General features: G+C 46.7%; 1 pseudogene; it reads right to left on the bottom strand.

Annotated features, from left to right (window-relative positions):
- Positions 1–60,597: 60,597 nt before the first annotated feature.
- Positions 60,598–189,428, bottom strand: LOC123096797 (uncharacterized ATP-dependent helicase C29A10.10c-like; annotated as a pseudogene).
- Between the last annotated feature and the right edge of the window lie 98,930 nt (positions 189,429–288,358).

The following is a 288,358-nucleotide window of genomic DNA, read 5'->3' as shown; positions in this document are numbered from 1 at the left end:
TGCTTACTTTCAAACATCCAGTGAAGATGACTCTGAGTGTGAATCCAAACCTAGCTATAAGACTCTTGCTAAAATTGCAACTGAACAACAAACTACTATGGAACATATTCAAAAGTTGCTAGACAAAAGCGATGACCTGTTGGACGAGGAAATGAATTGAACTCAGTCCTTAATCGAAGACATTAAAAATCTTTGTGTTAAGTACGAGGAACTTGAAAGGCATCATGAAACACTCTCAGCTACTCATGAGAAGCTTTCCTATGATTATCTTCAAAGGAAGCAAGATCTAGAGAAACGGAGAGCGTCTCATGAAGATCTTCAAAAGGAGAACAATTCAATTCTTGCTCAACAGATCAGTTCTGCTTAGGAAGACTTTTTGCCACCATGTTTAAAATGCCTTGAGCATGATAATGTTGTCTCTATTGCTGAATGTTCTACTGCCTCTGATGTTGCAATATCTTCAACTGCTGATATGGTAACTAACCCCTCTTCTAAGGATACCACTACTATTGCTGATGAGAATGCTAGGTTGAAGACATTGCTTGAAACAGGCATGTACAAAAGCCTCAAAGGGCATCTGACACTATGTGATGTCCTCAATAAATAGATTCTAAACCGAAACCCTAGGAAAGAGGGTGTTGGGTTCGAGAGGAAAATGAATGTTGATGGTTCTTACTGGAAGCCTGAGCAGTACCCCAAAACTACCTGGGTTGCTGCAAAGGGCCCTTCAGTGGATCCAGCCACCTTATCTGGCTTCACTTGTGCTAACCCCATTATCATTGATGAATCCTTTGACGCCAATTATAAGCTGTTTAAGAATCAGAATGGTGAAGTGTTTGCCAGGTTTATTGGTACTAACTGCAGGAACGAGCCACCCTTGAAGAAGATCTTGGTGCCCAAAAGTTGTCTTGAGAAGCTTCCCGTGAATGTCATCATGACACCACCTGGGAAGAAGACAAATTCCATACCAAAGGCTTCATATGGTCCAAAGGCTTCATAGAGACAGAGGACCTCACAAGGTCACCCTAACGCCAATGTTTTGCAGGGAAACCATACTCGGACCTATGAATATGAGCGTGTCTCTTCAAACCTCTATGTTCATAAAACAAAGAACTTTTCTACTTATTCTTATGAGTATTATTCACCTCCTGCAAGGCTATTTGCTAGGGCCCCAAAGCCAAAGTTCTCAGATGCTGCACTTAGACTCATTGCTTCTAAGCCACCCCTGAAGATGTGGGTGGTTAAGAAGAATTAACTTCCTCTTGCAGGCAAAGGTCTCCAGCCGGAAATCGAAGACTTCTGACGCTAATGCTGGGGACCTAAAACATCTTGTGGGACGCAAGATAAAATTCCAGAATGGTCTTACCATTTATTTCGTCAAAGGGTTTCTTGACAAGCATCCTATATTACCTAACAAGAATCTGAACTTTGATAGTATGCTTGTTCGTCAAATGTTTGCGCTTCAGACTTCTCTTCGTGAAGCCTATCCCCCTAACTGCTCTGTAGGGTACGACTACAAATCTACTGAGTGGATTATGGACAGTGGATGCACCAACCACATGACTGGTGATCGAAGTCTTCTTATGGCTTCAACCCTACGCCCATCTGATAAAAGCCACATCACGTTCGCTGACACTGGAAAAAGCAAGGTATTGGGCCTAGGTAGAGTTGCAATCCCAAAGGATCAACACATGGATAAAGTGATGCTTGTTGAATCCCTTGGATTCAATTTAATGTCTGTCTCAATGCTTTGTGATCTGAACATGATTGTGATATTTGGAAAATATCGTTGTCTTGTGCTTATGGAATCTGACAAATCTCTAGTCTTCGAAAGGTATCGAAGAGACGATCTGTATATGGTAGATTTCTCCGTAGGACCACAACTTGTCGTATGTCAAGCTTCAGAGTGTTGGCTCTGGCATCGGAGGCTAGGACATGCGAGCATGAGGAAATTGCACACTCTCGTGAAGAAGAAGCATATCATTGGCATTGAGGGTGTCAAGTTCAAGAAGGATCACCTATGTGGTGCTTGTGAAGCCGGGAAGATGACTAGGGCCATGCATCCCTCGAAGACAATCATGACTAAATCACGCCCCTTCGAGCTGCTACACATGGACTTATTTGGCCCTACTCACTAACCTACCCTTATTACCACTGCACATCTTTATGGCTTCGTCATTGTTGAAGATTATTCAAGATACACTTGGGTGCACATAATTCTCTACAAGACTGAAGTGCAAGATGTCTTCAAACGCTTCGCCAATTGTGCCATGACCAATTATGGCATCAAGATCAAGCATATCAGGAGTGACAACGGCACCGAATTCAAGAACACCGGCCTCGACACTTATCTTGATACATTGGGCATCACACATGAGTTCTCTACTCCATACACACCTCAGCAGAATGGCATCGTGGAGCGCAAGAATAGAACCCTCATTGAGATGGCATGTACGATGCTTGATGAGTACAACACTCCAAGAAAGTTCTGGCCTGAAGCCATTGATACCGCTTTCCACATCATCAACAGAGTTTATCTTCATAAGTTCTTCAAGAAGACATCGTATGAGCTCCTGACTGGTAAGAAGCCAAATGTCAGTTATTTCAAAGTCTTTGGTGCTAGGTGCTGGATCAAGGATCCACGTCACACTTCAAAATTTGCACCGTAAGCACATGAAGGTTTTATGCTTGGTTACGGAAAGGATTCGCACACCTACAGAGTCTTCAACCTCTTTCACTATAAAGTGGTTGAAACTGTGGATGTGCAGTTCGATGAAACTAATGGCTCACAAAGAGAGCACCTGCCAAATGTGCTAGATGAATCTACACCGAGTGAATCTATCAAGCTAATGGGTACTGGATAAATCATACCCACCGAGGAACAGGCTGAAGAGGAAATCATCATCTCTGCACCTAATCAGCATGAAGACAATGCTCTGCCTGAAGCCAATATTGAAGATGAATACAATGATCAGCAAGGACAAAGTTTTCGTCCGATTCATCCTCGGGTTGCAAATGAAGTCCAGATTGAGAAGATAATTGATAGTATCAATGCACCTGGTCCACTCACTCGCTCAAGAGCTACACAGCTAGCAAACTTCAGTGGGCACTTTGCATTTGTATCTATATCTGAACCCAAGAAAGTTGATGAATCCTTTATGGAACCTGAATGGATTCAAGCTATGCAAGAAGAGCTTCAATAGTTTGAGCTGAACAATGTCTGGGAACTAGTTAAGCGTCCTGATCCTTGCATGCACAACATCATCGACACCAAATGGATCTATCGCAATAAACAAGATGAGCATGGTCAATTTGTCAGAAACAAGGCTCGTCTCGTTGCCCAAGGTTGCACACAAGTGGAAGGAATTGACTTCGATGAAACCTATGCTCCTGTGGCTAGGCTTGAAGCCATTCGCATACTGTTAGCCTATGCCAACCACAACAACATTCTTCTGTACCAAATGGATGTAAAGAGTGGCTTCCTCAACGGCAAAATTGAAGAAGAAGAGTATGTTGCACAACCACCTGGTTTTGAAGATCCAAAGCATCCTAACATGGTGTATAAGCTCAACAAGTCACTGTATGGCCTCAAACAAGCACCTCGCGCTTGGTATGATACTCTCAAAGACTTCCTGAAGAGAAAAGGCTTCAAACCTGGTTCTCTAGATCCCACTCTCTTCATGAAGACATATGACGGTGAACTGTTTGTATGCCAAATCTATGTGGATGACATTATCTTCGGCTACACTGATAAGAGATATAGTGATGAGTTTGGGCATATGATCCAAGATCAATATCAAATGTCCATGATGGGGGAGCTGAAGTTCTTCCTTGGTCTTCAAATCCATCAACGAAGGAATGGCATCTTCATATCACAAGAGAAGTACCTCAAAGACTGCCTGAAGAAGTTTGGAATGCAAGACTGCAAAGGGTACACGACGCCAATGCCAACCAAAGGCCAATTGGGCCCCGACGACAATGGTAAAGAGTTCGATCAAAAGGTATACCGCTCCATGATTGGTTTTTTATTGTACTTATGTGCATCTAGGCCTGATACAATGCTTAGCATTTGCATGTGTGCCCGATTCCAAGTGGCACCAAAGGAATCGCATCACCTAGCAGTGAAGCGAATTCTTCGATATTTGGCTCACACCCCAACACTAGGATTATGGTATCCAAAGGGCTCAGCGTTTGATCTAGTTGGATTCTTAGATGCTGATTATGCTGGTGACAAGGTTGATTGCAAGTCCACATCAGGCACATATCACTTTCTTGGACGATCTCTTGTCTGTTGGTCTTCAAAGAAGCGGAACTGTGTATCACTCTCCAATGCTGAATCTGAAGACATTGCTGCTAGATCTTGCTGCGCTCAGCTTCTCTGGATGAAGCAAAATCTCAAGGATTATGGCATCAACATGAAGCATGTGCCAGTCTATTGCGACAATGAAAGTGCCATCAAGATTGCTCACAATCTAGTTCAACACTCGAAGACAAAGCACATTCAAATCCGTCATCATTTTCTCAGGGATCATGTGTTGAAGGAAGACATTGATATCATTCACGTCAACACTGAAGAGCAATTGGCAGATATCTTCAAATTGGGTAAAAGTGCAATCCGATCGCCGCAGAAGTAGGGATAATAGCACCAGAGATAATATTGTTTCCATAAAGTAAAGAACCAGAAACAGGCTCACGAATACCATCAATATCTACTGGAGGGGCAGCGATGAAGGCGATAATAAATACAGAAGTTGCGGTCAATAAGGTAGGGATCATCAAAACACCGAACCATCCGATGTAAAGACGATTTTCAGTGCTAGTTATCCAGTTGCAGAAGCGACCCCACAGGCTTGTACTTTCGCGTCTCTCTAAAATTGCAGTCATAAAGCCCTTGGATGAGAAAAGGTTTTGCAAGCTGAGGTGTGAGCTAAATATCTTAGAATCCTCAAATGTCCTGTGAATGAACACACATCCTAACGCTTATGCATGTTGATGACTTAGATGTGCAACACAGAAAGTAACGTATATCTTCAATTCATGAAGACTTACCCTCTAAGTGTGAATACATTAATGTGGAATTTGACTTCGGAGCGCCATGATAATTGTAACGCCCACGATGCGGCTATATCTCTCACGTGTCAAGGCACGACTTAGAGGCATAACCGCATTGTCGGTTTTGTCGCAAGAAGGGTCATCTTCACACAATCCCATGTAATGAACAAGAATGGGATAAAGAGGGTTGGCTTACAATCGCCACTTCACACAATACTTAAATAAATCATACATCATTCAAAATACACACATAGTCCGACTACGGCCAAATCCAAATGAAAAGAAGATAACCCCAAATGCTAGATCCCCGATCGTCCCAACTGGGCTCCACTACTAATCAACCGTAAAAGACATAAAACAATCGAACAAGTTCTTCATCGGGCTCCCACTTGAGCGCGGTTGCGCCACCTGCACTGGTATCATCGGCACCTGCAACTGTTTGGAAGTATCTGTGAGTCACGAGGACTCAGCAATCTCACACCCGCGAGATCAAGACTATTTAAGCATATGGGTAGGAAAGGGTAGTGAGGTGGAGCTGCAGCAAGCACTAGCATGTATGGTGGCTAACATACGCAAATAAGAGCGAGAAGAGAAGCAACACAACGGTCGTGAAGCTAGAAGTGATCCTGAAACTACTTACGTTCAAGCATAACACAAGACCGTGTTCACTTCCCGGACTCCGCCGAAAAGAGACCATCACGGCTACACACGCGGTTGATGTATTTTAATTAAGTCAAGTGTCAAGTTCTCTACAACCAGACATTAAGAAATTCCCATCTGCCACATAACCCCGGGTACGGCTCTCGAAAGTTTATACCCTGCAGGGGTGTCCCAACTTAGCCCATCACAAGCTCTCACGGTCAACGAAGGATATTCCTTCTCCCGGGAAGACCCAATCAGACTCGGAATCCCGATTACAAGACATTTCGACAATGGTAAAACAAGACCAGCAAGACCGCACGATGCGCCAACATCCCGATAGGAGCTGCACATATCTCGTTCCCAGGGCAACACCGGATGAGCACTCCGTACAACTAAAACCAGCCCTCAAGTTTCCCCGAGGTGGCGCTGCAAAGGACTCTAGTTCGGACCAGCACTTAGAGAAGCACTGGCCCGGGGGGCTTAAAATAAAGATAACCCTCGAGAGCGCGACTCCCAAGGGAAAAGTAGGTAGTGGTGAGGCAAATGGTAAAACCAAGGTTGGGCCTTGCTGGAGGAGTTTTATTCAAAGCAAACTGTCAAGGGGTTCCCATAACACCCAACCGCGTAAGGAACGCAAAATCAAGGAACATAACACCGGTATGATAGAAACTAGGGCGGCAAGAGTGGAACAAAACACCAGGCAAAAGGCTGAGCCTTCCACCCTTTACCAAGTATATAGGTGCATTAATTAAAATAAGAGATATTGTGATATCCCAACATATCCATGTTCCAACATGGAACAAACTTCAGCTTCACCTGCAACTAGCAACGCTATAAGAAGGGCTGAGCAAAAGCGGCAACTTAGCCAAACAACGGTTTGCTAGGAAAGGATGGTTAGAGGCTTGACATGGCAATATGGGAGGCATGATATAGCAAGTGGTAGGTAGCGCGGCATAGCAATAGAGCGAACAACTAGCAAGCAAAGATAGAAGTGATTTTGAGGGTATGGTCATCTTGCCTGAGATTCCGCTAGGAAGAAGATCAAGTCCATGAAGAAGACAAACGGACGTAGTCGAACGAACCCTCACAACTCCGGAACGAAACCGAAGCTAACGAGAGAAGCAAACCGGAAAGAAGCAAACAACATGGTAAACACACAATCATAAACATGGCATGATGCACAATCAAGTATGATGCATGTCCAGTTTAAATGAGGCATGGCATGGCAAAATGCAACAAACAATAGTACAAATTAAGTGGAGCTCAATATTCAACGAGTTGCATATTGATAAAACACCACATTCGGATTATTTAGTTCGCTCTCATTTATGTACCCAACAATATTAAATGTTATTAAACATGGCAAGGGGTGAAGCATATGAAAACTACCTATCTAGGCAAGTTTAAATGAGGCCGGAACAACAAACAACAATTCCGGAAAATCCCCATGTCCATTTTTTCGAATTAGCTACTATTCTGCCCTAAAACATATTTTAATGTTATTAAATAGTAAAACAAAGTGCATCAAGTTAATCTATGCATTTTTCCACCCCATTGTCCGGTTTGTGGATTATTAATGCATGAACATGGAGGGGTAAACTGTAAATATGCAGTTTTCTGGATAATTGGCAAATTCGCAGAACCTAAAAAAACAAACAGGCCGAAACTGGAGGAGGCTGGGGAAGCTCACCCATGGGATCGACCCAGGAGTTGGGGGAGGCCGCTGGGCCTGGCGCGACCCACGAGTAGCCAGATCGGTTAACGGGCGAGGGGCGGGCGAGATGCTCTGCTCGTTACTGAAGAACGAGCAACAGAAGCAGCGGCAGGTTCACGGCGATGCAGAAGACGGCGCCGGGGAGGTTCTGGCGACGGGGTCGGTGGGAACCAGCGAGTAGGCGCCGGAGATGGCCGGATCTGGTGGCAATTCGGGTCAAAACGAGGCATCACGGCACCGGCGCGCTGTGGAAGAGGACCGACAGCGGGGATGTACTCCTGTGAACATGTACAGGTTGCGAGAGAGTTTCAGAGACGAGAGATACAGAGAAGAAACAGGAAAAAGGAGGGAAGAACAGGCGCGGGCGGCTAGAGGTGCTCACCGGCGAGCTGCGGTGGCTTGAGGCAACACAGGGGATCGAGCGAGCAGCTTGACCTGAAGCAGGGGACGCAGGGAAGCAAGGGCGCGGGACTTGGCGCGATGTAGGAAGATGGAGGTCGTTGGCGGCACTTGGCGGCGGGGACGGCTGGAGGCGGCCGAATCAGGACGGATCCGGGACGAAGGGACCCGTTCCCGGCGATGGCGAGACTGCTCCTGCTTGAACAGAGAGAGAGGCCGAGAGGTGAGAGGCACTCAAAGGAAGTAGAGAAAGCGAGAGGAGGGAGATGGCGGGGAGCAGGACGACCTGGTGGTGGTGACCGACGGCGGAGCTCCGATGGTGCTGCTGCTTGCGGTGGCGCGTGGGAAGCACGAGAGGAGGGCGATGGGGGTCGGCGTGGAGTGGATCGAGGAGCTGCTCTGGTTGGCCAGGCGAGCGAATCGGGAAGGAGCAGTGGGGAGTGCTGGTTGGTGGGTGGAGGAAAACGAGGAGAAGGGATCCCGAGGTGGATCGAGACCGGGTGGCGGCGGCGACGGGGACAACCTTCCTAGAAATTAGGGTTGTCTTGATTATATAGTGAGTGGTTTAGGTTAGAGTCTAAATGGACCCTCCGATTTAGACCGGGCGGTCGAGAAAAATAGGCTAGGAAACCCAAATAAGAAGCCGGAGATAGTTTATAGATGTTGGGGGATGAACCGGACCCATCGGTCATGACTACCCGGATCGGGCTCGGAGAAGTTTCAGACGCGCACGCGAGGGGTTTGCGGGATGTGCAGAGAGGTTAGGAAGCCAGGCAAGAGGGAAACAAAATCTGGTTGGTCTCGGAATGGTCAACGAATGCAAAGGGAACGCGACAACTACGAGCAACTACAAGTTTTAGGAGAACATGCGGATGCAATGCGGAAGATGCAATGATGAATGCAACAAAAAAAAATCACACGGCAACAACGAAAAACATGGAAGCCGTCTGGAGCGTCGGTCTTGGGGCGTTACAATAATTGTGCGCCATGTTTGGGTCTAATAATTCCTATATGGTGGGCAACGCCACCACCACACTTTCTTGAAGAGTTTCATTTGGCATCATGTGTGCATTATCTTCAAAATTTATCTTCGCAATGTTGATTTGGTATTCACTTATATATATATATATGTATATGTGTGTGTGTGTGTGTGTTTTGTCCTCTATGGCATTCACTTATAGATGTCTTCAAATTTTCCATTTTCTGAAATAAGTGAATGTGATCGGACCCTAAACCCTTCTGTGCTTATTCCTCAAATTCTCTATGTCTCTTCATATGCATTCTGTTGACACGTGTCGAATATCTTCACTGTGTCCTTGTCAGCTGAAGACACAGAGGCACACATTTAAATCTGTTTTTAATACCTTATCTCTTTTGCCTAAATACCGGAGAAGCCGGAATGACCACCCAACAAACCAGGCGCGCGTGGGAACGTGGCTCAACTCTCAATAAGTTGCATGCTTGCCTCGTGTCCACCAGATGTGAACCTCCAGGGGCACCTGCGTAATTGCGATGTGCTGCCCCTCACCTTATAAATACTCCACCTCGCGCGGTCATTATTCCTTCTCCCACCTCGCCCTCTCGCTCAAACCCTAGCACAACCGCTAGCCTCAGGCGACGCCGGAGACGGAGCGCTTAGCTGCCGCGACCTCTTCGACGTCGTCTTCTCGCCGGTCGCAGACGCCATAGGTGTCTTCAGCAGCCAAGTTAGGGCACGGGAGATTGGACTGCTCAGCCTCCTTCCCGCCTCGTCTAGCAGTTCTTTGTGCGGTAAATAAACTCACTTTTTACCGCTTGTTTGATCCGATTGAATCTGTCCACTTCTTTCAAAAGTGGTTTCTGAACTTCCAAATCCGTTTCTTTCTATTTCTGCATCTCATATCTTGCAAGTATATTCTCTTATGCATCCCTAACTAGTTAGATTCCTCACTTGTACTTATTCATGTATTCGTACAAATCTGGAACCAACTCACTTCAGATAAGTGAATGTCTTTGCACTATGAGGTCAATGTCTTCCAACTGGTTTATCTTCAAAATCTCCTAAGAATGCATATGACCTCTTCCCCTTCCCTCACATCTGTAATGCTGTCACAGGTACATGTCCGTGGGAGAATCCCTTGGTTCTCATAGTCTGCATTCATTTGCAGAATTCTTACAGCATCATATTGAATCTCCTAAAGCTAGTTCTTGCCTGACCAGTCGTCTGAAGCCAATCACATCTGTGAAAGCCTTTCAGTCTGAATCCAATGGCATCTGATAAATCTGGCAAGAAAGGTGGCAGACAACGCCGTGGTAATACTGCTTTGGATCTGCCTCCAAATCTGTTTGAACTGTACAAGTCTGATCTAGAAGAAACTTATACATAGCACAAATCTAGAATCCAATGGATTCGAAGATATTGATGGATTCGAAGATATTGGGCAGAACAGTGGTTCAAGTATCACTTCGTAACCCCTGAATATGCTAAGAAAAATGCTATGAAGCGCCCATGGGGTGACATTCTCTACAAGAAGCGGCAGCCCATGACCAAGGCTGAAGCCATAGCTCAAGGCTTCTACCCACACATGGTCAGCAGGCAATCACCTGAAGATGCTGACCCATCAGCTCTTCGATGGTGTCGAGATGATGATCTGTTCAAGAGAACCTATGAGTTTGCAAAGGAGTCAACAGCCAAGGACAAGAAGGCTTTTGGACTCAACTTCAAGCCAGGTCATGCTGCTCCAAGGCCCGATGGCACTCATGAAGCCAATCCGAATGTCATTGGTCCCTTCAATGGCTTTGATGGGCTTCTATCCATATTTCCGCACAGAGGGCCACCGTTGATCAATTTGCTGAAGAAACGGACTCTGAAGATGCTCCTGAGCCCCCAAAGCAGAAGAAGACAAAAGCTTCAAGCCCTCTGTTGCTCCAAAAGCTTCTAGAGTGAAGCCATTGAAAACCGCACCTCCTAAATCCAGTGTGCAGTCTGAAGATCAATCTCGCGTCTCCAAGAAGACCAAGAAGCCCAAGAAGATTTTTGGGCATGACCTTACTCCAGCTAGCATTTTGCGAAATGAAGAGAACGTGATAGATCTGTCATGCGATGAAGATCTTGTCGATGATGCTCTGGAGATGCTCATCAAGAGCAAACAGGAGGCCGAAATCTTCAAAGATTAGCCTCTGTTTGATGCGGATATTGTCAATCACTTCATTGATGAATGGTTTGAAGATCCCACCATCAACATTGATGATCTGCAGCTGCCTGTTGACATAAGCGTCACATTTCAGGGCTGCATTGCCAAGGAACTTGCCATAGCTTAGAAGATTGTTGAGCTGAAAAACAAGATTCACTTACTGCAGGATGCTGCTAACGCGACACTACTATAAGAGACCCTTCGAGAAACTGTGTGCGATGCAATAATCGCAAAAGGTGCTGTATGAAAACCATCAGAAATGTATAAAACGTTTGCGATGGCGGAGCCATCAAACACGGTTCATATTTTAGTTGCGTGTGCAATGCAAGGCATACAGTTCAGTTTAATTAACCATTTGCGATGAGGAGGAACAAAAGAAATGGGCAGCCAGATAAAGGCGTGTGAGATATACAGCATGCGGTTCACTCGGATGAACTGTTTGTGATTAGGCAACACAAAATAAACGGTCAGCCAGATGAAGGTGTGTGCGATATACGGCATGCAGGTTCACTCGGATGAACTGTTTGCGTTGAGACATGAGAACAGAAACGGTTCAACTTAACAAGATGTGTGTGATATGCGGCAAACAGGTCTGTAATCAGAAATGTGTGTGAAGACCGATAATAACACAGACGGTTGGTGCTAATAAGACGTGTGTGTTGTGCGATGGGATTGCATACAGAACAACAACATATATATACACACACTTATGAGGACATGCATTCGTATTTTATTAGTTAAATCCAACTTATAAACCAGGACGGGGGTATAGGAGGTAACTAAATCGCAAATGTTTTTTTTGTATTAACCGTATGTGTACGTGTCCTTTCATCCTCCTCTCGCATGTCTTGTCACCCCGCTGCCGCAGACGGCTTACAGCACAAGCTTGCGCAGCGCGCGGGGGCGTTCTTTTGGCCAAACAGTGCCGCCAATTAATCGTCGGTGAGCCCGTTCCTGCGCAACCGCGCATGTTCCCGCGCAAGCTTTCCGCCCGACTCGGTGAAATCCCCCAAAATCCCAGTGCTTACCGGCCTGCTATAAAAACCCTCACGGCCGGCGAGTCTTGCGTCACATTTTCCCCTCCCTCCCTGTAGCTTATCTTGTCTGCTTCTCCCACAATCGCCAATGGCACCGGTCCGTCGTCGTCACTCAGCCACTCCACAGTCATCAGAGGACAGCTCCAGCTGGGAGGCTACACTGCGGCGGCGGCAGTCCCCGGCGTAGTGTAGTGCGCGTGGCTTCCCTGTTGGGTGTGCGCGGAACACCCACCACACGCTCCGCCGCCGCTGCCCGTCGGCCGCTGTTGCCGTCCGCCGTTGCCGCCACACCACCGTCGAAAGCCAGGGCCATCTCCCGCTCCGCCATCGCGGCCCGTAGGCGGGAGGTGGACGTCGTGGCCTCCACCCCACTGACGGCCACCGTGGCCATCACCCGCTCCACCACCGCGGCCCGAAGGCGGGAGGTGGTGGTCGTGGTCGCCACCCCATCGTCGGCCGCCAGGCCACCGTCGACCGACAGGATCATCACCCGCTCCGCCACCGCCGCCCGAAGGAGGGAGGCGGAGGTGGAGGCCCGCACATGCGTCAGCGACCTTGCGTGCTACATCGAGTTCCTGCGGGCCGAGGAGCGCCTGGTCGAGCACGCAAAGAGCCTTACTGCAGCCGTGGCCGCAGCACACGCCGATGCAGAGGCGAGGAATTAGGAGATCTACGAGCAGTCCGGCCGCTTCGAGAGGGATCGTCTGGAGCGGCAGTGGGCGTTCTAGCTGGCGAGAGTCGCTGAATGTGCAAAAGCGGCAGGCACCGTATTGCATTTTTTCCGGCTCGTCGGTAGGCTCCTCCTCCTCCTCCGCCTCTCACTGAGCGCGCTCGGCAGAGGAGAGGTTGCCGGAAGTAGCACAAAGCCCCTCCGTGGTAGTAGTAGTAGTAGTAGTATTTAGGGGCTATTTTGTTCAGTTCATCTGACTATAGATGTGTGGTCGAACTGTACAACGTACTTAAAATTAGCTAGTATATATAGTTGAACTAGCTATTTCAGTACGTGGTTGGCAACAATTGGGGAAAAGTTTGATCGGTTCAGCTGTCGAGTTGAACTGTTTGTATAAATTAAGAACGACTACTTAATCTATGAATGAAATCTATGCTTAATTACTAAATTTTAGTTTGCAAAAATTAGATAGTCCTAGTGATTTCTAGCTGCATATTTTGACAAATCGCAGTGTTACAAGGATTTACAAATGGCAACGTTACTAGATCAACAAATGTAAATCTTTCCAGTTTGATAAATGGCAACATACCCAATATGACAGATGCAAATCTTACCAAATTGTTTGTACGTGGTTGCACACGGGTCATCCAAAACAACTGTTTGCGTTGAAGGGATTGTCACGACCGGTTTTCCAATAAAAAAATTTATTGAGAGACCGATCCCTTTTATGGACCAATAAAGAAGAATCCCTTCTCACTGGTAGACAATATCTTGGTCACAGAAGAAAAATACCAGGAGTACTAAATATCATACAATGTTGAGCGGAGAGTGCTCAACAATTTATTACAAGCGCGCCAATAAAACATAACGGCGGATAGGGTGGCAAAACTACTAACTCACGATAAAAAGGCGGTGAACATATCACAGCGAAGTGGGTGATAAGACTCCTGAATCTAACAACTCTTCGAGCGTCGGAGTGAGGCTCGAGGAGACTTATTGCGGGTAGCGGAAGCGTATAACACAAGTGACCAATATCCAGGGTCGCACGGGACTGACTGGGACTCCCCTAGGCGTCGGACTCACTATCAAAATCTTCATCCATGAGATTGCCTTCGTCAACATCTGGCCAAATCAACAAGCCAGGTGAGTACTATGAAAGTACTCGCAAGACAGTTCGGACATAAGATATAACAAATGTAAACATGATGCATATGAACAGATTAACAAGTGCACTTAGACATAGAGATAATAATGCGTGGAAAACAGAAGAGAAGTCGGGCGGTAGTCCTCCCGAAATCCCAAAGTAAAATACTGAGGGCCAAATGAGTGTCTGAATGACTCCTCGAGAGGAAAATACAAGAATAACAATGCCGCAGTCGGGCGTCAAGGCGACACCACATAAAGGGCTTATAATGGGAAATAAAAGACAGTGCGTGCCACAGTCGGACGTCTGAGCGACATCACATAAAGGGCTTATATTGAAAGTAAACGATAAACATGCCACAGTCGGACGTCTGAGCGACGTCACATAAAGGGCTTATATTGAAAGTAAAAGACAAACATGCCACAGTCGGACGTCTGAGCGACATCACATAAAGGGCTTATATTGAAAGTAAACGATAAGCATGCCACAGTCGGACGTCTGAGCGACATCACATAAAGGGCTTGTATTCACAACTTAGTAGCTCATGAATTTAAATCATATCAAGAGAATAAGCAGGTATGAGATAAACAACAGGGTTAGTCCATCCATAGGAATAATGTTTAACCAAGTTTACCACTCAAGTTTGTTTACCGGGGATATTACCACGAGAATTTGACATAGATAAGGATTGCACTGGTCCCTGACCATGGATACGATGACTCGGAAAGATTTGACTCTGCAGAGTTTGTACTTCAACCACAGCCAACGGATTTCAGTAGTCACGGGGACTAGTTCCGTTTACGGTGTTTTGGAAGAAACACATCTAATCAGTACACACCCATTCAACATTCCGAAGCCAGGAATCACCCTCGGCAACGTTCAAGAAAAACCTTGAGACGGGGAGGCTACAACCTTGCGTAGCATGGGATCAAATTTATATACGCGCGCTCTAAGGGGTGCCCCCCTCTCGGTCCCAACCGGAAACACCCATGCCCCCTGACCGGATGACTGGCTTTAATCCAGGGCCATGGAACCCTCATCCCGGCCCCTCTATTTGGTGTGTACACGGAAAGAGGTTAACAACTTACTAAACCGCATTCTGGCAGAAAACATGTGGTAGCACGGAAAGGGGAAGAACGATAACGTGACTCCGTCCACGTTAACGTCGGAATTTATCGGATGACGTAAGGCTAGCATGCTACAACAGTACCACCTTACTGCCCTTCATGTCACCACATGACTAGGCCATCTCTCATCAGAGATCACCGTAACTTCGGAACACCCGGGTAGTTGCCTTACATGCAACGAGATACTCACCGATGCTCATATGCCAAGCACAACCATTCAAGCAAACATGCAAAACACCTATCATATCAAAGGTTCAAACATGCTTGCCTGGTTCGGAGAAGTCGGAGTCTAGCTCGGCGAAGTTCGCGACTCCGTCACCTTTTCCGGAACCTACGGTATAGCGAAAATGTATACTAGCGTGAAAACCAACGCGTGCATAAAAGTTGTTCCAAATTTTTTCCAAATAAATACTATAAAAAACAAGACAAAAATATAAGACTGTCAAAAAAAGAATCACTCAAAAATCACTTTTTATTAAAAAGTTATAAGGGTTTTTGTCCAGGGACTAATCTGTGATGAAACAGAAAAGATCCAGGGACTTAACTGAGAAAACAGAAAACGGTTCGAAGAGAAACGCGCCAGCCCACAGAGGAAACGTACTTGCCCGAAGGCGCCAACAGAAAACGCTTCGGGGAGAGAAAGAAGAGAGGCTGATGTGGGGGTCCCACATGTCAGGTTCAAATCCTCGCCGGCGCCCGAAGGCTGCGGTGGTCGCCGGCGTCGAACCACGGCGAGTCAGGGAGATCGGAGTGTACCGAGAGGTTCAGCGTGTTCTTCCGCGTCGGTGGGTGGTGGACTTGGTCGTCGGAGAGCACCACGTCGACGGCGACACTTTCTCCGGCGGACGGCGGCTCGGGCGATGGTGGAGAACTCCGGTGGGGTGCTGCAAACTCCGAATTGAAGCGCGGGTCAGGAGAGTGGATGCATAAGGAAACTTCTGGCAAGAGATGAGAGGCAGAGGTGCACGCACGGGAGCGAATCGAGCTGGATCCCGAGGCGGGTCGCGGCGGCCGGAATTGAGGAAGAAGGCTCCCTCGGGGCTCTTCCAGTGGCTAGGCGTGGTGTTGGGGGTGTGCAGAGGTGGTGTGGGTTCTAGCTGGAGCTCGGGGCCTCTATTTATAGGCGATTCGAGGGGGTGGCCGTGAATGGGATCGCTCCGGCGAGCAATTACGGCGAGGCAATGGCTTGGCAGGGAGCTTAAGTGGCCAGGCAGCATCAGGGAGGTGTACTGGTGCCGTTCCCCCGCTAATCCTGGTCGGGCTTGGCGTAATGGCGCCGGTCCACGGCGGGGTGGCCGTACGGGCACGGCGGCGGCAGAGAGCACGCTCCGCGCCCAGCGGTTCACGACGAGGGTGGCAGCGCGCACTGGGGAGTGGATGGCCACGCGGCGGCCTCCGGTGGCTTGGGCGGCGCTGGACGGCGCCGTCTGCACTGCGCCTCTCTCTGGCGGCCGCAAAGCTGCCGCTGGCGTCGGTCACGGGGCGGCGCACCTCCTCCTGCTCGACGCCGACGCCCGCAACCTTCCAGGCGCTCGTGCGGTGCAGAGGACACGGGGGAGGGGACAGGAAGCACGGCGACACCGGGGCACTGGCGAGATCGACAACGGACACTGAAGAAACGACAGTAGTTTCAGACACTGTTAACTGAACTTGACTGAACATTATAGAAACAGTGTCCAGCAGGTGTTCGATGAAATGATTTGGCAAGAAGAAAAATTTTCCTGGAGCTGGGACTTGGTGAGGTGACCTCTCAATGCACCCAGAGGCTGCCTGATTTTTCTCAGATTTTTAGGAGAAGGATTTGAATGAATTTCATCAAATTTGGCAAATGAGGTCCAAACTTGCAGCAAGTGTAGTTTGAAAATTTTGAACTGGAGACCAGTGGATCTTCATGGATCCTGGTTGAGGGCTCAAAGGACTAGGTAGGGAAATTGGTTTGGGGGCAAAAATCAAAACAGAAAGGGTAGTTCCTTTGAAAACCTCCAAGGATCAAGATAGAAGGCAGAAATTGTTTTTGATGAGAAATAAATGGAAAATAAATATATGGAGAGGTTCATCTTGCTGGATTTGAAGTACATCATGATCCAAAGGTGGGGAAAGGTTTATGGGAGGGGATTTACACTTAGGTCATGGCAAGAGAGATTTTTGAAAGTGGAAAAGGATCATTCCAAAAGCCATAGGGCTTTTTAAAGGAATTTTCAAAAGACATTTTTTTCCAAGTGAAAAGCATTTTGGTTTGAGTCCAAATAAAAAGGAAAAAACCTCCAAGACCAAAATCAAGTCTTGGGTGAATCCAAAACATAACACTTGTGATAAAAAAAATTTGAGAGGGAGAGTTCTTTAGAAGAAACAAATTTAAATCACCTCCCTTAAATCAAATAAAAGTTTGAAAAAATCCAATAAAATTTTTCGGTGTCACAGGGATGCACAAATCCTGCGCTGCTCTCACTTTGCATACGGGTGTTCTATCTAAAACGTTTGCGATCAAGAGCTGCACAAATCCTGCTCGACACATTTTCCCTTGGCTTCCTGGGGAAGCTGTCGGTTTGCATACGGGTGTTCTAACTAAAACGTTTGCGATGAGTGTTTTATATTTAAAAACCGATTTAAATTGCGGCTTGGGCGCCATTCATGGAGAGGATGTGAGCAAGGCGGGCAGCCATGGAAGTCGAAGGGCTCGTTCCCCGATGAGCCTGCGCGGTGTACAGCTCGCACCCTTCCCGTTGAGCCTCCGCATTGGAGTATAGCTTGCACGCCTTCCGTTTAGTCAAGCACTCAAGAACCTGTCTGCACGGCACCTCCTAGCCACTAAAAGAGTGAGGCATGGCGTCACGTGAATGGTTAACAGAACGCACACAATTTAAATTATACAAAACGTTTGAGATGTTACAGTGGCAGCTATTTGTTTCAAAATGCCTTTGTTGGCTGTTATTTGAGTGCGCCTTCTCTCAAAATGGACACGAAAAATACCGCAGCATGTCGGGTGCCAGTCCATTATAGCATGCCAAGTTTCATGAATTTTAGACGAGTTTTGGATTTACTAAAATTTAAAAACAAAGTATCTCAACGTTTTGCCGGCAATCAATAGTGCCCTGGTGTTTGAAATTCATTCCCATTTCTTGCATGGGACCTAAGAATGCCCCGAAGGACACATATTTGATTTTTTAACCAATTTATATGCACTAGAGCTTGTGCAAGCTCTCAAGGGCAAGTTTCACCTCCGACACCAATTGTTATGCTCCAGCAGATTGGAACAACACTGGGAGTCCCTCCGGCGAAGATGACTGTGGAGAAGCTTATGGCTTCTTCAGATGCTGCCCCCAAGCCTTCAGTTTCTCATGATGATTAAACCTCTTTATTGTTCTATAGGGAGGCATGTCCCTTGTCATGCCAGTTACCTGAAACTTGTTGTTCTGCTTGCTGCCTGCACTTTATCCTTGGATGCTACTTTAAATATTAGGCCTTTGTTTCACTGTTATGCAGTGAACTATTATATCTGCCTCTGCATTATTGTTTCTTAATGAATTCACAACAAACGAGAGATTGGAAAGTGCTTTGTTGGAATGTGAGAGGCCTTAATTCTGAGGACAGACAAAGAAGTGTTCGAGCTAAAATTGAGGAAAGTCGGTGTTCTCTTATTTGCTTGCAATTAGAAAGTTTTTGATCAGCGTGCAATTAGAAAGTTTTTCCCCCGAAGGTTTGATAACTTTGTCTACTCACCCTCTGTTGGGGCCTCTGGTGGCATCCTTGTGTTGTGGTGCTCCAATATGTTCTCTGGCACTCTTGTGGATACGAAGCCATATGGAATAATAGTTTCATTCACTTATGTGCATAATGCAAATCAATGGACTTTGGTTAATGTTTATGGGCCTTGTCAAGGGCCACCTCGAGATGACTTTGTTCAGTGGCTATATAATTTGGACATTCCAGTGGATGATAATTGGCTTCTTGTGGGAGATTTTAATTTCATACGTTCTCTTGATAACAGAAACTTGCTTGGGGAAGACATAAATGATATTTTCCTTTTTAATGAGATAATTGGCCATCTGGGCCTTCTTGAGCTACCTTTAAAAGGAATATCTTATACCTGGTCCAATATGCAAGAAAATCACGTGCTTGAACAACTCAATTGGTTTTTTACTTCATCCACTTGGATCAATGACTACCCCAACACAATGGTCCACCCTCTTGCAAGAACTGCCTCTGATCATGTACCATGTGTAGTTTCCATTGCTACATCTATACCTAAGGGCAAGATCTTTAGGTTTGAAAATTATTGGGTTGACTTGCCTGGTTTCTTTGATTGTGTGGAACAATCATGGAATGATCCAACAAAGAAGTCAAATTCTGCAGCAAAGTTAACTGAAAAGTTCAAAAGGTTGAGATATGCTCTTAAGTAATGGTATGTCAGTCTGTCCAAACTTAAGAAGGCCATTCAAGCTTGCAATGAGGTGGTTTTATTCTTTGATAATCTGGAAGAACTGAGGCCTTTAACAAGACCTGCGTTAATTTTCAGGAAAATTGTAAAGCTCCATATAGAAGAACTTCTTCATTTGCAGTTCATATATTGGAAACAAAGATGCACTATTAGATGGATCAAAGTTGGGGAGGAAAACTCAAAGTTTTTCCAAGCAATGGCCACTGAAAGATTCAGGAAAAACACTATTACTTCTGTGCAGGATGAGGATGGAAATATTGTTTCTAGCCATCAGCAAATGGCTGGTATGTTATGGGGCACTTTCAGAGATAGAATGGGTGTTTCTGCATGGATTGATATGAGGTTTGATCTAGCCTCCTTGGTTGAATCTGTGGATGGTTTGGCAAATTTGTCTGCTCCTTTCTCTGAGGATGAAATAAATGAAGTTCTCAAATTTTTACCCACTGATAGGGCACCTAGCCCTGATGGTTTCACTGACCTGTTTGCCAAAAGATGTTGGCATATTATCAAGCAAGATTTTCTGCAGCTGTTCCAGGATTTTTATGATGGTAAGGTTACAATTAGCAATATTAATGGGTCTTTGATTACCTTAATTCCAAAGAAACTGTCACCTGAGGGTCCCAATGGTTTCAGACCCATTTCTTTGAAAAATACCTGCCTGAAATTTTTGACAAAGCTCCCAGCAAAGAGATTGCAAAAGGTTATCTTAAGGTGCATCCATAAGAATCAATATGGGTTTCTGAAGTCCAGGTCTATCCAGGGCTGCATTGCTTGGACATTGGAGTACATTCATCAGTGCCATAAATCCAAAAAACCCATTTTGATTCTTAAGTTAGATTTTGCAAAGGCTTTTGATACTGTGGAGCATGACCTTATCCTCAAACTTCTGCATCATAAAGGTTTTGACAGCAAATGGATTGGCTGGATTAGAGAGCTTTTGTCCTCTGGCACTTCTTCTGTAATTCTGAATGGAGTGCCTGGAAAACAATTTATCTGTAAAAGGGGTGTGAGGCAGGGTGATCCTCTTTCACCCCTTTTGTTTGTTCTTGCAGCTGATCTGTTACAAACTCTGGTGAATAACATGCTCAGGAATGGAGAGATTTCTTTGCCTATTGAAACCCATGATAAGGATTTTCCCATTGTTCAGTATGCTGATGATACTTGTAACGCCCATGATGCGGCTATATCTCCCATCGAGGCACGACTTAGAGCCATAACCGCATTGTGGTTTTGTCGCAAGAAGGGTCATCTTCACACAATCCCATGTAATGAACAAGAATGGGATAAAGAGTTGGCTTACAATCGCCACTTCACATAATACATAAATAAATTCATACATCATTCAAAATACACACATAGACCGACTACGGTCAAATCCAGATAAAAAGAAGATAACCCCAAATGCTAGATCCCTGATCGTCCCCAACTGGGCACCACTACTGATCAACAGGAAAACGAAACACAGTAATGGCCAAGTTCTTCATCGAGCTCTCACTGGAGCTGGGTAGCATCGCCTGCACTGGTATCATCGGCACCTGCAACTGTTTTGGTAGAATCTGTGAGTCAGGAGGACTCAGCAATCTCACACCCGCGAGATCAAGACTATTAAGCTTATGGGTAGGAGAAGGTAGTGAGGTGGAGCTGCAGCAAACACTAAGCATATATGGTGGCTAACATACGCAAATAAGAGCGAGAAGAGAAGCAACGGAACAGTCGTCAACTAGTAATGATCAAGAAGTGATCCTGAACTCCTACTTACGTCAAACATAACCCAAAAACCGTGTTCACTTCCCGGACTCCGCCGAGAAGAGACCATCACGGCTACACACACGGTTGATGCGTTTTACTTAAGTCAAGTGTCAAGTTCTCTACAATCGGATATTAACAAATTCCCATCTGCCACATAACCGCGGGCACGGCTCTCGAAAGTTTATACCCTACAGGGGTGTCCCAACTTAGCCCATTATAAGCTCTCACGGTCAACGAAGGATATTCCTTCTCCCGGAAAGACCCGATCAGTCTCGGAATCCCGGTTTACAAGACATTTCGGCAATGGTAAAACAAGACCAGCAAAGCCGCCCGAATGTGCCGACAAATCCTGATAGGAGCTGCACATATCTCGTTCTCAGGGCACACCGAATTGTCCAAACTTCCGGTAGGCGAGCCCAGAGTTGCCCCTGGTGGCCACCGGCGGTTGACAGGTTGGACCAACACTCAGAGGAGCACTAGCCCGGGGGTTTAAAATAAAGATGACCCTTGAGTCTGCAGAACCCAAGGGAAAAAGGCTTAGGTGGCAAATGTTAAAACCAAGGTTGGGCCTTGCTGGAGGAGTTTTATTCAAAGCGAACTGTCAAGGGGGTCCCATAAATCACCCAACCGCGTAAGGAACGCAAAATCAAGGAACATAACACCGGTATGACGGAAACTAGGGCGGCAAGAGTGGAACAAAACACCAAGCATAAGGCCGAGCCTTCCCCCCTTTACCAGGTATGTAGATGCATTAATGAAATAAGAGATATTGTGATATCCCAACATATCCATGTTCCAACATGGAACAAACTTCATCTTCATCTGCAACTAGCAACGCTATAAGAGGGGCTGTGCAAAAGTGGTAACATAGCCAAACAACGGTTTGCTGGGAAAGGTGGGTTAGAGGCTTGACATGGCAATATGGGAGGCATGATATAGCAAGTGGTAGGTAGCGTGGCATAGCAATAGAGCGAACAACTAGCAAGCAAAGATAGAAGTGATTTTGAGGGTATGGTCATCTTGCCTGAGATCTCGCAAGGAAGAAGATCGAATCCATGAAGAAGACAAACAGACATAGTCGAACGGATCCTCACAACTCCGGAACGAAACCGAAGCTAACGAGAGAAGCAAACCGGAAAGAAGCAAACAACATGGTAAACAACCATCACAGAAACATGGCATGATGCACAATCAACTATGATGCATGTCCGGTTTAATGAGGCATGGCATGGCAAGGTGCACAAACAATACTTCAAATTAGGTGGAGCTCAATATGCAACGAGTTGTATATTGACGAAACACCACATCAATTGTTTAGTTCTCTCAGTTATGTACCCAACAATATTAAATGTTATTAAACATGGCAAGAGGTGAAGCATAGTAATACTATCTATCTAGGCAAGTTTAAATGAGGCCGGAACAACAAACAACAATTCCGGAAAATCCTCATGTGCATATTTAAGATTTGGTACTGTTCTGCCGTAAACACAATTTTAATGTTGTTAAACACCAAAATAAAGCGCACCATGTTAAACTAGGCATTTTTCTACCCCATTTACATATAAATTTTATTTAAAATGGAGCTACGGTTATTTAGTTATGAAATAAATCATTTTAACATGGCATTTGAGCAAATTAATGCAAACAGCAATTTAAATATTTCAAACATGGGTGAAGGCAGCATATTGTGAAACTAGATGCAATTCTAATCCTTTTACATATATGACATGTTTAATTTGGATGCATGGATAATTACTTATTAACACTTTAATATGATGGCATTTTTCTGTAAATATGCATGCACAGGATATTTAGCAAATTCGTCCAGGGAAAAAAACATACACGGGCTGAAACTGGTGCAAGCTGGGTTGAACAAAGAGGAGGGGCTGTGGGGAGCTCACCCATGGGCTCGGCCCAGTCGGTGGAAGAGGATGCAGGCCGGCTGGCTTGGGGTTGGGCCTTGACGAGGCAAGAGGAGGGTCAACGCGAGCGCTCGGGCAGAGCAGCTCGATGCAGAAGAGACGTCACCGTCTCCAGGCGCGCGGGACGAGCAGAGCTCCTTCTCGATGGAGGGGAAGCAGAGGCCGCGGTAGGGGATGGCAAGGCAGGGGACGGCGGCTGGCGATGCACTGGTGGGACCTGGCGCGATAGTGCTCCACGGGAGGGCGGAGAAGGAGCGGATCACGGGCCGGGGATGCCGGATCCGGTGAAGAACAACGGCGGGCGGCAACAACCGAGGACGACGGCGCGATGCTCCACACCTCCTGTGCTCATAAACAGAGAGAGAGAGAGAGAGAGAGAGAGAGAGAGAGAGAGAGAGATATGAGAAAGAGCAGGGGAAGACGAACATCAGGAGATGGAAGGGAAGCAGGGCGCGAGGAGCTGGCCTGATCCGGCAGCGCTGCTCCGGCGAGGCCATCGACGGGTGGTGGCGCTCGGGGCCGAGGTGAGTAGGAAGACGCGGCAAGGCAGGGGATCGAGGGGATCCACAGGAGGACGAGCTCGGGAGGCAGCGCGTCCATGGCGACGTCGTGGGGCTCCTGCTCGAACAGAGAGGCAGAGGGGGGTCGGGTGAGAGAGATCGATAGGAAGGAGGCGATGTAGGAGAGGTGCGGCGACCTGCTGGTGGTGAGGAGCTCCAGCGACGAAACTGCAGAAGACGGCCTTGGAGCGTCGGTGCTCGAGGCGAGGGGCATCTCCTCAAGGAGGACGAAGAAGCAGGGCGCGGCGGTGGTCCTGGAGGTCGCCGTCGAGCCGGCTGGCCGCGCGAGAAGACGAGGCCGAGCGCTCCTGATCGGGCCTCAGGAAGAGAGGGGGTGGCTGCTGCTGCACAAAGGCTCGGCGAGGGGTGGATCGGGAAGGAGGCTGGTTGGGTCGATGTGGAAATCAAGGAGGATTTTTGGAGAGGGTGGCGGCGGCGGGTGAGGGCTTGGATGGATGGGACAACTATCCTTAGTTTTAGGGTTGGTCAATATATATCTCATGGGGATTAGATTAGAGGCTATTTGGGCCCTCCGATTTAAATCGGACGATCGAGAAAAATAGGCTAGGAGAGTCCAACAAAGAAAACGGTGATGTTTTATAGATGTTAGGGGATGATCCGGACCCAACGGTAACGATAGTCCGGTTCGGGTTCGGGGAAGTTTCGGACACGGGCGAGGGGTCGATGCACTGTGCAAAGAGACTCCGGTTTAGGCAAGAGGGAAAACGAAGAACAAGGTTGGTCTCAGAACGGTCAACGAAAGCAAGGGGGACGTGGCAACTACGAGGGGATGCAAGTTTAAAAAAACAATGATGGCAACAGAGTGCCGATGCAATGCGAATGATGCGATGATAATGCAATAAGCAAATAAAACACACAGCAACAACGAAAAACATGGAAGGCGTCTGGAGTGTCGGTCTTGGGGCGTCACAACACTCCACCACTACAAGAGGATCTCGTCCCGAGATCTAAGGACGGCACCGGAGAAAAGCAGAAAAGGAAGAGGACAGGTAAACTAAGTTGCTTCTTTGACAAACGAGTGAAACCAAAGATCCTTGAGAGGTTGAACAAACAAAAAGAGAGAATACAAGGGAGGTGAACGAGATTGCAAACCTCCGTTAGCAAAGAGGAACAAGGAACATTACGAGAACCTTGTAGGTTGAAAGACAAACAAAATGGTTACGATGAACAAGAAGTACATGCAAGCACTCTGGTTGCAACACGATGTACAAGGAACGACACGGAACAATTACGACAACACTCCGGTTGAAAATGGAAGAGATAGAATATGAACTTGGCAAAATGAAAGAACTTGGATGAGACTCCGGTTAAAAGAGGGATGATAGACACAACACTCCGGTTAAAACAAGATAAAGAAGGAATAAGAATGATATAATTTGGACAGCACTCCGACTGTAAATGGAAGGAATTGAACATGAACTTTACAAGATGAGAGGATACTTAATGAAATCAACAACACACTACCTCCGGAGCTATCGAAAGAGTGGCACAATGGGTCAGAAAGATTTCAGACAGCACTCTGGTTGAGAAGGGAGGCAAAACTTGATAGAATGGGAAGAACTTGAAAAGAGGGCACGACACTCCGGTTGGAAATGGATAAGCACGAAAAGGACATGGTCCTCACAAACCGAGAAGATGAGTGAAGAGAGCAACATCACAATGTCTCCGGAAGAAATAAATAATAGAAGATAGATCCTTGGAATAAAGAATGGAGAAGAAAATGACAACTTCTGCCACAACTGAGCTTGGAAAGCACCCTTCCAAGAAGGTTAGAACAGAGTTGTTGGAAAACCAACAGCGAAAGGATAAGCTTGTAGTGGGCTTATGGAAAAGACCTCAAAATTTGAGTTGCAATTCTGCCACTAACGAAAACAAATAATATAATTGATAACACCAACGAGATGAAAAACTTCTTTCACCAAGAGGATAGGAGAAAACTTGGATCATTGATAAGCACCATAATAGCAACATTCCTTAGGGAAGGCTTTAGGTGAAATATGACACAAGATAACTCCAACAAAGAGATTATTATGGGTTGAAACAACTCATGGACGAAGAAAAATATGATGGGTTTAAATATCTCATTCTTGACAACTTGTGAATCATGAAACATGAAGAAAATTATCAAGAATGACATAACACCGCCTCAAAACATAAGGTAGGAAGAATTGCACTTCGGAATGCAATATGAAGAATGCTTGAACTCCTCAAAACAAAACATGTGTTGAGCACCATGTTTATTTTGAAGTATGGCTTGACAGATCTTGACTCCAAGAGAAATCTTGAAGAACAATTGAAGAATGAAAGGAATCCTTGATGAGCCACCATGTTGATCCTCCATGAAGAACTCCGATAATAAAAGAATGATCAAACAAAAGGGAAAGTTGAAAAGAACTCCGGGAGAAGCCTTGCAATGATTAGATGAAGCTTTGAAATGATATAATTGAAATAACTTGAAGCTCCGGAAAGAAAAATGAACAAATGAGATCAAGAATTTTGATGAATCTCCGGAATAAGGAATTGAATTTACTCGATGAAACAAGAATAAGAATTACATTATGCTCATCCTTCACTAATTAAATTGATGACAAGCAATGGATTTGGCATACAACTTATTCTCGTAGAAAGGATTAAGAGAGATATAGCGCAAACTTGAATAAGGTCTTGATGGAACCACCGGTGGGATTTGGAAACAACGAATGAATTAATATGATAACCAAGAAAGAGAACTCTTGAACGAACCACCGTAAGAATTGAAAACAAACGAAGTAAAGGGATGAATCACCGGTAAGAATTTGAAAACGAACGAAGATACTTGGGGAACTTTAGATACAAGAGAATGAAGAGATCACGAGCTGACTAGGGAATACTTGAGTGATGCACCGGTAAGATTTGGAGAACGAGAGCTGAAAGCTGGAATGAGTAATTCTGAGATGATGAGTTCCAGAGAATCAAACTGAAAAGACTCCTGAATTGCTCCGGATGGGTGAAAAGAATTCTCACAATCAAAATAATTATGAGAGGATGGCAACAAGTTAGAACTATGAATCTTCAAGAGAACAGACCAAGATTTAGGAGAAATTCTTCCTCGGTCTTCAAATGTTGAGAATGATGATGAGAAACACCACCATGAATTTTTAGGCAGTCCGGAATGAAAATTAGAAAGGTTGAACCAACGATGAAAAGAATTTGAAAGATCTTGGCGAAAGACATATGACTGATGATAACCCATTCTTACGTCAAACTTTGAAAAGAATTTTAGAAGCTCCAGGAAAATTAGAAGAGTCAGGTAAGATCCTGGGAAAAGACCTGTGGGATAGGGCCCACTCAAAAGATACACCGTTAAAAAGGTCGCTTGGAAGAGAGATTGCGCCAGTTGAATTACATGGCTTGAATGTGATAACAACCTCGAAATAGCTTGAACGGATTGATAATGGAAATGCGAATCTTCTGAGATATCTTCAGCACTCCAGATAACATGAATAGCAAGAGGTGGATGATTAAGAGATGCACCTACATGAGAAAGCATTTGAAACGAGGAAAAGAATACGATCAACACTGAAAGCTTGACTTGAGTCCACCGGAGAAGAAAAAGAACGAAGAATAACAAACTTGAAGCTCCGTTAGTATCTTCATGGGAAATCACCGGATAAGAACATTGAAAGAAAAGAATGAAGAGACTTCGCATCAATAAAAAGGATGCTTGATTAAGAAATCTGGGTCCTTGAAGAAAAGGGTGGGAGGGCGGGAAAACAAAGGCAACTTGGGGCAGATGGAATAAACACCGTTGAGAAAACTTAGAATTGATCTCGCGAATGTTGAAATGATCGGATCCACTTGAAGAGAAGCACGCCGGTTGGAAAAGAATTAACATGACGACCTCGATGATCAAGAAGGATTAGTATTCACATAGCAATATGAGAACACCGTTTAGGAAAGGTATGGATTCAACATTTGACTTTGAAGCAACTTGAATACCACAAATAAAACAAAACAAAGGATTTGGCTCGCAGAATAAGCCGGAAACAAACATATGATAGATCCCATATCGTATCATGTGTGTGTTGGAAAGATATCCTACGAGATACTTGAATTCCCACTTATAAACTCCCGAAACTTTCTGGTTATGCAATCTGGTGTTGGAGATACAGGGGACACAAAATATATCACCCAAACTAACAATACCTAGATCCAGCTGTATCCATCCTTCAACACATAACCAAGAAACCTTCGGAAATCATTTACCTCAACCTTCGAAAAGCATCCGTTATACGAGTTATGGCAATACTCCCGAACTCCCGCCCCAGTACTGGGTGGCGTCGAGGTGATCTCACCAACAACTGCATAAAAGAGATTTTCGATGTCGGCGAAACTCAGGTATTCCAGAACTGCAACGATAAAATTGTGACGACAACACCTCGGAGCTCAACTCCCCGGGACACTGCCACAACCCCTAAATGTCAGGAGGCACCAAGAACAATGTTCTCGTCACAAAACCATCGGAACCCGCGTGATCCTAAATTTTTTTAGTGAAATTTGAGGAGAGAAAAGTCAAAACTTCTACGTCAGGAGGCCTCACCAGAGCGACGAAGGGACTGAGGAGTAAAAAGAATCCTACTCTCCAATATATATAATCCTAAGACTCAAAACATTTTTTCTAGACTCAACAACGTCAGTGATTCGATCAAGCAGGGGGCTCCTAAGTCGGGGATGGCTCTGATTACCAACTTGTAACGCCCACGATGCGGCTATATCTCCCACGTGTCGAGGCACGACTTAGAGGCATAACCGCATTGTGGTTTTGTCGCAAGAAGGGTCATCTTCACACAATCCCATGTAATGAACAAGAATGGGATAAAGAGTTGGCTTACAATCGCCACTTCACACAATACATAAATAAATTCATACATCATTCAAAATACACACATAGACCGACTACGGTCAAATCCAGATAAAAAGAAGATAACCCCAAATGCTAGATCCCTGATCGTCCCCAACTGGGCACCACTACTGATCAACAGGAAAACGAAACACAGTAATGGCCAAGTTCTTCATCGAGCTCTCACTGGAGCTGAGTAGCATCGCCTGCACTGGTATCATCGGCACCTGCAACTGTTTTGGTAGAATATGTGAGTCACGAGGACTCGGCAATCTCACACCCATGAGATCAAGACTATTTAAGATTATGGGTAGGACAAGGTAGTGAGGTGGAGCTGCAGCAAGCACTAAGCATATATGGTGGCTAACATACGCAAATAAGAGCGAGAAGAGAAGCAACGGAACGGTCGTCAACTAGTAATCATCAAGAAGTGATCCTGATCTCCTACTTACGTCAAACATAACCCAAAAACCGTGTTCACTTCCCGGACTCCGCTGAGAAGAGACCATCACGGCTACACACGCGGTTGATGCATTTTAGTTAAGTCAAGTGTCAAGTTCTCTACAACCGGATATTAACAAATTCCCATCTGCCACATAACCGCGGGCACGGCTCTCGAAAGTTTATACCCTACAGGGGTGTCCCAACTTAGCCCATTATAAGCTCTCACGATCAACGAAGGATATTCCTTTTCCCGGAAAGACCCGATCAGTCTCGAAATCCCGGTTTACAAGACATTTCGACAATGGTAAAACAAGACCAGCAAAGCCGCCCGAATGTGCCGACAAATCCTGATAGGAGCTGCACATATCTCGTTCTCAGGGCACACCGGATTGTCCAAACTTCCGGTAGGCGAGCCCAGAGTTGCCCCTGGTGGCCACCGGCGGTTGACAGGTTGGACCAACACTTAGAGGAGCACTGGCCCGGGGGTTTAAAATAAAGATGACCCTTGAGTCTGCAGAACCCAAGGGAAAAAGGCTTAGGTGGCAAATGTTAAAACCAAGGTTGGGCCTTGCTGGAGGAGTTTTATTCAAAGCGAACTGTCAAGGGGGTCCCATAAATCACCCAACCGCGTAAGGAACGCAAAATCAAGGAACATAACACCGGTATGACGGAAACTAGGGCGGCAAGAGTGGAACAAAACACCAAGCATAAGGCCGAGCCTTCCCCCCTTTACCAAGTATATAGATGCATTAATTAAATAAGAGATATTGTGATATCCCAACATATCCATGTTCCAACATGGAACAAACTTCATCTTCACCTGCAACTAGCAACGCTATAAGAGGGGTTGTGCAAAAGTGGTAACATAGCCAAACAACGGTTTGCTGGGAAAGGTGGGTTAGAGGCTTGACATGGCAATATGGGAGGCATGATATAGCAAGTGGTAGGTAGCGCGGCATAGCAATAGAGCGAACAACTAGCAAGCAAAGATAGAAGTGATTTCGAGGGTATGGTCATCTTGCCTGAGATCCCGCAAGGAAGAAGATCGAATCCATGAAGAAGACAAACGGACGTAGTCGAACGAATCCTCACAACTCCGGAACGAAACCGAAGCTAACGAGAGAAGCAAACCGGAAAGAAGGAAACAACATGGTAAACAACCATCACAGAAACATGGCATGATGCACAATCAAGTATGATGCATGTCCGGTTTAATGAGGCATGGCATGGCAAGGTGCACAAACAATACTTCAAATTAGGTGGAGCTCAATATGCAACGAGTTGCATATTGACGAAACACCACATCAATTATTTAGTTCTCTCGGTTATGTACCCAACAATATTAAATGTTATTAACATGGCAAGAGGTGAAGCATAGTAAACTATCTATCTGGGCAAGTTTAAATGAGGCCGGAACAACAAACAACAATTCCGGAAAATCCTCATGTGCATATTTAAGATTTGGTACTGTTCTGCCCTTAACACAATTTTAATGTTGTTAAACAGCAAAATAAAGTGCACCATGTTAAACTAGGCATTTTTCTACCCCATTTACATATAAAGTTTATTTAAAATGGAGCTACGGTTATTTAGTTATGAAATAAATCATTTTAACATGGCATTTGAGCAAATTAATGCAAACAGCAATTTAAATATTTCAAACATGGGTGAAGGCAGCATATTGTGAAACTAGATGCAATTCTAATCCTTTTACATATATGACATGTTTAATTTGGATGCATGGATAATTACTTATTAACACTTTAATATGATGGCATTTTTCTGTAAATATGCATGCACAGGATATTTAGCAAATTCGTCCAGGGAAAAAAAATCCACGGGCTGAAACTGGTGCAAGCTGGGTTGAACAGAGAGGAGGGACTGTGGGGAGCTCACCCATGGGCTTGGCCCAGTCGGTGGAAGAGGATGCAGGTCGGCTGGCTTGGGGTTGGGCCTTGACGAGGCAAGAGGAGGGTTAATGTGAGTGCTCGGGCAGAGCAGCTCGATGCAGAAGAGTCGTCGCCGTCTCCAGGCGCGCGGGACGAGCAGAGCTCCTGCTCGATGGAGGGGAAGCAGAGGCCGCGGTAGGGGATGGCGAGGCAGGGGACGGCGGCTGGCGATGCACTGGTGGGACCTGGCGCGACAGGGCTCCACGGGAGGGCGGAGAAGGAGCGGATCAGGGGTCGGGGATGCCGGATCTGGTGTAGAACAACGGCGGGCGGCAACGACCGCGGACGACGGCGCGATGCTCCACACCTCCTGTGCTCATAAAAACACACACACACACACACACACACACACACAGAGAGAGAGAGAGAGAGAGAGAGAGAGAGATGAGAAAGAGCAGGGGAAGACGAACATCAGGAGATGGAAGGGAAGCAGGGCGCGAGGAGCTGGCCTGATCCGGCAGCGCTGCTCCGGCGAGGCCGTCGACGGGTGGTGGCGCTCGGGGCCGAGGTGAGGAGGCAGACGCGGCAAGGCAGGGGATCGAGGGGATCCACAGGAGGACAAGCTCGGGAGGCAGCGCGTCCATGGCGACGTCGTGGGGCTCCTGCTCGAACAGAGAGGCAGAGGGGGGTCGGGTGAGAGAGATCGATAGGAAGGAGGCGACGTAGGGGAGGTGCGGCAACCTGCTAGTGGTGAGGAGCTCCGGCGACGAAACTGCAGAAGACGGCCTTGGAGCGTTGGTGCTCGAGGCGAGGGGCATCTCCTCGAGAAGGAAGAAGAAGCAGGGCGCGGCGGTGGTCCTGGAGGTCGCCGTCGAGCCGGCTGGCCGTGCGAGAAGATGAGGCCGAGCGCTCCTGCTCGGGCCTCGGGAAGAGAGGGGCTGGCGGCTGCTGCATAAAGGCTCAGCGAGGGGTGGATCGGGAAGGAGGCTGGTTGGGTCGATGTGGAAATCGAGGAGGATTTTTGGAGAGGGTGGCGGCGGCGGGTGAGGGATTGGATGGATGGGACAGCTCTCCTCAATTTTTTGGTTGGTCAATATATATCTCATGGGGATTAGATTAGAGGCTATTTGGGCCCTCCGATTTAAATCGGACGATCGAGAAAAATAGGCTAGGAGAATCCAACAAACAAAACGGTGATGTTTTATAGATGTTCGGGGATGATCCGGACCCAACGGTAACGATAGTCCGGTTCGGGTTCGGGGAAGTTTCAGACACGGGCGAGGGGTCGATGCACTGTGCAATGAGACTCCGGTTTAGGCAAGAGGGAAAACGAAGAACAAGGTTGGTCTCGGAACGGTCAATGAAAGCAAGGGGGACGCGGCAACTACGAGGGGATGCAAGTTTAAAAAAACAATGACGGCAACAGAGTGCCGATGCAATGCGAATGATGTGATGATAATGCAACAAGCAAATAAAACACACAGCAACAACGAAAAACATGGAAGGCGTCTGGAGCATCGGTCTTGGGGCGTCACAATACTCTTCTCATTGTGCGTGCTGTGGATTCACAGCTCTTGGATCTTAAGGACATGTTGTAGGATTTTCATGCATCCACTGGACTCAGAGTTAACTTTCACAAGTCATGCATTTTGCCTATAAACGTGGATGAGATAGAAACTACAAGATTGGCTGCTATTTTTGGTTGTCAGGTTGGGACTCTCCCTTTTACTTATCTGGGGCTTCCTGTGGGTACCACTAAACCAAGGATACATGATTTATTCCCAGTGGTGGATAGTGTTGAAAGAAGATTGTTTGCTAGTTCCTGCCTTCTCAATCAAGGGGCTAGGTTACAATTGCTTCAGTCAGTTTTGTCTTCCTTTCCCATATATTTTCTTTGCAGGTTATGTCTACCAGCTGGTATCATCAAGCAAATTGAAAGAATTATGAGGCAATGTTTATGGAGAGGCAACTCAGACACTCCCAAACAATCCTTGGTAGCTTGGCCTCTAGTTTGTAGGCCTAAAGATAAAGGTGGCATGGGGATTATTAACCTGAGCATCCAGAACAGAGCCCTCCTTACCAAACACCTCTCTAAGTTTTACAACAAAGCTGATATTCCTTGGGTATCTCTCATTTGGAACACTTATTATGATGGAGTTCTACCCCATGGAACAGTGTTGTGTGGTTCCTTTTGGTGGAGGGATATATCAAACTTAATGAAGCTTTCAGGCTACACTATGAAGTTACCATAAACATGTGCGATTATGTTCTTTTCTGGTTTGATGCTTGGATCCTCTTGGGATCATCAGTCCCTCTCAGGGAGAGGTTTCCCAGGCTCTTCTCTTTTGCGATTGATGATAAGGTATCTGTAAGAGATGTTCTCAATACTCCTGATATGTCTGAGCTCTTCCATTTGACTTTGTCACCAGAAGCAATGGAGGATTTGATCACTGTATAGAATGTCCTGCTTGACATGAATACTGATGACAGTATCAATGATTCTTGGTCTTGGATCCCAGGCAGAGGAAGCTTTTCTGCCAAGAGCTACTATACAGTGATGCATGCCCATCTACCTAGTGATATGCCGACCAAATGGATTTGGGAAAGCAGATCAACAATGAAAATCAAGATTTTTGCATGGTTAATGCTTAATGATAGGCTAAACACCAGAGATTTTCCAGTTAGGAGGCACTGGAGATCGCCTCAGGAGGACAACACTTGCCCTTTATGTCATGCTCAAGCACATGAGGACAGAGACCATCTATTCTTTACCTGTCAATTCAGCTCAAGGGTCTGGAACAACTTGCACATTCAGTGGCTAGCTAGTTTGTCTCCTTCAGAGTGCCTTATTGCTGCCAGGAAAATCTTTGGCCAACCTTTCTTCAAAGAGGTTGTTTACCTAGTTGCCTGGAATGTTTGGTTATTGAGGAATGGACGAATCTTCAGAAATGAGAGGCATACCTTTGCAGCATGGAGGAGGAATTTCATCCATGATATTACCCTGCTATCCCACATATTAAAGCCTAGTTTAAAACCTATGTTGTTGCTTTGGATTAATTCTTTGCCCTAGTTGGCCTCTTGTAATTATGTAACATAGGTAAGTAGCCTAACATTACCTACCAGAACCTTTTGTTCTTTGTTGGTTGAGTTTTAATAAAATACTGTGGGGCTGTTAACTCACAGTTCCCACTCAAAAAAATTGAATTATGCACATGAAATGCCTAGAAAACCCAGTTAATGTATAAAAATGTCCAAACGAACCCCGAAAAATTCCAAAAGTAAACACAACACTCCTATTGTTCTATGTTGACACCAGAATTTTTTTGAAAGCAATAAGAGGCAATGGATATCGTTTCGTCCCCAAAGGTGGCTGGTTCCCTACCGAAACCATCATGCTTGTGTGTAGCATATATCATGTTCACCGTTTTGACCTGAGGTGGAAACTTCTTTTGTCCCCTTGTGTTTGGTTGCTGGGGCTCCTCGTCATCGTCCTCGCTTTGCGACCCCTTTTAATTGTTCTCGGCATTTAACTTGCCTGCCTGTTTAAAAACCCAACAATCTCTATTGGTATGATTGGCTGGTTTGTCTGGGGGTGCCATGGATCTGGCACGGACGATGAGTATGTGGTCCAAGCTGGATGGTCCCTGATTGTTTCTTTTATATGGCTTCTTCCGCTGACCGGACTTGGAGCCACTGAATCCGGCGTTGACTGTCGTGTCATCGTGTTGTCACCATTGCTTCGGCGTTTGTGTCTGCTGCATCGGAGCTTGCCGTTGCTATTTTTGACCTCGGAGGTGCCCATTTCACTTGCTGTGTTTTTGCTACGGGCCAGCCAACTATCCTCACCCGCACAAAAGCGGGTCATGAGTGCCGTGAGGGCTGCCATGGACTTCGACTTTCCTGGCCGAGGTGGCGGGTGAGCCATTCGTCATGGATGCTATGTTTAAAGGCCGCTAGGGTTTCGGCATCCGAACAGTCGACGATCTGGTTCTTTTTAGTTAGGAACCTAGTCCAGAATTTCCTGGCTGACTCTCCAGGCTGTTGAACTATGTGGCTTAAGTCATCGGCATCTGGTGGCCGGACATATGTACCTTGGAAGTTGTCAAGGAAGGCTTCTTCCAAGTCCTCCCAGCTGCCAATAGAATTTTCAGGTAGACTATTTAACTAGTGCCGAGCAGGCCCTTTCAGTTTTAGTGGGAGGTATTTGATGGCGTGAAGATCATCTCCGCGGGCCATATGGATGTGGAGAATAAAATCCTCGATCCATACCGCGGGATCGGTTGTTCCATCATACGATTTGATATTTACGGGTTTAAACCCTTCTGGGAATTCATGATCCATTACTTCGTCAGTGAAGCAAACAGGGTGTGCGGCGCCTCTATATCGGGCCACATCGCGACGTAGCTCCGATGGAGTCCGTCTGCGATTTTTGGCCCGGGCGTGACTAGGTTTGTCACGTCCGAATAGGTAGCCGTCATCGCGTGTCGAGGCACGTCCTCGCGATCCATAGATCGATCTTGTATGTCCTGCTCTACTATCCAGGTCGTGCCGAAGGTCATATGTGTAACCCCGAGCTGTTTTGTCCCTGCCTTTATGGTGAGGTGGGGCGGTCTGGAGTTCGGCTTCAGTTGTCGCTTTATCCCGACCGCGTGGTGGTCGGTCAGCCGCATTGCGCGATGTTGGTACGGGCTCCGGCGCCTCGTCATCAAACTGAGGCAGCAATTTGCGCTTCGGGTAACTTTTGGCTGGGCGCTTAAGGCCGTATTCTTCGGCTGCCAGGACATCAGTCCATCTATCGTTGAGCAGATCCTGATCAGCTTGAAGCTGCTGCTGCTTCTTTTTCAGGCTCCTTGCAGTGGCTATTAGCTGGCGCTTAAAGCGCTCTTGCTCGAGAGGTTCCTCGGGCACGATAAAATCCTCGTTGCCAAGGCTCGTCTCATCCTCGAAGGGTGGAAGCTAAGTGTTGCCCTTCGAGTCGTCGTTTATGGCCTGTTCATCAGGGCTAACTTGCCCATCTTTCCGATCGTCCTGTTCGGCCGTTTGTTCGTCGGGATCTTCTCTGTCTTCGGCACCGTCCAGAGTGTGATCGTCTCCTCTGCCGGTGTTGCTGTCCTTGCTGCGGCGGGATTTAGAGCAGCGCCGCTGACGCCGGCGCTTTGGTTGTGTCTTAGGAGGCTCATCCTCAACTGGATTTTCCTTGTCCTCGCCGTTATTCTCTTTGGGTGTATCCATCATGTATACGTCGTACGAAGAAGTGGTCGTCCAGCGTCCGGTAAACGGCGGGTTTTGGCCATGCTCCTCATCTGCATCATCGTCCATACCATCGACGTCTCCGGAGCCGTAATCGAGCATGTCGGTTAAGTCCTCGACAGTTGCTATGTAGTGGGTGGTGGGTGGGAAGCGAAATTCCCCGTCATCAGCCTCCAGTTCGAACCGGACATAGTTCGGCTGTGGGTCCCCCGCTAAGGATAGATTTTTTAACGAGTTCAGCACGTCGCCTAAAGGCGAGTGCCGGAACATGTCCGCGGTGCTGAATTCGGCGATCGATGACCGATCCGGCTCGACATAAGCGGACGCACATGGTTCGGAACTTATCACCGGAAACGAGTCCGAGGTTCTGGAGACACAGATATCACCCAAGGTTAGGTCTGTGTGCGGCTCCAACGCCGCGTAGTCTGCGGCTTCCGAGGCGGGGTTGAGCTTCCCGTCCTCGGATGGTGCGATCTGCTCCGGATCTAAGGCGAGAGCGGCTACATGTGCAATTTCCTGAGTATGGTTCGATGACAGATTTAAGTCATGTTCATCGTAGGGATAGGGAGCGGCTGCCGTGGTCTCGAATCCGTCGAAGATCAAATATCCGCGAATGTCCGCGACATAGTTGAAGCTCCCAAATCTGACCTGATGGCCAGGGGCGTAGCTGTCGATCTGCTCCAGATGGCCAAGCGAGTTAGCCCGCAGTGCGAAGCCGCCGAACACGAAGATTTGTCCGGGGAGGAAGGTTTCCCCTTGGACGGCATCGTTGTTGACGATTGAAGGAGCCATCAAACCTTTTGAGGACGGCACAGTGGAACTCTCAATGAAAGCACCAATGTCAGTGTCAAAACCGGCAGATCTCGGGTAGGGGGTCCCGAACTGTGCGTCTAAGGTTGATGGTAATAGGAGACAGGGGACACAATGTTTACCCAGGTTCGGGCCCTCTCTATGGAGGTAATACCCTACTTCCTGCTTGATTGATCTTGATGAATATGAGTATTACAAGAGTTGATCTACCACGAGATCGTAATGGCTAAAACCCTAGAAGTCTAGCCTATATGACTCTATCCGTTTCCGGACTAAGCCCTCCAGTTTATATAGACACCGGAGGGGACTAGGGTTGTACAAAGTCGATTACAGAGAAAGGAATCTTCATATGTGGTCACCAAGCTTGCCTTCCACGCCAAGGAGAGTCCCATCCGGACACGGGAGAGAGTCTTCGGTCTTGCATCTTCACAGCCCATTAGTTCGGCCCATGTCCAACAGGCCGGACGCCCGAGGACCCCTTAGTCCAGGACTCCCTCAAGGAGGCAATATGATCATGCTCAAGTATTGGGTGTAGTTAATATTCGAGTGTGTTTCATGAATGGATCAATGTTTGAGCATGATGGGCTAGGGATAACTTGTTTTAGCATTGATATTTTGAAAGACATGGTTGCTTGTTGATATGCTTGAGTATCTAAATTATTATGTCAAAACTAGACTATTGCTTTGTATCACATAAAAAGTACAAATGTCCATGCTATAAAGAAAAGAATATGATATGACTTGATGAACAACACTCCACATCAAAAATTATGTTTTTATCACTTACCTACTCGAGGACGAGTAGGAGTTAAGCTTGGGGATGATGATACGTCTCCAACGTATCTATAATTTTTGATTGTTCCATGTTGTTTTATTATCAATCTTGGATGTTTTATGATCATTTTATAGTCATGTTATACCATTTTTTGGTACTAACCTATTGACATAGTGCCAAGTGCAAGTTGTTCTTTTTTCCATGTTTTTTACATCGCAGGAATCGATATCAAACGGAGTCCAAATGCCACGAAACTCCATGATGATTTTTTATGGGCCAAAAGGAAGCAGATGGGCCCTGGTTGCACCTAGGGGGAGTCCCGAGGAGGGGACAACCCACCAGGGCGCGCTAGGAGGCCCTGGCGCCCCCTGGTGGGTTGTGCCCACCTCGGGTACCACCCCGGACCGCCTCTTGGCTCTATAAATACCCCAAAAATACCAGAACCCTAGGGGAGTCAACGAAATATTCATCCAGCCGCCACCGAGTCCAGAACCACCAGATCCAATCTAGACACCATCACGGAGGGGTTCACCACTTCCATTAGTGCCTCTCCGATGATGCGTGAGTAGTTCCTTGTAGACCTTCGGGTCCGTAGTTAGTAGCTAGATGGCTTTCTCTCTCTCTCTCGCTGAATTCTCAATACAATGGTCTCTTGGAGATCCATATGATGTAACTCTTTTGCGGTGTGTTTGTTGGGATCTGATGAACTTCGAGTTTATGATCAGTCATATCTTTTTATATCCATGAAAGTTATTTCAGTTTCTTTGATCCCTTATATGCATGATCTCTTATAGCCTCATATTTCTTCTCCAATATTTGGGTTTTGTTTGGCCAACTTGATCTATTTATCTTGCAATGGGAAGAGGTGCCCGTCAGTGGGTTCGATCTTACGGTGCTCGATCCTAGTGACAGAAAGGGAAACGACACGTATGTATCGTTGCTACTAAGGATAAAAAGACAAGTTCTATATCTACCGCCATATAGATAAACGGATCTTGTCTACATCATGTCATCGTTCTTATTGCATTACTCCGTTTTTCCATGAACTTAGCACACTAGATGCATGCTGGATAGCGGTCGATGTGTGGAGTGTTAGTAGTAGATGCAGGCAGGAGTCGGTCTACTAATCTTGGACGTGATGCCTATGTAATGATCATTGCCTGGATATCGTCATAATTATTTGAAGTTCTATCAATTGCCCAACAGTAATTTGTTTACCCACCGTTTGCTATTTTTCTCTAGAGAAGCCACTAGTGAAACCTACGGCCCCGGGTCTTCTTTCTCATATATTTGCCTTGCGATCTACTTTTCCTTTGCATTTTTATTCAGATCTATTAAACCAAAAAATACAAAAATACCTTGCTGTGTTTTATCTTTATTTATTTTATTTGGCGTTCGATCTATCAATCTACTAAAATTTACCTCACGTCCGCTTGCCTATCTTGAGGCGCCGTACCCCGGAAAGGATTGACAACCCCTTTAACTCGTCGGGTTGCGAGGTGTTGTTGTTTGTGTGCAGGTGTTGTTTACGTTGTGTTGCTTGGTTCTCCTACTGGTTCAATACCTTGGTTTCATAACTGAGGGAAATACCTACCATCGCTGTGCTACATCATCCCTCCCTCTCCGGGGAAGTACCGACGTAGTTCCAGCTACCATCAATCACCTCAGTGTATATTGATGACCTCATCATCAATGTCTATACAAGACCTAAACGTACAAAGAATCATCTTAAGACGGAAAATTTGGATTCAACCAAATTTAGCTTAATCTTACCACTTGAGCATTCTCTCAAGAATACATATCAGTCTACATCTATCCAAAGTATATATGAGAAGTTCAATACGGATATACGATAACAATAAAGGACATGTATGGTCATACTGCCTTGGTAGGGTACAAATCCATTCATATCTAGGGGTGATAATGAAGTGATATCAGGACCTAAGGTACTACATCTCACTAATACCAACGCACTCATATAATTGCAAACTACGTCTGGCCTGACACTATATTTGCTATCTTTGTTTAGAGTGCAACCCCCAACAAAGGTATATGGTTGATATAAGAAATATCCACTTATATCTCAAGCTCACAATAAATCTTGGGCAATTCCATCAGGAGAATCAAGATATGACCATGATATATGAAATGATATTGGCTCTTTATTTGATCCCAACAATGCCACATTAATGACTGAATTCATCGGAATAGTCTTCTCATAGAAGTCATCTAAATAGACTCTAATGACTACTTCCACTTATTGTTATGGCATAATTGCTTTATCTAAAAGCATTACAAAATATGCATGGCTCAGTGGAATGATAAACCACACTCAAAATCATGTGGTTGAGATTCATCAGAATCACATAACTTGATTTCTCAAGATGCTTCCACTTGTGTTACTTAATACCTGCAGGTTATATGAAGAGAAATATCATAAAAGCACATTGCTTGAAGTTACTCATCCTCACGAACTATAGAAAAGTGATGAAATAATTTGCAAACAAAATACTGTGAAAATCCTATAGATTATTCACAATGTCATGATCATGTCAATGGAATTGGTATGACACATCCTCCAGATTTGCAAAGTTTAGGGGGAGTAATCTCCCAAACTATAACCTATTAACAATCATCAGATTGCATATATTGTACTTTTTTCCCTTCATGAGTTTTTCCCTCATGGTTTCTCATAAAATGGTTTTTAACGAGACAATATAGATACAAGTGTTCACATATGCCATATCATTTTCTCCGTATATTTTCCCACTGGGTTTTAAAGTTTTCAATGGCATGTCAGATTGCACTCTTTTTCCCGTATGAGTTTTCTCTCAAAGATTCTCATAATGGTTTTTAATGAGGCAATATCTTTTTAAGATCATATGCAATACTTTCAAGTTTTTCCTCATTAGGGTTTTTAAAGGAAAGTATACAAAGCATATTTATTGTTCTCTAAACACACAAGCGAGTTTTCTCCTTCTTCAAAGGTTTTTCTCATCTGAGTTAAGAGACAATAATCATTATATGTTGCATCATTTTCTCCTTATTATTTTTCCCACTGGGTTTAAAGGAGTTTTAGCAACATATTTGCATTATTCTCCTCAGGTTTTTCCCACAGGGTTTTTGGAGGAGTCTTTCTCAAAATGAAGACGATGAACATTCTCAAGGCAAACACATACTGGGAGGAGTCTTTATCAATATGATGCGTATTAGACTAGCATAGATTAGGGGGGTGTTAAGGATTAATTTAATCCTAATAATCAATTCTTAAGTCGGTTGTTTAAGTCGGTTGTAATTACTGACATTGTAACTCTAACTACCTTGTAATCAGGGTATAAATACCCAGTCATTAATCAATGAGAAACACCGTTCATTGATCATTCGCTCTCTCTCTCCCTCTCTCTCTCTCTTTTCTACTTACACATCAACAAAGGCGAAGCCATTGCTGTTGAACGAATTAGATCAGGGCAACACCCGGGATGCGCCATTGGACTCTAGATCTGGCACACTAGCACGACTAAGATGTCAAAGGAGGAAACCATACAAGCCAACCACAAGCTCATCACACGATTCATCATCTTCCATATGTCGCCGATGCAGACCACTGTTGGGGAACGTAGCATGAAATTTCAAAAATTTCCTATGCTCACGCAAGATCTATCTAGGAGATGCATAGCAACGAGAGGGGGAGAGTGTGTCCACGTACCCTCGTAGACCGAAAGCGGAAGCGTTTGACAACGCGGTTGATGTAGTCAAACTTATTCTCATTCCGACCGATCAAGCACCGAACGTACGGCACCTCCGAGTTCTGCACACGTTCAGCTCGATGACGTCCCTCGAACTCTTGATCCAGCAAAGTGTCGAGGGAGAGTTCAGTCAGCACGACGGCGTGGTGACGGTGATGGTGAAGTGATCCGCGCAGGGCTTCGCCTAAGCACTATGTGAATATGACCGGAGGCGTAAACTGTGGACGCACTACTAGGAAAATGCTTATACACATTAGCAACGTAGTACCGATGTAAAATAGTAACCGCTGCTGCTATTTAGCAGTAGCGCTTTTCCTGGCAGACGCTACTAGTAACTCTATAGTAGTAGTGCTCGGTAGCGAAAACGCGCTACTACTATGTGGGACCAGACGAGGCCACCGACGATCGCCGTAGTTGTAGCGCTGTACAGAACCAAGCGCTACTACTAACAGTTTAGTAGTAGCGCTTGGTTTTACTGCGCCGCTACTGCTAATGGGCCCCACTTATTAGTAGCGCTTTTCCTGGTGAGCGCTACTACTAAGTCCCATAGCAGCAGCGCGTTTTGCTAAGCAGCGCTACTGCTAGTTGCGGCTGGTGCCACCTTTTCCACCCCCTCCCCCTCCTCTCCCCCACTTTGCCCTCTCTACCCCTCCTTTCCCCTCTCCCCTCTCCACTCTCCACCATTGTTGCTCTTCTTCTCTCTTCCTCCTACCTCTCTTCTCTCCTCATTAATGGCACCCTCCTCCATAAATGGCCTCTCTCTTTCTCCTACACCTCTCTTATCTCCCCCATTAATGCCCCCCTCCACCATAACCCCTCTCCATTAGTTAGCTAGCTAGATTCACCTCTCCTCCCCAACAACTAGATCTAGCTAGCAATTTAGCCAACCACACGTGCTCTCTCGATCATTCTCTCTCATCATCTAATTAACCGCGTGCTCTCGATCTCTCTCGGGAGATATATAGGTGAGTAAAAAGTTGTTCATTTCAAGAATGAGAATATATGTGTGAATGAGAATATGTGTGTTTGGGATATATATATATGGAGAGATTTGTGCGAGTGACATATGCCCTCGAGTTGCTTATGTTTTGCCGAAATGTCGATTTATTTCCGTTTCGGTGAATTTTGAGCAAACTCAATATGTCCTATTTTTAGGCAAGGTCATGCCAAAATTTTATATATATATATATATATATATATGACTTTGAAGCATGCATTATTTATATTATAACCCTTTTGCTTGTTATACCGTGCAGTTGGTCATGAAGGTGAGTGGATGGAAGGTGGAGCGGTACATGCAATCCGCGGTGATGGACATGTATCCAAATTATCAGACTAGGATTATGTGACGCCCGGATAATTAAGCTACAGTGAACCTCTGCTAATGATGCCACGTCACCTCGATTATAGTTGCTAATCTCGAGTTAGTTCGAAACTGGTTCGAATTCAAATTCAAAATCAAGCAAACAATAAAATATTTTCAAATATTAAAAATAAAATGTTGTTAATATGACAAATAAATCATGGATGATATTGGTGGAGAAACAACATCTTTTTAAAATAATTAAATACCCTAAAGTGATGACAACAGCAGCAAAAACAATTAGTTATACCCCTATTATATTTTATAAAATACTAAACTACTTTAGCTAGGTTCCAAAGTTATTGTGGCAGTGGTATAATTAATGTTACTATTTTAGGTATTAAATGAATATTTTACAAAACTAAAACAATTTGGGAAATAAAATTAAATCAGAAAAGAAAATAAGAAAAAGGATAAGGCTAAACAAAAATTAAAACAAAAAGAGAGCCTCCTGGGCCACTTGGCCCATCTAGCCAAAAGGGGCCAGCCCACCCCCTCGTCCCCTTCCTCTGCTACAGGGAGGCAGGGGGATCGTGGCGCTCATCCCCCCGGCCATGGCCACCCGAGCCCTGCGTGGAAGCCATCCACGAGCTCCCCCTCAGTACAAAAAGCCCCCTCTCCCTCCTGCTAACCCTAGCTCCTCACTCCGCCGCCCCTCTCGTTCTCCCCCTCGCCTTTGCTTCCTCCCCGCGCACTGCCGAGCCGCCGTCGCCATGGTTTTGCTCGCCGCCGCGGCTAACGTCGACCCCGCGCTCCGAGATCCAGTCCATGAGCTCCGTCTGCCTCCCATACGTCGTCCAGGCGCCCCCGTGCGAGCTCGGCGCCACGGCAGCGAGTGGAGCGGGACCTTCTTCATCCTCCGGCCGCCACCATTCGCCGCCTCGATTCGCCGTCGTCACTCCGCCCCGGATTAAGCCCAGCAGCACCTCGTCCTCACTGTGAGCGCACGCTCCTTCTCCCCCTTTTCCCGGGCTTGATTTCGAGCTTGCACGCGTAGTTGCGACATGCCCGTACCCCCACCGCCGCCGATGAGCTCCGCCGACGCGTCCATGGCCGTCGTGGGCCTCGCCCGACCCCAGCACCGTTCTCCTGGTGCTCCCAGGAGCACGACGCACACTCGCACGCCTCACCTCTGCCCCGTAGCGCTGACGTTGCACCCCTCCCCGAACGCCACCGCTGCTCTTCGTCGCCGTTCCGGCCAGCTCCGGCTAACTCCGGCGACGCCACCGGTCCCAGTCGACGCGCCACCTCGCCAGCTTCCTGACGCACATGACCGCGCGGCAAACCGAGGTCGGAGGCGACCGCACGGTCGTCGCCGGCGTACCCCGCCTCGCCGTCGTTAGCGCGCCGGTGCGCCGCTGACGTGGCACTTAGATTAGCTACTAATCACCCCCACTAACCCCACTGACACCTGGGCCCAAGGCCATTAACTTAAGCTAAAACATTAGATTAAATAAAACTCCCCCTGAGTCACTTACAAGTGGGGCTAGGCGGCCACTTTGACTGGTCAAGGTGTACCAGTCAACTGTTGTCTGTGCAGTTGACTGGTCCCACCAGTCAGCCCCTCTGGTGCACTCTGGGTGCAGTGCACCATGTGCACCTAGCAATTTCCTGTTTAATTTTCGAATTAAAATAAATCTGTAATTTCAGAAAATCAATAAAACTTTGGAAAATCATATAAAATAAACCGTAAGTCAGATAGAAATAATTTATATATGAAAGTTTCTCAGAACGACGAGACAAATCCGGATACGCAGTCCGTTCGTTCACCACACGTCCCTAGCATAGCGAACATGCAACATTTTTCCTCCGGTCCGCCCGTCCGAAAACGCGAAACACCGGGAATACTTTCCTGGATGTTTGCCCCCTTCTCTAGTAGTACCTGATACTGCGTTAGGTCACCTCTAGCACCGTGTATTGCCATGTTACGCTTTGTGATGCTTTGATTACTCTGTTATTTATTGTCTTCCCCCTCCGTTACTTCTTTCCGGTAGACCCTGAGACCGCTGCCGGTACCCCTGTGATCGACTACATCAACGACGAACCCTTCTTGCCAGAGCAACCAGGCAAGCCCCCCCCCCCTTGATCACCAGATATCGCCTATTCTTCTCTATACTGCTTGCATTAGAGTAGTGTAGCATGTTAGTGCTTTCCGTTAATCCTATACTGATGCATAGCCTGCCCTTGCTACTACTGTTGCTACCTTTACCTGCAATCCTACATGCTTAGTATAGGATGCTAGTTTTCCATCAGTGGCCCTACATTCTTGTCCGTCTGCTGTGCTATACTATCGGGCCGTGATCACCTGGGCGGTGATCACGGGTATATGCTTATATACTCTATACATGACACATGTGGTAAATAAAGTCGGGTCGGCTCGTAGGAGTACCCGCAAGTGGATCTTTGTGGCGGAGCGACAGGGCAGGTTGAGACCGCCTAGGTGAGAGGTGGGCCTGGTCCTGGACGGCGTCCGTGGTTACTTCGACATAACACGCTTAACAAGTTCTTGGTATTTGATCTGAGTCTGGCCATTTGGTCTATACGCACTAACCATCTACGCGGGAGTAGTTATGGGTATCCCGGCGTCGTGGTATCAGCCGAAGCCTTCGTGACGTCAGCGACTGAGTGGCGCGCGCCGGATTGGACTGGAACGCCACTAGGCTAGGTCTGCTTCCGGCCGCGTACGCAACGTGCAGGTGTGCATAGGGCGATGGGCCCAGACCCCTGCGCGCATAGGGTTAGACCGGCGTGCTGACCTCTCTGTTGTGCTTAGGTGGGGCTGCGACGTGTTGATCTTACGAGGCCGGGCATGACCCAGGAAAGTGTGTCCGGCCAAATGGGATCGAGCGTGTTGGGTTATGTGGTGCACCCCTGCAGGGAAGTTTATCTATTCGAATAGCCGTGTCCCTCGGTAAAAGGACGACCCGGAGTTGTACCTTGACCTTATGACAACTAGAACTGGATACTTAATAAAACACACCCTTCCAAGTGCCAGATATAACCCGGTGATCGCTCTCTAACAGGGCGACGAGGAGGGGATCGCCGGGTAGGTTTATGTTATACGATGCTACTTGGAGGACTTCAACCTACTCTCTTCTACAAGCTGCAAGATGGAGATGGCCAGAAGTGTAGTCTTCGACAGGATTAGCTATCCCCCTCTTATTCTGGCATTCTGCAGTTCAGCCCACTGATATGCCCCTTTACACATATACCCATGCATATGTAGTGTAGCTCCTTGCTTGCGAGTACTTTGGATGAGTACTCACGGTTGCTTCTCTCCCTCTTTTCCCCCTTTCCTTTCTATCTGGTTGTCGCAACCAGATGCTGGAGTCCAGGAGCCAGACGCCACCATCGACGACGACTCCTACGACACTGGAGGTGCCTACTACTACGTGCAGTCCGCTGACGACGACCAGGAGTAGTTAGGAGGATCCCAGGCAGGAGGCCTGCGCCTCGTTCGATCTCTATCCCAGTTTGTGCTAGCCTTCTTAAGGCAGACTTGTTTAACTTATGTCTGTACTCAGATATTGTTGCTTCCGCTGACTCATCTGTGATCGAGCACTTGTATTCGAGCCCTCGAGGCCCCTGGCTTGTATTATGATGCTTGTATGACTTATTTATGTTTTAGAGTTGTGTTGTGGTATCTTCCCGTGAGTCCCTGATCTTGATCGTACACATTTGCGTGCATGATTAGTGTACGGTCAAATCGGGGGCGTCACAAGTTGGTATCAGAGCCAACTGCCTGTAGGAATCCCCCTTTCCAACTCCTTGGCCGAAGTCGAGTCTAGTCATTGAAAAACTTTTACTAATATGGCTGTGTGGCTTACGGGCCCACGTCGCCATTGGGTGGTATTAGGATCTTTTATTCCTCGTCTATACTCTGGGACTCTGAGCTCTCTTCTATTCGGGTAAATTGATTTTGCTAAAAACAAAACTAACTTTAGGTTCTCGAAAATACTATCTCCCGGAGAGCCCCTTCAGTCCAGATGATCGCCGACTGCATCAGAAGATTTCGAAGATACTCTCCGATATTCTCTCAAGACCTTGTGCCCGTTGCCTTTGCAATTCCCTACCACCAAAATATCCCTATGGATAAATACTTACACCTGTCATTCTTACTTTTATTCCCAGTCGATCTTGTTAATACAAAATACCCCGATAATACTTTGTGCCTACTGCCTTGCAGTTCTTTGCCACCTGAATACCCCTACGAATAATTTCTCGCACTTATCGAGTATCCGCTCATCCCAAATGATTCATGTATTACACAAAGTCTTCGAAATACCATTTGATCTTTCGAAAATCCTCAGCAACCTATTGCTCTTGAAATTCTTGTTTGCTTGCATTATGGTTAATCCCATAAGTCTCGTAATCTTATTGGCATCTCTTGTCATTATCATTTTGAGTCCGTTGATTCAATTTGTTGCGAATGCTCGCAATCCTCAATCAGATCCTAGTATTCATCCTTCCGGCTCAGACGTCATTTTAAACGTGAGCTGGATCTCGACCAATCAAATTTGCCATCGATTGTACCCCTAAGTCTACTCAACTTATCCATCCCTAATCAGAGCGTTTGCTTCTGATCCCTTGAATTTGAAATTATAATTCCTTTGCATGGAGCTTTGAGTTAGTCAGTTGTTTCTATAATCTGATCTCCTGGCATTCTTTCTTCCTCTGGTTGAGTACTAATGCTCACATCAGATCCCTTGTGGACCACCAGACCCTTTTGTCGGATCTTATCCAACAATGTCCTTCATATTAAATAAGCTTGTGAGGTTTTCCTCGGATACATGATGCCTTTGGTAAATTGTATCCTCTGCTTTGTGAACCATGCTCTACTTTCGAGCTTGTGTTAATTACTCCAAAAAAATTGTGGTATATGTTCCTAAGATGCCTCGATGGGTTGAACCAATGCCTTACCTAATCTATGTGAGCCCGAAAGATTTCACGGGCCATACTCATCTGGTATTTCACCAGGTAAAACTTTCGACAACTAATGTCATTATCAAATACGAGAGGCGAATGGAATGTTATGCATTGAAGAAGTGGGAGTCGACCTTGAACCTTTGTGTTCATGCCCATGGACACGATGTAGATCCTATCATGGAAGCTTCTCTTATAATAATTACCCCCTTGTAATAAGTTCATCTGGTATCCATGGACGTGGTTCCGACCATGTTTCTCCTTGATTCCGTTTCTCGTGCAAGTTTGAGCACTTGTCTTCTGCAGGGCAATACCCTAGTCCAACCTTTACCTTGATCTGTCGTCGAGTATTACCCCTTGGTATCTCGAGATTATCATGGAACTGCATAACTTCTTATGAGTTTTTCATCAAGTGCTACATTCTCACTGATTCCAATTTTCCACGGGCTCTGAGTTATTAGTCACTCGAGAACACCGATAAGCGAATCGATTCCGCACTCCGATTCAATAACTCTAAGAAATTCTTGTTGCTTACGAGTCTAATAATCCTTCAAGTCATTCCTAGCCTTATCGGCTATATCATTATCGTGCAAACTTTTTAACTGTGCTACCCGGACCTTCCCAGCACACAAATTTCGACAGTGAGCTAATCTTGCGTCGATCTTCCTCGTCATATCACTTCTCCTTGAACTGCAAACTTGATTTCGAGTTTGTGTCCTAACCGTGGTTCCAATAACCTTTCGCTTTCATCATTCCTTTGACTTGATGTCATCGTCGATCAATTACATCTTCTTGAAAACCTCTCGACAAACTTGTCGTGATCATTGTCAACAATTTGACTTCTTCCAAGTTGTGTGTTGAAATTCAGGATGAGAAATACCATCCTTGCCCCTCGATGAATTGTGTTATCATCGACAACATTCTTGCCTCCCCCCAACACAAACTTGTTCATATTTTGTGTTGTATCTTGATTTCCCTGCTATCCAACTTATGTTATGTTCTACCATGGAGTATTACCATCTTTGATGTCAAGAATGTCGTGAGCATTACTCCACCTCTTAAGAATTCTTGGTACAATGATACTTCTCGCCATCACCATTCTTTCTGGGTCCCCATGTTGTTTCTAAACGAAATACCGACAAATGGTCTGTGATGTGTAAATTCTAAACTTCTAGCAACCCTATTGCTTTGAAGTTATTGGTCTATAGTTTCATTCTACGTCTATGGCTTAATGAATCATCATTCGAACATTGATCGTGCTACCTAGCCCATATTTCGGGTGCACATTTCAACCAATGTTTAACTGTGTATGTTTTCCTCGAGCATACGTCATTAAGTCATTCGATCTAGTTAGTGTTATCTCCTTGTTCATATAGTTGTGGAAATCCATCTTTTGGAAATCTCAATGGATTGTCGCTGAGTCAATCAGTCACCTCCTCATCCTCTCCTTGGTTTAATGATGAACTCTTGTTTCGGAACTTGCTTTCATAGTTCATTTCCCGAGAATCTTACAATGTCATCCCATCAATTTGTGTTGCACCTTTCTTCTCAGACATCCTGAGTCTGAGGTATCCTGACACCAATCAGATCTGAACCTCGGTCAGATATGATGGTTGGAACATATTTCCAAGAGTTATAATGTTGGTCTTTATATGACCCGGTAAGGTTATGTCATGCATAGCGCACCTGGCCGGAGGCCCTATTGTTACAGGTTCCTTTTCAGCAAGGTTATCCATTCTTCCATGAGGAAATTGTAAGACTTATTCTATAAGTTGTTTCTGATGGATCCTTTTTGTTTCCAAAGTCTGATCTTCACCTGTTGACCATGTCAATGCTATCTCGAAGCATGTCTATGGTACTCCGATTTTTAACAGGAACATTTGAAGCCCAATGCTAAATGTTTCCTGCTCAATTATCCAAACACCGCTGTTTGGGTAATGTCATGAACTTCCTCCCCCCTAACCTAGATGGTTTTCTACATTATATCCTATCATGGATATCATGCTCTGCTGGTCCTTGGGAAGGAAATACCCCTGAAATATGTGTTTTAACATATTTTCCTTTCCATTGTTCTGTTTAATCTGAGCCTTTCCCTGATTTGAATCCCGTCCTCCTTCAAATAGGATATCTCTAGACTTCCCTATAATAACTGCAATGATTTTATCCATAAGATTCTTCTTTCTTATTCTTAAGCAAGCCCTCGAGAGGGCTTAGTTGATCATGATCGAAATTCTCATTCCAGTCTGAGGGGATATCTGAAGCTACCGATCCGGGATCTCACTCAAATCCAAACCTAGCACTTTTGTATTTATTACGGACAGAGAACTGTCCTGATTTCTCGTACTTTCTAGTTGACAGGGACAGGCCTTCGTGGGAGAGTAGAAATAGGAGAAGAATGAAGGCCAGAATAAGGATATTTTCCTTTCCATTGTTTTGTTTAACCCTTCTTGAGTTCTATATGAGCTAAGCAGAAATATTCTCCTGCTTATGTAAACACCTCGGTGTACAATTCTGTCAGCAAGACCCTGTTACTATTGTTGATGACATCCCGGTAGCCACCGATGGACGAGAACTTTGCCTAATGGTCCGCCTCGTTTCAACGAACAGGAAAATGGTTCTCTTCGTCCCTCGCCCTTGGTACCAACGTGTTGCCGACATAACTGACAGGGTACTCTCTGACATGCCTTGCTATCATGACCGTGCAACATGTCACTGCTTCAAAAAAAAACCCCACATGGTGGGCCCATAACCCACAGTTCCACAGGATCGAAACCTGACTCTCTTGTACACCCCCTGTTCCCAAGGTTATTCCTCACGCTTGGCTTCATATGTAATTCACGTGCCACCTTTCGTGAGATCATCAATTTTGGTATCAGACACAATACTTAGTCCCGTTGCTCAGAACCCTTCAGGCATCGAACGATAGCCTGCCCGCTCGAAACTTCCCCACGATACCTCCTTACATTGCTCTCGATATTGTCTTAAATTTCCATTCGAGAGTTACTTTCCGCCACCTTCCTCGATGTTATCAACCAGATAGTCAACCGTTCAGAGGTCTGTTATTCCGAAGTTACCCCTTGTCCTTCGTAAGTACGATGGAGTTCCCGAAGAAAGGATGCCAGCTTCATCATGATGACCTGAAGCAGGAAAATGAAGACATCAACGTAATAGATCAACCGCTTCGAGAAGAGCAACCAAGATAGAGAACGCTCGTTAGAATTTCGTGACCAAATCCCTTTCCCGTCACTTCCCCTCTTAAATCTCGGGACGAGATTTCTTGTAGTGGAGGAGAATTGTGACGCCCGGATAATTAAGCTACAGTGAACCTCTGCTAATGATGCCACGTCACCTCGATTATAGTTGCTAATCTCGAGTTAGTTCGAAACCGGTTCGAATTCAAATTCAAAATCAAGCAAACAATAAAATATTTTCAAATATTAAAAATAAAATGTTGTTAATGTGACAAATAAATCATGGATGATATTGGTGGAGAAACAACATCTTTTTAAAATAATTAAATACCCTAAAGTGACGACAACAACAGCAAAAACAATTAGTTATACCCCTATTATATTTTATAAAATACTAAACTACTTTAGCTAGGTTCCAAAGTTATTGTGGCAGTGGTATAATTAATGTTACTATTTTAGGTACTAAATGAATATTTTACAAAACTAAAACAATTTGGGAAATAAAATTAAATCAGAAAAGAAAAATAAGAAAAAGGATAAGGCTAAACAAAAATTAAAACAAAAAGAGAGCCTCCTGGGCCACTTGGCCCATCTAGCCAAAAGGGGCCAGCCCACCCCCTCGTCCCCTTCCTCTGCTACAGGGAGGCAGGGGGGATTGTGGAGCTCATCCCCCCGGCCATGGCCACCCGAGCCCTGCGTGGAAGCCATCCACGACCTCCCCCAGAGTACAAAAAGCCCCCTCTCCCTCCTGCTAACCCTAGCTCCTCACTCCGCCGCCCCTCTCGTTCTCCCCCTCGCCTTTGCTTCCTCCCCGCGCACTGCCGAGCCGTCGTCGCCATGGTTTTGCTCGCCGCCGCGGCTAACGTCGACCCCGCGCTCCGAGATCCAGTCCATGAGCTCCGTCTGCCTCCGCTACGTCGTCCACGCGCCCCCGTGCAAGCTCGGCGCCACGGCAGCGAGTGGAGCGGGACCTTCTTCATCCTCCGGCCGCCACCGTTCGCCGCCTCGATTCGCTGTTGTCACTCCGCCCCGGCTTAAGCCCAGCAGCACCTCGTCCTCACTGTGAGCGCGCGCTCCTTCTCCCCCTTTTCCCGGGCTTGATTTCGATCTCGCACGCGTAGTTGCGACATGCCCGTACCCCCACCGCCGCCGATGAGCTCCGCCGACGCATCCATGGCCGTCGTGGGCCTCGCCCGACCCCAGCACCGTTCTCCTGGTGCTCCCAGGAGCACGACGCACACTCGCACGCCTCACCTCTGCCCCGTAGCGCTGACGTTGCACCCCTCCCCGAACGCCACCGCTGCTCTTCGTCGCTGTTCCGGCCAGCTCCGGCTAACTCCGGCGACGCCACCGGTCCCAGTCGACGCGCCACCTCGCCAGCTTCCTGACGCACACGACCGCGCGGCAAACCGAGGTCGGAGGCGACCGCACGGTCGTCGCCGGCGTACCCCGCCTCGCCGTCGTTAGCGCGCCGGTGCGCCGCTGACGTGGCACTTAGATTAGCTACTAATCACCCCCACTAACCCCACTGACACCTGGGCCCAAGGCCATTAACTTAAGCTAAAACATTAGATTAAATAAAACTCCCCCTGAGTCACTTACAAGTGGGGCTAGGCGGCCACTTTGACTGGTCAAGGTGTACCAGTCAACTGTTGTCTGTGCAGTTGACTGGTCCCACCAGTCAGCCCCTCTGGTGCACTCTGGGTGCAGTGCACCATGTGCACCTAGCAATTTCCCGTTTAATTTTCGAATTAAAATAAATCTGTAATTTCAGAAAATCAATAAAACTTTGGAAAATCATATAAAATAAACCATAAGTCAGATAGAAATAATTTATATATGAAAGTTTCTCAGAACGACGAGACAAATCCGGATACGTAGTCCGTTCGTTCACCACACGTCCCTAGCATAGCGAACATGCAACATTTTGCCTCCGGTCCGCCCGTCCGAAAACGCGAAACACCGGGAATACTTTCCTGGATGTTTGCCCCCTTCTCCAGTAGTACCTGATACTGCGTTAGGTCACCTCTAGCACCGTGTATTGCCATGTTACGCTTTGTGATGCTTTGATTACTCTGTTATTTATTGTCTTCCCCCTCCGTTACTTCTTTCCGGTAGACCCTGAGACCGCTGCCGGTACCCCTGTGATCGACTACATCAACGACGAACCCTTCTTGCCAGAGCAACCAGGCAAGCCCCCCCCCCCTTGATCACCAGATATCGCCTATTCTTCTCTATACTGCTTGCATTAGAGTAGTGTAGCATGTTACTGCTTTCCGTTAATCCTATACTGATGCATAGCCTGCCCTTGATACTACTGTTGCTACCTTTACCTGCAATCCTACATGCTTAGTATAGGATGCTAGTTTTCCATCAGTGGCCCTACATTCTTGTCCGTCTGCTGTGCTATACTATCGGGCCGTGATCACCTGGGCGGTGATCACGGGTATATGCTTATATACTCTATACATGACACATGTGGTAAATAAAGTCGGGTCGGCTCGTAGGAGTACCCGCAAGTGGATCTTTGTGGCGGAGCGACAGGGCAGGTTGAGACCGCCTAGGTGAGAGGTGGGCCTGGTCCTGGACGGCGTCCGTGGTTACTTCGACATAACACGCTTAACAAGTTCTTGGTATTTGATCTGAGTCTGGCCATTTGGTCTATACGCACTAACCATCTACGCGGGAGTAGTTATGGGTATCCCGGCGTCGTGGTATCAGCCGAAGCCTTCGTGACGTCAGCGACTGAGTGGCGCGCGCCGGATTGGACTGGAGCGCCACTAGGCTAGGTCTGCTTCCGGCCGCGTACGCAACGTGCAGGTGTGCATAGGGCGATGGGCCCAGACCCCTGCGCGCATAGGGTTAGACCGGCGTGCTGACCTCTCTGTTGTGCTTAGGTGGGGCTGCGACGTGTTGATCTTACGAGGCCGGGCATGACCCAGGAAAGTGTGTCCGGCCAAATGGGATCAAGCGTGTTGGGTTATGTGGTGCACCCCTGCAGGGAAGTTTATCTATTCGAATAGCCGTGTCCCTCGGTAAAAGGACGACCCGGAGTTGTACCTTGACCTTATGACAACTAGAACTGGATACTTAATAAAACACACCCTTCCAAGTGCCAGATATAACCCGGTGATCGCTCTCTAACAGGGCGACGAGGAGGGGATCGCCGGGTAGGTTTATGTTATACGATGCTACTTGGAGGACTTCAACCTACTCTCTTCTACAAGCTGCAAGATGGAGATGGCCAGAAGCGTAGTCTTCGACAGGATTAGCTATCCCCCTCTTATTCTGGCATTCTGCAGTTCAGCCCACTGATATGCCCCTTTACACATATACCCATGCATATGTAGTGTAGCTCCTTGCTTGCGAGTACTTTGGATGAGTACTCACGGTTGCTTCTCTCCCTCTTTTCCCCCTTTCCTTTCTATCTGGTTGTCGCAACCAGATGCTGGAGTCCAGGAGCCAGACGCCACCGTCGACGACGACTCCTACGACACTGGAGGTGCCTATTACTACGTGCAGTCCGCTGACGACGACCAGGAGTAGTTAGGAGGATCCCAGGCAGGAGGCCTGCGCCTCGTTCGATCTCTATCCCAATTTGTGCTAGCCTTCTTAACGCAGACTTGTTTAACTTATGTCTGTACTCAGATATTGTTGCTTCCGCTGACTCGTCTGTGATCGAGCACTTGTATTCGAGCCCTCGAGGCCCCTGGCTTGTATTATGATGCTTGTATGACTTATTTATGTTTTAGAGTTGTGTTGTGATATCTTCCCGTGAGTCCCTGATCTTGATCGTACACATTTGCGTGCATGATTAGTGTACGGTCAAATCGGGGGCGTCACAGATTAGATGTCCGTGTGCAAGATGCAAGGAAGGAGTCCTTTTGGACCCTTTTGATCGTGGCACTTTGAAGGCGCACCTACTGATGAATGGTTTCATGGATGGATATATGATACGTCTCCGTCGTATCTACTTTTCCAAACACTTTTGCCCTTGTTTTGGACTCTAACTTGCATGATTTGAATGGAACTAACCCAGACTGACGCTGTTTTCAGCAGAATTGCCATGGTGTTATTTATGTGCAGAAACAAAAGTTCTCGGAATGACCTAAAACTCCACGGAACTTATTTTTTGAAAATATTAAAAATACTAGAAGAAGAATCCACGTCAGGGGGGCCTCCACCTGTCCACGAGGGTGGGGGCGCGCCTGCCCCCCCTGGGAGCGCCCCCTGCCTCGTGGGCCCCCTGTTGCTCCACCGACCTCAACTCCAACTCCATATATTCGTGTTCGAGGAAAAAATCGGAGAGAAGGATTCATCGCGTTTTACGATACGGAGCCGCCACCAAGCCTTAAAACCTCTCGGGAGGGCTGATCTGGAGTCCGTTCGGGGCTCCGGAGAGGGGAGTCCGTCGCCATCGTCATCATCAACCATCCTCCATCACCAATTTCATGATGCTCACCGCCGTGCGTGAGTAATTCCATCGTAGGCTTGCTGGACGGTGATGGGTTGGATGAGATTTATCATGTAATCGAGTTAGTTTTGTTAGGGTTTGATCTCTAGTATCCACTATGTTCTGAGATTGATGTTGCTATGACTTTGCTATGCTTACTGCTTGTCACTAGGGACCGAGTGCCATGATTTCAGATCTGAACCTATTATGTTTTCATGAATATATGTGAGTTCTTGATCCTATCTTGCAAGTCTATAGTCACCTACTATGTGTTATGATCCGGCAACCCCGAAGTGACAATAATCGGGACCACTCCCGGTGATGACCGTAGTTTGAGGAGTTCATGTATTCACTATGTGTTAATGCTTTGGTCTGGTACTCTATTAAAAGGAGGCCGTAATATCCCTTAGTTTCCATTAGGACCCTGCTGCCACGGGAGGGTAGGACAAAAGATTTCATGCAAGTTCTTTTCCATAAGCACGCATGACTATATTCGGAATACATGCCTGCATTACATTGATGAATTGGAGCTAGTTCTGTGTCACCCTATGTTATGACTGTTACATGATGAACCGCATCCGGCATAATTATCCATCACCGATCCAATGCCTACGAGCTTTTCACATATTGTTCTTCGCTTATTTACTTTTCCGTTGCTACTGTTACAATCACTACAAAACCCAAAAATATTACTTTTGCTACCGTTACCGTTACTTCCATACTACTTTGCTACTAAATACTTTGCTGCAGATACTAAGTTATCCAGGTGTGGTTGAATTGACAACTCAACTGCTAATACTTGAGAATATTCTTTGGCTCCCCTTGTGTCGAATCAATAAATTTGGGTTGAATACTCTACCCTCGAAAACTGTTGCGATCCCCTATACTTGTGGGTTATCAAGACCATTTTCTGGCGCCGTTACCGGGGAGCATAGCTCTATTCTTTGAGTCACTTGGGATTTATATTTGCTGGTCATTATGAGGAACTTGAAAGACGAGAAAACAAAAATTTATCCCTCAACTACGAGGGGAGGTAAGGAACTGCCATCTAGCTCCGCACTTGATTCACCTTCTGTTTTGAGTAAGCTTGCGACACCTAAACCTGCTTCTGCTATTAATTCTAATATGTCGCATGTTATTGATGATGCCACTTCTGCTATGCATGTACTTATGATGAAACTACTTCTATGCTTGATACTACTGTGCCACTTGGTGAATTTCTTGATGAACAACTTGCTAGGGCTAGAGAGAATGAAAGTATTGAAACTGATAATATTGATGATAGTGATGATGAAGACTCTCCCCCTAATAAATATGAATTACCTGTTGTTCCTGAGGGTTATGTTATGGATGAAGAAGCTGCTAGAGCTATTTTAGCTTGCAATGATAGATATGATCTTAAGAAGTTATTAGCTAAATGGAAGCAGCAATCTCTTAATGCTAGAATGAAACCTGACCCTGCTTTTGCTACTTCACCTATCTGTGTTACTGATAAGGATTGTGAATTCTCTGTTGATCCTGATATAATTACTTTGGTTGAGTCTGATCCTTTCTATGGCTATGAATCTGAAACTGTCATGGCACATCTTACTAAATTAAATGATATAGCCACCCTGTTCACTAATGATGAGAGAACTCGCTACTTTTATATCCTTAAAATATTTCCGTTCTCATTAAAGGGTGATGCTAAGATATGGTTTAATTCTCTTGATCCTGGTTGTGTGCGTAGTCCCCAGGATATGATTTATTACTTCTCTGCTAAATATTTCCCTGCTCATAAGAAACAAGCTGCTTTAAGGGATATATATAATTTTGTGCAAATTGAAGAAGAGAGTCTCCCACAAGCTTGGGGGAGGCTTCTCCAATTACTTAATGCTTTGCCTGATCATCCTCTTAAGAAAAATGAAATACTTGATATCTTTTATAATGGACTAACCGATGCTTCCAGAGATTACCTGGATAGTTGTGCTGGTTCTGTTTTCAGGGAAAGAACACCGGATGAAGCTGAGATTCTATTGAATCATATGTTGACAAATGAAAATAATTGGACACTTCCTGAGCCAACTCCTGAGCCTATTCCTAAACCAACTCCGAAGAAGAGGGGTGTTCTATTTCTCAGTCCTGAAGATTTGCAAGAGGCAAAGAAATCTATGAAAGAAAAAGGTATTAAAGTTGAAGATGTTAAGAATTTACCTCCTATTGAAGAAATACATGGTCTAAATTTACCACCTGCTGAAGAAACATATGATCTTAATCCTTCACCTATTGAAGAAACTCATGGTCTTGATAACCCGACACAGGTAGTAAAGGTAAATTCTCTCTATAGATTTGATGAAGGTGATATTCCTCGTTATAAGTCTGCTAGACAATGCTTAGATGAGTTTGACAATTTTATTGTTAAACAAGAAAACTTCAATGCTTATATTGGTAGAAAATTTAAATATAATTCCGATACGCTTGAATACTTGGGTGATTATATGTCCAGAGTTAAAGGTGAACTTAAACTCATTAGTAAACATGCTTCTATGGTTACCACTCAAGTAGAACAAGTACTTAAAGCTCAGAATGATTTGCTCAATGAATTGAATAGTAAGAATAATGACTATGTTGTTAGAGTGGCTACTAGAACTGATAAAATGACTCAGGAACCTTTGTATCCTAAAGGCCATCCTAAGAGAATTGAGCAAGATTCTCAAAGAAGTAATTTAGATGCACCTAGACCTTCTAAAAAGAAGAAAAAGAAAAATGATAGGACTTTGCATGCTTCTAGTGAACCTATTGCTGAACCACCTGAGAATCCAAATGATATTTCTATTTCTGATGCTGAAACACAATCTGGTAATGAACATGAACCTAATGAAAATGTTCATGATGATGCTCAACCTAGTAATGAGGATGATGTAGAAATTGAACCTGCTGTTGATCTTGATAACCCACAATCAAAGACTCAACGTTATGATAAGAGAGACTTTGTTGCTAAGAAGCACGGTAAGGAAAGAGAACCTTGGGTTCAGAAACCCATGCCTTTTCCTCCCAAACCATCCAAGAAAAATGATGATGAGGATTTTGAGCGCTTTGCTGAAATGATTAGGCCTATCTTTTTGCGTATGCGATTAACTGATATGCTCAAAATGAATCCTTATGCTAAGTATGTGAAAGAAATTGTCACTAATAAAAAAAAGATACCGGAAGCTGAAATTTCCACCATGCTTGCTAATTACACTTTCAAGGGTGGAATATCTAAGAAACTAGGAGATCCAGGAGTACCAACTATACCATGCTCCATTAAAAGAAACTATGTTAGAACTGCTTTATGTGACCTTGAAGCCGGTGTTAGTGTTATGCCTCTCTCTTTATATCGTAGACTTGACTTGAATAAGTTGACACCTACTGAAATATCTTTGCAAATGGCTGATAAATCAACTGCTATACCTGTCGGTATTTGTGAGGATGTGCCTGTTGTAGTTGCAAATGTTACTATTTTAACGGACTTTGTTATTCTTGATATTCCCGAGGACGATAGTATGTCTATTATTCTTGGAAGACCCTTTTTGAATACTGCAGGGGCTGTTATTGATTGCAACAAAGGCAATGTCACTTTTCATGTTAATGGTAATGAGCATACGGTACACTTTCCGAGGAAACAACCTCAAGTCTGCAGTATCAATTCTATTGGAAAAATTTCATCGATTATTTTTGGAGGTTTTGAATTTCCTCTTCCTGCTGTCAAGAAGAAATATGATATTCTTATTATTGGGGATGTGCGTATCCCCGTTGAGGTAACATAGTGTTATTCGAAATTTCTCCGGTTCCATATTATTCGGAATGAGTTTGTTAACAAGACTTGATCAACCTTGTTAGTGGATTCCTTTTGATGAGCATGAGATGGATGAAACTAGAAGGCACAACCTTCTGTACCCTCCTTTTACCTTCTGTTATTTAGTTGAAATAAAGCAAAAATAGTATTTTTCTGTCTGTTTTCTGAATTATCCGTGCAATATAAAAATACTCCAAAAATAAAAGTTCTCCAAATGCCCTGCCAATTTAATATGATTTTTTCTGAAATATTTGAGAATATCTGGCACTGAGAACACAGCAGGGGGAGCAAGTACCTGGCCACGAGGGTCCAGGGCGCGCCCCCCTGCCTCGTGGGCCCATGGTGGCTCTCCTCCATTTATTCCTGCACCCACACACTTCTTCTTCCTCCTAAAAAAATCACCATCCAGCTCAAGCACGAGTTCTAGCTCATTTTGCTGCGATTTTCGATCTCCTTGTTCAAAGCACCTCTCACAAAACTGCTTTGGGAGATTGTTCCTTGATATGTGACTCCTCCATTGGTCCAATTAGTTTTTGTTCTAGTGCTTTATTCATTGCAAATTTGTGCTGCCTAGGTGACCATGTTCTTGAGCTTGCATGTCAAATTTATATGGTTCCAAGTAGTTCTAATGCATGATATAGTCTCTAGGCACTTGTGGGAGTAGTTTCTACCAATTTTGTTGAGTTTGGTTCACTTTTATTTGAAGTTACTAAAAAAATTCAGAAATTTTTCAGAGAAAGAAATATGCTTAGGAAAATGTATCAAGGTGGTTCTTCAAGGAAGCAAGGACCCAGGCTTGCAATGCGTGATGCTGACGATGAGCCACCAAGAAACGCTCCAGTGCGGCCTTGTGAATGGCCTTCAGAGGACTTTATGGATCGAGCGGGAATCAAGGAAGAATTTAACGCATATTTGCATAACGCTGATCTTGTGAGCTTCGAGGAAAAGTGCCGCCAGTACCACTATCTCACTAGTTCCTGTGTGAGGAGGTTTGAATTTTCATCTTCACGCAATTCTCAAACTGTCCTGTTTGATTTTTATGAAAAATCTTATACGATGGACTTAGAGGATTTTACCACTGCTTGCAAACTTACACAATGGGGTAGTGCTAGTGAACCTCGCAAATCTGAATTTAGAGATTTTCTTGCTAGTATAACTGTGGGGAATCTAGAGATATAGCACAAGCTACCATAAGGAGCATTCATTTTCTTGCTATACATGCTCTCTTTATAGGTAGGTGCATAAATGGTAAAGATGAAGCATGTCATATGTGTCCCTGACCTCAGTATTTTTAGGAGTGCTGTGTTAGAAGACAAATATTATAATTTGGGAGCATCCAAGACAGTGCAAGCACAGAAGCATCGACCGACGCAGCATCCAAGATTCGGCCATGCCAAACAGAATACCCGAAGCAGATTATGGACTTGTTCTATATGCGGATTTCTGTATGTACACACAGACAGAATTTATGCAGGCGGTCTACAACAGCAAACCAGTCATACATGGCATATCTGGTCGCAAACCTCTAGCCCTAACCCGTCATAGCGTTTCAAAATGACCTAGCCCAGATTTACCTGCTATAGATCAGGTTTTAAAATGAAAATGCCCGCTCACGTATACAATACATAAATCTATAGAAAGCAGACTAAAGCAATGCCAGGCAACATCTGTCCAGCTGACAGCCTTGTTCAAATATGGTCCATGTAACTCCGTCCTGCACGGTTCCGCAACGCCGAGGGCCTGAGGCAGCCATCTGTTCAGCAGCCAGACAAAATCAAGAGCCCATAGCCCATGTCCCAATACGACAGCAACCGATTAGTAGCAACAGGCAACATCCTGCTTCATCATCCTTCTTCCATGCTGCACCACTCCACGCAAAAAGCTGCAGACACCAATTTGTTCTCCTTAGGCTTGTCTCCTCAGATCATTGGACGGATTCGGCCCCCTGATCCTCCCAAACTGCAAATTATCTCTAGACCTATCACCAGGATGCCCCACATCATTGGACAAATTCCGGTAACTACCATTTCTCGCAACAGAGTTGGGATGGCCATCCTCATCGGCCGTCATACCCATCCTGGGTGCCGGAAGCATGTCGAAATGCCTCGGTCTCGGTCCACTAGTCCTCATGTACCTTGTGCTGCTTGAAGAATTCAGGCCCCGGGCGTTTGAAAATTTGTTCATAGCTAGGAAGTCACTCGGGATGCTACTCAAGTCCATGAAACATTTCCTCGCCTTTGCATCTGCTACCAGTGCCGCCCAATCCTCTGACTGCATGAGGGCATTGGCATTACCAATAACCTAGAAAACAACAAAGATATATTAGTACAATGGCACAAAACTAGCAGCAAAACAACACTAGTACATTGCTCTTGATGCATATTTTTGAAGGAGGATGGAGGGGGTACCCATAGAGCTCTCCTAGCTCGAGTAAGAGCGACATTCATACGGCGTATATCTGCAACAAAACCGACACCGTGGTTTGAGGCACGGACACATGACATAATAATCACATCACGCTCCTGGCCTTGAAAAGCATCAACTGTGTTTATGTAGATATCTTTCCCTTCCTCGGTATTCATAACCTCCGCAAATTCCCGCTGAAGACACTTCAACTGCAACTTATAAGGAGTGATTATACCAACAGATGCTTTCTTGCCACCATTAGCTCTCAGGAACTTCTGAAGATGCTCATACAAACACAATGCAAACTGTGCTTCATGGACATTCTGGTATGAAGATGACCCACCTCTATGGGACTCACGCCCATGCGAGATGTCATAGAAAATGTAAGGTGCCATTAATGCATCTCTATAGAATGCCTCATCGGGCAAGTTGGCGACACTTTCACTATCTGTAAGGAGGCCTTGGTAGAAGTATCTTGATGGAAATTCACGGATCTGGGGATGCATCCGATATTGCACTGACAGCAAAATGGTAGGGCAACCAGCTTGCTGAAACCTCTCAAAAAGACTCCTGCTGTAGAGTAAAGTTCCAGCTGCTTTGCTAATAACAGTGGCAGGGAGCTGCTGTGGATCACCAACCAAGACACATCTAGCTGCACCAAGTGAAAGTGGAGGGAGGACTCCTACTTCACTGGCCTGAGCAGCCTCATCAATAACAACCATATCAAAGCCATGATTAAGGGCAGAAAATAACTTGCGACCACTGCTTGATACTGTAGTAAAAACAATTTCCGCTTCACTGGCAAAACTAGCTTCCAAACTAGCCCTAGCATCTTCCAGATTGAAGTTTCTGCCAACACGGAACCTGCATTCTAATATCAACAGGCGTGACATCTCAACCAGTACTTTATCCCTGCTTTCCACAGAAGCAGCAAGTTTCTGAAGCAGTATATCACGGTTACGATCCCTTTGAGCAAGCATGTCTGGATCTACTCCAAACGAACCCTGAGATCTACCAGCCTCTGCAACCATATTAAGTTCCCTCTGCAGAAGTGCTATCTCTTGTGATAATTGTTGTTCACGAACTTTTAGTTGATGCAGCCACCCAATTACTTCCTCGCGTCCCTTCATTAAAAGCTGTTCCGTCCGTCGCTCAACTGAAACAGCTTGTGCAGCACGGGACTGTGAATCAACTCCAACACGGGCAACATCAGGGCGATAGACCCTCATCTCACCATCTATGAAACCACGATCTAGAACACGAGCAAGCAACTCATCTGTTGCAGCATTTGATGGGGCACAAACAAGCATCCGCGGTTTGGGGCAAAGCTTGGGAAGAGTGCGAAACAGGTTCTGATTCATGCTCTGCAAAACTTCATCCATTGAGCCTGCAGCAACAGCTTCTGAGGTGCTGCTAGCACTACCACCAAGTTGCTCATAACTTTCAGGAGCAAGTTTTTTTAGCAGAGCAGCATAGTAATGTTGATACTGAACAAGATGAATAACATTTAGTATTCCCCAAACAGTATGAGTTTTCCCTGTTCCTGGAGGACCTTGTACCAATGTGAAAGGCCATGGTTCTTGTTTCTTCACTACTCCATTGCCTGTGCCAGCAGCTGTATGCATTGCAGCCCAATGGATTGCTGATAGCTGAGGCCCATTGAATGTATGATGGAGATGACAAGAAAAATTTGGAGTGAAGCAGTCAGGCATAGCAGGTGGCTGCTCTTGGTACTTGGGGAAGTGCTCTGGACTCGGCTGAAGAATTGCATTTTGCATCTAATGGAAAGATTTCGATCAAAACCAACTGAAAAAATATTAACCAAGAAATCCAGATAGCATTTAACTAAGTATAACTGTATATCACCTGCACATTAAGACGACGGAATGCGTGCAACGCAATATACTCCCTTTGTGTTGTTGCGAGAGAACCGAGACCAGTTAGATACCAGGTGCTTTGAGGTTGGAGTTTCCCCAGAACATTAATCCCACTGTCACAAATACAACACAAAAAGAATAATAAGACGACTGAACATACAGGATTCAGTTAACAAATGTATAAACAACAGATAAACAGTCAAGTTATAGAGTTCCTAACATCAAGCAAAATTAGCAAAGAATATGAGTTGAACCTATCAACCTAGCAGCTAAAACCCCAAAACAAATATGCCCATGAACCTTACGATAAAGCATGTTCAGATGAGTGACGTTTAGCTGCGGTGTAGCTTAAATCCATCCATAGGGCAATAGGCTGCTATGGTTGTCAGCATCAGGTATGATATATGAAGCTACAATGAGTTGCAGAGCAGATGTTGCATGCATGTCCAAGAGTTCAATTTAACAGTGAGTGAAAAATCTGCATATTTTACAACAAGTAACCCTTGATACAAAAAAAACTATGCCTAAGAATAAAACAATAAATCTATCTTACAGAAAATCTCATTTATTGTGGATACTATATGCATGTATGACGAGAGCAGAGTGAAGTCTTAATGAGCAAACAACATCGGAGATAGTATTAACTTTCAGAGTGGTCGATTGTTAAAGAATGAGCATTCACAATGATAAATCCATTTGCAAAGAACTAACAGCAAGGCTCCCACAAAACCAAGTTCAACAAACACTAGTTCAAATGCATCCAACATGTGGTAAGCCAGCTAAGAAACAAATAAACAGTGCTATCGGAAACATCAGATTACCAGCTAGAATCAGACGGGTTCCCAGCATAAAAACGGATAATTGCTCCAATGGGATCACGTGTATCATTAGGCATATGGCGCCGGACTCTACCAACAAGCCGTCCACACTCTGACTCGGCATCTTCATTTGAACCAACAGTCTTCCTATTAGAATTACTTGACTGTGCAGCTAAAAACAATGAAATGGGTAAATAAGCGGAGTTATCAAAACACTTTCTCGAGAGTAAAATATCTGCTCACTTAATAAACTACTAAAAGAGAAATACAGTGGAGCCACCTGAATCAGGCCGAGGGAATGACAAAACTGCAACTTCTCCTTCTTTAAAAGTCCATTCATATTCATGTGCTGGTAGAACAAGAACATCATACCACCCTGGACACATTAATCATGATTTGGTCAGGTGATGATTGCATCAAGAAACGAGAGTGCATACTACAGAACATGCCATGAATGAAAGAGTGGAAGATATACCTCTTTCACGCCTATCCACGGTTCTAACGCGCACCATTACATGTGCATCCCTTGAGACAGCCTCAAGAGATTCCTCATAAGAACTGTGTAGCTGAGCTCTGCATTCCTCAAAAAGCAAAGGCTCAAAAACTCTAATGTACTCCTCAGCAGATTCAAAGCTTCCGGGAACAGATTGAAGTTCCGACTCCTCTGTTCAGATAAAATGTGCTTTGTTAAATTACAGGCACACGCGCAAAAGTAGTCTTTCCATCAATGATGAAATAGTGAAGACGCAAAAGAAAAAGTGTCAGAGTATCAAACATGAGAACACACAAAAAAACGTACATTGAGCAAACTATAACAACCTTGAATACATACAGAAAGCAGTGAGCTGTATAATTGTTCAGATTAAGCAAGCACATCATACATAATTCGTTCTCATCACACATCATATAATTTCCAGATTAAGCAACTGTATTCAACTGTGTTAATTAAACTAAAGAGATCCAAAAGAAACATGGGTAATTTAGGAGAACTAACCTGGATTATGCCAGAACTTATCACTTGTCACTTCCTGTAGAAGTCGTTCAACAGATGTGTCATGATATTGTGCATTATTTGCTGAAGCTTCTTTCTTGGAAACAAGAGACCTCTTGTTGGCTCGTTTCTGATCTGCCATGTTCTGCCCTGTTACATCTGAGACTGATCGGCCCTTGAACTGCTTGGAATCCATGGTTTGCCTCAAAGTGGCCTGCCTTGGTACAGATTGTTGGTACCCATCTGAGGGGGGTATTTCAGCATTCATTTTCTTTGACCAGTTCGGAGATGCCAATTCAACATCAACACTGGAATCTGCATTTCTATCACTTGGGGTGGCAGAATTACTTCGTTCTGGACCCATCATTTCAGTTTGCCTCTGGACCCTGATGGCCAGCTGGTTCTGTGTTCCTGCAGCTACTTCACCAGCCCCACGAGATTGTCTCCTGGGTGTTGATATTGTCATTATACCAGCTTGCTTTGCATCCTCGTCATTAATTATCACAGTTTGTCTGGCTCGCTTTTTACCAAGCATTGCTACTTTGTGTTCATCCAACTTAGATCTCTTTGGAGGATTGTTCGCAAGCTTCAAAGCATAATTGGCTTCTACTCCTCTAATACCCTTTGACCTGTTTTGCAGGTCTAAAGCATCCTCAGGTTGACTTCCTTCACATTTAAAAGTTTTCAGGTTTTCTAGCTCTGTGGGGTCATGAAGCGCTGGATCTCTAGGCTCATCAGCCATTTCAGTGTCCCTAGGGTCAGCAGCAATCTTGTATTTAACCACGACACCAGATTTAACAAGAACCAGGATCACTCACTTGTGATTCTATTTCCACGTGGGTAGCTGCAGTACCAACCGACTTTGCTCTGTTGCTGGATCACTACTTCCTGCAGTGTCAGAAGCACCACATGCATCACACACTCAGACCACTCTCCCTCTGCTTTTTGAATTGCTTGTGAAACCTGATTGGATGGATCAGCCTGTTCTCAGTTAAATTCAAGTTCTGAGTTCTAACAGTCCGGGTCCTGGATTCTAAGATACACAAACACAAAGGTTGAGTAATCTTCGTATAAATCAGTATGCAGCACCTTCATGGGTCCAATCCAACCCTAAATTCTAATTACTCTGCTCACTAAACTATAGAGACACCAAAGACAAATCTTCACTAACAGTTCGCCTCTTTCCTTACCATTGCCTACATACAACAATCATAAAATAATCAAACCTGTTTTGACCATTGTCACAAAAGATCACATCACAAGATTATGTACATATAAGAAAGAACATGAACTGTTGAGTTTAGCTAGTGTATCAAAAATATCAATAACTGAGAAGCTGCGCAAATTTTCCCTTATATAGCCTACTGCAAATCTTTGCAATAGAAATATAAAATCAAAGAATTAGATAGATTGATCACCATAATTTGGTGAAAGGGCAACAGTGGTCAAAGGTATCAGCTGCTTTGATTGGAGGAAGCTGAATGTGCTCCTCAATAGCTGACTCTTGATTTCCCATGCAGATGCACAATGGATAAGGAAGATAGGTTGTGTAACAGATGGTTAAGAGAATATAGTACATAACTAAAGCCTATGATATTCTACATATTATTTATACCGCTTTCTTAATCTTTCAAGGGCAAAGAGCTGGCATGTGCTAAGGGCCTTTAAGTATCTGGAAGAGGTAGTTAGTTTACTATCTTCGTTGTAGCAAAGCTATCAGCGACAACAAGATTATTCTTTTCAAAGTATAGTTAGCTATAGTAATAATAAGAGAAAAAAAAGTAAGAAGAGAAGAGCTATTAAGCTGGTTTTCTGCTTTGATGAACAGAAATACAAAGAACAGCTAGGGACTTCAGTAAGTCTTCAAATGAATTGGGGCTCTATTTCACGACAACACTCTCTTAACGGAACCATTTTTTCTACTGAAATTTTCCAAACAACACTATATTGCACTGTTGTTACTGCTAGTTTCAGTAAACAAAGAAGACACATGCAGAACTAACACGATCTGGGACACTGAGCCGAAGCAAAACATAGAGAACAAATTATTGTTAGCGAGAAATATGAAGTCAACTAGCACGATCTATAGCATAGCATGTCACCCGCAAGAAAAACAAAACAGCATAATTAAGGATGTGTTTCCATTTCTGCAGTACCACATAGTACTATTGTTGGCACTTGGCAGGATACAGTACTGAAAGTATCGTCTGCTATCGTCGAGAAATTCGTTATCAGGCAATATTAAGAGGTAACCCCTCGGAGGAGCCGATCTGAGTTCCGAGTGGTCACAAGCAATAAGAGGGAGGAAGACGCGGGGTGCCGGAGTATGGTGAGCAAGGGACCTTGCCGTCGGCGGGGTCGATGAGCTCACTTCCGCGCCTGCAGTCCCCCTCTCCACCTCCGTTTCGCCCTCGCCGCCGTCGGCCTTCCAGCTACCATCCAAGCCCTCACCGATGCGCCGGCACGACCGCCTTGAGGATTTCGACTGGAGCTGCGTGGGTTGGGTCAATTTTCTGAATCGAACCCGTCCTTAGACCAGCCCGTTTACACCTTTTTTTTTTAGCCTAGCCTGTTTACAGTTGTGCGGGTTGAACCCACAAGTCAAACTGGGTCGAGACCGCTTCCCATCTAAGTACTTGACTTCCCCTCAAAAAATAACTGGAATAACTCCCGAACGACCTTATTTTTACATCTTGTCCCGAACGCGTTCAAAGCCACTTGATCAAAACGCACACATCTTAAAGCTAACCCCCACCACGTTATCCACACTCGAGCGTTCGAAATCAGAAGCGGTCGTCATGAACGAACCCCACTCCACACCGACAGCACGCAGCCCCACTCCCCTATCCATTTTCCCCACTCCCCTCCCCACTCCCTTCCCCACATCCCGAATCCTCCTCGCCGGCGACCTGGACACCCGAGTGAGGCGGAGGCCGACTGCGGGCAATTCGCCGCGACGCGAAGCACCACCCGGTGTGCTCCGGATCCGCGCCGCGTGGCTCGAGCTGCCGTCGTGTGCGGAGGCCGAGGACCGCGACGGCCGCTGAGCAGCCTCCATCTTCCCTTCCCACCATCGCCGAGCTGGCCGTCCTCGCTGCCATCCGAGGCCACCGTCGCCGAGCTGACCATCCCCGCCGCCATCAGAGGCCGCCGCCCCGGGCTGCTCGATCCTCTCAATGCGGCTGGCATTGCGAGAAGAGCCCCTTTCGCCGTGCGAGAGGAGTCTCCTCGTCTCCGGTGGCGATCCAATAAGCGACAGCCATGGCGAGGTTGCAGTTGCGCGCGGCGCTGCTCGCGACGGCCGGCGACATCGCGACTTCGTCCTAGTGCTCCATCTCCGCCGTTTTGTTGTACACAAACGTGGCGTGGTGGTTCTAGCGTGGCTTCCTGCATCAACAGCTGACGGCTGTCCATGAGCCAGTGCTCGCCGCCGAAGGAGCTGCTGGTGCTCGCGTAGGTGGCGTGCTAGAGGAGGAGCTACTGCTTGGACATGATCTTGGGAGGTCGGCGGTTTCCTCTCCCATTTCCCCCACGGTCAAGCGAGCAGGGCTGTTGCTGCTCCTGTGGTATGCATACTATCTCCTTTTTTGTGATTGTTTTTGTTCTCCCTTTAGATCATATGTACTGTTTTTTTTGCTTTGGTGATTGGATTAAGTTGCTACGAGTACTGAGTGCACACTTTGTCATGGCAATTTTTAGAAATCTTTGTAATAGTTCACACATCATCATGGCAAATTTTAGAAATCTTTGTAATAGTCAAACGGCAAATTTTAGTTTAAATTGCCATGTCAATTTTTAGTTTAAGTTGCCATGGCAAATTTATTGTAAAGAGCATGGCATTTTTTTTAAATATGATGGCAAATTTACATTTCCAGAACATGGCAAATTTACATTTCCAGAACATGGCAAATTTAACTAAGTAGCATGGTAAATATACTTGTATATCCATGGCATTTTTAAATCTATTTCCATTGCAAAAGTACTCCATTTTTGCCATTTCAATTCTTGCCGTGGCAATTTTCACTCCATTTTGCCATGGCAAATTTAACTCCATTTTTTGCCATGACAAAAATACATTTATTTTTCACATTGCAAATTTTAGGTTAAGCTGCCATGGCAATTTTTAGTTTAAGTCGCCATGGCAAATTTATTGTAAAGAACACGGCAATTTTAATTCAAATATTATGGCAGATTTAAATTTATAGAACATGGCAAAGTTTACTATGTAACATCTTAAATATACTTGTGTAGCCATGGCATTTTTTATTTATTTCCATGGAAAAAGTACTACTTTTTTGCCATGGCAAAAATTAAACCATTTTTTCATGGCAAATTTTACTCCATTTTTGCCATGGCAATTTTAACTCCATTATGTGCCATTGAAAACTTCTTTAATTAACATGTTCAAAAACATGTAAACTTGCCGTGGCAAACTTATAGTTGTTCAAAAACATGGCAAATTTTGCCATGGCAACTTACGATGTTCAAAAACATGCTTACCTTTTGCAGATGTTCGAAAATATGACTAATTTCCCATGGCATTTTAAAATGTTCAGAAACATGGCAAACTTGCCAAGGCAAACTTTAATATGTGCAAAAACTTGGTAACTTCTTTTAATTAAGTTTGTTCAAAAACATGACAAACTTCTTTTAATTAACATGTTCACAAACATGCAAACTTGCCATGGCAACTAAAGATGTTCAAAAACGTGGCAATGTTTGTAGATGTTTAAAAACATGGCAAATTTGCCATGCAACTAAAATCAGTATTGTTTATAGATGTGTTTTTACTTGTCGTAACTTAATATGGGCTTTATTTTTCATTTTCCTTTTCACAGTAAAAAGGCCTGTAGGGCCCGGTGGGTGGGGCATTTGCGCTGGGGCGTTCTCTTCCCGGACAAGTTGTTGCCGAACGAGTTGTTCGATCGATAACCCTCCCATCCCGAACGAAACGTTCGATCTGGGCTGCTCCCAGACCGAACAGTCGCGCGTTATCGGGCTCCAAAAATAAATAATATAAGTACTTGACTTGAATCACCTAAAAAAAGAAAAAAATCTACTTGACTTGCATCTTAAAAAACAAGACCAAGAAAGACTAGCCTTTGGTGGAGGAAGACTCGTACCTTATCGGGCTAGCTGCGCACTCGCAGTCGTAGCCAACGGAGTAACGCTCTGTTTTCGACTTACTGCATCTTCATTGATTGACTTACTGCATTTACCTTTGATGTATGAAATGTTCGGTTCAACTCCGTTAACGTAAAGGGAAACACTTCCTAGCAGACGTCTGATAACAAACGTTCATTAGGCTGCTCGCGCCTTGTCGATGGTTCTTTCATTTCACGGCCAAGATTGCCTTCGAAATCCTTTAATTTGTTTCCAAAACAACTTGATTATCTAGCCACATATTGACCCATAATCACTCCAGCATTAACTTCACCTTCCCAAACCCACCAGTCCCCATCCCCATCGCCTGCTCCTGAGCTCACCTATCTCATCCCCGCCCTTCTCTCCACCATGAACCAACCTCCCCTGTTTCCGTGAGATTCACCATGAAGGTGTGCCATCCCAAAGTTGTGCCTAGCATTAGCCACGCCTCGTATGACCAGCAAGCTCGCAATCCATCGTCGTCCTGGTCATCTACACTTGCTTCGGGTCCCACCACGTCCAATCAACTGTGGCGAAGCATTGTCTCGGTTGTCGAACGAATCCATCACGCAAGGAAATTGCTGGAGTCGCCCCCACCTCCTCCGCAGGTACCATCCTCATCTGACATAGGTAATCCCAGAAAAATCTTGATATAGCCCTCTCTAATTTCTAACATATATGAATGTTCTGAGTGTTGTTTGATGAATTTTGTCCTCCTGCATTGCGTATTTGTATGGTTGATGTATTTGTCCACTCCATTGTGCATTGTATGACTGGGTCATGTTTCTCCACTATATTGTGTATTGTATGACTGAATCAGGGTAATATCTCTAAATTTGGTACATACATGATGTACATGTGCTTCCCAATTTTGGCTACATTGTAAGTCGGAGGATTTATGTCGCGGTTTTTCACCTCTTCGTTGTCTATGTTCGAAGTTGAAGGGAGCACACGTTGTTGGTCGCACGAATCGGCCTCAATACCATCCTCATCCAATTTCGGACCTCACTATCGTCATTATAAGTATGTTGAGATTGCATCGGTACCATGATTTATACATACATATAGTACTACATCATTGTTGCTTACACTTTGCTTCATATTTACCATGACAATGCTTTTACACTAAGTCCACTTTGCCTCGTACATATCAAACTTGTGCTTCTGATGCTTCAACACTGAGTCCAGTTTGCTTCGCACATATCAAACTTGTACTCATACATTGTGGTTAGTTTTTCTTCGTGTCAATCCTCATATGTGCTTGCAGGCGTCATGTTTTTACCTAGTCAATAGCTAAATCATGCTTCCTAAGTTTCTCACATATTACGGATAAGATGCATGTCACACCTTCGTTGTCTTAATTTGAATGACTATGCAAAGGTCTTTAGTATCCCCATAGTTCAAAAAAATGTGCTTTCACTATGTAGAAATTACGCTGAGATTGCATGAATATGATGCATCCAGTTTCCATGATTCATTTGTATCATAGTTGTGATTCTTCACGATGCACAGTTTGCTTCATATGCATCATGGTTATGCTTCTTCATTGTGTACGGTTTGCTTCACCTACTTCTCAATTGTGCTTCTACACTTTTGTTCAGTTTGATTCATTTCCATGCTTCGTGTTATTTTGTTGGTGTCATGTTTGTATGAAAATCAAACTACTCATGCTTCCTAAATTCCTACAGGACTAGCTTGAGTGAAAGATCATGCTTTACCGACTGTGAGCATGTCACGGTCATCGATGGTGCGCATGGGGTGCGACGTGAGATCAAGCATTTCAATGCCCATTATTTTGTCATTGTGTTGCAAGCAAACAAGAAAGAGACACACTCGGCTGTCGAAGGTCAAGGGCGTCGTCCCCTTGATGGCACCGGTCTTGCCGCTCCTCACCAGACTCTTTTGTCCTGGGATGTCGACATCCACAGAATTGTGGGACAAAAGGAGGTCATCAAGGCTCGATCAGACATGGTGGATGGAGTAGAGCAAGGAGGGCTTGGACGGGACCATAGCGACAGTGCGACATAGTAGGCAGGAATTCTACATGCTATGTACAAAGCAATTAAAAGTCTAGTAAACCAAAAAAGTTGCAATATTAACACAAGGAATCATACCTGGAAAATAAAGGAAATAATCCACATGACACTACTTTGAGAGAAAAAAATGACTGTGGATTATGAAGCATGGTTTGTAGTGTTGGGAGAATGATTCTTAGATGATGAAAGCAAAGCACATTCATATTTCTTGGAATCACACCCCTAATATGCTTGAAGCATGTGTTATGTGTGATGCCCTTTGAGATCCGGTTGGATAGCAAAAGGTTCCCATACCTTTTCTCCAAGGAGTGACCCTGAGCTATCGAACCCATGAGAGGATGTACACTACGACAAAGGCTCTGACAAGTTATTGCTAATGAATTAAATTCTAGTTTTTCAACTGGACCTTTAATAACCTTTTTGGGTGTAAACATTAGTATTAAAACATTCATGGGTATGAGGTCTTACTCTTGCAACCTTTTATTTATGTGTGGGACCTTATATAGATGATAAACATAGCTCTGGAAGACAGCCGCAATGATGTGCTTATGACAGATGATGTGGGGGATGTGTCCAAAGTACGTCTTATCCGTATGTGACATGCATGAAGAGTGAGTTGCCCAACTGATGGCCCTTACCACCACACAGGGGTTACCTCGATTATTAAGAATAAATATTCAGACAAAAGCATTGGGAGTTTAATGACTATACCTCATTCATCCCCAAGGAATAGCTATCCGCTACCATACTAACCCCTTCTCTCACTGTTGTTCCATCTCCTTGACTGATCTATGGGATCTAGGTGCCTGCAGGGCTTTAGAACGAGAAGAAGACAAGAGACAACTCTGTTGCAATCAGACATATACAAATAATGTCAAATATGCAAAGTCATTCCAATGATCCCTTGCACAAATACATCGGGTTTCAAGGCCTTGCCTCAACCTGCATACCGAATTACTTACACATGGCGACCAGGTCGCAATACGAACTCATTGAAGACGACATAAAGATGAATGAATGATTGATAATATGTCTTACAATATTTGTCGAAAGAAGTAAACTGATTATGAGTATGAATAACTTGGAGAGAATGGTTGTGGTGATGATGGTGGCAGCAACTATGGATATGAGATGGGAAACGGCATCGGCTATGGTTGGAAGATTGGTTCTCTGTTTCATGAATGATGCTCTCCATGTTGATATTTTGGCATCGACCTCTTTATGAATGTTGGTATGGTGGACCATTTGGAGCTGACAACAAGTGGTGTGAGCGACGGTATGAGTGGGCACGCCCGTACCATGCGCCGTCTTGCGTTCCCGTTGAGCCTGGTGCGCCACCTACAGACTTGCCTCTTCCACCAAACTTCATATTTCCTTGTATTTGATGATATCCTTCCATGTTTAGGCCCTTTTCATGTGGAAACACATTAAACAAAGGATTTTGCGATCTCTCACATTCATTAGTCATTAGTGGCAATATCAGAGTGATTTTCTCAGAAAATTCTGGATTATCCGGTTTAAACAATGGTGTGATGAGCGCAAAAATATCACTCATCAACCTCCCCAAGCTTAATCCTTGACCGTCATCGATCAAGAAACAAAATTCAACCATAAGGAACTTAGTTGTTTAAACCAAAATAACGAGAAGGTTTTGGTTCACTTACTATCGGTACACCTAGATAGCCCTCTGCTTTCTTCACCTGAAAACTCAGTATAGATGTAGTGGTGGCATGGTTATTGTGCAAGCGAAGTGAAGCAAAGATAATCAACACAAAATCCTTGCTAGTCTAGAGAATATAATAAATGTTGGAAATATGCCCTAGAGGCAATAATAAATTGGTTATTATTATATTTCCTTGTTCATGATAATCGTTTATTATCCATGCTAGAACTGTATTGATAGGAAACTCAGATACATGTGTGGATACATAGACAACACCATGTCCCTAGTAAGCCTCTAGTTGACTAGCTCGTTGATCAATAGATGGTTACGGTTTCCTGACCATGGACATTGGATGTCGTTGATAACGGGATCACATCATTAGGAGAATGATGTGATGGACAAGACCCAATCCTAAGCCTAGCACAAGATCGTGTAGTTCGTTTGCTAAGAGCTTTTCTAATGTCAAGTATCATTTCCTTAGACCATGAGATTGTGCAACTACCGGATACCGTAGGAATGCTTTGGGTGTACCAAACGTCACAACGTAACTGGGTGGCTATAAAGGTGCACCACAGGTATCTCCGAAAGTGTCTGTTGGGTTGGCACGAATCGAGACTGGGATTTGTCACTCAGTGTAAACGGAGAGGTATCTCTGGGCCCACTCGGTAGGACATCATCATAATGTGCACAATGTGACCAAGGAGTTGATCACGGGATGATGTGTTACGGAACGAGTAAAGAGACTTGCCGGTAACGAGATTGAACAAGGTATCGGGATACCGACGATCGAATCTCGGGCAAGTAACATACCGATTGACAAAGGGAATTGTATACGGGATTGATTGAATCCTCGACATCGTGGTTCATCCGATGAGATCATCGAGGAGCATGTGGGAGCCAACATGGGTATCCAGATCCCGCTGTTGGTTATTGACCGGAGAGTCGTCTCGGTCATGTCTGCATGGTTCCCGAACCCGTAGGGTCTACACACTTAAGGTTCGGTGACGCTAGGGTTGTAGAGACATTAGTATGCAGTAACCCGAAAGTTGTTCGGAGTCCCGGATGAGATCCCGGACGTCACGAGGAGTTCCGGAATGGTCCGGAGGTAAAGATTTATAAATGGGAAGTCTTATTTTGGTCGCCGGAAAAGTTTCGCGCATTATCGGTATTGTACCGGGAGTGCTGAAAGGGGTCCGGGGGTCCACCAAGGGGTCCACATCCCCCGGGGGGCCACATAGGCTGTGGGGTGTGCGCCTTGGCCTATATGGGCCAAGGGAACCAGCCCCAAGAGGCCCATGCGCCAAGAGATAAGATAAAGGGAGAGTCCTAAAGGGGGAAGGCACCTCCGAGGTGCCTTGGGGAGGATGGACTCCTCCCTGGCCGCACCCTTCCTTGGAGGAAGGGCCAAGGCTGCGCCCCCCCTCTCCCTTGGCCCTATATATAGTGGGGGGGGAGGGAGGGCAGCAATACCCTAGCCCCTGGCGCCTCCCTCTCCCTCCCGTGACACCTCTCCCTCCCGTTAGTGCTTGGCGAAGCCCTACCGGGATCCCCGCTACTTCCACCACCACGCCGTCGTGCTGCTAGATCTCCATCAACCTCTCCTCCTCCCTTGCTGGATCAAGAAGGAGGAGATGTCGCTGCTCCATACGTGTGTTGAACGCGGAGGTGCCGTCCGTTCGGCGCTAGGATCATCGGTGATTTGGATCACGACGAGTACGACTCCATCAACCCCGTTCTCTTGAACGCTTCCGCTCGCGACCTACAAGGGTATGTAGATGCACTCCCCTTCCCCTCGTTGCTAGATTACTCCATAGATTGATCTTGGTGATGCGTAGAAAATTTTGAATTTCTGCTACGTTCCCCAACAGTGGCATCATGAGCTAGGTCTATGCGTAGTTTCTATGCACGAGTAGAACACAAAGTAGTTGTGGGCGTCGATTTTGTCAATTTACTTGCCGTTACTAGTCTTATCTTGATTCGGTGGCATTGTGGGATGAAGCGGCCCGGACCGACCTTACACGTACACTTACGTGAGACAGGTTCCACCGACTGACATGCACTAGTTGCATAAGGTGGCTAGCGGGTGTCTGTCTCTCCCACTTTAGTCGGATCGGATTCGATGAAAAGGGTCCTTATGAAGGGTAAATAGAAATTGGCATATCACGTTGTGGTTTTTGCGTAGGTAAGAAACGTTCTTGCTAGAATCCCATAGCAGCCACGTAAAACATGCAACAACAATTAGAGGACGTCTAACTTGTTTTTGCAGGGTATGCTATGTGATGTGATATGGCCAAAAGGATGTGATGAATGATATATGTGATGTATGAGATTGATCATGTTCTTGTAATAGGAATCACGACTTGCATGTCGATGAGTATGACAACCGGCAGGAGCCATAGGAGTTGTCTTAATTTATTGTATGACCTGCGTGTCAATGAAAACGCCATGTAATTACTTTACTTTATTGCTAACCGTTAGCCATAGTAGTAGAAGTAATAGTTGGCGAGACAACTTCATGAAGACACGATGATGGAGATCATGGTGTCATGCCGGTGACGAAGGTGATCATGCCGCACCTCGAAGATGGAGATCAAAGGCGCAAGATGATATTGGCCATATCACGTCACTTTATGATTTGCATGTGATGTTTGTCATGTTTACATCTTATTTGCTTAGAACGACGGTAGCATAAATAAGATGATCCCTCACTAAAATTTCAAGAGACGTGTTCCCCCTAACTGTGCACCGTTGCAAAGGTTCGTTGTTTCGAAGCACCACGTGATGATCGGGTGTGATAGATTCTAACGTTCGAATACAACGGGTGTTGACGAGCCTAGCATGTACAGACATGGCCTCGGAACACATGCGAAACACTTAGGTTGACTTGACGAGCCTAGCATGTACAGACATGGCCTCGGAACACAAGAGATCGAAAGGTCGAACATGAGTCGTATAGTAGATGCGATCAACATGGAGATGTTCACCGATGATGACTAGTCCGTCTCACGTGATGATCGGACACGGCCTAGTTTGACTCGGATCATGTATCACTTAGATGACTAGAGGGATGTCTATCTGAGTGGGAGTTCATTAAATAATCAGATGAACTTCATTATCATGAACATAGTCAAAAGGTCTTTGCAAATTATGTCATAGCTTACGCTTTAGTTCTACTGTTTAAGATATGTTCCTAGAGAAAATTTAGTTGAAAGTTGATAGTAGCAATTATGCGGACTGGGTCCGTAAACTGAGGATTGTCCTCATTGCTGCACAGAAGGCTTATGTCCTTAATGCACCGCTCGGTGTGCTGAACCTCAGCGTCGTCTGTAGATGTTGCGAAACATCTGACATACACGTTTTGATGACTACGTGATAGTTCAGTGCGTAATGCTAACGGTTTAGAATTGTGGCACCAAAGACGTTTTGAAACGTCGCAGAACATATGAGATGTTCCGAAGACTGAAATTGGGATTTCAGACTAGTGCCCACGTCAAGAGGTATGAGACCTCTGACAAGTTTCTTAAGCCTGCAAACTAAGGGAGAAAAGCTCAATCGTTGAGCATGTGCTCAGATTGTCTGAGTACCACAATCGCTTGAATCGAGTGGGAGTTAATCTTCCAGATGAGATAGTGATGGTTCTCCATAGTCACTGCCACCAAGCTATTAGAGCTTCGTGATGAACTATAACATATCAGGGATAGATATGATGATCCTTGAGCTATTCGCGATGTTTGACACCGCGAAAGTAGAAATCAAATAGGAGCATCAATTGTTGATGGTTAGTAAAACCACTAGTTTCAAGAAGGGCAAGGGCAAAAGGGATACTTCATGAAACAGCAAATCATTTGCTGCTCTAGTGAAGAATCCCAAGGTTGAAACCCAAACCCGAGACTAAGTGCTTCTGTAATGAGGGGAACGGTCACTGAAGCAGTACTACCCTAGATACTTGGTAGATGAGAAGGCAGGCAAGGTCGACAGAAGTATATTGGATATACATTATATGAATGTGTACTTTACTAGTACTCCTAGCAGCACCAGGGTATTAGATACCGGTTCGGTTGCTAAGTGTTAGTAACTCGAAATAAAAGCTGCGGAATAAACGGAGACTAGCTAAAGGTGAGATGACGATGTGTGTTGGAAGTGTTTCCAAGGTTGATGTGATCAAGCATCGCATGCTCCCTCTACCATCGAGATTGGTGTTTGCGTTGAGCATAAACATGATTGGATTATGTTTATCGCAATACGGTTATTCATTTAAGGAGAATAATGGTTACTCTGTTTATTTGAATAATACCTTCAATGGTCTTGCACCTAAAATGAATCTCGATCGCAGTGATACACATGTTCGTGCCAAAAGATATAAAATAGTAATGATAGTACCACATACTTGTGGCACTGCCATTTGAGTCATATTGGTATAGAACGCATGAAGAAGCTCCATGTAGATGGATCTTTGGACTCACTCGTTTTTGAAAAGATTGAGACATGCGAACCATGTCTATTGGTATATATGCATGAAGAAACTCCATGTAGATGGATCATTTGGACTCACTTGATTCTGAATCACTTGAGACATGCAAATCATACCACATGGTCAAGATGACTGAAAGGCCTCGTTTTCAATAAGATGGAACAAGAGAGAAACTTGTTGGAAGTAATACATTTTGATGTATGCAGCCCAATGAGTGCTGAGGCATGCAGTGGATATCGTTATGTTCTTACTTCACAGATGATTTGAGTAGATGCTGAGTGTATTTACTTGATGAAACACAAGTCTGAATTATTGAAAGGTTCAAGTAATTTCAGAGTGAAGTTGAAGATCGTCGCGACAAGAGGATAAAATGTCTATGATATGATCATAGAGATATCTGAGTTACGAGTTTGGCACACAATTAAGACATTGTGGAAAGTGTTTCACAATTAATACCGCCTGGAACACCACAGTGTAATGGTGTGTCCGAACATCATAACTGCACCCTATTGGATATGGTGCATACCATGATGTCTCTTATCGAATTACCACTGTCGTTTATGGGTTAGGCATTAGAGATAACCGCATTCACTTTAAAAGGGGCACCACGCAATTCCGTTGAGACGACACCGTTTAGAGAAACCTAAGTTGTCGTTTCTTAAAAGTTTGGGGCTGCGATGCTTATGTGAAAAAGTTTCAGGCTGATAAGCTCGAACCCAAAGCGGATAAATGCATCTTCATAGAATACCCAAAATAGTTGGGTATACCTCCTATTTCAGATCTAGAAGCAAAAGTAATTGCTTCTAGAAACGAGTCCTTTCTCGAGGAAAAGTTTCTCTCGAAAGAATTGAGTGGGATGATGGTGAAGACTTGATAAGGTTATTGAACCGTCACTTCAACTAGTGTGTAGCAGGGCACAGGAAGTTGTTCCTGTGGCACCTACACCAATTGAAGTGGAAGCTTATGATAGTGATCATGAAACTTCGGATCAAGTCACTACCAAACCTCGTAGGTCGACAAGGATATGTACTACTCCTAAGTGGTACGGTAATCCTGTCTTAGATATCATGTTGTTAGACAATACTGAACCTACGAGCTATGGAGAAGCGATGGTGGGCCCATATTCCGACAAATGGTTAGAAGCCATGAAATCCGAGATAGGATCCATGTATCAGAACAAAGCATGGACTTTGGTGAACTTGCCCGATGATCGGCAAGCCATTGAGATAAATGGATCTTTAAGAAGAAGACGGACATGGACGGTAATGTTACCGTCTATGAAGCTCGACTTGTGGCAAAGAGTATTTTCACAAGTTCAAGGAGTTGACTACGATGAGATTTTCTCATCCGTAGCGATGCTTAAGTCCGTCGGAATCATGTTAGCATTAGCTGCATTTATGAAGTCTGGCAGATGGATGTCAAAAACAAGTTTCCTTACCAGTTTTCGTAAGGAAAGGTTGTATGTGATACAATCAGAAAGGTTTTGTCGATCCTAAGGATGCTAAAAGGTATGCTAGCTCCAGCGATCCTTCCATGGACTAGAGCAAGCATCTCGGAGTCAGAATATACGCTTTGATGGAGTGATCAAAGTTTTTGGGTTTATACAAAGTTTGTTAGAAACTTGTATTTACATAAAGTGAGTGGGAGCGCTACAACATTTCTGATAAGTATATGTGAATGACATATTGTTGATCCGAAATGATGTAAAATTTCTGGAAAGCATAAACGGTTGTTTGAAAGGAGTTTTTCAAAGGAAGACCTGGATAAAGCTGCTTACATATTGGGCATCAAGATCTATAGAGATAGATCAAGACGCCTGATGATACTTTCAAATGAATACATACCATGACAAGTTTTTGAAGGAGTTCAAAATAGATTAGCAAAGAAGGAGTTCTTGGCTATGTTACAAGGTGTGAGTATTGAGTAAGACTCAAGACCTGACCACAGCAGAAGAGAGAGAAAGGACGAAGGTCGTCCCCTATGCTTTAGACGTAGGCTCTACAGTATGCTATGCTGTGTACCGCACATAAAGTGTGCCTTGCCATGAGTTGGTCAAGGGGTACAATAGTGATCCGGGAATGGATCACATGACAGCGGTCGAACTTATCCTTAGTATCTAGTGGACTAAGGAATTTTCTCGATTATGGAGGTGAAAAGGAGTTCGTCGTAAAGGGTTACGTTGATGCAAACTTTGACACTAATCCGGATGACTCTGAGTAGTAAACCGGATTCGTATAGTAGAGCAGTTATTTGAAATGGCTCCAAGTAGCGCGTGGTAGCATCCACAAGATGACATAGATATTCATAAAGCACACACGGATCTGAAAGGTTCAGACCCGTTGACTAATAACCTCTCTCACAAGCATAACATGATCAAACCAGAACTCATTGAGTGTTAATCACATAGTGATGTGAACTAGATTGTTGACTCTAGTAAACTCTTTGGATGTTGGTCACATGGTGATGTGACCTGTGAGTGTTAATCACATGGTTATGTGAACTAGATTATTGACTCTAGTGCAAGTGGGAGACTGTTGGAAATATGCCCTAGAGGCAATAATAAATTGGTTATTATTATATTTCCTTGTTCATGATAATCGTTTATTATCCATGCTAGAATTGTATTGATAGGAAACTCAGATACATGTGTGGATACATAGACAACACCATGTCCCTAGTAAGCCTCTAGTTGACTAGCTCGTTGATCAATAGATGGTTACGGTTTCCTGACCATGGACATTGGATGTCGTTGATAACGGGATCACATCATTAGGAGAATGATGTGATGGACAAGACCCAATCCTAAGCCTAGCACAAGATCGTGTAGTTCGTTTGCTAAGAGCTTTTCTAATGTCAAGTATCATTTCCTTAGACCATGAGATTGTGCAACTACCGGATACCGTAGGAATGCTTTGGGTGTACCAAACGTCACAACGTAACTGGGTGGCTATAAAGGTGCACCACAGGTATCTCCGAAAGTGTCTGTTGGGTTGGCACGAATCGAGACTGGGATTTGTCACTCCGTGTAAACGGAGAGGTATCTCTGGGCCCACTCGGTAGGACATCATCATAATGTGCACAATGTGACCAAGGAGTTGATCACGGGATGATGTGTTACGGAACGAGTAAAGAGACTTGCCGGTAACGAGATTGAACAAGGTATCGGGATACCGACGATCGAATCTCGGGCAAGTAACATACCGATTGACAAAGGGAATTGTATACGGGATTGATTGAATCCTCGACATCGTGGTTCATCCGATGAGATCATCGAGGAGCATGTGGGAGCCAACATGGGTATCCAGATCCCGCTGTTGGTTATTGACCGGAGAGTCGTCTCGGTCATGTCTGCATGGTTCCCGAACCCGTAGGGTCTACACACTTAAGGTTCGGTGACGCTAGGGTTGTAGAGATATTAGTATGCAGTAACCCAAAAGTTGTTCGGAGTCCCGGATGAGATCCCGGACGTCACGAGGAGTTCCGGAATGGTCCGGAGGTAAAGATTTATATATGGTAAGTCTTATTTTGGTCGCCGGAAAAGTTTCGCGCATTATCGGTATTGTACCGGGAGTGCCGAAAGGGGTCCGGGGGTCCACCAAGGGGTCCACATGCCCCGGGGGGGCCACATGGGCTGTGGGGTGTGCGCCTTGGCCTATATGGGCCAAGGGAACCAGCCCCAAGAGGCCCATGCGCCAAGAGATAAGATAAAGGGAGAGTCCTAAAGGGGGAAGGCACCTCCGAGGTGCCTTGGGGAGGATGGACTCCTCCATGGCTGCACCCTTCCTTGGAGGAAGGGCCAAGGCTGTGCCCCCCTCTCCCTTGGCCCTATATATAGTGGGGGGAGGGAGGGCAGCAATACCCTAGCCCCTGGCGCCTCCCTCTCCCTCCCGTGACACCTCTCCCTCCCGTTAGTGCTTGGCGAAGCCCTACCGGGATCCCCGCTACTTCCACCACCACGGCGTCGTGCTGCTGGATCTTCATCAACCTCTCCTCCCCCCTTGCTGGATCAAGAAGGAGGAGACGTCGTTGCTCCGTACGTGTGTTGAACGCGGAGGTGCCGTCCGTTCGGCGCTAGGATCATCGGTGATTTGGATCACGACGAGTACGACTCCATCAACCCCGTTCTCTTGAATGCTTCCGCTCGCGATCTACAAGGGTATGTAGATGCACTCCCCTTCCCCTCGTTGCTAGATTACTCCATAGATTGATCTTGGTGATGCGTAGAAAATTTTGAATTTCTGCTACGTTCCCCAACAATAAATTACTCCCTCCTCCCAATATGTAATACGTTTTTGCAAGGTAAACTAGCTTGCAAGAATGTCTTACATTGTGGGACGAAGGGTGTAGCTTCTATTCTATTTTCTAGTTAACACTTGCTTGTTGGGAACATTTGAAAGAACTTTTCTTTTGCAACAAAAACATATATTGCGGGAGTGAAATGCATGTAAAAGACAATGTGATACTAGAGTAACTCGCTAACAACCACGAGTGTCACCTCATCAAGGCTTGCAAACACTTATTTCAATCATTCCTTGATGAAATTTTCGTTGTTTAGTGACATATTATGCCAAAGAAATGATGCATGCAAGTAGGTGGTTTCGCTGGGCTTAAGTTTGAAAAGTATGGACCAAGTGTCATATCTTTTGAGATTTGCTACCAGTATTCATTAATTTCCACATACAGACACTCTCAAGAGAAAACTGAATAATATTCGTTGTAGTGTTACCACTATGAACGTTAACAAACTCATAGCCAAAACCCGAGATGAAACTCTAGTGGATCGTTCATTGGCCAGCAGAGTCCTTAGAGTAACTTCAAGAGAGGTGACGAAGTCACATTTACGTGCATAAAGTAACATATAGTGACATGGCCATGTATCAAGCAAGAAGTTGAAGAACCATGTGTCGCAAATAGATTTTGGTATAATCTCGGTCACCTTTCGACTAGGTTCCTCTAGGCAACTTTATCCACAAGTGATGCTGATTCCATCAAATTAAACACTATGGGGTTGAGTATCACTAATGTCACCTTCTTCTACAAATTTTCACAACACCGAAGCCTTTTAGAGACTTTCTCATATGCATGGTTATTCTTCGTTATCATCACTTCCTTTTTAAACCAGTCCCATGGCAAGTCTTGGTTATCTTGATTAAACAAAACAATGGATACTAAATTATTTTATCTACAAGAATAAAACCTTCATGTTAACTATCAAGATTTACTCCCACTTGAATGCTTGACACATACTCACTACTGCATGAATGCCTAGCAGTGGCGGGCAAGGCTCTCAGGGGCACCAGCCACCGCTAACATGGCATCAGTGGCGGGCAGGTGCCAACCACTTTTGTGTCTATTATAGTGGCGGGTGAATTGCAGTGCCTGAGGGAGTCCTGGATTAAGGGGTCCTCGGGTGTCTGGCCTATGTGACGTGAGCCGGACTGATGGGCCATGAAGATACAAGACAGAAGACAACACTCCCATGTCCGGATGGGACTCTCCTTTGCGTGGATGGCAAGCTTGGCGTTCGGATATGAAGATTCCTTCCTCTGTAAACCAACTCTGTACAACCCTAGGCCCCTCCGGTGTCTATATAAATCGGAGGGTTTATTCCGTAGATGCAATCACAATCATACAGGCTAGACATCTAGGGTTTAGCCATTACGATCTCGTGGTAGATCAACTCTTGTAATCCTCATATTCATCAAGATCAATCAAGCAGGAAGTAGGGTATTACCTCCATCAAGAGGGCCCGAACCTGGGTAAACATCGTGTCCCCCGTCTCCTGTTACCATCGACCTTAGATGCACAGTTTGGGACCCCCTACCCGAGATCCGCCGGTTTTGACACCGACATTGGTGCTTTCGTTGAGAGTTCCGCTGTGACGTCGAAGACAGGATTGATGGCTCGCCTTATTATCAAGGACAGTATCACCTCTGTAAGAGCCCTGGCCTCAGGACAAACTCTCCGGCTGGGCGGCTTTACCATGACCGCCCGCTCGGCTGTCAAGCCGATGATGACTTCCCAGGTCATCGAAAATCGTCTCCGTGTTGACCCCGAATACTCCAAACGGATGGATTCGGCGAAGTTGTCGTCCTTAAATGAACTCCTGGATCGCATCGCCGCCATGGGGGTCGCTACAGACTATGATCAGATTGGGCTTAAACCTGATCAGAGAGAAATCAAATCTCCGCCAATCACCCATCAGATAGCTGTCGTAGAAGAGCAAAACAACAACTCTTCCCCTATGTTGAAGACGAGTTATGTTCAGATTTACGAGCTCGAAGAGCCAGATACCCGTCTGCGGGACGACACTCCCAGTCCTCTGAACCTAGAATCGGGCGTCGAGCCTGGAAAATCATTTAACATCCCGGAGGCCGAACTAATAAGCTCGGAAGTTCTTCAAACTCTGGACTCCAAATTGGGTTAGGGTTCGGATTTAAAGCCACCCACCCACCCACCACAAGAAATATTCACCAAGCAGCTCTGGTCCTCCGGATATATGCGACCTCACGTACGTACGACAGCAGTCTCAGGAAACAGTGCATCACTTTTGGGCCAAATTCCTCCTTGTCAAAGACAAGATTAAAGATTGTCACGACAAAGATGCAATTGCAGTATTCTGCAATAATTGAACGGATGAAGGAATCCTCAACGCCATCAACCTCCATAGCGTATTACACTTCGCTGACTTGGCAACCATAGCACAGAAGTACTGCGCAATGGAAAGCGCATGGAAAACTCAAACAACTCGCTGGGAACCACCGGTCTCCACTCAACCCCTCTGGCGGGCAAAAAGGATGCACCCTCACGGGGCACCCGACCCCATAGTGAAGAAAACTAAGCCCACTACGGGTCGAGGAACCATTCTGGAGGGATGGCTCGATAGGCCATGCAAAATACACATGACACCGGATACCGTACCAACGCACAGCCTTAGAGCATGTTGGATACTCCGGCAAGTGGCCAAGAGCGGCGAGGATATCCTCACCAAAAACACCTTAGAGCAATACCCCCCGGAGGACGACGACCTCAGAGTATTGACGGTCTTCGAGACTTTCGCTTCAAACAATCGGCACAAGAGGGCACTCCGTGACCTCACCGAAGTCTGCCAAGTCGCAGCAATAAACCCCCTGGAACGACACGACCATAACTTTCAATGCCAGTGATGAACCAAAATTCCGGTCAGTCCGGGCACCAACCGCCTTGGTCCTCAAACCAATTGTGGATGGCTTTCAGCTCACTAAAGTGCTCATGGACAGCGGCAGCGGGCTAAACCTCATCTACGAGGACACACTCAATAAAATGGAAATAGATAGGAGCCGCATCGAGCAAAGTAACATGACCTTCCGAGGAATCATTCCCAGCCGGGAAGCGCGATGCGCGGGGAAAATTACACTTGACGTGGTATTCGGCATGCCAGAGAACTATCGGTCCGAATAGATAACCTTCCAAGTGGCCCCTTTCAACAGTGGATATCACGCCCTGTTGGGGCGAGATGCATTCACACGCTTTCAAGCTATACCTCATTACGGGTATATGAAGCTCAAGATGCCGGGCCCAACGGTATTATCACTCTTGCCAGTGATCCGGACATAGCCCTCCGCGCCGAAAACAAAACCGCATCCCTGGCCCTCGAGGCACTGTCCGAGGCCCTCGCGGCCGAAGAGTTAACCGCACTACGCTCCACGGTGGATAGGGATGACGTAATCCTTGATAAGCGGCCCAAATCCACCTCTTTCAAACCAGCAGACGAAATAGTCAAATTTCAAGTCCACCCGACGGACCCCAAGAAGACAGCTTCCACTGGGGCACAGTTGGACCCAATGGTTGACGCCGCACTACGAGCGTTCCTGCACGAGAACTGGGACATATTCGCCTGTCACCCTTGCGATATGCCAGGAATCCCACGCAGGTTGGCCGAACACAGCCTCAATATAATGAAGGGATATAAGCCGGTCAAGCAAACACTGCGGTGCTTTTCCGAACCCAAATGACAAGCTATGGGGGAGGAGCTAGCCAAGTTAATCGAGGCCGGATTCATTAGAGAAATAAAACATCTGGACTGCCTAGCAAACCTGGTGATGGTGCCAAAGAAGGATAAATCCTGGCGCGTGTGTGTCGATTTCAAAGACCTCAACAAGGCCTGCCCTAAGGATCCCTTCCCCCTCCCCCGCATCGATCAGATTATTGATGCTACTCAGGACACAACTCGCTGTGTTTCCTCAACGCGTACTCCGGATACCATCAAATCAAAATGAAGGATTCCGATCAAGCCGCAACGGCATTCATCACCCCATACGAGCCTTTCTGCTTCAACACTATGCCCTTTGGGCTTAAAAACGCCGGCGCCACCTACCAACGCATGATTCAAACATGCCTGGAGAGACAAATCGGCAAGAAAATTGAAGCATATGTGGATGACGTCGTCATCAAGACTAGGCACGTCGAGTCATTAATAGACGACCTGCGTCTCACATTCAACAACCTCCGTACATATGACATCAAGCTCAATCTGGAAAAGTGTGTTTTCGGCGTTCCCGCTGGAAAACTGATGGGCCTCATCGTTTCCAGTAGAGGAATTGAGGCAAATCCAGCCAAAATCCGAGCTTTATCACAATTGGCTACACCAACAGACCTTAAACAGGTCCAAAAACTAGTCGGATGCGTGGCAGCTTTAAGCCGCTTTATCTCCAGACTAGGAGAAAAAGCATTGCCACTTTATCGCCTTCTCCGACGCACTGACCACTTCGAGTGGACAGATGCGGCAACGGCCGGACTGGAAGAAATAATGGCTCTTTTAGCGAGCAACCGAATCCTGGCCGCGCCGAACGTCGGTGAACCGATGTTATTCTACATCTCTGCAACACATCAGGTGGTGAGCGCGATGCTCGTCGTTGAGCGAGAGGAGGACGGACACAAATTCCCGCTTCAGAAACCGGTATACTACGTATCCACTGTTCTCACACCATGCAAATCTCGGTACCCTCATTACCAAAAGATAGCATATGCGGTCTTCATGGCATCCCGGAAGCTACGACACTACTTCCAAGAGTGCTCGATCACGGTGGCTTCCAAAGTACCACTCAATGAGATAATAAACAACCGTGACGCTACGGGCCGGATTGCCAAGTGGGCCATTGAGCTCCTGCCATTCGACATAACATACAAACCACACTGAGCCATTAAATCCCAAGTATTGGCCGACTTCGTCGTCGAATGGACAGAGGCCGAACTCCCTAAAGAGTACGGCACATATTCCAACTGGGTCATGCACTTCGATGGCTCTAAAATGCTGGCCAGCTTAGGAGAAGGCGTTGTCTTAACGTCCCCCACTAGAGACACAGTACAGTACATACTCCAAATATTATACACAGACTCCAACAATGCAGCCGAATACGAGGTCTTACTGCATGGTCTTTGGATGGCTGCCTCCATGGGCATACAACGCCTGGAGGTGTGCGGGGATTCAAATCTTGCAATATCCCAAATAAATGGAGATTTCAACGCCGAAGATCCGAAGATGGCGGCCTATCGCAACGCCATACTCAAAATATCAGCTCGGTTCGAGGGACTCTAGTTCCATCATGTGGCTCGAGAAAGTAATCAAGCGGCGGATGTCCTTGCTCGCATGGGTGCCAAGCGTGACCCCGTCCCGCCCAACATCTTTCTGGAAAGGCTCTTCAAGCCATCCATGGTGTGGCAAGGTGAGAGCAGCAACACCAGTCCGGATCCGATTATACCCCCAGATTCCTAACACAATACCGATATCATAGGGGGCTCAGCCACCGAAATAACACCATCGGCCCATCTAATAATGACAGTAATTGCCCCATGGACCGAAACCTTCTTGGCCTACCTTAATAGGCGAGAGCTCCCTGAGGATCAGAATGAGGCTCGCTACATTGTTCGGCGCTCGAAAGCGTACAAGGTCCATGACAGAGAGCTCTACATGAAAAGCGCTACCGGAGTCCTTCAAAGATGTATCTCCGAAGAAGAGGGACGACAGCTCCTGGCCGAAATCCATGCTGGTCTCGGCCACCACGCCACGGCTCGGGCCTTGTAAGTAAAGCCTTCCGTACAGGTTTCTTTTGGCCGACGGCCCGAGCAGATGCACATGACCTTGTCCAACGTTGTGTCGGATGCCAGCTTTTCGCCAATCAAAGCCATATGCCGCCTACTGCTCTACAAACAATCCCCATTACTTGGCCTTTCATGGTCTGGGGGCTTGATATGGTCGGACCCCTTAAAGGAGGAAGCCATAAGAAAAAATATCTGCTGGTCATGGTAGATAAATTCACCAAGTGGATAGAGGCCAAACCAGTTAAAACGGCTGAAGCCGGACTAGTGATAGACTTTATATCCGGTGTCGTGCACCGTTATGGTGTCCCACACAGCATCGTCACCGATAACGGCTCCAATTTTACAGCCGATGAAGTGAAAACCCGGTGTGCTAACCTGGGCATTAAGCTCGATTACGCCTCCGTCTATCACCCACAAACAAACGGTCAAGTCGAACGAGTAATGGTCTTATCATGAGCGGAATCAAGCATAGAATAGTGCGGTCTTTGAAAGAATCAGACAAGCACTGGGTTGAGGAGCTCGACTCCGTACTCTGGGGGCTGCGGACCACGCCCAATTACACTACCGGATACACACCATTCTTCATGGTGTACGGCTCAGAGGCCATTTTGCCCTGCGACATCCTTCATGACTCACCTCGAGTGCGCATGTGTGAATAGAGAGAGGCCGAGCTTGATCGGTAGGACAATCTAGATGCCCTGGAGGAGGAGCACGACATTGCAAAAACCCGTTCCACATTCTATCAACAACAGGCTCATAAATACCAAAGCAAAGAAGTGCGGGCCAAGACTTATAATGTTGGTGAACTCATTCTACGCTTGCCAGAAAAGAAAAAGGACAAACTCAAGCCCAAGTGGGAGGGTCCCTTCATCATAGATGAAGTTCTCACTGGAGGAGCGTACCGCCTGCGTGACGCATCGGACAATCGCTTAGAGCCGAACCCGTGGAATGCTGCCAGACTCCGAAGATTCTACGCCTAGAGCTGGACTCTTTGTTCGTCTTCTTCTCCCTTTGTTTCCATTTTTTCTCTCTTTAACTTGTTCTCTAGCTCTATAGCTCTTGTGCGGCCAAATCGCACACCTATGACGTACACATCATTAAATGTATACGCCCATAATACCTGGGGGCTTCTTTTACAGAAGCTTATTATTATTTTACGAGCATCAAGCTTACCACATATGTGCCCTTTCCTCATATGTACCTTTTCTTCGCCATTATATGCACCATTATTACTTAAGTTTTGGCCAAGCTGGGTTGCCTGGCTCCTGTGCTTATGCCCTACGTTCCCGTTTGTTCAGCTAGGGCATAAAGGGAGCACCTTTGTGATTGTTACAGCCGGGTCATCCGGACTTGTACCTCAGACTGGGTGAAGCTGAAAGCTAGCGTTCTTAAGGGAATATTTGGTCGATGGACTAAAGACATTATACCCTAATTATACTGTGAACCCCCAGATGTTACGTATACTGCGATTTTTCAATCACAGTTCGGGCATGCATACTAACACATGTTCACCCAGGGAAAGGAACCCTTAACGGAAGAATTCTCCCTGGAAGATGTTTCTTACAATCAACAAGTAATATAACATAGCTAGCCGGATACAACTTGTCTGTTCAAGCAACTATGACCCCTACGCCTGGTTTCCATGCATACCCCGGTCTATATTGCTACTCCGGTATTCGGAAACACTCTGCACCTTCAGGTCCAGAGGTCGAAGCGAAAAGGTCTGCCATGACAATCGGTTTACAATCCAGCTAGGGACAAATTTGTCAATTGAAGTACATAGTCATTTGGACTCGAAAACTTCTTCCTCTATGCCGTCTAACAGGCTGTCTAGCTTACAATCCTATTGGGAAACTTGGCGGCTATGTTTACTTGGTCATATACCAAACTAACTGGAATTTCTTGTCCATCTGACCCCCGAGGTCCGACCCGCGCCATATGATTCGGATCAAGCTTGGTGTACCGTGTTTTTACCATGGCCCAGGCCTCTCGTGCACCTTCTCGGCAGGCCGATATCTTCCATAATCGAAAGCGCCGCCGAGCTCCTTGGATTAGCTTCACAAGCTCCTCCATACTTCCTGGAGGGGAGGCAGATGGCCACAAGGCCTTGGCAACGCTCCACATTGCTTGCCGAGCTCGCTCGTGCATTTGGGACAGCTCTTGTAGCAGATCGCCTTAAGATCCGGACATTTCCTCTTCAGGACGGCCAGTTAACATACCTGCAGACATAAATCTGGCAGCTCAGTTTTTCGCTGAATTACACAGAGGTAGGTTCAAAAGCATACTGAATATGCCGCCTCGTAGCCTCCTATTTTCCTTTATGGCGTCAGCTAGCTGGGCTCGTACATCTTTTAGCTCTTCGCCCAGCAGGGTGTTGGAATCCTGCAGCTTGTTCTTTTCATCCCTGACCCGTGTCAGCACACGTTCGCCTGCGGCCAGTTGCTTTTCGGCCTGTTGTTTACCCGCTTGCGCGACTTTTAGTTCCTCTTTTAGTTGATCTACTGATCCTGTCATCGGAAACGCAACAGTATTAACATTACTGGTACATGATTATACTTTTCCTGGGTGGAGGGGAACATTACCAGGCGGTGCCTCCTTGGATTTCTCCAGTTCGGCGGTAACAACAGCTAGCTGAGTCCGGCGCTTTTCCAGCTCATGAGACAGCATGTTGTTCTTCTCTGTGAGTACCTGATTATACAATGATCCTTAAATCAGTTGTTTCAAATGTTTCAAGTCTCGGGGGCTATTGGTACATGATTACCTGATCTGTACAATGCGTACTTACCCGCTTATCTTTCAAATACTGGTCAGTGGCTCTGGTAAGCCCATCCCGAGCAGCTCAGATGTACGCATCAGCCGAGCTAAAGGCGTCGAACGCCTCTTTAGCAAAGCCGGGGTCGCGAAGAGCGGCCCTCTGGCGCCAATGATTCATGGCACTGTCTAATTCAGAATTCGTGATAGATACATTATCGGAATCCTCTGAAGGAGGACAATCCGGCGTTACCCCCGTGTCTGCCCCCACCCTAGAAGCAGGGTCTGGAACATGATTGGTGGGGGCGCGACCGACAGGCTCCTCGGACACAATCCGGCAAACGCTCTTCTTGATAAAACACAGTGGACAATGTCATGGTTCGATGTAACTGCCATAGGGCATATTTAAAGCCATACCTCTTTGAGGAAGGTTCGGCCGTGTTGTCATTTGCCTTTCTCTTTGAAGACCCGCCTGGCGCAGGCGCCGCTCTCTTCTGAGACGCCTCTGGTGTAATCTGACGCATTGAGCGCCTCCCCTTTGGAGCACAAGATAGTGCGGCGGGTGAGGCATAATGAGGAAGCTCCTTTGGAGGAAATGTCTCCTGGCTACTTAGATATGAGGCAGGAAGGAGGCCGGGATAATTGGCCGTGATAGCCACTTCTGTGCGATCATAGCTCGCCTGGTAGAAGACTCCCTCCTTGAGCTCCACGAATATGTCCAGATCTTCTTCGAATCCGGGATCGAGGTCCCGGTTATTGTCCTCCGGCTATGGAGCGGGGCTATGGATCCCCGCAGCAACCCTCTGCCATTCCTATTTGACGGACGGGTTAATGTCGGTTAAACATGACCCGGGGAGAGGATAGAATAAAGTGGTGGGATTAAAACTCACCCAGCTAGGAGGATTGTACATGGAAAATCCCTCTCGGTGCGTAAGACAAGTGACTCCTCTTTCTCCCCTTAATACAGATCGGCCAATATTGCGGCCAGGGCGGTGAGGGAATCCGGACCCTTTTGTCCGCAGCGTGAGGCATCATCTTCCCCATTGTAGTGCCACATAGGGAGCCCCCTGAATTAGAGCGGTGAACACCTTGCGCTATGGAATTTGCCATTACCTTGATTATTGATACTCCGGACTGGGAAAGTGTCCTTATCTTGCCCATTAATTGTTGGACTTCTGCGCTGTCTTCCTCCTCGAGGCTCCAAGGATGCCAGCTGTGGCGTTTCCTCAACGGAGCGCTGGAAAATTCGTGAAGGCCCATTCAGACTGGATCGGGGAGAGCGACATCTTCAATATAAAACCACTCTGAGGGCCACTCTTCGGATGCCTTCTTTGGCATGCTGGACAAGTATCCATTCCCGGCTATGCACCATATCTCGGCGCCGCCCACCTCGAATACAGATCCCTTTTGGGTACGAGGGACGAGGCAGAAAAGTTTCTTCCATAAATCAAAGTGGGCCTCGCAGCCCAGGAATAGCTCGCAAAGAGCGACAAAACCCGCGATATGCAGGATGGAGGTTGGAGTGAGGTTGTGCAGTTGGAGGCCGTAGTACTCCAGAAGACCTCGGAGGAAGAGGTGGATTGGAAACCCGAAGCCTCTTATTAAGAAGGATATGAAGCACACTCGCTCCCCCCTGGTTGGATTAAGGAAATTTTCAGCCAGGGCTGCCTGTAAAAGAGGTTAATCCTGCCCGGACAGGGACTAGATCCGCGGGGGAAGCAATCCCTGCGTTTGAAGCTTACTAAGCTGTTCATGGGATACTGAACATCTCTCCCAATCGCCTTTTTCGGAGCCATGGGGGCGGGAGGAAGAACTGGGAACGCTAGCCATGCTGGAGTGGTTTCTCCTAGCAAGCTCTAAGGATTTTCCACCTGGAGTGAGATGGAATCTGAGATCCAATCCACTTAAATATACGCCTTACTTACATGGCCAGGGTGTTATGTGCAAAAATACTATGACCTTTCGTGTTCGCTCGACACGTGGAAGCCGAAGCAATGGAGGTGCGGAAGCCAATGTGTACGACATTAAATGGAAAGCTGAGTATAACTCTTTGGATCAGATGCTTTGAAGTATTCGGAGGAAGAACCCGCCTTCCAATGCCGAAGACTATCAGCGTGCCAGACACATCGTCAATGAAGTCTGGTTTGAGGGCTACTGAGGGAGTCCTGGATTAAGGGGTCCTCGGGCATCCGGCCTATGTGACGTGGGCCGGACTGATGGGCCATGAAGACACAAGAGAGAAGACGACACTCCCGTGTCCGGATGGGACTCTCCTTTGCGTGGATGGAAAGCTTGGCATTCAGATATGAAGATTCCTTCCTCTGTAAACCGACTCTGTACAACCCTAGGCCCCTCCGGTGTCTATATAAACCGGAGGGTTTAGTCCGTAGAGGCAATCACAATCATACAGGCTAGACATCTAGGGTTTAGCCATTACGATCTCGTGGTAGATCAACTCTTGTAATCCCCATATTCATCAAGATCAATCAAGCACGAAGTAGTTTATTACCTCCATCAAGAGGGCCCGAACTTGGGTAAACATCGTGTCCCCCGTCTCCTGTTACCATCGACCTTAGACGTATAGTTCTAGACCCCCTACCCGAGATCCACCGGTTTCGACACCGACAGTGCCTGCCACAACTATTATAGCTATCAATTGCTACATTCCCTCTACCCGCCACTGCTCTGCATAGCAGCAGTGGTAGGCACTTTTGGCGCCCGCCATTGGTAGTGATATGGAATATGGAAGGATCACTATCACGACATCGGTTTTTGCTGCCATGGTAGAATTCTAATGATGCGGTTGCAGTAATTTGTACTTGATAATCACATTGCATTACATATATAGAATGTCATCTCAACATTCAAACAATCATCCACACACATACAACATATTTATTATAACTTTTGTTGGAAATATGCCCTAGAAGCAACAAAATTGTATTATTATATTTTGTTTTCTTTATTGAGAGTTTACATTTCATGCAATAACTGATGTGATACTGGAATATGTGATTCAATGGAAACTCATATGCACGTGTGGAATGATAAATGGTAAAAGAATAGGTTCCCGACATTGCCTCTAGGACTAGCTCAAGTGTTGTTGATAATCATGTTTTCTGGATTTCATGATATAGTTAAGTGTAATGATAGTCCTGAAACAACATTGAGAGTATGTCGTTAATCGACCCAAATCTTGTTTGTTATACTTTGAGATAATATCATCTGTAATCAATTGTTATAACACGGAGTGTTAGTATGTGTTTTAGTTCCTCAGACTATGAGAGTATCTTACTCACTTCCTATCGCACGGTGGACTTTGGGGTTGCTCAAACATCATCTGTAACTAGGTGATCATAACGACAACTTTGGGTTCATCGGAAAGTTTGACAAGGGACTGGATAGCTCGATAGTGGGATTTGCTCCTCCGACGATGGAGAGATATTCTTAGTTCCCTCTCGGTGTGACGACATCCTTCATCATCTGGCCAGACATAGGTGACTATGTCACGGGGATGCCGGAACATTTCAATGAGAAAGAAGAACAATACCGGCAACGGGATCAACGGTATAGTGAGCATGTGTATGACTCAGGAGGATACTGATGCACTCCGGGTGTTGTAAAGTATCATGAAGCAAAGGGAACATCCCATGATAAGCAAAGGTTCACTCGAATGTCATTCGTGTAATCATAGGGATCGATATGGACGTCCACGGTTCCGCTATCGATCATTGAACAAAGGGGTTTCGTTCATGTCTATGATTTATTGAACCTACGAGGTCACAAGCTTAAGGTAATCACGATCTTCTGAGTGTGAGTAGGATGATAGTATCTAGGATTTATTTTTGGAATTGTTTCATTAATATTCGGAATAGTTCGGAGAGGAACTGGGAACGTTTCGGGGTCACCAGAAGATTTTGGAGAGTATTAGCGATAATTAATATAGGTGAAAAATGTTTTCAGTGATGTTAAATTTTATATAAAGGGTCTAGTAATTATTAGAAGGCTTTTATATTAATTTAAATATCAACGGTCCTTAAAAGGCCTAGAGGAGGAAGGCAACTTGGGCCACAAGGGCCCAAGTGGGGAGGTGACACGTCTCCGTCGTATCTATAATTTTTGATTGTTTCATGATAATATTATACAACTTTCACATACTTTTGGCAACATTTTATATGATTTATTGGACTAACCTATTGATCTAGTGCCCAGTGCCAGTTCCTGTTTGTTGCATGTTTTCTGTTTCGCAGAATATCCATATCAAACAAAGTCCAAACGCGATAAAAATTTACGGAGAATTACTTTGGAATATATCTGATTTTTGGGACTTGGAATCAACACAAAGGGGGGCCCATAGCCACCAAAAGACACCTGGGCGCGCCCTAGGGCCCAGGCGCGCCGTGGTGGGTTGTGCTCACCTCGTATGTCAGTTGGAGCTCTACTTCGGGCACAAGGAAGCTTATATTCAAAAAAATCATGTTAAAATCTCAGCGTAATCGGAGTTACGGATCTCCGGGAATATAAGAAATAGTTTTCGGCCAGAAAATAGGAACGCGAAAACAGAAGAGAATAGAGAGGGAGATCCAATCCCGGAGGGGCTCCCGCCCCTCCACCACCACGTAGGCCATGGACCAGAGGGGGGACTCTCCTCCCATCTAGGGGGAGGCCAAGGAAGAAGAAGAAGAAGGAGGGAGCTCTCTCCCCCTCTCTCCTGGTGGCGCCGGAGCGCCACCGAGGCAATCATCGTGACGGCGATCTCCACCAAAAACTTCGCCGCCGTCAACACAAACTTTCTCCCCCTCTATGCAGTGGTCTAACACCTCTTCTCCCCGCTGTAATATCTACTAAAACATGGTGCTCAATGCTATATATTATTTCCCAGTGATCTATGGCTATCTTATGATGTTTGAGTAGATGCGTTTTGTCCTATGGGTTGATAGACGATCATGATTGGTTTGAGTTGTATATTTTATTTTGGCGTTGTCCTAAGGTGCCCTCCATGTCGCGCAAACGGAGGGATCCCCGCTGTAGGGTGTTGCAATACGTTCATGGTTCGCTTATGGTGGGCGGCGTGAGTGACAAAAGCACAAACCCGAGTTCGGGGGTCATTGCGTATGGGATAAAGAGGACTTGATACTTAATGCTATGGTTGGGTTTTTACGACCTTAATGATCTTTAGTAGTTGCGGATGCTTGCTAGAGTTCCAATCATAAGTGCATATGATCCAAGTAGAGAAAGTATGTTATCTCATGCCTGTCCCTCATATAAAATTGCAACAATTATCACCTTTCTAGTTATCGATCACCTAGGGCCAAATGACTTTCTTGGTTGACAAAAGCTATCTACTTTATTACCTTGCAATTTATTCATAGTTTTATTCTCACAAAGTACTCGTAGTTTTATTCTTGCAAAATAGTTTGACACTTGTTTTAGGTAAAGCAAATGTCAAGTGTGCGTAGAGTTGTATCGGTGGTCGATAGAACTTGAGGCAATATTTGTTCTACCTTTAGCTCCTCGTTGGGTTCGACACTCTTATTTATAGAAAACGGCTACAAATGGTCCTCTATACTTGTGGGTTATCAAGACCTTTTTCTGGCGCCATTGCCAAGGAGCAATAGTGTGGGGTGAATATTCTCGTGTGTGCTTGTTTGCTTTATCACTGAGTAGTTTTTATTCTCTGTTCTAAGTTGTTCTCTATCTTTAGTTATGGATATGGAACACGAAATACCAAAAATATTAGTTGTACTTGCTACTCATGGAGATGGGGAACCTCCTAAAACCCTCGATGCTCGTTTTGTGAAAAATATTAATCACTACTTTGATAATCCTGAGAAAACCCATTCAACTTGATAATGGGAGACACGTTGGATCAATGTGAATACTTTAGGGATTATCACTTGACACAAAAAGGGAAACTGTTATGGGATCAATTCTATATGTTGCATTGGTATGCTTGGAATTTATGCCAGAGATATGATTATACTTGTTGCTCTAGGATGAAAGCTCCACACCTTCCCTTTTCATGCAAATTTAATGATTATGTAACCTTAGCTTCTTATGCTAATGGTAGATATGATTACTATGATGTGGAGAAAATAGAAGAATTTGTTGCTTTTAAGGGTGCTTATGAAATTGAATCTTTGTTTGAAAAGTATGAAGCTTTTGATGAAGATGTTTATAGACCTGAAAATTTTGCTATACTTAAATATTGCTATGAGAATTATAAATACAATTCCAATATTGATACGTTTATTGAGAAAGTCTCCACTATCCAAGAAGGGACTAATATTTTGTAGGAGTCTATGGAAGAAGGAATTGATGAAACTGTGAGCTCATTGGATGAAAAGATGAGGAGGAGAGCGAAGAACAAACGGAAGAAGAACGGATTAGCTGCTCATGGCCACCTTCTAATGAGAGTAACTCTTCAACTCATACATTGTTTAATGTCTCTTCATGCTTACCGAAGGATGAATGCTATAATTTTCATGATCCCATTGATTTGTTTGAAATATCTCTTTTTGATGAAATTGATGCTTGCTATGCTTGTGGCCAAGATGCCAATAAGAATTTTGCTTATGGAGATGAACTTGCTATAGTTCCTTATGTTGAGAATGAAACTATTGCTATTGCACCCTGATGGAAATATGCCCCAGAGGCAATAATAATTTTTTTATCATTATATTTCCTTATTCATGATAAAGGTTTAATATTCATGCTAGAATTGTATTGATCGAAAACTTAAATACATGTGTGGATATATAAACAAAATATGGTGTCCCTAGTGAGCCTCTAGTAGACTTGCTCATTGATCAAAGATGGTTAAGGTCTCATGACCATAGATATGTGTTGTCACTTGATAACGGGATCACATCATTAGGAGAATGATGTGATGGACAAGACCAATCCGTTAGCTTAGCATATGATCGTTCAGTTTATTGCTATTGCTTTATTAATGTCAAATAATATTCCTTCGACTATGAGATCATGCAACTCCCGGATACCGAAGGAATACCTTGTGTGCTATCAAACATCGCAACGTAACCGGGTGATCATAAAGATGCTCTACAGGTATCTCCGAAGGTGTTTGTTGAGTTTGCATGGATCGAGATTAGGATTTGTCACCCGGAGTATCGGAGAGGTATCTCTGGGCCCTCTCAGTAATACACATCACAAGAAGCTTGCAAGCAAAGTGACTAAGGAGTTAGTTACGAGATGATGTATTATGGAATGAGTAAGGAGACTTGCTAGTAACGAGATTGAACTAGGTATGAAGATACCGACGATCGAATCTTGGGCAAGTAACATACCGACAGATAAAGGGAACTACGTATGTTGTCATAAATGTTCAACCAATAAAGATCTTCATAGAATATGTAGGAACCAATATGGGCATCTAGGTCCCGCTATTGGTTATTAACTGGAGAAGCGTCTCGGTCATGTCTACATCATTCTCAAACCCATAGGGTCTGCACGCTTAACATTCGTTAACGATATAGTATTCAATGAGTTATGTATGTTGGTGACCGAATGTTGTTTGGAGTCCTGGATGAGATGAGGGACATGACGAGGAGCTCTGGGATAGTCCGGAGGTAAAGATTGATATATGGGATAATAGTGTTTGTCTTTCGGAGAGGTTCCAAAATTCACGAGAAGGGGTTTCGGATGTTTCCCAAAATGTTCGGGTACAAGAACACTTTATTTGGGCGAAGGGGTAAAGCCCACGGGGCTTTTGGTAAGTGCAAAAGGCAGTTTTGGAGAGGCCAGGGGCCAGACGCCAGGGACCCTGGTGTGTGGGTCCAAATGATACGTCCATTTTGCATCATGCTTTTATATTAATATTTATTGCATTATGGGCTGTTATTACACATTATGGTACAATACTTATGCCTTTTCTCTCTTATTTTAGAAGATTTACATGAAGAGGGAGAATGTCGGTAGTTGGAATTCTGGACCGGGAAGGAGCAAATCTAAGAGACCTATTCTGCACAACTCCAAAAGTCCTGAAAATTTTACGGAGGATTATTTTCGAATATATAAAAAATATTGGGCGAAGAAATACCAGAGGGGGACCCACCAGGTGGCCAGAAGCCTAGGGGGTGCGCCCTACTCCCCCGGGCGCGCCCCTGTGGCTTGTGGGCCCCTTGGGAGGCCTCCGGTGCCCATCTTCTGCTATATGGAGGGTTTTGACCTGAAAAAAATCATAAGGGATCTTTCGAGACGAAGCGCCGCCGTCTCGAGGCGGAATCTGGGCAGAAGCAATCTAGGGCTCCGGCGGAGCTGTTCTGCCGGGGAAACTTCCCTCCCGGAGGGGGAAATCAAAGCCATCGTCATCACCAACAATCCTCTCATCGAGAGGGGGTCAATCTCCATCAACATCTTCACCAGCACCATCTCCTCTCAAACCCTAGTTCATATCTTGTATCCGATCTTTGTCTCAAAACCTCAGATTGGTACCTGTGGGTTGGTACTAGTGTTGATTACTCCTTGTAGTTGATGCTAGTTGGTTTATTTGGTGGAAGATCATATGTTCAGATCCTTAATGCTATTTAACACCCCTATGATTATGAACATGAATATGCTTTGTGAGTAGTTACATTTGTTCCTGAGGACATGGGAGAAGTCTTGTTATAAGTAATCATGTGAATTTGGTATTCGTTCGATATTTTGATGAGATGTATGTTATCTTTCCTCTAGTGGTGTTATGTGAACGTCGAATACATGACACTTTACCATGATTTGGGCCTAGGGGAAGGCATTGGGAAGTAATAAGTAGATGATGGGTTGCTAGAGTGCAGAAGCTTAAACCCTAGTTTGTGCGTTGCTTAGTAAGGGGCTGATTTGGATCCACATGTTTCATGCTATGGTTAGATTTATCTTAATTATTCTTTCGTAGTTGCGAATGCTTGCGAGAGGGGTTAATCATAAGTGGGAGGCTTGTCCAAGTAAGTATAGCACCCAAGCACCGGTCCACCTACATATCAAATTATCAAAGTAACGAACGCGAATCATATGAGCATGATGAAAACTAACTTGACAATAATTCCCATGTGTCCTCGGGAGCGCTTTGCTTTATATAAGAGTTTGTCCAGGCTTGTCCTTTGCTACAAAAAGGATTGGGCCACCTTGCTGCACCGCAGTTACACTTTTTACTTGTTACCCGTTATGAATTATCTTATCACACAACTATCTGTTATCGATAATTTCAGTGCTTGCAGAGAATACCTTGCTGAAAACCGCTTGTCATTTCCTTCTGCTCCCCGTTGGGTTTGACACTCTTACTTATCGAAAGGACTACGATAGATCCCCTATACTTGTGGGTCATCACCAGATGCCGGGAACCCTAGCATCTGGTCCTGGAGTCCGAGAAGGACTCCTGCCTTTCGGGCAAAACTGATTTTGAGGAAGCTTTTACTCCAAGTTTTGACCCCAGGGCTCAACATATAAATAGAGGGGCAGGGCTAGCACCCAAGAGACATCAAGATTCACCAAGCCGTGTGCTGCCAACCCCGTCCCCTCTAGTTTATCCTCCGTCTAGTTTCTTTAGTGCTTGGCGAAGCCGTGCGGAGATTGTTCTTCATCACCAACCGTCAAAACGCTGTCGTGCTGCCAGAACTCATCTACTACTTCGCCCCTCTTGCTGGATCGAGAAGGTGAGGACGTCATCGAGCTGAACGTCTGCTGAACGCGGAGGTGCCGTACGTTCGGTACTTGATTGGGACGGATCGTGAAGGTGTATGACTACATCAACCGCGTTGATAAACGCTTCCTCCTAGCGATATTCAAGGGTATGAATGAAGGAAATATGCCCTAGAGGCAATAATAAAGTTATTATTTATTTCCTTATATCATGATAAATGTTTATTATTCATGCTAGAATTGTATTAACGGGAAACATAATACATGTGTGAATATATAGACAAACAAAGTGTCACTAGTATGCCTCTACTTGACTAGCTCATTAATCAAAGATGGTTATGTTTCCTAGCCATAGACATAAGTTGTCATTTGATTAACGAGATCACCTCATTAGGAGAATGACGTGATTGACTTGACCCATTCAGTTAGCTTAGCACCCGATCGTTTAGTATGTTGCTATTGCTTTCTTCATGACTTATACATGTTCCTCTAACTATGAGATTATGCAACTCCCGTTTACCGGAGGAACACTTTGTGTGCTACCAAACGTCACAACGTAAATGGGTGATTATAAAGGTGCTCTACAGGTGTCTCCAAAGGTACTTGTTGGGTTGGCGTATTTCGAGATTACGATTTGTCACTCCGATTGTCGGAGAGGTATCTCTGGGCCCACTCGGTAATGCACATCACTATAAGCCTTGCAAGCATTGTGACTAATAAGTTAGTTGCAGGATGATGTGTTACGGAACGAGTAAAGAGACTTGCCGGTAACGAGATTGAACTAGGTATCGAGATACCGACGATCAAATCTCGGGCAAGTAACATACCGGTGACAAAGGGAACAACGTATGTTGTTATGCGGTCTGACCGATAAAGATCTTCGTAGAATATGTGGGAGGCAATATGGGCATCCAGGTCCCGCTATTGGTTATTGACTGGAGACGTGTATCGGTCATGTCTACATAGTTCTCGAACCCGTAGGGTCCGCACGCTTAACGTTACGATGACAGTTTTATTGAGTTTTGATGTACCGAAGGAGTTCGGAGTCCCGGATGAGATCGGGGACATGACGAGGAGTCTCGAAATGGTCGAGACGTAAAGATCGATATATTGGACGACTATATTCGGACTTCGGAAAGGTTCCGAGTGATTCGGGTATTTTTGGAGTACCGGAGAGTTACGGGAATACGTATTGGGCCTTATTGGGCCATACGGGAAAGAAGAAAAAGGGCCTCAAGGGTGGCCGCACCCCTCCCCTTGGTCTGGTCCGAATTGGACTAGGGAAGGGGGGCACCCCCTTCCTTCCTTCTCTTTTTCCCTTCCTCTTTTCCTATTCCATATGGGAGGTGGAATCCTACTAGGACTAGGGAGTCCTAGTAGGACTCCACACTTGGTGCGCCCCCTCCTAGGGCCGGCCTCCTCCTCCCTTGCTCCTTTATATACGGGGGCAAGGGGGCACCCCAGAGACACAACAATTGATCCTTGAGATCTCTTAGCCGTGTGCGGTGCCCCCCTCCACCATATTACACCTCGATAATACCGTTGCGGAGCTTAGGCGAAGCCCTGCGTCGGTGGAACATCATCATCGTCACCACGCCGTCGTGCTGACAAAACTCTCCCTCAACACTCGGCTGGATCGGAGTTCGAGGGACGTCATCGAGCTGAACGTGTGTAGAACTCGGAGGTGCCGTACGTTCGGTACTTGATCGGTCGGATCGTGAAGACGTACGACTACATCAACCGCGTTGTGATAACGCTTCCGCTGTCGGTCTACGAGGGTACGTGGACAACACTCTCCCCTCTCGTTGCTATGCATCACCATGATCTTGCGTGTGCGTAGGAATTTTTTTGAAATTACTACGTTCCCCAACAGTGGCATCCGAGCCTGGTTTTATGCGTTGATGCTATGCACGAGTAGAACACAAGTGAGTTGTGGGCGATATAAGTCATACTGCTTACCAGCATGTCATACTTTGGTTCAGCGGTATTGTGAGATGAAGCGGCCCGGACCGACATTACGCGTACGCTTACGCGAGACTGGTTTCACCGTTCGGAGCACTCGTTGCTTAAAGGTGACTGGCGGGTGTCTGTCTCTCTCACTTTAGTTGAACCGAGTGTGGCTACGCCCGGTCCTTGCGAAGGTTAAAACAGCACCAACTTGACAAACTATCGTTGTGGTTTTGATGCGTAGGTAAGAACGGTTCTTGCTAAGCCCGTAGCAGCCACGTAAAACTTGCAACAACAAAGTAGAGGACGTCTAACTTGTTTTTGCAGGGCATGTTGTGATGTGATATGGTCAAGACATGATGTGATATAATGTGTTGTATGAGATGATCATGTTTTGTAACCGAGTTATCGGCAACTGGCAGGAGCCATATGGTTGTCGCTTTATTGTATGAGATGCAATCGCCATCTAATAGTTTTACTTTATCACTAAGCGGTAGCGATAGTCGTAAAAGCAATAAGTTGGCGAGACGACAACGATGCTACGATGGAGATCAAGGTGTCGCGCCGGTGACGATGGTGATCATGACGGTGCTTCGGAGATGGAGATCACAAGCACGGTGCTTCGGAGATGGAGATCACAAGCACAAGATGATGATGGCCATATCATATCACTTATATTGATTGCATGTGATGTTAATCCTTTATGCATCTTATCTTGCTTTGATTGACGGTAGCATTATAAGATGATCTCTCACTAAAATTTCAAGATAAAAGTGTTCTCCCTGAGTATGCACCATTGCAAAAGTTCTTCGTGCTGAGACACCACATGTTAATCGGGTGTGATAGGCTCTACATTCAAATACAACGGGTGCAAAACAGTTGCACACGCGGAATACTCAGGTTAAACTTGACGAGCCTAGCATATACAGATATGGCCTCGGAACACAGAGACCGAAAGGTCGAGCGTGAATCATATAGTAGATATGATCAACATAGTGATGTTCACCATTGAAACTACTCCATCTCACGTGTTAATCGGACATGGTTTAGTTGCTTTGGATCACGTAATCACTTAGATGATTAGAGAGATGTCTATCTAAGTGAGAGTTCTTAAGTAATATGATTAATTGAACTTAAATTTATCATGAACTTAGTCCTGATAGTATTTTGCAAATTATGTTGTAGATCAATAGCTCGCGTTGTTGCTTCCCTGTGTTTATTTTTTGTTCCTAGAGAAAAATTATGTTGAAAGATGTTAGTAGCAAAGATGCGGATTGGATCCGTGATCTGAGGATTATCCTCATTGCTGCACAGAAAAATTATGTCCTTGATGCACCGCTAGGTGACAGACCTATTGCAGGAGCAGATGCAGACGTTATGAACGTTTGGCTAGCTCAATATGATGACTACTTGATAGTTTAGTGCACCATGCTTAACGGCTTAGAATCGGGACTTCAAAGACGTTTTGAACGTCATGGACCATATGAGATGTTCCAGGAGTTGAAGTTAATATTTCAAGCAAATACCCGAGTTGAGAGATATGAAATCTCCAACAAGTTCTATAGCAAAAAGATGGAGGAGAATCGCTCAACTAGTGAGCATGTGCTCAGATTGTCTGGGTACTACAATCGCTTGAATCAAGTGGGAGTTTATCTTCCAGAGAAAATAGTGATTGACAGAATTCTCTAGTCACCATCACCAAGTTAGTAGAACTTCGTGATGAACTATGGTATGCAAGGGATGACGAAAGTAATTCCCGAGCTCTTCGTGATGCTGAAATCGACGAACGTAGAAATCAAGAAAAACATCAAGTGTTGATGGTTGACGAGACCACTTCAAGTGTTGATGGTTGACGAGACCACTAGTTTCAAGAAAAGGGCAAAAGGAAAAAGGGGAACTTCAAAAAGAACGGCAAGCAAGTTGCTGCTCAAGTGAAGAAGCCTAAGTCTGGTCCTAAGCCTGAGACTAAGTGCTTCTACTGCAAAGGGACTGGTCACTGGAAGCGGAACTACCCCAACTATTTGGTGGATAAGAAGGATGGCAAAGTGAACAAAGGTATATTTGATATACAGATTATTGATGTGTACTTTACTAGTGTTTATAGCAATCCCTCGGTAATTGATTCTGGTTCAGTTGCTAAGAGTAGTAACTCAAAACGGGAGTTGCAGAATAAACAGAGACTAGTAAAAGTGAACAAAGGTATATTTGATATACAGATTATTGATGTGTACTTTACTAGTGTTTATAGCAACCCCTCGGTAATTGATACTGGTTCAGTTGCTAAAGAGTAGTAACTCGAAAACGGGAGTTGCAGAATAAACAGAGACTAGTAAAAGGCGAGGTGACGATGTGTGTTGGAAGTAGTTCCAAGATTGATATGATCATCATCGCACACTCCCTGTACTTTCGGGATTAGTGTTGAAACTAAATAAGTGTTATTTGGTGTTTGCGTTGAGCATGGATATGATTTGATCATGTTTATTGCAATATGGTTATTCATCTAAGTTAGAGAACAATTGTTGTTCTGTTTACATGAATAAAAACCTTCTATGGTCATACACACCAACGAAAATGGTTTGTTGGATCTCGATCGTAGTGATACACATATTCATAATATTGAAGCCAAAAGATGCAAAGTTAATAATGATAGTGCAACTTATTTGTGGCACTGCCGTTTAGGTCATATTGGTGTAAAGCGCATGAAGAAACTCCATACTGATGGGATTTTGGAATCACTTGATTATGAATCACTTGATGCTTGCGAACCGTGCCTCATGGGCAAGATGACTAAAACGCCGTTCTCCGGAACTATGGAGAGAGCAACAGATTTGTTGGAAATCATACATACAGATGTATGTGGTCCGATGAATATTGAGGCTCGTAGCAGGTATCATTATTTTCTGACCTTCACAGATGATTTGAGCAGATATGGGTATATCTCCTTAATGAAACAGAAGTCTGAAACATTTGAAAAGTTCATATAATTTCAGAGTGAAGCGGAAAATCATCGTAACAAGAAAATAAAGTTTCTACGATCTGATCGTGGAGAAGAGTATTTGAGTTACGAGTTTGGCCTTCAGTTAAAACAATGTGAAATAGTTTCGCTACTCACGCCACCTGGAACACCATAGCATAATGGTGTGTCCGAACGTCATAACCGTACTTTATTGGATATAGTGCAATCTATGATGTCTCTTACCAATTTACCACTATCGTTTTGGGGTTATGCATTAGAGACAACTGCATTCACGTTAAATAGGGCACCATCAAAATCCGTTGAGACGACGCCTTATGAAATGAGGTTTAGCAAGAAACCAAAGTTGTCATTTCTTAAAGTTTGGGGTTGCGATGCTTATGTGAAAAAGTTTCATCCTGATAAGCTCAAACCCAAATCGGAGAAATGTGTCTTCATAGGATACCCAAAGGAGACAGTTGGGTACACCTTCTATCACAGATCCGAAGGCAAGACATTCGTTGCTAAGAATGGATCCTTTCTAGAGAAGGAGTTTCTCTCGAAAGAAGTGAGTGGGAGGAAAGTAAAACTTGATGAGGTAAATGTACCTGCTCCCTTATTGGAAAGTAGTTCATCACAGAAATCTGTTCCTGTGACTTCTACACCAATTAGTGAGGAAGTTAATGATGATGATCATGTAACTTCAGATCAAGTTACTACCAAACCTCGTAGGTAAACCTCGTAAGATCCGCACCAGAGTGGTACGGTAATCCTGTTCTGGAGGTTATGTTACTAGACCATGACGAACCTACGAACTATGAAGAAGCGATGGTGAGCCCAGATTCCACGAAATGGCTTGAGGCCATGAAATCTGAGATAAGATCCATATATGAGAACAAAGTGTGGACTTTGGTTGACTTGCCCGATGATCGGCAAGCCATAGAAAATAAATGGATCTTCAAGAGGAAGACGGACGCTGATAGTAGTCGGAAAAAGGTTTTTGACAAAGTTCAAGGTGTTGACTACGATGAGATTTTCTCACTCGCAGCGATGCTTAAGTCTGTCCGAACCATGTTAGCAATTGTCGCATTTTATGAAATCTGGCAAATGGATAAACAAAACTGCATTCCTTAATGGATTTATTAAAGAAGAGTTGTATATGATGCAACCAGAAGGTTTTGTCAATCCTAAAGGTGCTAACAAAATATGCAAGCTCCAGCGATCCATCTATGGACTGGTGCAAGCATCTCGGAGTTGGAATATACGCTTTGATAAGTTGATCAAAGGATATAGTTTTATACAGACTTGCGGTGAAGCCTGTATTTACAAGGAAGTGAGTGGGAGCACTACAGCATTTCTGATAAGTATATGTGAATGACATATTGTTGATCGGAAATAATGTAGAATTATTCTGCAAAGCATAAAGGAGTATTTGAAAGGAGTTTTTCAAAGAAAGACCTCGGTGAAGCTGCTTACATATTGAGCATCAAGATCTATAGAGATAGATCAAGACGCTTGATAAGTTTTTTTCAATGAGTACATACCTTAACAAGATTTTGAAGTGGTTCAAAATGGAACAGTCAAAGAAAGAGTTTCTTGCCTGTGTTACAAGGTGTGAAATTGAGTAAGACTCAAAACTCGAACACGGCAGAAGATAGAAAAAGAATGAAAGTCATTCCCTATGCCTCGGCCATAGGTTCTATAAAGTATGCCATGCCGTGTACCAGATCTATTGTATACCCTACACTAATTTTGGCAAGGGAGTACAATAGTGATCTAGGAGTAGATCACTGGACAGCGGTCAAAATTATCCTTACTGGAATAAGGATATGTTTGTCGATTATGGAAGTGACAAAAGGCTCGTCGTAAAAGGTTACGTCGATGCAAGTTTTGACACTAAATCTAGATGACTCTAAATCTCGGTCTAGATACATATTGAAAGTGGGAGCAATTAGCTAGAGTAGCTCCGTACAGAGCATTGTAGACATAGAAATTTGCAAAATACTTACGGATCTGAATGTGACAGACCCGTTGACTAAAATTATCTCACAAGCAAAACATGATCACACCTTAGTACTCTTTGGGTGTTAATCACATAGCGATGTGAACTAGATTACTGACTCTAGTAAACCCTTTGGGTGTTGATCAGATGACGATGTGAACTATGGGTGTTAATCACATGGTGATGTGAACTATTGATGTTAAATCACATGGCGATGTGAACTAGATTATTGACTCTAGTGCAAGTGGGAGACTGAAGGAAATATGCCCTAGAGGCAATAATAAAGTTATTATTTATTTCCTTATATCATGATAAATGTTTATTATTCATGCTAGAATTGTATTAACCGGAAACATAATACATGTGTGAATACATAGACAAACAGAGTGTCACTAGTATGCCTCTACTTGACTAGCTCATTAATCAAAGATGGTTATGTTTCCTAGCCATAGACATAAGTTGTCATTTGATTAACGAGATCACCTCATTAGGAGAATGACGTGATTGACTTGACCCATTCCGTTAGCTTAGCACCCGATCGTTTAGTATGTTGCTATTGCTTTCTTCATGACTTATACATGTTCCTATGACTATGAGATTATGCAACTCCCGTTTACCGGAGGAACACTTTGTGTGCTACCAAACGTCACAACGTAAATGGGTGATTATAAAGGTGCTCTACAGGTGTCTCCAAAGGTACTTGTTGGGTTGGCGTATTTCGAGATTAGGATTTGTCACTCCGATTGTCGGAGAGGTATCTCTGGGCCCACTCGGTAATGCACATCACTATAAGCCTTGCAAGCATTGTGACTAATAAGTTAGTTGTAGGATGATGTGTTACGGAACGAGTAAAGAGACTTGCCGGTAACGAGATTGAACTAGGTATCGAGATACCGACGATCAAATCTCGGGCAAGTAACATACCGGTGACAAAGGGAACAACGTATGTTGTTATGCGGTCTGACCGATAAAGATCTTCGTAGAATATGTGGGAGGCAATATGGGCATCCAGGTCCCGCTATTGGTTATTGATCGGAGACGTGTCTCGGTCATATCTACATAGTTCTCGAACCCGTAGGGTCCGCACGCTTAACGTTACGATGACAGTTTTATTGAGTTTTGATGTACCGAAGGAGTTCGGAGTCCCGGATGAGATCGGGGACATGACGAGGAGTCTCGAAATGGTCGAGACGTAAAGATCGTTATATTGGACGACTATATTAGGACTTCGGAAAGGTTCCGAGTGATTCGGGTATTTTTCGGAGTACCGGAGAGTTACGGGAATACGTATTGGGCCTTATTGGGCCATACGGGAAAGAAGAAAAAGGGCCTCAAGGGTGGCCGCACCCCTCCCCTTGGTCTGGTCCGAATTGGACTAGGGAAGGGGGGCGCCCCCTTCCTTCCTTCTCTTTTTCCCTTCCTCTTTTCCTATTCCATATGGGAGGTGGAATCCTACTAGGACTAGGGAGTCCTAGTAGGACTCCACACTTGGTGCGCCCCCTCCTAGGGCCGACCTCCTCCTCCCTTGCTCCTTTATATACGGGGGCAAGGGGGCACCCCAGAGACACAACAATTGATCCTTGAGATCTCTTAGTCGTGTGCGATGCCCCCCTCCACCATATTACACCTCGATAATACCGTTGCGGAGCTTAGGCGAAGCCCTGCGTCGGTGGAACATCATCATCGTCACCACGCCGTCGTGCTGACGAAACTCTCCCTCAACACTCGGCTGGATCGGAGTTCGAGGGACGTCATCGAGCTGAACGTGTGTAGAACTCGGAGGTGCCGTACGTTCGGTACTTGATCGGTTGGATCATGAAGACGTACGACTACATCAACCGCGTTGTGATAACGCTTCCGCTGTCGGTCTACGAGGGTACGTGGACAACACTCTCCCCTCTCGTTGCTATGTATCACCATGATCTTGCGTGTGCGTACGAATTTTTTTGAAATTACTACGTTCCCCAACAATGAAGATGCTCTCCCCCTCTCATAGCTATGTATCTCCATGGATAGATCTTGCGTGTGCGTAGATTTTTTTGTTTCCCATGCAACGTTCCCCAACAGTGGTACCAGAGCCAGGTCTATGCGTAGATGATATGCATGAGTAGAACACAAAGGAGTTGTGGGTAGTGATGGTCGTACTGCTTACCACCAACGTCTTATTTTGATTCAGCGACATTGTGGGATGAAGCGGCCCGGACCAACCTTACATGTCCACGTACATGAGACCAGTTCCACGGACTGACATGCAACTTGTTTTGCATAAAGGTGGCTGGCGGGTGTCTGTTTCTCCTACTTTAGTTGAATCAATTTGACTACGGCCGATCCTTGAAGAAGGTTAAAACAACAAACTTGATAATCACCGTTGTGGTTTTTTTGCGTAGTTAAGAATGGTTCTTGCTAGAAGCCCATAGCATCCACGTAAAACTTGCAACAACAAAGTAGAGGACATATAAATTGTTTTTGCAGGGCATGTTGTGATGTGATATGGTCAAGACGTGATGTGATATACGTTATTGTATGAGATGATCATGTTTTGTAATATCAACAACCGACAGGAGCCTTAGGGTTGTCTCTTAATTATTGTATAAAGTGCAAGTGCCATGTAATTGCTTTACTTTATCGCTATGCATTAGCAATAGTTGTAGAAGCAATTGTTGGCGAGACGACCCCGTCGCAACGATGGAGATCAAGGTTTCGAGCCGGTGATGATGGAGATCAAGAAGATGCTTTGGAGATGGAGATCAAAAGCACAAGATGATGATGGCCATATCATGTCACATATTTTTGATTGCATGTGATGTTTATCCTTTATGCATGTTATTTTTGTTAGAACGCCAGTAGCATTATAAGATGATCCCTTAACTAAATTTCAAGATATAAGTGTTCTCCCCGAGTATGCACTGTTGCCAAAGTCTGTCGTATCGAAGCACCTCGTGCTGATCGGGTGTGTAAGACTCTACGTTCACATACAACAGGTGTAAGACAGTTTTGCACATGCATAATACTTGGGTTAAAGTTGACGAGACTAGCATGTACAGACATGGTCTCAGAACACTGGAGACAGAAAGGTCGAACGTGAGTTATATAGTAGATATGATCAACATAGAGATGTTCACCATCGATGACTACCCCATCTCACGTGATGATTGGACATGGGTTAGTTGATTTGGATCATGTATTACTTAGATAACTTGAGGGATGTTTATTTAAGTCGGAGTTCATTAGTAATTTGATTAATTGAACTTACTTTATCATGAACTTAGTCTTAATAGTTTTGCATATCTATGTTGTAGATCAACGGCCCGTGCTACCGTTCCCCTGAATTTTAATGCGTTCCTAGAGAAAGCTATGTTGAAAGATGATGGTAGCAACTACACGGTCTGGGTCCGTAACTTGAGGATTATCCTCATTGCTACACAGAAGAATTATGTCCTTGATGCACCGCTAGGTGACAGACCTGCCGCAGGAGCTACTACAGATGTTATGAACGTCTGGCAGACTCGATCTGAAGACTACTCGATAGTTCAGTGTGCCATGCTTTATGGCTTAGAACCGGGACTTCAAAGACGTTTTGAACAACAAGGAGCATGTGAGATGTTCCAAGAGCTGAAGTATATATTTTAAGCTAATACCTGGGTTGAGAGATATGAGGTCTCGAACAAGTTCTATAGCTGCAAGATGGAGGAGAATAGTTCTGTCAGTGAACACATACTCAAAATGTCTGGGTATCATAACCACTTGTCTCAGCTGGGAATTGATATTCCAGTTGAGAGTGTTATTGACAGAGTTCTTCAGTCACTGCCACCAAGCTACAAAGTCTTCGTGATGAACTATAATACCCAAGGGATGACGAAAATGATTCCCGAGCTCTTCGCAATGCTTAAGGCCGCGGAGGTAGAAATCAAGAAGGAGCATAAAGTGTTGATGGCTAACAAGACCACTAGTTTCAATAAAAAGGGCAAGGGAAAGAACGGGAACTTCAAGAAGAATGGCAAGCAAGTTGCCGCTCCCGTGAAGAAGACCCAAGCTGGACCCAAGCCTAAAACCGAGTGCTTCTATTGCAAAGGGAATGGTCACTGGAAGCGGAGCAGCCCTAAATACTTGGTGGATAAGAAGGATGGCAAAATGAACAAAGGTATATTTGATATACATGTTATTGATGTGTACCTTACTAATGCTCGTAGTAGCACCTAGATATTTGATGCTAGTTCAGTTGCTCATATTTGTAACTCGAAATAGGAGCTACAGTATAAACAAAGATTGTCTAAGGACGAGGTGACGATGCGCGTCGGGAATGGTTCCAAGGTCAATGTGATCGCCGTCGGCACGCTACCTCTACATCTACCTTCGGGATTAGTTTTAGACCTCAATAATTGTTATTTGGTGCCAGCGTTGAGCATGAAGGTTATATCTGGATCTTGTTTATTGCGAGAAGATTATTCGTTTAAATCGGAGAATAATATTGTTCTATTTATATGAGCAATATCTTTTATGGTCATGCACCCTTGATGAATGATTTATTCTTGTTGAATCTCAATCGTAGTGATACACATATTCATAATATTGATGCGAAAAGATGCAAAGTTGATAATGATAGTGCAACATACTTGTGGCACTTCCGTTTAGGTCATATTGGTGGAAAGCGCATGAAGAAACTCCATGCGGATGGACTTTTGGAATCACTTGATTATGAATCGTTTGATACTTGCGAACCATGCCTCATGGGCAAGATGACTAAAACTCCATTCTTTGGAACAATAGAGCGAGCTAATAACTTATTGGAAATACTACATACCGATGTATGCGGTCCGATGAGTGTTGAGGCACGCGGCGGGTATTGTGATTTTCTGACCTTCACAAATGATTTGAGTAGGTATGGATATATCTACTTGATGAAACACAAGTCCGAAACATTTGAAAAGTTCAAAGAATTTCATAGTGAAGTGGAGAATCATCGTAACAAGAAAATAAAGTTTCTACGATCTGATCGCGGAGGCGAATATTTGATTTACGAGTTTGGCCTTTATTTAAAACAATGTGGAATTGTTTCCCAACTCACGCCACCTGGAACACCATAGTGTAATGGTGTGTCTGAACGTCGTAACCGTACTTTATTATATAATGCTGCGTTCTATGATGTCTCTTACCGATTTACCACTATCATTTTAGGGTTATGCACTAGAGATAGCCGCATTCACATTAAATAGGGCACTGTCTAAATCTTTTGAAATGACACCGTATGAACTATGGTTTAGCAAGAAACCTAAGCTGTCATTTCTTAAAGTTTCGGGATGCGACATTTAATTATGTCGAAAGGCTTCAGCCTGATAAGCTCGAACCCAAATCGGAGAAGTGCGTCTTCATAGGATACCCCAAGGAAACTATTGGGTACACCTTCTACCTCATATCCGAAGGCAAGATCTTTGTTGCCAAGAATGGGTCCTTTCTAGAGAAGGAGTTTCTCGAAAGAAGTGAGTGGGGGGAAAGTAGAACTTGATGAGGTAATTGTACCTTCTCTCTAATTGGAAAGTAGCACATCAGAGAAACCGTTCCCGTGATGCCTACACTAACTAGAGAGGAAGCTAATGATGATGATCATGAAACATCGGATCAAGTTATTACCGGACCTCGTAGGTCGAGCAGAGCACGCTCCGCACCAAAGTGGTACAGTAATCCTGTCCTGGAAGTCATGTTATTGGACCATAGCGAACCTACGAACTATGAAGAAGCTATGATGAGCCTAGATTCTGATAAATGGCTTGAGGCCATGAAATCTGAGATAGGATCTATGTATGAGAACAAAGTATGGACTTTGGTGGACTTGGCTGATGATCGACAAGCCATTGAGAATAAATGGGTCTTCAAGAAGAAGACAAACAATGATGGTAATGTCACTATCTACAAAGCTCGACTTGTCGCGAAAGGTTTTCGACAAGTTCAAGGGGTTGACTACGATGAGACTTTCTCACCCGTAGCGATGCTTAAGTCTGTCCGAATAGTGTTAGCAATTGCCGCATTTTACAATTATGAAATCTGGCAAATGGACATCAAAACTGCATTCCTTAATGGATTTCTTAAAGAAGAGTTGTATATGATGCAACCAGAAGGTTTTGTCGATCCTAAAGGTGCTAACAAAGTGTGCAAGCTGCAGCGATCCATCTACGAACTGGTGCAAGCATCTCGGAGATGGAATATACGCTTTGATGAGGTGATCAAAGCATATGGGTTTATACAGACTTATGGCGAAGCCTGTATTTACAAGAAAGTGAGTGGGAGCTTTGTAGCATTTCTGATATTATATGTGGTTGACATATTATTGATTGGAAATGATATATAATTTGTGGATAGCATAAAAGGATACTTGAATAAGAATTTTTCAATGAAAGACCTCGGTTAAGCTGCTTATATATTGGGCATCAAGATCTATAGGGATAGATCAAGACGCTTAATAGGACTTTCATAAAGCACATACCTTGACAAAGTTTTGAAGAAGTTCAAAATGGATCAGTCAAAGAAAGCATTCTTGCCTGTGTTACATGGTGTGAAATTGAGTTAGAATCAGAGCCTGACCACGGCAGAAGATAGAGAGAAAATGAAAGTCATTCCCTATGCCTCAGCCATAGGTTCTATCATGTATGATATGCTGTGTACTAGACCTGATGTGTGCCTTGCCATAAGTTTGGCAGGGAGGTACCAAAGTAATCCAGGAGTGGATCACTGGACAACGGTCAAGAACATCCTAAAGTACCTGAAAAGGACCAAGGATATGTTTCTCGTTTATGGAGTTGACGAAGAGCTCGTCGTAAATGGTTACGTCAATGCTAGCTTCGAGACATATCCGGATGACTCTAAGTCTCAAACCAGATACATATTTATATTGACTGGTGGAGCTGTCAGTTGGTGCAGTTCCAAGCATAGCGTCGTTTCGGGATCTACGTATGAAGCGGAGTACATCACTGCTTTGGAAGCAATGTATGAAGGAGTCTGGATGAAGGAGTTCATATCTGATCTGGGTGTAATACCCAGTGCATCGGGCCCAATGAAAGTCTTTTGTGACAACACTGGAGCAATTCCCTTAGCGAAGTAATCCAAGTTTCACAAGAGAACCAAACACATCAAGAGACGCTTCAACCCCATTCGTGAAAAGTTCAAGGATGGAGACATAGAAATTTAAATACATATGGATCTAAATGTAGCAGACCCGTTAACTAAGCCTCTTTCGTGAGGAAAACATGATCAACACCAAGACTCCATGGGTGTTAGATTCATTACAATGTAATCTAGATTATTGACTCTAGTGCAAGTGGGAGACTGATGGAAATATGCCCTAGAGGCAATAATAAAGTTGTTATTATTATATTTCCTTATTCATGATAAAGGTTTATTATTCATGCTAGAATTGTATTGATTGGAAACTTAAATACATGTGTGGATACATAAACAAAATACCATGTCCCTAGTGAGCCTCTACTAGACTAGCTCGTTGATCAAAGATGGTTAAGGTTTCCTAACCATAAATATGTGTTGTCACTTCATAACGAGATCACATCATTAGGAGAATGATGTGATGGACAAGACCCATCCGTTAGCTTAGCATATGATCGTTCAGTTTATTGCTATTGCTTTCTTAATGTCAAATACATATTTCTTCGACTATGAGATCATGCAACTCCCGGATACCAGAGGAATACCTTGTGTGCTATCAAACGTCACAACGTAACTGGGTAATCATAAATATGCTCTGCAGGTATCTTCGAAGGTGCCTGTTGAGTTGGCATGGATCAAGATTAGGATTTGTCACTCCGAGTATCGGAGAGGTATCTCTGGGCCCTCTCGGTAATACAAATCACAAGAAGCTTACAAGCAAAGTGACTAAGGAGTTAGTTACGAGATGATGTATTACGGAACTAGTAACGAGACTTGCCGGTAACGAGATTGAACTAGGTATGAAGATACTGACGATCGAATCTCGGGCAAGTAACATACCGACAGACAAAGGGAACTACGTATGTTGTCATGAAGGTTTGACCGATAAAGATCTTCATAGAATATGTAGGAACCAATATGGGCATCTTGGTCCCGCTATTGGTTATTGACCAGAGAAGCATCTCGGTTATGTCTACATCATTCTCGAACCCGTAGGGTCCACACGCTTAACGTTCGTTGATGATATTGTATTATATGAGTTATGTATATTGGTGACCGAATGTTGTTTGGAGCCCCGGATGAGATCACAGACATGACGAGGAGCTCCGGGATAGTCCTGAGGTAAAGATTGATATATGGGATAATAGTGTTTGTCTTCCAGAGAGGTTCCGAAATTCATCGGGATTTTAGATGTTTCCCAAAATATTCGGGTACAAGAACACTTTATTTGGGCTAAGGGGTAAAGCCCACGAGGCTTTTGGTAAGCTCAAAAGGCAGTTTTGCGGAGGCTCTAGCATCTGGTCCTGGAGTCTGAGAAGGACTCTTGCCTTTCGGGCAAAACCGACTTTGAGGAGGCTTTTACTCCAAGTTTCGACCCCAGGTGAATGTGTAATCATGCCCTTACATCAGGTTTTGATGTTGATTACACTATACATGTAGGGGACTAACTATGTTCATTAAGTGAATCTTAGGTGTTAGTCCCGGGATGTCAAAGGTGTGTGGTTCATGAACATACGGAGTAGATTTTACTCAAGGAAGAATTATCAAAAAGATTGTATATTTGTTGATTCTTGAGTATAGGATCCCGCACTATTAAGAGGGGATCAGTAGGGTTAGTGAAGGACTTGCTCATGTCACAAAATTCCTAGATTCTAGTCTTAGGTACATACACAATATTCTGGTGCTTATATTCTGCCTCTGCTCCCAAGTCGGATGTCCGGACAGCACGCCGGATGTTCGGGCCGCACGCCGCATATCCGGCCCGCACGCCGGATGTCCGGCACCCAGCTATCCAGAGAACACTTTGGTGCTGCTATTTATTCCGGATGTTCGGCCAGTCCGGCGGGATGTCCGGGCTCTCCGTGTTCCCCGGATATCCAGGCTGCCCAAGCCGGTTGTCTGGCCTCAGCTATCCAGAGAGCGTATGGGCGCTGTGACTTCGCTGGATGTCTGGGTCTTCTAGCCATGCCGGATGTCCGGGCTTTGCCCCGGATGTCCGGCCCCTCAGTTTTATTCTCTGCCCTCTTTGTTCTCTACATGGTCATTACACCGTGCTGGATGTTCGGCCCCTGGCCCGGATGTGCGGCCTACCCCTGTCACGTACACTACAACGACCATATTTGCTCCAATACTATATATGAGAGGGTTGACCATTCACTTTGGGCTAACCCTAGAACACACACTACTGCAGGATGCTGCTAACGCGGCACTACAATCAGAGACCCTTCGACGAAGCTGTGTGCGATGCAATATCACAAACGGTGGTGTAAAAAAACTGTCAAAAAAGGTGCAAAACGTTTGCGATGGCCGATGCATCAAACATGGTTCAGATTTTTGTTGCGTGTGCGATGCAGGGCATACGGTTCAGTTCAATTAACTATTTGCGCTGAGGAGGAACAAAAGAAACGGGCAGCCAAATGAAGGTGTGTGTGATATACAACATATGGTTCACTCGGATGAACTGTTTGTGATTAGGCAACACAAAAAAACGGTCAGCCAGATTAAGGTGTGTGCGATATAGGGCATGCGGTTCACTCGGATGAACTGTTTGCTTTGAGCTTAGAGAACAGAAACGGTTCAATATAACAAGATGTGTGTGGTACACGGCAAACAGGCCTGTAATCAGAAATGTGTCTGAAGACTGATAATAACACAGACGATTGCTGCTAATAAGACGTGTGTGTTGTGGTCAAACGCTTGATGGTATACAGTTGTCAGCGATTGATGAAATCATCACCGACGGGTTCCCCAGTATGGTCCGTGTGCGATGTCATTGCACACAGAACAACAACATATGTACTTATAACTTATAAGGACTTGATTCCATAAACAAATTGAACATCCAATTACATATGTGGCTAGTACACACATGACCTTTACAAACACTAAAGTACGTTCCAAAATGCTTAGGAAACTCAAATAATGTATAAAAAGGCAAAACGAACCGTCAATTATTTCATATTTTTAGGACGATGCTACTATAGTTGCATGTTGCCTCTGTAAAATAAATCAAGGCGGGAAGAGACAACGTATGTCGTTTCGCACACATAGGTGACAAGGTCCCTCTCAGAACTATTAGCCTTTTTGAGAGAAGCTCTGGTTTGTAAGAAGTTTGTACCAAAACTTGTCCCAAATTGGACTAATTTTTTACCATAGCATGTTGGTGCTATGACATAACACCATGCCAAGTTTCATGATTTTGAGGTGAGTTTTGGATTTACAATAATTTTAAAACCAGGTTTCTCAATGTTTACTGTTGAGTCGGCACCGCCCTGGATAGGCTTTTTCCTCGTGGGTCCCAAATGATAAATCCAAATTTGTCACTACCATGCAACTTTTATTATTAAGAATTACAACCCATTTGGTGTGCAAGCTAAAAATAAGTTTGTGGGTGCTGGTGGGCGCTAAGAACTTGCGGTTCTGTAATGAACAAAGATCTCAAGGGTCCCGCGAGGGTGATGTTCTTTCCCTATGTTGTGAATGCTTATAATATTTATGTCTTAATTAAAGAAATGGCAAGCCATTGGCCCAATATGAAAGAAAATATGGGTCAAAGCCGAGTTGAAAAGGGCAAGAATATCTAACTCCAGCTAACAAACAGTACAAAAGCACGAGGATTAATTGCTCATCAGGTTTAGACAAAATCCAGATTGAACAGGACAATGACATCTAACTCAACCAAAGTTTTCGGCAGTCACAATCAAATGGATCGGTCTTATCCATAAAATCAAGATCTCGACTCAGAAATTCTACTGGTCCATGATGACAAGCTGTTGTAAATAGAAGCCGAGAATGATCAGAAGCCCTTAGGTCCACCTGAAACTTCTTTTTATGCTGCTCAACACTTGCAGCCGTAAGAAATTTGTTGTCGAAAAACTTAATCCTCACGGACAATAGTGCCCTCGCATTCAACATGAAGAATGTGACAAAGCTAGTGTTTTCATTGTTGGATGTATATCCTTCCAGCGTTACCGTCTTCAAACGAATGTGATGAGATCTGAGAAAATCCTGGTGGTTCTTGAACCATCGATTGGTTATACCTTCTCTTCCATGTGTTAGTGCCTAAATAGAGATGAAGATTGAAAACAGTTAATGTCTATAAAATATTATGTTGAAAGAGTGATAGCTGAACGATTAATTATAGTACATTATATATTGGCTTTCAATGTGCGTGAAATCATCACCTTTATATACAAATTCTCCAGACATGGAAAGCATTGCAGCAAGCCAATAATCATGTCCAGATCAAAACACCACATACTGATATGTAAGGTCTTGACAGAATCCACTACCACTGATATGATGGACAAGCTCTTCATTGAGCATAGAACATAATATTAGTACCAAAAGTGTACTCCAAGATGATACTTAACTTATGCGCACAAATGAAAAAAGTAGATTACAAAAGTTTACGTGCACAATACACAATACCTCAATAGGTGTGGAGCAAAACACCATCTTGAACCATCTAAAATGATCACGAATTGCACCCAAGATCTCCAGTTTAGGCGCAGAGACTACAGTTATTTGTGAAGGTACTATAACAGAATCAAGGAGCAACCTTTGAAGTGAAGGGGCATCTTCGATGATGAGATCATGCCCAAAAAAACAAATTCCCATGCTTACAAGGTGGGGAAACTTTATTTTGAGACAACCGATACGAATTTCCATTCCAAAAACAAGCAGCAAGCGCTCCAGGGCAGGGCAGCTGGAGTGGGTGATGCTGTGCAGTGCGGCCTCTGACAGGTCAACCACCACAAGCACAAGTTTTTTTAGCAGTGGGAGTCGAAGCATTTGTACCAGATTGTCTGCTAGATTGCACCGGGCGAAGGTGGCGGTGTGGAGAGAGGAGAAAACCACGAGATGGACATCGGTGGTGAGGGCACAGATACATCGGTTCGTGGTATGTTACATACATAATCATGGTAGAACTCAAGCTGCTGGAGTTTATCGAATTGATGGGATGTCAGCCAGGCGGGCACCATGCAGGATATGTCCAGCATGTAGCATGATGGGATGCAGATGTATTGAACGGAGCCCTCGTGGGAGGAGATGATGGCTCCTAGGATTTCGGAATCATCATCGACAGATAGCTGATGACAGTCGAGATTAAGAGGCACGATGCGCCACCGAGATGTGAGGACTTGTGTGCGGCAGCCATCCTTGGTGGAGAGAAGGGAGATGATCTCCCCAAGGATGCCGTCCAGGAGATCGCTGATGCGGTCCGCCGGAGATTCTACTGGTTCCTTAGGTCCAGGGGGGCCGCTTCTGGCCGCACAGCCGGGTCCAAGATCTACATCCGGCGGCGGCGCTGGCCAGAGCCTCATCTATGTACATACCAATCTGAAAGAAAAAAATGGCATAACATGTAGGACATTCGAAATCAGTTCTCAAGATCAGGAAGAAAAAAGGCACAAACATATATGTAGGACATTCAAAATCAATTCTCAAGATCCGGCCATGAATTATTGGCACGCAAGCTAACCCTGGTCGGGTTGTTAGCAAAAATCATTTGTACAGAACAAACAATTATTCACTAACTCTATACAGATAACATTCAAACAATCAATACACTACGTGCATCTAGCGAATCTTAATTACTCTGATTTCATGGACTGAGAGAACATAACCGTAGGACTTGTATTCCAGAAAAATTATAGAGGGGCGGGGGAGGGGGGGCTTAACCGAAGAAAACACATGATATGTTTGCCACACAAATAGGTATATAGATGACTAACCGGTTTTCCGTCGGAGTTGCAGTCATTGCCGGAGGTGCTATTGACCTCTGTCTTCGGCTGGGGGGGGCACGATGGCGCCGATGAAGTCAAGGTCATGCTGCTGCCCGCGCGAGACCTCGTCGGCGGCGACGGCAACCTCTGTGCCCAGATTCACGCGTTGCGCGGGTGCTTCACCAGCCCCGATGTCGCCACTCCCTCCGATGGTGCGCTTTGGCCGCATCCTCATACACTCCAGAGTCCAAACGTCGGTGACCACTGTGGACCGGGGGTACGGCCGCCTATTATGGCCGGCGGCTCAGGCGCGCAATTAATACGGACCAGTGGGAGCGAGGTAGGCTGCGGTCAAAAGCTGTCTCGCCTCCCGGTGAGCGTGCGCGGCGGACTTCTGCCATTCCTACCATCATTTCACACAGCTACTTGCACGCCTCCCCGTATATATGCACACCTGCATGCACACCTCCTGGTATGCCTACGCAGCAGACTGCTCGCATGCGTCCCGTCAACTCACGTCTGCTCGCACGTCACACGGGGCGTGTGGCAGCACGTATATTTTTTGGTTTATTTTCTGCCGCTTTACTGCTTAACTGAAGCATGTCACGGTCTAACGCACACGGTTCGAATAAATAATCTGTATGAGATATTGGTTGCCAATTCTTAATAATCTCCCGTTTGTAAGAAGATTATATCAAAACAGGTTTCGTTGATGAAAAAAAACAATATCACAGTCTACTGGTGTCCATATATGACACCACGATAAGTTTCATGAATTTCAACTAAGATTTGGATTTACTGAATTTTAAAAATATATATTCTCAATATTTTGAAATCTCTTGCATAGGGAAACATGCACCCAGGGACACATATGATTTTGCAACCCATTTTGGTGCACATGTAGCTCAAATTTGATTTTTGCACATTAAATCCCTAGGAAATCTATCAATGTATAAAAATGGTCGAATGATGTCTATTTTTTTAAATTAACACGACACTCTGCCTTTTATCACATGCATGTTCACTGCAGAAAAAGTTTGACATGCCTCACAGTGGCTGTGGTGGTGCGGGATCTGTGTGTTTGTCTGTGTGGGGGGTGGGGGGGGAGGGGTCCGGTAGTACACTATGAGTCGTGAACCTCCGTGTGGGATTATTGATCATTTTGTGAGTCATATATGCCACATCAAAGTCATGAATTGGTTATTTAAAGAATTACACAACCCTTTCATACATAATGTTCGGGCCGCATGCGTGCCTTGGTGGTCCTCTCGAATACTCTTCCTCGTGCGGTTACCAGCGACGTGCCCATTCATTAGCCCGCAAAGGTTTTTAGTTTCCACCGACAACGAGAGGCATTAATTTGACTAAAAGGTGGATTCATCTTGGCATGTGTGTGGTGTGTATCATGGTGGGATTCCATATCAAAGTTCGAGCACGTGCGTACACACTCCCGCCGGCTTGAAGTGAGGGGGCTACACGCATCATGGTGTAGGGCGTTTCTGGTTTGCGAAGCATGTGCCACGTCAAAGTTGTGCATTGGGTATTCAAACATCACATAACACATGGGCGCATGCACGTGGTGGTTTTGTCCTATGACATCACTCGCGTGTGCCTCTCTCTATGGACCCACGAGGCCATCGTGGACCAGTTGAACATACAACGAGAGATAGGCTAATTTGACAAACAAGGATGGTTCTTTTTTGGTTTGTGTTACGTATATGCACGGTATAGGAGTATGTACATGTCAAAGAGGGGGCAACATGAATACTCTATATATATGCGTGTCATAACCTTGCTCCATGTGGGGACTTCTCGGTTCCCGAGGCAGGTTCCACCTCAAAGTTGCACATTATATTGGTATTCAAACATCACGCAATACCATGCAGGCGGTGGTTGCCCTATATATTGGAACTCACTCGCGTGTGGCGCTTCCATCCGTGGGCATGCGTGGTTGTCCTCCATCACTTTGACCCAATGAGAGAGAGGTTAATTTGATCATCAAGGAATGATTCTTTTTTGGTTTGTGCTATACAATAGAAGTACATATATACCACGCGTCGAATGGGGGCGTACATATAGCACATGCCACGCGTCATGAACCTCGCGCTCTCTGCGGGTACTTTTTGGTTTCCTATATACGTGGTGCCACAGCAAAATTGTGCATTGCGTATTCAAACATCACACAAACAGCTCTTTGGTCCATCACTTTCACCGACAGCGCGAGAGAGGTTAACTAATTTGACTTAGGAGGGGATTAATTTTTTGTTTTGTCTTGATATAGATCATGATGTGAGATTACATATATATAATAGCGCATCTGTACACATGAATCCATCCCGCTGGATCGAAGGGGGGGACCACATGGCACGTCATGAACGACCTCTTGCTCTGTGTGGGGACCTCTGCGATTTTCAACGCATGCACCACATCAATGTTGTGCATTGGGTCGGGTATTCAACACATATGCATGCACTCCATCAATATGTTCGGGACACACGCATGCAATAATGGTTGTCTTTGGACACACTCTCACTCGCTTTGTTATGGGCGGCAAGCCTATATATATTCATGGGCCCGCGTGGACGTCCATCATTTCGACCAACGACGAGAAATGTTACCAGAGTGGATATATTCTTCTTCTTTGCTTCGAGTTACCGTATAGTAGGTCGACCCATTCCAAGCCTAATTAAGTTTGAGCGCATGGTACGCGTCGTGAACCCTCGCTCAGTGTGGGGATTTTACGGTTCCAAAGCATTGTGCCAAATCAAATTTGCGCATTGGGTATTCAAATACCACACACACCACATATACATACTTGGGCCACATGCACATAGTGGGTTTGTCTTCATACAATACTCCCTCGCGAGGTTATCGGCGACAAGCTAGCCCATTTTGCGGGGCTGTGTAGACGTCCATCACTTTGACCAACAACGAGCGGGGAGAGGTTGTACGACCAAGTTGGATTCTGCTTGGTCCGTGTTATAGTACGTCTTGGTGAGATGCCCTCCCCCCAACGTGTGTGTGTGTGTGGGGGGGGGGGGCTACTTCACGCTACCTGCAACCTCTGTGGGGTCGGGGAAGCCTAGTTAATTTGCGAGGCACACGTGACACATCAGAGGTTATGAATGGTAGTTAAATATCACACACCACACCATTTTCATACATATAGTAGGGCCACCCGCATGTGGTTTGACCCTTCTCGCGCCACAAGCACACATTTGTGGGTCGACACACAGTCCACCTTTGTCGGGAAGCGAAAGGGGAAGTTTGACCTTATATATATATATATATATATATATATATATATATATATATATATATATATATATGATGGACTCTATAGGTTTTGTGTTACGCTAGGGTGAGATTTCAGACCTAGCTATTTGGGGGCATGCATTCGTAGCTAGGATTCCCTTACCGCCGACACGAAGTGGGGTCCGTAGGGGGGTGGCTGACTAGCAATACTGTGATTTTGTGTGACAGGTGCCACATCAAAGTTGTGCATTGGGTATTCGAACATCAAACCACCATTTTCATACATATATTTGGTCCACATGCAAGTGTGTTCTTGTTCTGACCCTCTCCCGCGTTATTCTTTTTTGCCAAATTTATAAACAACACACGAGTTGGACATAGAAACCGTCTACGATTGGGTACGCAACAGACACGGTTCGGCCAGACTACCCGTGTGCCACGCCCGTGCCCTGCAGTCCCTGACATCAGCATAGTAGATTGGGATCCATGAGGCTTGCCTCCCGGTCCTGAAAATATCTACTGCCTCGTAATCTCGAAAATATCTACCGCTGGAAGGTTTTAATGTTTGATAGCACACAATTAGTATGTGCGGACCGTGTGCGATGTCTGTTACTCCCGCTCTGATTCAGTCCCTTGATTCAAATTTTCAGTAGCACCGGGCCCCGACATTTTACTCCCGCCTCTGCATCCCTCGCAATCTCAAAAATATCTGCTCGCCCTTGATCCAAATTTTTAGTAGCCCCGCCTTGTTACTCCCGCCTAGTAAAATTTTCAGTTGCCGCGGTCTTTCTTCAAACACCACCTTGCCCCCCTCCACACACACCACACACTCCCCAAACCTCCGCTCACACAGACACACACCACCCCTGAAACCATTGGTAGGTCGCCGCCATCACCGCCGCCTCCATCCTCAACCTCTGCCTGTGTGCCGGGGAGCTCGAGGAGCCAATGGCCAAAAAGTTGTTTATCGTGGCCTCTTCACCCGACGATGGCGAGGTGGCCGCCGAGGTGTCCCGTCGTCCTCCATGGGCTCTTTATCGATCCTCCATCGCCGGTCCCCCGATCCACCTGCCACCGCACCCCTACGTCGGTTCAAGAACTTCCCCATCCTCCCTCGGACCTGGCAGCTGACGAGGTCCTATCTCGGGATCCGGCAGCGACGGTGGGGGACGTGGGTCGCCGATATTACAGATCGAGAGACCCACACCTGCAGATGGCTCGGTAGCTTCCACACGTCCGAGCTCGCGGCCATGGAGTACGACCGCTGGCAGGTCCGCTACCACGGCGTGGCAGCTAGGCTCAATTTCCCCTTCGGCACATGTCCGGTCCACCTTGTTCCGCCGGAGCCAGGGTGGTGAGCTCGGCTATGGCGCGGGAGGACTGCGAGGCATGGGAGTGCCTCGAGACTGAGGTCGCCGCTGAGGCCTACATGCAAGAGCTCTGCCGGCAGCACCCGGAGCTCGTGGAGGCGGAGCAGGCAATATTTTCCGCGCGCAGAAGGCGGCGAGGACGGCAGCACGGAGGGCGTCGAGGTGGGTGGCGAGGACGAGGAGATCGACGTCAACGAGTGGAGGAGTGTCTTCCTCAACGACCCCGACGACAGCACCAGCCCGGACCCGGCTCGTGGCACACCGTACCTGACGAGGAAGGATTGGCTCAACCTCTACTTGACTTAAAGTTGTTTAGCTTAGTTTAAATTTATGTTTTATGTTCGGTTATGCAAAACTATCTATGTTTATGTTTGAATGCATGCAACTTTCGGTTGAAGCTGCTTTGAACTTGATCAAATTGAAGTTTACAATAATAAGTTTAGGGGGTCGACTAGAAATGGCCAAAAATTGCTGGAGTATATATATATATATATATATATATATATATATATATCCACTAAGGGTTTTAGTCCTTTAACTTTTAAAGGATCGGCTAGAGATAGCCTTATGCCTTATTTATTTCAGTTCTTCACAATGTGATGCTCTATATGTGCAACTATTTGCGGTGCAGTTCAATTTCATCAATAACAGTTTCAACAATACCACTATGAATTACGATATTTGGTTGCTGTTAAGGATATTGAAGTTAACATGCCTTTTCATTTTTTAACAATAACTAGTGTACTTTAGACCTGCACAATACCAGTTTGAATGACTATTTGCTTGTTTTTAAATGTTATGCCTGATGCAGTTAATACACCTTTCCACTTCTTGTTTTGCTTAACTAGCGTGCTTAAGCCTGCACACTAAAGCTATCATTTGTAGATTATGTTGTCTACCATGGATATATTTGGTTGATGTTTAGTCTGTTGTGCTTAACATGCCTTTATATGTACTCATACAGGACAATATTGAGAACAGTGTTGTTTTCCATCGAGGTTAGTTTCATCGCATTGCTTATATGTACTCACTGTTCAGGATCTCGGTAGCTGGTACCATATAGCCTTGGGACTGATAAGGGATTAATCGCTGAATCAGACATTTCACTGAATATATCTGCAACCCATTTATCTGTAGGTTAACTAGGGCCATATTTAATATATCTGAGGCTACATAGCAACATGCATTGTACTGAATGACTAAATATGCAATCCCAGGCTACATAGCAACAAGGAAGAGTGTTACCTTAATGTTCATCTTACCTTAATGTTTTGATGATGTCTAGATATACATGTAATAAAATCTTATATAATGGGATGTAGTGAGTGTTGTACTACATCATTTTTCAATTGTTGTTTAGCTTCTAATATTAACTTGGTGCTTTTAGGTAGACATGTCATTACCAAAGATCAACACTTCGACTCTTTCTACGTATGGGGCAATGAGATATTCATGAACCAGCATCAAATGAGGAAACCGATAAAGATTATTATTAAAATGAGTCAAAAGATGTCAATCAAACTATTTGTTTACACTTTATGCAAGACAGCAGTGAACTGCAGGATGGTAAGTAAGAACCTTGTAGCCTTATTTTTACATCCCGTAATGAGTTGTGCTAGATGACAATGTCTGAATCTTTTTTCCTTAGCAGTGGATCCTGAAGCAGTTTACTCAAGATTACCTCTCAAACTAGATGATTGGCGGCCGACCATCACAAGGGGTTGGACTAGAGTCGTGCGTGCCTTCTGCATCCAGGAGAGCACAATAGGGCCATTCCGCTTCACCTTGTTCAGCAAACAGAATGTTTGTCGCCTCTTTCTTTACCATCTATAATAGTACAAGTATAGAACCCTGGTTCATCATTCTTTATTTGGTGCTTATGTAATTCTTAAACATATGTTCCTGTGAATTGAATAATGCATTGGTTGTTTGAACCTGATGGATATAAATAAAGCTATAGCCTACTTTCAAGTTTAAATTAGGTACAATTTTAAATAGCAGTAATTAAATTAGGGCGAGATTACGGTGTGCAGGTCATTACGGCGCACATGGTTAATAAAGCACAACGTGTGTGATATACATCATAATCTGACACGGTTCACGGAGAGGAAACATGTCTAACAATGCACACAGTAGCCATTTGCAAAGCGTGTGTGATGTCAGACACTATCACATACGGTGCGGGAAAACTAAATGTGTGTGATTGTCTACCTATCGTACACGGTTTATAATGATGAACTGTTTGTGATGTGCTAGGCATCATAAACGTAGAGCCAGTTTGGTATGTGCCTGGAAAACTCCCGTGCCTAGAATCTTCCTAATTTTAGGTAAAACCACAAAACTCCGACTGCGATGGCAATGTGAGCACAAACGAGTAGCAAGGATGAAGCGTTTGGGATATTCGAGATATCGGAAACGGTTATATAAGGACAACTGTAGGAGCCAAGGCCCCCTATCTCCAACGGTTTCTGGGTCGTGTGGGAAGGACCCCTCTATCGCCCACACTCACTTGGTAACGGTTCCAAATGATGTCGCGGAAAGGGGTTAGAAACCGTTTGTATAGCACCGATGCGCACCAGTGACATTTCACACACTCTCTCTCTCTCACACACTCATACACCAAATCTTAGATCCCAAAGGGATTTGAGAGCATTTGTGAGAAGTTGTCCAAGCAAGTGATAGATCCACTCCTTCCCCTTTTTTGCACCAAAGAAATTCGTGATTTGAGCAAGTCTTGAGATTTTCCCCATCGTTCTTATTACTCTTGGAGGTTGGAGACTCCTAGGTGGTAAGAGTCTTTCGGAGAGGAATCGACCATTGTGATTACCCCCGGAAAGTTTGTGAGGGTTTGGAGACCACCCCAAGGTCTACCACTAGTGGTTGAGAAACGCCTTTGTGGTGTTGTCTCAAAGGGAGAATAGGGTGAGCCTTCGTGGCGTTGGTGTGCCTTCATGGTAACATCCACCTCTCTAACGGTGACGTAGCTTCCCTCCAAGGAAGTGAACATCGGCATACATCCTCGTCTCTCGGAGTTGCGGTTATTCCTAATCCTAACTTCCTACTTGTGGCTAGTTGTCTCTTAGTCTTTACTTATATCATATTGTGCTTGCTGACTCACTTACTTGTGTTACTTGCTTACCTTGCTTAGCTCTTAGCATCTTACTTGCAATTGTTGGGTTTACTTTCATATTCCACATTATTGTCTAAAATTGTGAAGTAACAATTAAAATATGTAATTGTACCTATTCACCCCCTCTAGGTCCATCTTGATCCTTTCAATTGGTACCAGAGCCTCGTGCTCTATTCTTGTGGCTTAACCGCCCTAGAGCAAGATGAACCCCGATGGGATTCCCCTTGTTGCGGATCCGAAGGATAAGGGCGCGGCTTCCACAGAAGCCAAGTCCTTTACTTCTGAGGATCTGGAACAGGCTCTTGGTAAGCAAAAGAAGGAGCATGATGCTTCTCTTGAGGCCTTGGTCAAAATGAGATTAGCCACATTAACCATGATGCTTGCACCACTTTTGGGTGGTGCGACCTCGAGGCCAATTGTGCCTACTCCTTCACTTGGCCAACAACCTCCTAGTAATGATCACTCCAGTGTTCCTTGGCTTTATGCAAGACCTTAGTTAGAGAAACCAAAGTATAACCCTCAAGGCAAACCTCCTTTACTTGATGACACAACCGATTTTGCCTTGTGGAGAGTTGCTATGCAGGATCATCTTTGATATGGAAATGATGAGATGTTGGATATCTTGGAGTATGGATACAAAGTTATTGACCTGAAGAATCTTACACCAAGAGAAATATATGACAAGAATCTCAATGGCACATCAACCATGTGCATAATGAGAGGTATGACTGACAAGCAAAGGAGACCATGCATACACCTCACAAGTGCCAAGGAATTATGGGATAGCATTTGTGAGAACCATGACCGGTACCTCCACTCTCTGGCTTGCTCAATATGAAATTGCCAAGGGTCAATTGTGAAACTTTTGTATGGAGAAAGGTGAATCCCCCAAGCAGCTCCTTGAGCGTCTCATGACTCTCACCGCTGACACCGAGTCTTGTGATTGTGACAAGACACAAGATGGATTCAACTTGACTAAGCGAGTTCTCCTGGACAAGTTGCTTCATGCTCTTGCTCCTTATCATTACCAAATGGTGTGGGACATAAGACAACACCATGGATTCAAGGAGATGACTCTGTATGACATCATATCCACTTTCCAACTATTTGAAGAGTCAAAGGCAAATGCTACAAAACATCTTGCCATGCATGGTACCTCAACATCAAAGATCAATCTTACATTGAAGGCCAAGCATGTATGTGAAGAAGAGCAAAGTGAAGAAGAAGATGTTGATGATGAAGATGGTGATGTGATTGACTAATGAGAGCCCTTCATATGAAGACATTGCCCTCTTTGTCAAGAATTTTAGCGCGGGAAAATTCAAGGGAAGATTCCAGAAGAAGAAAGTGAGAAAATGCTACAACTGTGAAGAAACCAACCACTTCTCCAATGATTTCCCTTATGAGAAGAGAGAAGATAAACCAAGGTTTCCCAAGACCTTTCCCAAGAAGAAGTTGCCAAATCCTTTGAACTCCAAGCTCGAGAAGAGAGATGGGAAAGCAATGGTTGCTCATGAAGAATCTGATCCCGATGATGTTAGTGGTGTTGCCGGAGTAGCTCAAGATTCTCAAAACACCTTGAGGCTAGTCAACAAGAGTGGTGATGTTGTCACCTACAACTATATGAAAGACTACAAGGGCAACGCCCACAAGTGCCTAATGGCAATGACCATGGTAGAATATGGAGAGGACCAAAACTCACCTGACAAGGTCAAGGTAACCCCATGGTCAAACCCTCCTCTTTTCACTCCTTCTATTCCTTGTGATGAGTATCTTGATGCGGAGGATAATTATGATGATGATAATGATGATATAGATGATCCTATGCTTGCTAAACTAAATAAGTTCATGTTCTCTCTCAAAGGAAAGAAGCTCACTATGTTTCGTATGCTTATGGAGATGGTGAGTAAGCACACCATCACCATTAAGGAACTCGAAATCTTCGTCACCGAGGAAAAGGAAAAATATGAAAGCCTTGAGCGGAAAGTCCAATATGAGGAAGCACGAAATGATGAACTATGCTTGAAAATTGGTGCAAACATTGATGTTCATGCTAAAGAACTTGCCTCCTTGAAAAGGCTAAGGACTCTTGCGAGGAGTTGATGATTGAGAAAATTAAGCTTGTGAAATCTCATGCTTCTCTCTCTAAGGATTGTGAGCTTCCATCCGCGTCCCTCAAGACTAAGGAAGATGAGATCACCCTTCTTACAAAGAGTTTTGAGACGCTCAAGCTTACTTATCTTGAAACCCTAGCCAAGGCTTACTCTTCTCCTATTATCAATGTTGATGCTTGTACTACTAACTCTAGTGGTGACCTAGCATCTATTCTTGAGGAAAACCGCTTTCTAAAGGCACAACTCGAGAGAGGACTCATGACATGTGCTCAAGGACAAAAGAACCTTAATGAGGTGTTGAGCCATGATACGTCCATTTTGCGTCATGATTTTATATTGATATTTATTGCATTATGGGCTGTTGTTACACATTATATCACAATACTTATGCCTTTTCTTTATTATTTTATAAGGTTTACATGTAGAGGGAGAATGCCGGCAGCTGGAATTTTGTACTAGAAAAGGAGCAAATATTAGAGACCTATTCTGGACAACTCCAAAAGTCCTGAAACTTCATGGAGAATATTTTTGGAATATATAAAAAATATTGGGCAAAGAAAGCACCAGAGGGGGGACACCAGCCAGCCACAAGGGTGGAGGGCGCGCCCTACCCCCTAGGTGCGCTCCCTGACCTTGTGGCCACCTCGTGTGCCCTCCGGACTCCGTTTTCTTGCACGATACTTCTTATGGTCGGTAAAAATTCATTATATAATCTCCCGAAGGTTTTGACCACCGTACCATGACAATGTCTCCTGTTTTTGTTTCGAGTTGTTTTCTGCCAGAGTTTTCAAGGTCAGGCATCATGTCGTTCCCCCCTCCAACAACACGGGCAACGATGCTTGGCTAATGAAGATAGAGATGAAGAGAGAAGAACCTAGGGAAATCAACGAGGGTGATAATATCAAGAAGGTTGCGGAAGATCAAGTTCCGGCAGCAGAAGAAGAAGACGTGCTTCAACCTTAATACAATCATCTTACCCCTACTAAAACTGAAGCTTTCAAGATCATTGAAATAGTTCGTGTGCAAAACAAGTATCTCGCTCGTGAGAATATTCGGTTGCAAGAGCATATTACCGCACTCAAGTTCATTATTCATAAATTGGAGCATCTTCTACGCTTGATGTGCGGCACTACTTCACTGATAACTCCATCATCATCCACTAAAAAAAAGACACATCCGTGACATCTTGGGCCGAACGAATTTTTTTCTGTCATGCCGGCCACTAATGGCGCACCAGACATATGGTGCGCCACTACTATATAGCAGTGGCGCACCATGTGCTCGTGCGCCATTAGTGTGAAAGACACTAATGGCGCACCAGACACACGTTGCGCCACTAGTAACAATTTTTTTTATTTTTCCAAACATACTAATGGCGCACCAGGGCACAGTGCGCCATTACTAGTTCTAACTAGTAATGGCGCACCAGCCTCATAGTGCGCCACTACTATATAAATATTTTTTTGCAAAACTACTAATGGCGCACCAGTGTATAGTGCGCCATTACTATTAAACTAGTAATGGCGCACTGTGCCCTCGTGCACTATTAGTGTATATTTTTTTTTGCGAAACTACTAATGGCGCACCACCAGCAGGTGCGCCATTAGTAACCAGGGTTACTAATGGCGCATTTGTAGGTGGTGCGCCATTAGTAACCTGGGACCAGCTAGATATTTTGGACAGCCACACCTACCCACTCACTTTCCCCACTTCATTCTCTCCACCTCCTCCTCCAAGCTTGTCTCGGCTTTCTCCTCCTCCTCACCTCATTTGCACCATAAATTCATCCAAATTAAGTGGTTAAATTACCTTTTTTTGATAGGTAAGTAAGGGGGAAGCTATCTTTATGTTGTTCTCCCTCCAACAACGTGCACATGCACTTTTTATGGCCTAGCTAGATCTATGTATGTTTGTGGTGTTGCATATATGTTTGTGTTTGCAGGTACCGGTATTTGAAATGCGATAGTTGCCAATATTTTGCCGGAATGTTGATTCATTTCCGTTTTGGCGAGAATTTTGGCACTATGCATTCTTTTTGGTCCTATTTTTAGGGAAAGTCATGCCAAAATTTTCTTGGTTCTAAAATATCGTTTTGCTCTACCCCGCAGGCGACCATGGTCCGCACGATGACCGAAGGCATCGTGAATAGGTTTTTGAGCTCCGCGAAGGCCGAGATGCTTCAAAAGAACGAGACGGAGATAAGATGTCCGTGTCGAAGATGCAAGCTGAAGAGCCTTATTGCGGACCCAGATTCCGGGAAGGTGCGGGACCACCTGCTCTTGCGTGGTTTCATGGATGGCTATCGGTGGCAAGGTGATGAAGATGACTATGAAGTCGTCCATGGGGGCCGGGCAAGAAATGAGGAAGGGCAGCAAGACAACCACCGTGGCTCGGGCGGGCGAGAAGACGAAGAATCTCCAGGACATGATCACGACGGTGATGCTGTACATAGTCATCATGTAGAAGATGCCGGACATGATGATGAGGAAAATGCCGGAGCATACGAAGGGCATGATCATGAAGATGAAGATGCCGGCGGAGCAAACGACGATGGACCATCGATGGGCTGGGTGCAGGACCCTTATATTCAAGAGCTGCTTCTCAAGCAGACGGATAACGCAAGAGCTGCCGCCCGAGAGAAAGCCAAGCTGGATCAACTAGAGATAGACGTGGTTAGTCCATTGTATGAAGGATGCAGGCCCGAGGATACCCGCCTGAAAGTAATGCTCATGGCTCTGGAGATGAAGGTAAAACACAAAATGACCGACACATGCTTCGACGAGAACATGTCATTCTGGCACGAACGTCTTCCCAAGGGGAACAAGTGCCCGACTAGTTTCGAGGAGGCGAAGAAAATCGTGTGTCCTCTGGATTTACCGCACGTGAAATACCATGTGTGCATGAACAATTGCATCATTTATCGGGACGAGAACGCGGAGTCTACCATATGTCCGGTGTGCGGCGTCACTCGATACAAGAAGAGGAAGAAAGATCCTCGAAAAGTGGTGTGGTACTTTCCGATCACTCCTCGTCTGCAGCGGTATTTCGCGGACCCTAAGGTAGCAAAGCTCCTGCGTTGGCACATCGATAGGGAGGAGAAGAAGCGAGAAGATGACGCAAATGATCCGGAGATATATAAAAAAGACAAGATGCTTAGTCACCCTAAGGATGGGAGCCAGTGGCAAGCGTTGAACTTCGAACACCCAGAATTTGGGAAGGATCCAAGGAACATCCTGCTGGGTGCGAGCACCGATGGAGTCAATCCGTTTGGCAGCCAGAGAAGCACACATAGCACCTGGCCTGTGTTTGTGTGGATGTACAACCTTCCTCCCTGGTTGTGCATGAAGAGGAAGTACATTCACATGAGTATGCTAATTGAAGGGCCGAAACAACCAGGGAACGACATCAATCTGTATCTGGGGCTGCTGAAAGAGGAGCTAGACACGCTGTGGAAAACGCCAGCCAATATGTGGGACGCCGCAGAGAAAGAATATTTCCCTATGAGAGCCGCACTGCTCACGATGGTGCATGACTATCTCGGTTACGGATATCTCGCGGGGCAGGTGGTCCACGGATTTTCTGGATGCGTCAGGTGCATGGATGACACAACGTATCGCCAGCTAGATAGAGATCCCGGGTCTTCGAAAACCGTCTTCATGGGACATCGAAGGTGGCTTCGCGACGATGACCTGTGGAGGAAACGCAAGGATCTGTTCGATGGTGAAACCGAACCCCGAAGACGCCCGCGTACGAGGAGCGGCGAGGAAATAGACGAGCTGTTGAAAAATTGGAAAGATTGCCCACTGCCGGGAAAGAAGCAAAAGGCGCCAGAGCCGGGAAAGAAGCGAAAGGCGCTAGAGACGCTGCTGAAGGTATGGAAAACGAGGTCTGTTTTCTGGGACTTGCCGTACTGGAAGATCCACCGTGTGCCTCACAGCCTTGATGTCATGCATATCACGAAGAACGTGTGCGAGAGTCTGCTTGGTACCCTGCTCAACATGCCAGAGAGGACCAAAGATGGGCCGAAAGCAAGGGCAGACTTGAAATCAATGGGCATCAGGGAGCAGCTTCACGCTAATGATGATGATGATGAGGCGAAGCAGGACACAGAAAGTAGTCGCAAAGGCAAAAAGGCCAAGAAGACCGGAAATGACTTCCCTCCCGCGTGCTTCACTCTAAGTCAGGAGGGGATCGATCAGTTTTTCACCTGCCTCGTAGGAGTAAAACTTCCTTACGGTTACACGGGGAAGATAAGCAGATACCTAGACTTAGCGAAGCGGAAGTTCAGCAGCATGAAGTCTCACGACTGTCACGTGCTGATGACGCATATACTTCTAGTTGCAATCCGTGGGATCATGGATGCGCACGTCCGTGAAACGCTATTTGGCCTATGCAACTTTTTCGACATCATCTCTCGGAAGTCGGTTGGCGTGAGGCAACTCAGAAGGCTACAGGAAGAGATCGTGGTGATAGTATGCAAGCTTGAGATGTACTTCCCGCCCGCATTCTTCAACGTTACGGTGCATCTGCTGGTCCATATCGTGGAGGATATCATCCAACTCGGGCCGACGTTCCTGCACAACATGATGCCGTTCGAAAGGATGAATGGTGTCATCAAAGGATACGTTCGCAACATGTCACGTCCAGAGGGAAGCATAGCCAGGGGCTTTCTGACCGAAGAGTGCATCTCCTACTACACGATTTATCTAGGCATTGAGAACCCCGTTGGTCTGCCCATCAATAGGCACCTCGGCAGGCTCGCTGGATGGGGTCACCGTGAGGGTCGCCGCGAAATGCATGTCGACTTCGAGGGTCGACTCGCCGACTTTGAAAGAGCAAACCTAGTCGCGCTACAACACATAGACGTGGTCGATCCTTGGGTGGTAGAGCACAAAACCTTTATTGGGAAGACGTACAATGACCGAGGCCAATAGAGGACGGACAGAGATATAATCAAAGAGCACAACTCATGTTTCACGCGTTGGTTCAAGCAGAAGCTTCTGTCGTACCCTTTACATGAGGATTCTTCCGTGGAAGAACAACTCATATTCGCCTTGTCATAGGGCGCCGAGCACAACTTGATGACGTATGAGGCGTACGATATCAACGGCTACACATTCTACACCGAGGACAAGAACATGAAGAGCGATGGTTATCAGAACTCAATCCTACACCGGTAACGACAAGGACAGATACTATGGAAGGATCGAGGAGATCTGGGAGCTGAGCTACGCTGGAGAGAAGGTCCCGATGTTCCATGTCAGATGGGCCAAGAGCGTCATAAAAGAAGACCGGTATTTCACCACCATGGTTATACCCGAAGCCAAATCCAACACCGCAGGCGCGAACGTCACCGCGAAAAACGAGCCATGGGTACTGGCTTCCCAAGTGGACCAATGCTTCTTCATTACCGACCCGTCAAAGCCCAGTCGTGTTGTCGTGAGGAGAGGCAAAAGGAAGATGATCAGAATGGATGGAGTCGCCAATGAGCAAGACTTCGACAAGTATGGCGACCCGAAGATAGAACATGACGACGACGATGAAGTATCAACATACACCACAAGAAGAAGCAGGACCACCCTACCTAAAGGACGTCCGTTCAAGAGAAGAACTCCATTTACGAAAAATAAGGGCAAGAAGATTGTGAACCGATAGCTAGCTAAGATCGATTGTATTTAAATTGTAGCCTTCATTTCTCGATTGTAATCGTAGTCTGAATTTGTTAATATTTTTTGAACTCATGAATATTTTTAAATTTCATGGGCACTTTTTGAATTCATGAATATTTTTTTGAAATTTTGATGATATTTTTTCATATTCATAAATGTTTTACCAATTCACAAATGAATGCAACTAAAAATCCAAAAAAAATATTGATGATATTTTTAAATAACAAATTTGATGATATCTTCAATTAAAAATAAAAAACAAATTTGATGATATTTTCAAAAAAAAAACAAATTTGATGATATCTTCTGTTCTAGTCCTCATGAAAATAATAAATTTGATAAAAAAACAAATTATTAGATGCAACAAAAAATAATGAAAAAAGGTTACTAATGGCGCACCAGAGGAGGGTGCACCATTGCTATCAGAAAAAAAGTTACTAATGGCGCACCAGAGGGGGGTGCGCCATTGCTATCAGAAAAAAAAGTTACTAATGGCGCACCCCTAGATGGTGCGCCATTACTAACCTTCCCCCTTGTGTGTGTTCTCCATCTCGCGTTCGTCCTTCTCTCCCAATCTCACATCTCTCCGACCCACTGCCCGACCCACTGCGCCGCCGCCCCTACTGCGCCGCCGCCCCTACTACGCCGCCGCCCGTAAGTCCCCCTCCTCCTCCGCCCGTCCTCCTCCGCCCGTAAGCCCCCCTCCCCCTGACTGACTCCCCTGGCCTCCGTGCGCAGTTCACCGTCCCGGATCTCCGACTGCATCGCCTCCCGCGGCGGCAACATCCACAGCGTCGACGTCTTCGTCCCCGACGACGCCCCCGCGTCCACCAGGAGAGGAGGCCCGAGCACCTCGCGACCTCCCCGCCGTTTATCCCCGCCTCCCCAAGCTCGCCGTCTCCGCTCCGGCCACCACCTCATCGTGGTCAGGTAATCTTCATTGCCCTCCTCCCTCTGCCTCTCTTCCTCCTCTCCTCCCTCCCGGCCATGCCCTCTTCTTCTCTCTTTTGCTAGGTTTAGGTCAAATCCCTCTCAAATTTAGGTCAAATTAGGTTCAAATCCCTCTGAAATTAGTATGTAAAGCTCACTATTCTGAAGTTCTGATCAGTTCAGTACCTTAGTAAGCAATAAACTTGGCAAGTTTTAGCAAGATTTAGCAACAAGATTTGACATGTGCAGGCTGTGCTACCTATACATTGTTGCCCTTTTTGTAACTGATGATTGTTAGATTGGGTTCCTACTTTGGTGCAGATTGGAACTAGAGATAATTTACCTCTTCTACCCATTTAGGACGAGCTTTCTTACCGGGTGAGGGTAGTTTGTCACTGAGGTGTAATTACAGAAGTAGTGGAGGGATGGATACTGTCTTTTATGTTTTGTTCTGGCATTGTTTAGTTTGTGGTGGTAGCTTAGCACAACCTAGGACCATTGATTTTGTTTCATCATGTTCATCATACATACTCAACCTCCTAATTTTGTTTCATCATGTTCATCATACATAGCAAACCTTTTAATTTTGCTGGGTGCGTGTTTTTATGGTCCATATAAGTTTCTTGTTTTATTTAGCTGAAGAGCGTGTTATAGTTTTTTTGAGGCAAACATAAATATTAATTTGCAGCATATGTACATTTGTTTGTTTATTTTGAATTTGAATGCTGCAGTGTTTTGTCTTTCTCTTGAGAAAATAAGCATCTGTTTGGGAGCTTGGCTAAGCGTCTTTTTATTTGGCCTCTTGGTCATGGGAAAAAATTAGCTCGCTGAGGTTCAACGCCAGTCTCTGTAGACTTGGTGATGGCGGATTTTGACAGCCAGACGCAGCAGCATATCAATCTGGATTTGTGTTGATTCTGAATTTGTGGAGAGAGGAGTGCATTCAGAGAAGAGAAGAGAATACAAACTTACATACTCTAGTATCTAGTTGGGGAGGGACAAATGGACAGGGCATCACTGTAGCTGTACTGCACAACAAACTATTAGTCTTAGGATTGACACTCCTCATATGAGATGAGAGGATTTTTTAAATGGCTTCTTGCAGTTTTGAAAATTCAGTTTATTCGGTTACTGAAAATTCAGTTAATTCAGTTAGGCACACAAATTTCAGAACTTTTGTGTGCCCTAGTACTTGGTGTTTGTAGAAAACCAGGAGTGTCAATGTGACTAGAATTCACTTGTTCTTATATGGGTGAAACTTCACTTGTTTTTAGGCTAGTGCAGGGTGTTGCTTTATTCTGTCATCATTTGTAACTATGTCACAAATAAATTGTTCCTTCTTCTGTATTTGACAAGTAATGACTGTTGATAAGCTGAGGCATGGATTAAGCTGTTTCTTTGCTGTAACATACTGTATATCACTCCACAATGAAATACAATACATATTGATGTGCTTTGTAAAACTTGTTCATGTACTGACTACTAATGCCTTGTGATGCTCTGAATTACTTGTGATGCCTCTGAATTACTTGTGATCCCATTGAGAAAGACTTGTAAAGATGACGATCATCTTTTACAGAAAACAATTTCTGTTAACACGTTTGTCGTGGAATTGTCACGGCAGATGTCCTTAGTGTCAGGACTTAGTCGCGAGGCCAACACATCTATGTGGTAGCTTGAGAGGGGTTGAACGGAATCGAGATATGCAACACAAGACAAGGATTTAGATAGCTTCGGGCCCCGGGAAACATCATCCGGTAACAACCCTACATGCTGTTTGAGGCTAGGTCTCATTATGATCACGGAAGAGTCGCCGGCTTGGCCGGCTCTTTGTGTCTAGCCCTAGAGATTGTTTCTTGTTTCCTGTCCCTCTTTGGGGTGCCCTGCCCCTCCTTATATAAGTTAGAGGGGCGGGTTACATGCGGAGTCCTAGTAGGACTAGGACTAGTCTATCTTTTCTTACAAGTTGAATACAAGCCCGGGTCTTGCTTCCTCGTAAAGGAAATATTCGTCATCCCTTTCTCCTTAAGCCAGCCCATCATAAACGTGAGCCGGCCTTCTGGGCCTTGGGCCTTGTCGTCCGTCTGATCCGCCTGCTGGGTCTCTAGTGAGCCGTCTGGTCCATGAGCTATTTGACCAATGAGCCGCCAGACCCATGAGTCCGGCCGGGTCATCGGTGAAATGCCATGTCCGGCCGGGTCATCGGTGAAATGCCAAGTCCAGCCGGGTCATACCACGTGGTATATCCCCGACATTAGCCCCCAGTTTAATTTGGATTTATCCATGTTAAACTGATCCTCTAAAATAAACACAAGAACAAACTTGATAGGTTGTGTTCCGGGTTAAATATTTTCCTAAACCGGCACCTGATCATCTTTAAGTCCTTGTCATTTCCTTGTTGATATGTATATGTCCATGATCTCATAGTAAATCTTCTTTAGAAGATATGTTTCAACTTTGTCAATGCAAAAAATCCAGATACTTCTTTTGAAAAGTCTGGGTCAACAGGCCAGCTTCAGAGTCAATTTGCTGACATTGGTCTCTTGTAGAGAAATATTGTGAAGAATAATCCACTTGAGTCGGCTTTCAAAGCGCCGGCTTAAGAAATATTGGTCTTAAAATACTCATCTGATATTCAGTCGGTTTAAAGATGTAGAACTTGCCGGTTTAATATTACCAAAATTGCCGGTTTGTAAATATTGATGGCACCGAGTCATAATTGTTGCCGACGCCGGTTTATGTAATTGATCCTCCTGATTTGCTCAAAACTGATAATTTGAAGATTTTTCTCTCTTATATCCATATTACCTGTAGCCCCCAAGTCTTGAGCAGAACAAAGCGATGGTTTAAGACTTGCTCCAATAAATGCTGCAACCTTGAAGAAATCCGGTTTATTCATCTCAATCATATAAACTGAATATTCCACACATGTAGCCCCCAAGTGCCGGGTTGTCATGCTTGCAGCAACCTGGGACTTGTAATTGCTTTATGCTCATGAAAACTTCAACCAGTGTAGCCCCCAAGGGCCGGGTCATTATGCAATAATGAGCAGGGACTTTGTAGATATAACCATGTAAATTTGAATAGTAATGTGTAGCCCCCAAGGGCCGGCTTAGTAAGATAATACTGAGCTTGGACTTTGTATATAATTGATAATAACATCATATAATATAGTCTCCACCATGGGGCTTGAACCCATGTCCACAAGGTTAAGAGCTTTGTACTCCACCAACTAAATAGTGGATCCTTCAATATAATAGATTAAGACTTGTGTACCTTGAATTGTTGACAGGAGCAATTGGTAGCCCCCAAGGGCTGGCTCATTATAATGTGATGAGTCGGGTCTTCAATAAGTTGATCAAAAATGACTTTGCATTAGCCCCCAAGTGCCATGGTGCATGCTGGCAGTGACATGGGACTTGCATATTTGATGTAATATCAACTTTGAATAATGTAGCCCCCAAGTGTCGGATCGTAAGCCTCATCTGTTGATAAGTAAACCCGGAGTTTAAATACCCGGCGGCTCTTGGCCGATGACGATTTAATACGCCTCCATTGTAAACCAGAATTTTTATAACCCGGCGGCTTATAGCCTTTGAGAAAATCAAGAATTGATAACCCGTTTGAGACACCAATTTCAATCTTTGATGATAGGCTTGAACTTAATCATTTATGTAAGTCATAGCTCTGTAATCCTGCACAGAGTTTAAACAACATGTGCCCTGGCGACTTAACGTTAAAAGCCAGGGCGGGTAACCACCCAAATATAGTCTTATCCTGCACACAAGTAGATCACAAGATCCCTTGGCGGTTTACCGCAGGGCGGGTCATAATATCTCACATATAACCACTGTGATATTGAATTTGTACTGCCGGTTTACATGACCTGTGCAGTAAGGGTAATAACCCAATCCTTAGAAGCCAATGCTTCCACATAGATGATGATTGTCATAAGCTGGCGATTTATCATTGAAAATCAAGCCGGGTTAAATAACAACCACTCATATACAAAAAAGAGCTTCAAATAAAATCCAAAAATTGTTTGCAAAAAGAGACTTCAAAAATTTTGAGGCTTCTGATTTGCATACGATCAGAAAACCGTCCCAAAGGGGTTAAGCTAAGATTCGAATACGATCATATAGCCCCCAGTGGTTTTAGCGTTGCCGATCAAGAGGGTACCGACAGCTATGTTCTCTTTGGTTCGAATACGACCTATGTTTGAACAGGAAGCCCCCAAATGACCTTGAGAGTTGTTTAACGACGCTGATTCGAATACGATCCACGTCGGTTCCGAAAAGGGGTTGAGCTATGATTCGAATACGATCAAGAAGCCCCCTAGTGAGCTCGGCAGTGTGCCGATCAAGTGGGTACCGACAGCTATGTTCTCTTTGGTTCGAATACGACCTATGTTTGAACAGGAAGCCCCCTAGTGATCATGAGAATATTTAACGACTCTGATTCGAATACGATCAAGGTCACACCAAAAGGGTTAAGCTAAATTCGAATATGATCAGCTCCCAATGGTGATTAAAGCAGGGTACCTATGTTTAGGTTGTGCTTTGTAACAGACTCTTTTTGGTCCCTTTAATTTTTCTTGAGAACTCAAACTTTTGCGAGAGATAAATTATTTTTGAACCAGAAAAACCGGATATTGAAAGTTTCAAAGCTTTGTGATAATTTTTTTTACCTTGAACCGGATTTTAAACCGGATTTGAGAGCTTCAAAACTTTGTGGCAGATAAATTTCCCTTGAACCAGATTTGAAACCGGATATTTAAGAGCTTCAGTGCTTTGTGGGAGATGTCAAGTCTCTTGAGCCGGATCTAAACCGGAATTCTTCTTTTTAAGCCGGAAATTTTCTGACGGCCTTTAAAATTTTCACCAATATGGCGGTAGCCTCCGGGACCGGATTATTTTTCCCTCCAATGACCCGGAGTTCTTGAATGCATTGAAACCGACCAATGCTGCCGAGTCATATCATTGTAGCCCCCGAGTCTCAAGACGACTCGAGGAGTTGGCTTTGAGATTCTCTATATTGACCATAGCATAAGGTGTATATCATTGGTGTTGATAGCGCGATGTGAATCCAAAGAAAGTTGAGGTGACTACGGCGGGTTATAAATGGCCCCGTATGAGTCGTGTCAGCAACTCGGCCAATGGTTCCTTCCAACTGGATGTTTTGAAGTTAACCAAACATGTGTGCATGCCCATTGAGCCGTCCAGTGCCGACGGCGGCTGATAACACATGACAATTTTCCTCCAAGCTGTTGGAAGAAAACCGGGCTTCCCAAGTAGTGACTTGCTCATATTCAATAATCCGCTCATGCAGACAGATGCAGTCCTGGTGTGTCGATGTAGACCAGGCCGCAATAGACGGATGGAAAAGACGACCGCCGCATCAGAGGCAGCTCAAACAGATGAACCGGCTGCGGCGCTGTAAACCGGCGCGAGCGAGTCAACCATGTTTGTTTTGACGTAGTGAACAAATGTCCTGCATCAACAATAGTACAAACCAAGGCAAAGATAAACTGCTCTTTGACAAAAATACTATGTATTAAGAACAAACTTGGATGAATATCACCTGATTCGCCCGGGCAACAGATGAGGCGGCCACGGCATTGTAAACCGGCACGGACAGGTGAGTCGGACGTATGTTGATGTAGTGAACAATTGTCCTCGGGTGAGCCGGCCGCGGCATTGCAAGCCAGCGCGGACGGGCAAGCCAATCGCGGGTGCAGAAAGTCGCGTGAATAGGAGAGTCGGCCGCGGGGGTGGACGGATAAATTGTCCATGTGTTGTAAGGCGGCGCGGACGGGTGAACCGGCCACGACTCTGTAAGTTGGTGCGGCAGTCCGTTGATTAAGGACGACCACCTGTGCCGAATGATGTTGGCACGCCTCCATCTCCGTGGCGTAATACCACTTTGTAATGGATAATTCTCCTGGATATAAAATACAGCAGGGCAAAGTAATTCTGTTTGGATGAAATACTATGTGCTTAAAAATAAATAAGATAAGTAGCACCTGATTTGTCCAGACGACAGATGATCTTTAGCTGGCGGTTTACAGTGGCCCCCCTCTGCGCGGTCTACCATGGCGGAGATGCCAGCAAGGCCGGTAACTCGGCGCGGACGCTGCCGAGGAGGCCCCTGGGAAGGTGGCTCAGGAGCAGGAGGCGGCCGCAGCAGCGCGAGGTAGCGACGAGGCGGAGCCTCTCGGCCGCGGCGACTTACGGCGACAGAGGGAATCCAAGGTGCATCGGCGCGGGTTGCAGCCTATGCGGACAGAGCGGGGCGGCAGCCGACTAGGGAGCCCGTGAGGCGAGGCAGGGTGCCGGGCCGTCTCGGGACAGCGCAGGCACGGACGCAGTCCGACGACCACTTGCCACAGGAACGGATGGCGCGAGGCAGTGGATTGATGCGAGGTCCTCGTCCGAGTCGTTGTTGGATTTGCACCTCGTGCCTTCCAGATCGTGGCCACCCTTTTTTTTTCTGTAATTCCTGGTATTTTGACCTTTGACCACTTGCATATTAGCAATACTTAGTCCCACGTTGATTTGATGGATCGTCCTTATCTGCTGATGTGGGCGTGGAAGATCATGCGGCGGCTGCTCCCCTTTCTTTTAATCAGATCTTTCTTTCATAGCAAGTCCGTACTCTAGTATTAGCACACCACGTGATTGACCTGAACACAGCTTGAGATCAGGCTCAGCGTACCCCGGCCGGCTGGCTCGAAACTTCATCTGGCAAGCCTCATATACGATAGCAATCGGACTCGGCAACTGTACACATCGAAACTATAGCAGATTTTTCAGGCCTCGAGCTGGCAACCTGCGGCAGCACACGAAATTGATATGGCGGCTTGCGGTGGTGCCCAAGATGCAACTTCTGACTTCTCTTAATCGAAGATCTCGTGTCTGCCATTGCTGCGACCACTTCTCGATGATGTAGATCCTTAAAAAATGGTTCTTCTTATCCGAAAAAATTGCGAACTCCTCGATCCCTAAGAAGGATCCCTCCAAGAACTCAACACCACCGTGCGCGAGCCCCACGGTGGGCGCCAACTGTCGTGGAATTGTCACGGCAGATGTCCTTAGTGTCAGGACTTAGTCGCGAGGCCAACATATCTATGTGGTAGCTTGAGAGGGGTTGAACGGAATCGAGAGATGCAACAGAAGACAAGGATTTAGACAGCTTCGGGCCCCGGGAAACATCATCCGGTAACAACCCTACATGCTGTTTGAGGCTAGGTCTCATTATGATCACGGGAGAGTCGCCGGCTTGGTCAGCTCTTTGTGTCTAGCCCTAGAGATTGTTTCTTGTTTCCTGTCCCTCTTTGGGGTGCCCTGCCCCTCCTTATATAAGTTAGAGGGGCGGGTTACATGCGGAGTCCTAGTAGGACTAGGACTAGTCTATCTTTTCTTACAAGTTGAATACAAGCCCGGGTCTTGCTTCCTCGTAAAGGAAATATTCGTCATCCCTTTCTACTTAAGCCAGCCCATCATAAACGTGAGCCGGCCTTCTGGGCCTTGGGCCTTGTCGTCCGTCTGATCCGCCTGCCGGGTCTCTAGTGAGCCGTCTGGTCCATGAGCTGTTTGACCAATGAGCCGCCAGACCCATGAGTCCGGCCGGGTCATCGGTGAAATGCCAAGTCCGGCCGGGTCATCGGTGAAATGCCAAGTCCGGCCGGGTCATACCGCGTGGTATATCCCCGACAACGTTAGTAACTTTGCTAGTTTGCTGGGTTTTGTCTCCGACCATCGTGTCGTGATGATTTTGCAGGTACCCCGAGAGGCCCTTGAGTTTGCTGGAATGTTGATTAACTTCCGTTCCGGCAAATTCGGGTACTCCATATGTCCTATTTTCAGCAAAGGTCATGCTGAAATTTTCCGTGAATTTTAGCATGACTTTTCTAAAAATAGGACATATGGGGTACTTGTGACTGATGCATGGGCCGGGGTCTTAGTACTTAATTAAGTAGGATCAACTGCCCCTTTATTCTTGCTGCATTAAACCATAGGTGGCAATAGAGCCAAGTGATTAGGCCCAACTTAGAATTCTCCTTCCCAGCTTAGCTTTTAGGGTGCCTCGGTGTCGATGAGAACCTAAATGATGTACGCTTAGGCTTTTAGGGTGCCTCGGCGTCGACAAACCGTAAATGATAAAAGCTTAGCTTTTAGGATGCCTCGGTGTCGACAAACTCTAAATGATGAGACCATGATCTTGTTCCTTGACAATAACCAACTTTTTGACCAAACTTTTTTCCTATTTAGAGCGAAACATGGCCCACAACGATGAGGCCGGCGGTTCGGGCGGCAAGCAATTCTGGGAGCTGTCCCAGGAGCTGGAGGAAGAACCTCACTGCTATGAGGACGCCGCGGAAGACACCGATCCTGACTACACAACCCCTAGTGGTGTCGGGGATGACACCACTGATGGTGCCGCCGAGGATGCCACCATTGATGATGGCGGCGCATGCACAGATGGCAGCCAACCGAAGAGGCAACGGAAGGACCGGCGCCCGAGCGTGCTCGGCACCGTCAAGGAGGAATTTACTGAAGTGAACTCCGACGGGCATCCAATGGCGCCCAAACAAGTAGTCAAGGGGTACTCGGTTCAGCTCGGGTGCATTCTCCGGAGCACCGTCTCGATCAACACCGAGAACCTAAGGCATAAGGACCGAGGGAATTTGCGCAGCCTCCTCTTCACGAAGCTGCACGAACGATACAAGTTCCGTGCTGACTTTGCAAACACACGCCTCTCAGGGAATAAAGTGAACAGTGTCGCCCTCACGAGGATGAGCACGGCCCTGTCTACTTGGAGAAGCACGGTGAAGGCAATGATTGAAAAAGGTGATAGTTATGAGAAGATCAAGGCGAAATATCCTTTGATCAGCGAAGATGACTACAAGGAGTTCAAGATCAAATGCGAGAGCAGCGCAACCTCCGAATCAAGTCAGTGGGGGAAAGAAATGCGGCAGTTGAACTTATTGGTCCACCAACTCGGTCCCGACGGTTACAGAGTGGCGGAGCCTATATGGGACAAGGAGGACGCGGAGCGTGCCAAGCAAGGCCTACCGCCTCGCTTCGAGAAATTCCGTGACAAGCAGACCAGGAACTTTGTCAGGGCCCGGTACAAGGAGGACCCGGTAACAAAGGAGCTTACCACGAATCCGAAGACCAGGGTGCTTGAGCTTGTTCTGGTAAGGAATACACCCCCGCGTAATTAGCTCCATATGGTTGCATTCTAATTAATGAAGCCAAATTTCTAAATGGTTCACATTCCTTCCGCAGGAGGCTAAATGCAGTAGCGCGGGGTCGTCTCAGAGCTCCCCTTTTGACACCCCTTTAAATAGGGCGTTGAACGTAATGAAAAACAAGGAGAAGCTCAGTAAGCCGTCGTCAGCTGGTCGTGTGGCTGGCAAAGGCTTGTCCACAAAATGGTCGTCATACTATACCGCTGGTGGGCGAAAGGAGAAAAAGACCAGGTCGGAAAGCCAGTCGCGCGAGGTTCAAGAACTCAAGGCACAAGTGGCGCGGATTCCGAAGATTGTCCAAGAGCAAGTGCAACAACAACTGGGAACGACGCTCACCGCCATTGTGCCTACCTTGATTCAGGGGCTGACGACGTGGATTGCGGGCGGCTAACAGGGGCCTCCCCCGGTTCCCAGCTTCACGGCCAGCAACTCGCACAACGCGCAGACGGCGCCATTGGTGTCTCCGGCGGAGGCGGTATTCGTGTCTCCGGCGCCGGCACGGGCATTGGAGCTTAATGCACCCGGGTGTACGCCGGCCGACACCTCGCCAGCAAGTGGCCCCTCCGTCAGTTGCACGCCCGCCGTTGGCGGTGCCTCAACATTAACCGAGCTCGACGGCATCACGGTAACTAATCCTCTCGGCCGATGACTTCATCTCCTTGCCTTTGACTGGGCATCCCTGATGCCCTACATGTTTTCGCAGGGCGCCGCCGACGTTCCTTGCACTCTCCTGCACTTCGTGGGCGGCGAGTTGGTCGATGTCGCCAAGGGCAGAATCGTTCAACCGGGCAACCGCGTGTTCCACGGTAATCTGATGCCACCCACCTTGTATAGGGTTGAACTGGTTCGGGTGCTGCCAGGCTGCGACGAGTTGTTACCTCCGATTCGACCCGCTGGGGCCGATGAAGATGATGTGATGACCCTCAGCGCCTGCGTAAGCTGGCCCCTGCTTTGGCCGAAGAGCCAGATTCGTTTGGGGGCAGGGGACACCACCCCACAGACAAGACCGCCAGTCGTGCCAGCGCCAAGCCATGGCAAGAACGCCGCAACGCTACCGGACATGCCGGACATCCCTATGGCACAGGATCCGGACATGCATATGGCACAGGATCCGGACGACGACGACAATGATGACGGTACATTTTCCAACGTCGATAAGTACTTTGCCGAACACGGGTACGATGACGAGTTCTGCGGGCCTCCTTCTCAAGAACCCAACCCTGAAAAAGACGACCGCGATCTAGCTGGTACGGCGGAGAAACCCAATTGCAACAGGCGTCGTCTGGCGTTCAGTTCTCAGGAGACGCCTCCAGCTGCCGCCTTCACCGAGCCTCAGATAGCTGAGGTGCGAAATATTATCAGCCCCAACACGCTCAAGAAGGCGGTCTGTGAGCAGAACTCGATCCCATTACAGCAGATCAGGAAGAAGGAACGGAAATGAAAGACTAACAAGGGCGCCGATGCGAGCAAGCCGGCACCGAGTACGATCCATGCTCAGGATGGGCCACCTTCACCTAAGGATATCTCGAGGAGGGTGCATGTGGCGGGTAGGGCGATGCTACCGACAAATATGCTCAATGCTGCAACCGGTGCTATGCGGAGTCTGCATGACAGTGTTCTTTCTTTGGAGAAGCGGCGTCTCAGAGAGAATGATGTGGCATACCCGGTTTTCGTGGCCAAGGTGCCAGAGGGCAAGGGCTTTGTGGATAGCGCCGTCGGGGGTACGATCGTCCTGCGGTTGATGACATCTTTGCTATGTTTAACCTTCATCCGCTGCACTACACCTTCGTTCGGCTGTTTTCGCTGAGTATGGAGATGCGGATCATTAGAGACAAGACCCCGGACATTGTGATAGTCGACCCCTTCTACATGCGTGCCAAGATCTTGGGCAGCGCTGGGGACCGGCAAGTCGCGAGTTCACACCTCGAAGGCGTCATTCTGGCAAACCCAGATAAGGATAACTTCCTCGTGCCTTACTTTCCCGAGTAAGTCATCCCCTAACCGCCCCGTAACATATGATTTCTTAGATTTCGATCGTTCTTTTTTTTCTAACATTCCGTGTTCTGTGCAGTGACACACATTGCACACTCATCCTCTTAAGCCCGAAATATTCCATGGCCACGTATTTCGACCCGGACCGTGACTCCAAGATAGACTACACAAATATCAAGAAAGTTCTTGATGATGCTCTCCCCGGCTACGCCGCATCTGGAGGCACCTTTAAGAGGCCAGCTCGTAGGTACGGCAGGCACGTGTTCACCCACAATACGACGTTCCCCTGCGTCAAGCAGCCGCCTGGCGGTCAGAAGGATGCCTACTACGCCCTCCATCACATGCGGGCGATCGTACGGGACCATAATCACCTTCTGCTACCAAATAATCTCAAAGATTGGGCCGCAAGCTTGGCGGCAATCCAGGACGCGGACATCCGACAAGAATTCTTTCGCATCCAGTCGGAGTTTGCAGAAATCATCCATCAAGATGTCCTTCGTACCTCGGGGCAGTTCTACCTCAAATATCAACCGTCCAACAGTGAGATAGACACAACGCTACAAATGCAGGCTGACAACGCCCGCGACTTCATGACCATCACGACAGACGGCGGCTTCATCCACGCTCCGGTCCCATGAGTCGAGTCGAAAGTAGTGATGCTATGTGTAGTTCTGAAACATCGATTAGCTCATGTTGTAATTAAACTTTAATGAACTTGTATGTCTCTTTGGTTTGGACAGTCGTTCAACTTAGATGTAATCGATGCTATTTATTAGTAGGACCATGAATCGTGCTATTAATGTCTTGCTTTTCTCTTCCGATCCTTTTGTTGCATACTTATATATTGCTTATGTATTGTCTGTTGTTTGGCTAGTGCATAGAGATGCCGTCGTATGTCGTGTACAAGGGTAAGGTTCCCGGAGTCTACGACGACTGGGAGGAGTGTCGGAGACAGGTTCACCGTTTCAGCGGTAACAGTTACAAAGGGTACACCACTAGGGCGGAGGCGGAATCTAGATACGCGCGCTATCTAGCGGGAGAGAGGAGGGAGCGTTGGAGGAACCGGATGAAGACCAGTTTCATCGCGATGATGCTCATCGTGATGACCGCAGCTCTCTTCTATGTGATGGTAGTTTAGATGATCGATATCGACTTGTAATGTGAAGACAAACTCACTACTCGTGATCTCGAGACTTGTAAAGTTCTATCTTTGTTCGGTCTTTTGAATTCGGAGACTAATATGATGAATTGTATTCGGAGACTAATCTTCTATTGTATTCGATGAATCTGCTGTTGCTGTGTGGTGCTGTCTATATTCTGTCCAATAATATATTTTGTAACCTGTGCAAATATCAGAAAAAAAACAATAATCCCTAATATTCATACTAATGGCGCATCACCCCAACGTGCGCCATTAGTATGCCAAAGGATACTAATGGCGCATCACCCCACAGTGCGCCATTAGTATGGCAAAGCACATGTGTAAATATCGCCCCCTGGGAGGCACACTAATGGCGCATGTTGGTCTATACTAATGGCACATGGCGTGATGCGCCATTAGTATACCAGATACTAATGGTGCACCAGTGGTGCGCCATTAGTATTTAATACTAGTGGCGTGGTACTAGTGGCGCACCAGTAGTGCGCCATTAGTAGGCAAAACTGGTGCGCCACTAGTAGGCCTTTTCCTAGTAGTATTATGACACTTCTATGACGATAATTATGACAAAACCCAGTATCATCATAGATGTGGTGGGCTCCTACTTCTATGACAAAAAATCACGACAGAAAATGGGCTTTTTGTCATGGGCGGGCCAGAGTCGCAACCGCATGATCTTCTTTGGGCCGTCCATGACGGAAAAATCCTGGTAGAAGCAAGGGCGAGGAAAATATCACGGAGATCCCGGTTACGCTGTATGGTCGGGGCCAAGCGATGCACTGTGGTTTGCGCGTTTCTGTCGTGTACGCACGTGTGTGCGAGGCGTTGGCTAACTCAACCCGAGCGATCGCACGTTACTAAACCCGAGCGATCGATCCCTTGGCTGTGAACTGAACCCGAGCGATTCATTCGCTGCTGACCGAACCTGCGAAATTCCTTCGCCGCTGCTGCTAACTGAACCCGAGCGATCGATCACGGCTGCTGCTTACTGAAGCCGATTGAGCCCTCGTGCGAGACGTAGCCAAGCGGTGTTGGGTTGTGTAACGCCCCGGATCCGATGCGCCAGGTGTCTGCCAGTTATTCGCCATCCTTTCCTTGTCAGCTGCTTGCGTGTTGCTTTTTGCCATGTCATCATCTGCATTGCATCCTCATGTTTTTCAAACCTTGCGTCCGGTCCTTTTCCCCGTTCTCCGTTTCGCGATCCGATACTCTCGCTGCACCCGTTGCACCCCTCTGTTTTCTTTTCGTGAGCGGGAGAAAAACCTTCTCGGAATGGGTCGGTATTTGCCGAGTGACCTTGGTATAGCACCGACAGACCGCCCGTCAAATTTCGTTCCATTTGGAGTTCGTTTGATGCCCCAACGGTTAACCGCGTAGCCCAAAACCCCTCTCTCTTTGCAGCCCAGCCCCTCTTCACCACAGCCCATGAGCCCATCCAAACCCCTCCATGCTCTCGGTCTTTCGATCACGATCGTGTGGGCGAAAACCGCACCTCATTTGGACTCCCCTAGCTCCCTCTACCTATAAATAGGTCCCCTCCCCCGAAATTCTCGCAGATAAACCCTAACCTTCTTCCCTCCAGGCCGCCGGACACCTCTCCCCACCACCGGACATGTCCGCCGCCGCTTCCTCAGCCACTCACCGTCCGCCACGTCGCCCCTCCGGCTCCCCACCGCCGCGCCTCACCCGCCGGCCCGCCGTGGCCCGCGCGGGGCCCTCCGGGCCCAGTTCGCCACCCCGCCGCCTCGGGTGCCCGGCGCACCAGGGCCCGCGCCCCGCCTCTCCAGGCGCCCGTGCCCCGCGCCCTAGCTCCCGCGCCGCCGCCGAGGTGCGCCTCCACCGCCCAGCGCCGCCTCGCCTCCCCGCCGCCGGCGACCCCGAGCTCCGCCGCTCCCCGCCGCCCGCAAGCCCCGCCGGCGTTCGTCCGCGCCGCCCCGCCCCGCTCCGGCCTCTCCCCTCGTCCGGCGACCCTCTGCGGCCTCTCTCCTAAGCTCCGGCATCTTCTTCCTCCGAGCTCCGGCGAACCTCGTTCTACGCGCCAGATCCAGAGCCGCAGGTTGACTTCCCTCCCCCTCGAATTTTTCTCCAAGTCCCGAAATTGTTGTATTATATTGCTCTGTTCTTCATGCCATAACTTCGTGCTCGGTACTCCGATTCATATGTGTAATATATCGAAATGTTCGCCATGAGATGCTCTTCATTTTCTTCCATTGTGCCATGCTTGTTTGAGGTCATGTTGATGCCCTAATCATCGTTGCAATAGTGCTATATGATGTTAACTGCTGTCTGTTTACAGAACTTGCTGATTTGTCTTTTTCATTGCATTTTGTGTGTGCATCCTATGAGCATGAGCTCTACATGTGTTTTGAACTACATCATGCCATCTTTACAGTGATGCTAGTCTTGTATTTTTAGGATCTCTGTGGTGACTAGCACAAGCATGCAAAGTAGCCTCCTTGATGTTGCTGATTTCTGGGACTTGGTCATTTCTGCCAAGTCTGAGTCTATTATGTTGTGAGGCCTTGTAAACCTGCTTCTACAAGTCATTCTATGTATGATCTGGAGATGTACACTACGGATGTTTTGTTATAAATGTTATGTTGTATACATCCATGCCCTGAGTTTCATTTATAGCCTGCTGTAGCTTGTTGCTATCTTGCTCTAAACTTGCTAAATAATGTTTCTGTCAGCCTGTTAACATGAAGTTCGTAATTGCCATGTGTTTTGCTAGCGTTCCATGCACCCTATGAACTTGCTCTTGCCATTCTTAGCTTCATATTTATGCCTTCTTGCTGTTGGTTGACTTCACATGCCATGAAACGCTCTGTGGTGAGTGGTTCAAACTCACCAACATGCTTAGTAGATTCATGCCATGCTTTTTGTTGCTATGATAAGTTCCGGTAGCATGTTGTTTTCTTGCTCTAAACTTTGCAACCCGATGTTATTTCTGCCATGTCCTGGAATTCTGCCAAGTCTGTGAACCTGTTATTATTTGCAATCTTGCCATGTCCTTTTGAGCATGTTCTAGTGATTTTTGGAGATAGCTCAGTGTTCATGTTTTGTAATGCTTTACCTGCACATCATGTCCATGCCTTTTGTTTTCATGTTAGGATGCTGTAGCATATTGTTTTGATGCTTGCAATATGCCTAGTTGCTGTTTTGGACAGATTGTTGCTATGTCTTGTTTGGAGTGTATGTGTTGCACCGTTGCTCCGTTTTGAGCATGTCCTATATGAAACTTGCTTAGAATTGCATGTAGTTGCATATCATCTTGTTGCATCCTTGTTTTGAGGTGTTTGCTTGATGTTTGTATGCAGTTTGCATCAATGCCGTGTTTAACTTGTTTTGCTCATATCTTCTAGGCCGTAGCTCCGAATCTAATGAACTTTATATGTAACTTGACTAGAATTTCGTGTAGATTGCCTTGGTGCATATTAACTTGCTGTTTAACAACTTGAACATAAGGCTTATTCAGATCTGGACCAATTTCGAAACTTGAATATGAGGACTTACCGGATTTGTTATATGTTAGTTCCGGCCTCATTTAAACTTGCTTGATGTGTTGCTCTTGTATGCATCATCTCTTGCCATGAGTAGCTTCTTGTAGCCTTGGCATGCATCATACTTGGTTGAGCATCATGCCTTGTTCATGTGTGGTGTGTTTACCATGTTGTGTGCTTCTTCTCGATAGTTCCCGTGTCGTTGCAATCGTGAGGATTCGTTCGTCTACGTTTCGTTCGTCTTCGTGGCTTCATATTCTTCATGGACTCGTTCTTCTTCCTAGCGGGATTTCAGGCAAGATGACCGTCACCTTGGATCTCACTACTATCATTGCTATGCTAGTTGCTTCGTTCTATCGCTATGCTGCGTTACCTACCACTTGCTTATCAAGCCTCCCAAATTGCCATGAACCTCTAACCTTGTCCCCCTTCCTAGCAAACGGTTGTTTGGCTATGTTACCGCTTTTGCTCAGCCCCTCTTATAGCGTTGCTAGTTGCAGGTGAAGTTGAAGATTGCTCCATGTTGGATTATGTTTATGTTGGGATATCACAATATCTCTTAATTATTTAATGCATCTATATACTTGGTAAAGGGTGGAAGGCTCGGCCTTATGCCTGGTGTTTTGTTCCACTCTTGCCGCCCTAGTTTCCGTCATACCGGTGTTATGTTCCTTGATTTTGCGTCCCTTACGCGGTTGGGTGATTTATGGGACCCCCTTGACAGTTCACTTTGAATAAAACTCTTCCAGCAAGGCCCAACCTTGGTTTTACATTTGCCTCACCTAGCCTTTTTCCCTTGGGAGTCGCGCTCCCGAGGGTCATCTTTATTTTAAACCCCCCGGGCCAGTGCTCCTCTAAGTGCTGGTCTGAACTGAGTAGACCGCGGGGCCCCCTTGTGGAAACTCGAGGTCTGGTTTTACTCGTAGGATGTCTCATCCGGTGTTGCCCTGAGAATGAGATATGTGCAGCTCCTATCGGGATTGTCAGCACATCGGGCGGCTTTGCTGGTCTTGTTTTACCATTGTCGAAATGTCTTGTAACCGGGATTCCGAGACTGATCGGGTCTTCCCGGGAGAAGGAATATCCTTCGTTGACCGTGAGAGCTTATAATGGGCTAAGTTGGGACACCCCCGCAGGGTATTATATTTCGAAAGCCGTGCCCGCGGTTATGTGGCAGATGGGAATTTGTTAATATCCGGTTGTAAAGGACTTGACACTTGACTTAATTAAAACGCATCAACCGCGTGTGTAGCCGTGATGGTCTCTTCTCGGCGGAGTCCGGGAAGTGGACACGGTTTTTGGGTTATGTTTGACGTAAGTAGGAGCTCAGGATCACTTCTTGATCATTGCTAGTTTCACGACCGTTCCGTTGCTTCTCTTCTCGCTCTTCTTTGCGTAAGTTAGCCACCATACATTGCTTAGTCGCTGCTGCAACCTCACCACTTTACCCCTTCCTTACCCATTAAGCTTTGCTAGTCTTGATACCCATGGCAATGGGATTGCTGAGTCCTCGTGGCTCACAGATTACTACAACACTAGTTGCAGGTACAGGTTTCGCGATGATCATGATGCGAGAGCGAGGTTACTTGTTTTGGAGTTCTTCTTCTGCTTCTTCTTCGATCAGGGGATAGGTTCCTGGTCGGCAGCCTGGGCTAGCAAGGTGGATGTTGTTTGAGCTTTTGTTTGTTTTTCATCCGTAGCCGGATATTGATCTCATGTATGTTGTAATGATGTATTCTTGCGACATTTGTATGCCTCTTGTATGTATCCCCATCTATTATGTAATGTTGATGTAATGATAACCACCTTGCAAAAGCGTGTCAATATGCGGTTCTATCCTTGGTGGGACCTTCGAGTCTCTTTAGAATAGTATCGCATATTGGGCGTGACAAGTTGGTATCAGAGCCTCGACCGACCATAGGAGCCCCTTGATTGATCGTGTAGTTTGGCCGTTGTCGAGTCTAGAAGAAAACTATTTCCGAGTCTAGTTATATCGGAGAGTAGGAATTCTTTTACTCCTCAGCACCTTCGTCGCTCTGGTGAGAAATCTTGACGTAGGTGTTTTGAACTACTCCTCTTCCCCTTCAAACTTTCCTTAGGATCACGCAGTTAGTTTTTCGATCGTGGGCTCTCAGCTCTTTTCGTCCGGTGCATTTCTCGTCAAGTCGACTCGAACCTCTTTGTCTTTTGGGAGATCAGTCCTCACTGCTTTCTCAACCGACGTTGTTTCCTCATCCGAAGTTGTCCTTGTTTTTCCCACCCGCCCACCATTCTTCTTCTCGGACCCGGAGTCCGTAATCGATTACCTATCCTACTCGTCCGAAGTCTTTGCATTCTTTCCTCAATGATTTCAACCGGCGTTTTTTTCTTCAAAGCTATTCGTCGATTTCCCCTTCCAAGTTGCCATTGTTTTTCCCGCCCTCCCACCCTCTTATTCCCGGAGCCTGAATCTCTTTCGAGCATCAATTTCATTCGTGCGGAACCTCTTTAGTATTCCGTAAATTATTTCAGCCGGTGAATTCTCGTCTCGTTTGACATTCTTCATCTCTTTTCTTCTCCGGTGGACTCAATTCAAGTTTTTCGGGTTGATCATATTCTTTTCCTTGACCGAAGTTTTTTCCTTGCTCGTTCGCCTCTCGCCAGTTTATCCTTCCGGAGTGCTCAAGACATCTCAGGAGATTCGGTTGTGTTTGAATTAATTCGAGGCTGTCACCTCATTCAAATATTCCAATTGTTCCGGTGCATCATATATTTTGGCAACAATCCTTTTTCAACGGTATTTTCTCTTCAGTGGGCCCTAACCCACAGGTCTTTTCCAGGATCTTACCTGACTCTTCTAAGTTTCCCAGAGCTATTCTCAAATCCTTTTCGAAGTTTGATGTAAGTATGAATTTCATCAGTCAGACGCTTTTCCAAGATCAATTTCAAATTATTTTCATTGTTGGCTCAACCTCTTCGCTTTTCATTCTCCCGGAGTATCTCAACAATTTTGGTGTTCTTTCTCGTCATCATTCTCAACATTTGAAGACCGAAGAAGAATTTCTCTTAAATCTTGTCCGTTCTCCCGGAGATTCGCGGTGCTAACTCGATGTTATCCTATCAAATTGTTACAAGTCGTGCAATTATTTTCATCCATCCGGAGTATTTCAGGAGTTGCTTCCCCTCTCGATCATCCGGAGGTCATCTTTTCATAATATTTCTTCGTTCTAAGTTTTTCAAAACCGTTCTCCGATTATTCTATATTCATGCCTTTTCGCTCGTCTCCATATTCTTCCGGTGCTTTGCTCTTTAACCAGTTTGCGATCTCTTCGTTCTCTTGTCTCTAGATTCCCTCAAGTATCTTCGTGCTTTTCTAATTCTTTCCGGTGATTCATTCTCTTTTCATCATTCGTTTCAATTCCTACGATGGCTCGTTCAAGATTCTTTCTGTTGTTACCATATCAATTCATTCGTTCTTTCCAGCCCTACCGGTGGTTCATGAAGACTTTCTCAAGTTTTGCGCTATATCCCCCCTTAATCTTTCCAACGAGAATAAGTGGTATGCAAATCCATTGTTTCTCACCAATTTAATTGGTGGAGGATAAGCATAACGTAATCCTTATTCTTCTTTCTTCAAGTGTTTTTATCTCTTCTTTTCGGAGATTGTTCATCTTATCACTTTCTCGGTTCAAAGTGTTTTCATCTTTTCTTTTCTGGAGTTCCAAGCCTTCTCGCTTGTCTCATCGCGAATCTCCATCCAAATCATCGCAAGGATTTAATCTTATCCCTTTCATCCTTCAATTTTATCTCGTCATTCTTTTGTTACCGGAGTTCACCACGGTGGCTCGTCATGATTTAATTCATTCTTCAAGTGTTCATCAAGATTCTTGTAGGCGTAGCTCAAGAATCTTCTTCTTGCTTCTCAAAGTGCAATTAATTCTCCATATTCTTTTGTAGTGGAGTTTTGCATTTCTTCGTTCTCCTCAGTTATTCAATCTTTTTCGATTGTGGTCGGTTATCACCTCATAATTTTGAGATATTATCCATAAGTCCACAACAATCTTATTCATTTCGTTGTTGATTTTCTCAACAATTCCGGTCAATGTTTCCTTCTAAGGCTGCTCTCTATTTCATTCAGGGTAGGAGATGTCATCTTCTTCCCCGTTCTTCTCATTCCACTCTTTCAAGTCTTCCTGAGGTTTTGTGTTGTTCCTCAAGTGAAGTATCATTCCATCTTCTCAAGTTCATGTTCTGTTCTTTCCTTGTTCAGCCGGAGTGCTGCATAAATTCCTTCATTATTATTTCTTTTCTATCTTGTCCTAACCGGAGTGGTTTCAAATTCAGTCTTATTCCTTGAGCTTTTGCTTCTTGTCTCAGTCAACATTCCTCTTTCCTACTCGAGTGTTCTTGACTCTGTTCATCCTCACTGTTTTCTTCTTATTTCACCTCATCCCTTTTTCCTTCCGTCTCGGTCCTAAGATCTCGGGACGAGATCTCTTGTTAGTGGAGGAGTGTTGTAACGCCCCGGATCCGATGCGCCAGGTGTCTGCCAGTTATTCGCCGTCCTTGCCTTGTCAGCTGCTTGCGTGTTGCTTTTTGCCATGTCATCATCTGCATTGCATCCTCATGTTTTTCCAAACTTGCATCCGGTCCTTTTCCCCGTTGTCCGTTTCGCGATCAGATACTCTCGCCGCACCCGTTGCACCCCTCTGTTTTCTTTTCGTGAGCGGGAGAAAAACCTTCTCGGAATGGGTCGGTATTTGCCGAGTGGCCTTGGTATAGCACCGACAGACAACCCGTCAAATTTCGTTCCATTTGGAGTTCGTTTGATGCCCCAACGGTTAACAGCGTAGCCCGAAACCCCTCTCTCTTTGCAGCCCAGCCCCTCTTTCAGCACAGCCCATGAGCCCATCCAAACCCCCTCCATGCTCTCGGTCATTCGATCACGATCGTGTGGGCGAAAACCGCACCTCATTTGGACTCCCCTAGCTCCCTCTACCTATAAATAGGCCCCTCCCCCAAAATTCTCGCAGATAAACCCTAACCATCTTCCTTCCACGCCGCCGGACACCTCTCCCCACCACCGGACATGTCCGCCGCTGCTTCCTCAGCCACTCACCGTCCGCCACGTCGCCCCTCCGGCTCCCCACCGCCGCGCCTCACCCGCCGGCCCGCCGTGGCTCGCGCGGGGCCCTCCGGGCCCAGTTCGCCACCCCGCCGCCTCGGGTGCCCGGCGCACCAGGGCTCGCGCCCCGCCTCTCCAGGCGCCCGTGCCCCGCGCCCTAGCTCCCGCGCCGCCGCCGAGGTGCGCCTCCGCCGCCCAGCGCCGCCTCGCCTCCCCGCCGCCGGCGACCCCGAGCTCCGCCGCTCCCCGCCGCCCGCAAGCCCCGCCGGCGCTCGTCCGCGCCGCCCCGCCCCGCTCCGGCCTCTCCCCTCGTCCGGCGACCCTCTGCGGCCTCTCTCCCGAGCTCCGGCATCTTCTTCCTCCGAGCTCCGGCGAACCTCGTTCTACGCGCCAGATCCAGAGCCGCAGGTTGACTTCCCTCCCCCTCGAATTTTTCTCTAAGTCCCGAAATTGGTGCATTATATTGCTCTGTTCTTCATGCCATAACTTCGTGCTCGGTACTCCGATTCATATGTGTAATATATCGAAATGTTCCCCATGAGATGCTCTTCATTTTCTTCCATTGTGCCATGCTTGTTTGAGGTCATGTTGATGCCCTAATCATCGTTGCAATAGTGCTATACGATGTTAACTGCTGTCTGTTTACAAAACTTGCTGATTTGTCTTTTTCATTGCATTTTGTGTGTGCATCCTATGAGCATGAGCTCTACATGTGTTTTGAACTACATCATGCCATCTTTACAGTGATGCTAGTCTTGTATTTTTAGGATCTCTGTGGTGACTAGCACAAGCATGCAAAGTAGCCTCCTTGATGTTGCTGATTTCTGGGACTTGGTCATTTCTGCCAAGTCCGAGTCTATTATGTTGTGAGGCCTTGTAAACCTGCTTCTACAAGTCATTCTATGGATGATCTGGAGATGTACACTAAGGATGTTTTGTTATAAATGTTATGTTGTATACATCCATGCCCTTAGTTTCATTTATAGCCTGCTGTAGCTTGTTGCTATCTTGTTCTCAACTTGCTAAATAATGTTTCTGTCAGCCTGTTAACATGAAGTTCGTAATTGCCATGTGTTTTGCTAGCGGTCCATGCACCCTATGAACTTGCTCTTGCCATTCTTAGCTTCATATTTATGCCTTCTTGCTGTTGGTTGACTTCACATGCCATGAAACGCTCTGTAGTGAGTGGTTCAAGCTCACCAACATGCTTAGTAGATTCATGCCATGCTTTTTGTTGCTATGATAAGTTCCTGTAGCATGTTGTTTTCTTGCTCTAAACTTTGCAACCTGATGTTATTTCTGCCATGTCCTGGAATTCTGCCAAGTCTGTGAACCTGTTATTATTTGCAATCTTGCCATGTCCTTTTGAGCATGTTCTAGTGATTTCTGGAGATAGCTCAGTGTTCATGTTTTGTAATGCTTTACCTGCACATCATGTCCATGCCTTTTGTTTTCATGTTAGGATGCTGTAGCATATTGTTTTGATGCTTGCAATATGCCTAGTTGCTGTTTTGGACAGATTGTTGCTATGTCTTGTTTGGAGTGTATGTGTTGCACCGTTGCTCCGTTTTGAGCATGTCCTATATGAAACTTGCTTAGAATTGCATGTAGTTGCATATCATCTTGTTGCATCCTTGTTTTGAGGTGTTTGCTTGATGTTTGTATGCAGTTTGCATCAATGCCATGTTTAACTTGTTTTGCTCATAACAACTTGAACATAAGGCTTATTCAGATCTGGACCAATTTCGAAACTTGCATATGAGGACTTACCGGATTTGTTATATGTTAGTTCCGGCCTCATTTAAACTTGCTTGATGTGTTGCTCTTGTATGCATCATCTCTTGCCATGAGTAGCTTCTTGTAGCCTTGTCATGCATCATACTTGGTTGAGCATCATGCCTTGTTCATGTGTGGTGTGTTTACCATGTTGTGTGCTTCTTCTCGATAGTTCCGGTGTTGTTGCGATCGTGAGGATTCGTTCGTCTATGTTTCGTTCGTCTTCGTGGCTTCATCTTCTTCATGGACTCGTTCTTCTTCCTAGCGGGATTTCAGGCAAGATGACCGTCACCTTGGATCTCACTACTATCATTGCTATGCTAGTTGCTTCGTTCTATCGCTATGCTGCGTTACCTACCACTTGCTTATCAAGCCTCCCAAATTGCCATGAACCTCTAACCTTGTCCCCCTTCCTAGAAAACCGTTGTTTGGCTATGTTACCGCTTTTGCTCAGCCCCTCTTATAGCGTTGCTAGTTGCAGGTGAAGTTGAAGATTGCTCCATGTTGGATTATGTTTATGTTGGGATATCACAATATCTCTTAATTATTTAATCCAGCTATATACTTGGTAAAGGGTGGAAGGCTCGGCCTTATGCCTGGTGTTTTGTTCCACTCTTGCCGCCCTAGTTTCCGTCATACCGGTGTTATGTTCCTTGATTTTGTGTCCCTTACGCGGTTGGGTGATTTATGGGACCCCCTTGATAGTTCGCTTTGAATAAAACTCTTCCAGCAAGGCCCAACCTTGGTTTTACATTTGCCTCACCTAGCCTTTTTCCCTTGGGAGTCACGCTCCCGAGGGTCATCTTTATTTTAACCCCCCCGGGCCAGTGCTTCTCTAAGTGCTGGTCTGAACTGAGTAGACTGCGGGGCCCCCTCATGGAAACTCGAGGTCTGGTTTTACTCGTAGGATGTCTCATCCGGTGTTGCCCTGAGAACGAGATATGTGCAGCTCCTATCGGGATTGTCGGCACATCGGGCGGATTTGCTGGTCTTGTTTTACCATTGTCGAAATGTCTTGTAACCGGGATTCCGAGACTGATCGGGTCTTCCCGGGAGAAGGAATATCCTTCGTTGACCATGAGAGCTTATAATGGGCTAAGTTGGGACACCCCTGCAGGGTATTATATTTCGAAAGTCGTGCCCGCGGTTATGTGGCAGATGGGAATTTGTTAATATCCGGTTGTAGAGGACTTGACACTTGACTTAATTAAAACGCATCAACCGCGTGTGTAGCCGTGATGGTCTCTTCTTGGCGGAGTCCGGGAAGAGGAAACGGTTTTTGGGTTATGTTTGACGTAAGTAGGAGCTCAGGATCACATCTTGATCATTGCTAGTTTCACGACCGTTCCGTTGCTTCTCTTCTCGCTCTTCTTTGTGTAAGTTAGCCACCATACATTGCTTAGTCGCTGCTGCAACCTCACCACTTTACCCCTTCCTTACCCATTAAGCTTTGCTAGTCTTGATACCCATGGTAATGGGATTGCTGAGTCCTCGTGGCTCACAGATTACTACAACACTAGTTGCAGGTACAGGTTTTGCGATGATCATGACGCGAGAGCGAGGTTACTTGTTTTGGAGTTCTTCTTCTTCTTCTTCTTCGATCAGGGGATAGGTTCCAGGTCGGCAGCCTGGGCTAGCAGGGTGGATGTCGTTTGAGCTTTTGTTTGTTTTTCATCCGTAGCCGGATATTGATCTTACGTATGTTGTAATGATGTATTCTTGCGGCATTTGTATGCCTCTTGTATGTATCCCCATCTATTATGTAATGTTGATGTAATGATATCCACCTTGCAAAAGCGTGTCAATATGCGGTTCTATCCTTGGTGGGACCTTCGAGTCTCTTTAGGATAGTATCGCATATTGGGCGTGACAGGTTGCCTCTCGATGAATAGGGACTGTTGCTACCGTGCGCGCGGTGCGTAGAACAAGTCGAGACGTGGTGAGTGGAGCTGGTTGGTTGGCTGTGGATGAACAGTTTCCGGTGGGGGTTGGATGAACAAGACCCCGTGGTAGTAGGCTGTTGCCGCTGGATGAACAGGATCCCATGGAGGCTCTATGAACAGCAACCGGTGGAGGCTAGATGAACAATAGTCGTGGATGAACAGTAGCCCGTGGAGGCTGGAGGAGGTCGGCGGTGGATGAACAATAGCCCATGGAGGCTGGAGCGAGGCAGTAGACGGTGGATGAACATGACCCTGTTTCGACCATAGGCGCTCCAACACAAGTCCGTTTCCTTTGTTTTGCGGTACGCCACACCCCTCCTAATCAACAGGACCCCATTTCGACTGTACGCGGTCGAACACAATTTCGTTTCCTCCGTTTTGCGGTACGCTAGACTCCTCCCAATGAATAGGATCCTGTTTCGACCGTGCCGGTCAAACAGAAGGCCGTTTCCTTCGTTCTGTGGTACGCCAGACCCCATTTTGGCTGTTCTGTCTAAGCCGGTTGGCTCCCGTTGAACAGGACACATTCTGACCTAGTCAGTTGCCTCCCGATGAACAAGACAATGTTTCTCCGTTCCGACCCAGCCGGTTCGCTGCCCGATGAATAGGACGCCGTTGCTGCCGTCCGTTGCCTCTCCATGTACACAAGCCCTGGCCGTCCGTATACATGCGTGAGTACGCGCTCGAGACCCCGCCCGTATGTACGTATGGGGCCGTATTTTTTGCCCTGTGGCTGTACGTACGTGTACAGGACTTAGACGAGACTGCATGAACTGCTACGTCGGGTGATCTACAATGACACGTGCTGCTACTTACTCGGCCATGGTTCATACTTGGAGAGAGACCAATCGACCAGTACGTACATATATGTTCGCGACCAAACAGACAACGCTATGTATGCTTTGACCGGGTGGGTCCCAGCGGTCAAGGAGGATAAGGACGCACTTCCTTGCGTGCAAAGATATAGCTGGTCGGTACCAGCTATCAGGGGGAGGAATCGTTTTTATTTTGCGAGTAATAAGGAGGCACTTCCTTGTGTTTGAAGATGTAGCTGGTGGGTCCAGTTGTCAGCCTCACTGCCTAAAGTTCTCTTTCGATGGCTGTCCTTCGTTGACCACATTGACCACGCCGTGCCGAGAGCACCAAGGCGGTGGACGATGGCGAGGCCGAGGAAGGGAGCAACGTGGAGCCGGGGAAGATGCGGCAGTGGATGCCCACGAGGAGGGGAGTACGTGGGTTGACTGCTTTGGCTGCGGTGTGAGGCTGCCGTCGCCGGAGAATAACATGAGGTGTGGGTGAGTATAGAGGGATGGCGTGGCCAGCGGTGGCAGCACAGCCGGACACGGGAGGCAGGAGCCGGCGGCACGGCCAGCACTGGGTTGGGCGGTTAGAGCAAGAAGACCAGACGTTGAAGAAGCACGACGGCCGTTGGATGAACATCGTACGGTCACTGCAGCTAGAATCGTTTATATTGACTAAGTTGACAACGCCCTTGGTACGTGTCAACTTAGGAGGCCCACAGGTCAGCCTTCGAAACGGTGCGCCCCAGATGTCATGGGGAGGAATCATTTTTTGGGCGGCTGAAGCAATAATATCTGATATTGAAGAAGAAGCACAACATCCGTTGGATGGACATCCAACGGCCACTGCTGCTAGAACCGTGTGTTGACTATTAGTTAACGAAGCCTTGCGTACGCGTCAACTTAGTAGGCCCACAAGTGTGTGGTAGAGAACATATAGCCCATTTGCGATTTGTAAGAATGCACAACCCTTTTTTGAATTCTAATGGAATTTACTACAACCCATTTACAGTTTGTTAAAAGTACAACCCATTTTCTAGCTAGGACAACGATTAATAATTTCAACCAACCGCTCAAAATAGAATTCAATAAAATGTCCCACATTTTGATGGGATCCGAAATATTTTTATCCCAAAATTTCTAGTCAGATTAAATATAATTTCAAAATAAATTTGTATTACGTAAAAATCCAACGAAATATTGCACGAGCAACAAGTAATGAAATTAAAGTTTTCAAAATCAAAAAATAATATTTTTTAAAGCTAATTACCTGTTTGGTGCATTTTTTTATAGTTACTACCCAGTTTTTATAACTACACCCCATTTATTATTTCTTAAAGCCCATTTTCTTGTTAAGCTTAATGCATCCCTCCTAGGAAAGATTTGCAGAACAGCGGGGCGGAGAATAACAAGTTGAACTTGCCTGCGTATTCCTCAAAAAAAAGTATAAATGGGCTAGCCATTTTCAGCTTGAAAAAAATTAATATCTGCGCTGAATATCTGGCCTGGGCTAGACGGGCCACAACATGCCGAGTTGATACCCTGCTCTCCTGTGAACAACATCAAAAACATCGCTCAAGAAAAACTCTCACACCTCAAAAACACAAAAACTGCTCGAGCTGCTTGGTCCTAGCTGTCGGCCGCTCCTTGTGCAATTCTCTCATTTATTGACTACATACGTTGACAATGGTGTGGGACCGTGATGTCAGGAAACCAGGAGGAAGCAAAAAAATTATAGTTGTATACAATAAGGAGACACTTGCGTACGTGCGACTATGGTCGGGGTGGGTCCCCACTGTCATCCTCTCCAAGTAAAGTCATCTCCTCATCCTCATGTTCGTTGACCATGTTGACAACGCGAGACGGCGGCGCCACGACGAGCACAACAACTAGAAGGATGACAGAGAGGGCCTCGCGGGCCCTACGGATGCTCTGATACAGCGCCCGCTGCTCATTCAGGAAGCCAGGATCATAGGGCCACATGTCCGCGATGGAATTGTCGTTCGCTTGTTCGCCGGTGCTCGTTGAGGAGACGGAGGTTGGAACACAGGTCCTCCTGCGCTGGTAGCTCTTCCTCCATTAAGCCCTCTAAGTGCGGCTGCACCTGCTCTATGGTGAGCACGGCATGAACCGGCTTGGACGGTGGCGCCGGCTCCTAGTCGAAAGCTACGTCCATCGTCTAATTGTCGTGGCGCAACTCGGTGAGCTCGCTGGCGAGCCAGCATATTTAGCTGCTGGACCGACCCGCTGCCAAGCATGAGTCTGACCGCCCTGGCCCACCCAGACCGCCTCCCTCGCCCGTGCACGGTTTCTGCCTGAAATGGTCAGCGCCGCCCGCGCCGCTTCCCGGTGCAGGCGATTGCTCCGCATTTAAATGAGACAAGTGCCATCCGACCGTATGTCTGCCACCCACATTAATGATACATGGTTGCCGAGGTGGCTACTCTGGCGCCACCCCTCCGTCCCTCCGCCGCCCACCATTGCTATATAAACGGCTGCGGCGGCCATAGCCACATTCATCCGCCTCCGTTCCCTTTCTCCTGTCCACACCACTACTGCCCACCATGGCTTCCTCGCGCTCCAGCGCTCTTCGGGACGGGTGGACAATAGACCACAAGGAGATTGCAGCCATTGCTGCCGACTGGCTAGCCGGTAGGCAGCCGGAGGACGACGACGCCCCAATGGAGAACATGGTAGTCGACGATCCGGCGCCAACCCCCTCCTCCGCGCCATCCTCGCTGGTGCATTGCACAATGACTATCGGCGAGGCCCGTGCCCAATACATGGACATGGCGAGGCAGAAGCGTCAGGAGCAGTTCCGGGAGGCACAGGCCGACACAGCCTACAACCAGCATCTCCTCCAGGAGCACCTGCAGGCGGAGGAGCAGATTGCTACGGAGCAGGTGGAGCAGGAGGCGCTGCTTGAGTCATATCACTCTGCCCACGAGAGCCGCCTCGCGCGCTGGCGATACCGCATGCGAGTGGCGGAGGTTGTGGCCACCTACAAAGAGGGAGATGAAGCGGGTGAGGCGCTATTTGGTGAGACCGACGATGAGGCGGAGGACAATGCCGGCTCCGCCGAGTCCCCTCTCCGCTGGCATCGACGAGGCCCTGCTCCGCCGAGGCCCCACCGCGCCAACAACGAGGCAGAGGACACCGCCAGCTCCGTTGAGGCCCCACCCCACCGGCACCAAGGCAGAGGTCTTCGCCGGCTTCGTCGAGTCCCTGCTCCACCGAGGCCCCGCCCCAGCAACAACGAGGCAGAGGACATCGCCGGCTCCGCCCTGCCGGAAACGAGGGGGAGGATTTCCCCCGCTCCGCCGAGGCGCCACCCCACTGACAACGACACACAGGACATCGCCGGCTCCGTCGAGGCCCCGCCCCTCTGCCAACGAGGCCGCGCCACACAGAAAACAGGGAAGAGTAGAAAACAACAATTGGACATCACAATAACAACGATGGAGATCCGTGAGTCCTTCTGAGCTGAAGTTAGTTTGTTCTTGTGGGTAGTAATGTAACCATCCTTCAACTGCTTCCTTCTCTTATGAAGAGGATGATCCTGTTGTGCAAAGGCAAGAGAATAACTAAATGCTGCATCCATGTTTGCTCGAAAAAAGGAAAGGAAATAATTAAAAAGCACAGATGAAGCACTTCTCGAGGACAATACCACTTTCTCATGATAGTACCTAAACAATAGCACAACACCAATAGAGATGACAAAGCTCAATCATATGGATGAAATCCGTGGGCCAGTACCAACCTTTGTCAGGAGGCTTATTGTGTAGAGCATACAGATGAAGCACTTCTCCGGAACCATTTGTTGTTATCTACTGTGGTTGCCAGGCTTACTATATATTCCTCGATTAGTTTAATGTTTCCAACATCTTCTTGTGCAGTTCCACTAAAATATATGTTATCTTCAAAGAAGATCCCTGTTTGCACAAGTAGAGATAATTACATATTACATTAAGAGTGGCATAAAATCAGTGGCAAAACAATTTCTCGTTCCAGCCATAGCAATAAATTAAGATGCAAAACTATATCATTACTTGTGTCATCACAGTTCCAGTGCTTCATTACAGCACCGGGAGTTGATTTTTGTTTTTCTTCCGCTTTTTCTTCCCCATCATCACTTGGTTCAATAACAGACAAGCTTTGCCTTGAATGTAAGATTTGGCATGTCAATTAGGGAGCACAAGTATAGCAGTAAACAACGACATTAATTTTCTGATGACAGTAGCAAAATACAGGCCAACAATTGTGAAATACCATTATCTTACCTCAATGGGATATTACGGTGCACATACAGATTGGAAGTCTTGTCTCCATTTGTGCAGTTCACTAAAATCAAGCAAAATTACCGTATAAGTAGCACAACATATGATAGCACACTACACAATCATGTCAAAGAAGGCTAATACTGACCTCTCATGACGGGGAATTCAAACAACTCACAAGAAGAAGATCTGAAACAAATTTGCCAACACGGATAGGAAGTCAGATCTCCTCTTGTGCAGTTCCACTAAGATCAAGCAATGAAGCAATGTTGTCGGTGTGACATTTTGCTTGAACTGCACAAAACACTCTTAAAACAAAAGTGTTTTGTGCAGTGCAACAAAAGGTCGCAATAGCAACAAGGTGAAGTAGATAACCCTGTTTACAGAGAGGTGCAAAGGAAACAACTACTGGTCAATAACGGTGGATGACACATAAGCCCACAAAAGAGGCATCTAACTTATCTAAATGGGAAAGAAAGCAAGACAGTAGCATTTCTCAAACAGTGGCATTGATTCATATTAACAGAGAGATTATATTAACAATAAAATTCGTTAAACATGTAATTTGCTTTTAACTATGGCATTGCTTCAATTTTCCGGCGGCATTATTAGAGGGTGTTTGTATATAGGGACTTTTTGGTGTAGGGACTAAAAAATCCCTTTTAGTCCCACCTAAACCAAACAGGAGGGACTTTTAGGGGCTAAAAGTGGGCATTTGGGACTAAACAAAGAAGACCCTGAGGGAGAGTCTTTTTGGGACTTTTTCCAATAGTGCCCCTGCCCCGCATCGCACCTTATCTCTATTGGTTTATTACTAGGGCTAACATCATATTTTAGCATGTCATTTAATAACCTCTAGTCCATGTTTATTCCCTGGAACCAAACAGGTAGGGACTAGGGACATTTTAGTTGGGACTAAAAAAAGTCCTAGGACTTTTTAACCAAACAGGGCCTTAGATTAACAACAGCTAAAGAGTTGTACGGGACAGTGGACGCACCAACACCATGTGCATCTACGGATGTATAAAGGGGTGATGCACTGTCTGTTGCAACAAAGAACAAACAACCAAGGAGCATATTTGTGTTGATCCCAATTTTGTTATCTTTAGACACCTTTCCCTATGTGAAGGCAGCAAATCTAGTCCTGCTCAAACTCTACAGCCTTCTCCGCCAAAACAGAAAGATCAGTTCATTACAGGCATGCGTGAGGGAGTCCTGGATTAAGGGGTCCTCGGACGTCTGGGCTATGTGACGTGGGCCGGACTGATGGGCCATGAAGATACAAGACAGAAGACTTCCTCCCGTGTCTAGATGGGACTCTCCTTTGCGTGGAAGCTAAGCTTGGCGTACGGATATGAAGATCCCTTCCTCTGTAAACCGACTCTGTACAACCCTAGGCCCCTCCTGTGTCTATATAAACTGGAGGGTTTAGTCCGTAGAGGCAATCACAATCATACATGCTAGACATCTAGGGTTTAGCCATCACGATCTCGTGGTAGATCAACTTTTGTAATCCTCATATTCATCAAGATCAATCAAGCACGAAGTATGGTATTACCTCCATCAAGAGGGCCCGAACCTAGGTAAACATCGTGTCCCCTGTCTCCTGTTACCATCGACCTTAGACACACAGTTCTGGACCCCCTACCCGAGATCCGCCGGTTTTTACACCGACATTGGTGCTTTCATTGAGAGAGATCCGTTGTGTCGTCGCCAGAAGGTTCAATGGCTGCATCCATCATCTACAAGAATGCCGCCATGGGGGAGGTTTGTCTCCCAAGCCAGATCTTCGTATTCGGCGACTTCGCACTGCGGGCCAACTCGCTTGGCCATCTAGAGCAGATCGCCAGCTACGCCCCAGGTCACCAGATTAGTTTTGGAAATCTAGATTATGTCGCTGATATCCGAGGTGACTTGATCTTCCAAGGGTTCACGACCCCAACCTCCGCTCTGCCCTTAGATCTGGAGCGCATTGCCAGGTCCGAAGACGGGATTCCTGACCCCGCTGGAGTATCTGCGGCCACTAAGCCTAGTACAGGAGAGCCGGAGGAAGTAGTGTCGCTGGCAACCATCATGAAGCTGGGCTCCTCTCCGGACACTGGCTCCAAACCCTCGGAGTCAGCATCGTGTGAGCTTGGCCAGGGAGTCTCCTTCCCTCCGTACTCCATGGCCTCTCTTCTCCCTGGCTAAACCTCGCCTTTAAGCGAGGTTCTGGACTTGATGCGATCCCTCGTCATTACAGAGGAGCAATGTCCGAACTACGCCCAGCCCGGACTAGGGGCTGAGATCGGGGAATTTTACATCCCACCCACCACCCACTTCATAGCCACTGTCGAGGACCTTACCGACATGCTTGACCGTAACTCCGAAGACATCTACGGTATGGACATTGATGCCAGAGATGAACAAAGGCAAAACCCGTCGCATACCACACGCTGGGCGGCCACCTCCATATTCGACGTATGCATGGTAGATACGCCAAGAGAGGATGGCGGTGAGGGCAGTAAGGATCCAATCAAGGACAACAACACTGATAAACCACCAAAGAAGCGACACCAGCGATGCCGTTCAAAATCATGCCGTGGCAAGGAAAGCAATACCGGCAATGGAGACAATTAGACTCCGGAGAACACCAAAGACCCAGATGCCCCCGTCGAACCAACACCCGAACATGATGATAGGGAGGAGGGGCAGGGTAACCCTGACTAGCCAATCGGAAGCGAGGACTCGGAGGACAGCAATTACATGCCACCCTCTAAAGACGACATAAGCCCCGGTGACGAAGATTTCATCGTGCCAGAGGATCCCCTTGAGCAAGAACGCTTTAGGAAAAAGCTCATCGCAACCGCGAGGAGCCTCAAAAGGAAGCAGCAACGGCTTCAAGCCGAACGGGATACGCTCAACGACAGATGGAATAATGTCCTGGCAACCGAGGAATACGGCCTTGCACGACCAACCTAAAGCTACCCGAAGCATAAGCTGCTACCTCAATTTGATGATGAGGCACTAGAGCCCGTACCATCAGCGCGTAACGCGGCTGACCGACCACCATGTGGACGGGACAAAATGGCAATTCAAGCTGAACACCAGCCCATACAAGCTCACCGTCAGGATAGAGACACAACAGCTCGGGGATATACATATGACCTGTGGCAGGACCTGGAAAATAGAGCAGGTCAGACTAGATTGATCTACGGATCGCGGGGGTGTGCCCCGGCACGCGATGAAGGCTATCTAGCCGGACGTGACAAGCATAACCACGTCCGGGCCAAAAATCGCAGACGGACTCTGTCGGGGATATACCCCGCGGTATGACCCGGCCGGGAGTATGACCCGGCCGGACTTGGCGCTTCATCGTAACCCGACGGAGGATTGGCGACTCATGAGCCTGGCGACTTAATGTAACCCCGACGGCGGGTCAGACAGAAGAGTAGGCCCAAGGCCCAGAAGGCAGGCTCATGTTATGGCGGGCCGGCTTAAAAGGAAAGGGATGACGAATATTTCCTTTACGCGGAAGCAAGACCCGGACTTGTATTCAACTGGTAAGAAAAGATAGACTAGCCCTAGTCCTACTAGGACTCCATATGTAACCCGCCCCTCCAACTTATATAAGGAGGGGGCAGGGCTCCCCAAAGGGGGGAAGCAAGAAACAATCTCTAGGGCTAGACACAAAGAGCCGGCTTACTGGCGACTCTCTCATGATCATAATGAGACCTAGCCTCAAACAGCATGTAGGGTTATTACTGGATGATGTTTCCCGGGGCCCGAAGCTGTCTAAATCCCTGTCTTGTGTTGTGTCTCTTAATTCCGCCCAACCCCTCTCAAGCTACCGCAAGATGTGTTGGCCTCGCGACTAAGTCCTGACACTAAGGACATCTGCCGTGACAATTCCACGACAGTTGGCGCCCACCGTGGGGCTTGCGCATGGTGGTGTTGAGTTCTTGGAGGGATCTCTCCAGGGATCGAGAAGTTTGCAATTTTCTGGATGAGCCGGTTTGGAAGGATCTACATCGACCACAGGTTCATCAGACAAGATTGAAGAAGAAGAAAAAAGTTGCCTTTCCAAGTTCGTCGCTCGAGATGGAAAAATTATGCGGTGAAACAAAGTTCTGTTCGGACCTGTTTTCACTAGCCTGCATCAACCGCCATCGCTAACCCGCGTCATTGGCCCCGACTCGCCTTTGCCGCACCTTCCTTCGCCGCATCGGTCTCAGAGCCACCACAGGAACCGGCCATGACCCGTAGGAGGATCGGGCTGCAGGGACTCCGATTCTGACGCCGATACGATCTCTGCTTTTGCTGCAGCTATGGCTGCGCCCCTGAGCCAGCGGTTCGCCTTTGCCGTAGAACTGCCCGGCTCGCCCGCGCCGTTGACCCGCCGAGGCGCGATGGCTGCTGTACTCCAACACCGGCTCGCCCGGGCCCCCCGGCTTGTCTCTGCCGTCCTTTACTGCCATGAGCTGCAATGGCTGGCTCTATCTCTGCCTCATGGGCTTCGCTACTGCCATGAGCCGCCGTGGCCGACGCTGCCGCTGCTATTGGATCTCATCTCGCTGGTATTGCCGCTGCGGCCACCGTAGGTTGCCGTTTCAAGCCACCCGTGCCAGGCCTCAACTCGCTACCACCGTGGCCTTCAAAGTCGACGCCACCTCCACCGGGCCGCCGAGTCACCGGTGTTGCGCCACTGCGGCCTCGCCTCCATCTCGCAGGGAGCCGCCCCAAGTTGCCGCCCCTCGCCCGAGTTGTCTCTGACCCGCCGTTACGTGGCCACAGCCGCGCCGGACCGGCCTAGTTTGTCATCAACCGCGTGCTGCCGTCGCTGCGAGTCGCCGATGCGCCTCCGAACTGCGCCGTACCTGGTCAAGTCGCCTCTACCTCTATTGTCATCGCTTGCTCATGCATGAGAGCCGTCCCGTGAGTCAATTAGTTTTTCAAGCATCCTATACGAGAGATCAAAGTACTGAAAGTACTACTTCACAAAAGCGGACAAGACAATGGATTAATATTAGTACTGGTATATACGTACTCAACTCTCCAAGATCCATTGTGGAGCCCGTGCACTACTTCGTCTGGAGAAAACCAAGGAACCATCGGTTTTTCATCTGCTGCCAAATAAACTGGCTCAAGTCTAAGAAAGAGACAATTGACTGCAAAAAGTGCTGTGACGGTCAGTCAGTTGACTGTCGAAATGACATCGCTCCGTGGATACAGGTCTCATGCGTCCTCGATGGAGGTTGGGCCAGCATCCACCTTACACACGCAGGTACTGCATATTAAATCTGGCCGAAGCCTGCAAAAGAAAAAAAGCTAGGCTTTTCAAGTACTACTGCTTGTACGGATGTTCTCCAATGAAGATAAGAGAAAAGCAAAGGGGGCGTGCCACTGTTACCACCGTGGCATCACTGTGAGCAGGCCATACTACTCTGCGTGAGGTTAAGGCTACAGTCAAGACGTGCTATGTCCGCGCTCATCCGATGAAAATACCAGGACCATTATTCATTACAAAGGTGTGGCAAAGAGGCATGCGCCAACATTATTTTTGCAATAGAGCTCCTCTGTGCCATGCTGCTGGACGGATACATGCGCAAGTCGCCGCCACCGCTACATCAACACACGCGACTGACTCATCGTCCGCGCCCGCAGCCGAGTCGCTTACAAAGCCGCTGCTGACTCTCTCGTCTGCACCGGCTTACAAACGCCGCTGCCGGCTCTCCCGTCTGCACCGGCTCACAAATGTTGCGGCCGCACCCGACTCTCTCGACCGCGCCGACTTACAATACCGCGGCCGACTCTCTCATCCGCACTGGCTTACAATACCGCGACCGACTCATCTGTTGTCCGGGCGTATCCGGTGACATCCCTCTAAGTATTTTTTTGGCATATATTTATTTTTGTCAAAGAACAATTACTTTGGTCTGTATATTTTTATGTGCAGCAAAGGTGGTGCCGTGGTGTGCCTCTGAAGTGTATGTCAGCACCATCATGCACCAGCGTCTGCGCCCGCTTACTGATGGAACAGGTGTGCATAAGTCGCCACCCGTGCAGCTTAATTTATATCAACCCGCCGGGGTATATTAAGTCCCCGGTCTGCCTGAGCCGCCGGAACTATATTAAGTCGCTGGTCTGTCTGAGCTACCTCTGTCGTGATAAACGGGTCATCCATCGTCCAAACAAATCAGGTGATATTCATCCGAGTTTGTTTTATAATAGCACGTGTCGTTTTTGTCAAAGAACAAGTTTGCCTTTGCCTGGTCTGGAATATTGTTTATGCAGGGCAATTATTTATGACATATTATACCGCGGAGATGGAGGCATGCCAACATCTTTGGGCATAGATGGTCGTCGTTACTCAACGGACTCCCGCACCGGCTTACAATGCCGTGGCCGTCTCTCGCGACCGCACTGGCTTACAACGCCGTGGCAGTCAACCGCGACCACGTCGGCTTAAAACAAGGAGGACAACTTGCCCGTCCGCACCGGCTTACAACGCCACGGCAGGTTCATCTGTCTGTGCCGCCTCAGATGTTGCGGTCGTCTTTTCCGTCCGCCTCTCGCGGCCTGGTCTACATCAACACCCCGAGCCGCACCTGTCTGCATGAGCTGTGTATTGAGTATGAGCAGGTCACTACTTGGGAAGCCCGGTTTTCTTCCAACAAATTGGAGGCAAATTATCATATGTTATCAGCCGCCGTCTGCACTGGATGGTTCAATGGGCAGGCGCACAAATCGCCGCTACTATAGTTCGGTTAACTTCAAACAGCCAGTTGGAAGGAACCATTGGCCGAGTTGCTGACACGGCTCATACGGGACCATTTATAACCCGCCACAGTCACTTTCAACCTTCTTTGGATTCACATCGCGCTATCAACGCCAATGATATACACCTTCTGCTATGGTCAAATATGGAGAATCTCAAGCCAACTCCTTGAGTCGTCTTGAGACTTGGGGGCTACAATGACATGACTCAACAAATCGTGCCAGTTTCAGCAGGCTCAAGAATTCCGGGTCATTGGAGGAAAAAATAACCCGGCTTTGGAGATTACTGCTCTATCGATGCAAATTTAAAGGCCGTCAGAAATATATCTGGCTTAAAATAAATATTCCGGTTTAAAATCCGGTTCAAGAGACATCTCTCTCCCGCAAAGCTTTCAAGCTCTCAAATCCGGTTCAAGGTAAATTTGTCTCTTACAAAGCTTTTAAGCTCTCAAATCCGGTTCAAAGTTCTGGTTCAAAAAGAATTAATCTCTCGCAAGATTCGAGTTCTCAGAAAAAATTAAAGGTTGCCAAAAAGAACTTGCTGCCATGATGCGCGGTTCAAACATAGGTATCCTGCCTTACGGCTTATCTTATTATGGTCACTTGGGGGCTTCCTGTTCAAACATAGGTCGTATTCGAACCAAAGAGAACATAGCTGTCGATACCCTTTTGATTGGCAAACTGCCGAACCTACTTGGGGGCTTCTTGATCGTATCCGAATCATAGCTCAACCCCTTTGGGAATCGACATGGATCGTATTCGAATCAGCGTCGCTAAACAACTCTTAAGGTCATTTGGGGGCTTCCTATTCAAATATAGGTCGTATTCGAACCAAAGAGAACATAGCTGCCGATACCCACTTGATCGGCAACGCCAACGCCACTGGGGGCTATATGATCCTATTCGAATGTTAGCTTAACCCCATTGGAACGGTTTACTGATGGTATTCGAATCAGAAGCCTCAAATTTTTTATCTCTTTCTCATACAGTTTTTGTAATCACAAATATTTGAGTTGTCACAAATATCATGTGTGCCGGCTTTTACAGAATTGGGTTCTCACCCTCACTGTCCGGGTCACATAAACCGGCGGTATCATTCAAGGGATCATAGGGATCTTGTGATCTACTTGTGTGCAGGGTAAGACTACATTTGGGTGGTTACCCGCCCTGGCTTTTGACGTTAAGTCGCCAGGGCATATGTTGTTTAAACTCTGTGCAGGATTTACAGAGCTATGACTTACATAAATGATTCAGTTCAAGCCCATCATCGAAATATTGACATTGGTGTCTCAAAAGGGTTATCAATTCTTGATTTTCTCAAAGGCTATAAATAGCCGGGTTATAAAAATTCCGGCTTACAATAGAGGCGTAATAAATCGCCATCGGCCAAGAGCCGCCGGGTATTTAAACTCCGGATTTACTTGTCAACAGATAAGGTATTTGAAATCTTTAAATAGCCAAACTTGGCTGGATTTTCATTATGATTTGAATGATTGAGGTTTTCAAACCGGGTTAGTCAAATCTTTAATAGCCAACAAGGCTGGATTTTTATTATGGTTATCAGAAACTAATATTATGATTGAGGTTTTCAAAGTCGCTTCAGCGCAATGGCTATTATTTTATCAATGGATATGATTTATTCTACAATGGAAGGAATAGTCCCGAGTCGCTGCAGGCTTACAACCCGGCACTTGGGGGCTACATTATTCAAATTGATATTACATCGAATATGCAAGTCCCATGTTACTGCCAGCATGTACCATGGCACTTGGGGGCTAATGCAAAGTCATTGTTTGCTCAACATCATTGAAGACCCGACTCATCACATCGTAATGAGCCGGCCCTTGGGGGCTACCAATTGCTCCTGTCGAAAATTCAAGGTACACAAGCCTTAATCTATTATATTGAAAGACCCACTACTCAGTTGGTAGAGTACAAAGCTCTTAACCTTGTGGACGTGGGTTCAAGCCCCATGGTGGAGATTACATCATATGATGTTATTATCAATGAATCATATACAAAGTCCAAGCTCAGTAATATCTTACTAAGCCGGCCCTTGGGGGCTACACGTTGCTGCTCAAGTTTACATGGTTATATCTAAAAAGTCCCTGCTCATTATTGCATAATGACCTGGCCCTTGGGGGCTACACTGGTTGAAGTTTTTATGAGCATAAGGCAATTACAAGTCCCAGGTTGCTGTAAGCATGACAACCCAGCACTTGGGGGCTACAGGTGATATGCATATAAGGGAGAAAAAATCTTCAAATTCTTAGTTTGGATTAGACCAGATTAACCCGGTGTCTGCAACAATCATGACCCGGCATTATTTATTTATAACCCGGCAATTTTGGCAATCATAAATTGGTAAGATCTACATCTTTAAGCCGGTTGAATATCAGTTGAATATTTCAAGACCAATATTTTTGTCAAGTCAGAGCATTGAAGGACGACTCAAATGGATTATTTCTTATAATATTTCTCTACAACAGCCAATGTCAGCAAATTGGTTATGAAGCTGGCCTATTGACCCGGATTTTTTAGAAGTGCCTGGATTTTTTGCATTGGCAAGGTTTGGACATATCTGTTAAAAGAGATTTGCTATAAGATCTTGAGTATGCATCCAGGAGGAAAATGACAAGGACTTAAAGATGATCAGGTGCCGGTTCAGGAAAATATTTAACCCGGAGCACAACCTATCAAGTTTGTTCTTGTGTTTATTTTACAGGATCAGTTTAACATGGATGAATCCAAATTAAACTGGGGGCTAATGTCGGGGATATACCCCGCGGTATGACCCGGCCAGGAGTATGACCCGGCCGGACTTGGCGCTTCATTGTAACCCGACGGAGGATTGGCGACTCATGAGCCTGGCGACTTAATGTAACCCCGACGGCGGGTCAGACAGAAGAGTAGGCCCAAGGCCCAGAAGGCCGGCTCATGTTATGGTGGGCCGGCTTAAAAGGAAAGGGATGACGAATATTGCCTTTACGCGGAAGCAAGACCCGGACTTTTATTCAACTTGTAAGAAAAGATAGACTAGCCCTAGTCCTACTAGGACTCCATATGTAACCCGCCCCTCCAACTTATATAAGGAGGGGGCAGGGCTCCCCAAAGGGGGGAAGCAAGAAACAATCTCTAGGGCTAGACACAAAGAGCCGGCTTACCGGCGACTCTCTCATGATCATAATGAGACCTAGCCTCAAACAGCATGTAGGGTTATTACCGGATGATGTTTCCCGGGGCCCAAAGCTGTCTAAATCCCTATCTTGTGTTGTGTCTCTCGATTCCGCCCAACCCCACTCAAGCTACCGCAAGATGTGTTGGCCTCGCAACTAAGTCCTGACACTAAGGCCATCTGCCGTGACAATTCCACGACAGACTCCATCCGAGCTATGTCGCGACTTGGCCCGATATAGAGGCACCACACACCCCCTCTGCTTCACTAATGAAGTAATGGAGCACGAATTCCCAGAGGGGTTTAAACCCTTGAATATTGAATCATATGATGGAACAACTGACCCCGCAGTATGGATTGACATGGCCCGCGGTGATGATCTCCATGCCATTAAATACCTCCCACTAAAATTAAAGGGACCAGCCCGGCACTGGCTAAACAGCCTCCCAGAGAACTCCATTGGCAGCTAGGAAGACTTGGAAGACGCCTTTCAAGACAATTTCCAAGGTACATATGTTCGGCCTCCAGACGCCGATGGCCTCAGTCACATCATCCAGCAGCCCGGAGAATTAGCCAGGAAACTCTGGACTAGGTTCCTAACTAAAAAGAACCAAATTGTCGACTATCCGGATGCCGAAGCACTCGCGGCCTTTAAACATAGCGTCCGCGATGAGTCGCTCACCCACCACCTCGGCCAAGAATAGCCAAAGTCCATGGCAACTCTTACTGCACTAATGACCCGCTTTTGCGTGGGAGAAGATAGCTGGCTCGCTTGTAGAAGCAATAGCGCAAGCGATCCTGGCACCTCCGAAGTTAGGGACGGCAATGGAAAGCCACGACGCAATAAAGACAAGCATCGCAACAATAATGCAGGAACCCAAGACATAATGGTCAACACCGGATTTAGTGGTTCCAAAATCGGTCAACGGAAGAAGCCATTTAAGGCAAACAGAGATGGTCCATCCAATCTAGACAAGATACTGGATCGGCCCTGTCAGATCCATGGCAGCCCCGACAAACCCGCCAACCACACCAACAGAAATTGTTGGGTTTTCAAACAAGCCGGCAAGCTCAATGCCGAACACAAAGGGAAGGGGCCGCCCAGTGACGGTGAAGAAGAGGAGGCTCGCCTACCGAGCACCGGGGGACAGAAGCAATTTCCCCTTGAAGTAAAAACAGTAAACATGATATACGTGACGCATACCTCTGAAAGGGAGCGCACGCACGAACTATGAGACTACCACACCATAAAGCCGGACGCCCCAAAATTCAACCCATGGGCGGCCTGCTCGATCAGTTTTGATCACAAGGACCACCCAACCAGTATCCGTCACGGAGGTTCGGCAGCTCTGGTCCTCGATCCAATTATCGGCGGATTCCATCTCACGCGAGTCCTCATGGACGGCGGCAGTAGCCTCAGTTTACTCTATCAAGACACTGTCTGCAAAATGGGCATTGACCCTTCAAGGATCAATCCCACCACAACTACCTTCAAGGGAGTAATACCCAGCGTAGAAGCTCATGGCACAGGCTCAATCTCACTGGAAGTCGTCTTCGGTTCACCGGAAAACTTCCGACACGAAGACTTGATCTTTGATATTGTCCCATTCCGCATTGGCTACCACGCACTGCTTGGGCGAACCACTTTTGCTCGTTTCAATGCGGTCCCAAACTACGCCTATCTAAAGCTTAAGATGCCCAGTCCACGCGGCACCATAACGATCAACGGAAACACAGAACGCTCCCTCCGCACTGAGGGGCATACTGTGGTAATCACAACTGAAGTACAAAGCGGCCTCCTCAAGCCGCATATCTCATCGGTCATTAAACCGCCGGCCTCTACTACACATGACCGGTCAATTTTAGAGCTCGATCAGCAGCTCCGCCTCCGTCGTTCACCTCTTATACCCGCGGAGTTTGCACCACGCATACATAATTATGCACTCAAAATACCTTGGTCATCAACGGAGGCACAATACGGACAGGCCTACAAAGCGGTTCGTCCGGACTTTATCCTTTTCTCTTTTCTAAATATTTTCTTATCTTTTTGCCACAGGTGAATCAATACCTGTCCGTCCTATGGACCTGAAAGGACTCTTTATGAGCCCGGCTTTCCTACAAATAACCGGGGATTGCCCCCTTTAAGGAAGCCTTTTCGCGAAAGCACAGGCAGCGCAGACGTGCGACAGGAGGTCCAAAAGATTTTTTGTAGACCAAAAACTCTATTTGAAACCTGTACAGAGCCTTTTTCCTCAACCCTTGACCCCTGGCACATAAAATGGCCTGGGTGGTGGTGTCATAATCTGTAAGATTACGTTCGACGTATCAATCAGATTTTAGTGAACATAATCCGTCTTCAGTATTTGCTTTTCCGCATACAAACATACCTTGCTTCTTCGGTTGTTTCACGCAGACACCTCGGCACAAATCGCCAGGGGCTTGATAGGGCAACATATGGGTTGCCGAAAAAGTCCGAACAACTCTATAGCATACTTCTGCGTCATGAGTTTGGCATTATATGGATAAGCTCCGAATCATGTCTTTGGTCAATATTTGGGTTGCCCAGCTCCTGTGCTTGCTACCCTACGTTCCGTCTTATCGGCTAGGTTAGTAAAGTGAGAACTACTGTGATTGTGTTTCCGGTTCACCTGGTCAAACACCTCAGTAGAGGAAGCCGAAAACTGACTGTCATGATGCGGCGAGAGCTGGTCAACCACTCGGTGATTTATCAGAATCTTTTGTGATTTCTTCCGTATTACACGAAGGACCGTTTTTTCTGGTCACCTATGTAACGCAACCGTATTCGAATAACTGCGTACATACCAGGGGCTACATCGTAGACCCACCGTAAAACTCCTATGGCTAAGTGCAGGTGCTAAAGCCCTACAGTCCGATTGCCTAGTTCGCCGCACCGACACCTCCGTTCCGGACCAAGGCGTTGGGTTAAGAGTGATCAGGTGCTATTCCGAACACCCCCGTATTATATGCGAGGGGGCCGAAGCAGACGACTGGCAAACTTTCAGGTTATAAGAAACGGCCACATAGGAGGAAATAATGGCAAAGGTATATAACACAGCTTTAACGTATCATAATATTGCTTTCACAATTCCGGTACATTTATTCAAATATAATATCCTTCGAGCACTGACCCTCCATCAAGCGGGCGATGGTCCTTGCCTCCAGGCGGACCCTTGGTTGCAACATCGGTTTCCTTCATCTTTGCCCAGTACATCTTGACGCGGGCAAAGGCCATCCGGGCACCTTCTATGCACACCGACCGCTTGACGGCGTCAATACGCGGCACTGCATTGACAAGCCGCTGCACCAAACCAAAATAGCTGGTCGGAACGGGTTTGGCTGGCCATAGCCGAACCACGACGTCCTTCATGGCAGCTCCAGACATCTTGTGTAGCTCGGCCCACTGCGCCATCTGTTAGTTCAGCAGCGCCGGACGCCTTGCCACATTGAATTGCGACCAGAAAAGCCTCTCCGCAGCATGTCCTTCCTGTGCTTGGAAGAACTGCGCCGCGTCGGAAACACTCTTCGGCAGATCCAAGAACGCGTCTGGAGAACTCCACATTTGGTTAAGCAGAGCATACTTTGGGTCGCCGAACTTAGTCTGTAAAAGAAAGGGCTTACCAGCTGCTATCTCCCCAGCCCGTCGGATCTCCTCCCGAGCCGCTCTAGATTCGGATCATGCTTCTTTCGCCTCTAGTAAGGCCTTGTCGAGTTTGGCTGCCTTGGCTTTGTTATTCTCCTCGAGAGATTTTCACCTGCTAGTGGCATCCTTCAGCTCCCGCTCCATGGTAGATATTCTCTCCTGGCACTGGTGCTGAGCGGCCTATTCGGCCTTTAAATCCGCAGCCGCCTTCTTGGCAGCCGCGTCGCTCACTCTGGCCTACTCCTTGGCCTGGGCAAGTTCAGCCCGAAGGGTCTCAACCGCGGTAGCACCATCTACAGTTATGCATGTCACAATATATGATTTTCTGCCTCATGCTCATACTAGTATACATGCATAAACAAGCTGCCCCAACACATACCTTGTGCCTCGTCGAGCCGCCTCTTAATAAGAGTGATATCCTCATCCGCTAACTCAAGTTTCTGCTTTAGATCTGCAACTTCCGTAGCTCGGGTAGTCGCCATGGACGTAACAGCCTGTGTTCAAATTAATTAGGTTACTTCCTGAGCATATCTTTTTGATCCTCTGACCGCCTCCCTGTGGAAGCCGACCAGAGCCTCAGGGGCTACTATCTGTACACGGGCGCATTGTGCATGTAAAAATAGTTAAGATACTACATTGCCTACCTCGAAGCCTCTCAACAGGCCCACGAAAGCTTCATTCAATACGCTTCTCATGGACAGAACCCTTTCAACTGCTGTACCCATTAAGGTATGATGTTCCTCTGAGATGGACGCGCTTTGTAATGTGCTCATCAGAGTATCCGGCACCTCCGGATTCCCGGAGGCCGTTGCGGGAGTATGCATTCCCTTCAAAGGGGTACATCGGCTCGACCCTAGAGTCGTCTTTGGCTGTAAGCCGGATAGTTCAGGGCCTTCATTGCTGGCCCCCCAGGGGGCCACGCCCCCTGGACCCTTGATGATCGAAATACCACCCTTGGGCGTTGTTTTCATTTTCCCCCATGCTGCTTGATGGTCGGGGGAGATTCTCCGAGATGACACCTCGAAGTCATCCGCCCTAAGAGGCGAGGAAGCATGAGAAGGCGTCTCGCTTTCCATCATCCCCGGAGATAAGACCCCTGATGAGGAGGACTGTCGGGGTGGACTGTGGGCCCAACTGCAAGCATATAGTTTAAATGTTACCCCTACAAACCAAAAAGAACGAGATATGTCTAGAGCATCCTTGTTCACTTATGATTCAGCAAGGGGCTTGTCCCTAGAGAGGTTCCTTGTGACGACATCGGCTTCGGAACCCGAACCATATGGTAGGGATACCTTCCCTCTCTTGGGTGCTTCCACCTCCAAGTCTTCGGATGCAGTCCTTCTCCTCCCATGAGGGGAAGGGATATCACCTTCTCCTTACCCTTCGTCTTTCAAAGAGGGAGCTCCAGTCTCCCCGGATATAGTGTCTGGCATACCTGTAGAGTGGAGGCCGCTTTTGGCCTCTTCGCTCTTCTTCTTGTCCTCTTACGCTGGCACTTGATATGGCGCCGGGACCAGCATCCTCGTCAACACAGGATCGGCCGAGTATTCGGGAAGTGGAGCGGAACACCTAATTCGTTCCGCCTTCTTTATCCAGCCCTGGTCAAAAGTAGAGCTCTCAGTACATCGCTATGGGATAATCAACCAAGTTGCGGTCAGAAATTGCGTGCTTACCGAGGTATCCGGATGGTTGCAGTCGAGACCGATATCCTATGATGTGTCCGGCCACTTCTTTCGAGTCTGGAAGAATAGTTTCCACATCCCTTTGTGTGTTGTGCTGAAGAATTGCCGAAGGGTCCGCGGTCCTTCCGGATTGAACTCCCACATACGGAGAGGCCGTCACTGGCATGGGAGGATTCGGCGGACTAGCATCACTTGGATCACGTTAATAAGGCCAATGTCCCTTTCGAGGATACTCCGGATATGACTTTGCCGCGTCTGTACTTCATCAGCTGATCCCTAGTCTAGCCCCTTATTTATCGATGATGCAAGCCGCAATGGAGGGCCAGATCGGAACACTGGTGCGGCTGCCCATTTGGTGCCGCGGGGTTCGGTGATATAGAACTACTCCTGTTGCCATGAGTTGGAGGTTTCCGTGAAGGTGCCTTTTGGCCAGATAGTGTTGGCAAGCTTGCTCAGCATAGCACCGCCGCACTCCGCTTGCTCCCCGTTAACTAGCTTTGGCTTCACATTGAAAGTCTTGAGCCATAGGCCAAAGTGTGGGGGGATGCGGAGAAAGGCTTCGCACACGACGACGAACGCCAAGATGTGGAGAAAAGAGTCCGGAGCTAGATCATGAAAATCTAGCCCATAATAGAACATGAGGCCGCGAACGAAGGGGTGAAGAGCGAACCCTAGCCCAAGAAGTAAGTGGGAGATGAATACAACCCTCTCGCCGGATTTTGGTGTGGGGATGACCTGCCCTTTTGCAGGGAGCCTGTGGGGGATTTCCGCAGTCAGGTACCTCGCCTTCCGAAGCTTCGTGATGTCCTCCTCGGTGACGGAGGAGGCTGCCCACCTACCTTGGGAGATGGATCCGGACATAACTAGAGGGCCTGGTAACGATGGAAGAAATCGAATCCTGGGTGCTGGAGCCTGAGGTTTGGAAGGTTGAGGAAGAGGTAGGCGTGGGGGAGAAAGACAGGTCTGTACCCCTTTATAAAGGCGAAGAATATCGAACGCCTCCTCATGGGCCTTAAAGCTCGCCTATTCCCAAGGAATCGCCAACAACACGGTTGGATTACCCACGACCATATTGATGAGGATCCCGTGGTAAGGGGACACGATCTCTGCTTCGACAAGACGTGCCAATGGAAACCGCATCTCGAAACATGGAGCGGGAGGCTAAAAAATGGTTCCAAATAATGACCGGGCGGAGACGTGGCGTCTCACTATAGAAGATGTCAGTAGATGGGACTTGTTAAATATAATACTCCTTGCGGAGCTTGTTTTGCAAAGCCGGACACGTTCTCTATGTTCGAAGACTACTTTGAAATATTCGGAGGAGGAACCCGCCTTGCAATGCCGAAGAAAATCTGCACGCCGGACACATGATCATTGAAGCCTCGTTCAGGGGCTACTGAGGGAGTCCTGGATTAAGGGGTCCTCGAACGTGCGGGCTATGTGACATGGGCCGGACTGATGTGTCATGAAGATACAAGACAGAAGACTTCCTCCCGTGTTCGGATGGGACTCTCCTTTGCATGGAAGGCAAGCTTGGCGTTCGTATATGAAGATTCCTTCCTCTGTAAACCGACTCTGTACAACCCTAGGCCCCTGCGATGTCTATATAAACCGGAGGGTTTAGTCCATCTAGGGTTTAGCCATCACGATCTCATGGAAGATCAACTCTTGTAATCCTCATATTCACCAAGATCAATCAAGCAGGAAGTAGGGTATTACCTCCATCAAGAGGGCCCGAACCTGGGTAAACATTGTGTCCCCTGTCTCCTGTTACTATCGACCTTAGACGCACAGTTCTGGACCCCCTACCCGAGATCCGCCGGTTTTGACACCGATAATGCGTACTGCATTTGTCATTGTTTTCCCTTTTCGACCAACATAGATGCTGGATAGCCAATCTGTACTACTTTCCCCCTTCCTTTCATCTTTGAACCACATCCTAGATTCATGCTATACAACTTTCCTGTTTGATCCAACACCTAGATTCGAGTGCAGAAGCGGAAAAAGCACACATGGAGCTAGAGCAATGCATGTGGAATAAGTAAATTATACCTTAAGGTTCTCGGGGTGTGTCTCAGTGGGCGGCCGGAGGCCGATCTTCCCACACTATGTACAACAGCAAGGAAGAAGGGGCCAGAGGCCCTCCCGCGCTGCCGCTGGGTGAAAGAGAACAACTGCGCCGGTAGTGGATTCCCTCCCTCGCCGACGGCGACAACGTTAAGCCTCCTTCCCTTCCCGGCGGACGGATCCTGCCGGCTCTTTGACCAGTAGTGAGGGGAGAGGGAGAGGCCAACGAAGTCTTGTTTAGATCTGGAGAGGGTGAGAGAGTGTGAAGAGAGCAACTACAAGCGCTGAGGCTCCAGCGTGTATATAGTGGAGAGAGTGTGTGAAGAGAGCAAACCCTAGAAAACAAGCGCCGAGGATGCAGCGTGTATAGATGGAGTGGTTTTCTTTTTCTCTCCATAAAAATCATTTTAAATTGTGCATGAAAAGGAACTCTTTATTTAACATAGTGAAGAAAAATCCTAGGGGCAATGGTAGTATGTGAAGAAAATTTAACGCTCGAAGGATTCAACTCGCAATTAACGCTGCACGCCCCCCCCGGCCGTGCTTACTAACGTTCACGTGTGGTACACGACCCTCCGAAGTGAACAACAACTACACACGGTCAAAATATCGGAAAGGTGGGATGCACCATCCTCCAATTTTAAATATTTTGGGCACTTGTATTTGGCTTAAGTCAGTGTGCCACCATATGTACTAAGGGTTACAGCGGGTGCTAAGAAACTAGGGCGTATTGAGAGTAATTGCCATGCCATTTATTTGTGGGGTCACTTGCAAATGGTGAAACTCAGGAAAATCTTTTGCCTCCATTTTGATAAAACGAGAAATTGAATTTTAATTATTTAGTTTGTACACTTTGCTCTCTTCCAATAATTTTGGGCACTTGTATTCAACCTAAGTCAGTGTGGCACCTATCTCGTACTACTCCCTCCATCTAGGTGTAAGTCAAGTTAGAAGGTGTAGCGGGACCAAGGTGCATGCAGATTGGAGGAGAAGGAGAAACTTGACTGGTCCTTCCTCCAATCAAAGCCCTGATTTCTGTCTCTAAACGCAACAATTAATCACAACAACTAAGAGATGCCGTTTTAGCTACCATGCAGGGCCATGTATTAACTCGCATGCAAGCCGACTTTGATTCCTTGACTGATCAACGCACAATTGTGCTCCATGCATTGGGTTTCCGGGGGAGATAACAAGGTAGAGTAAGTAACAACGCTCGCTAGCAACGAGGCTAGGAGGGGATTTAGATGTGAAGTTAATTGTCGGTGTACAAAAGAAGGGGTGCACCTTTGTACCCCTTTACCTGTGCACGGACAGTCGGAGCCGCGCCCACGGCCGCACCAAGCAGAATAGGGGAGGTGAACCGAGGTAAAACCGAAGCCCAAGACAGCCAGAGCAACGCCAAGGCCGAGACCACAAAGAAGCAGAGAGGCGAAGCAGGTTCCCCCGGCAAGATCCTTGCCGGGGGCAGTCTCAGCGGCCCCGGCAAGACCCTTGCCGGGGCAGCTCGCCCACACCAGCGGAGTGAGCCACCCTCGAGCCCACGAGTTCCAACTCAACCAACCACGTTGGAACTAGGGCTCGGGAGACACCTCCATGGTGGCATGCAGATCTTTGTCAAAACCAAGGAATATTCAAGATCAGATGAGGATTAAAAGACAACGGTCCTCGGCAAGATCCTTTCTGAGGAGAGCCACATGACCCCCGGCAAGATCCTTGCCGGGGACGACAGCGCGCCACGGAAAGACCCTTGCCAGGCCACCCGGCAAGGCCCTCACCAAGGACGCCAGCAGGGCCATCTCTAGGCCTGCACCAACCAAGTCTCCACCGCCGTTCGCATGCAGCTGCCAGCCCAACCAGCTGGGCGGGCACCTGCGTGGCAACATGCAGCTTCCAAGCCAACTCAACACACGCCTGCGTGGCGGCATGCAGATCTTCCTGAAGACCCTACCACCACGCCACCTCAGCTACCTGCCTGCCTACATGGCGCCGCACGCATCGCTGGCCAGGGCGCGTGTTGAAGCGAGGAGGAGCGGCGACGGACGGGACGGGCCTCGCTCCCGTCCCCGATAAAGCTAGGGGACACCTCAGCGGCGCATTAAGTGCATCTTGTCCTGTAATACGAACGATAAGCTCGTAGCACTGTGTGCCTTTTCACCTCCTGTGTGCCACTGTGGCAGCCCCTTTCGACTATAAAAGGAGGCCCATGGCGTACTGAAGAAGGATTCGGCTCTTTGGAACCATGCAGCCACCATAGCTAGTTCGAGAGCTCAAGAACTCTCTGAAATACATCCACCAAAGCAGGACTAGGGTTTTACGCATCCTCACGGCCCGAACCTGGGTAAACGATCCTTGTGCTGATTACTAATCCTGCTCTTCTTGCAACCCTGCGCCCCGACAACCGTAGCAGGGATTCTTGTGATCCCATAGGTGTCGTTCCACACCGACATCTTTGGCGCGCCAGGTAGGGGGCGCAATTGTGAGAATCTGGTCTAGTAGTTAGCCTAGCGTTTCTTCATCGCCATGGCTCCCAAGAAGAAGACAGCTAAAAGGACAGCACCGCCTGCAAACGCGAAGGATGCCAGCGTGGCAATAGAAAAGTTAAGTCATTCAGAGCCTTGAGTTATTTCCTTTTATACATAAGGTTATCGTCCTCGGAGATCTTGCCTATGTATGAAAAACCTGCACGCAAAGGGGCCCTCCCGCAATTGGCAACGCCCTTGTTCTATTTCGAGTCCGCTCAACAGCTCAAGCGGCCGCGTCGAGAGTGGCAGGGTAGCCTTCCGCACTTGGCAACACTCTCGATTCTGACTCGAGTCAAGCTCGACAGTTCGGGCGGCCGCGCTAAGGGCGGTAAGGTGGTTCGCCCGACAGCAAGCACACCTGGCAGGCCAATGGGGATCCGTCCCCAAGACGCCGCCCTGGGTTTACGCGCCGGCAAGCCTACCCAGTTACGTAGGGCGGACATACAGAGAAAGGTCGAACAGGAAAATAACATGCATAATACCAAAGTACTGCAGAGTTATGTTACATCTAATTGTTGCTGCAGTTCTAACTAAAGATAGAAATTGTCTTGGCCATGAATCTGCAGCGACGATAAGAAACGGGGTGCCTAATACCGACGCTGGCCCTCCACCCTCAGAATTCCGCCGACACCGCTGATGATGGGCTTGATGCGCTCCCTGAGCGGCGTGAGGTTAGTATCCTCCGGCAAGCTCTCCAGCACGGCGTCGAAGTCGAGGTCGGGGTACCAGTATGCCACCTTGGTGAGAACCTTGGTCATGGCGCCCTGGCAAAGCCTCCGGGCCTCGTCGGCCAGTGAGGCCGCCCGGTTGGCGTGAAGCTGCTCCAGGGCCCCGAGAACACACTCGAAGAACAGGGTCAGCTTGGCGTACCTCACATTTGGCATCCCCATAGCGGCTAGCTGCGCGGTGATCCTGCCGGCGACGTCCTCGAGACAGCCGATCCAGCGGTTCACGCCCTCCGCGGAATCCTTGTGCTCGGCGGCCTCGTTCTTCCGCAGCTTCTTCTTGGTCTGCAGCTCCTTGGCGAGGGTCCCTTCCCGGGCCTTGGCCTCTGTGAGCATTCCCTCAAGGCCCTCCAGCTTCAGCTTGAGGTCCTTGATGGATTTGTTGGCCTCGGAGAGTTCCCCGGCCTTGCTGATGGCTGCGCCCCGCGCCTCCTTCAGGGCGCCGTTGAGCGTGTCCTTCTCCTGGGTCAGCTTCAGGGCCTGGTCTTTCAGCCCGTTCTGCTCCACCTCTAGCTCCTTCACCTTGCCGGCATGAACTTGAGCTTGGGCATCGAGCGCCTCCCTGTGCCTCTGCTCCAGCTCTTGGGTCTGCTGCCTGACAAGCTTGTCCACCTCCCTATCCTTGGCGTGGAGTTTGGCGTTGAGGTCCGCCTCGTGCTTGGTGAGGTCCTACTCCTGGGAGTTCAGCGCGGCCTGGTGCTGGGTCCGGGCGGCCTTTGCTGCCGCGGCCAAACCCTCCGCCGTCTCCTGGGCCTTCTCGATGTCGGCCAGCTTCATGGTGAGCTCCACGTCGCGCTTGGCCAGCTCGCCCTGGGCGGTCTTCAACTCCTCGTGAGCCTGGCGGAACTAGTCCTGCGTCTCGGCGACGCGCTTCTGGAGGTCCGCCTTCGCCTTCTCCACCACCGCCATCCTGGACTTCAGGAAGCTGGCACCCATGGCGTGGAGGAGCTGCTCTTCATGGGAGCCGTCACCACCAGCGCTCGGCTCATCAACAATCTCAAGCGCGGCGGCGGCGAGCACCTCGTCGTCAAACACCTCCCACTCGACGGGAGCCCTGGTGCTCGACGCGCCTGGGAGGTGGACGAAGAGATTGTCGCTCACCTTCAGGTACCTGCCAGAGCTAGAGGCAGCGGAGGAGGAAGGCTGGTCATCGACGACCTCCTCCTCGGCAGCAGCCTTGCCAGCCTCTCCGGCAGGCCCCTTGCCGGCCTCCTCGGTGGTAGCCTTGCCGGCCTCCCCGGTATGCCCTGTGGCGGCGTCCTCCACGGCGCCACTGGCGGCCTCCTCGGCCGCAATCTTCTCGGCCGCCGCTGCGGTGTCCTTGGCCACGTCCTCGATGACGGTTCCCAGGTCCTCCCGGTCCGCCGAGAGAGGATCTGGATATCAAGAAGAGGGTGGGGTAGAGCCAAGATCAAAGATTCAAAAAGAAGAGAAAAAGCAGGGACGAAAGGCCAGAGACTTACCAGTCCCGGGCTGGGAAGCAGAAGTCCCCTCCCCACCAACATCTGGCGCTGAGGCGAAGCCACCAGCGCCCAAGTTCTCCTCCTCCTCCTCCTCCATGTGCGTGGGCTCGGTGCTTGGCGCCCTTGCCGGGACACCCCTTGGGGCGGTGTGGTTGATGGGGGCGGCGTGGTGGGAGTAGCCCTCTGTGGCTCCTCCCGCTGCTGCTCTCCTCCTGCATACGCGACAAGGTCAGTGCCAAAGTATCATACCCCTGACACATGTCGACGAGGAGTGAGCAGTGAACTTACGGTAGGGGCTACGCCGGGGGCTGTTGTCCGGGCTGCTCAACACCACCAGTGGAGCCCTTGAAGTACCAGCCGGGGGCTGGCCGCCCGCCGAGGTCTTGGCCCTCTTCACCCTCTGGGCCAGCATCTCCACGTCCTTGCAAAGATGAAAACGAGTCAAGACAAATGATACAGATTGAGGAGACAGAGATGACGGGAAAGAGCCAGATACTTACTCGTCGTCCACCTCCTCCTCTGTTGTTTTCCTCTTCCTCCTTGGGCTGAGGGATCCAAAGTCGAAGGTGTCCCCCGCGTCGGTGTTCACTGGAGGAGGGGAGGAGGGCGGAGTCTGGGCGCGCTTGGGCGAAGAGGAGGCTGACGCTCTCTCTTCGCCGCCGCGGCCTTCACCACTTTCTTCGCCGCCGCGGCCCTCGTCTGACGCGCGGACTCCTCCAGAGACTTTGGCCGCCGTGCGGCCCTGACGGGCTGTATCGGCTCGCCAGAAGTGGCCCGACGCAGGACTCGCCCTCTCCCCGTGGCCGGAGGGTCAACAGCCCCGGCCTCCTGCTCCGACGACTTGTCGGCCGCATCCTCAACCAGAGGAGCCTTGGTGCCGGCGCTGCTGGCTTCCCCGGCGGCTGCCGCCCACCGGGCGAGCTCCTCCTCTTCCGCGGCCGTCGCAGCCTTGTCCTCCACACCACCAACGCTGCCGGCCTATTCGGCAAGCTGCGCCTCCCTCGCCCTGGCGGCAGTGTAATCCAACTCCGCCTGGGAGGTGTCCTGGACGAGCTGCCGCTCAGCGTCGGCGTTGACGTATCCCTCGTGCAGAGTCTCGAAGAACTGCTGCACCTGGATGTCCTCCGGCTCGACCTAGCTCGGGTCAGGGCCATGCGCGTTGCAGTCCGGCATCATGGCGATGATGTCGGTCTGGCGCGAATTATTGCACAGCGGGACCACTCCTGCCGGCAACTTGAACAAAGGCCCCTTGACGACCTTGCCGGCCTTTGCGGCGGCCCTCGCGACCTTGCCTGTCCGCTCGACCTCGCCGTTGGGGCCCACATCGAGCTGGAAGAGTCGCTGGTAGAAATGGGCATGCCCCATCATTGTGAAATTGTGGTCGAGGCCGGGGCGAAGCCGCATGATGGCGGGGTTCGTGAAGAGCCAGGCCGGCCTCCCCTTGTTGTGCAGTGGAGTGATCCGGCAGCGGATGAGGTCCGCCCTGATCATCTCAAGGGTGAGACCGGTCTCGGTGAGCCGAAGGATCCTGGTGGTGGCGATCGTGAGCTTCTCGTCGTCGGCGTCGACGTCGCTCCAATCGCTTCTGCGGACCGGCGGCGCCCAACGAACTTCGCAGAACGCCGGCGGGTCCTTTTCATCAATCCAGCACCACCGGCCCCGCCACTCTTCCCACCTCTCCTTCATGGCGCCATCCGGGTACGCTCCCTTGGATCTTGAGATCCAGGTGATGCAACCGGAGATGGCGCCCCCCGTTTGAATCCGAGGGAAGAAGTAGTGGCGGAAAAGCGCCGTTTTGGTGTGCACCCCGGCGAAACCTTCACAGAGGTGCGCGAAAAGGGCCATGCATGCCACCGCATTTGGGGTAAAATCCGAGAGGCGGAAGCCAAAGGTATGCATGATGTCACTGAAGAAATCGGAGAAGGGAGGACAAAGCCCGCAGGAGAAATAATCGACGAAGAAAGGGTATCGATTCGGGGCAGCCTCAGCGCAGTTGGCGGGGATTACGCGCATGGCTGGGTGCCCCATCTTCTCTCCCCCCATCTTCACCCCCCACAGGGGCCTGAAGGCTTCCTGAAGCTCGAACACATAAATTGTCGAGGGGAAGTAGGCGGACTGCGTCCGCTGCACCGACAGCGCACTCTCCAGCGGCTCCGTCGCTCCGGCATCCTTGGCCACTCCCTTGCCCTTGGTGGATTTCGGCACCATGGCGGCTGGGGGAAGATGGCAAGAGGCAGAGGATGGCGGGAACGCAATGGCGGCGAGCAAGAGCGAAGCTTAGGGAAGAAGAGGAAGACGAATGGAGGCTTCCGATATTGGGATTGCGCGGAGGGTAAAAGGAACAGTGCGCTCGCGGTTATCCCTTTTTATGGGGAAGGTGCGGGTCGCGCTGCCCATTTACTGCGATGTGACGCATGCGTGTGGGAATTGCCCCATGCATGCCGCCCCCGTCACGCGCACCCCTCCACGTCGCGCATTCAACGCGGGTCGTCGGGAAGCGTAGCGCGCGAAAAGTTTTACCACTGTAAAAACCGCCCCTCCTGCCCGCGCACCGTTTTGGGTCTCGCCCAACAACGTGTCACGCTTATGTGTGGGCCAGGCCCGGGGGCTCCTGTCGGTGTACAAAAGAAGGGGCGCACCTTTGTACCCCTTTACCTGTGCACGGACAGTGGGAGCCGTGCCCACGGCCGCACCAAGTAGAACAGAGGAGGTGAACCGAGGTAAAACCGAAGCCCAAGACAACCAGAGCAACGCCAAGGCCGAGACCGCAAAGAAGCAGAGAGGCCAAGCAGGTTCCCCCGGCAAGATCCTTGCCGGTGGCAGCCACAACGGCCCTGGCAAGACCCTTGCCGGGGCAGCTCGGCCACACCAGTGGAGTGAGCCACCCTCGAGCCCACGGGTTCCAACTCAACCAACCATGTTGGAACTAGGGCTCGGGAGGCACCTCCATGGTGGCATGCAGATCTTTGTCAAGACCAAGGAATATTCAAGATCAGATGAGGATTAAAAGACAACGGTCCTCGGTAAGATCCTTGCCGAGGAGAGCCACAAGACCCCCGACAAGATCCTTGCCGGGGACGACAGCGCGCCACGACAAGACCCTTGCCGGGCCACCCGGCAAGGCCCTCACCGAGGACGCCAGCAGGGCCACCTCCAGGCCCGCACCAACCAAGTCTCCACCGCCGTTCGCATGCAGCTGCCAGCCCAACCAGCTGGGCGGGCACCTGCATGGCAACATGCAGCTTCCAAGCCAACTAAACACACGCCTGTGTGGCGGCATGCAGATCTTCGTGAAGACCCTACCACCGCGCCACCTCAGCTGCCTGCCTGCATACATGGCACCGCACGCATCGCTGGCCAGGGCGCGTGTCCAAGCGAGGAGGAGCGGCGACGGACGGGACGGGCCTCACTCCCGTCCCCGATAAAGCTAGGGGACACCTCAGCGGCGCATTAAATGGGTCTTCTCGTGTAATACGAACGATAAAGTCGTAGCACTGTGTGCCTTTCCACCTCCTGTGTGCCATTGTGGTAGCCCCTTTCGACTATAAAAGGAGGCCCATGGCGTACTGAAGAAGGATTCGGCTCTTTGGAAGCACGCACCCACCGTAGCTAGTTCGAGAGCTCAAGAAATCTCTGAAATACATCCACCAAAGCAAGACTAGGGTATTACGCATCCTCGCGGCCCGAACCTGGGTAAACGATCCTTGTGCTGATTACTAATCCTGCTCTTTTCGCAACCCTACGCCCCGACAACTGTAGTAGGGATTCTGGTGATCCCATAGGTGTCGTTCCACACCGACATTAATGGACGATGCCTAAACATTTTGGGAATGTCTGATTTTCGTAAGATGACTTAACACCTAGACGGAGGGAGTACTACTCCTCAGTCCAGGTTTGATGGAATATTCGTCACCTCTTCTCTTCTTGTACGTACTCCATTTATCTCACTTCCTATGGCTTCCCACTCGCATGATATTCCTATTCTATGAACCTGTGTGTGTGTGTGTCTGTGTGTGTTTTAATAGCATGTGTGTGTTAGAGAGAGCAACACATCGACCTACTGCTACAGAGAGATGGTGTGTAGTGTACGATTTAGCCACAAGATTCGGTGCATCCTCTTGTTTCCGAGCGTCCGGTCGAGACAGCTGCCACGCCTGCTCCTGACCAGCCTGGACCACCCAAAGCCCCTCCATCGCCTGCGCGTGCTTCCAGCCCGAAACGGTCAGCGCCGCTTCAGAGAATCGGTGCCGCATTCATGCCCGGGCAGAGCGGACAATACCTCTCACTAGCGCCTGCGCTGTAGCGAGAAGCGGACTCAAGAGTGATGGTTGCTTCGTCCATCCAACTTACTGTTGGGTCTATGTGATTTGATAGATGATTGGTCATTATTACTGAGGTGGTATGACTGCTGGATGTCCCAGGTTTTGGCGAAAGGAGGTAGATTACAGTTTTCTCCATTCTTATAGCGAGGAGTGCGAAAGCAGTGAAAACACGCAAGATCAGTGATTACATGGCCCACCTCACACTATCACCATATTTTCTGGCCACCGTGCGACACCTAACTCTTTACATAGTACTAGTATAGTATGTGCTGTAATTTCTCAACAAGATAAATCTGTACAATGCTATGAAGCTTCCAGCTTCTGTTTCATGTATCTTGCGTCCAAGGTTGCCCCGTTGCAACATTTCATCAAATACAAAGGAGACTAACATGCTGCTATTGAATCTTGATGATTGACACATCATAACCAATATGTACTCCCTCCGTTACAAAATAAGTGTCTCAACTTTATGCAAACTTTAGTACAAAGTTGTACTACTACTAAAGTTGACACTTATTTTGGAACAGAGACAACTAACAAAACGATCCATGCAGTCCCTAGCCCTTGAACCCTATACCCTAACCAGGCTTTAATTTGCTAGTGATGTTGAACCTTCCGAAGAAATGAAGTTTGCAACCCTTTGACCATCAGATCATTTTGTGCAGTTTCACTAAAATCGAGATGAGCATCCCTGTGGCAAAGAAATTGAAGAAGCGTGATTAGAATAAGATTACTGGACTAGTTGATGAGACATAAACTCATCACAAATATAGTAGAAGCCAGTAGAGGTATGTGCGGGGCAAAGAAGTAGAGAAATATCCACATGGAGCGATGTGGGCAGCTGGGGCAGTGGTGCAAGCCGGCTGCAAAGGAAGTTGTAACCGAGGGATGTCGGGACGTAGCTCAACCTAGAGGAGGGTGGCGGGAGGCGGAAACTGCCCACGTTGCGGCTGTGAGCAAGCGATGAAGGCAACCACACCGGCTTTGTGACAGAGATCAGCGGGGACCCCTGATTAGGACGTGCCGACAGTGGGTTTTCGCCGTCGGCGACGGCGACCGCATCTACACAAAGCATCCACCCCTTCCCCCGGAGGACGTGATCCGCCCGGATGTTAGAGATGTGGCCACGGTCAGTTTGTGTGAGAGAGCATGAAGTGAGCAACCCCTGCAAGCAAAAGTGTAGCCTCGTCCTAGCTAAGTATAGTGGAGCAATTTCTTTTTCTCTCCATATGAACCTATTTATATTGTGTACGTGCCACTGAAGAAAAAAAACTTTATTTATAAATGACGCGACACCGTTCATGCGTCGTTCCCGACCCTTCATTATTTATAAGTGAGTAACTATTACTAGATGCGTCAAATTATCACGTAGGCTGCATCATTGTACATAAATGAGCTCCATCGTGTCACGTGTGTGGTTGGGGAAGACGCAAAAGACGCAATGAGTGCTACTAGTACTACGTGCGTGGGTGCATGCACCTCTTCTCTTCGAGCATGGTTATTAAAAGTATAGCCCACTACTCTACCATGAGGTTATTATATGGGCAAAGAGTATAGGCAGTAATAATGACTAATAAGCCGTCAAATCAGGAGGCCCACCTTTCTCTATGTTTGACTGAGGAAGCATCCATCATTTCACTCCTCGTTGAATATCCATCCGCTGCTACCACCGCAAATAAACAAAAATCCGCTTCTACCTCTGCATCATGGTTTAAGACTAAGCAGCTCCGAATTATTCCCGCTACCCACCACTCTGAATCGTGCCATCTATGATAGTACTCCCATCGCAACAATGACGTCCACTGGGTCTAGCATGTCCTGTAATAAGAGACTATCACGCAAAACATACATCTTGTTGCCTTCTTCCTCATACAGTACGTACCACTGGTACGTACTACTAGTACTACTACTACTCGTTCTCCTATAAACCTTGCGCTTGACATCTCAAAAATATTAACCTTGCGCTTGGCTCTTCGCCTCTTCGGGAAGTCCAGCAATAATGGTACTACAGTATATCGTTCTGGCTATCTGAGACCGAATGAATTGCTGCATGTCCACCATGTGGGCGAGGGTCGAGCGAGACTGCGTACTAGTACGTCTGTTTCAATATGGACAACATACGGAGTAAAATGAGTGAATCTACACTCTAAAATATGTCTATATACATCAGCGTTTGGAGTATGTACTAGTAGTTCATATTGAAATCTACTAGTCAAAGACATATATTTCAAACAATATGATAATCTCTCTAACCAAGGTAGGGACAAGGAGTGACGGAGGGAGTAGTAAAATTTTCTCCTCGTCCTGCGAGCCACCGCGCGCGTGGGCGAGGGAGCGGGCATAGGCGTAGTAAGCAAGCTTCTCCTTGTCCTTCGACTCTGCGAGCCACCGCACCTGTGGGAGGGGGAGACGGCGTACTAAGCAAGCTTCTCCTCGTTCTGCGAGTTGACATGACACATCAAAAGTAATACATACAAAGCATCTCCAGTGTATAGAGCCTTGCCTCTAAGGTAGGCCCCACATGGGTTGCCTCCTTTTTAATATAAAGTGTCAAGTCACAATTTTTTTGTTCACCCGTGGTACACGATCCTCCATCAAGTGGACAACCATTACACATGTCAAATTACCATGTGGGCTGCCTTTTCGTACAAAAATAAGCTCCACCGTGTACCCATGCGGGTGTGGTTGGGAAAGAGACGGGGGTACATGCACCGTGCGTGCACCTCTTCTCTTCGTGCATGTCCCCCACCTATGTGGGTGTGTGTGAGAGAGATACAAACCTAGATAGATGGCGTGTGCGTTCGTGAGTGTTTTTAGTTGGGGGTGATTTCGTGAATGTATTTGTGGGAATATGTGTCGATGAAATCTCAAACAAAATTTTGACACATGCAATGTGTGTGAAATAGAGGCATGTCTATATCATATATAGAGGGGGCGATCCACGAGAAGAGAGGGAGGGGTCATAGATATCGATAGAGTCGAAGAGAGGATCAAGTGGGTGGGTGCGACATCGATGAAGAGAGCCATCGAAATTTTGTGTGTCCAAGTCAAAGATATAGGGCGACTTACCTACTGGAACATCAGAGGGCACAGGGCAAGTTTGTGTGTGGTAGGGAGACATGACTAGAGCGCTCGATGTATCGGTGTGTGTGGGGGAGAGGGGGAGGCAGAGACCTAACTAGAGAGGTAGATTGACTCGTATATGTGTTGAGAAGGAGAGACCCAGCTATGTCTTGAGGGAGATCGGTCGACATCCATACATAAGTGAAGGACGGGAAATAGGTTGGGACAGAGAGAGAGAGAGAGAGAGAGAGGAGAGAGAGAGAGGGAGGGGTAGAGTGTTGGATGGGTGGTGGAGTTGCTTCTCGAAGATGGTGGGAGAGGCCAACTAGACAAACTGAGGGTTGAACTGCAATATTATCAACAAGAGTGGGATGTGTTTATGTGTGTGCGTGTGCGTGATAGATGTGTCGGGAGGCACGCATGGATGATGAAGGGGGACCATGTGTTTGGTAAACAGATCTAACAAGATCGGTAGATCAATTGTTGTGTGTCGGAGGAAGGGAGAGACATAACTAATGAGGTAGATCGATCGGCGCGTCAGGAAAACGAGTTATAACGACCTAGCTAGCTATATGTATAGCAGGAGATCGGTCGGTGTACATCCATTTGTTAGAGGCAAATAAGGCCTAGCGAGATGGATAGACAGAGAGAATGGAGCTAGCAGGTGGTGCGAGAGGCCTACTAGCTAGATACGGGGAGGAGTGTGCGATTGTGAGATCGATGAAAAGAGGGGCGATAGTTTACACGTGTGCGGGACCGTATGAGAGACACGCGGCATGGACACAGAAAGGAGGAGATGGAAGGTGCGCGTGTATGCGGTAGGCACACATGGCTGGAGAGGTTTATTGATTGGTGTGTGTTGGAAAGGAGTTGTGGAGACCGTGGGAGAACGACCTAACAAAAAAATGAATGTGAGCGATGGATAGAATGCTAAGGGAGGGGGAGGGCAAGGAGGCTGTGTGCATGCACGAGAAAAAGTTAGTGCTAGCTAAAAAGGATAGAGGATTGTGTGGGTGTAAGAGACTAACAAAGATCATAATTCGATATGAAAGTGGATTCATATATTTGAATAGGAGATCATAGTGTTATAAACATATGCATGCATGAATATAGCGGTGATATGCATGGTGTGTTTTTGGACATGTTGTACCATAATGTGATAATGCGTGGCATTTGCAACTCACAACTACATATTGAACAATCTAAACCATACTATACATCGAAAAATCTCACATTTTTTTTGAATTTCTGATAATGTGTGGCGTTTGTAGCTCACAACTAAATACCGAACAATCTAAACCATACTATATATCGAACAATCTCACATTTTATTTGAATTTGTGATAATGTGTGGCGTTTGTAACTCACATCTAAATACTTGTAGGCGTAGGGGGTGGGGCACCATACATCATTTGATAAACACATTATAGATATACGACATGGTTTAGATTATGAAGATCTAGCTAGAGCTTGAAATGTGCTATGATTTGAAATCAACATAAAGTGGATTCAATAAATCGAGTTCTAGTTTATACAGTACACATAGTTCATATCTAATTCAACAGTAATCATGTGGTGTGCTGTGAAGATAATATACAAACAATGGTTTAACTTGACAATAATGATGATTGTAGATCTTATTAAAATAGAGAAATGAATTCAAATGGTTTAACTTGACAGCAATCATGACTGTAGATCTTATTCAAATAGATAAACGAATTCAAATTTAGTTCATATTGAAGCGGTAGTATACATGTTTGGAATGCACTAAAACGTTCATTTGAGTAGCAGGCTGCATGCAATATACATGTGGCGAAATATTTTAATTGACCATAACATAAATTCAAAGTTTTGAATGGCATTTGTAGTGATTTGGTACAGTAAACAAGACTAGACTCTCTTGTGTGGTGCGAATTGATTTCTTTTTGATTTTTCATCGAGGGAAGTGCGAATTGATTTGGTACAGTACACTTTAGGCTTGTCCGGAAAGTTCAACCCGCGCCTTGTTACCCCGAAATATTTAAGATATATCTTTGTCTCATTGTGCTCCAAAAACTCCCTCCATCTCAACCCGCGCCTTGCTATCCCAAAATTAGAATGGACGCGAAAACTCCCACCTCCTATGAGATCCCGACACGCGAAATGCCCATGATACCCCTGAACCGAAAGAACCGCCTAGCTCAAATCTGTGGGGGTACTTTCGTAACTTACCCCAAATTTCGGACAAGCGCTTCCCTAAGCCTTGGTTACCCCCTCCCATCCCATTCACCCACCCATTCATACACCGAGGCTGTGAAAACCCGCAAAGCCCCACACCCTCCTCTGTCCCGGAAGAGCAGCATCATCACCTGCGCCACCGGAAGAGCAGCATCATCAGCGATTCCTCGGATGAAGCTCAGGCCTAATCGGCGCCACAAAAGAGGTTCTACACTAATCGCCACATTTTCTTCTTGATTCGATCTCATGGTGCTACCGGCGCTCGGTCCCGAGCCGGCATGGCGCGGCTCCATCCACAGCGGCGTCGCCAGCCACTTCCTCCATGGCGTCGCTCCCTAGCTCAGCGATGACGTCCACATCAGTAGGAGCTGCTACTACTTTGGCTCTCGCTCGCGCTGCTGCTTTGCTCTTGCTCTCGGCCCCCTGCATGGTCTTCTCTTGCTCTTGCTCTGGCTCGCGCTACTGCTCTCGCTTGCGCTGCTGCTCTCGCTCTTGCTCTTGCTTGAAGTGCTGCTCTACTCTTGCGCGTGTTGCTGCTTCATGAGCAGCAGATCCTACTCTCCCTCGAGCCCCTACTGCTACTACCCGAGATGCTGCTACATGACCAGCTGCCCGGCTCTCACATGCGCTGCTGCTACTACTGCTTTTCTGCTACTAGTGCGTTCAGTTTCGACAGTTAAATTCAGTTTCAACAGCAAAGTTCAGTTTCGACAGTTAAATTCAGTTTCGACAGTTAAATTCAGTTTTGACAGTTAAGTTCAGAGATGAGCGGCTGATGTATTTTACATCTAGCACTTTGTGGTTATGTATTTTACGTCATCTATTGGTGATGCTATTAGAATTCCACTCAGGTTAACGTTGTATCTCTTGTCCTACTTCAGCCTCGCCGTCGTACAACTCACCGGAACTGCTCCAACGACGAAACCCTCCATCACAGCGGAGCAGTACCCCGGGCTCCATCTCCAGATGCCTAAGATCTTCTTCCCCTCCTCCGACAGCCAGATCAGCCGGAGCATCCTCACCGACCAACCCAATAACACTGAGATCGACATGGCTTCGCCAAGGAGATTGTACACTTGTTGCATCTCTTTTTTACTCTACATGTTTTATATATTGTCCACTGAGCACACATAGTAACGTGAAGTACGATTAGTTTCTCCTACTATATGAGAACCAGTGAGGTACCAGGCAACTTAGCTATCCGTGATGGACTCTCTTGAACGCCATCATTATATATCTTTGCGTGTTTGAGCTGTGCATTTGTAGATGGGCCTGGGAGTTGAGCTAGTAGGGTAGTGGCCTGGGTCCAAAGTAGTAGAAGTAGCACAAAAACATTTTTTAAGTGTAGGATTTTCCCTGCTCAAGCCTGCCTACTAGAATCGCCAGTGCTTGAAAGGAAAAGTGAAGGAAAAATATAGGAATTGGAAAGTTTCCTATGGTACTACTATTCATGCATTTGGTTCAAAGGAATGGAGCAAAGGAAAATTGTAGGATTTGTTCCTTTACTGTCTCCTTGAAAGAAAAACCGTAGGAATTATAATATCCACTTGTCCTCCTTTTCAAATTCCTATTAATGAAGGACAAGACTAAGAGATAGTAGCATAATAGCATTATAACCGTACATTTTCTTGTGGTTTGACTTAATCTCACCATGCTTCTTTGCATCCTGTGATCTTCCTATTCTTGTGAACCAAACACCCAGATTGGCAGAAATCCTGTGTTTTTAAATTCTCTGTTTTGCACGTGCATCCCTATCCTATTCATGTGTATTTTCTATCCCTCCGTTGTTAGAATCCTCCAATTCAAACGAGCCCTTACAGAATTACTTCTCTTATAGATAGTTGGGAAAGAAAAGATTGTGTGGTTTTTCCCGATCCTACTACGCCATCGTCCACCCCAGCTCAGCTGCTCCAACGACATAAGGGTCCACCACAGCAGGGATCCGGCCTCCAGACTGTCTTTCGCCGCCTTAGATCTTCTTCCCCGCCGCCGGCAGCCACGTTGCATTACCATCATCAACCAAGCAGATGACCTCGAGGAATACAAGGGTCCGCAAGAGAGGCCGCACTCTTTCGGTTCTGCTTACGTCATGCATCGCTTAATATTACATCCTACTTTATCGTCCTGTTCACCAATTAGACTCCGAGTCAGCTCCAAACTAATGCTCAAACTTGAGTTTTTAAATGGTTGTGGGGTACATATCGGGGCCGCAATCAATAGTATCTATCTACTATCTGGTTAATCTCTGGTGTCTACTATGAGTTTCATGTTGGGTGGGAAACAAACAGTAAAGAAGCCATTATTTGTATTTTTTAACGAAAGCCATTATCTGCCTGCTATCATTGGTTTTGGGTCTATTCACAGGTTGCTACCATCACTCTGGATTTCTGCATGCCCTCCTTACATAATCTCACTATGATTTATTCCTATGCAAGTCAGTTATTGTACAAAATGGAACTGGACATGTAGAGCAAAAGAGACGAGCCTTGCATGGCAAAAAAAATATCATGCAAACGTCACTCCATGGTGGGCGCAAAGGCAGCCCCTCCACCCATTTCGGATAGTAATCAAGAGGAAGATAATTGTTATGAGGGGGATTCAGAAGGAGAAGACCACTCCTATGTACCCCCTGAGGTCTTCGCTCTAACTTGCCATGCTGGTGTTGGTAATATAATGCATATGGTGCCTTGCATTGCTTACTTTATACAGCAAATATGTCATCTGCTTAGTTTAGACATGCTTTGCGTGAGTGCCATCTGTTTAGTTTCTTTATCGTATATGTGAATTATGCAACACCATCTTGTTTAGCGAGGAATCATATATGTGAATTTTGCAATGCCATCTTGCTTAGCCAGTCATCTTACATGTGAATTATATCATGCCATCCTTTTTTTCCATTACGTATTACATTTGTCAACAATGTTAGTACATTCAACTACTCTTCGTGTGGATCAGCCATTTGACACGGTGATGGAAAATTCTGGAGTGAAAACAATGTCTTCAGAGCAGACTATGCTATCTGACAAAGCGCATATCTCACTTAATACAGATAGCTCCTCAGAGGAGGATTCAGAGACAGATGACCAGTCCTATTTCCCCCCAAGGTGTATGCTCTAACCTGGCAGGGTTATGTTGCTCATATTGTGCATATGGTGTCTTGCATTTCTATGTCATTTGCTTAGTTTAGACATTCTTTGTGTGAATGCCACCTGTTTAGTGTCCAATTACCATATATTTGAATTATGCAATGCCATCTTGTTGCAAGACATTATATATGTGAATTATGCAATGCCATGCTATTGAGCCAATCATCATGTATCTGAATTATATCATTCTATCCTTTTTTTGTATTATGTGCTCCATTTGTCAACAACGTTTGTATATTCAACTACTCTTCCTGTGCATCAGCCATTTGATGCGGCGATGGAAGTATCTGGAGTGAAAACAAGGTATTCAGAGCAGACAATGCTACCTGCTAAAGCAGACATCTTGCTGGTTATAGATAGCTCCCTAGAGGAGGATTCAGTGACAGATGACCAGTCCTATTTCCCCCCTGAGGTCTATGCTCAAACTTGGCAGGGTTATATTACTCATGTTATGCATGTTGTCTTGCATTGCTTAGTTTTTACGTCATATATGCGATTCCCATCTGCTTACTTGCTTAGTATATAAATCATATATTTGAATTATATCATGCTATCATGTTTCCATAGGCGACATGTATGTGAATTATGGCATGCTAACCTATTTAATAAATACATTACATACTTATAGCATGTCATCCTGTTTACATAGTCATCATATTTTCAACTATGTCTTTCAATCCTTTTTAGTTAGTCATCATATATGTGAAATTGTGTCATGCTATCCTGTTTGGTTAGGCAACATAAATGTGAATTATTTCATGCCCTCTTTTATTCCCCACTATCCATTGCACCTCTCTACCATACAATGTCTGTACATTCAATTACTTTTCTTGTTTATCAACCATTTCAATTGGAGAGGGTGATGGCAGTATCTAAGGGAGTAACAACACGGTCTTCAGAAAAGATAGTGCTACCAGTCGATGCAGATAGAACCATGGTTGTACTTGCCCAAGAACCAGCCCCACCACACATAACCCAGACTCTCGCAGATTGTACCCCTACCCAGTTGGACAGAGAACCAACTGCACCTCTTCTAACCCCAACCCCAGCAGATAGTAACCCAGTTCTAGTTGACACAGCACTGTCTCCACCACAGAGCACCCAAACACGTGTAGTTAGTAAGGGAACTGTAGTGCCCAAAGCATGGGGACCACCACTCTGAATCCCAACTCAGTGCTTAAAGAAGAAGAAAAATTGTTCTCAGGTCAGGTTCTGTAGCTATGGTTCATACTCCTTTGCTCTTGCATCACTGTATTTACTCATACCAACTATTTTCAAATTTGAAGGATGTAAGTGAAATTCCAGTGGCGCAACATGTATGTTTTAAACCTATTTCTTTAACTGGTTTGCTATTGTAACTTGCTCTATGTTGATTTCAGTTTCAATTGAATAAAGATTTATGTTCTCGTGTCATGCACATTACAAGTGTTGTTATTGCTCTGTAGTTTCCCACACTTACATTCTGTCTATTCTGCTTTGTCTTTAACATATATTATTTTAACTGTGTCTCTATCTTGATTTGGCAACAAAAGAATGCTATAGACCATACAGTGACCATGGTACATAGATATATGTTTGTTTCATGCTGTTATCTTGTCCACTTTACTATTGAACTGATTTACCAAAATGAGTTTCACATACAACATGGTAAACCTGTAATGTGTCTGCTTGTTTCTCATTTAGAATGCGGACAAAATATTGGAGAAGAGTACCCCATTATGCAATGGTAAAGGAAGTAATGCAGATAAGGTTCAAGATAGTGAGACATCCCTGTTGGTCTCCAAGAAAGCTGATAGTGAGACAACCCAAAAGTCATGTCTTGATGTAGTGTTCGAGTTACTAGCCACCACTGCTGGCACAAGCTCTTTGAACTCGCTGCCTGAATCAGTTCATCTTCTTGAGTCTCAACTTCAAGTTGAAAGACATCGATCAGATGTGCTGCGACAAGAAGCCGAACGACCGAGGAAGTCCCTGTAGAATTCAGATGCATACTTTCTGGTGTTACAGCAAGCGTCGGAGGATTTATGCGCCAAACAAGAGAAAGTTAATAAGCTTGCTAACCATCTTGCCACCATTATGGGTACCCAGGATATTGTTTCTTTAGCTCTTCTGAAGTGGTTTCAGTTCTGGATTGTTTTGCTGCGGCATTTATTTGCATTGGTCGCCAACTTTGACAACCAGTGTATGTGATATGCTGCTTTGTTCCCTATATTTGCACTGGTGGCGAACTTTGATGCCCAGTGGATGTAATATGTGTATTAGCCGTGATAACCTAGCGTAAGTTGCTTCCTTATTTATTTCCTTGTTGTCTTGTTTATTTGTTTTCTTGTAGTCAGTGCAGTTCTTTTTCCGCGGTTTGCTAGTGGCCGCAATAACCTATTTTTTAAAACTAGGCCATAATAACCATGGGCTACATATTTACTGTAGTGACCATGGGCCTCCTACGGGTCGTAGAAACACTGGGCCTTCTACAGGCCATAGAAACAATGGGCCTTCTACGGGCAGTAGAAACAATGGGCCTTCTACGGGCCGTAGCATCAATGGGCCTTCTACGGGCCGTATGATCGATTGGCCAAACATGGGCCAATAACAGACCACATCATAGGCCATAAACAGGCTAGAGTTGGAATCGTTCGTTCATGGGCTGACCATAACGAGCCATCATTAATCAGCCATATTTGATGATGCTATGAAAACGGCCAAATGTATTAACGGGCCACAAACTGGCCGACTGGAACCACAGGCTGATTTTGGCCCACAAGCAGAAAAGGCCAGTAACGGGCCATAAGTAACCGAATGCTGGAAATGAGCCCAAGAATAAATGGGCCCTGAGAAGGCCGAAAGATAACATGGGTTGGAAACGACCCAATGGAATAATGGGCCGTTAATGTGTATAAAGCGATACACTGTTCATTATGGGCCAGTTTCCCCACGGGCCGTTAATGGGCCAAGAGTTACAAAGGGCCTCATATGGTCCGAAAGACGTCATGGGCCATACATGGGCCAGAAGTTACAACAGGTTGGAATTATATTGGACAGTCCAGATTATGCTACTGGGCTTAATCCGGATAGGCCGTAACGAGCCATGAGTTAGCGGGCCGTAAATGGGCTATATACGAACAAGCTGTTAACAAGCTTTCCGTGGGCCGGCCCGCTACCTTTTGACAAACTCAAATGGGCCAGCCTTTTCACCGGAATGGGCCTCTGTTGGGCCGTGCCACGTGTCGACGTATCATAGGCGCCTCCTGTCCAATGAGTGGAGGACACACTGGTATGCTTCGGTGCTATGCAAACGGGTTTTAACCCCTTTCTGCGACGACATTTGGAACCATCGCCAAGTGAGTGTGGGCGATAGGGGGTCCTTCCCACACGACCCAAAAACCGTCAGGATATGGAGCAATGATCCAGAGGCCTTCCAAAATGTAATCGTGTGCGATGCATCACACACTAAATTCTTTCGCATGTGTGGGATCGGTGATTAAACATTTCTAATGATGCAGTGAAACCAAATGGTGTGTCTTAATCAACCGTTTGGGAAAAAGTATGTAAGTCACACGTGCCAATATATGAACTATGTGAGATTTGTGCCCCATCGCACACGAGTTTTCTATGTCACCCATCTGCCATGCAAGACTCCATCGCACACGTTTCCCAACAATTACCGTCTGTGATAATGTTCTATCAAAAATGGTTCAGGAGCCCCTTCACACACATACAAGTGCTGCACACCGTTTGTGATTTGTTGTGATCATCGATGGTTGCAGCAAGAGTGACTTGTACTTTTCCTTTGGGATCCCACACGTTTCCTGAAAACATTACGACTGGGATTGTATTTTACATTGGGCACGGTTTACTCCGAGTTCTCATGTGTGATAACGCGATATCACAAACGGTTCCGGAGACCCTACACACATGTAGTAGCGCTAGAAATCGTTTGCGATCTGCTATGTATCACCGACGGTTCCGCTACGATTGACGTATGCTTTCCGATGTGGATTGCACACACTCATTTAGTTGAACCGTGTGCGGAGCAATTGCCAGGTTAAAACAAAAATATCCCATTTTGAATCGGCATGCAAAAAGAAAATTCGCCACAATATTCAATTGAACAAATAAACAAAAATATCCCATTTTGAATTAGCACGCAAAAAGAAAATTCGCCACAATATTCAATTGAACAAATAAACAAAAAATCCCATTTTTAATCGACACGCAAAAAGCAAATTCGCCACAATATTCAATTGAACAAATAGTGTCCAGAGGAAGAACATTCATCAGATTCCGCAATAATTGCAATTGAACATATGGTAGCTAAATTCCAATGATTTGTCCACACATATATGCATTACATAATTAATCATAGTGTACTAAATACGAAGACCTCATCAGATGGAAAACAATGGATCCATGCATATATGTTTAGCGGCTAACTCTTACTCAATGTTTCAGGAGAACGCATGCTGAAATCTTCATTATCACTAGTGGGATTGATGTAGTGATTCAGGAAGAAGTCGCTGATAAATCTCCGAACCATCAGCAATTCACCAGCTGGGAGCGGTTCAGGGGTATTCGGTTCTAAGATGAGCTGCAATAATTTTAAGACCAGAATGTGCCATATGAGTGGAGTAGAAGATATTAATGAAGATAGACTTACTGGTACTAATTCGCGAGGATCATCACAACTATCAACAGATTTGCAGATGGAGATCATGTGTCTGCAAACATAGTATCCACAAAGGTTGCACTACAAAAAAAGACATATCCGTGACATTTTGGGCCGATGATTTTTTTCTGTCATGCTTATGACACTTCTATGGCGATAATTGTGACAAATCCCCGGTATCATCATAGATGTGGTGGGCTCCTACTTCTATGACAAAAAATCATGACAGAAAATGGGCTTTTCACCCTGGGCGGGCCGGAGAGGCAGCTGCATGACATTCTTTGGGCCGTCCATGATGGAAAAAAATGTGGTAGAGGCAAGGGCGAGGAAAATATCGGGGAGTTCCCGGTTACAGTGGGTGGTCGGGGGCCGAGCGACGCACATTTCTCTCATACACGTACGCGCGTGGGTGCGAGACATTGGGCTCTAACTGAACCTGAGCGAGGCGTTTGCCTACTGAACCCGAGCGATTGCACTGAAGGCTACGCGTTACTGAACCCGAGCGATTAATCGATCTGGCTGTTAACTGCACCCGATCGAGCGATTCCTTTGCTACTAGTGCTAACTGAAGCCAATCGAACCTGTTGCCTCCTTCCCTTGATGAACACTGAGTGTTGTTGGGGGGGGTTGGATGAACAGTTCCCGGTGGGGGGTTGGATGAACAGGACCCCGTGGCAGTAGAGGCCGTTGCCGCTGGATGAACAGAACCCCGATCGAGCGGGTTGGGGGTGGATGAACAGGACCCCGTGGAGGGCTGGATGAACAGGACGACCCCGTGGAGGGCTGGTTAAACAGTAGCCCATGGAGGGGTGGTTGAACAGGACCCCGTGGAGAGGGCTGACTGAACAGTAGCCGGTGGAGGAGCGGTGGAGGCTGGATGAACAGGAGCCCATGGATGAACAGTCGCAGGTGGAGGCTGGAGGAGGTCGACGGTGGATGAACAGTTGCCCATGGAGGCTGGAGGAGGTCGATGGTGGAGATGAACAGTAGCCCGTGGAGTCCTGTTTTGAGGTACGCCACAGCCCTCCCGATGAACAGGACCCTCGTTTCGACCGTAGCGCTCCAACACAAGTCCGTTTCCTCCATTTTGCGGTACGCCACACCCCTCTCGATGAACAGGATCCCATTTCGACAGTAGGCGGTCGAATACAAGGCCGTTTCCTCCGTTCTTCGGTACGCCAAGCCTCATTTCGATCAGCTGTTCCGTCCAAGCCGGTTGGCTCCCGATGAACACGACGACGTAGTTTCTCCGTTCCGACCCAGCCCGTTGGCTGCCGATGAACAAGACGCCATCGCTGCCTCTACATGTAAACGAGCCCAGGCCGTATGTACGCGCGAGTAGGTGTTCGCGACCCCGCCTGTATGTATGTACGTGGCTGTATTTACTTTCTTGCACCCTCGCTATATGTACATGTACATGCTACATGCGTGCCTCTACTATGACATGTGCCCTTCCTTACTCGGGCCACGGTTCATCGCTGCAGCCTACAGACAGACCGATCGACCAGTATGTATGTACATGTTCGCGACCAGAATGACAACGCTACATACGCTTCGACCAGGTGGGTCCCGACTGTCAGGCACTTCCTTGTGTGCGAAGATGTAGCTGGTGGGTCCCAACAGTCAGGGGGAGAAATTTTTTCACGAAATACGATGCCCCGTCTGGTGGGTCCCTGCTGTCAGCTGGAGGAATCATTATTTTCCGTGTAATAAGGAGGCACTTCCTTTCTGCGGCCGTGGACCCAGCTGTTAGCCTCTCCACGTGCAGTACGCTTCCGATGGAAGTCGTTCCTTGACCACATTCACCACGCTGCGCTGAGAGCACCAAGGCGGTGGACGACGGCGAGGCCTAGGAAGGGGACGATGCGGAGCCAGGGAAGACACGGCAGTGGATGCCCATCCGGAGAGGAGTACGAGGTTCACTAGTTCGGCTGCGGTGTGAGACTGCCGTCACCGCAGAATAACAGGGGGTGTGGGTGAGTAGAGGGATGGCCTGGCTAGCGGTGGGAGTAGTAGGGGGCGGTGAGGCCTCCGCAGCAGCACAACCGGCTACTGGAGGCAGGAGCAGGCGGTCTCGCCGGCACTGGTTTGGGCGGCTCGTGTAAGAAGATCAGACGTTGAAGAAGCACTACGACCGTTGGATGGACATCATATGGTCACTTGAGCTAGAATCGTTCATATTGACTAAGTTAACAAAGCTCTCCGTCCGCATCAACTTAGTAGGCCCACAAGTCAGCCTCCCACTATGGTGGGTCCCAGCTAGCAGGGGGAGTATTCATTTTTGTGTGCGTAATAAGGAGGCACTTCCTTGCGTGCGAAGATATAGCTGGTGGGTCCGAGCTGACACCGGGGGGAATGTTTTTTTCGTGAAACACAGAGGCCCTTCCGGTGGGTCCTAGCTGTCAGGTGGAGGAATCATTATTTTGCGCATAATAAGGAGCCATTTGCTTGTGTGCGGTCGTGCACCCAGCCGTTAGCCTCTACACGTATAGTCCACTTCCGATGGATGTCGTTTGTTGACCACGCCACGCCGCGGTGGAGAGTACGAGGGTTTACTAGTTTGGCTGCCGTCGCCGGAAAATAACAGGAGGTGTGGGTGACTAGAGGAATGGCATCGCCAGCGATGGAGTAGAGTAGGGCGGGGCGGCCAGTGCGGCAGCACAGCCGGCCGCGGGAGGCGGGAGCAGGCAGTCCCACAGGCGCTAGTTTGGGCGGCTGGAGCAAGAATCGCCGTTGGATTAACATCTAACGGTCATTGTTGCTAGAATCGTTTGTGGACTATGTTGACAATGCCTTTCGTACACGTCAACCTAGTAGACCCACAAGTCAGCCTCCAAATCTGTCCCAAACAGCATAGAACCCGAAATTTCTAGCCAAATTCAAATTAATTAAAAAATTAAACATACCTTAATTTAAATCCAATGAAATTTTACCTGCACAAAAACAATGAAATTTAAAATATCAAAATCCAAAAGAAAAAGTATTTTGGAACTAATTGCATGTTTGCTATATTTTTTCACTTTACAGCCCATTAATTATTACTCATAGGCCATTTCTTATTACTTATAGCCCATTTTCCGGGCAAGCCTGAATGCATCCCTACTCGTATTGAAAGATTTCTCGCCCAGGAGGGCGTAGAAAAGAAAGTAGGCCTACGTTGGTTATTCTGCAAAGAAAAGCTGGGCTAGCCATTTTCAGAAAGGAAAAAAGAAACTGGGCTGGTCATGTGGTAAATATGAAATAAAAGCCTAGGCTAGACGAGCCACAGCTCCCACACAATCCAGTTGATACCTGATAACCCACAAGTATAGGGGATCGCAACAGTTTTCGAGGGTAGAGTATTCAACCCAAATTTATTGATTCAACACAAGGGGAGCCAAAGAATATTCTCAAGTATTAGCAGTTGAGTTGTCAATTCAACCACACCTGGATAACTTAGTATCTGCAGCAAAGTATTTAGTAGCAAAGTAGTATGGAAGTAACGGCAACGGTAGCAAAAGTAATATTTTTGGGTTTTGTAGTGATTGTAACAGTAGCAACGGAAAAGTAAACAAGCAAAGAAAATATGTGAAAAGCTCGTAGGCATTGGATCGGTGATGGAAAATTATGCCGGATGTGGTTCATCATGTAACAATCATAACATAGGGTGACACAGAACTAGCTCCAATTCATCAATGTAATGTAGGCATGTATTCCGAATAGTCATACGTGCTTATGGAAAAGAACTTGCATGACATCTTTTGTCCTACCCTCCCGTGGCAGCGGGGTCCTAACGGAAACTAAGGGATATTAAGGCCTCCTTTTAATAGAGTACCGGACCAAAGCATTAACACATAGTGAATACATGAACTCCTCAAACTACGGTCATCACCGGGAGTGGTCCCGATTATTGTCACTTTAGGGTTGCCGGATCATAACACATAGTAGGTGACTATAGACTTGCAAGTTAGGATCAAGAACTCACATATATTCATGAAAAAATAATAGGTTCAGATCTGAAATCATGGCACTCAGGCCCTGGTGACAAGCATTAAGCATAGCAAAGTCATAGCAACATCAATCTCAGAACATAGTGGATACTAGGGATCAAACCCTAACAAAACTAACTCGATTACATGATAAATCTCATCCAACCCATCACCGTCCAGCAAGCCTACGATGGAATTACTCACGCACGGCGGTGAGCATCATGAAATTGGTGATGGAGGATGGTTGATGATGACGATGGCGACGGATTCCCCTCTCCGGAGCCCCGAACGGACTCCAGATCAGCCCTCCCGAGAGAGTCTAGGGCTTGGCGGCGGCTCTGTATCGTAAAACGCGATGAATCCTTCTCTCTGATTTTTTCTCCCCGAACACGAATATATGGAGTTGGAGTTGAGGTCGGTGGAGCATCAGGGGGCCCACGAGGCAGGGGGCGCGCCCAGGGGGCAGGGGCGCCCCTACCCTCGTGGACAGGTGGAGGCCCCCCTGATGTGGATTCTTCTTCTATTATTTTTAATATTTTCCAAAAATATGTTCCGTGGAGTTTCAGGTCATTTCGAGAACTTTTGTTTCTGCACATAAATAGCAGCATGGCAATTCTGCTGAAAGCAGCGTCAGTCCAGGTTAGTTCCATTCAAATCATGCAAGTTAGAGTCCAAAACAAGGGCAAAAGTGTTTGGAAAAGTAGATACGATGGAGACGTATCAACTCCCCCAAGCTTAAACCTTTGCTTGTCCTCAAGCAATTCAGTTGATAAACTGATAGTGATAAAGAAAAACTTTTACAAACTCTGTTTGCTCTTGTTGTTGTAAATATGTAAAGCCAGCATTCAAGTTTTCAGCAAAGATTAGAAGTAAACATATTCACAATAACATTTAGGTCTCATGTTTACTCATATCAATGGCATAATCAACTAGCGAGCAATAATAATAAATCTCGGATGACAATACTTTCTCAAAACAATCATTATATGATATACTAAGATGGTATCTCGCTAGCCCTTTCTGAGACCGCAAAACATAAATGCAGAGCACCTTTAAAGATCAAGGACTGACTAGACATTGTAATTCATGGTAAAAGAGATCCAGTCATAGTCATACCCAATATAAATTAACGGTAATGGATGAAAATGACAGTAGCGCTCTCCAGCTAGTGCTTTTTAATAAGAGGGTGATGACTCAACATGAAAGTAAATAGATAGGCCCTTCGCAGAGGGAAGCAGGGATTTGTAGAGGTGCCAGAGCTCGGTTTTAAAATAGAGATAAATAATATTTTGAGTGGCATACTTTCATTGTCAACATAGAAACCAAGAGATGGCGATATCTTCCATGCTACACACATTATAGGCGGTTCCCAAACAGAATGGTAAAGTTTATACTCCCCCTCCACCACAAGCATCAATCCATGGCTTGCTCGAAACAATGTGTGCCTCCAACTAACAACATTTCCAGGGGGGTTTTGTTTGCAATTATTTTGATTTAGTTTGCATAAAGCATGGGACTGGGCATCCCGGTGACCAGCCATTTTCTCGTGAGTGAGGAGCGGAGTCCACCCCTCTTGAGAATAACCCGCCTAACATGGAAGATACAGACAACCCTAGTTGATACATGAGCTATTCAAGCATACAAAACATAATTTCATTTGAAGGTTTAGAGTTTGGCACATACAAATTTACTTGGAACGGCAGGTAGATGCCGCATATAGGAAGGTATAGTGGACTCATATGGAATAACTTTGGGGTTTAAGGGATTGGATGCACAAGCAGTATTCTCGCTTAGTACAAGTGAAGGCTAGCAAAAGACTGGGAAGCGACCAACTAGAGAGCGAGACAGTCATGAACATGCATTAAAATTAATAAACATTGACTGCAAGCATGAGTAGGATATAATCCACCATGAACATAAATATAATGAAGGCCATGTTGATTTGTTTCAACTACATGTGGGAACATGTGCCAAGTCGAGTCACTTAAATCATTCAAAGGAGGATACCACCCCACTATACCAAATCACAACCATTTTAATAGCATGTTGGCACGCAAGGTAAACCATTATAACTCATAGCTAATCAAGCATGGCACAAGCAACTATAATCTCTAATTGTCATTGCAAACATGTTCATTCATAATAGGCTGAATCAGGAACGATGAACTAATCATATTTACAAAAACAAGAGAGGTCGAGTTCATACCAGCTTCTCTCATCTCAGTCAGTCCATCATATATCGTCATAATTGCCTTTCACTTGCACGACTGAACGATGTGAATAATAATAAGAGTGCACGTGCATTGGACTAAGCTGGAATCTGCGAGCATTCAATAAACAGGAGAAGACAAGGCAATATGGGCCCTTGGTTAAATCAACAATAATGCATATAAGAGCCACTTTAACATTTTAATCATGGTCTTCTCCTATCGACGCCAAAGAAAAGAAATAAAACTATTTACACGGGAAAGCTCCCAACAAGCAAAAACAAGAACATGAAATCTTTTTGGGTTTTCTTTTTAATTACCACTACTACAAGAAAAGTAAACTAGCTAAAGCTATTACTAATTTTTTTTGTTTTTCTTAAGGTTTATCAAACACACAAGAAGAAAGCAAGAAAAAGAAAATAAACTAGCATGGATATTACAGTGAAAAAGTATGAGCACCGACATCTAGCAATGAGTGTGTGAACATAAATGTAATGTCGGTGGGAAATACGTACTCCCCCAGGCTTAGGCTTTTGGCCTAAGTTGGTTTATTGCCACGGATGGCCTGGTGGATATCCATAGTTGTAACCGGGGTTGTACTGAGATGCAGCGGCTATTGCATCGTGGGTTGCAGCTTGGAGGCGAGCTGCCCTCGTCCTCCTTTCGTACTCATTTGCCTCCTCTCCGGTTATAAAATATCTTCCTTTTGCCTGAAAGTCAAAGAGAGCAGGAGCAGGGAGAACAATATTGACAGGGTCACGCCTGTCAATGATTAGTTGGTACTGGAGAGGTGGTTCATTCCTCTTGACAAACTGGTGGTGAACCATAGCATTAAAGTCTAGGTAAGTAGGAAGCAATTCAATTTCATCATCACGTATGGCTACACCAAGAAAATCAGCTAAGCGGGTTGCATAAATTCCACCAAAGAAATCTCCATTAAATATATTATGATGCAGCCTACGTGCAACAATGGCTCCCAAATTATAAGATTTGTCTCCTAACACAGCACTCCTAAGAATACTGAGGTCAGGGACACACATATGACATGCTTCATCTTTACCATTTATGCACCTACCTATGAAGAGAGCAAAATAATGTATAGCAGGAAAATGAATGCTCCCTATGGTAGCTTGTGCTATATCTCTAGATTCCCCCATAGTTATATTAGCAAGAAAATCTCTAAATTCAGATTTGCGAGGTTCACTAGCACTACCCCATTGTGGAAGTTTACAAGCAGTGGTAAAATCCTCTAAGTCCATCGTATACGATTTTTCATAAAGATCAAACAGGACAGTTGGAGAATTGCGTGAAGATGAAAATTCAAACCTCCTCACAAAGGAACTAGTGAGATAGTGGTACTGGCGGCACTTTTCCTCCTCGAAGCTCACAAGATCAGCGTTACGCAAATATGCGTTAAATTCTTCCTTGATTCCCGCTCGATCCATAAAGTCCTCTGAAGGCCATTCACAAGGCCGCACTGGAGCGTTCCTTGGTGGCTCATCGTCAGCATGACACATTGCAAGCCTGGGTCCTTGCTTCCTTGAAGAACCACCTTGGTACATTTTCCTAAGCATATTTCTTCTTCTGAAAAATTTCTGAAATTTTTGGTAACTTCAAATAAAAGTGAGCCAAGCTCAACAAAATTGATAGCAACTACTCCTACAAGTGCCTAGAGACTATATCATGCATTAGAACTACTTGGAACCATATAAATTTGACATGCAAGCTCAAGAACATGGTCACCTAGGCAGCACAAATTTGCAATAAATAAAGCACTAGAACAAAAACTAATTGGACCAATGGAGGAGTCACATACCAAGGAACAATCCCCCCAAGCAGTTTTGTGAGAGGTGCTTTGAGCAAGGAGATCGAAAATCGCAGCCAAATGAGCTAGAACTCATGCTTGAGCTAGATGGTGATTTTTTGGGAGGAAGAAGAAGTGTGTGGGTGCAGGAATAAGTGGAGGGGAGCCACCGTGGGCCCACGAGGCAGGGGCCCCGCCCTGGACCCTCGTGGCCAGGTGCTTGCTCCCCCTGCTGTGTTCTCAGTGCCAAATATTCTCAATATTCCAGAAAAATCATATTAAATTGGCAGGGCATTTGGAGAACTTTTATTTTCGGGGTATTTTTATATTGCACGGATAATTCAGCAAACAGACAGAAAAAAACTATTTTTACTTTATTTCAACTAAATAATAGAAAGTAAAAGGAGGGTACAGAAGGTTGTGCCTTCTAGTTTCATCCATCTCATGCTCATCAAAAAGGAATCCACTAACAAGGTTGATCAAGTCTTGTTAACAAACTCATTCCGAATAACATGAAACCGGAGAAATTTCGAATAACACTATGTTACCTCAACGGGGATATGCCCATCCCCAATAATAAGAATATCATATTTCTTCTTGACAGTAGGAAGAGGAAATTCAAAACCTCCAAAAATAATTTTCGGAATTTTTCCAATAGAATTGATACTGTGGACTTGAGGTTGTTTCCTCGGAAAGTGTACCGTATGCTCATTACCATTAACATGAAAAGTGACATTGCCTTTGTTGCAATCAATAACAGCCCCTGCAGTATTCAAAAAGGGTCTTCCAAGAATAATAGACATACTATCGTCCTCGGGAATATCAAGAATAACAAAGTCCGTTAAAATAGTAACGTTTGCAACCACAACAGGCACATCCTCACAAATACCGACAGGTATAGCAGTTGATTTATCAGCCATTTGCAAAGACATTTCTGTAGGTTTCAACTTATTCAAATCAAGTCTATGGTATAAAGAGAGAGGCATAACACTAACACCGGCTCCAAGATCACAAAGAGCAGTTTTAACATAGTTTCTTTTAATGGAGCATGGTATAGTGGGTACTCCCGGATCTCCAAGTTTCTTTGGTATTCCACCCTTAAAGGTATACTTAGCAAGCATGGTGGAAATTTCAGCTTCCGGTATCTTTCTTTTATTAGTAACAATTTCTTTCATATACTTAGCATAAGGATTCATTTTGAGCATATCAGTTAATTGGATACGCAATAACATAGGTCTAATCATTTCAGCAAAGCGCTCAAAATCCTCATCATCCTTTTTCTTGGATGGTTTGGGAGGAAAAGGCATGGGTTTCTGAACCCAAGGTTCTCTTTCTTTACCATGTTTCCTAGCAACAAAGTCTCTCTTATCATAACATTGATTCTTAGATTGTGGGTTATCAAGATCAACAACAGGTTCAATTTCTACATCATTATGATTGCTAGGTTGAGCATCAACATGAACATCTTCATTAACATTATCACTAGGTTCATGTTCATAACCAGAATGTGTTTCAGCATCAGAAATAGAAATATCATTGGGATTCTCAGGTGGTTCAGCAATAGGTTCACTAGAAGCATGCAAAGTCCTATCATTTTTCTTTTTCTTCTTTTTAGAAGGACTAGGTGCATCTAAATTATTTCTCTGAGAATCTTGCTCAATTCTCTTAGGATGGCCTTCAGGATACAAAGGTTCCTGAGTCATTTTACCAGTTCTAGTAGCCACTCTAACAGCAAAGTCATTATTCTTACTATTTAATTCACTGAGAAAATCATTTTGAGCTTTAAGTACTTGTTTTACTTGAGTGGTAACCATAAAAGCATGTTTACTAATGAGTTTAAGTTCACCTTTAACTCTAGACATATAATCGCCCAAGTGTTCAAGCGTATCGGAATTGTATTTCAACTGTCTACCAATATAAGCATTGAAGTTCTCTTGTTTAACAATAAAATTGTCAAACTCATCTAAGCATTGTCTAGCAGACTTATAACGAGGAATATCACCTTCATCAAATATATAGAGAGAATTTACCTTTACTACCTGTGTCGGGTTATCCAGACCATGAGTTTCTTCAATAGGTGATGAATTAAGATCATATGTTTCTTCAACAGGCGGTAAATTTAGACCAAATATTTCTTCAATTGGAGGTAAATTCTTAACATCTTCAGCTTTAATACCTTTTTCTTTCATAGATTTCTTTGCCTCTTGCATATCTTCAGGACTGAGAAATAGAACACCTCTTTTCTTCGGAGTTGGTTTAGGAGTTGGCTCAGGAGCTGGCTCAGGAAGTGTCCAATTATTTTCATTTGTCAACATTTCATTCAATAGAATTTCAGCTTCATCCGGTGTTCTTTCCCTGAAAACACAACCAGCACAACTATCCAGGTGGTCTGTGGAAGCATTGGTTAGTCCATTATAAAAGATATCAAGTATTTCATTTTTCTTAAGAGGATGATCAGGCAAAGCATTAAGTAATTGGAGAAGCCTCCCCCAAGCTTGTGGGAGACACTCTTCTTCAATTTGCACAAAATTATATATTTCCCTTAAAGCCGCTTGTTTCTTATGAGCAGGGAAATATTCAGCAGAGAAGTAAAATCATATCCTGGGGACTACGCACACAACCAGGATCAAGAGAATTAAACCATATCTTAGCATCACCCTTTAATGAGAATGGAAATATTTTAAGGATATAAAAGTAGCGAGTTCTCTCATCATTAGTGAATAGGGTGGCTATATCATTTAATTTAGTAAGATGTGCCACAACAGTTTCAGATTCATAGCCATAGAAAGGATCAGATTCAACCAAAGTAATTATATCAGGATCAATGGAGAATTCATAGTCCTTATCAGTAACAAAGATAGGTGAAGTAGCATAAGCAGGATCATATTTCATTCTAGCATTCAGAGTTTTTTGTTTCGGCTTAGCTAATAATTTCTTAAGATCACTTCTATCATTGCAAGCAAGAAAGTCTCTTTTAGTTTCTTCATCCATAACATAACCCTCAGGCACAGCAGGCAATTCATATTTATTGGGAGAGCCTTCATCATCACTTTCATCAATATTATCAGTTTCAATAATTTCATTCTCTCTAGCCCTAGCAAGTTGTTCATCAAGAAATTCACCAAGTGGCACAGTAGTATCAAGCATAGAAGTAGTTTCATCATAAGTATCATGTATAGCAGAAGTGGCATCATCAATAACATGCGACATATCAGAATGAATAGAAGAAGCAGGTTTAGGTGTCGCAAGCTTAATCTAAACAGAAGGTGACCAGCAGATATAGATCCCAAGTGACTCCAAGATAGAGCTATGCTCCCCGGCAACGGCACCAGAAAATAGTCTTGATAACCCACAAGTATAGGGGATCGCAACAGTTTTCGAGGGTAGAGTATTCAACCCAAATTTATTGATTCGACACAAGGGGAGCCAAAGAATATCCTCAAGTATTAGCAGTTGAGTTGTCAATTCAACCACACCTGGATAACTTAGTATCTGCAGCAAAGTATTTAGTAGCAAAGTAGTATGGAAGTAACGGTAACGGTAGCAAAAGTAATATTTTTGGGTTTTGTAGTGATTGTAACAGTAGCAACGGAAAAGTAAATAAGAAAAGAACAATATGTGAAAAGCTCGTAGGCATTGGATCGGTGATGGAAAATTATGCCGGATGCGGTTCATCATGTAACAATCCTAACATAGGGTGACACAGAACTAGCTCCAATTCATCAATGTAATGTAGGCATGTATTCTGAATATAGTCATACGTGCTTATGGAAAAGAACTTGCATGCCATCTTTTTTCCTACCCTCCCGTGGCAGCAGGGTCCTAACGGAAACTAATGGATATTAAGGCCTCCTTTTAATAGAGTACTGGACCAAAGCATTAACACATAGTGAATACATGAACTCCTCAAACTGCGGTCATCACCGGGAGTGGTCCCGATTATTGTCACTTCGGGGTTGCCGGATCATAACACATAGTTGGTGACTATAGACTTGCAAGATAGGATCAAGAACTCACATATATTCATGAAAACATAATAGGTTCAGATCTGAAATCATGGCACTCGGGCCCTAGTGACAAGCATTAAGCATAGCAAAGTCATAGCAACATCAATCTCAGAACATAGTGGATACTAGGGATCAAACTCTAACAAAACTAACTCGATTACATGATAAATCTCATCCAACCCATCACCGTCCAGCAAGCCTATGATGGAATTACTCACGCACGGTGGTGATCATCATGAAATTGGTGATGGAGGATGGTTGATGATGACGATGGCGACGGATTCCCTCTCCGGAGTCCCGAACGGACTCCAGATCAGCCCTCCCGAGAGAGTTTAGGGCTTGGCGGTGGCTCCGTATCGTGAAACACGATGAATCCTTCTCTCTGATTTTTTTCTCCCCGAACACGAATATATGGAGTTGGAGTTGAGGTCGGTGGAGTGTCAGGGGGCCCACGAGGCAGGGGGGCGCGCCCCCACCCTCGTGGACAGGTGGAGGCCCCCCTGACGTGGATTCTTCTTCCAGTATTTTTAATATTTTCCAAAAATAAGTTCTGTGGAGTTTCAGGTCATTCCGAGAACTTTTGTTTCTGCACATAAATAACACCATCGCAATTCTGCTGAAAACAGCGTCAGTCCGGGTTACTTCCATGTAAATCATGCAAGTTAGAGTCCAAAACAAGGGCAAAAGTGTTTGGCAAAGTAGATACGATGGAGACGTATCAATACCCTTCTCCATCCCGAAAAAATAACTACGTACGCTGCTGGGTCCCTACTGTAATCCTCACCATCTACAGTCATCTCCTTATTCCTCTCGGTTGTTGACCATGTTAACAACAACGGAGTGCGGTGCCACGGCGAGCGAACCAAGGCGGAGGACGATGGTGAGGCCTCGGACGGGAACGAACAGGAGCCGGAGAAGATGCATAGAGTTTTAGGGTGCGATGTGGCCATGATGCGTGCACGGCAGCACAGCCAACCGTGGGAGGCGGGAGCAGGCGGTCCTACCGGCGCTGGTTTGGCTTTGGCGGCTGGAGGAAGAAGAGACTGAAGAAATACGACAGACATTGAATGCCAATCCAACGGTCAATGTTGGCACAATCGTTTGTTAACTAAGCCGACACCAAGTAGCATACTTTTTTATATATAGGAAGAAAAGAAAAACTGGGCTCGTTCGCCTGATAACATTCCCGAAATTGTGACCATTCGATCTTGCGTTGCAACTAAAACTGTGAGGAAAATGCGTTTGTCTACCGTCCTCCTCCCAGGAAATGTTCGCCACATAAGTGACTAGCACCCTTGGTTTTCAACCGAGAGGTCTTGGGTTTGAGTCCCAGGAACTCTCAATTTTTTCCTCCTTCCTTCCTTGCAAAAAAAGAAAGAAAATCAAAGACTTGAGAAGGCGTACAGAACAAGCTAGTATACAAGTAAAGAGACATTGCTGATTTTTAGAAAAAAGAGAGACGTGTTCTTGTAGCTGGTTCGAATCCAAACCTAGACTATGACTATATATGGTGCTATGCTACTTTACAAGTAATGAAACTTACATATCCAATGTTTGCTTCTCCTCTTCTCTACTTACTCTGCCTAGCATCAGAAGCTCTGGCCGCAGCAACCATGTCCCCTGGCTGCTCGTCCACCTGCTCTTCAGCAGGCAACAACTAGATATGCGCCAAGTCGCCACCCGTACCATCGCCCGTGGATCTCATCACACCCCCATTGGCACATTCACCACAGCTAGTTGCTCATCGGAACCCACTGGCATTGGTGTGGTGCCATTGTTGCAAATCACGCAGAGTCATCCGTCGCGTCTCAACCACAATCCTCAACCATGGCCGAGTCTTCTACAAATGCCCGAATCATGGGTTAATAATATGTTTAAGTGTTGTTCTGCTTCTTTCAGTTGCTGATTTTTTTAATAGTTTGGTTGATGATCTTCCAATCTGATTCATGCAGAAAAGGGAAGATTCGTGTGATTTGTATTTTTGGGAAGTTGCTGATGTGGGGGAATGCAACTACGCTGATTATTTGGTTAGCCAAGGAATCCCAATACCAGCAGGTTGCGGTGTTGAACAAGTAACTGAAGGAATGACTAAAGAGCAAGATGCAGAGCAGAAGGTTAAAGACACTATTCCTCTGATCATGGCCAAGCAACAACTGCTGAACGACCTTGACAGCAATGAGGAGTTGAAAGAGCTTGTGAAGATAATGGGCAAAATCGATGTGCTGTGTAGGATGATTGTCTGTTTATTTGTAGTGTATGTAGCACTCGTGATGTATTCAGTGGCTATGACATGAGCACTTTGCGGAAACTAGTAACGAATGGAACCTGTTTAGCACGCTGGGCGTAGTGTTGTGAACATCTAATGATTTCTATTAACGGAAATCGGGGGGTATCCCTTTTTGCCCATAAATAAATAGCAGAGGCCCTTTTGCTAATAAATAAATGGGACAATTGCATTTTTACCCCTAGTTGGTTCCTACCCACGGGTTTTGCCCTTACTTTTCGAGCTTACTCAGTTTTGCCCTTACTTTTACCGTCGTGGTCCCTCGAATGCCCTTTGACCGTTGGACGAAAACTTTGAAAATTCAAAACTAATTCATATGAACTCAGAAAAATGCAAATAAGATATGAAAATGTTCAGATAAACATTACCTTTATGTGCATATCATTTGCATTCAGGACAAAAGCACCCTTTAAATGAGCTGAGGTAATTAATGGTATTAACATTATTAAAAATAAAAAGGTATAAACAATATTTTTTTCATGAATAAAAATTACATGCAAATGTAGGTGATGTTTTCTAAACATCCAGATATCTTATTTGCATTTTTCTGAGTTTGTATCATCTTGTTATGAATGTTCTAACGACTTGGATCATTATTTGGAAACTTCATAAAAAATGGATACGAACTCAGCAAAATGCAAAAAAGATATCAGGATATTCAGGAAACATCACCTACATTTGCATGTAATTTTTATTCATGAAAAAAATATTGTTTATACCTTTTTATTTTTAATAATGTTAATAACATTAATTACCTCAGGTAGTTTAAAGGGTGCTTTTGTCCTAAATGCAAATGATATGCACATAAAGGTAATGTTTGTCTGAACATTTTGATATCTTATTTGCATTTTTCTGAGTTCATATGAATTAGTTATGAATTTTCGAAGTTTTGGTCAAACGGTCAAAGGGCATTCGAGGGACCTCGATGGAAAAAGAAAGGGCAAAACTGAGCAAGCTCGAAAAGTAAGGGAAAAAACCGTGGGTAGGAACCAACTAGGGGCAAAAATGCAATTGTCCCTAAATAAATAAATTAGCAGAGGCCCTATCGGGTCAGCTTTGTTCGCATTCGAAGACGTCGAGCAAATTGCAGTCCAACAGCAAACTATGTCATTAAATTCAAGTTTCATAGCCAAATATGAGTACAACTAAACAACAATGTCATCATGTTTTAGTTGTCATACAATCACCAAACACAAATCAACATACATAATAAGTGATGTTCTCACAGCAAAAATACTAAACAAGAAGTTCATCAGGTTTCGGTTGTCATAGCAAACAAAATTTCACATAGTAGATAAAAAACGTCTTCTGACAGGCAAATACGACAAAAGCAATCTAATCATCATCCGTAGCAGCAGCGTCAACATCTTTGCCATGTGTATCAGTCTGAATCGTAATTTCGCGCAGTGTCATATTCTTCTTCATCCTCAATGTCCTTGAACGTTGGCTTCTTCTTGATCAACTCTTGTATGTCCATAGTCCAACAGACAATCTTTTCACCAGTGTCATTGACGTGATGGTTCTCAAAGATATTAGGAACATCTGTGGAATCTTGTACATCAGGAGCACTGTAAGCATCATCTTGTTGTGCAACTTCATAAAATGAATTCCTCTGCTCAAACCTTTGCAATACTCTCCAGTCATCGCTACGTGCAAATGTGTCTTCCAATAAAAATATCTGCGTTGCTTGATTTGCCAAAATAAAAGGCTCGTTGGTCTGGTACGCCACCTTGACATTGATGGATTTGAAATAATCATCAGCTCTGGGTTTTGCGATCCTGGAAAACAGGTTATACCAATGACAACACAACAGAACCACACACCAATGAACCTCAAAACTGAAGATATACTGCAACTGAAAAATGTCTGTTATGTTAGCATACATTTCAATTGTCTCTCTGCCGTACGTATCCGTGCTCATGATGGCACTGTTTTGTGTCTTCTGGCCTTCGTCGCGTGCAAGGGTGTTGTAGCGCACATCTCCAACAACGCAAGATTCATACTGTCCTACCCGAGTATCAAGACCCATTGCTAGTGCGTTAAGGGCATCAGCAACTGCCTGCCCATCCTCCCACGTCTTCTTAACCTACGGTTAGAAAATAGACAAGCTGATCATCTTATGTACTCAATATATTAAAAAAGCTGACAGTGCAATTCAAAATCTTACATGGCTCTTGAACCATTTGGGAAATCCTGCCATAATCAGTTTGTCAATGTTTCTTGGATTTTGCGGCACTAAATCCTTTTTGTAGATGCTGCACAACATAGTGATCACGTCAAACATCTAAATATATAAGAATGTGCTGCAAGCTTAGTAGATTACGATGTATAAGCTACAGTACTTAGCACTTACTTGATACAAGGTAGTATCTCAGGATAGTTATTAAACACATACCAAACCATTTTGTGCAAATCTTTAGGTTTGTCATCTTGTCGACTCTTCCCTATAACTCGAACAGAACAGTCAAAAACATTGAGCCCGGGATTGTCTTCACCCACCTCTTTGCTAAGCTGATCAGCTGTTTCAATGTATTTTGAGTAGAATGTCAACGCTTCTGTAGAAATGTAGGCCTCTGCAATGGAACCCTTGGGTCTAGCTCTGTTCCTAACATAGCCCTTGAAACTGCCTAGCCGCATTTCAATAGGGTACATCCAGCCATACTGTACTGGACCTCTATGTAGTACCTCATCAGGTAGATGAACAGCCAAATACACCATCACATCAAAGAAGGCTAGAGGATATATCTTCTCAAGGTCGCATAGGATAGTTGGTATCTTGTCTCTAAGACGCTCCAAAGCATCTATCCTGATATTTCTAGTGTAGAGTTCCCTGAAGAATTGTCCCAACTCTGCAACTGCTTTGTATAAGTAAGGGCGGCCCAATCCTCCAAGGATAACAGGTAAAACCCTTTGAAGTAGGATGTGGTAGTCATGAGTTTTCAAACCTTGTACCTTGTTTCCATCTGCACTGACTCTCCTTTCAGGGTTGGAAGCAAATCCATGTGGGAATCTCACACATGACAGGACCTCGCAGAATTATTTTCTTTTTACCTTATCCAAGACGTAAACAGCTGGTGCCATATCCCGTGGTTTACCTTCATCTTGCACCTGCAAATCCTTTCTGATACCCAGGTGTGTCAAATCAATCCTAGATTTTAAGATATCTTTCATCTTGCCTTCAATATTAAGAAGTGTGCCGATAATGCTGTCACATATATTTTTCTCGATGTGCATCACATCAAGATTATGCCGCAGATCCAAAAAATTTCAATACACCAATTCCCACAAAGTGGACTTGTGGGAAAACAATAATCTCTCTTCTGCCCTGCCATGCTTCCTTTTCCCACTAACATTATTAGGATGGTTTCCTGGTGTAATATGCCTGACCTTCTCTAATTCCACTTGCAACTCATCGGCGGTGAGCCTCTTTGGCAGATCACGGTTTTCATGCTTTGCATTGAACGCATGTCTTCGGTATTTTGTAGGACGCGGCTTGTCCTTGGCAAGGAAACGACGGTGTCCAATGTAACAGATCTTGCTAAGTATTGCGTATCACAGCGGATTCCTGTCATAGCGAACACAACCATTGTAACCATGTGTCGTTCGCCCTGACATAGTGCCCAAAGCCGGATAATCATGGATGCACCAAATTATAATAGCACGCAGAAAGAAATCAGCTTGTGGGCTACTATATTGGTCTTGAGTGAGAACACCCCTCCATAGGTATTGAAGTTTCTCCACAAGAGGCTTCATGAATAAATCAAAATCCTTTCCAGGACTTTTTGGACCTAGGATAAGCAAGGCCATCATGTAGTTTGATTCTTTGGTGCAGACATTTGGAGGCATGTTGTAAGGGATAACAAGCACTGGCCACATGCTATATGTGGCGCTCTGGTGGCCAAATGGGTTAAATCCATCTGAGTCTAAGCCAAGTCTAATGTTTCTCGGGTCAGCAGCAAACTTTTTGTGTTTTTGATTGAAGCTTTTCCAGTCACTACCATGAGATGGATGGCTCACTACATTCTGATCTCTGTACTCCTGGTTCCTAGAATGCCACAGTACATCCTCTCTTGTTTCAGCATCATGAAACAACCTCTGCAATTTTTGTATAATTGAAAAATGTCTCAGAACATTACGAGGAATCCTCTTCACAGCATCGCCATCTTTCCATCTTGATGATTTGCATTTTGGGCATTCACTTAAGTTGGCATAATCCTTCCTGAATAGAACACAATTATTCTTACAAACATGGATCATATCATATCCAATTCCAATTGCATGAAGGGAATTCTTCATTTTACTTTAGGTGTGTGTCAGCTCAGACGCATCTGGGAAAGATTTGTGGAAAGCAGCCAACATCGCATCGAATGATTTGTTGGTCATCCGCTCAGATGTCTTCACCTGAAGAAAGGTGACCATAGCTGAGAATACTGACAACTTATTTCCTGGGGTGACAGCCATGTTCCATTGTTCCAACATGCGGGCCCACCGTTTTCTTCTTCAGGTGAAAGTTCACGAAATGCACAAGCATTTCATACATTGTTTCAATGTTGGTCAAACTCACTGGCTCCGCCACCACCACCTCCTCCTCCTCTTCCATCTGAGCATCAGGCAGATCAAGATGGTGGTCTGCTGCTTCCACATAGTCAGTAACATTGACGTTCACAGCTTCACCAGGATGAACCCACCTAGTATATGTGACCGACATCCCATACAAGTGTAGATGATTTTGCATAGTTGACTCGGGTCTTTTAACTGAATTCATACAACTGCTACACGGGCAGAGCACATTTGATTTCGGACCACCGTACTCAGCTCTGATAAAGTTCATGAAGATTTCAACCCCCTCGACATATGCAACGGAGAATCTTTGAGCAGAAGTTATCCAAGTCTTGTCCATCTGTTAGACATAGAAATTAGTTCTTCTACTAGATATTATAGGAAAAACATATTTGCTTTTTTATGAAGTCCAGAAAAAAAATACCTAGGTTGATGTCTAAAGCTATGGAAAGATATTTGGACAAGCAGATCTAAGTAACTAAATATATGTAAAGCTAATTCAGCAAACAGATTTGAGTGCTAAATTATGGCAGGCTGTTTCAGCAGTCAATGAGGCCGAGCACACAGCCATCAAACTATCGAAGGCCATCTCAGCAACAAAGATCGAGTATAAAACGGTGTAGAGCTATTTCACCTAACAGATTGGCTACTAGACCATGGCAATCTACGTCACAATAAATATATGGTAGGATATTTTAGCAACTAATCGGGCTTGGCTTGCCATCTCAGCTAAGCAGATTGAGTGCAGAACAGGGCAAGGAGGCCTCTCCCTTTGGGCCTTCTCCCTTTTTTATGGCCTCTTTTCTCTCTTTTTTTTCGTTTAGAGTCTCATCCCGAATTGTGGGGGAATCATAGTCCCCAGCATCCTTTCCTCACATGGGACAATGCTCTAATAATGATCACCATCACACTTTTATTTACTTAGAACTCAAGAATTACAACTCGATACTTAGAACAAAATATAACTCTATATGAATGCCTCCAGCGATGTACCAGGATGTGCAATGAATCAAGAGTGACATGTATGAAAGAATTATGAACGGTGGCTTTGCCACAAATACAATGTCAACTACATGATCATGCAAAGCAATATGAGAATGATGAAGCGTGTCATAATAAACAGAACGGTGGAAAGTTGCATGGCAATATATCTCGGAATGGCTATGGAAATGCCATAATAGGTAGGTATGGTGGCTGTTTTGAGGAAGGCAATGATGGGTGTATGGTACCGGCAAAAGTTGCGCGGCACAAGAGAGGCTAGCAATGGTGGAAGGGTGAGAGTGCGTATAATCCATGGACTCAACTTTAGTCATAAAGAAATCACATACTTATTGCAAAAATCTATTAGTTATCGAAACAAAGTACTACGTGCATGCTCCTAGGGGGATAGATTGGTAGGAAAAGACCATCGCTCGTCCCCGACCGCCACTCATAAGGAAGACAATCAATAAATAAATCATGCTCCGACTTCATCACATAACGGAATCACAAACTTTAACACAAGTATCTCTCAAATTCACAACTACTCAACTAGCATGACTCTAATATCATCATCTTCATATCTCAAAAGAATCATAAGGAATCAAACTTCTCATAGTATTCAATGCACTTTATATGAAAGTTTTTATTACATCCCTCTTGGATGCCTATCATATTAGGACTAAATTCATAACCTAAGCAAATTACCTTGCTGTTTAAGACTCCCAAAATAATATAAGTGAAGCATGAGAGTTCATCTATTTCTTCAAAATAAAACCACCGCCGTGCTCTAAAAGGATATAAGTGAAGCACTAGAGCAAATGGCAAACTACTCCAAAAGATATAAGTGAAGATCAATGAGTAGTTGAATAATTATGTAACTATGTGAAGACTCTCTAACAATTAAGAATTTCAGATCTTGGGATATTATTAAAACATCAAGCAAAACTAAATAAAATAAAATGATGCTCCAAGCAAAACAAATATCATGTGGTGAATAAAAATATAGCCTCAAGTAAAGTTACCGGTAGACGAAGACGAAAGAGGGGATGCCTTCCGGGGCATCCCCAAGCTTAGGCTCTTGGTTGTCCTTGAATATTACCTTGGGGTGCCTTGGGCATCACCAAGCTTAGGCTCTTGCCACTCCTTATTCCATAGTCCATCGAATCTTTACCCAAAACTTGAAAACTTCACAACACAAAGCTCAACAGAAAACTCGTAAGCTCTGTTAGTATAAGAAAATAAAACCACCACTTAGGTACTGTTGTGAACTCATTCTAGATTCATATTGGTGTAATATCTACTGTATTCCAACTTCTCTATGGTTCATACCCTCCGATACTACTCATAGATTCATCAAAATAAGCAAACAACACATAGAAAACAGAATCTGTCAAAAACTTAACAGTCTGTAGTAATCTGTATCAAACGTATACTTCTGGAACTACAAAAATTCTGAAATAAATTGATGGACGTGAGGAATTTATCTATTGATCATCTTCAAAAAGAATCAACCTAAAAGCACTCTGCAGTAAACAATGGCAGCTAATCTCGTGAGCGCAAAAGTTTCTGTTTTTTACAGCAGGATCGCATAGACTTCACCCAAGTCTTCCCAAAGGTTTTACTTGGCACAAACACTAATTAAAACATAAAACCACATCTAAACAGAGGCTAGATGAATTATTTATTACTAAACAGGATAAAAAGCAAAGGACAAAAGTAAAATTTGGTTGCCTCCCAACAAGCGCTAACGTTTAACCCCCCTAGCTAGGCATGATGATTTCAATGATGCTCACATAAAAGATAAGAATCGAAACATAAAGAGAGCATCATGAAGAATATGTCTAGCACATTTAAGTCTAACCCACTTCCTATGCATAGGGATTTTGTGAGCAAACAACTTATGGGAACAGTAATCAACTAGCATAGGAAGGCATAACAAGCATAACTTCAAGATTTTAAGCACATAGAGAGGAAACTTGATATTATTCCAATTAATACAAGCATATATTCCTCCCTCATAATAATTTTCAGTAACATCATTAATAATTTCAACAATATAACCATCACCTAAAGCATTCTATTCATGATCTACAAGCATAGAAATTTTATTACTCTCCACATAAGCAAATTTATTCTCATCAATAGTAGTGGGAGCAAACTGAACAAAATAACTATCATGTGAAGCATAATCCAATTGAAAATTAAAATCATGATGACAAGTTTCATGGTTATCTTTATTATTTATAGCATACGTGTCATCACAATAATCATCATAAATAGGAGGCAGGCTTTCCTCATAATAAATTTGCTCATCAAAACTTGGGGGACTAAACATATCATCTTCATCAAACATAGCATCCCCAAGCTTGTGGCTTTGCATATCATTAACATCATGAGTATTCAAAGAATTCATAATAACAACATTGCAATCATGCTCATCATTCACATATTCTATGCCAAGCATTCTATGTAATTTTTCTTCTAGTACTTGAGCACAATTTTCCTTCCCATCATTTTCACGAAAGACATTAAAAAGATGAAGCATATGAGGCACCCTCAATTCCATTTTTTGTAGTTTTATTTTACAAACTAAAATAGTGATAAAACAAGAAACAAAAAGATTTGATTGCAATATCTAAAGATATACCTTCAAGCACTCACCTCCCCCGCAACGGCGCCAGAAACTGCTTGATGTCTACTACACAACCTTCTTCTTGTAGACGTTGTTGGGCCTCCAAGTGCAGAGGTTTGTAGGATAGTAGCAAATTTCCCTCAAGTGGATGACCTAAGGTTTTATCAATCCGTGGGAGGTGTAGGATGAAGATGGTCTCTCTCAAACAACCCTGCAACCAAATAACAAAGAGTCTCTTGTGTCGCCAACACACCCAATACGATGGTAAATTGTATAGGTGCACTAGATCGGCGAAGAGATGGTGATACAAGTGCAATATGGATGGTAGATATAGGTTTTTGTAATCTGAAAATATAAAAACAGCAAGGTAACTAATGATAAAAGTGAGCAAAAAGGTATTGCATTGCTAGGAAACAAGGCCGAAGGTTCATACTTTCACTAGTGCAAGTTCTCTCAACAATAATAACATAATTGTATCATATAACTATCCCTCAACATGCAACAAGGAGTCACTCCAATGTCACTAATAGCGGAGAACAAACAAAGAGATTATGGTAGGGTACGAAACCACCTCAAAGTTATTATTTCGGATCGATCTATTCAAGAGTCCGTAGTAAAATAACACTAAGCTATTCTTTCCGTTCGATCTATCCTAGAGTTCGTACTAGAATAACACCTTAAGACACAAACCAACCAAAACCCTAATGTCACATAGATACTCCAGTATCACCTAGATACTCCAATGTCACCTCAAGTATCCGTGGGTATGATTATACGATATGCATCACACAATCTCAGATTCATCTATTCAAACCAACACAAAGTACTTCAAAGAGTGCCCCAAAGTTTCTACCGGAGAGTCAAGACGAAAACGTGTGCCAACCCCTATGCATAACTTCACAATGTTTCGGAACCCGCAAGTTGATCACCAAAACATACATCAAGTAGATCACGTGAATATCCCATTGTCACCACAGATAAGCACATGCAAGACATACATCAAGTGTTCTCAAATCCTTAAAGACTCAATCCGATAAGATAACTTCAAAGGGAAAACTCAATCCATTACAAGAGAGTAGAGGGGGAGAAACATCGTAAGATCCAACTATAATAGCAAAGCTCGCGATACATCAAGATCGTGCCACATAGCTACTGGTACATACCCTCAGCCCCGAGGGTGAACTACTCCCTCCTCGTGATGGAGAGCGCCGGGATGATCAAGATGGCCACCGGAGAGGGTTTCCCCCCTCCGGCAGGGTGCTAGAATGGGTCTAGATTGGTTTTCGGTGGCTACAGAGGCTTGCGGCGGCGGAACTCCCGATCTAGGTTATTTTCTGGTGGTTTCTATATTTATAGGAGAAGTTGGCGTCGGGAACAAGTCAGGGGGCCCCACAGGGAGTCCACGAGGCAGGGGGGCGCGCCCTCTACCCTCATGGGGCCCACGGGACTCCCCTCCGGTAACTCTTCATTCCAGTATTTTTTATATTTTCCAGAAAAAATCTCTGTTGATTTTCAGCGCATTCAGATAACTTTTACTTCTACACAAAAACAACACCACGGTAGTTCTGCTGAAAACAGCGTTAGTCCGGGTTAGTTCTAACCAAATCATACCAAAATCATGTAGAAATATTATAAACATGGCATGAATACATCAAAAATTATAGATACGTTGGAGACGTATCAGACGGCAGTCTACGAGAGCGTACCGTGGGAGCGAGGGGATCGCCATGCGTCACCTCGACGAACCGTGGTGCAGATGTATCGGCACAGCGGGGAGGGCGGCTTTGGCGGAGCGAATGGAGAGGAGGGGCCGGGGGGAGGGGGATTTGGGGAATATTATTGGCTAGTTGGCCAAAGGGCGGTTGAATTTGGGATTTGGGGGAAATTTTTTTTGGGGGGGGGGGAGGGGGAGTTTCGCGCGGTGGACGGGGGGCGTTTGGCGCATGGTCGGTTTCTCCAAGTGCAGTCCCACATGTCAGTGAAGAGGCAAGCCAAAGCGCATTCCGTTTGCGTGAGCCGTGTGGAGGACCAAACGTGTGTGGGGTGCAATGTGACTGCGACAGGGGTGCTGTGAGTGTACCGCCTTTTTCCTTTTAAACTTGGTGCTTCACCCTCTAAAAAAACATGGTGCTTCGTGCGATCCATCGATACTACTACTAGTAATCCTGTAATCCCGACTAAAACGGCGCAGCCGGGTCTTTTCCCGCGCGATATGCTGGGAGGTTGTCTTAGTTGGGGTTTTTAGGATGAGTAATGCGACACCTACGTAATCCCAGTTACGTAATTAACATAATGTGAAACGTGTGAGATGTCTATTGTAGATTGGGGGAGGGAGGGGCCCACCACCATGAAAATCAGGGAGGAGAGAGAGAGAGAGTCAATTTTCGTTAACCCTTTAGTAGGTTCCCGTAGAAGTAGAAAGATGTGGAATGCATGAATGTGTAGTGGACGTACTATTGGAGTGCCTAAGATAAATTGTGTATGATAGACCTATGTGTTTATTTACTTCGCATGTTAGCTTTGTCTCGGGTCAAACCTTCTATGTTTATACACACAAAAATGAATATGCATTCCATATACTCCTACAATATATCTTACTATTATTGTGAAAGTTCATATACACCGGACCAGATTAATGCAAGCACGACAGATTATCATTACATTTCAAACTTTTATAGGATAGAAAAATAAAAGAAACCCGACCCTAAACCTACTCTACGGCGGCGACCGGCGTCCTCCATATGCGATCTCCATGTACGAGGGCGGGGTTCAAGACCCGTGAAGTGAAGGTGTGGTCTCCGCGAGGAAGAGTAGAACACGGGAGACAGACCAACCAGTTGGCACACCATGCCGTGCCGCCTCCCATGCCCTACTCATCCTCGGAGGAGTCCCCGACCTCGGCGCTGCCGGATGTTGGACGATAGCAGGTAGGACGTGTGGCTGACGGTGCTCCCGTCGTCGGACGCCAGCGTGGACACCACTTCTGCGGTCGCGTCCACATCCGGCTATGCCGCTATTGCGACGAGAGCGGTGACTTGAGCGAGGGCGGCGACCTCGAGCTTCATCCCCGAAGACAAGCTCTCCCGCAGAGCTTTCGCGCTCGCGGTCATGGCAGATGTGGTGCTAGGTAGCAGGACGATGCGCTATGGTGTGGAGTTTAGCTGGGCGTTGCCGCTTTAAGTAGCGCATTCCGGTGAGGCCAAGCGTCCGGGTGTGTCATTAAGTGGCCGGAGTTGGTTCCTCGGGCACCGAGCCTCTTAACGATGGCATACGGATGAACGGCATGAATGGAAGCAGCTGGCGCTGGCTGGGAACGCATCATGCGACGACACAAGGGACGAGGGTTTTTGGTGTGCCAGGGTAGTTAGCGGCGGTCGTGGCAACGTTGGAGATGCCCTTTTCTCACATGCGATCCCCACATGTCATTGAATAAGCAAGACACCCGGCATGGTCTCAGGTCCTCGGGATGCAGTTGGCCGCGCTACACCACTCCGCGCACGCGTCGCCGCGCGCGCACACTTCAGCGCCCCTTGCATCCTCGACGAGCCAGGTGTTGATCTACTGGTCGTGCCACAGCGCTAATGCCACGCTCAGCACACTGAAGCCGACCATGACCAGTGAAGATGAGCGTGTCGCTCACCGCAGTCGCCGTGTCCAGAGGCGGTGCGGGAGCTGCGCCACACTGCTGACCCCCACGACCCGCATGAACGGTTGCCGGTGGCAAGGAGGTCGTTGGCTAGCTCCTCCATTGGACTAGTCCGCGCCAGGTCGTCCCGACAGGTGTGCCCCACATGTGGGTTTCCCTGTTTTCCCGGCCAAATTCGAGCATCAGTGCTCCGCGTTGTGCATTAGGCTCAGAACAGGTGGATTTTGTGCCCTGGTTTAATTGTGGTACCGTACCAAGTTGTTACCCTAGCCCCTAGTGTGGTCGTCTTGGGTACGGTACCACCCTTTTCCTTTTCAACTAGTGAAGCATAACACTTGATTAGGTAGCCGGATGGTGTGCTTGTCGGACTTCGGGTTCCGGCAAAACCCTCGAGGTTCGAACACTGGGGTGCGCACGAAGATTTCCCCCTACCAGATCACACCCTCAGCCTCACCGCGATCTCTAAGCTTAGCTCGACGAACTAGCAACACAAGAGACACAAGATTTATACTGGTTCGGGCCACCGTTGTTTTGTAATACCCTACTCCAGTGTGGTGTGGTGGATTGCCTCTCGGGCTGAGGATGAACAGTACCAGGGGAAGAATAGCCTCCTGAGGCGAGGTGTTCTTGTGCTTGGTGGGTGTGAGGATGAACTGAATGAGTTCGAGACGAGTTGCCTCCAACTATGGTGGCTAGCCCTATTTATAGAGGCCCTGGTCCTCTTCCCAAATATTGACAGGGAAGGGATGCCACAACGGCCAATTTGAAAGGGGACAACTAGTACAAGCTATCCTGACTAAAGGTGGTCTTCGCGTGCCAAAGGCTCTGGTGGTGACGCCGTCTTAGGCTCCACGGTGACATCCGTTCTGCTGTCCTGCTGGTCTTGGTCTCGTTGCACCGATATGGAAACCTTTGCCTGATACCTCGGTACTCCTCGCCTACGCTTGCCTCCTTAGCACCAAAGAGGAAGCGAGGACATGTGCGTGCTGGCGCCCGCCTTGTCTTGGTCGTCATGGCTTACGTCATTGGAACCTCGCGAGGTTCCCCTTGCCTTGATCTCTCCGCCCCACGCGAGCCAGCCTGATGAAGCCGCTCCCGAGGAGGTCTTGTGTCGTCCGCCTCGCGAGGCTTGGCCCCTCGCGAGGGTCTGGAGCGTTTGTTGGTGAAGACGGGCCTAACTGGGCCGCGAGTAGAGCCACGCCATGGGCCGCAGGCAGGCAAGTCTGGGGACCCCCATTCCCAGAACGCCGACAGTAGCCCCCAGGCCCAAGGCGCGCTCGGGCATGGCTTTGAGGTGAAGCCAAAGGGCAAGTGCGGAGCGCCGCGGCCCCACCAGCCTGCGGCCTTGGTTGACGCATGGCGGTTGATTGGACCTGGGCGTCTCCGCTTCCCCACGCTGCCTCGGGAACTGCCTGTCTGACAAAAGGCTGGCGCGGGCAACGCTTGGCTTCATTGCTTCCTTTCGCCTTGCTCTAGATCCCCTTTCTTTCTCCTTGCTTCTAAAATCTCCATATCTGCTCTCATCCCCTTCCGCATCAACGACCAATGGCGCCCCGGAAGGTCTGGGTTTCCTTGCCGCCTGCCTGGTACGAGCCGGCTCTGGATGCGCCCAATGTCTCAGAGAAGAACCTCGCCGCCACGCGTCTATTGACGGCGGGAGAGAGCAATGAGAGGGGGAAGACCGAGCTCCGGGCCGGCTCTGCCGTGCCGCAGCCCGAGGGAAGCACCTTCTTCCCCTTCTTCATGAGCAGCATCATCGCGGGGCTAGTTCCCCCCTTTTCTGACTTCTTCTATGAGGTGCTTGAGAATTACGGGCTGCAGGCGCTGCATCTTCATCCCAACTATATCCTTCTCTTGTCGATCTTCGCCTTCTACTGCGAGGCGTATCTCGGCGTGATGCCGTCTGTGGCTCTGCTGCGCCACCTCTTCTTCCTCCGCATCAACGAGGGTCGTACCTCCGGGTGCGCCAACTTCATCGCGGCCGTCAAGGCCAACTCGATCTCGAAGGCCGGGAAGAAGGCCGAAAGCTTCAGGAGCAAGTGGGTCATGATGGACGCCAAGTGCGTCCACCCACGCTTGGTGCTGCCAACGGAGATGCCCCAGTCTGACAAGGGGTGGTCTCGCGCGAAGCTCACTGATGACCGGGCGACGTCGGTGCTGGAGAAGATGAACGCCGACCTGAAGCCGGGCAACATAAAGGCGGCGAAGGTGACAGGGGCCATGCTCCTGAGGGAATTCCTGATGCTGCGTGTGGCCCCGCTTCAGGCGCGTATGCGCCCCTTGTGGAGGCTTGGGGACGAAGTGGACAAGGTTCACCTGAGCCGGGAAGCCCTGCCTGACGATGAGCTGGCTGCGGCTCTCCGCCTCCTGGTCGGGGACGACCAGGAGTACCCGCCGAGCGTCTTCGTTCCCTTGTTCTGCCGCAAGGACGGGGCGCAGGTCGTGGCCGCCAGGCTGACCTTTGATGGGCGCGGGCTGGTGCCGCCAGCGCCTCCCGCGGCCTCGGCAGCGACGGTGCCAGTGGAGGTGTCTTCTGACGAGTCTCGCAAGGAGGAGGAGGACGAGGACGAGGAGTGCGACTCGAAGGTGACCCCCGAGGGGATGGGGGAGACCTCCCCCTTGTGCAAGGCTGACCTCCTCCGCACCATGCCTGACGACGACGACGAGACCAACAACCTCCGGAGGGGGTAGCCACCCGTGATCCCGATGAAGGGCAGGTCGACACTGGTTTCCCGGGGTGGCGCCCCTGTTCTGACGCCGCTTGGGGCTGCTTCTGGCCCGCCTGGAACCCGTGTGCCTGCACCCCAGGCTGGGAGGCTCTCGGGCTTCAAGCTCAGCAAGAGGAGGGTGGACTACATGACCGTAGACTAGTAAGTGCTCGTGCTCCATCTTGTTCTTGATTATGTTGCTGATTCTTGACGTTCACCGTTGATTGGCTAGGCCGCCACCTACGGCGAAGAAGAGGAAAGAGGAGGCGGTGGTGCTGCTTGGGACCAACCTGCCTGCTCCGGCTGCGTCTCCCTCCGTGGAGAAGTGCAGCGTTGGTGCTCATGTCTCTCCATCTCGGTCGTCCTCGCGAGGCCTGGGGGAGAACCCTCGGGAGGAGTCAGCCCTCGTGGCCCAGCTGGCTCCGGAGGCACCAGTGTCTGGCTCGGCTGCTGAGGTCTCCAAGGCTCAGGAGCCCCCGGTCTCCCAGGCTATGGTGATGATACCTTCTCCTCCTCCTCCCACCGCACCGCTGGTTCCAGGTCCTTCCGCCTCCCCTGACATCTTGGAGCACGCTCTTTCCGAGATGACCCGGCTGCGAGAAGATCTTCAGGGCGTCGACCCCCACCTGGTGGCTGGGCGCCTGGAGCTAGTCTCTGGCTGGCTCCATTCTGACGTGTCCGTTCGGGCGGCGCTTAGCCAGGCCACGGTGACCTCCGAGAAGGAGAAGCAAGCCGCCGCCCAAGCAGCGGCTGCTCGCGAGGTGGCGCTGAAGGACGCCGAGGCTGCCCAGGATCACTGTCGGGCGCTGGAAGCCAAGCTGAAGGCCCTGCGCAACGAGCATGCAGAAGAGGCCCGCAGCCGCAAGGCAGAGGAGGAGAAGATGAAGGCTCGGGAAGATGCCATCAAGGGTCGCGACGCCAAGCTGGAGCAGTCGGCGAAGGCACAGGCCACCGAGCGCGGCCGGCTGGAGGAGCTGGAGCGAAAGGTGAAGGCAGAGAAAGCCGAACTTGACGTCAAGGCGAAGGTTCTGGCCGAGGACCGCGCGGCCTTCGCGCTCCTCGAGGAGAGGTCTCGTGTGGCGCTGAAGACACTCTATGAGAAGGGCTTGGAGAAGCTGCTGACCACCGACGAGGATGGCCCCGCTCAGCTGCTTCCGTACTTGGTCGAGGCGCTTGAGGAAGTCGTGAGCGGCCTCGGCCCCATGGCAGAGGAAGAGTCTCGCGTCCTTTCTTCAGCTGCGCTGACACGCGTCTTCAGCCACCTCCATGCTCATGATCCTACCGCCCGCCTTGACGAGCTGCTGGAGCCTGTGGACGATGATCACTCCGCAGCCGCTGCCGCAGCCGTGAAGGGTCAGGTGGAGGCCCTGCTGAAGAAGTTCCATGCCTTCACTCCCGCCCCTTCGACTGGAGGCACCTCTAATCCTGCAGCTCCGGCGGGTGGCATAGCTGAAGGCGACGCCACCAAGGAGGGAGCGCCTCTTGCGTGCGTCGGCGGTGTCGAGGGATGACTTGCGGCTCCTTTTCTGTTTTATTCCTGCAACATGCATCATGCCTCGTGGAGGTGTTTAAACTTGCGAGAACAATATGTCTTGTAATATTTGCTTGAGATTTTGCGATTTTCTTCCTACTCGCTTTTCGTTCTACGTCGGCAGGGCCCGGCCCCATGCATACCTCTGCTGCTGTTGGGTCGTTCGGAGACCAGGACGAGACCAAGGAGTGAGGGGCTACGTGACCAGTTAGGCTCCTGAGTCCTGATGCTCAGGAGTCCCCCTCGATGCGCAAATAGCTTATAAGAAGGAGACGCAGGAGTGGGTCTAGTGTTCTACGTCGGCAGGGCCCGGCCGCGCGCAGACTAGAAAACCATGATGACCTGCTGACATTTGATTCACGCAATATTCATATAACTCATGGCAACTGGAGCTGCACTCATCAAAGTATTCGCCACCAAGAAATGGCTGGTCATGGACGTAATTGCGTGCTTCAAGTACGTCTGCTTTACTTTTAGCAAGCAACAAATCTACTTCTTCTTCATCCATGCCGTCAGAAATAATATTACTCCCCGATTTGAACAACCTGCTGTTAATTTGGTTCTGGGCGATGACTGCTTTAAGTAAGAGGCAATCGTTCTCTTTCCTCTTTACTCTCCCGCCGCGCTTCCACGTGGGTGTAGCCTTTTTGGCTACTTCCTTCTTGGTACTTGAAGCATTTCTGGCAGAACGTCTTGTTGGCTGCAAGGTAGACTGCCGAGCAGAAGGTGAAGCTTTGACGGACTGCTTAGCAGACGGTTTATCTATGCTGGACCGCTAAGCTAGCGGTGCTGCTGGGCTGTAGGAGCAGAGGCATCGGATTGCTGACCATGCGTTGAAGCTATGTCGGGTTTCTGCGCAGGTGCTGCCAACGTGTCGGTGTGCTTAGGAGGCCGTGCCAACGCGTTGGTTTGCTGAGCAGGAAGTGGTAACGCATTGGTATGCTGATCACGCCACTACGGACCGATGGACTGATGAGCCATCGGTTCTGGACCTACAGACTGCTTAGCAGGCGGTTTCGAAGCATCAGACTGCTTAGCAGTCCGTTCCACCAGGTTGGTGTGCTAAGCATGTGCTGCAGCTGGGTCTCCCTCGCAGCTTCAGCGGCCGGCATCTGAACCGGTGGTGCGTCTTCACTAGCTTCTTTGGGGCGGAGAATGACATGGCCTGTACACCACAAAGTCGGGCCGGCTGATCATAGGTTGATGCATCAGCCGTCGGAATACGAGTATTAGGTTCTTTGGGGGAAGCACGCTAGAGCTGCTGTGGCAAGGAGAGCATCACCGGTTGAGGGGCGACATTGGTTGCTATTGGCGAGGCTTCAGGGATCTCATCGATGAACTCTGTTTCCTTTCATGGCCACTGGATGTGATGTAACAGTGTTTTTTCCAAGGTCCTTTGCTCATCGAAGTCTCCTAGGACATTCTTCAGGGCAAATTCATTGAATCCAGGATTTACTTCAGTCACGTAGCACTTCACATAGCCTGACTTAAATGACACATTGTCCAACAAGAGGCCATCTTCCAAGAAGGGTGGGCAAACCCAGGCTGTTGCACATTTTAATGTACCTTCATAATGTGTAACCACGCCCTTCAATTTGTCTTTCATTCCAGATATATCAGATATAGCATCATCACGAGCAGCTGCAGTCTCAGTGTCGCTGGGGTCAGCTGATGCGCAACTACTCTTGTGCAGTGTTGTCGCGCAATAAGCAGCATCCTCCATGCCCGCCTCCCCTCCCTTCTGCTGGCTATCTGTGAGTGTTAGAGTCTTCTGCATCATCATTCACTCCGCAACATCCTTTCGAACAGCTGGATACATGTCCTTCCTCAACCTTTCATACAATGCATTCTGCTTCATTTCACTCCTCGCTTTTTTCATGCCGAGCCTCTCTTCTTTGCCGAGTGTGAAATCCCTCTTGTGCGGGACATTAACACCTATACCCCTTCCACGACCAGGGAGCTCTCTTGTTTCCAGAGTAATGGACATAATGTCACATGGCCCTGAGTTCCTGTAGAACTTTCTAGGGATCTTGGAAGCCTCTAACATCACTTGATACAGTTTTTCGTCATGTGAGTTTTTAAAGTAATAAGTTCCGTCATCACGCCTCCTTGCACGTGCCCGCAAGTAGTCTCTGGCGCGTTGGCCCCTGATTTCACTAAAGGCCGGATCCCACCCACCGCTACTGCTTCTTTGTCCTCCTGGTCCCATATCAGTTTCATGCCATAGTATCCTGCCACACCCATACGGTGGGGGTGTATGTTCTTCTTCTGAAGTTCTGATTCTTAAAACTCTCCTCAGCAAACTCTTTAGTTGCCCTGACCCTTTTGAATTTTTCCTAGTCTGCCTTTGTAATTTGGGGGTGTGCGGGGATTGGGTCCTTGCCTTCACTCAAGTACTTCTTGTACATCACGTGCTTCCAGTTTCTCCAAGCATCCCTAGCCTTCTTTAGTGTAGCGTGTTCCACCTGCATTCTCCACTGCCCTGGAACGTTGAAGTGATCCATGATCTCCCGGACTATTCGTCACCCTGTTTCTGTGTCAGCCTTCCGAAACCCTGGCAGATTAATGTTGAGCCTTGCCCTGCCAACAAATCCACACACACTCCTAAACCTCGTGCGTGCTTTATCTGGATTAGTTGGAGCCCAAGACTTTAAATCGATCTCGATTACTTCATATACACCTTTAGGCTGGTGTGTGGGCTTCCTTGAAGAATTCCTCCGTGTCCTGACTAGAAGGGTAATTGCTGCAGCTCTATCCCTTTCAAGATTACTCGATCCCTCACCATCTGCTAAAGACCTACGATTGTCGGAATCACATGAAGATACATCACCCGAAGCATGAGTGCTATCGCTGCTAATCGGCATCTACAGAGAACACATGCGAAACTCAGGAAAGGAGGATAAGCATAAAACTAACAACATGGTATCAAGCTTTCTAAACATGTCATGTAATAATTTAGAGAATGTATGGCTAATTTGTTAAGTTTGTGTGACTCGGGCGCCCGCGATCTGTAAATAGGCAGTAACTTATTGGAACAAATATATCTTATATGTACTAGTTAGGAAGGTACATAATGAACATATATATATGCTCTCCATTATTTTATAGCCAATTTGGGAACATACGGAATGAAATACGAAGAGGGATTGCGAGGAAATATGCCTCACCGCGATGGAGAGCAGTAACTAACAGGCTTCTTAATGCAAACCCGGCTAGACCACAGGAGAGGCGAGGATTAAAACATCGATATGCTCGAGGGTGGCTGGCGAGCAAACGAAGACGGCGAGGCGCGGGCAGCCCCGTGTTGGGAACGACAGTGGAGGTAGGCTTGACACCGAAGAGCGGGCACACGGCCGGGTGAGCACGCCGGTGCCGGAGATGGTTCTGCTGTGGATCTGGGGGAGGGGGAGCTGGCGATGGAGATTGGGTGGACTAGTTGAGTGAAACGGGGGCGGGTGGTGGGGGGGGGTCTTGGCGGCCTAGGTGAAAAGGGTGAAAAATATCCCCGGTCCCCGCGCGGAAAGGCCTATGCAAACGGTTGCCTCTAAGCGCTCGTGTGCACAAAGAGAATAATTTCGTTTGAAATGAAGACTTACTAATTTTGAAATGAAGACGTGAGTTCGCGTTTCGCCTCTAAATTTTTGCCACGTTAAGAAATCACCATTATACCACGGGTTTGATTTGCTGGCGCATTTCAGGTCTCGTGTGCTATATGTAAGACATTTTTGGCATTTACCGTGCATTTTGGCATATAAATCAATTCCTAGCCGGACTGCATTTCCTGTCGAAAGGGATGAGGATTACCATTCGATCTGGGAGCATACAATGGTGCAGACGTACGATCCGTGGGGTTTGGGTTCTGCCAATCACAACGCACGACTCAGATCGCGTGCACAGCAAAGGGGGGCATCGGCCACAGTTTGGTAGGCACACGGCTTTCGTGAGTGAACCATGTACTATTTTAAAACATTTACATGAACTAACAACACATTCTCGTTTGAATGAAAACAAGAGTGCATCATTTCGGCTCCAAATTGTTTTCCATGGTAAGAAATCACCATTGTATCCTATGGTTCGATTTTCTCGTGCATTTGAGTTATTGTTTGCTATATTTGAGTCGTTTGCTACAGTCGCAACTACACGTGGGTGCTCGCTAGCTAGCAAGATCATTTGTGTGTCGCTTTGGGAGTTTTCATTTGTAGTTCGGGAAACAGGAAAAAAGTCAAACAGTTCGGCCGCAGGGTGCGGCCAGAGGCGTATGCCTTGTTGGTATTCTAATTACAGGAAATGCATATAGAGTCCGGAAATAGCCAAAATCTGTGTGTCACCATGCCGTGTTCTCAGGATCACATGGAATTTTTTTGGTAAAGATGGCACGAGTTTTGATGCTCACGCCTTCCAAATTGGAGCATCTCACAAGAAGGATCATAGTTTCCAAAAGGAGACACGGCACTTCGGACTCTAATCATCAGTGACTACATCGTCTCACTTTGAATTATTTTGACAGTAAACAATCACGTATATACCCTAGGTTTGATTTTCTGGCCCATTTCAGGTCACGTTGCTATATTCAAGTCATTTTTTTGCACTTACCTTGCATTTAGTGCATATAATTAAATTCAAAACCGTTCTACAACTACATCTGGGGTGTTAGTTAGCAAATAAGGTGTACAAATCATTTGTGTGTCGCTTTGCAAGTTTTCATCCATTGTCTGAGAAACGGGGAGAAGTTTCAAACATTTCGGCTGCGAGGTGCGGCCACTAGCATAGGCCTAGTCGTTATTTTAATTATTGGGAATTCAGATGGAGTCCAGACTTCATCAAAATTGGTGTGTGCCCGTGGCGTGCTCTCACAACCCCGGGGAATTTTTTTAGTAATGTGTCGGTGTGGAACGACACCTATGGGATCACAAGAGACCCTACTACGGTTGCCCGGGCGCAGGGTTGTGAGGAGAGCAGGGCTAGTAGACAGTACAAGGATCGTTTACCCAGGTTCGGGCCGCGAGGATGCGTAAAACCCTAGTCCTGCTTTGGTGGGTGTATTTCTGAGAGTTCTTGAGCTCTCGAACTAGCTGTGGTCAGTGCGTGGTTCGAAAGAGCCAAATCCTTCTCCAGTATGTCACGGGCCTCCTTTTATAGTTGAAAGGGGCTGCCACAGTGACACACAGGAGGTGAAAAGGCGTACAGTGTCCTGAGCTTACCGCTCGTATTACAGGACAAGACACATTTAATGCGTAGCTTAGGTGTCCCCTTGCTTTATTGGGGACGGGGGCGAGGCCCGTCCCGTCCGTCGCTGCTCCTCCTCGCCTTGACACGCGCCCTGGCCAGTGAGGTGCGTGGTGCCATGTACGCAGGCAGGCAGCTGAGGTGGCGCAGTGGCGGAGCCTTCATGAAGATCTGCATGCCGCCACGCAGGCGCTCGATGAGTTGGCGTGGGAGCTGCATGTTGCCATGCAGGTGCCCGCCCAGCTGGTTGGGCTGGCAGCTGCATGTGAACGGTGGTGGAAGCTTGGTTGGCGCAGGCCTGGCGGTGGCCCCGCTGGCGTCCTTGGCGAGGGCCTCGCCGAGTGGCCCGGCAAGGGTCTTGCCGTGGCGCGTTGTCGTCCCCGGCAAGGATCTTGCCGGGGGTCTGGTGCCCTTCCTCGGCAAGGATCTTGCCGAGGATCGTCGTCTTCTAATCCTCGTCTGATCTTGAACATGTCTTCATAAAGATCTGCATGCCACCACAGAGGTGCCTTCCCGAGCGCTGGCCCCACGTCGATGATGGCGTTGAGGACCGTGGGCTCAAGGGTGGCTTGTTTGTTGGTGTGGGGCGAGCTGCCCCGGCAAGGACCTTGCCAGGGCTGCTGAGGCTGCCCGGCAAGGGTCTTGCCGGGGGAACCTGCTTCGTCCCTCTGCTCTTTGTGGTCTTGGCCTTGGCGTTGCTTTGATTGTCTTGGGCTTCGGTCTTACCTTGGCTCACCTCCCCTGTTCTTCTTGGTGTGGCCGTGGGCGTGGCTCTGACTGCCCGTGCACAGGTAAAGGGGTACAAAAGCGTGCCCCTCTTTTTGTACACCGACAGGAGCCCCCGCGCCTGGGCCACATAAGCGCGACTCGTTGTTGGGCCAGGTCCAAAACGATGCGCGGGCAGGCGGGGCAGTTTTTACCGTGGTAAGACTCTTCGGGTGCTTCGCTTCCCACGACCCGCGCGCGCGGCGTGGCGTGGAGGGGTGTGCGTGACATGGGCGGCATGCGTGGGGCGGTTTCCACATGCATGCGTCATATCGCAGTAAAGAGGCGGCTCGCGCCTTCCCCGTAAAAAGAGGGAGGCGTGGAGGCGCGGCTCATTTACTGAGCGGGGCCGGGGCACGGTCTTCAAGGTGTCCACTCCCCACGATCACGGGGTGGGGAGAGGTCGCTTCACCCGTCCCCTCAGTTCTGCACGTCCGCCACGTGTCCTTCATGCGCCTGGGGTGGCAAGCGGTGGAGGCGGGAAACCGGGCCGTCGCTGGTTGGGGCAGCGGGTCGGTCCTGATTCCCTGCGCCTCCGGTGTCTGGATTGGTCGAGTGGGGCGGCTGAGCCCCAACCCCGCTCCTTTATAAAGAGGGGGAAGGGGGGATGGCATCCCGCATTCTTCCATCTTCTATCTCCTCCTGCTTCTGCTTCTTCCTCTCACCCGCCATGGAGAAGGGGAATCCTGGTCCCTCGACGGTGGCAGCGAGGGTCGCCGCTCGACAGCGCATCCCTCCTGCTCCTGAGCCCACGGTGGTGGAACCGGCCGCGAGGAGAAGGGGGAGGGGGCGAGGCCGTGGGCGAGGCCGGGGCAGAGGCCGTAGCGCTCGGGGAAGAGGAGGACGGGGCGGCGCGCCGGCCTTGCCCCCGCCAATGATGCCCTTCCCGATGGAGGGCCACATTGAAGACCAGCCTTGAGAGTTCTTCATCAGGCTGCGCCGGCCTCCGCGTCGTCGTGTTCGTCTCCCTGCCCCGTTTGCTTGGGTGATGGAGCGTGACCCACCCCAGACCCTCAGGTTGCACATGAGGGGATGTGGGAACGGGGGCACGCGGGTCGACGTCGACTTCCCGGCTCCTCGAGTTATGTACCTCCGCCGTGGATGGAAGACGTTCTCCCGCATCCATAGCCTGACGGCGGGGCTCGTCCTCTACTTCAAATTAATGGAGGACGGCCTGCTCTCCGTCAAGGTCTTCGAAGAGTTTGGAACTCGCCTGAAATGCTGCGTGGAGAGCTCCTCTGATGGAGATTCCGACGATGGAAGCTCTTCCTCGAGCGAAAGTGACGAGGAGGACAGCGGGGACAAGTCCGACTCGGTGTCGGACACCCCGCGCCTGGGCGGGTGCGGCAGCAGTAGCATCTGCACCTGGCCGCTCCTCCGGCAGGGTTTTGCCGGGGGTGGGGCCAGCTCCTTGAACTTCTCTGGGCCGTCTCCTTGGGCGGCTGGCGTCGGGAGGCTGCGGAAGAGGAAGAGGGCGGGCGGCAAGGCCGTCAACTCAGAGTACGCGGGCACCGACGCCTTCATCGCGTATTGCCGGTCCTGCCACCTCGTCTTCCAGCTCCTTTCCCGGCACCGTCATCACCGGCCCGCCCGTGGGCGGCCGCCGATGTGTTCTCTTGGTGCTTTCTGCTGCTTGTAGCTCGCCTAGGCGCCCCTTTTTCCCTCTCGCCTCCTTGACCGCCTCCTGAGGAGAGGGACAAGAAAGGGATCACGGGCACCTTATCTCTTTTTTAATCTGTAAGCCTGTGGGCCTTGTTAAATTTAAAGCTTGTAATCCCCTTTGTTCATGTTTTTCATTTCGTACGAACTGTACCTGTATGGGATGTTTTTAATGAAAAAGGGATGCTTGCCAGGTTTTTTGTTCGTGGGTAAGTCCCGCGACAAGGAGCGAATCCTTGTTATTATTTTAGATAAACGTTTTTCGCCCGGCAACAGGCCTTGCCGCCCCCCCACTCCACTCGACCGTTCTCGCGCTCTTGGCGGAGGCCGGGATGAAGTGGGCTTTCGGCCCCTCACTCTACCTCCTTGCCGCCGCGGCTACAACCAAATCCGGACCCAGGAAATAATCCTTAGGTATAGGAAAAAGGGGAGCACGGCAGCCTAGAGATAAAAACGAGGTTTCACATGCCCCAGTCCCGTTCCGAAATGCATGACAGAGGATAAAAGACTTATCTGGATCTGCAGCCCCCGGCAACCTTGTCTTCCCGCGGTTGGATCCCCGTGCTTGCAGCCCCCGGCAACTCTGGTTCGCCGGGGTCGGGACGCCGGTCCGTTTTCTTTCTTCCAAGTAGCTCAGCAGAAGTGCTCATGTGCCCTGCGAACCAAAAGAGGACAGAAGAGAAACAGATAGACGCGCACTCGACCTCTAAGCTAGGGGTTAGTCGCTGCTGAGCACTATCAACCCTAACCAAGGAAGAGACTCGACCTAGCATGCATGCTATGACTTAGGGCGCCAGCGCTTCATTTATTTACGCTCAGGGTCTGCGCCTGGCTTTGTACAAAGGGTCACATGCCTTGCCGGCAAAGCTTGTACAAAAGGTGGCTTGCCAGGAGGCCCGGCAAGCCGCGCCTTACCGGTAAAACTTGCGAAGATGCTCAATGTTCCAGGAGTTGCTCACTGGGACGACATCCTCGGTCTCCAGGCGGACTGTGCCAGGCCTGGTGACTCGTATTACCCGATAAGGGCCTTCCCACTTCGGCGTCAACTTGTTGGAATTCTTGGCCGACTGAACGCGCCGAAGAACAAGGTCGCCTTCCTCAAAGCTTCGGGCATGAAGCTTGCAACTATGGTAGCAGCGCAAGGCTTGCTGGTAGCGTGCCGCTCTCACAGCCACCCGAAGACGATCTTCCTTAAGGAGAGTCGCGTCATCTTGGCGCAACGGCTCTTGCTCAAGCTCATCATAAGCGAGCACTCGAGGTGATCCGTATATGAGTTCCGTGGGGAGAACTGCTTCTGCCCCGTATACCAGGGCAAAAGGTGTCTGGCTGGTGGCTCGATTTAGCATCGTCCTGATCGACCAAAGAACCGCCGGCAACTCATCAATCTAACGCCTTCCACTCTTGTGCAGCTTGTCAAAGGTCTTCGTTCTCAGGCCTCGCAACACTTCAGCATTTGCCCTCTCAGCTTGGTCGTTGCTCCGTGGATGTGCCACGGAAGCAAAACAAACCTTGCTGCCGAGGTTTTGGATGTACTGCATGAAGGTGTGGCTTGTGAACTGCGTGCCGTTGTCGGTGATGACTCTGTTTGGCACACAAAAATGGCAGACCAGTCCTTTGAAGAACTTGACGGCTGACTGGGTAGTCACCTTGCTCACTGCTTCCACCTCCGGCCACTTTGTGAACTTGTCGATTGCAACGTACATGTACTCAATGCCCCCGACAGCACGGGGAAAGGGCCCAGTATATCGAGCCCCCAGACCGAGAATGGCCAGGAGAGAGGGATTGTTTGAAGGGCTTGAGCTGGTTGATGAAACTTCTTTGAATGGAACTGGCATGCTTCACACTTGGTTACTAGTGCCGTCGCATCCTGGAGGGCGGTGGGCCAGAAGAAGCGTTGCCAGAACGCCTTCCCAGGAAGGGCCCTCGACCCTATGTGGGAGCCACATATGCCTCCAGGTATCTCTGCCAACAGCTCCAGTCCTTCCTCCCGGGGGATGCACTTGAGTTTCACACCATTCGGCCTTCTCCGGTACAGGACGTCATCGACGAACTGGTACAGGGCGGACCGGCAGGCTACTTTCTCCGCTTCTTCCTGCTCCTCAGGAAGCTCCCCTGTTTGGAGGAATTGGACGGTATGTTGCGCCCATGCCGGAGCCTGGGGCTCGACGGCAAGGACCAAAGGCATCTCTTCGCCATGGGAGCGGCTGTCTCTACGGCCAGGCTTGACGCCCTGCCGGAGCCAGTTGCTCTTGGGCAGGCTCAGCGTCCGCGGCAGCACCCTTGCCGGCAGCCCCAGGGGGCTCGTAGGAAGTACTTGCCGGACCTGATTTCCTCCGCTTGTTCCGCCCCGCTGATGGTTCGACGGATGGTTGAGTTAACCAGACCAAAAAGGTACCTGGTTCCGCAGGTAGCTTGAATGCGGCACTCTTTGACAGGTAATCGGCGATGTCGTTCTCCGCTCGGGGGACGTGCTCCGCCTGGATACCGTCAAAGCGTTCCTCCAGCTTCCTCACCTCATCTACGTAAGCTTCCATCAATGGGCTCTGATAATCCTTGTTGACCTGCCTGACAACGAGCTGCGAGTCACCCCTGACGATGAGCTTCTTAACCCCGAGGTCTGCCACGATCCTGAGACCGCCAAGCAATCCCTCGTACTCAACAGTGTTGTTGGTGGACATCTCCCTGGGGAAGTGCATCTGGATCACGTACTTGAGGTGTTCTCCGGTGGGTGCGACGAGCAGCACACCGACACCGGCGCCTTGCAGTGAGAAAGCCCCATCAAAGTACATGATCCATTCGCGGTCTGCTTCCTTGCCGGGGAGAGTGGTCTCCTGGATTTCTTGTTGCGGCCCCGGGCAGGCCTCTCTTGATGGTTGTCCTTGCCGGGGCGGCCTCCTTGGCCGCCACGCTTCTTGCCGGACCCCTCCGCACCGTCCTGGTCCTTCTCCTTGTCCCGCCTCTCGTACTCAGCCTTTTGCTTCTTAGCAAGCAGCTCGACTTGCCGGCAGTTCTGGAGGTCGTGGCCCTTGGTGCGGTGGATCTTGCAGTATTGCTTGCCGGAGCTTCCTGGCTTGTCGATAGCCGCCAAGGCCCGGGTGGTGGCGCACCCGGCAATCTCCTTGCCGAGGGCGTCTGCCTTCACCTTCTTGCCGGTACCGGTGTCGTCAGATCCCTCAACAGCAAGCACGACCTTGCCTTTGTGTTTCCTATTGCGACGCCGGCCCTTCTTCGTCGGGGTAGCGGCGTCTTCATCGGTAGAGTCGGTTTCCGCGCCGGCGTCTTCGCCGGGTTACTTCCTTCCCTCTTCAGCCCGGGCGCACCTATCGGCCAGAACGTAGAGCTCGGCCACATCCTTAACTTTGGTCATCGCCAGCTCTTCGCGCATCTTGCGATTGCTCACGTTCTGGTGGAACGCGCTAATCACAGCGGCGGGATGAACGTCGGGGATGTTGTACTGCACCCAGCTGAATCTCTGGATGTATGTGCGCAGGGTCTCCCCTTCCTTCTGGGGAATGATATGCAGATCACTGGCCTGGCCATGAGCTTGGTGGCCTCCCGTGAAGGCGCCAACGAACTCATGGCACAGATCCGACCAGGAAGAAATGGAATCCGCCGGCAAGTGCATCAACCAAGACATCACATTGGGCTTCAGTGCCAGCGGGAAATAGTTGGCAAGCACCTTGTCGTCACGAGCTCCAGCTACTTGCATCGCGATGGTGTAGATGCTGAGGAACTCGGACGGATGTGTCTTGCCAGTGTACTTCTTGCCGACGTCGGGTTTGAACGTGCGGTGGGACAGCCACTGGAACTGCTGCAGCGCACGGGTAAAGGCTGGGCAGCCCACCTCGTAAGGTAGGCCGCCGGAGCCCCCCGGTGCCGGGTGGTCCATAGCGGGCCCCGCCCGCTTGTCCGACTGGCGGCGCATTTCGCGCCGGCGCTCGATGTTGGTTCGAGCGTCTTCGTGAGCTCGTTCCCGAAGGACCTGGCGCTGGTCGCGGAGGGTCCGCGGGTCGGACGACGCTATGGATATATTATCACAAGCGTCGTCACGACGGGCCGACGCCCGCGGCGGCTGGCGAGGAGGAGGAGAGTGCACCGTGGCCGCAGCTCCCCCGGTTCTCCTAGCGCCAGCATGTGGTGGCTCGGTGGAGCGCCGACCCGAGGGCCCCGCCGGTCGCGGATCGTCTTCGTTTGCGACGGCGACGAGGCTTCGGATGGTGGCCCTCCACTCGTCGAGCTTCTCCGCAGCAGGAGGGAAGTCGAGGAGCAGCTGCGCGCGCGCCAAAGCTTCCGCTGGCGTGGGCGGCGGTGACAGCTGTGTGGACTGCAGCGCACTTCGACTTCTAACTACGTTAGAAGGAGCTCCGTTACAACCCAGCGGCTGCGTGCCATTTTCGCCAGTGCTTCGGCGAGCGTGCTGAACCCCTTCATCTTGCGGATGACGCACAGGGCTCTTCCCACGGCGGTGCCCAGGTTCACCGACGTGGTGACGCTGCACGGCGCACACACCATGGGAAGAGCGCGCGGTGGTCGCCGGTGTGGGCGTCCTGGAGGTTGCTGCGCCGCCCAAGGGTGGCACAGCAACACTCCTGGAGGGCCCCGCGCCGCCTGCAGGGGGCCATGCCCCATCTTTGGATCCGGCGACGTGTAGCTGGTCGTCTGGTGCGCGAACGACGCCGCTCGCCAGGCTCCGATTGCCTGGGCGATGCTGGTGCCCGCGGGCTGCGGCCCGGGTCCTGTCTGCGACCGGTCCGCTGCTCGTCCGCACCGGCACGGGCCGTTTGGCTCCCAACGAGCCGATCGCCATGGCCGTGTTCTTCTTAGGAGCCATGGCGACGAAGAACTGCTTGGCTAACTACCAGACCAGATTCTCACAATTGCGCCCCCTACCTGGCGCGCCAAAGATGTCGGTGTGGAATGACACCTATGGGATCACAAGAATCCCTACTACGGTTGCCGGGGCGCAGGGTTGTGAGGAGAGCAGGGCTAGTAGACAGCACAAGGATCGTTTACCCAGGTTCGGGCCGCGAGGATGCGTAAAACCCTAGTCCTGCTTTGGTGGGTGTATTTCTGAGAGTTCTTGAGCTCTCGAACTAGCTGTGGTGAGTGGGTGGTTCGAAAGAGCCGAATCCTTCTCCAGTATGTCATGGGCCTCCTTTTATAGTTGAAAGGGGCTGCCACAGTGACACACAGGAGGTGGAAAGGCGTACAGTGTCCCGAGCTTATCGCTCGTATTACAGGACAAGACGCATTTAATGCGTAGCTTAGGTGTCCCCTTGCTTTATTGGGGACGGGGGCGAGGCCCGTCCTGTCCGTCGCCACTCCTCCTTGCCTTGACACGCGCCCTGGCTAGTGAGGTGCATGGTGCCATGTAGGCAGGCAGGCAGCTGAGGTGGCGCAGTGGCGGAGCTTTCACGAAGATCTGCATGCCGCCACGCATGCTCTCGATGAGTTGGCCTGGGGGCTGCATGTTGCCACGCAGGTGCCTGCCCAGCTGGTTGGGCTAGCAGCTGCATGTGAATGGTGGTGGAAGCTTGGTTGGCGCGGGCTTGGCGGTGGCCCTGTTGGCGTCCTTGGCGAGGGCCTTGCCGGGTGGCCCGGCAAGGGTCTTGCCGTGGCGCATTGTCCTCCCCGGCAAGGATCTTGCTGGGGGTCTGGTGGCCTTCCTCGACAAGGATCTTGCCGAGGATCGTCGTCTTCTAATCCTCGTCTGATCTTGAACATGTCTTCACAAAGATCTGCATGCCACCACAGAGGTGCCATCCCGAGCCCTGGCCCCACGTCGATGATGGCGTTGGGGACCGTGGGCTCAAGGGTGGCTTGCTCTGTTGGTGTGGGGCGAGCTGCCCCGGCAAGGACCTTGCCGGGGCTGCTGAGGCTGCCCGGCAAGGGTCTTGACGGGGGAACCTGCTTCGTCCCTCTGCTCTTTGTGGTCTTGGCCTTGGCGTTGCTTTGATTGTCTTGGGCTTCGGTCTTACCTTGGCTCACCTCCCCTGTTCTGCTTGGTGTGGCCGTGGGCGCGGCTCCGACTGCCCGTGCACAGGTAAAGGGTACAAAAGCGTGCCCTTCTTTTTGTACACCGACATAAAGTTTGGCATAGGTTTTGATGATCGCTGCTTCCAAACCGGAGAATCTCACATGAAGGACCATGGTTTCCAAAAGGAGACGTGTCAATTCAAACTCTAGTGGTGGGTGACTTCTTCGTTTGGCCTCATAAAAATTTCCATTGTACGCATTCACCATTATACCATGGGTTTGATTTTCTAATGCATTTCAGGTATCGTTTGCTATATTTAAGACATTTTTGAATTTAACGTGCAATTTGTGGATATAAATAAAATCACAACCGGAACTGCATGTGCTGTCGGAAGGGATGAGGATCACTGTTCGATCAAGGAGAATCCAACGGTGCAGACGTACAATCCATGGGGTTTGGGTGCTGGCCAATCAGAACACATGACTCAGATCGTGTGCTATTTGAAAACATTTACATTAACTAACATCATATTTTTGTTTGAATGAAAACATGAGTTCATTGTTTCACTTGCAATTTTTTTTCAACGGTAAGAAATCACGATTGTACCCTATGGTTCAATTTTCTGGTACATTTTACCAGGTGGCAGGCCTCGCTAGAAATCTCAAACTTTGAATATGCAAAAAAGAGATCTCGTTTGTATGTATATATATAGTCGCAACTACACATGCGTGTTAGCAAGAACATTTGTGTGTCGCTTTGCCAATTTTCATTCATTGTGCGAGAAATGGGAAAAACTTCAAACAGTTCAGCCGTAGGGTGAGTCCAAAGGCGTAGGCCTTGTTGCTATTTTAGTTTCAGGAAATGCATATAGAGTCCGGAAAATAACAAAAATCATTGTGTCACTATGGCGTTTTCTCACAATCGCATGGAATTTTTTTGGTAAAGTTTGGCACAAGGTTTGGTGCTCGCACCTTCCATACCGGAGCATCTCACAAGAAGGATCATAGTTTCCAAAAGGAGACGCGGCACGTCAGACTACAGAATCATCAGTTACTTGCTACATCGTTCCGGCCCATTTCTGGTCGTCTGCTATGTTTAATTCATTATTTGCACTTACCTTGCATTTTAGTGCATATAATTAAAGTCAAAAACCTTACTACAACTACATGTGGGTGTTTTAGTTAGGCTATACTTAGGCTACTCATAGTGGAGAGTGTCATATACTAGTATCATGCATATATATATGATACTAGTGTATGATACTACCTTTAATTATAGCGCATAGTATAATACATAGAGTATAGTGTCATAGATAGTATTTATTGCCATGCATGACACAAATTAGCATCACAATTAACATGATACCGTATCTACCTATATGTTGCTCTAACCCTCTCTATATTTAATTCTTTGCCACGTCAGCGTACTTGCTATTTCCGAGTGCATGATATCCTCGGCTATGATACCACCACTATGGCCAACCTTATATAGTGGGGAGTATCATATACTATAGTATCATGCATATGATACTAGTGTATGATACTACGTACGTACCTTCATAGTGCATATATAGTATCATAGAGTATTATATATCATAGATGACCGTATTTATGGCCATGCATGGCACAAAGTAGTATAGCATTTATTATATATGTTACGGTATCTACCTATCTTACTGTTTTTTTGCCACATCATCATATTAGCTATTCCCGAGTGCATGATACCGGCTATGATACCCCCACTATGGCCACCCTAAGGTTGGTCGTAATAGGAGTATCAAGCGGTATCATGCATGCCAACTAGACTTTTTGGATGATGTGGCACATAGTTAAATGAGGAAAGAGAGGGTGTGGTATCATATCATGATACCGTATCATATTAAATGTTGTACTACTTTGTGTCATGCATGGCAATTAATAAGGCAACCTAAGATACTAACTTATGATACTATGCACGCATTACGGAGGTAGTATCGATCATATACTAGTATCATGCATATATATGATACTAGCAAGTGTATGATATACTAGCTACGTCACTAAGAGCATGGTTAATAATACAGCCAACGGTCGGCTATAAGAAGTTGCCATGTCATATACAACCAACCTCTTAGCCGGCATGTACAATAATAAGTTTTAAATATGTACTAGTTTATCAATAATTGGCCCACCTTACATCCTCACAAAGTGTCTTGGGTCTCGTGTTGCAGCTGGCTACTAACCAAGAGCCTGCTTCTCTTTTCTCTCCTCTTCTCTTTCCTCAAACTAACCAGATATATATTATTCTTTTCCTTATAGCCTGCTTATGTCACTCTATTGTACTTTCTCTAATGCATAGTATCATAGAGTAGTATCATGTAGTACTTTATTTATTGTCATGCATGAAACATAGTAGCATAGCATTTATTATGATACAGTTTCATGATATGATACTTAACCCTCTCTTTCTTCATTTAATTCTATGACAACTCATCAAAACTGCATAGTTGGCATGCATGATACTAGCTATGATATCCCCTTACTATCAGCCTAGCAAAGAAGGTGTACAAATCATCCATTGCTTTGTGAGTTTTCATCTGTTTGTTCGAGAAGCGGGGAGAAGTTTCAAACATTTCGGCCGCGAGGTCCAGCCACTGGCGTAGGCCTAGTTGGTATTTTAATTACAGGAAATTCAGATGGAGTCCGGACATCATCAAAATCAATGTGTGCCCATGGCGTGCTCTCACGACCCCATGGAAAAAAATTGGTAAAGTTTGGCACAAGTTTTGATGATCGCTCCTTCCAAACCGGAGCATCTCACATGAAGGATTATGGTTTCCAAAAGGAGATGTGTCAATTCAAACTCGTGTAGCCGGTGTCTTCATCGTTTGGCCTGATAAATATTTCCATGGTACGCAATCACCATTATACCACGGGTTTGATTTTCTGGCGCATTCAAGGTATAATTAGCTATATTTAAGACATTTTTTGAGTTTAACGTGCATTTTGTGCATAAAAATAAACTTACAACCGAAACTGCATGTGCTGTCGAAAGGGATGAGGATCGCCGTACGATCTGGGAGCATCCAACGGTGCAGAGGGATCACGCATCACTATTGCCACCTTAACTTTCACATAGTCAAGCTCCCAAATCTCTTTGATGGTTCCATGGTATACCCTTTTATCAGCTTCATCTACAGTCATCCATTCTATTCGAACAGAGCTGTTCTGATATGAGGTCTTCCCATCACGTTCCTCAGTGTAGAACGTGTATCCATTTATGTCATATGCTTGGTACGTCAACACCGTAGGTGATGGCTTTTGTGCCAACCACGTAGCAATGTCATCGATGGATCCTTGTGCCAAACAATTCTTCAGCCATTCGGTGTAGTTCTTAGTGTGCTCCTTCATCTCCACATTTGATGAAGGCACCATTGGTAAGAAGCTTTGGCATATCCCCGCCAAGTGTTCTTCGGCATAAGCGCTGAGAACTGAGCTATTAAGCAGTACCATCAAATGGGCTTTCTCTGCTAATTCTCCGCGTCCAGCCATTTGCGTGCCAGCAAGGACCGGCTAACCTTTCAACCTTCCCTCATGGCGAGAGAGGGGAAAACCTATAGGTCTTTGTTTCATGTATTCGGTGCAAAACTCAACCACCTCCTCCGCAGTATAACCTTATAGGATGCTTGCCTCTGGATGGTTTCGGTTTCGATAAAAGCGCTTCAGTATTCCCATGAACCGCTTGAAGGGATACATGTTGCGAAGAAACACATGACCACAATACTTTATCTTGCCGACAAGGTGCACAGTGAGATGGACCATGACATCAAAGAATGACGGTGGGAAAAACATCTTGTCGGTGCAACAAACCCTCGGTCTCTTGCCCAGACTGTGCATAGGCACGAGAACAAGGTTGAAGCGCCAACCCAAGTCAGAGTACAAGGAACCAATAGATTTGAAGGACCAACATGCAGATCATAGGGACGAAGATCAAGCCAGAGAAGCAGGATATCGTCGGGAAAAAGGCATCCTTTGCCGGACAGGCGAGCCCGACAAGGGGCGAGGCCACCCCCAGAAGCAGGGGACCAGAGCATCTAGGCAGGGCCTACCGGGGCTCGCGGAGGCAAAACCACCTCACCAACCATTCCACCATGACCCACGTCTTCGATCAATGTGGTGTCAAGCCGCAGAGTTACTAAGTAGCAGCCATTCGCCACATGGCTGCCTCTCCCTATAGGAAAAACCCAGAGACGACACCCGTCCTGCAACGTGTCAAGCAAGCAGGTGCAGAGCTGGCAAGATAGCCCGACAAGCCTTGCCGGGCAACCAACTATGTGACATTAAGCGGTGCACTTAATGTGCCCTGTCAGCCCGCAGAGTTAGGTATGATAGCATTCTTGCTATCTTATCAGTGCGTAATGACTACTTTGCCGTTGTGGCAACTGATCTATAAAAGGAGGCCCGTGGCCACCATTTAAAGGGTTAGAAGGTTGGATAACTCACACCCCCATATGCGCGTAGCCACTATCGCCCTGAGGCAACCCTTGCCCTGCAAGTGTACTACACTCCACCACCATCTTTCCACCATCAATCCACCAAAGCAGGAGTCGGGTTTTACGCCTCGCGGCGGCCCGAACCTGGGTAAAACTGCCCGCGTGATCTCTGATGTGCTGTCCCACGCTCGTCTGCTCTTTGTGTAACGCGACGTCCCCCTGCCGAACCAGCAAGGGGCCTCCTGGGCCCATAGGTGGTTGTGGTTTCCCGGGACATCTTTGGCGCGCTAGGTAGGTGGCTCGCTTGTGCGAACCTGAAGGCATGTGTAGCACGTCATATTCATCACCATCTTCATCTTCGACGACGCCATCGACCATGGCGCCCAAGAAGAAATCTGGTCCTTCGGCTCACCCATCCACCTCGAAGGCTCCGCCGCCCACGGCCTCTAACGTTGCGGGGATTTCTGAGGTGCACGAGGATGCGGACGCTGCTGGGGATGTGGTCGGAGCAGGCGGCACCGTCACCACTTCCCCCGCAGCCGACGCAGGAGCGAGGGGCACCGGAGGAGAGCAACATCAGCAACACCCCGATGGCCATGCTCCCCAAGGTCCGGGTGAGGGGGTTACTCCGTCTACGCCCCTCTCTCCCACCGATGGGCATAGCCACAGCAACGGCGCTCGGACTGGGGCGAACCGCCGCCCTCCGGCCGCCCCCACCACGGGTGCGGTCGCACCGCATGCACCTCCCACGGGACGGCCCGACCAAGCCGCTGCGCCCGACGGAGCCGCTAGCCCTCGAGCGCCTTCACCACGCCACATCCAGGTGGCCGCCCCGCAGCAACATCGGGGGCGCAGTGCTACCGCCACTGGCACCGTCAGGAAACGAGCGACGGTGCGATCGACTTCATCATCATCCATGCCAAGTACAGCTTCGGAGGCCATGGCATGAGCTTAGCTGCTGCTGAGGTTTCCGCCAGTGGCCGAGAAGATGGACGAATGGTGTGCCACCATCTAGAGCCCGCTCGGTTTCGTTGAAGCAGGGGGCTCGAAGCGAGCTGGCCCGACACGACCTCCCCAAGCGGCAACAACTGCTCATGCTGCTGATCGTACGGAAGGGGCCATCCCCACGGTGCAGTCCCCACCATGGCAGCCAGCGCGAGCGCAACAGAATCAAGACCCAGATGATGTCTCGATGGCCTCTTCTGACCCTCAAGCACGTCCAGGCCAGCATCGAGCCCCGGAGGATAGGCAGAGAGGAGATGCACGCATCGTCATCGAGCAACCCCGCGACGACCTCCGCCGGACCGACGGGTGCGATAGCCTCAACGTCGACGAGCCTACGCTCGGTGCTGGCGGGTGCCAACCTTTCGAGGTTGGCTGCCCTGCCTTTACACGAGAGCTGCGGCAAGTCTGTTGGCCGTCCGTTCACACGTTCAAGCCAAAGATACATGAGAAGTACGACGGGAGGCTGAACCCGGAAGAGTTCTTGAGCATCCACACCATCGCTGTTCAGGCTGCCGGGGGAAGAGATGAGAAGGTGTTTGCCAACTACTTTCCTTTGGCCCTCAAGTCCAATGTGAGGTCTTGGCTGATGCACCTACCGGAGAACTCCATTTCGTCATGGCCTGACCCATGCCACGAGTTCATTGGCGCCTTTACTGGTGGTCATCAAGAACCGGCAGGCCCAGCGACTTGCAGCTTCTCCAGCAGAAGGAAGGAGAAACCCTCCATAAGTATTTACAGAGATTCAACAAAGTTCATAGAAATATCCCAAATATCCATCCGGTAGCCGTAATAGTTGCCTTCTAGTCCAATGTGCACAACCGCCGGAATCGTTCCAAGATGAACGTGTGGTTGCCCAAGACTGCTAAGGAGCTTTACACATTAGTGGATAAGTGTGCTCGGATGGAGGAGGGAAGAAAGTTGCCAGGAGAGGAAGATTGCACTAAAGTTGATTGAGAGGATGGACGAATCAACCAGTCAGAAGAAGAGCAAGAAGCGCAGTAAGAAGCGGAGAGATAAGGCAGTGATGACTGTTGAAGGATCGGGTACGCCTAGTATCGGCAAGAAGGCCAAAGCTGAGGCCCCCGGCATGGAAGCTGCCACATGCACTGACTGGCGGGAGGCCGCTGCTGCCGAGAAAGCTGGGAAAGGCGATGGGTCGTACTGCAAGATTCATCGGACCAAGGGCCACGACCTTCAAGAGTGTTATCAGGTTGAACAGCTTGTCAAGAACTAGAGAGCAGAGTATGAGAAGCGTGATAAGGAAAAGGATCAAAAATGTTGCTGGCAGTAAGAGCCGAGGTGGTGAAGTAAATCGCCCCAGCAAACCCTTTCGAAAACAAGGAAAGCCCGCTAGAGGTCGAGAGAAGGGAACCTGTGATGATGAGAGTGATGGCGGGGATGAAGAGGAAACCAGTGAGCAGGAGTTTCAGAAGGCCACAGATGCCCTGTGCATTGATGGAGGTGCATCTCCACACACTTCTCACCGCCAGCTAAAGCGGTGGGCACGAGAAGTCAACACCGTGGAACCAGCGCCAGAGGCCCGGAAGCCGCTCAAGTGGTCCCGTATGCCCATCATCTTTGACGAGGAGGATCATCCTGGCCGTACCACTGCGGTAGGGTGTTTGCCATTGTTGGTCTCCCCAAGAATTCGCAACCTCAAGGTCACAAAGATGCTAGTGGATGGCGGGGCCAGGTTGAATCTGATTTCCCCAGCAGTTATCGGCAAGATTCAGATAGGAGAGGAAGAGTTAGAGGTTACCGGCACGTTTCAAGAAGTTAATCCCGGCAGGAGCCGTCCTAAGGGAAAGATCATGGTGCCGGCAATGTTTGGCGGAGAACTGACCTACCGGACTGAGAGGATTGTGTTTGAGGTGGATGCTGTCCCCCTGCCGTACAATGGGATTCTTGGACGCCCGGCCCTGGCTAAGTTCATTGCGGCATCCCACTATGCCTACAACACATGGAAGATGCCTGGGCCACTGGGATTCATCACCATCCCATCAGATGAGAAGGATGCAATCATTTGTGTGGACAAGATGTACCGAGACGCGGTCGCGGCAGAGGCAGCTCCCGCCAAGGAAAGTAAAGGAAAGAAGAGAGATTGTAGGGACTCCGGCAAATAGTCCGGGAAGCGTGCCCCACCGAGTGCACGTCACCCGTTGACAACGTGCCAGAGTGTTCTAACAGTAAGATATCCAAGGTCGCCGCACCCCAAGTGAAGAAGGTCCCGGCAGGGCTGGCTGGCGTTGATGGTACTTTCACTATCAGCGCCACCCTCGATGACAAATAGGAATGCACGCTCGTTGCCTTCCTGCGGGCGAATATAGATGTGTTTGCCTAGCAACCATATGATATCCCCGGTGTTCCCAGGGAGGTAATCGAGCACCACCTTGCTGTCTGCCCACATGCCCGACCTGTCAAGCAGAAAGTCCAGAAGCAGGCCTTGGAGAGACAACAGTTCATTGCGGAAGAGATCAAGAAACTCTAGGCAGCTGCTTTGGTCAGAGGAGTGCTGCACCGCACATGGTTGGCAAATCCAGTAGTAGTCCGAAAGGCTAACGGGAAGTGGAGGCTTTGCATAGATTTCACATATCTCAACAAGGCTTGCCCGAAAGACCTGTTTCCCTTGCCGCATATCGACCAGATTCTGGATTCCACTTCAGGTTGTGGTTTGATCTCCTTTTTGACGCGTACTATGGGTATCACCAAATCTTCATGTCCAAGGAAGATGAGGAGAAGACGCCATTCATCCCTCCATGTGGTACGTACTGCTTTATCCGCATGCCATTCGGATTAAAGAGTGCCCGGTCCACTTTCGCAAGGGCAGTCCAGATTGGTTTTGAGCCACAGTTGCACAGAAACATAGAAGCCTATATGGATGATATTGTGGTCAATACCAAGGATAAAGCCACCCTTCTTCAAGATTTGGAAGAGACATTTGCTAACTTGCGTAAGATCAATCGGAAGCTCAACCCGGAGAAGTGTGTATTTGGTGTCCCCTCCGGCAACTTGCTTGGATTCTTTGTATCCCATCATGGGATCAAAGCCAACCCTGACAAGATCAATGCCATCGAGCAGATCCAAGCACCCAGGACAGTTAAAGATGTGATGCGTCTGACATGATGTGTTGTCGCGCTAATCAGATTCATCTCCAAGTCTGCCGAGCGTGCCCTACCGTTCTTCAAACTATTAAAGAAGGCAGGTCCTATGAAGTGGACCCCAGAAGCATATGTAGCTTTGCAAGAGTTGAAAGCCTACTTTTCCTCTGTGCCTACCTTGGTTGCTCCCAAGCCTGAGGAGCCATTGCTGCTATATGCTACCTCTTGAGCACTGCATTGGTTTTCCCTTGAAGAGGAAAGGGTGATGCAGCAAAGTAGCGTAAGTATTTCCCTCAGTTTTTGAGAACCCAGGTATCAATCCAGTAGGAGGCCACGCACGAGTCCCTCGCACCTACACAAACAAATAAATCCTCGCAACCAACCGATAAGGGGTTGTCAATCCCTACACGGTCACTTACGAGAGTGAGATCTGATAGATACGATAGGATAATATTTTTGGTATTTTTATGATAAAGATGCAAAGTAAAGTAAACAAAATAAAAACGGCGTCAGAAATACCTTGTTGTCGGGAGATTAAATATGATGGAAAATAGACCCGGAGGCCATAGGTTTCACTAGTGGCTTCTCTCAAGAGCATAAGTATTTACGGTGGGTGAACAAATTACTGTTGAGCAATTGACAGAACTGAACATAGTTATCAAAATGTCTAGGTATGATCATGTATATAGGCATCACGCCCGAGACAAATAGACCGACTCCTGCCTGCATCTACTACTATTACTCCACACATCGACCGCTATCCAACATGCATCTAGAGAATTAAGTTCATAAGAACAGAGTAACACTTTAAGCAAGATGACATGATGTAGAGGGATAAACTCATGCAATATGATATAAACCCCATCTTTTTATCCTCGATGGCAACAATACAATACGTGCCTTGCTGCCCCTACTGTCACTGGAAAAGGACACCTAGACAATTTGTTTATTGATCAGCAGCAATTGGAATCAATATTTTATCACGTTCTGGCGATTTTTAACAATTAATTTCGTGAACAGAAAGTTTCTGGAATTTTCAGCAAGATCAAATAACTATCATCCAAGAAGATCCTATAGGTTTAACTTGGCACAAACACTAATTAAAACATAAAAACAAGTCTAACCAGAGGCTAGATCAAAGATTTATTCCTAAACATAAGCAAAAAGCAAACAACTAAAAAATAAAATTGGGTTGCCTCCCAACAAGCGCTATCGTTTAACGCCCCTAGCTAGGCATAAAAACAAGGATATATCTAGGTATTGCCATCTTTGGTGGGCAATTCTTCAATGAGACATCTATCATCCTTAGGAGTTTCTTTCTTTTTATTAATTATCAAACTTCTAGGCACATATCCGCAAAATTCATTTGTAGCAAATGGTTCCTTAATGATAGCAAAAAAGATTGGGATGAATACTTATAGATTTGAGATCTGCACTTTCCTTGCTAGAGGATTCACCCTTATTTTTAGGAACATACATAAGCTTGGCAATTTTAGTTGGAGGACTTGGAGTATTCCTTATGGAAGAAAAAGCGGTTCCCAAGTTGGTAATGATACCCTCAAGTTTATCGATTCTAGTGGAATCCTGATTTATTCTTTCATTAACTATGGGTTCCTTCTCCTTTATATTTTTCAATGTGACTCCTACTTTGGATCCATATTGGGTAATTTGGTTGTGGATCTTTTTATCCAAATTTTCAATTAACTCTACGGTAGCAACTTTATTTTCAACAATTTCAACTCTTTGCATTACATGCTCCAAAGTTAACATAGTTCCATTAACCAAAAGAGGGGGTGAGCCAAACAAATATATCATAGCATTATAAGAATCAAAAGTATGGCTACCCAAGAAATTACCTCCGGTAATGTTATCAAGGATATATCTGTACCAAGGAGTAGCGCCTACATAAAAATTGCGGAGAAGAACGGAAGTAGATTGCTTCTTGGTAGATCTATTTTGAGCATTGCAAATTCTATACCAAGCGTCTTTTAGATTTTCTCCTTCCCTTTGCTTAAAATTAAGAACTTCATTTTTGGGAGACAACGGAGAAGATAGGAGACCAGCCATAATGACAAGCAAGCAATCCAACACACGATCAAATGAAAAGCAAGTGAAAAAGAGGCGAACGGAAAAGAGAGGGCGAACAAAACGGCAAGGGTGAAGTGGGGGAGAGGAAAACGAGAGGCAAAAGGCAAATAATGTAATGCGGGAGATAAGGGTTTGTGATGGGTACTTGGTATGTAGACTTTTCCGTAGACTCCCCGGCAACGGCGCCAGAAATCCTTCTTGCTACCTCTTGAGCACTGCATTGGTTTTCCCTTGAAGAGGAAAGGGTGATGCAGCAAAGTAGCGTAATTATTTCCCTCAGTTTTTGAGAACCAAGGTATCAATCCAGTAGGAGGCCACGCACGAGTCCCTCGCACCAACACAAACAAATAAATCCTCGCAACCAACGCGATAAGGGGTTGTCAATCCCTACACGGTCACTTACGAGAGTGAGATCTGATAGATATGATAGGATAATATTTTTGGTATTTTTATGATAAAGATGCAAAGTAAAGTAAACAAAATAAAAACGGCGTCAGAAATAGCTTGTTGTCGGGAGATTAAATATGATGGAAAATAGACCCGGAGGCCATAGGTTTCACTAGTGGCTTCTCTCAAGAGCATAAGTATTTACGGTGGGTGAACAAATTACTGTTGAGCAATTGACAGAATTGAGCATAGTTATGAGAATATCTAGGTATGATCATGTATATAGGCATCACGTCCGAGACAAGTAGACCGACTCGTGCGTGCATCTACTAGTATTACTCCACACATCGACCGCTATCCAGCATGCATCTAAAGTATTAAGTTCATAAGAACAAAGTAACGCTTTAAGCAAGAAGAGATGATGTAGAGGGATAAACTCATGCAATATGATATAAACCCCATCTTGTTATCCTCGATGGCAACAATACAATACGTGCCTTGCTGCCCCTACTGTCACTAGGAAAGGACACCGCAAGATTGAACCCAAAGATAAGCACTTCTCCCATTGCAAGAAAGATCAATCTAGTAGGACAAACCAAACTGATAATTCGAAGAGACTTGCAAAGATAACCAATCATACATAAAAGAATTCAGAGGAGATTCAAATATTGTTCATAGATAAACTTGATCATAAACCCACAATTCATCGTTCTCAACAAACACACCGCAAAAGAAGATTACATCGAGTAGATCTCCACAAGAGAGGGGGAGAACATTGTATTGAGATCCAAAAAGAGAGAAGAAGCCATCTAGCTAATAACTATGGACCCGAAGGTCTGAGGTAAACTACTCACACTTCATCGGAAAGGCTATGGTGTTGATGTAGAAGCCCTCCGTGATCGATGCCCCCTCTGGCGGAGCTCCGGAACAGGCCCCAAGATGGGATCTCACGGGTACAGAAGGTTGCGGCGGTGGAATTAGCTTTTTGGCTCCGTATCTGGTAATTTGGGGGTACATAGGTATATATAGGAGGAAGAAGTACGTCGGTGGAGCAACGTGGTGCCCACGAGGGTGGAGGGCGCGCCTGGGGGGGGGGGGGTAGGCGCGCCCCCTACTTCGTGCCCTCCTGGTTGATGTCTTGACGTAGGGTCCAAGTCCTCTGGATCATGTTCGTTCCAAAAATCACGTTCCCGAAGGTTTCATTCTGTTTGGACTCCGTTTGATATTCTTTTTCTGCGAAACTCTGAAATAGGCAAAAATATCAATTCTGGGATGGGCCTCCGGTTAATAGGTTAGTCCCAAAAATAATATAAATGTGTATAATAAAGCCCAATAATGTCCAAAACAGAATATAATATAGCATGGAACAATCAAAAATTATTGATACGTTGGACACGTATCAAGCATCCCCAAGCTTAATTCCTGCTCGTCCTCGAGTAGGTAAATGATAAAAACAGAATTTTTGATGTGGAATTCTACTTGGCATAATTTCAATGTAATTCTTCTTAATTGTGGTATGAATATTAAGATCCGAAAGATTCAAGATAAAAGTTCAATGTTGACATAAAAATAATAATACATCAATCATACTAACTAAGCAATTATGTCCTCTCAAAATAACATGGCCAAAGAAAGTTCATCCCTACAAAATCAAATAGTTTAGTCATGCTCCATTTTCGTCACACAATAATGCTCTCATCATGCACAACCCCGATGACAAGCCAAGCAATTGTTTCATACTTTAGTAATCTCAAACTTTTTCAACCTTCACGCAATATATGCGCGTGAGCCATGGATATAGCTGTAACGCCCACGATGCGGCTATATCTCCCACGTGTCGAGGCACGACTTAGAGGCATAACCGCATAGTGGTTTTGTCGCAAGAAGGGTCATCTTCACACAATCCCATGTAATGAACAAGAATGGGATAAAGAGTTGGCTTACAATCGCCACTTCACACAATACATAAATATTATTCATACATCATCCAAAATACAAACATATAGACTGACTACGGTCAAAATCCAGATGAAAATAAGACAACCCCAAATGCTAGATCCCCAATCGTCCCAACTGGGCTCCACTACTGATCATCAGGAAAAGACACATAGTAACGACCACGTTCCTCGTCGAACTCCCACTTGAGATCGACGCCATCATCTGCACTGGCATCGTCGGCACCTGCAACTGTTTTGGTAGAATCTGTGAGTCACGGGGACTCAGCAATCTCACACCCGCGAGAACAAGACTATTTAAGCTTGCAGGGAAGGATGGTGCAAAGAGGTGGAGCTGCAGCGGCAAAAGCATATATGGTGGCTAACTTGCGCAAATGAGAGCGAGGAGAGAAGCAAAGGAACGGACGTCATCTAACAATGACCAAGAAGTGATCCTGAACACCTACTTACGTCATACATAACTCAGACCGTGTTCACTTCCCAGACTCCGCCGAGAAGAGACCATCATGGCTACACACGCAGTTGAGGTATTTTACTTGGGTCAAGTGACAAGTTACCTACAACCGGACATTAACAAATTCCCATCTGCCTCATAACCGCGGGCACGGCTTTCGAAAGATATTACCCTGCAGGGGTGTCCCAACTTAGCCCATCATAAGCTCTCACGGTCAACTAAGGATAAACCTTCTCCCGGAAAGACCCGATCAGTCTCGGAATCCCGGTTTACAAGACATCTCGACAATGGTAAAACAAGACTAGCAAAGCCAACCGAATGTGCCGACAAATCCCGATAGGAGCTGCACATATCTCGTTCTTAGGGCACACCGGATGAGACATCCTACGAGTAAAACCAGACCTCAAGTTTCCAAGAGGGGGCCCCGCAGTCTGCTCAGTTCGGACCAACACTCGAAGGAGCACTGGCCCGGGGGGGTTAAAATAAGATGACCCTCGGGCTCGCGAAAACCCGGGGGAAAAGGCTTAGGTAGCAAATGGTAAAACCAAGGTTGGGCCTTTCTGGAGGAGTTTTATTCAAGGCGAACTGTCAAGGGGGTCCCATAAATCACCCGACCGTGTAAGGAACGCAAACTTAAGGAACATAATCCTGGTATAACAGTAACTAGGGCGGCAAGAGTGGAACAAAACACAAGGCATAAGGCCAAGCCTTCCACCCTTTACCAAATATATAGATGCATTAATTAAATAAGAGGTATTGTGATATCCCAACATATCCATGTACCGACGTGGAACAAGCTTCAACTTCACCTGCAACTAGCAACGCTATAAGAAGGGCTGAGCAAAAGCGGTAACATAGCCAAACAACGGTTTGCTAGGAAAGGATGGTTAGGGCTGACATGGCTAAAATAGGAGACATGATATAGCAAGTGATAGGTAGCGAGCATGGCAATAGAGCGAACAACTATCATAGCAAAGATAGAAGTGATTTCGAGGGGTGGTCATCTTGCCTGCAAGGTTCTCAGAGTTGTCGAAAGCTTGATCCTCGTAAGCGTACTCGACAGGTTCCTCGTTCATGAACTCGTCTCCCGGCTCTACCCAAGGCAAGAACACAAACAAACGGAACCACAATCAACAACGAGAAATGCACAAGCAACATGATGCAAAACATGTATGATATGCGAGATATGATATGTGATGCATGTGCGTGCTCCGGAAGGGAAATGATGAACATGGCAGTAACTTGGCAAACCAAGCATGCCACTGGAAAGATGAGATGATTCCGGTCGAAATCGATATAAAGATCACCGGAAACGGATGCACGGTTTGCAAATGGCAAGCAAAACAAGAATGACACGAATCTGCGATTAACAGCAAGATAGCACTTAAAATGCAACAAGCAACAATTCTACAGCACCCCAACATGTCCACAAAGCACATGGCAGTAATCTACAGGAGATGCTTGACGAAAGATTAACACTGAGCTACTGCTAGTTTAGAAAATATCAAGCTCAAACAAGCATGGCAAAAGTGCAAAAGATTACAGGTTCACAGACTTAATGAAAAACTGGACATGGCAGAAAACAGCATCAGGTAGCAATGTTCAGAGCACGAAATCAACATGCTACAGGAACATAACATAGCAAAACAAGGCATGGCAGTGTTCTACTAGATGCGCATGACAAAAGTCCCTTAGTGACCATAAGCCAAAAATGACCAGAAGATATGATGGCAAGCATGTAAACATAGCAAGTTTCGTTATCAGAAATAATAATATGTAGGCCTCTTTGTGAGCTTGATGCACTCACTACAGAGCAATGCATGACAAACCAAGCATACCTACATCAAGATGGCATGTTTATAAAGCTAACCATGGCAAGAAAAATAGCATAGCATGTATGGATCAACTACAATAAGCTTGGCAAGATTGCATATCATGTTAAGAATCTGCCAGAAATATTTTATAGCAAAAGTAGAGCAAGATTGAGTCATTCTGTGGCACTCTATAATTTCAAACAATTGCAGGAACGGATCAATTACAACTATATCTACGAAACATCCTTACTGAACATCTTCAAAATAAGCATGGATCTCTCTGTAGCATCAAGTTTACATGGCAACAAAATTACAGCAGACAAAAATATTACGGGGCCTACTTTGCATGCTTGTGCTAGTCACCACAGAGATCACAAAAATACATGGACTACACCACTGGAAAGATGGCATGGCATACTTCAAAACACATGCAGAGCTCATGCTCAAAAGATGCACAGATTAAAAGATACAAAAATGACAAATCTCCAAGTTCTGTCAAGAACCAGAGAATAACAGCAACTAGCCCTCTTCCAACGATGACCTCTAATGAACATGGTGCAATTGAACAAAATGAAGAGCATCGCGAGGCGAACAATTTGACATATTACACACACGAATCGAAGCTACATGCACGGAGTTACGGAGCTATGAGGTGCGGTTTTCGCCCACACGATCGTGATCGAACGACCTAGAGCATGGAAGAGAGTTTGGTGGGTTTTGGGCTGGTTTTAGAGGGGGTTTTTGCTGGACACTCAAATGGACTTTGCGGATGCCCGGTTAACCGATGGAGTACCAAACGACCTCCGAATGGAACGAAACTTGAGCGGTGGTCTCCGGGTGGTATATTAAGACCACTTGACAAGCCTCGGTCCATTCCGAGAAAGTTTGACACATGCACACGAAAGAAAACAAGAGGGGTGCATCGGAGGAGATAGGAGCGCCGGATTGGAAAACGGACAACGGGGAAAATGCTCGGATGCATGAGACGAACACGTATGCGAATGCAATGCACATGATGACATGATATGAAAATGCATGACATGAAAAAAACAAAACGAAAGACAAAACCCGACAACGGAGGGAAAAACATATCACATAGCCGAAAATTGCAAGAGTCGGAGTTACAAATATGACAAGTTACATGCGGGGTGTTACAACACTCCACCACTACGAGAGGATCTCGTCCCGAGATCTAGGACTGAAAGAACTCCGGATATTCAGAACGGAGATGGTCCTCGCGTTCCCAGGTGGCTTCCCGGTCGGAATGGTGCGACCACTTCACTTTAAGGAATTTGATAGACTTGTTGCAAGTCTTGCGCTCAGTTTCTTCAAGAATAGCAACGGGGTGCTCATGATAAGACAAATCTTCTTGGAGGTCAATCTCTTCGAAGTTGATAGTGCGCTCAGGCGTCTTGAAGCACTTGCGGAGCTGTGACACGTGGAACACATCGTGCACGTTCGCGAAGTTGGAAGGAAGCTCAAGTTGATAGGCGAGGTCGCCTCTTTTGCCAATGATCTTGAAAGGACCCACGTATCTAGGGGCAAGCTTCCCTTTGATACCGAAGCGACGAGTGCCTTTCATTGGAGAGACGCGGAGGTAGACATGGTCTCCGATCTCGGAAGCCAAATCACGATGCTTACTATCATAGTAACTCTTCTGACGCGATTGCGCGGCTTTGAGATTATCACGGATGACTTTACACTTTCTGCCATAGAGAATCTCGAATGGGGCCTTGCCCGAACTCGCTTGGAAGCTGTTGTTGTAGGAGAATTCAGCATATGGAAGACAATCCTCCCATTTCATGCCAAAAGAAATGACACAAGCCCTGAGCATATCTTCAAGAATTTGATTGACTCGCTTGACTTGGCCACTAGTTTGAGGGTCGAAAGCTGTGCTGAAGCGAATGTTTGTGCCCATGGCCTTCTGGAAGGAGTCCCAGAACTTAGAGGTGAAGATGCTTCCACGATCTGAAGAAATCAATTGTGGAATGCCGTGCAAGGAGACAATTCTGGAGGTGTAAAGCTCTGCCAGCTGAGCTGCTGTGATGGATTCTTTGATTGGAAGGAAATGAGCCACTTTAGAGAGCTTGTCGATGACAACGAAGATAGCATCATTTCCGCGTTTGGACTTGGGAAATCCAGTCACGAAGTCCATTTCGATATGATCAAACTTCCATTCTGGGATAGCAAGAGGTTGGAGGAGACCAGCTGGTCGTTGGTGTTCTGCTTTCACTCTTCGGCAGACATCACATTAATTCACGAATTGAGCAATTTCTTGCTTCATTCGAGTCCACCAATACGACTGCTTGAGGTCATGATACATCTTTGTACTTCCAGGATGAATGGACAGAAAAGAATTGTGCGCTTCGTTCATTATGACTTTCCGTAGATCACCTTTAGGAACCACAATCCGGTCCTCGAAGAACAAAGTGTCTCTGTCATCAATGCGATAGCACTTGTATTTGGAAAGACCCTTGTCGATACCACGTTTCACCTTCTTCACCATGGCATCAAGGAGTTGCGCCTCACGAATTTGATCTTCCAAAGTAGGAGATACTATGAGGTCGGCAAGAAAGCCTTGAGGAACAACTTGGAGATTCAGCTTGCGGAAAACTTCACAAAGATCCGGTTGGAAAGGCTTGAGGATTAAGCTGTTGCAATAAGCCTTCCTGCTTAAAGCATCTGCAATGACATTTGCTTTGCCTGGAGTATATTCGATACTCGGATTGTACTCTTGAATCATTTCGACCCATCGAGTCTTCCTGAGGTTGAGGTTGGGCTGAGTGAAGATATACTTGAGACTCTTGTGATCAGTGAAAATGTCCACTTGTCTTCCCAACAAGAGATGTCTCCACGTTATTAATGCATGGACAACTGCCGCCAACTCTAGATCGTGAGTGGGGTAGTTCTTCTCGTTGGGCTTCAACTGACGAGAGGTATATGCCACAACTTTCTTCTCTTGCTTTAACACAGCACCGAGACCTTGGAGAGAAGCATCACAGAAAACTTCATACGGCTTGGATTCATCAGGAGGAGTCAAGACAGGAGCTGTGACTACTTTCTCTTTGAGAGTGTTGAAAGCAACGTCACACTCAGGAGACCAGACATATTTCACATGCTTCTGAAGGAGGTTGGAAAGAGGCTTTGCAATCTTGGAGAAATTCTCAACGAATCTTCGGTAATAACTTGCAAGACCCAGAAAACTTCGAAGCTGCTTGACATTTTGAGGAGGTTCCCAATCCACAACTGCGGACACCTTCTCGGGGTTAACAGCGATGCCCTTGGCAGAGAAGATGTGACCAAGAAAAAGGACTTCATCGAGCCAAAACTCACATTTGGAGAACTTCGCATAGAATTGATACTCTCTGAGCTTGTCGAGCACCAATCGCAAATGTTTGGCATGATCCTGCTTATTCTTGGAGAAGACCAAGATATCATCGAGATACACCAGAACGAATTCATTGGTATAGGGGTTGAAGATGAAATTCATCATCCGAGAGAACACTGGAGGAGCATTGACAAGACCGAAAGACACGACAGTATATTCATAAGAACCAAAGCTTGTTCTGAATGCTGTCTTGGGAATATCTTCTTCACGAATGCGAATCTGATGATAACCCATACGAAGGTCAAGCTTCGAGAATACTTTAGCGCCCTTGAGTTGCTCAAATAGCTCATTGATGTTGGGAAGTGGGTACTTGTTCTTGATTGTCTTCTTGTTCAATGGACGGTAGTCGACACAAAGTCGGTCCGTGCCATCCTTCTTCTTGACAAAAAGAACACCACAACCCCATGGAGAAGAACTCGGTCTGATCAAACCCAGACGCTCTTGTTCATCGAGCTGCTTCTTCAATTCCTTCAGCTTGTTTGGTCCAAGCTTGTATGGACGCTTGCAAACGGGTTCAGTGCCAGGCTCTAGTTCGATAACGAACTCAACTGGCCGATGAGGAGGCATACCCGGAAGCTCTTCTGGAAAGACATCTTGATACTCACAAACGACTGGAATTTGAGAGATGGCATTCAATTCGCCCTTCTCATTGAGAGAGAAAAACCGAATGGTTTCATCACGAGCGGCATAGATAATCACATCCTCAGACGAGTGTGTCAATTGAATTTCCCTGGCAGCACAATCAAGTTGAGCCTTGTGCTTAGAAAGCCAGTCCATCCCGAGAATAAGATCAATATCCGAGTCACCAAGAACAATTGGAGAAGACTGGAATTTATAATTGCCCATCTTGATAGAAACATCGGGAGCAACCAAACTAGAAGACAAAAGCTTACCCGGAGAAACAACTTGCATAACTTTGGATAAAATCTCTGTGTCAACATTGTGCTTCGATGCAAAAGGGTATGACAAGAAAGAATGCGATGCACCAGTATCGAAAAGAACTTTTGCAGGAATATCATTAACTGAGAGATTACCCATTATCACATCAGTAGATTCCTCCGCTTGAGTTGCATTCATCATGTTCACCTTTGCAGACTTTGGATTATGCTTGTCCACTGCATTGCTGGAAGATCTGATAGGAGGAGGAGGAGGAAGACGCCTCTGGTTGAAGCACTTGTTAGCATAGTGACCTTTCTGCTGACATTTGTTGCAAGTCACCTCTGAGAGTGGACGGTGATAAGGAGCATTGGACTTTGGAGCTTGATTCTGAGACTTGTTCTGATAGCCAGAGTTGGAAGAGTTGGAAGAACCATGGCCACCTTTGTTCTTCTGCTGATAAGGCTGACGAAACGGAGGAGGAGGAGGCAACCAGAACTTCTGTTGCTTAGCTGTCACAAGTGAGGAAGAAGAAGACTGAACTGCGTCTCTGACTCTCTTCTTAGAAGCCTCACACTTGAGCTGAGCAGCCTCTTGCTTCAGTGCCATATTGTAGAATTGATCAAACTGAGTAGGCTCAACAAGAACGAGAGCTAACTGCAGATCCTCTTTAAGGCCACCTCTGAAGTGATAGATCATGCTCTTTCATCAGGAACGTCTTGTTTAGCGAAGCGAGCAAGTTTCTGAAACTGAATGTTGTATTGATACACAGACATGTTGCCTTGCTTGAGATTGCGGAACTCCTCACGCTTGCTCTCAACAACACTTTGTGGAATGTGGTGCGCTTTGAAGTCCCGACAGAAGTCAGTCCAAGTGATCACACGACCTCCTCTGGAATCTTTGTATTGTTGATACCAATCAGCAGCTTGGTCCTTGAGCTGGAAAGAAGCGAACTTGACATAGTCCTCAGGCCTGACATTGCTACATTCAAAATGCTTGTTGATGTCCACGAGCCAATCATCGGCATCCGTGGCCTCGGCACAGTAGCTGAAAGACTTGGGCTGATTTGCGAGAAACTGGTTGAGAGTGGCAAAGTGAAACTGATTGTTGCCTTGACCTTGATTGCCTTGATTGCCTTGCCCTTGAGTACGTTCTTGCAAGAGTTGCAGAATCATCTGAGCATTGGCGTTGGTGGCTGCCATGATAGCCTGCCATGCCTCCGGAGGTGGAGGTGGTGGCGGAGGGTTCTCTTGACTCCCTTCATTGCGATCCGGATTCTGACGCGTTGGCGGAGCCATCCTGAAGAGGGTGACATCCGTTAGCATCTTGATAGACAAATAGATAAGTAGAATCAACGGATAGAAATTGCAACATATAGTCTTCACAATAAACATTCGAACGAAGATGAACGAATGAATTCCGTAGTAAATCATCACACTTCCATAAGTTGAGAGGCCACTTGAAAAAGAATATGGAATGAACATATGAATTCAAAGTAACTCGAATACCACAATACAAAACAAAACAAGTATTGGCTTGCAGAATAAGCCGGAACAAACATATGATAGAGGTTTCGTCCGAAGTTTTCGTGGTGGGGCCCACACGGGCTCAATCGTACAGCACCATCATGTACAAGGCTGTGCACATGACATACGAAGCGTCCCCGAGTCGGCAAAGCCATGGACTCTTTAAGACACTACGAGACCACTGTAAAATCAACCGTGGAAAGGCGGACCACTAGACGTCGAACCCCAATCTCATATCATGCGTCTGTCGGAAAGATATCCTAAGGCTACTTGAATTCCCACTTATAAACTCCCGAAACTTTCTGGTTATGCAATCTGGTGTAGGGGATACAGGGGACACAAAATATATCACCCAAACTAGCAATCCCTAGATCCAGCTGTATCCATCCGTCAACACATAACCAAGAAACCTTCGGAAATCGTTTACCTCAACCTTCGAAAAACATCCGTTATACAAGTTATGGCAATACTCCCGAACTCCCGCCCCAGTACTGGGTGGCGTCGAGGTGATCTCACCAACAACTGCATAAAAGAGATTTTGATGTCGGCGAAACTCAGGTATTCCAGAACTGCAAAGATTAAATTGTGACGAAAACACCTCGGAGCTCAACTCCCCGGGACACTGCCACAACCCCTAAATGTCAGGAGGCACCAAGAACAATGTTCTCGTCACAAAGCCATCGGAACGATTCCAAGATACCCGCGTGATCCTAAAATTTTTTTTTTGTGAAATTTGAGGAGAGAGTAGTCAAAACTTCTACGTCAGGAGTAAAAAGAATCCTACTCTCCGATATATATAATCCTAAGACTCAAAACATTTTTGCTCTAGACTCAACAACGCCAGCGATTCGATCAAGCAGGGGGCTCCTAAGTCGGGGATGGCTCTGATTACCAACTTGTAACGCACACGATGCGGCTATATCTCCCACGTGTCGAGGCACGACTTAGAGGCATAACCGCATAGTGGTTTTGTCGCAAGAAGGGTCATCTTCACACAATCCCATGTAATGAACAAGAATGGGATAAAGAGTTGGCTTACAATCGCCACTTCACACAATACATAAATATTATTCATACATCATCCAAAATACAAACATATAGACCGACTACGGTCAAAATCCAGATGAAAATAAGACAACCCCAAATGCTAGATCCCCGATCGTCCCAACTGGGCTCCACTACTGATCATCAGGAAAAGACACATAGTAATGACCACGTTCCTCGTCGAACTCCCACTTGAGATCGACGCCATCATCTGCACTGGCATCGTCGGCACCTGCAACTGTTTTGGTAGAATCTGTGAGTCACGGGGACTCAGCAATCTCACACCCGCGAGATCAAGACTATTTAAGCTTGTAGGGAAGGATGGTGCAAAGAGGTGGAGCTGCAGCGGCAAAAGCATATATGGTGGCTAACTTGCGCAAATGAGAGCGAGGAGAGAAGCAAAGGAACGGACATCATCTAACAATGACCAAGAAGTGATCCTGAACACCTACTTACGTCATACATAACTCAGACCGTGTTCACTTCCCGGACTCCGCCGAGAAGAGACCATCACGGCTACACACGCAGTTGAGGTATTTTACCTGGGTCAAGTGACAAGTTACCTACAACCGGACATTAACAAATTCCCATCTGCCTCATAACCGCGGGCACGGCTTTCGAAAGATATTACCCTGCAGGGGTGTCCCAACTTAGCCCATCATAAGCTCTCACGGTCAACGAAGGATAAACCTTCTCCCGGAAAGACCCGATCAGTCTCGGAATCCCGGTTTACAAGACATCTCGACAATGGTAAAACAAGACCAGCAAAGCCACCCGAATGTGCCGACAAATCCCGATAGGAGCTGCACATATCTCGTTCTCAGGGCACACCGGATGAGACATCCTACGAGTAAAACCAGACCTCAAGTTTCCAAGAGGGGGCCCCGCAGTCTGCTCAGTTCGGACCAACACTCGAAGGAGCACTGGCCCGGGGGGGTTAAAATAAGATGACCCTCGGGCTCGCGAAAACCCGGGGGAAAAGGCTTAGGTAGCAAATGGTAAAACCAAGGTTGGGCCTTGCTGGAGGAGTTTTATTGAAGGCGAACTGTCAAGGGGGTCCCATAAATCACCCTGCCGTGTAAGGAACGCAAACTCAAGGAACATAATCCCGGTATAACAGTAACTAGGGCGGCAAGAGTGGAACAAAACACCAGGCATAAGGCCGAGCCTTCCACCCTTTACCAAATATATAGATGCATTAATTAAATAAGAGATATTGTGATATCCCAACATATCCATGTACCGACGTGGAACAAGCTTCAACTTCACCTGCAACTAGCAACGCTATAAGAAGGGCTGAGCAAAAGCGGTAACATAGCGAAACAACGGTTTGCTAGGAAAGGATGGTTAGGGCTGACATGGCTAAAATAGGAGACATGATATAGCAAGTGATAGGTAGCGAGCATGGCAATAGAGCGAACAACTATCATAGCAAAGATAGAAGTGATTTCGAGGGGTGGTCATCTTGCCTGCAAGGTTCTCAGAGTTGTTGAAAGCTTGATCCTCGTAAGCGTACTCGACAGGTTCCTCGTTCACGAACTCGTCTCCCGGCTCTACCCAAGGCAAGAACACAAACAAACGGAACCACAATCAACAACGAGAAATGCACAAGCAACATGATGCAAAACATGTATGATATGCGAGATATGATATGCGATGCATGTGCGTGCTCCGGAAGGGAAATGATGAACATGGCAGTAACTTGGCAAACCAAGCATGCCACTGGAAAGATGAGATGATTTCGGTCGAAATCGATATAAAGATCACAGGAAACGGATGCACGGTTTGCAAATGGCAAGCAAAACAAGAATGACACGAATCTGCGATTAACAGCAAGATAGCACTTAAAATGCAACAAGCAACAATGCTACAGCATCCCAACATGGCCACAAAGCACATGGAAGTAATCTACAGGATATGCTTGGCAAAAGATGAACACTGAGCTACTGCTAGTTCACAACATATCAAGCTCAAACAAGCATGGCAAAAGTGCAAAAGATTACAGGTTCACAGACTTAACATAGAAAAACAAGGCATTGCAGTGTTCTACTAGATGCAAATGACAAAAGTCCCTTACTGACCATAAGCCAAAAATGACCAGAAGATATGATGGCGAGCATGTAAACATAGCAAGTTTCGTTATCAGGTTTCAGACTTGGCAGAAAACAGAGCATGGCAGAAATAATAATATGTAGGCCTCTTTGTGAGCTTGATGCACTCACTACAGAGCAATGCATCACAAACCAACCATACCTACAGCAAGATGGAATGTTTATGAAGCTAACCATGGCAAGAACAATAGCATAGCATGTATGGATCAACTACAATAAGCTTGGCAAGATTGCATATCATGTTAAGAATCTGCCAGAAATATTTTATAGCAAAAGTAGATCAAGATTGAGTCATGCTATGGCACTCTATAATTGCAAGCAATTGCAAGAATGGATCAACTACAACTATCGCTACAAAACATCCTTACTGAACATCTTCAAAATATGCATGGATCTCTCTGTAGCATCAAGTTTACATGGAAACCAAATTACAGCAGACAAGGACTTAGAGAAATCACCGAGTCCCTGAAATCAGAAATATTACGGGGCCTACTTTGCATGCTTGTGCTAGTCACCACAGAGATCAAAAAAATACATGGACTACACCGCTGGAAAGATGGCATGGCATACTTCAAAACACATGTAGAGCTCATGCTCAAAAGATGCACAGATTAAAAGATACAAAAATGACAAATCTCCAAGTTCTGTCAAGAACCAGAGAATAACAGCAACTAGCCCTCTTCCAACGAAGATTTGGGCATCAATATGACCTCTAATGAACATGGTGCAATTGAACAAAATGAAGAGCATCGCGAGGCGAACAATTTGACATATTACACACACGAATTGAAGCTACATGCACGGAGTTACGGAGCTATGAACAGAGGCATATAATAACAAAATGCAAAAAACTTGGAAAAAAAACACAGGCTCGGGAAGTCAACGGGGGTTACCGATGGATCTGGATCGGGGCCGGCGAACTGGTGCTCGGGGCTCGGGTGGTGCGCTCAACGGCGGGAGGAGAGGAGAAGCCGGCGGGGGAAGGAGGAGGCGAGGCCGGAGGGTCGCCGGCGTCGGCCGGAGGAGGGCGGCGCCGGCGGGGCCGGCCGGCGCGGAGGCGGCGGCGGAGGGCACCGCGGCGGCGCGGAGGTGGCCGGAGGCGGCGAGGGCGGCGGAGTCGCGCGGGGGCGCGCGGGGCGGCGGAGGCGCGCGGGCCCGCGGGCCGGCGGCGGGCCTAGCGGCGGCGGGGCTGACGATGCTGACGTGGCGGCGGCGGATTCGCCGGGGCGCGGCGGCGGACGTTGTCCGGCGCGGGCGGACGCGTCTGGCGCGGCGCGGAGGGAGTTTCTAGGGTTCGTGTGCAGTTTCGTCTTTCGGGATGCCCACATATAAATAGGTAGAGGGAGCTAGGAGGCTCCAAATGAGGTGCGGTTTTCGCCCACACGATCGTGATCGAACAACCTAGAGCATGGAAGAGAGTTTGGTGGGTTTGGGCTGGTTTTAGAGGTGGTTTTTGCTGGACACTCAAATGGACTTTGCGGATGCCCGGTTAACCGATGGAGTACCAAACGACCTCCGAATGGAACGAAACTTGACCGGTAGTCTCCAGGTGGTATATTAAGACCACTTGACAAGCCTCGGTCCATTCCAAGAAAGTTTGACACACGCACACGAAAGAAAACAAGAGGGGTGCACCGGAGGAGATAGGAGCGCCGGATTGGAAAACGGACAACGGGGAAAATGCTCGGATGCATGAGACGAACATGCGAATGCAATGCACATGATGACATGATATGAAAATGCATGACATGACAAAAAACAAAACGAAAGACAAAACCCGACAACGGAGGGAAAAACATATCACATAGCCGAAAATGGCAAGAGTCGGAGTTACAAATATGGCAAGTTACATGCGGGGTGTTACAATAGCACTATGGGTGGAATAGAATATAATGATGGGGTTATGTGGAGAAGACAAAAAGGGATAAAGTCTCACATCAACGAGGCTAATCAATGAGCTATGGAGATGCCCATCGATTGATGTTAATGCAAGGAGTAGGGATTGCCATGCAACGGATGCACTAGAGCTATAAATATATGAAAGCTCAACAAAAGAAACTAAGTGGGTGTGCATCCAACTTGCTTGCTCACGAAGACCTAGGGCATTTGAGGAAGCCCATTGTTGGAATATACAAGCCAAGTTCTATAATGAAAAGTTCGCACTAGTATATGAAAGTGACAAAACTAGAGACTCTCTATCATGAAGATTATGGTGCTACTTTGAAGCACAAGTGTGGTAAAAAGGTTAGTAACATTGTCCCTTCTCTCTTTTTCTCTCATTTTTTTGGGCCTTCTCTTTTTTTATGGCCTTTCTCTTTTTTTACCTCACTTGGGACAATGCTCTAGAAAATGATGATCATCACACTTCTATTTATTTACAACTCAATGATTACAACTCGATATTAGAACAAAGTATGACTCTATATGAATGCCTCCGGCGGTGTACCGGGAGATGCAATGAACCAAGAGTGACATGTATGAAAGAATTATGAATGGTGGCTTTGTCACAAATACTATGTCAACTACATGATCATGCAAAGCAATATGACAATGATGAACGTGTCATGATAAACGGAATGGTGTAAAGTTGCATGGCAATATATCTCGGAATGGCTATGGAAATGCCATAATAGGTAGGCATGGTGGCTGTTTTGAGGAAGATATAAGGAGGTTTATGTGTGAAAGAGCGTATCATATCACGGGGTTTGGATGCACCGGTGAAGTTTGCACCAACTCTCAATGTGAGAAAGGGCAATGCACAGTAACGAAGAGGCTAGCAATGATGGAAAGGTGAGAGTGCATATAATCCATGGACTCAACATTAGTCATAAAGAACACACATACTTATTGCAAAAATCTACAAGTCATCAAAAACCAAGCACTACGCGCATGCTCCTAGGGGGATAGATTGGTAGGAAAAGACCATCGCTCGTCCCCGACGGCCACTCATAAGGAGGACAATCAAAGAACACACCTCATGTTTCAAATTTGTTACATAACGTTTACCATACGTGCATGCTACGGGACTTGCAAACTTCAACACAAGTATTTCTCAAATTCACAACTACTCAACTAGCACAACTTTAATATCACTACCTCCATATCTCAAAACAATCATCATGCATCAAACTTCTCTTAGTATTCATCACACTCATAAGAAAGTTTTTACTAGTCTTGAATACCTAGCATATTAGGATTACTTAAGCAAATTACCATGCTGTTTTAAGACTCTCAAAATAATATAACTGAAGTATGAGAGAATAATAGTTTCTATAAAACAAAAGTTACCACCGTGCTCTAAAAGATATAAGTGAAGTACTAGATCAAAAAATATATAACTCAAAAGATATAAGTGAAGCACATAGAGTATTCTAATAATTTCCGTATCATGTGTGTCTCTCTCAAAAGGTGTGTACAGCAAGGATGAATGTGGTAAAACTAAAAGCAAAGACACAAATCATACAAGACGCTCCAAGCAAAACACATATCATGTGCTGAATAAAAATATAGCTCCAAGTAAAATTACCGATGGAAGTAGACGAAAGAGGGGATGCCTTCCGGGGCATCCCCAAGCTTTGGCTTTTTGGTGTCCTTAGATTATCTTGGGGTTCCATGGGAATCCCCAAGTTTAGGCTCTTGCCACTCCTTGTTCCATAATCCATCAAATCTTTTACCCAAAACTTGAAAACTTCACAACACAAAACTTAACAGAAAATTCTCGTGAGCTCCGTTAGCGAAAGAAAACACTTCAAGGTACTGTAATGAACTCGTTATTTATTTATATTAGTGCTAAACCTACTGTATTCCAACTTCTCTATGGTTTATAAACTATTTTACTAGCCATAGATTCATCAAAATAAGCAAACAACACACGAAAAACAGAATCTGTCAAAAACAGAACAGTCTGTAGTAATCTGTAACTAACGCAAACTTATTGAACTCCAAAAATTCAGCCAAAATAGGACGACCTAGAAAATTTGTTTATTGATCAGCAGCAATTGGAATCAATATTTTATCACGTTCTGGTGATTTTTAACAATTAATTTCGTGAACAGACAGTTTCTGGAATTTTCAGCAAGATCAAATAAATATCATCCAAGAAGATCCTATAGGTTTAACTTGGCACAAACACTAATTAAAACATAAAAACAAGTCTAACCAGAGGCTAGATCAACGATTTATTCCTAAACATAAGCAAAAAGCAAACAACTAAAAAATAAAATTGGGTTGCCTCCCAACAAGCGCTATCGTTTAACGCCCCTAGGTAGGCATAAAAACAAGGATAGATCTAGGTATTGCCATCTTTGGTGGGCAATTCTTCAATGAGACATCTATCATCCTTAGGAGTTTCTTTCTTTTTATTAATTATCAAACTTCTAGGCACATATCCGCAAAATTCATTTGTAGCAAATGGTTCCTTAATGATAGCAAAAAAGATTGGGATGAATACTTATAGATTTGAGATCTGCACTTTCCTTGCTAGAGGATTCACCCTTATTTTTAGGAACATACATAAGCTTGGCAATTCTAGTTGGAGGACTTGGAGTATTCTTTACGGAAGAAAAAGCGGTTCCCAAGTTGGTAATGATACCCTCAAGTTTATCGATTCTAGTGGAATCCTGATTTATTCTTTCATTAACTATGGGTTCCTTCTCCTTAATATTTTTCAATCTGACTCCGACTTTGGATCCATATTGGGTAATTTGGTTGTGGATCTTTTTATCCAAATTTTCAATTAACTCTACGGTAGCAACTTTATTTTCAACAATTTCAACTCTTTGCATTACATGCTCCAAAGTTAACATAGTTCCATTAACCAAAAGAGGGGGTGAGCCAAACAGATCTATCATAGCATTATAAGAATCAAAAGTATGGCTATCCAAGAAATTACCTCCGGTAATGTTATCAAGGATATATCTGTACCAAGGAGTAGCGCCTACATAAAAATTGCGGAGAAGAACGGAAGTAGATTGCTTCCTGGTAGATCTATTTTGAGCATTGCAAATTCTATACCAAGCGTCTTTTAGATTTTCTCCTTCCCTTTGCTTAAAATTAAGAACTTCATTTTTGGGAGACAACGGAGAAGATAGGAGACTAGCCATAATGACAAGCAAGCAATCCAACAAACGATCAAACGAAAAGCAAGTGAAAAAGAGGCGAACGGAAAAGAGAGGGCGAACAAAACGGCAAGGGTGAAGTGGGGGAGAGGAAAACGAGAGGCAAAAGGCAAATAATGTAATGCGGGAGATAAGGGTTTGTGATGGGTACTTGGTATGTAGACTTTTGCGTACACTCCCCGGCAACGGCGCCAGAAATCCTTCTTGCTACCTCTTGAGCACTGCATTGGTTTTCCCTTGAAGAGGAAAGGGTGATGCAGAAAAGTAGCGTAAGTATTTCCCTCAGTTTTTGAGAACCAAGGTATCAATCCAATAGGAGGCCACGCACGAGTCCCTCGCACCTACACAAACAAATAAATCCTCGCAACCAACGCGATAAGGGGTTGTCAATCCCTACACGGTCACTTACGAGAGTGAGATCTGATAGATATGATAGGATAATATTTTTGGTATTTTTATGATAAAGATGCAAAGTAAAGTAAACAAAATAAAAACGGCGTCAGAAATAGCTTGTTGTCGGGAGATTAAATATGATGGAAAATAGACCCGGAGGCCATAGGTTTCACTAGTGGCTTCTCTCAAGAGCATAAGTATTTACGGTGGGTGAACAAATTACTGTTGAGCAATTAACAGAATTGAGCATAGTTATGAGAATATCTAGGTATGATCATGTATATAGGCATCACGTCCGAGACAAGTAGACCGACTCGTGCGTGCATCTACTAGTATTACTCCACACATCGACCGCTATCCAGCATGCACCTAGAGTATTAAGTTCATAAGAACAGAGTAACGCTTTAAGCAAGATGACATGATGTAGAGGGATAAACTCATGCAATATGATATAAACCCCATCTTGTTATCCTCGATGGCAACAATACAATACGTGCCTTGCTACCCCTACTGTCACTAGGAAAGGACACCGCAAGATTGAACCCAAAGCTGAGCACTTCTCCCATTGCAAGAAAGATCAATCTAGTAGGCCAAACCAAACTGATAATTCGAAGAGACTTGCAAAGATAACCAATCATAAATAAAAGAATTCAGAGAAGATTCAAATATTGTTCATAGATAAACTTGATCATAAACCCACAATTCATCGGTCTCAACAAACACACCGCAAAAGAAGATTACATTGAGTAGATCTCCACAAGAGAGGGGGAGAACATTGTATTGAGATCCAAAAAGAGAGAAGGAGCCATCTAGCTAAAACTATGGACCCGAAGGTCTGAGGTAAACTACTCACACTTCATCGGAAAGGCTATGGTGTTGATGTAGAAGCCCTCCGTGATCGATGCCCCCTCCGGCGGAGCTCCGGAACAGGCCCCAAGATGGGATCTCACGGGTACAGAAGGTTGCGGCGGTGGAATTAGGTTTTTGGCTCCGTATCTGGTAGTTTGGCGGTACGTAGGTATATATAGGAGGAAGAAGTACGTCGGTGGAGGAACGTGAGGCCCATGAGGGTGGAGGGCGCGCCTGGGGGGGAGGGTAGGCGCGCCCCCCTACCTCGTGCCCTCCTGGTTGATGTCTTGACGTAGGGTCCAAGTCCTCTGGACTACTTTCGTTCCGAAAATCATGTTCCCGAAGGTTTCATTCCGTTTGGACTCCGTTTGATATTCTTTTTCTGCGAAACTCTGAAATAGGCAAAAAACAGCAATTCTGGGCTGGGCCTCCGGTTAATAGGTTAGTCCCAAAAATAATATAAAAGTGGATAATATAGCCCAATAATGTCCAAAACAGAATATAATATAGCATGTAACAATCAAAAAATATAGATACGTTGGAGATGTATCACTATACTTGGCGGCAACAAACAAAGTGGTCAGTGCAGCCTTGGTAGCACAGCGACCGGCAGAGGCGGAAAGTGAGCAGAGACCGGCAGAGTCAGAGAAGGATCAAGACAACAATGAGCACGGCAATGAGATCAACCCCAAGGACGCGGCAAGGAAGAAAGTGGTGCAGCGCCCAGTGTACTTCGTCAGCTCCTTGTTACAGGGGGCTAGATCAAGATACTCTGGAGTGCAGAAGTTGATCTTTGGTCTCATTATGGCCTCAAGGAAACTTTGCCACTACTTCCAAGCCCATGAGATCATGGTTGTTACTCGTTTTCCGGTGCAAAGGATACTCCGAAACCCTAAGGCTACCGGCAGAATAGTGGATTGGGCTTTGGAGTTATAGAGCTTCGGTTTGAAGTTTGAGAGCATGTCAACTATTCAGAGCAGGGCATTGGCTGAGTTTATTGCAGAATGGACGCCAACCCCTAATGAGGAAGTAACAGAGACCACTATCCCCGACAAGGAATCGCCCCAAGAATGAATTATGTATTTTGATGGTGCTTTTTCCCTACAAGGTGCATGAGCTGGCGTGCTTCTTGTCGCCCCCTCTGGGGAGCACATGAAGTACGTCGTTCAAATGTAGTTTGCCCCAAAAGAAGCAACCAACAATACAGCTGAGTATGAAGGGCTCCTTGGCGGGCTTAGGATTACAGCTGAACTGGGAATTAAGAAGTTGATCGTTCAAGGACATTCACAACTTGTGGTGAGAAAAGTCAACAAGGGTTACCAAAGTCCATTGATGGAGGCATACGTTGAGGAAGTGAGGAGATTGGAGGAGCACTTTGACGGATTGCAAACAGAGCACGTACCCCATGCGGAAAACAACATAGCTGATCATCTATCAAAGTGTGCTGGGCAGAAGCTTCCTATGGAACTAGGGACTTTTGTTCTCCATCTCACTCAGCCCTCCGTATCCCCAACGGCAATGGCCCAGAAAAGTAGAAAGTTAAGGAACTGCCATCCACTACTGCTTTAGATTCACCTTCTGTTGTAAGTAAATTTGCAACACCACCACATGTTATTAATCTTGATATGTCTCAAGTTATTGATGATTCTACCTATGGTATGAATGATACTTATGATGATGCTAGTACCTTGCTTGATAATGATGTGCCACTTGGTGACTTTATTGATGAACAAATTTGTAACGACCCGAGCCGAAATCGGTCAAGTCTCTGTGTAGCTGTACCATCCCAAGATCATGCTGGCACACACAGTACATTGATGCAAAGATTCAAAGTTCAATCACACCTGAATTTATTACACGATTCTCATATCGAGTCTTTATTACATCATAATAAATTCGGCCGAAGGGCAACTCATGAGAAATAAACTAAATAAAGCTGCGGAAGCGTAGACGAATAGCGAGTCCATCCGACTCCATAGGGCAATCGCCAAGTGTGGATCGTAGCCTCACTCCTGATCGGAAAACTCCTCTGCAACATAAGACGTTGCAGCCGTGTAGGTCAGCATTTTGAATATGCCGGCAAGTCATGAAGAGAGAACAACAATAAAGTTTCTAATACTATATGCAATTTGGCTGTGGGGCTCTAAGTTTCATTGTTTTGCGAAAAAGCCGGTTTTTCCCTACAACAAGGACTTGTTTGCAATTACTACAAAATTGTTGGTAGTTATTGAGATGGTTCCGCCAACCAATGTCTCGTTCCCAATTATTAAATAACCCCCTCAATTAATTTATTAAGTTCAGTGTTGAGATATCCGAAATACTCCAATTCCAGAGGCTCATTTGTCCGTAACCGGGGACACGGCTAATCGATTAGGTTGTTACTCTGCAGAGGTTTGTGCACTTTACCCGCAAGAATCGTTCCCTCCTTTAAGTCTTCGCACTGCCTGGTGTTTGAAGACAGGACGAACGAAACAGGGTCTTCCGAAGAGTTCCTCTAGGCCACTGCCGGTGCCCATCCAATCCTACCGTTCTTCTACATCTCGTAGCACCGTCCGGCCAGAGTCACGCCTAGGGTCAACCCAGCCAGAGCCCATAATGGCTTGCGGCTGCACAGGTAAGCTTCTGGTCAATGGGGTATCCATCCGTCTCTTCGTGGCTGGGTGAAGCTTTCCGCAAGATGTCTTGGCGCTTCTCCATGCATCCCGGCCATCCGCTGGTTTCTCCAGGGTGCCCGTCAACCGTCCTCCACCCAGTAGTGAATTTTGAAGTCCATCTTGAGCTTGATGTCATGGGGTTTTCATCATCTTGACTCTCGCATCTCCCTTATGAATCACTCAACCAACCCCGTCTACGAGCATAGCAAAATAAACTACATCGTCCCGGGCATTGGTAACAAGGGAGAAGGGTTCATCCTACCTCATTATACTACTCAAGAACATAACTTAACAAAATTCTCCTACTGCATGCATGGTGGGGAGGTATAACTCTAATGCAATAAAATCATAGGTATTGTAAAAAAATGATCAAATAACTTGCCTGGCTGACGGTCTTCGAAAGCTAGCGACTCGTAATAGCAGGCTTCGCACTCCGGGAATTCTACCGAGTCAAACAATAGCACAAATAAGTATAGCACAATATAACATAACAGCAAGTTGAAGTAAAACACCCACGTACTCAAACCAAAACCAAAGAAAAACTCGGAGAAAGCAAATCAAGGTTTTCATCATATCAAGCAACAACTAAGAAATAGTTTTACACAACTAAAACTTTTCTTAACAGAACCTAAGAATTGGTTTTGCTAACTAACAGAAGGGAAAACATCATACAAACGAGGAGCAAAAAGAATCACATCAAAAGCTATTATAGAACTCCTATTATGCCTAAAACAATCCTAGCAAAGAAAATAAAATTAAAGTTTTATTCTACTGTAAATAAAAGTTCATCCTCTATAGCTACAGAAACTAATCTAAAATAAAATATAAAATAATAAAAATAAAATAATTTGCTAACTAGAACAGTAGGAAAACAGCAGTTAGCTAAATAAACAAGAAAAACTTGATTTCGACATAAAACTAATTGTTTATGAAATCTAAAATACCCAAACAAGTTCCTACTGCTAGGCATGGTCAAAACTAAGCAGTAGCAAAAAGAATCACTAAAAAAGAATAATCCTAGCTCAATTTGTGGCAGAAAAACTAATCTGTCTAAATCTAATATAAAACTATTTCTAATAATTTAAACATGGCTAAACATATTTTCTATAGAAACTACAACAAATTTGCAAACTCACAAAAAAAAGACTCAACTAAAAATATTGAACCAACTAAAAGAAATAGCAAAAACAAAAACAGAACTATTCTGCTAAAACAGAAACGAATAAATAAAACTAAAAAGAAAACCGCGCTATTGGGCCTATATGCCGCTCAGGCAAAATCTAAATAAAAAGCGCCCACGGCTAAACAGAAAAGTCGACCGGTTCGATCTAACAAAAAAACTACCGTAAGTAAAACCGATCTATTAAATAAAACCGTACCCCTTCGTTGCTTCTAATCTAGGCCATTCATGCGAGATCCAATGGTGGAGGGGAGCTCGGGCTTACAGCGTCGGCGGTGACGAACGGAGACGACGGCGACGGCTCGGGCGTTGGCGGTGCAGCGGCTCCGGTAGTCGGGGAGGTCGGCGAAGGTGTCGGAGAGGTGCGGCGAGGAGTTGCGGAGGCGGGGGTAGAGTTGGTGGAGCTCGGGGATGACGGTGGCAATCGGGGCAACGACGACGACTCCCTGGTGAGCTGCAGTTCCGGCGGGCGGCGGTCGAGCTCGGGGACGACGGCTTCGGGGCTCCCTGGGAGATGACAGGATGTCAGGGAGATGAGGAATGAACAGGGGGTTCGGGTGGTGTAGCTTGGAAGCAAGGGGGGATGCTCACCGGTGGCAGCAGCGGCGGCGAACCGAGGCGGCGGCGGCGACATCCAAAGGAGGAGGGCGCGAGCTGTGTTGCGTTTCGGGCTAGGGTTTTTGGGGGGTTCGGGAGAGGAGAGCGAGGGGAACTTATAGGACATGGACTTGGACGAGGGGGCGACGCGGGATCGCGATCCCGAGAAGATCGCGGTGTCGGGCGCGCTCTGCGCGTGCTCCGGTGGTGTAGCGAGGGGAAAGAAAGAGGTGGGGCTAGCGCGTCAGTGAGAGAGAGAGGGAGAGGGGATCGGGCGACCGATCGGGAGAGGGTTCGGGCGTGCGGGCGCGCTGGGGCAGGCCGGCTCGGCGTCGGTGGGCTGCGCTCGGCGCTGGCTTGGCCGGTTGGCCTAGCTGGCGCCTGAGGCTTTCCCCTTTTTTTTGAAATAGAGGGAAGGAAAAAATAAAAAAAACATATATATTATTTTTATATAGGACATATATATATCAAAATTCTCAGGGAAATTAATCCTACAACGTGGACATTTTTCCAGAGGTAAATCTCAAACTAAAAAAAACAATTTCTGGAAATCCCAAATAAAATTCAATTTTGAATTAAAACTTTTTGGCAAGACATTTCTTCTGACATTTTTGGAGTGTCATGTTAGCTCCTCTCATACTTTTGATCAAGTATTTGTCAGGGATATTTGAAATAAATTTCAATGCCAAATCAAGTTCAAATTCACAACACAAACTCAACTGCCTCTAAAATTTTCAAATGCCACTCAATTTTAATCAAAATGCATAGATGCTTAGCTAATAATTGTAAAACATTCCAAATTGAAAATTTGGGATGTTACAAACCAACCCACCTTAAGATGAATCTCGCCCTCGAGATTCGGGTTGGGTAGCAAATAGGTGCGCGTGGTCTCGGCGGAGGTCTTCTTCTCGCTCCCAGGTGGCTTCCTCCTCGGAATGATGACTCCACAGAACCTTGCAAAACTTGATGATCTTGCTGCGGGTGACTCTGTTTGCAGTCTCGAGAATTCGGATGGGTTTCTCCTTATAAGTCAGATCACTGTCGAGCTGTATGGCCTCTAGGGGCACTGTGTCTCTCAACGGAATTTCGGCCATCTCAGCATGGCATTTCTTCAGTTGAGAAACATGGAAGACATCGTGAACTCCGGACAATCCTTCCGGCAATTCCAGCTTGTAAGCGACTTCTCCATGACGTTCGAGGATTTTGTAGGGGCCAATGAACCTGGGTGCCAACTTCCCTTTAACACCAAACCTCTTGATTCCACGAAGTGGGGACACACGGAGATATGCTCGGTCTCCAACTTCATACGTTATCTCCTTGCGTTTACTGTCGGCATATCTCTTCTGTCTCGACTGTGCTATCTTGAGTCTATCTCGAATCAGCTTGACCTTCTCTTCGAAGTCTCTGATAAGATCGGGACCAAAAAGTTTTCGGTCTCCAACACCATTCCACAGCAATGGTGTTCTACACCTCCTTCCATATAGAGCTTCGAAAGGGGCCATCTTCAGACTGGTCTGATAGCTGTTGTTGTACGAGAACTCTGCATATGGCAAGTTCTCATCCCAGCTAGACCCATAGTCTAGCGCACAGGCTCTCAACATGTCCTCCAAAATCTGGTTGACTCTCTCGGTCTGTCCATCTGTCTGCGGATGAAAAGCTGTACTGAACTCCAGCCTCGTACCCAAAGTTTCATGCAACTGATTCCAAAACTTTGAGGTAAATTGTGTTCCTCTATCTGACACGATACTCCTCGGAACTCCATGCAGACATACGATCCTGGTCATGTATATCTTGGCTAACTTAGCGCTGGTATATGTGGTCTTCACGGGAATGAAATGAGCTACCTTGGTCAAGTGATCAACCACTACCCAGATAGAATCATAACCTGAACGGGTCCTCGGTAATCCTATGATAAAATCCATTCCAAGTTTTTCCCATTTCCACTCGGGTATCGGCAAAGGTTGAAGTAACCCTGCCGGCTTCTGATGTTCCGCCTTTACTCGCTGACAAACATCGCATACTGCTACGTACTCGGCAATATCCTTCTTCATACCTGTCCACCAGAAACTTTCCTTCAAATCCAGATACATCTTGGTGTTGCCTGGGTGAATCGAGTATGGTGAATCATGGGCCTCCTGAAGAATTAACTTCCTAACCTCTGGGTCATTAGGCACATAGATGCGATCCTCAAACCATAAAGTTCCGTGCTCATCTTCACGAAAACCTTTCGCCTTTCCGTTACACATCTTTTCCTTTATCTCTGCAATTTCCTTGTCTGTCTTCTGGGCTTCACGGATTCTTTCGGTCAGAGTGGACTGTATATCCAAGGTGGCGACAAATCCTCTCGGTACTATCTCCAGTCGGAGCTCTTTGAGATCGTCGGCTAATTCCTGAGGTAGTCCTCCAGCTATGAGGGTGTTCACATAACTTTTACGGCTCAAGGCATCTGCTACAACATTTGCCTTCCCTGGGTGATAATGCAATCTCATGTCATAGTCCTTGATCAATTCAAGCCATCTCCTCTGCCTGAGGTTCAATTCCTTCTGCGTGAAAATATACTTCAGGCTCTTATGATCTGTGTAAACATCACAAATGTTTCCGACGAGGAAATGTCTCCAGGTCTTGAGTGCGTGCACTACGGCTGCTAACTCCAAATCGTGTGTGGCATAATTCATCTCGTGCGGTCGTAGCTCTCTGGAGGTATAAGCTACAACTTTTCCTTCCTGCATGAGCACTCCTCCGAGTCCTTGACGAGAAGCGTCACAATATACCTGGTAATCCTTGTGTATGTCCGGCAAAATTAGCACCGGGGCGGTA

This window comes from Triticum aestivum, chromosome 4D (assembly GCF_018294505.1).
Source record: "Triticum aestivum cultivar Chinese Spring chromosome 4D, IWGSC CS RefSeq v2.1, whole genome shotgun sequence".
Classification (NCBI taxonomy): Eukaryota; Viridiplantae; Streptophyta; class Magnoliopsida; order Poales; family Poaceae; genus Triticum; species Triticum aestivum.
Note: the sequence above shows the minus strand (reverse complement) of the source record. Positions and strands in the feature narration are given on the sequence as shown.